At 33.6% G+C, this 288358-nt stretch overlaps 20 protein-coding genes, 1 long non-coding RNA gene and 1 pseudogene across 30 annotated transcripts in view; 12 read left to right on the top strand and 10 right to left on the bottom strand.

Annotated features, from left to right (window-relative positions):
- LOC148305156 (uncharacterized) overlaps positions 1-11160 on the top strand; it is a 131343-nt gene extending 120183 nt beyond the window's left edge. Inside the window, exon 3 of the mRNA XM_088267229.1 lies at positions 6811-11160. Coding sequence (XP_088123355.1) covers positions 6811-8341 — 1531 coding nt within the window. The 3' untranslated portion in view covers positions 8342-11160. The remainder of the gene's footprint in view (positions 1-6810) is intronic.
- Positions 11161-43606: 32446 nt separating this feature from the next.
- LOC148305155 (uncharacterized) lies at positions 43607-49262 on the bottom strand. The gene is made up of 3 exons (XM_088267205.1): positions 49044-49262; positions 47744-47845; positions 43607-46412 (listed from the first exon to the last, which is right to left on the bottom strand). The coding sequence occupies exons 1-3, from the start codon at positions 49179-49181 to the stop codon at positions 46092-46094; spliced, it is 561 nt and encodes a 186-aa protein (XP_088123331.1). The 5' UTR covers positions 49182-49262; the 3' UTR covers positions 43607-46091.
- An 851-nt stretch (positions 49263-50113) lies between these two features.
- On the top strand, positions 50114-66482 carry LOC148305154 (bleomycin hydrolase-like). Its single transcript, XM_088267157.1, has 11 exons — positions 50114-50432; positions 52769-52926; positions 54478-54608; positions 56669-56783; positions 58143-58280; positions 58358-58478; positions 59704-59831; positions 60743-60969; positions 62279-62399; positions 63337-63447; positions 64091-66482. The coding sequence occupies exons 1-11, from the start codon at positions 50423-50425 to the stop codon at positions 64193-64195; spliced, it is 1365 nt and encodes a 454-aa protein (XP_088123283.1). The 5' UTR covers positions 50114-50422; the 3' UTR covers positions 64196-66482.
- An 8289-nt stretch (positions 66483-74771) lies between these two features.
- On the top strand, positions 74772-126058 carry LOC148305152 (glucose dehydrogenase [FAD, quinone]-like). Of its 2 annotated transcripts, none has more exons than XM_088267225.1 (13): positions 74772-74882; positions 108670-108722; positions 111393-111635; positions 112067-112241; positions 112706-112905; positions 114925-115049; positions 116907-117087; positions 118580-118840; positions 119937-120091; positions 120606-120771; positions 122388-122598; positions 124100-124144; positions 124776-126058. In XM_088267225.1, exons 2-13 carry the CDS (start codon positions 108705-108707, stop codon positions 125006-125008), a joined length of 2013 nt encoding a protein of 670 aa, XP_088123351.1. In that variant the 5' UTR covers positions 74772-74882; positions 108670-108704; the 3' UTR covers positions 125009-126058. The 2 variants fall into 2 exon arrangements, with proteins under 2 accessions (XP_088123351.1, XP_088123352.1); XM_088267226.1 differs by lacking the exon at positions 74772-74882 and adding an exon at positions 102423-102498.
- LOC148305153 (uncharacterized) lies at positions 80847-86925 on the top strand. The gene is made up of 2 exons (XM_088267186.1): positions 80847-86045; positions 86737-86925. The coding sequence occupies exons 1-2, from the start codon at positions 80847-80849 to the stop codon at positions 86923-86925; spliced, it is 5388 nt and encodes a 1795-aa protein (XP_088123312.1).
- A 446-nt stretch (positions 126059-126504) lies between the features above and the next one.
- Positions 126505-133890, bottom strand: sqh (Myosin regulatory light chain sqh). Of its 2 annotated transcripts, none has more exons than XM_088267228.1 (4): positions 133381-133890; positions 131955-132153; positions 130075-130213; positions 126505-128811 (listed from the first exon to the last, which is right to left on the bottom strand). In XM_088267228.1, the coding sequence occupies exons 2-4, from the start codon at positions 132142-132144 to the stop codon at positions 128613-128615; spliced, it is 528 nt and encodes a 175-aa protein (XP_088123354.1). In that variant the 5' UTR covers positions 132145-132153; positions 133381-133890; the 3' UTR covers positions 126505-128612. The 2 variants fall into 2 exon arrangements, with proteins under 2 accessions (XP_088123354.1, XP_088123353.1); XM_088267227.1 differs by having other exon boundaries at positions 133805-133890.
- A 291-nt stretch (positions 133891-134181) lies between these two features.
- Positions 134182-137318, top strand: Vps37B (vacuolar protein sorting 37B). The gene is made up of 3 exons (XM_088267206.1): positions 134182-134386; positions 134475-134646; positions 135688-137318. The coding sequence occupies exons 1-3, from the start codon at positions 134267-134269 to the stop codon at positions 136044-136046; spliced, it is 651 nt and encodes a 216-aa protein (XP_088123332.1). The 5' UTR covers positions 134182-134266; the 3' UTR covers positions 136047-137318.
- Positions 137319-152415: 15097 nt separating this feature from the next.
- beag (IC cytokine homolog beag) lies at positions 152416-162408 on the top strand. The gene is made up of 9 exons (XM_088267143.1): positions 152416-152694; positions 153389-153659; positions 155459-155629; positions 156544-156608; positions 157471-157723; positions 158784-158979; positions 160132-160305; positions 161142-161311; positions 162241-162408. The coding sequence occupies exons 1-9, from the start codon at positions 152537-152539 to the stop codon at positions 162328-162330; spliced, it is 1548 nt and encodes a 515-aa protein (XP_088123269.1). The 5' UTR covers positions 152416-152536; the 3' UTR covers positions 162331-162408.
- A 661-nt stretch (positions 162409-163069) lies between these two features.
- LOC148305148 (macrophage migration inhibitory factor homolog) lies at positions 163070-167183 on the bottom strand. The gene is made up of 3 exons (XM_088267141.1): positions 166975-167183; positions 165203-165375; positions 163070-164371 (listed from the first exon to the last, which is right to left on the bottom strand). The coding sequence occupies exons 1-3, from the start codon at positions 167080-167082 to the stop codon at positions 164293-164295; spliced, it is 360 nt and encodes a 119-aa protein (XP_088123267.1). The 5' UTR covers positions 167083-167183; the 3' UTR covers positions 163070-164292.
- Positions 167184-167609: 426 nt separating this feature from the next.
- On the bottom strand, positions 167610-175876 carry LOC148305147 (uncharacterized). Of its 3 annotated transcripts, XM_088267150.1 has the most exons (9): positions 175695-175873; positions 175393-175558; positions 173960-174092; positions 173108-173860; positions 172326-172595; positions 170405-170573; positions 168806-168932; positions 168052-168726; positions 167610-167918 (listed from the first exon to the last, which is right to left on the bottom strand). In XM_088267150.1, exons 5-9 carry the CDS (start codon positions 172493-172495, stop codon positions 167728-167730), a joined length of 1332 nt encoding a protein of 443 aa, XP_088123276.1. In that variant the 5' UTR covers positions 172496-172595; positions 173108-173860; positions 173960-174092; positions 175393-175558; positions 175695-175873; the 3' UTR covers positions 167610-167727. The 3 variants fall into 3 exon arrangements, 2 of the variants coding, with proteins under 2 accessions (XP_088123276.1, XP_088123278.1); XR_015838236.1 differs by lacking the exons at positions 167610-167918; positions 168052-168726; positions 168806-168932 and having other exon boundaries at positions 170442-170573; positions 175695-175876; XM_088267152.1 differs by lacking the exons at positions 172326-172595; positions 173108-173860; positions 173960-174092; positions 175393-175558; positions 175695-175873 and adding an exon at positions 171702-171931.
- Positions 175877-188195: 12319 nt separating this feature from the next.
- On the top strand, positions 188196-200455 carry LOC148305146 (uncharacterized). Its single transcript, XM_088267195.1, has 2 exons — positions 188196-188392; positions 198347-200455. The coding sequence occupies exon 2, from the start codon at positions 198354-198356 to the stop codon at positions 198702-198704; it is 351 nt and encodes a 116-aa protein (XP_088123321.1). The 5' UTR covers positions 188196-188392; positions 198347-198353; the 3' UTR covers positions 198705-200455.
- A 6289-nt stretch (positions 200456-206744) lies between these two features.
- Positions 206745-214577, bottom strand: slx1 (structure-specific endonuclease subunit SLX1). Its single transcript, XM_088267168.1, has 4 exons — positions 214247-214577; positions 214055-214106; positions 212532-212723; positions 206745-208137 (listed from the first exon to the last, which is right to left on the bottom strand). Exons 1-4 carry the CDS (start codon positions 214423-214425, stop codon positions 207619-207621), a joined length of 942 nt encoding a protein of 313 aa, XP_088123294.1. The 5' UTR covers positions 214426-214577; the 3' UTR covers positions 206745-207618.
- A 51-nt stretch (positions 214578-214628) lies between these two features.
- LOC148305144 (zinc finger HIT domain-containing protein 2) lies at positions 214629-217425 on the top strand. Its single transcript, XM_088267167.1, has 4 exons — positions 214629-214808; positions 214907-215516; positions 216004-216213; positions 217019-217425. The coding sequence occupies exons 1-4, from the start codon at positions 214762-214764 to the stop codon at positions 217373-217375; spliced, it is 1224 nt and encodes a 407-aa protein (XP_088123293.1). The 5' UTR covers positions 214629-214761; the 3' UTR covers positions 217376-217425.
- A 1239-nt stretch (positions 217426-218664) lies between these two features.
- On the bottom strand, positions 218665-220499 carry LOC148305143 (uncharacterized). The gene is made up of 2 exons (XR_015838240.1): positions 220109-220499; positions 218665-219060 (listed from the first exon to the last, which is right to left on the bottom strand). It is a non-coding gene; the product is annotated as an uncharacterized LOC148305143 (long non-coding RNA).
- Positions 220500-224926: 4427 nt separating this feature from the next.
- On the top strand, positions 224927-234458 carry LOC148305142 (uncharacterized). Its single transcript, XM_088267140.1, has 4 exons — positions 224927-225057; positions 231498-231720; positions 232470-232661; positions 233759-234458. The coding sequence occupies exons 1-4, from the start codon at positions 225040-225042 to the stop codon at positions 233962-233964; spliced, it is 639 nt and encodes a 212-aa protein (XP_088123266.1). The 5' UTR covers positions 224927-225039; the 3' UTR covers positions 233965-234458.
- A 1143-nt stretch (positions 234459-235601) lies between these two features.
- On the top strand, positions 235602-246166 carry LOC148305141 (chromobox protein homolog 1-like). Of its 5 annotated transcripts, none has more exons than XM_088267146.1 (5): positions 235602-235702; positions 240251-240468; positions 241862-242014; positions 244092-244293; positions 244515-246166. In XM_088267146.1, exons 2-4 carry the CDS (start codon positions 240252-240254, stop codon positions 244268-244270), a joined length of 549 nt encoding a protein of 182 aa, XP_088123272.1. In that variant the 5' UTR covers positions 235602-235702; position 240251; the 3' UTR covers positions 244271-244293; positions 244515-246166. The 5 variants fall into 5 exon arrangements, with proteins under 5 accessions (XP_088123272.1, XP_088123271.1, XP_088123273.1 ...); XM_088267145.1 differs by lacking the exon at positions 235602-235702 and adding an exon at positions 236940-237086; XM_088267147.1 differs by lacking the exon at positions 235602-235702 and adding an exon at positions 236993-237146.
- Positions 246167-248116: 1950 nt separating this feature from the next.
- mRpL44 (mitochondrial ribosomal protein L44) lies at positions 248117-251429 on the top strand. The gene is made up of 5 exons (XM_088267144.1): positions 248117-248224; positions 248365-248676; positions 249080-249240; positions 250313-250616; positions 251211-251429. The coding sequence occupies exons 1-5, from the start codon at positions 248152-248154 to the stop codon at positions 251363-251365; spliced, it is 1005 nt and encodes a 334-aa protein (XP_088123270.1). The 5' UTR covers positions 248117-248151; the 3' UTR covers positions 251366-251429.
- Positions 251430-252999: 1570 nt separating this feature from the next.
- Positions 253000-255221, bottom strand: LOC148305139 (carbonyl reductase [NADPH] 3 pseudogene; annotated as a pseudogene). Its single transcript, XR_015838237.1, has one exon. The product of XR_015838237.1 is annotated as a carbonyl reductase [NADPH] 3 pseudogene (transcript).
- Positions 255222-255328: 107 nt separating this feature from the next.
- Rad1 (Radiation insensitive 1) lies at positions 255329-260787 on the bottom strand. Its single transcript, XM_088267161.1, has 5 exons — positions 260655-260787; positions 259118-259359; positions 257838-258066; positions 256454-256585; positions 255329-255851 (listed from the first exon to the last, which is right to left on the bottom strand). Exons 1-5 carry the CDS (start codon positions 260763-260765, stop codon positions 255726-255728), a joined length of 840 nt encoding a protein of 279 aa, XP_088123287.1. The 5' UTR covers positions 260766-260787; the 3' UTR covers positions 255329-255725.
- A 14-nt stretch (positions 260788-260801) lies between these two features.
- LOC148305137 (zinc finger SWIM domain-containing protein 7-like) lies at positions 260802-261463 on the bottom strand. Its single transcript, XM_088267162.1, has 2 exons — positions 261242-261463; positions 260802-261163 (listed from the first exon to the last, which is right to left on the bottom strand). The coding sequence occupies exons 1-2, from the start codon at positions 261327-261329 to the stop codon at positions 260802-260804; spliced, it is 450 nt and encodes a 149-aa protein (XP_088123288.1). The 5' UTR covers positions 261330-261463.
- A 201-nt stretch (positions 261464-261664) lies between these two features.
- Dna2 (DNA replication helicase/nuclease 2) lies at positions 261665-280574 on the top strand. The gene is made up of 21 exons (XM_088267158.1): positions 261665-261944; positions 262499-263224; positions 263911-264065; positions 264758-264965; positions 265874-266134; positions 266941-267088; positions 268074-268221; positions 269128-269496; positions 269818-270003; positions 270359-270456; positions 271729-271870; positions 272814-272948; positions 273585-273751; positions 274133-274238; positions 274504-274642; positions 274971-275060; positions 275166-275269; positions 276199-276382; positions 276870-277073; positions 278053-278271; positions 279110-280574. The coding sequence occupies exons 1-21, from the start codon at positions 261921-261923 to the stop codon at positions 279344-279346; spliced, it is 4050 nt and encodes a 1349-aa protein (XP_088123284.1). The 5' UTR covers positions 261665-261920; the 3' UTR covers positions 279347-280574.
- Positions 280575-281868: 1294 nt separating this feature from the next.
- Positions 281869-282829, bottom strand: Pfdn1 (prefoldin subunit 1). Its single transcript, XM_088267160.1, has one exon. It carries the CDS (start codon positions 282739-282741, stop codon positions 282367-282369), a length of 375 nt encoding a protein of 124 aa, XP_088123286.1. The 5' UTR covers positions 282742-282829; the 3' UTR covers positions 281869-282366.
- Between the last annotated feature and the right edge of the window lie 5529 nt (positions 282830-288358).

Raw genomic sequence — 288358 nt, 5'->3', positions numbered from 1 at the left:
ATATTACAATAAACTATTATTTACACTTAATTTACATCATATATATATTTATTTACGTCTCCTTACAGCAAACAAAACATTTATTTTTAAATTCTTTTAGACTCTTTTCATTCTACATACATTCAGGCATCTCATCATACATTTTCAAACCCTTATACATTAAACAATTTAGCGTTTTTTTTTCAACAATGGCAGTCTTATTTTATCCTTATTTCTAGTAACATCTTCATGACAATTTTTTTTAAACTGTTTTATCCTTAAAATATTTTGGTAATTTATCGTTAAATAATTTATGTATAGAGATCAGCATATTAAAAGTTAAGTAAAGTCTCTTTTTTATAGATAACCAGTTCAGCTCTTCTCTCATTCTTTCTATATTATTATACTTTTCTCATCGCTTTATCTTGTATAATTTCTAATTTATTTAAATTTCCTCCATTTGCTAAAAATAATATTGTTGAGCAGTAATCTATATGTGGAATAATACATAATTGTTTTATAAATAAGTTCTTATTTATTTACTGCCGACAAGTTGATAAAATAAAATAATAACAATTCGAGAAAATTGATTTTCACTGCCGATAGTTTCAGTCATTGGCTGCCTCTGGCAAATATTGTACATTGTGCCAAGTTTGAAGTGTTTTCCCATGCCCTGCGTGGAGCAGCACCAACAATGTGCCAACTGTCCCCTTGCTACATGCTACAATGGTGCTTTAATAAAAGCCAATCTAACCAATTTATTATAACCGTATTTTGCATGACGCTATTACAATGCAGATCGGTACTCGCTGTACCGGGTGGCTCAGTGCAAGGCGTGTTAATTTTTTTTTTACATCGCAAGAAGCAATATTTTATTTATTTATTTAAACTTCATGTACAATACATAAGTACATTGGCGGGCTTATTGCTAAAAACCAACATCTTCCAACCAACCAAATATTTTGTGTGTATCCAAATACTGTACTAAGAAACTCGCAAATCTGGGCTTTTTCACCTTAGGTGTTATTTTTACATTTTCGACATCTAAACATGGATGAAGAAGAATATGGAAGTCAGGACATTTATAGAACTGTCTTACATTTACCTGTCAGAGGCTGGTTGTATGACCTAACCTGAGCTAACTAGCTTCTGTCAAGTCATTAGACCTGTAAATTCTTAGATATCCGTATTCTTCTTCATCTATGATGAATTCAAATATCAAAAATGGATGAAGAAGAGTATGAAAGACTGGGTATTTGCAGGGTTTATATAATGGGCTGTTAAAGTAATCACTTTACACACGTGTAACATTCACCAGTCTAACAATAATCAACAACCACACTACTCATTTTTTGGAACTCCTACATATGTAAATCATAATAAATGTAATGATGCTTTGTGTTTGAGTATATTTGCTGGAACCATCTATGGTTGGTTTCAGAAAGCTTTTAATTTAGATACCCTTTTATATAGAGAGCAAGTATACAACAAAATTTAAGTAATTGTAAAATACATAGCTTGAAAATCATGTCATTAACACCTTTTTTACTTTCCATGCTATTTAGTCGTGGTGTGATATGCATTTTTTCTCTATTTAAAAAAATATAAATATTTGTGTTTTTATTATTTACACAAATATTTCACTTTCATACTATTTCTGTGAGCCTAAGCGGCTCATTATTAGAAATAGGTATCAAATTGTGGTAGAGTGGATTCGATCCGAGAAACTCTGACTTAAGAGTCCGCGACACTAACCACGGGACCACACCTTCCATAACCTTTATTTTTTCATTTCAATAAAACAATGTTTTGTTTTATTTTCTTTCTTTTTAAAGTTAAATTATTTTTTAACCATCCTGTATTATGATCTCGTACGTTTCGATTCAGCGATTCTCAAAGATAATCTCTCTTTATTGATTCAAGTTTTGTCAGCGGGTCGAATCATTCAACATTAAAATCAATCACTTTATTGTGAATGCGCGAATTAAAGTCCGCCTATGTATGTCGTGGTTAGCGCTTTTTGCTTTCGTACGCGATATTCTGGATTCGATTCCAGATTAGGTCAAGATCAGGATATGGACCCAAGCAAACCCCTGCTGCAGTGAGATTCATGTAAATATAGGTCATATTAGCGTGCGTCGAAGAAGTACTAGGCAAAAATCTATATTCGCAGTATTGTTACATAATGCAAACTATGCCATGTTCTCTCCGATTCCGCGGCTTCACATGTTGGCCAATGCTTTTGAAAGTATAGATTTATTTAATATATTGTTATCCACCTTGAAGTCTGTACTTTCTCAGCATTTCTTCTCCATGTTATAATGGATAAATTTAAACGTTGTGTTTCACTCTCTCGCTGCTCGCTGATAGTGTGTGAAGGAGACGTGTATTTACCAGTGCTTACTATTTGTTATTTTATTATTATTTTATGTTTAAGACTTTTTGTTTCTCTATTAGTGTATTTTTATATTAGATATTGTATAAGTGTATTATATTAAAGGCATTAGCCGTTAAAGAAATAAATCAAATAAAAAAATAAAATTCATGCAGATATAACCCTGGTTCATAAGACACTTGCAAATATAACGTCCAGAGTGGAAGATCCCCCATTGTGTGGGGATCTTTCCCTCCTTATCCCCTCCAGGCTACCGATCACAACCAGTCATTCCAGGGTATCCTCTTTGCCACGCGCAACGTGTCCAAAAAACGGGAGAATCTGTCGCGTATAGACATTGGCTAGAGTCAAGCCGTCCAAGTGTAACTCCTGACGAATGGAGTCGTTGGTGCGTCTAGCTGTCCGTGGAATTCGGAGCATGCGCCTCCAGCACCACATTTCGAATGCGTCAATTTTTCTCATTTCTGCTGCTTTTATGGTCCATGTTTCAGCAGCATAGAGAAAAATGCAGTGGACCAAACTCTTGAAAACCTTTATCTTGGTGTTGTTACTCACACCCCGGTCTTTTCAGATTACGTCTAGCTGAGACATGGCACACGCCACATTTTAATAGATAACTGTAAACAGTTGGCGTATAAATGATTGTGGGAAGCTGACATAACTATCAATCAAGATGAATTTTGTATCCAAGATTAAAGTGCCGAATTTCGCTATGACCCCATTTTTTACGTGTTAATTGAAACAACTCGTGCAGTTCTCAGAATTGTAGTCTATGGTTATACGTAATGAATTAATTATAAGTCGGCATATGACACTATAGGTACATGTATCCTATCGACATATTTGTTCCAATAAAACCACTCCAGTCTCTTTTCATAACACTTCAAACTGTTTTCATAGCATACACACACAGATATATAGATATACTTCCTTGATCTTCCTCTGCATCTATTTTATTGCAACTAAAATAGGAGCAATTATTTAACAATAATAATTTTAATAAAAAATTAATTGTATTACCAAGAAACATAACTTACAAGTGTAAGTCCCTCTCCAAGCGTAAAAGCTCAGTCTCTTTATTAGAGAGAACCGCGTTTTTAATTTTAAGATTGTATGTAGAAATGTTTATAAAATGAATTGAAATTATGAAAAAAAAACTTATTAAAGATTAATAAAAATAATATAAAAACTACGTTGTACTCATAAGTTCATAAATTTGTTGCGTTTCTACATGTCCGACCCATCTTAACACACTTTATTCAATATGGCGCTGCTATTGCAGTCAAAAAAGTTGTTTAAAAAATAATTTTAAAAAACATGTTTTTTACCTGTTTTATAAAAACGCGCGCGTATTCTACTGCCACATTTAGTCTAAATTTCGTGACCTGTCATTTGGCTGCCTTAAGTGATCACTTTATACGCTTGTGTTAAATTCACCATTCTGCCCATTATTGTAGATCTGTGTTGCATTATTACTTTTTTCATGAATTGATCGGCAGTCACTTTGTGGTAATATCTGTCCATTTTTAAATTAAGTTTTACTTGGTAAATACCGCAATTTTTTAAAACCTATTGTGACACGTATTTCGATGCATCCCGCGTAATTTTTAAACATCTGCGTTTAAAAATGATGCGGAATGTATCGATGTCACAATAGATATAAATAAATAGTCGTATTTACCAATTAAAACTTAAATTAAATAAGAAAAAAAAACTACAGATGCTTCATCTCAAGTTGAAAAACCTTGATTTATCATTCATTTCATTAAAATTCTTATTCGCACCCCAATGGTGCATAGGGCACTGCATCATATAAACGCAGTGTTATCTTGATCGTCAACACACGAAGGAAAGGTGATCAGCCCTCCGCTTCCGGTACCAGTCCAAGGTAATATTGAATAAATATAAGAGTGAAAAAATCACTTATATATTTATTTGACCCCTCCTGGGAATCGAACCCGGGACCTCCAGTACGGTAGCCGAGCGTGCTGACTATTACACTACAGAGGCGGACATCATATAAACGCATTGTTATCTTGATCGTTAACACACGAAGGAAAGGTGATCAACCCTCCGCTTCCGGTACCAGTCCAAAGTAATATTGAATAAATATAAGAGTGAAAAAATCACTTATATTTATTTAACCCCTCCTGGGAATCGAACCTGGGACCTCCAGTACGGTAGCCGATCGTGCTGGCCATATTACACTACGGAGGCGGATTTATAATATTTGTAAAATATTCCTTAGTACAGTGGAATTCTCCTCAATATTGCGTGCATTATCCTATGTAATTTTACAGAATTCTGGTATATAATATATATAATTATCAAGATTATTTATAAAATATTTACTTATAAAAGAAATCACATACTTTAGAGCATATAATTCATGAGTTGCACATCATAAATTACCTATGTTGTCGACTTTCGAACGGCATGCCTCCACTATACCTACTAGTTAACCTTCATTTCAATATTAATATTATATAAATGCTACGAACTTGCAAATAGATGTTATTTGAATCATGATAGATAAGTATTATGAGATGAATTGCGGCTCTTTGATAAATTCCATCGACTTGAATTAAATCATCTTCATATACATATTGCCATCATACCTCCATACATTCCTGCGCTCCTGGTAGCTGGACTTTTCACCCTACAACAAAATTTCACTTTAAAACTTAATAATCATTCAAGTTAACTAATTACTAACCATCACGCCGCTTCCCGCGGGGTTGGCAGAGAATAGAACGACATACTAATCTGTCTTTGCACGCAATCTTCGCCTCTTCGACATTCATACATCTTCTCATACATACGCGCCGATTATTCCAACTCCTGACTAGACCATCTTCATTTCGTTGAGCTCGTGGCACTGTACATGTGAGTTTATTGGCGTTATCTATGGATGGATTTGGAAAGCTTTTATTTAGCATTATGATTGCAAGATCCTTACTGGATTATTTTACATACTGGGAAACCCCCGATTTTTTAAAGTTTTTCTGGTGGCGAAGATTAACGAAAAGTCCAAATATTAAAAATAAAAAATAAAATAAGAAAAAACTACATATAATTTATATTTGAAGCACTAACTTTGTTATTTTCCATTTTATAATTAAAATGTAACTTTGTTTTAAAATCACTATAAATATTTTATTATAAGTCAATCATAATGTCTACCGGTTTTGAAGCTAACCGCTACTTTATCAAGACTAATTAATATAAAATATTTATTGTGATTTTAAAACAAAGTTACATTTTAGTTATAAATAAAACCTTCGTTCATCCATTATAATTTTTTCACCTTCGTTAAGGACCTATCCAACAAAACCTTCCAGCCTTACTACACATCAATTATTGATATTAATTTATGATCGTCAGACCAAATAGTTAAGGTGATTTGAGATAGTACCACATAACGCTCACTCCTTTCAAGAACATCATAAATCAAAAAAATTGATTTTTCAGGAGAACGTTTTTAAAGTTCAAACATAAAATACAATGTATTAAAAATAAATATCAAGCCACTTATTTAACTTTTTACTGTGCAACAGATCTTTTTAGGTAAAACCTGAATATTTTTTCTCCATCTGAAAAATATTTAGTATATTTAAAAAAAAAATAATTAAACAATACCTTTTCTTCAAAATGCAAAAATAACACTTTCTGCCCTGTAGCGGGTAAATATTAAGTTAAAAATATGCCTCTTTTGCTGGGATATAGTACATTTTCTGGGCATTACGAAAACATGCACAACTCAAAATTGACGATTTTTTATTTATGACGTTCTTGAAAGGAGTGAGCGATAAGTCCTATTTTATTCTACGTATACTATAGATAGGTCATCCTACGTTAAAACTACTTGTTAGAAAACATCAAGTTTTCCTTACAATGAAACTACGCCGAGAAAAGTTCATAAAAACAATATTTACGTTTTCTTTTCCTTAAAAGTAACCTTCATATGATAAATCTTGTAAAAGCTCTTCAAACCAAGAAATTCCAAGAAAAAATCACTCGAGTGGATATTGTTTTTTAACAGTATATTTATGTAACTTAAAAAATACTTTTACCAGTACGTACTTGACCATACTCAGAATTGAAATAAAGTACCTTGTAATCATATTTTTGCGAAATGAATTATAATGTAGATGATTAATTTTAACACAAATTAAACACTTGTACACTTAAAACACATAAAAATTAATATTGTGGCAATTGTTTCACCTAGTTATGGCATTTTCAAACGAATATGAAGATTAAATGGACTGACGGTCCTTATATAGATAGCTATACAATTCTAGGTACTTAAGTAATAGTTTTAACATGTGCAGTAAAAATTAAAACAGTTAATGCATAAATTAAAATGGAGTTCTACAAATTGAACGCCAAATCAATAAATAAAAATTCTTATGTTGTTTTTTTCTTTTTCTCAGGTTCGTGATGAACCTCTTGGTGGGGAACTTGATCGCCTGCCTCTGTCTGGGCGTGGTGCTATTCCTCGACCCGCTTCTGGATCCCTGGACTCCTGGCTGCATATTTGCCGAGGGCGTCACCGCTCTCGCGACCCTCACGGGACCCCTGTCTGTGCTGCTCATCGCGGGGGACCAGTTCATGGCGGTCACCGACCCTCTACACTATCACTCTAAAGTCAGTTACGCCAAGTCCACCGTCGCGGTCTGTCTACAGTGGACGGTGGCTGTTTCCTTCGCCCTGACCACGGCCTTCGTTCCTAGCACTAGCCCGAGCGTCTGGAACGTCTGCGAGCCGCGGGAAGGCCAGGACTACGACGTACCAAGGATAATCAACGCCGCTTGTTTCCTTCTCCTTGTCTCTTCTTGCCTTCTTGCTGTGTGCTGGATGTACGTGAGGATATCCGTCGCGGCTCACAAAAGCGCCAAGCCGCCGGCAGCTCCACCACCGCTTATGTCGCTCAAGATCGAGCGGTCTGCACGCGGCGATACCAAAACTGAAGAAAGCGTGGGGCTGCTGATGAGCTGCGACAAGAAATCAGTCGGAAGCGAGAGTAGCGAAGGTGCTCCGGTGGTAGAACAGCCTACTTTGTACGAACCAGCTCTCTCGCGTTCTCTGAGAAGCGTTCTGTTGGATGTCAACAGACCGTTCCCCACTCCTCTGTGTTTGAAGCTCACTCATGAGAAAGAGAGGAAGGGATTGTCTCACGATGACATCTATAAGATCACGCAAACTTTGCCTTCTACCGGACTGAAAACAGTCCGCTCCAGCCCGAACTTTGGGTCGAGTGATTGCCGAGCTCCGTCTCCGCCTCCCCGCTGCGCTTCCTCCTACATGACGTCCCTGCGATGCCGCATCTCCAACGCATCCCTGTTTAGGTACAAGGAAGAATCTAGAGCCGCTCGCATCAGCTCCTTGGTGATCATCCTCGCCTTGTGTACCCAGCTTCCCGCGGCTCTGATTCAAGTCGCGCCCGCCATCGGACTGACGGGCATCTACTCCCTCTTCGTCGGGGTGACGATCTCCCCGTTCGTCTTCGCGTACCGCAGCACCAGGATCAAGGAAGAGCTGTGCAGACTATGCTGCAGGAGGTCTTCGGAGGACATGAGTCCGCTGCCTGCTCCTTTGCGAAGAGCTTCTTCACTGAGCACTGAGAGAAGCTGGAGAGCTTCCAGGAACTCGTCTAGGAAGGCTTGGAAGCTCCTGCGCGCGTTCGCGGCGGAGAGCGAAGCCCGCGGGAAGCACGTTCCAGACTTGTTGAGCTGTCCTCCCGGGAAATCCATCCTCAAACGAGTCCGGGCTCAGTCCAGAATATGGGGACGCAAGTCCCAGAGATGCAAGTTCTACCAGGACTCTTCCTTGCCCACCGATCCAGACACGATCATCAGGAGAAACTCCCTGGAGAGTCTCCCCACCAAGAACTGCCTGGAGAGCATCGTGATTGGCTCCCTGAACCGCGCCGAGGGCAGTCAATCTACTAAGGACGTTCGGTGACCAAGTTCTCTGTAACTTTACATCTGTGATATTAATATAGTGATTGCCTCTCTATGAATCGAGTATTTAAAAGATGCTATATACGAGAATAATTATTAAGTCAATGTGATTTTAGGTAATTTCGCGCTTCTCTGTAATAGTCCATTTTGTATCGAGCTCGAGATGAGATCCGTGATATTAGATCGTCTTGTACTAAATTAAATTATTTATTTATATCGTATTTAAATTGATGTCTAGCGAAATTTTACGGACATGATTCCACGTGCATTGTGTGAAAACGAAGTTTTGCCGCATTTTGCGAAGTCGATGTATCGATGTCTCCAAAATATAATGCTTTATTGTCTTCGTCTATCGATTTGAACCTTAGCGGTCCATGAATGGGTAGTGTGGAACTGCTTAGGTATGGAATACGCTGCCATACTATTAGGATGTGTGTTACCATTAGGTTTTAATCAAACACTTGTTTCATGTCGCATTTTTGCATAGTATTTAGTATCTAAGAAGTATGTATGTATGTACTCAAAATGGCTACAACGCTGTTATGAGTACACATTTACAAAAATTCAATCGATTCTATAAAAACCAAAATGACCTAAAAAATATATTGTATATTAAAAGCATTGATAACTTTCTGGTATGGTAATATAAAAAAACTGTCCTTGTCATCCATTGTTTACTTTGTGTAATACCACTTTTATAAACACTTATTCGTGACTACCGATTTCGAAAAATCATTCCATTTTATATACAAATGTCAAATCGTAATAATTTTATTTTAATGACCTTAGGATGGAATGATTTTCCGAAACCAGTAGTCAGGAATAAATGTTTATAAAAGTGGTATTACACAAAGTAAACAATGTATGATACGGAGTGGTTTTTTTTTACCTAAATAATTTTACTCTCTGACAAATTTATAATTTATTTTCTTAAACTGTATTGAAAGTGAAATCGATTTTTTAAAAGTTTATATAGTATTTCAATTCATTAAATAATTTACGGGCATTAATAATTGACATAAAATTTTAATTTAACTCATAATGCTTGATGCTATTTTCCTACAATTCACACAGTTCTAAGCTGAACCTTTTTTGTATTTAAACATATATTTTTTAAAACCTTATGCAAAAATAAAAATGAATCTAATACACATTTTTTAAGGTCGAATTATTTATTAATCTTGCATTAACTTTGTACAATAACTAGGTAATTTTATAAAAATAAAATACTTGTTTAACCCGCTTTTCAGTTTGATAATGTACACATGACTAGTTTCGAGAACTACGGATGTTCTCGAAACTAGTCGTGTTTACATTAATAAACTCAAAAGTGGTCTTACACATGTGTTATATTTTAATTTTCGAACAACGCTATGCTGTATCAAACTTGTTTCAATGATTTTTAATGGTCAATCGTTGTTTTATTTAGAAACCGATTTTTTATAATATTTTATGGTTATTTACAAATTGTATATTCAGTTTTTTTGACCTATCATATTAATTGATCTGAATTCAAGTATAGTTTTAATGCAGATTTTTTTATGGCCAGAAATATTTGAACTTTGTTAAACAATTTAATGCATTAATGATTTTACGGATTTAAGCTTTGTAGGTGCTGACATTTCTTGGTGGAACTGCATTTTATATAAAAAATAATAACCATGTAATTTTTCCACATGACTTATTTGACCAGCAACCAGGTTTCTTCGTAACCGACATCATCAGACTGTCAGTTACGACGAAATCCGGTTGCTGGTCAAATAAAATTTATGTGGAAAAAAATACACAGTTGTTGTTTTATTCTATAAAATTTAATGCATAAAAAAAATACTGCAATATGAAGAACTTTTGAATTTTACTATATATTAAGAGTCGTTATTAATATCCCAACAAAGATGTCTATTTGTGGTGGCAATATGGAAATTTGGGCATTTGTAGGGACAATGACCGGTCATTGGCTGGATTGAGTGATTAATTTTAATTGAGTGACTTATCGTATACCTTGTAAATGCCCATACTTCCATATTCCCATTACAAATAAACTTCTTCGTCTATATTGAGATATCAATTAAAACCTTATATAAAAGTAGTGCAAATCCAGCATTTGTGAACAAAAATTTAGACACACTCAAAATACTGTGCATACCACAAATTTCAAAATTAACTTGATCGACCAAAATCGGAGTTATCATAAAAGTATGAATACCAGTTTATTTGTAAGCACAAAAAATATTAAAAATCGTCATATAGTTCTGCATCAATATTTACATTATTTTAATAAATCAATCATTTTCGAATTCATGAATTATCGTCGCTTTACTGCACGAAGGCGCAAAGTCAAATCTAACCCGAATTTAAGTTGTTTAAAATGTGGTATGCGGCGTACGCACCAGACGCGTACATTTAACATTTCCCCAGTGCGGAATACGCGCTAGGCGCGTATGGCTTAAAAGTATCATTGTGTAATTGAAAGTATACCCTTAGAATCTTGACACATTTTATGTCAGTGTGTAATGAAAAATGAATAAATAATTAAGTGTTCAAGTATGAATGTATAATTTGCGAGTGTAAACTAAGCTTTAGTCCCCTTGACGACTTGTGTTTATACTCATTTGTCTCAAAGCGAGTATAAACGTGAGACGCACGTGAATACTACATACACAAAAAAAACGTTGTGTACTTCTTCTTCAAACCCTTACCCAATGGTGCTGAGGGCACTGCATCATATAAACGTAGTGTTATATTGAACGTTAACACATGGAGGAAAGGTGATTAGGCCTCTGCTTCAGGTACCAGTCCAGGGTTATATTGAGTGAAATATCAGAGTAAAAAAATAACTAATATTTATTTGACCCTCTTGGGAATCGAACCCGGGACCTCCAGAACGGTAGCCGAGCATGCTGACAATTACACTACGGATGCATATTTATTAGACTCCTTCAAATAATTCAACTACGACTGTATTTCCACTTAGTGCCTTCTTGCAGTCAATCGACGTTTCGAAACAATGACTATATTCTTTTAAATAACTATTTTTATTTATTTATTTTACGCGTAACCATCGCAATAGAAGACTGATTACTATTTTAAATGTAGCATTAAATAATTTTAATTACGATCGAAGTATAATATTTAATTTTAATAATTTTCTCGATATTTAAACTGACCCCTTATGGCTGTATAAAAATTGAATTGTATAATATTATTTCAAAAACGTGTAATGTATAAAAAATTGTTAGTTACCAATGTTGGCAAGCCATATTAACATCATAATACCAAAAATCACTTCAAAAATGGCTGAAAATCTGTAAAATGCCATAATGTGTCTATACCATTACAAATAATATTAATTTAATTTATTTAAAAACATAAAAATTAATTTTAATGTGTTTAAGAAATTCAAAGATGTTTTTTTGATTAATTTTTATCATTTTTCCAAAATTTTGATAGAGGGATACTTAATAGAAAAATGCTATTATGATTATTTTCTAATCTGATCTCAAATACGCTTTGAGAAATCATTACAATGTATAACTTTATAAATAAATTTAAACGAATTTGATAAATCAAAAAAATTGCCGAATATTCTGATTTTTTTATATTTGCATTCCTATGAAAAAATAATTATGAAAAAAGTTAGTTTGTAAAGTGTTGTTTGTATGTATTTTAAGGAAAAACATGTTCAGAATAATATTTAAAACATTTTATAAAAAATGCATTTTTACAATAAAGTAAAACTTTCATTCTGTGGTTATATCTATCAATTTTGAAATTAAATTTTACTTGGTAAATACCACTTGTCCGCCTCCGTAGTGTAATGGTCAGCACGCTCGGCTACCGTTCTGGAGGTCCCGGGTTCGATTCCCAAGGGGGGTAAAATAAATATAAGTGATTTTTTCACTGTCATATTTATTCAATATTACCCTGAACTGGTACCTGAAGCGGAGGGCTGATCACCTTTCCTTCATGTGTAAACCATCAAGATGACACTGCGTTTATATGACGCAGTGCCCTATGCACCATTGGGGTGCGGATAAGGGTTTTATTATTATTATTAAATACCACTATTTCTTCATATGCATTAAGGTATTTGAAAATGATGCGGAATGCATCGAAACACGTGTCACGATAGATTTTAACAAATAGTTGTATTTAACAAGTAAAACTTAAATAAAAAAGTAAAATAACATTATAGCCTTAAAAGATATGTCTTTATAAAATATTTTTGAATTGGGACATTGAAAACGGTACCCATGTATTTCAATTTTTGAATAAATAATATGTCATTTTCTGTAAATTATCTACAAATTCAAATCATGTTAAAATAAATGTATTTCAATAGATTTATATTATCCACTGACACTTCGTGATGGAATTGCATTTTTAATTTATTATTAGATTAAAACCAATATTTTTAGCTTTTCCACTTTTTTATTTGACCAGCGACCGGGTTTCGTCGTTACCGACATCATCAGACTGGTGATGATGTCATTCCAGTCTGATGATGTCGGTAACGACGAAACCCGGTCGCTGGTCAAATAAAAAAGTGGAAAAGCTAAAAATATTGGTTTTAATCTAATAATAAATTATAAATGTATTTCAAATTTAATAAAAAAATATGTATAAATTTATTTGTTAAATACAAAAATCAGTTGTATTTTCCTATTTAGTGTAATGTGAAAATACATCAGTGTTTATTTTTAAAATAATAAATGTTGTAAGTGTAGTTAGTACTTTCTGAATAATCTAATCTGGTCACATATTTAAAAAATAAATTATGAAATTCTGAGTGTGTTAAAATTCTAAGTAAAGTATGAGATATTTAAAAAAATACGTTTCTACCTCTTGAGCTTATTTAACTAGATAAATTTATTAAACGTACGAATTTCGGACCAGCAGAGAGATAGAAAAAAAAATACAATATTTTATATAAACGTTTTTTTATACTTTAGTTTTATATTTAAAAAAGTGAATGAAGGATTTTTTTGATAAAAAGCAAATTTGAAATCGAATGAAATAATATGTAAAGAACAAAATTACTGTCAAATTTGGTACTTTACGTATTTTGTGTATTTTTATTATTAAAATTATATTTAAACACTTGTTTTTATGAAAATATGCAATTCAAAATTGAAAAATTATTGATTTTTATATTATCAATGTATATCATAATAAAATGAAATAATCATCTCAAAATTGTTATGTAAAGATATAAAATCAAATAGTTTCTTGTGATGTTCTCAGGTTATCGACTTTTTCCGGCAAATTATCGTAACTTTGGTAAAGATCGTCTATATATATATAAATATATATATATATATATATATATATATATATATATATATATATATATATATATATATATATATATATATATATATATATATATATATATATATATATATATATATATATATATATATATAGTTTCTTTTATACTTGGATCGATCCAAAGACGCTCTAACGATTGGTCTAATCATATTATAATTTAATCTAAAATAAAAATTATCTTTACCTATTCTTGTGTTATGTTACGATAATTTGCCGGGAAAAGTCGTAAAATCAATTCTTGATTTTTTAATTTTTTATTACAAATTTGTCAGTTGACTTAATTCTTTTTATAAATGATTGATCGAATGTTTCTGAAGCGAATGATGCATCGTGAAAAGTATGAATGATTGAATAATTAGTAATTGTTTCCGATTAAGTATATGTGTTTTGTGAAGCGACCGGAAGTTTTTGTATTTTTGACACGCTTATAAAGTTAAGGTTTTCCTAAACGTATACTTTTATTTTTATACAAAAATACATCTCCTCCGTTCAGCCATGTCACTAGTTTTAAGGACCTAGCAAAATTATTTCTCAGTGTTTTGTACATATTCAATGTGATTAAAATTATTTAAAACATAATTTATACTGTTTTTATTTTGATTTGGCAACCCTGAAAAATAACCTGATGTATAATCCACCTCTACAAAATTTATTTTGATTATTTATCGATTTGGTATAACTTTGTGGGATAATACGATCATGTTTACGTAAAAATGAAATGACGCACTCAAAATGTTGTTAATAAATTAAATTATCTGGTCAAATTATAAGCTTAATAATGAAAATGAAAATGTTATTTTCTGGCGTTTCTCATGTGTGTGATTATAATCCAGGATTCGGACCTCACATACTAATATAAGAGTTTCTGCTTAATAAAAAGCTTCTTTACATCTCACCAATAGAAGATGTCTCTAGTGAAGTTCTAGTGATTCAAGAACAAGGTTTCTAAATTGGTTCATATATATAGAGCTTCCAAGAATTTAAGAATTGTGGTTGTAAATAATGGGTAGAATTGGTGAATGTTACACGTGTGTAAAGTGATCACTTAAACCAGCTTATGACGGTCGTCAGCCCCGTAAATGCCCAGACTTCCATATTCTCCTTCATCTTTGATGAGATGTCAAAACAATAACATAAAAATGAACACCAATTTTTCATATTATTTTTTGACATCTCATCAAAGGTGAAGAAGAATATGGAAGTCTGGTCATTTACGGGGTTGACGACCGTCATAGGCTGGTTTATCACTAACTAACTAACTAACCATCACGCCGCTTCCCCGCAGGGGTAGGCAGAGAGAATAGAGCGCCACACCACTCTGTCCTTGCAAACATTCTTCGCCTCTTCCACGTTCATGCATCTCCTCATACATACCCGCCGATTGTTACGACTCCTAACCTGACCACTTTCAAGTATTTGGCATACCTGATCGTGCCATGTTTTTCTCGGTCTTCCTCTGCTTCTTTTCCCGCTAACATTCGCCTCATAAATTTGTTTTACCGTTCTTTCCTCACTCATTCGTTCTACATGTCCAAACCATCTCAACACACCTTTCTTAATTTTATCGATAATGCTTATCTCAGCTTTGCATTCCTTCCTTATTTCACTATTCGCACATCTATCATACATCGTTTTGTTACACATTCTTCTGAGAGATCGCATTTCGACTGCATTCAGTCTACTTTCATCCTTCTTTTGCCAACTCCATGTTTCACTTCCATACATTAGAGTTGGAACCAGGACTCCGTTGTGCACTGCCAGTTTAGCTTCCGCTGATAGGTTTTTATTTGCTATAACTGATTTCAGTGCACCGTTCACTTTGTTCCCAGCATTCACTCTCCTTTCTATATCTTTATCAATCTTTCCATCCCTAGAAAACATACTACCCAAATACACGAAATCATCTACCTGTTCCAGAATCTCTCCGTTTACCAATATTTCACATTCAGATCTGCATTCTTCTCTTTCAAAAACCATAATCTTGGATTTGCTAACATTCATCAATAAGTCACTTTCCTTGCACACATTATACACTTTTGTCACCAACGCCTGCAGGTCTTCTCTGCTATCGGCAAGAAGAACAGCATCGTCAGCATACAAAAGGCAACAGACAGTCAAATTATTCATTCTGGCTCCAATATTTAAATCTTTCAGTTCTTTCATGCAATTATCCATGTATAGGTTAAACAGCCACGGTGACATTACACATCCCTGCTTAACACCTTTAGAGATGCTAAGCCAGGATGAAAATGAACCACTTACCCTTACCCAGTGCTATCCTCGTACAAGGATGCTATGCCTTGGATAAGTTTACTGCTTACCCCATACTCAGATAACACCTTCCATAGCTTCGTTCTATCAACTCTGTCATACGCTTTCTGCAAATCCACAAAAGCACAGAAAAGCTTTTGGTTTTTGGCCAAAAACTTTTCAGTGATGTTGCGCAAGGCAAAAATTTGATCCGTACATCCTCTCCCATTCATAAATCCACTCTGGACATCCCACACTTTGTCCTTTGCTATGGTTCTCACTCTTTCAATAAGGATTCGACCAACAGCACTCAATAGACTGATTGCTCTATAGTTCCCACATTCCACCCTGGAACCTTTACCCTTGTAGAGAGGCATTATAACTGCCCTTCTCCAATCCACCGGAGTATAACTCTCCTCCAGACAACGGTTAAAGAGCCTATGCAACCATGTGAGAACTATTTCGCCACCATTCTTGACGTATTCTGCGGCAAAATTGTCGAATCCTAGAGCCTTTCCATTTTTCAAAGACTTAGTGGCATTCTTAATTTCTTCCATACTTATCTCTCTTGAAACATCATTCACACATATTTGGGGAAATGTACTTACGTCACTAACGTTATTAATCGTATGTGTTTCATACACCTCCTCGAAGTACTCTTTCCATCTCTCTTTTATATCTTTTTCATTCGTCACCATTTTTCCGTCTTTCGCTGCAATCGATTTCGTACATCCATTCAAGCTTAGACTTCGGGAGTTTTTGACTTCTTTCCAGAAAATTTTTATATTTTCTTGGAAATTTTTTGTCATTTTTACTCCTTCATCCTTCCTCAACAAACGTTTTCGTTCACTCACCCCTTGCTTAACTTTCATTTTACAATCCTTGTATACTTTTTTAACCGATTCATACTCAGCGGAGCTTTTATTCCTCACTGCCAAACACTTTTCAAACCACGCATTCTTCTTCTCTTTCACTAAATCTTTAACATCATCATCCCACCACGCATCGCCTTTTTTCCTTCCTTGTACCGCTGTACCACACACTACCTTTGCGGATTCACACACACTACCTTTCAGATGTTCCCACATTTCATTTATACTAAGTTCATTTACATCTTCCGCAATCAACCTGTTGCATACGTCTGTTTCAAACTTAACTCTTATGTCATCATTCTGTAGCTTTTCTACTTTGACTCTAGAAGGAGCCGCCACCTTGTTCGTTTTGGCCCTCCACCCTTGGAACAGAATCACTCTTGAAACCACCAAAAAGTGATCTGTTTCCATTTCGGCCCCCCTGAACACTCTTGTGTCTACTGTGGCGGATCTCAATCTAGAGTCAATGACGACATAATCGATAATAGACCTTTCATCACATCTCTCCCAAGTATATTGATGGATTCCCTTGTGTGTAAAAAAAGTATTTGACACAAAGAGATTCCATTCCAGACACACCTCTAGCAATCTCTTCCCATTATCGTTCACTCTCGCATCTCCATACAAACCGAGCGCTGATTCAAAACCGTCTCTCCTTGTACCAACCCAGCCATTCAAATCACCGGCCAGAATTACCTTTTCATTATTCATTTTTCCATTCATCACACTCATTACATTCAACCAAAACTCATCCTTCTCAGACTCGCTGTCGGAGTTGACGGGGGCATATCCTATTAAAACAAGTAGCTTTGTTAACCCGATTTTGAATCTGACAAACATGAGTCTTGCGTTGACGAACACATACTCTTTCATACATTCTACCATCCTGGGTGATAGAAACGCGGCGACGCCCCGACAAGCTCTATCTGACTCCGGGAGTCCAGACCAGAGAATCAAAGTGCCGTCACGTTCCATCGATCCACTACCTTTTTTCCAGCTTTCAGTCACACATAACAAATCCAAACACTTACTATCTATTACATCACACAGTTCATTCATTTTTTCATCCATACGTCCTCTTACATTCCACGTCGCAATCCTGCATTCATGCGCTATCCTCTTCTTTGCGCCTCCACGGGAAAAGCGGCCAGCTGGGTGGCGAACCTCAACGTGGCCATTTATGGGCATTTTCCCGCATTCCACAACTTACTAACTATTATATACTACATACTAATTGAGTCACAGCACACACACAAACACCACTGGGTAATACCCTGTCACTAAAACCGAAAACGAAACACTTCCAGGAAACACAGAGCACTGTAATGACGGGTAAAACCCGTACTAATCGTAACGCGGCACAGTGGGGTATATTAGCGATCTGGGCGGCCAAAAGTCACTTTTAAAAACATTGTCGCAGGTGTATGAAAAATATATCAACATGAAATAGAGTATTTTGTTGATGACATGCAATAATTGTATCCCCCCCACGCACATCTCACGTGTCTAATGGTCAGTCGCAAAGTTGTTGTTATTGTGAGTGCACGTGTTTCTCTTTCGCTGTTCGTTTAGTACGCAAACATTTCAGTGATTATTATTATATTTTTGTATTACACGTATACAATTTAATAATGGATTGTGATCAAGCAGGTAATATAGTGTATTGTACATAGATTTAAGTTGCAATAGCTAACATATTTACTAAAAAAAAACTAATTTAAATAAGTGCCTTTAAATGGATTTTTCCTTCATTTTTTTTTTAAATAAAGGATATTTAGTTGTGCTTCCGAGTGTTATCCGGCTATAGTTTTGATTGTATCAAATAGCTTAGCCCTCTTTCTTTATATAAATTGAAATTTTTTTTGCAGAATTTTGCTCTTTTGCAAGAAATCGCTCTTTTAAGATGAGTCAGCACAATAATGAAAACTGAACTACGTACAGTTTTTTATCTTTAAATTGTTACATTTTTATTTTAGGACCAGTAGATGTTAGAATAATGACTAGAAAACAGTTATTTATTATCATGCAGCAACAAAATGCTAATAAAATTAATGAAAAATTAGAATGCTTGCAAAAGTACCTTTTACAATTAGATAATTTTTCTGACGAGTGTGCAATGAAAATTAAAAACGATTTTTCGCATTTCAAGTCTGAAATGAAACGAAGATAGACTAATGCACTCAGAAAGGAGGAAACTTTCTTGATAAAAAATGAAAATTAGCTTGACGAAACTTTTACAATTCCTTGGGTAATGGATCGATCAGGACGACCATCATGGTGTTGAAAGAAATTATCTGTACACCTAAGCGTGCTACCAAATATAAGAAAGCGTATTCTCGTTGCCAGCAAAAAATACCCGGATAACGCAATTGACTCCATCACAGGCTTTATCTATTTTTGTTGAAGCCGATCTTTCGAGAAGGCAATATGAAATAGTAAGGAGTTATCATAAAAAACTATACCCGTGTTACAGTATCTTACAAAAAGCAAAACTCGAGTGTTACCCTGCTAAGGAAGCTTACAGAGTAACTGAAACTTGTGCCGAAGTAAACCTACAGAGTTTAATGGATCACACTACCACGCGACTATTGACACATTTAGAAGAATGTTTACAAAATTTAAATAAAAAAGAAAGAGAAACATTAGTTTAAATGTGCAAGTGGGGTTGTGATGGAGCACAACAAGCTCAATATAAACAAACGTTTTTAAATGATGCAGACTCCGATGCAAACATATTTCAGAGTTCGTTTGTGCCCCTACAACTTATTTGTTCCTTGAATAATAAGGTTATTTGGCAAAACCCAATTCCTTCTTCACCACGTTATTGTCGTCCAATAAGAATACGATTTATAAAGGAAACAAAAAAAATAACAAATGAAGAAATCGCTTATATTAAAAGCGGAAGAAGAACTGTGTCCGGACGAGGAACCATGGCCATCTTTCTCGGACTAATATTTTTTAAATTATTTACTACGATTTGCATTTATTAAAAAAAAAAAAATGGTTTTTTTTTTACTGATAAGTAAAAAATATCTCCATATAATACAATGAATTAGTCAAAAGGCATATTTGGAATCGATTTAGAACGAAAAATAATATTGGCCGCCCAGATCGCCAATATACCCCACTGTGCGCGGGTGAAACCCGGAGCGTATCGGCACGCGACTGTTCCCTTCGGCGGTCAGTGAGCGACTCTGGTTTATCACTTTATGTGATAAACCAGCCTGTGATCACTTTACACACGTGTAACATTCACCAATTCCACCCGTTATTGACAACATCACTACTCAAATTCTTGAAAGTTCTATCTACTTTTATTAACCAATTTAGAAATCTTGTTCTTGAATCACTAAAACTTCACTAGAGACATCTATTGGTGAGATGAAAAGAAGCTTTTTAAGATTCATTATTTATTTTATCACTTTGTCCATTCGTAATGTTTTCAACATACAAATCATTAAATTGCCACCCAAAAATTTACTTCATTTGTAATTAGAAAGCTACCTCGGCCAATTTATTTCTGAGTGATGTTTTGTTCAGAACACAAACACATTAATATAATTACCAAAAAAATCCTTTTACTTTCACAGTCGCCCTCATCATTCCATTACAGTCTTCCCTATAAGGGTCTTAATTGGGTACTTATTTAGAGATACTTATTTAGATAAGTTCCCGTTTCAAATATGGTACCTACCCGGGCTGGATGAGTGTTTTAGGCTCTAATATCAAGAAGAGCTGTGCATTTCAGAAGAACTGGTACTCTCTAAACACTAAACACAGGTACTCTCTAACAACGTACAACTTTCATAGCAAATGTATTTGCTAAGATGGTTTGGACGTGTGGAACTAATTGGTAAGGAAAAACAGTAAAAAAATGGATGAGACTAATGTAGTTGGAAATAGAAGCAGATGAAGATCGAGGAAAACTTAACATGATCAAGTTCTTCAAATATTTTAGGGTAATATATGTATATACTCAAAATTAAACAAGGTTATTGGATTGAATTCTACTTTTATTTACATTTATATGATAACATGTGACGCGTTTCGTTTTATTAAGACATTATCAAACACTGACTAAAGATATTTACAAAATGTCCTAATATACTAACAATAATAATAATTGCTATTATTACATATTATTAGGTCTAGGGGTACATACAATGGTGGGTATTTCAGTGGGAAACGTGAATTTCTATGAAAGTTAAGATTAGTAATGTAGTTAACTATCAATTATGGCATAATGAATACAATTTGTTGTGGTTTGGCTTTGAAATAAATACAATATTCAAACAATTATGTACCTATGTACAATAATTTATTTAAATTATATATATATATATATATAATATATATATATATATATATATATATATATATAACGTGGTAATATTTTCCTTTTGAAAATTAAGTGTAAATAATATGTAAAGTGGGTGTATAATAATAAAATAAACAATGTGTTGCTTTGTAATTAAAGTTTATTCTTAATTAATCTTTATAATAATTTTTATATCTATCTATCTATCTATCTATCTGATTCTGACAGTTAATAATATTATCGGAAGTCTTTTGTTTTATTCTGAGCGACGCATGCGGCATCTGGTGGTAGAACTGTTTTATGTAGGTACTTTTTGTAAGTACTTAATAAAATGTATAGGTAGGTACCTAGGTATTTTATTACATCTCCCCCCTTGGGGATGAAAATTCATAGTAAAATTTTCACTCGTCCTCCGGATCATCTTCTTGTTGTGAAGGGACTGGTATAAGTTTAGTGATATGATAAAGTTTTTTTTTTTATTTTTTCCTCCTATCTTTTTTCCTTCTTTTTTTTTCTTTCTTTTTTTCTTTCTTGTTTTTTTTTTCTTTCTTTCTTTTTTTTTCTTTTTTTTCCGTTCTTTTTTTTCTTTCTTTTTTTGTATTTTTTTTTTCTTCTTAACCCCTTTAAAGTAGACACAGTTTTTCTCAATCCATTTGTTTTTTTCTTTTGAATTCCTTCATTTTTATTCAGATCTCTTAAAGTATCTTCTAATATAACCAAATGTACAACTTTTAATTGTTCATCTGCATTTTTATTCGATTCTAAAACTGGGTTCTGGCTTAGACAATCTACTTCTAAATTTTTCTTTCCTGGAGTATATTTTATTTCATCTTTCGTAGAAGTTTTTTCTACTTTATTTTTATTTTCATTTTTCAAGCACTGTTTCTGTGTTATTTGTATGTCTTCATTTTTATTCTGATCTTTTAAAATATCTTCTAATTTAACCAAATTTACAACTTTTAATTGTTCATCTGCATTTTCATTCGATTTTAATACTGGATTCCTGCTTAGACAATCTACTTCTAAATTCTTCTTTCCTGGAGTATATTTTGTTTTATCTTTCGTAGAAGTTTTTTCTACTTTATTTTTATTTTCATTTTTCAAGCACTGTTTCTGTGTTATTTGTATGTCTTCATTTTTATTCTGATCTTTTAAAATATCTTCTAATTTAACCAAATTTACAACTTTTAATTGTTCATTTGCATTTTCCTTCGATTCTAATACTGGATTCCTGCTCATACAATCTGCTTCGAAATTCTTCTTTTCTGGAGTATATTTTATTTTATATTTTGTAGAAATTTTTTCCACATTATTTTTATTTTCATTCTTCAAGCACTTTTTCTGTGTAATTTGTAAATCTTCATTTTTATTATTAATCTTATCATCCTCCTTTGTTTTAAACCAGCACGTTGCTTCAGAGTGATATCGAGTTCCTTTATTTAAATTTTCACAAATCTTACATGGACTTTTATCTTTAATTTTATCACTAGTTCTTAGATTTCCACGTCTTCTTTGATTATCTTCTAATCGTTTTCTTTGATCATCTTCTAATTTTTCTCTCTCACTCCGAACATATTGTAGCAATTGTTTTAATACATCTAATGTTTCATAATCCATTTCCAATTAACAAAATTGTCGTTTTATAACGTGGTAATATTTTCCTTTTGAAAATTAAGTGTAAATAATATGTAAAGTGGGTGTATAATAATAAAATAAACACTGTGTTGCTTTGTAATTAAAGTTTATTCTTAATTAATCTTTATAATAATTTTTATATCTATCTATCTATCTATCTATCTGATTCTGACCGTTAATAATATTATCGGAAGTCTTTTGTTTTATTCTGAGCGACGCATGCGGCATCTGGTGGTAGAACTGTTTTATGTAGGTACTTTTTGTAAGTACTTAATAAAATGTATAGGTAGGTACCTAGGTATTTTATTACATATATATATATATATATATATATATATATATATATATATATATATATATATATATATATATATAAATATATGTATATATTTAAATTTATATATATATATATATATATATATATATATATATATATATATATATATATATATATATATATATATATATATATATATATTGAGAATACAAGATATTCTTCAAATGATTTAAACTGGGCAGGTCAGGCTAAACGTAGAATGTAGAAGAGACAATGACAGCGTTCTATTCTCTCTGCCTACCCCTGCGATGAACTCCCTCCTTAGAAGCAGCGTTATAGTAGGCTAGCTAGATATTAGAGCTGATATTGAACTGTGTAAAGAATGCTCTAAGATTCTTGTATTCTCAACATTTGTATCACAAGATTCTCTAAAACTTTTGTATTCTCTACATTTAAACAACAAGATGCACTAAGACATTTGTTTTCTCAACATTTGTACCATAAGATGCCTTAAGTTTTTTGTATTCTCAACATTTGTACCATAAGATGCCCTAAGTTTTTTGTATTCTCAACATTTGTACCATTAGATGCTCTAAGACTTTTGTATTCTCAACATTTGTACCACAATATCCTCTAACACAGTATTTCTCCAAGTGGCCGTTTTAGAAGACTTTTACAGGACATAAGAAGCCCAAAGAGACAGATTGATGTGGTAAAAAGTAAAATATATACTTTCATTCCTTCCCTCTTTCTATGATGGGACATTCTGGCGATTTTATTTTTCCCTTTGAAATTCTAGAAATACTTTTAATAGAAATTTTGACAGGGGAGCGCCAGACTAAAAAAGTTTGCGAACCTGTGCTCTAAGACTTTGGTATTCTCAACATTTGTACCATAAGATGGTCTAAGAGTATTCTAACATAAGTGCAGATATTCTATAGTGCATATTCTAACTAGATGCAGAAATATCAGGTATGATAAATCGTCAGCCGGTGCAACATTAGCATTGAATATCTCTGCTCCAGTTGACAAAATCGGTCGCAGTCCGAACGCGAGTCATGAGAAAATACAGTATCGAACAGATTAATTGAAACAAAGTTTTTTTTCGTATTTTCAACACCCTCTAAAAAAATGTTTTGGTGGTGTTCCTCGTATTATGGACCAGGGCTGAGTCTTTCAGTGACTGAGATGATGAATAGCAAGAAGTAACACCCACTTTTTAATAGATTTATATTCAGTCTGATGATGTCGGTAACGACGAAACCCGGTCGCTAGTCAAATAAAAATAAAGTGGAAAAGCTAAAAATATTGGTTTTAATCTAATAATATATTAAGTATCACCCAATTCTACTGGAAAAGATACTACCAGAGATACAAAAACGAAGGTGAGATGGTAATGGAATATTTCAGCAGCATTTAACCCCCCTGCCACAATTTAAAAAAATGATAAAAATTTTCACACAAAAACAATGAATTGTGTTAGACTGGTCAAGAATTTCCCCACACATAAACCTAATTGAAAATCAATCGGCAATCTGTAAAAATCGGCTCTCCAAAATTGATTGCACTACGGTGAAAAAGTTCATTGTATCCATAACTCAGGTATGGTTTCCAGACGAAAAAATGACATCCACGTGCCAAAACCTTATATAATAGATGCCAAGAAGAGTAAAAGCTTTGATTGAGCCCAAATGAGATCATATTTTATATTAATTTTTTTATATAACTAATAAACAAAAGATTTTACACTATTTAACTTTTTACGAAAATACAACAAAAAGTTTTGTTTCAATTAATCTGTTCGATACTGTATCTATGGATTGTTGATATGACGTACGCACTAGTTGATGGCCACACTATTAGTACTTACCGGAGTGATTCACTTGCCACAAAGAACATTAATGCGGACACTTAACTCCGACTACGGAAGGTGCTGAGTACGCTCTTGGTCAGCGAATGGCAACACATCCATATGCAGTGTGGAAATTTCTTGAATACAAGTCTCGGTTTGTAGTCCCGTGGTTAGTGTGGCGGACTTTTGAGTCAGGGTTTCTGGGTTCGAACCCACTCTACCAAAATTTGATACCTATCTTTCCAAATTTTTCAAAATTTGATACCTATAAGCCGCTCAGGCTCACAGAAATAGTATGGAATTTAAGTATTTTTGTAAATAATAATAACACAAATATTTCTAATTTCATATATTTAAAAAAATTAATAAAAGAACACTTTATAGTAATTTTTCACTTTTATTTTATTTGACGTTATGTAATATACACAACAAGGTAGGTGTTGAAAACTATGATTGTATATACATTTTCTGATGACTGACCATGTTCTATAGATGTCTTTGCACTGTTCCATATATGTCTGCTGTGATGGTCGGGGTTGTGAAGTCGTCTGTGTACCGGCTAACGTCGGGTCGGAATCGGATCTAGCTGACTAACTGAACTGAACTGAACTAACTAAATACTTATCCCTTTCACTGCCTACACCAGGGTACTTCTAGAAAATTTGGTGGTGGATTTACAAACATGTATTTATTTAGATTGGCAGTGACAGGGATATTGAAAGCTTCTAAACGTAAATTCACAGTAATATCGGGATACAATTTTATTTCAGATTTTTAATAAATCTCGCTATTTAGTTAAAAAAATGCACTGCAAGAGAAGATCTATCAGGAAGCCTATTTTCTTCTGTATCATATCTGGAAATGCGGTGGGACAGCTTTCAATATATATTTCTGATTAAATTAATTTAAGTAGTGTGTTATGATAATAACCACATATTTGATATGGTTAGACTTTAAAGCAGAATTTATGTTAATCAAATAATGGAAATAGTGATTTGCAGTTATAATTAAATAATATACGGACGAATCTGGAACCGTTGGTTTCACAGAGGTAGGCAGAGAGAATAGAACGCCACACCACTCTGTCTTTGCAAACATTCTTCGCCTCTTCCACGTTCATGCATCTCCTCATACATACCCGCCGATTGTTTCGACTCCTACCTAACCTGTCCGTTTTCAAGTATTTGGCATACCTGATCGTGCCAAGTTTTTCTCGGTCTTCCTCTGCTCCTTTTTCCAATTACATTCGCCTCATAAATTTGTTTAACCGTTCTTTCCTCACTCATTCGTTCTACATGTCCAAACTATCTCAACACACACCTTATATTTGTCCAAAATATTATATTTGTCCGAAACTATTCGTAACAATATAATAAATACTCAAGTGGTAGAGTATTTTGTTTGTAATTTAATCATATCTCGCCACAGAGTGAATGCCGAAACAATAAATAACATATCCATACGCTATTTCGATGCGTTGACAGATTTTTTTCATACTACGATTGCATTATCTCAAACCTTTCCAAATATTTCTCCTTGTGTGTAAAAATGTCACAAACAAACGGGTCCGTGTGTAAACACGCGTTGCCAAATCCGAGTGACCTTTTGTCGAGTATCCTTGACACTCCATAACTTTCACTGGCACCCACGTTTTGTGATCTCTGCCGTCTGAAATTGAGGACAGATTAAGGTTTTTCCTCGCCGATTCAATTCAACCGAGATCTTGTTTAGGCAGAGACGCCAAATCTGGTTTGATGGGAAAAATGCCTTAGAAGAATAGCCATTTTAGGATGAAATCGAGAACATGACACCGATTCACTCACAAGATCGGATGGCTGCATCAATACAACAGTAAACAGTAGTAGGTACAAAAAAAAATTTCTTGAATGTTTTTCGCAGATACTTTGTGGCACATTTCATAAACTTTATAAAATAAAACAACTTTGTTTTAACCACTTTTTATTGGTACATTTTTTCCAACCAGTTTCAACAAGAAGCTTGTCATCATCAGGGTTTATGTACTAATTGTAAAACATTGAAATACTCATAGTTAGGTAATAGATAATTACCCTTCCCTTACGATACCAAAAACTTACACGCACTCCTTACACTATATGAAAATGTGATTTAAAAAACGGGAAAAAAACTATCAGTACATATGAGTTCAAAAAATTGATTTAAGTTGGATTAAGGAAAGTTTTATTTAGCAGATACCCTTTTATTTGTATACAAGATCCAAACTCTCGGATTATATATTCTTCTTCACCTACGTTGAGATGTAAAAAAACATTTCGGATTGGTGTTTTAACGCCTGCGAACTGCTGACGACGGGATTTAATAATTATACACATATATTTAAGAGCATAACAAAGGGTTTGGTGCACAAAATTCATATAAAAACATTAAATACGACCTTCTTCTCTGACTTTGAAATGAGGCCGGTGCAGAAGGTAAAAATACCCTTCCCGTCCTTAAGCATCAATCGACCGAACGTGTAGAACCTTTCCCGTCCTTAGTGTGTTAAAATATAAAGATATCTATCTCCCAAGTGGAGAAAATCCAGATTTGCGAACAAGTATTTAGACACACTTAAAAAGTAAAGAATTACATAGGTCAAATTATTGTAAAATTTAAATCGTAAATATGTATATTATTTTTTGACATCTCATCAAAGATGAAGAAGAATATGGAAGTCTGGGCATTTACGGGGCTTACGACCGTCATAGGCTGGTTTAAGTGATCACTTTACACACGTGTAACATTCACCAATTCTACCCATTATTGACAACCACACTACTCAAATTCTTGGAAGTTCTATATATATGAACCAATTTAGAAACCTTGTTCATGAATCACTAGAACTTCACTAGAGACATCTATTGGTGAGATGTAAAGAAGCTTTTTACTAAGCAGAAACTCTTATATTAGTTTGTGAGATCCGAATCCTGGATTATAATCACACACATGAGAAACGCCAGAAAATACCATTTTCATTTTTATTATTAAGGACACACTCAAAATGTTGTACGTAAATATGTATATGATGAAATAAATCAATATATAAATCTTGACTTGTAAATTAGATAGTTTATAAGATGATTACGCATCAGAAACGCATATCAAGAATGAAAAAAATCGTGCATGGTAAGAAAACGTGTTTTTCATTACGAAAACAGACAAGACGACATAAATCAATGGTGATTTACCGTAAAATTAACGCTAGATCAATTTATAACGGTCTATTTTTTGTAGATCATAAATCTGACAGCCGCTGGAGCCCTGGATGTGACCTAGAACTAAATAAATATTATATTCGATAGCATTACTCTCATCTCGATGTGATTCATTCCGCAACTTAAATTTAACGGTCGGCCATATTTTTATTTCCCACCCTGACCTATTATAATACGTTTGTCGTGTTTTTTATTGCGAACTTGCGTTGATAAACTTGGGAATATTTTTAAAACTAGCCTAGTCCGTTTATGTTTCATTCGTGCAAACCCTCATTCGCACCCGATGGCGCATAGGGCACTGCATCGTATAAACGCAGTGTTATCTTGATCGTTAACACATGAAGGAAAGGTATAAACCCAGGGTATTATTTCGAGTTTAGAGAGTTTTTTGTTTTTTATTCATTCTAATATTTGTTTATAATTTGACCAGATTTCCAAGAATTTGAGTAGTGCGGTGGTCAATAATGGGTAGAATTGGTGAATGTTACACGTGTGTAAAGTGATCACTTAAACCAGCCTATGACGGTCGTCAGCCCCGAAAATGCCCAGACTTCCATATTCTTCTTCATCTTTGATGAGATGTCAAAAAATAATATGAAAATAACTCCTGTAATTGGAGATAATCCAGATTTTGTCATCAACATAATATAAATACAAATGTAAATATTCTTTTATTTAAATACAAAAAAAATATCCCACGAAGGCATGACCTGTGTGTGGGTATACCTACAATATATTTTAGGTCATAGTAAAGGGCAAGAATACAATTTATATTATAATAAGTAAAATTAGAATAAAAGTGCTAATATAAAACTTGAAGATTCGGTATTCGTTAAGTCGTAACTTAATTTTCTCGAAATCCAGGTAAAATTTTACGTAATTGATTTTTTTGTTAAAACGCCGTTTTTGTATTGAAATTTTTTTTTTCAATTCGAAGGTTTTTCTTCGAAATAATTATATGGTTTTTAACAGAAAAGTAAAAAAAAATATATAAAAAAATCCATACATTTGTAAAAAAAGAAACAAAATCTATTATGATAGATGTTCGAATGGTGTTATCAGGAAAGAATACCTAGGGACATCTATTGGTGAGATGGAAAGAAGCTTTTTATTGAGCAGAAACTCTTTTATTAGCATGTGAGGTCCGAATTCTGGATTATAATCACACATGAGAAACGCCAGAAAATACCTGGACTGGTACCTGCAACGGAGGGCTGATCACCTTTCCTTCGTGTGTAACGATCAAGATAATACCGCGTTTATATAATGCAGTGCCCTATGCACCATTGGGGTGCGGATAAGGGTTAAAAATATATTTACAGCATTTTGAGTGTGTCCAAATACTTCTATATTTCTTCTTCGTCTTTGATGGATGTCAAAAAATAATATGAAAAATGACTCCTATAATTGGAGAGAATCCAGATTTGTGAAAAAGTATTTGGACACACTCAAAATGCTGTTATTTATTCCATTCTAAGGGGTTTGTAATACGTTAATACGTTTATTTATTGACTTGGCGTTTAATTTGTAGAACTCCATTTTAATTTATGTATTAATTTTAAATCAAACACAGATTTTTTGAGTCTACTAAGTTGTATTTTATTAACAAAAAACACATAAAAAATTATACTGTGACAATTGTTTCGCCTTGTTAGGGCATTATCAAACGAACATTCGTTTGATAATGCCCTAACAAGGCGAAACAATTGTCACAGTATAATTTTTTATGTGTTTTTTGTTAATAAAATACAACTTAGTAGACTCAAAAAATCTGTGTTTGATTTAAAATTAATACATAAAATACGTTAATACGTTGTTAATACGTTCACCTACTCGCTACTATCTTTACTTACTCGACTAAATGCATTATTCAAAGCAAGTTAGGTGAAGAAACTGATAAACGAAATTAATTTTCGTTCTTGCTTACGTCACCATTGTATGTAACTTATGACGTAAGGTAAGGTGAACTCATAAACTACATACATATTTCAGCAAAGATGAAGATGAATCGTAAGTATAGTGGCTTATTATATATAATAATAGTGGCTTATTACCTTTTTGCCCGCATTAATATTTTTTTTTAAATGAGGGCATTAAAAGTGCCAATATTTTAAGCAGACGTTTGACCTTACTCGAATTTCCCAGTCCTTATTTTTTACTTTTTACAACATTTTGAGTGTGTCCAAATACTTGTTCACAAATCTGGATTCTCTCCAATTAGGAGTTATTTTATATTTATTTTAACATCTCAAAATTAATGAAGAATAATATTTTTCACTTTACACACGTGTAACATTCACCAATTCTACCCATTATTGACAACCACACTACTCAAATTCTTGGAAGTTCTATATGTATGAACCAATTTTGAATCATTGTTCTCGAATCACTAGAACTTCACTAGAGACGGTGAGATAAAAATAAGCTTTTTGTTGAGCAGAAACTCTTATATAAGCATGTTTTTTTTTTATTATTTATAATAATATTAATAATATTTTTCAAATGGAAGTCTGGGCATTAGTCAATACTATTAATCAGTCTTGAAAAAGAAGCGGTTAGCTTCCAAACCGGTATATATTATAATTAGTTTATAATAAAATATTTATAGTGATTTTAAAAAAAAGATATATTTGAATGATAAATGTTTAATTTCAAGTTAGGTTACCACTTATTTTATTTTATTTAAATTTAGAACAATTCAAATTTAGATTATAAAGAATAGAAAAAGATAAAAGATGGATTTAAAAACAATGTGGACAGTATGCGCTCTCATTACCGCGTCGGGGCGGGCGCCGACGCGACGTCCGGCGTCGAGTGTTCTGGTGCCAAAACCAAACATATTAGAGATCCTTATCGGATTTATTTGCAGCCGAATAGCATTTACGCGTGTGTTATGTGTTATGTGTTCGTTTGGCATAGTAAAAATAATAGGTAGGTACGAAATGTCTTACTGCAGGTGTCTCGATTTGAGATGAAACATCTATCTTTATATAACTAACTAGCCATCACGCCGCTTCCCCGCAGGGGTAGGCAGAGAGAATCGAACGCCACACCACTCTGTCTTTGCAAACATTCTTTGCCTCTTCTACATTCATGCATCTCCTCATACATACCTTCTTCTTTCTCCTGACCTGGCCGCTTTCAAGTATTTGACATACCTGATTGTGCCAAGTTTTCCTCGGTCGTCCTCTGCTTCTTTTTCCAACTGTATTCCCCAATTTGACGTAGAAAACCAAATTGGACGTTATAATGTAACTGACTAACTTACCATCACGAAGATTGTCCTGACGAAGAGACGGGTACGTTTCGAAACCGGTAGACATAAAAATCTCGGTAAGTGGTTATATACTAATATTATTAACATTTTTTTTAAATAAATAAGTTAATATTATTAGATTACATTTAGTTTACATTTAGACCTGAAGATGGAAGCCTAGCATCCGAAACTAGTCGTCATAAAAAAATTCAATTGGTAAAAAAACAAGTGGTTTCGTTTATAATAACATACGATTATATATTTATTTATACGAGTATATAATAGATTTGGATACAGGACGCGCGTAGTTATAGAAATTCTCGTGAATTTGCGTCATTTTCGGCACTATTTGGTTGTAATGGTCGCCTGTTTTACAAGAGACAATGAATATTATAATTATTCTTTTGATTATCACGAACCTAGAGATTCTAAGAAGATGCCGATGATTGGATCAGTGGTCCCCAACCTTTTTATCGCCGCAAACCGGTCAAGAATTGATTATTTTACCGTGTATTGTTCATATTATAGATTGTTTCGATTTCGTAATTTTAATTCATTAGTCCGCCGCCGCAGCGTAATGGTCATCGTCCGTATTGGAGGTCCCAGGTTCGATTCCCAGTTTATCTTAGTGTTTTTTTTTCACTTTAATATTTATTCAATATTACCCTGGACTGGTACCAGAAGTGTAAAATAAATCAATAAAAATAATTATTTTAAAAGAATAAGTCATTGTATCAAACCGTCGAATGACTGCACGAAGGCACTAAGTGGAAATACAGTCGTAGTTGAATTATTTGAAGGAGTCTAATAAATATGCCTCCGTAGTGTAATGGTTAGCACGCTTGGCTACCGTTCAGAAGGTCCCGGATTTGATTCCCAGGAGGGTCAAATAAATATAAGTGATTTTTTACTCTAATATTTCACTCAATATTACCCTATACATAACAATAATTACCCTGGACTGGTACCTGAAGCAGAGGGCTGATCACCTTTCTTTCATGCGTTAACGATCAAGATAACACATATGTGTTTATATGATGCAGTGCCGTATGCATCATTGGGGGGCGGATGAGGGCTTAAAGAATTTTTAAAAGGATTTTAATTCAATTGGGATTCCACTTATGGGTTAGAGACCAGAGCAGACACAGAGAGAACCTAAGAACTTCAGAAATGAGGACATTGAGGTGCATAACCGGAAACACGTTAAGAGACCGAATGAGGAACACGGAAATTGGGAAAACGTGAAGTACGGAGGATATAGTCAGATGGGGAAGACAGCGAAGACGATTCTGTTTTTCATTTTTTATATTATACTTCCAAGTTTAAAATCCTTCGGGATTTTTTTCAGGGCAATATTAAGCTAGTAAGATACGAAATAGTCAATGATCACGTTTTTGTAAAAAATGCACTTGGTCACTTTCTCCTGTATGACTACAATATATATATATATATATATATATATATATATATATATATATATATATATATATATATATATATATATATATATATATATTGTACGTATAAATAGATGATTGTCAGTTGGTATTGAACAATGATTATCGCTGTTCTCTTGTTGGAAAATCAAATAAGACACTCGCATTTTCTTTTATTGATGTCTCGAAGGAAGTTTTTATGGCTTAATACCTGTCCACGACTCGCGCGTTGGGAATCACTGATTTAGATATTAGAACCGGACGAAGGAAGACCTGTTACTCACCTGAAGACGTCATACTGTTGAATATTTTTAAGCGGTACCTACCTCCTTCAAAACGATAAATAATAAATTGTAATTAATTCACCACCTGTAATGGACATTCGTAGACTTAATTATATAATTCTACATAGTTTAAGTCTATCGTGTAAATTTTCTATTTTATTTTTATGAAGTATAATAATCGTCCGCCTCCGTAGTGTAATGGTCAGCACGCTCGGCTACCGTTCTGGAGGATCCGGGTTCGATTCCCAGGGGGGGGTTAAATAAATATGAGTGATTTTTTCACTGTAATATTTATTCAATATTGCCCTGGACTGGTACCTGAAGCGGAGGGCTGATCACCTTTCCTTCATGTGTAAACGATCAAGATAACACTGCGTTTATATGACGCAGTGCCCTATGCACCATTGGGCTGCAGATAAGGGTTTTATTATATTATTATATTATATAATAATCTACAGTTTCAATGAATTCCCAAAATGTCAATAGTGCGGTCATAAAGCACTTTAATAAGTATATCCAAAACGTTTAAGTAACTTTTAGTAATCATTATTATGTATCATTATTATGTAATAAAAGGTGGCATGCATGTATCACTCAATTTTGGGTGCTTTGCCAATTAAAAAAAATAAATCTACAGTATGGAATTCGTGTATGTAATTAGACACGGAAGCAAAATATTTTTTTTATAGCAATTTTTTTTGAATTTTAGAAAGGCTTCATAAGAGGCTTATTTGTATTTGAGAGAGAGCATAATATAGGATTGTAATATTTTTATTATAATAATTTTTTTTAAATGATAATAAATTACATGTACAGGTAAAATAAGATGTTTATATTTGTTACAATGTAACGAAACATTGCAATAAAATAATAAAAAATTATAATCATATTAGAAATAAATATATTTTACATTCGTGAACGGAAATCTGGGTGTAATGGTTATTCTTTACATCGTTTGCAAACGTAACAAAACGTTTTGCTCCTACAACCGCTATGGTAGCATTTTGATCAAGCAAGTCTTGATGTAATTTACTGTTAACAAATTTGTAAGATAAGTAGGTATTTTTTTAATAATTTGGCAACACTAAGCCTAGCTATTTTTAAGACCTCATATTGCTCACTCGTTTCAATAACGTCAAATATCAAAAAACTTGATTTTTCAGCAGATCGTTTTTAAAGTTTAAAAATAAAATAAAATGTATTAAAAACAAATATCAAGCCACTTATTGAACAGTTTACTGGGCAACTGATCTTCTTTAGGTAAAACCTGAATGTTTTTTTTTCCATTTGAAAAATATTCAGTATATTTTAAAAAATACTTATACAATACATTTTCTTCAAAATGCAAAAATAACACTTTCTGCCCAGTAGCGGGTAAATATTAGGTTTAAAATATGCCGCTTTTTCTAGGATATAGTACATTTTCTGGGCATTTCGAAAACATGCACAACTGAAAATGACGTTGTTGAAAGGAGTGAGCGATATGACGGCTTTGTAAAAGAGGATTAACAATATCACTGCCACAACATCAATGGGATATTGAAAGCTTTGAAATGTAAATTCACAGTAAAATCGGGATACAATTTTGTTTCACATTTTCTCTAAATTTCGTTACTTAGTTCATAAAACGAAAACAAACAAAAAAAGGTTTGTTTTGCAAGAGAAGGTCTGTCGGGAAGCCTAGATGCTTCTGTACCAGATCTGGGAATGCGGTGGGACAGCTTTCAATGCCACAACATCAAGTTTGTGTCAAATAAAAATGGCAACTTGTGAAAGGGATCTGTAATAAAATGTCGATGAATAGTGATTGAGTGAGATATCTGAACATTTCTGCAAATGCCTTGGCACTATTCCGTGTCTATCTGTTGTGCTGGTCGGGGTAATGGAGGCGTCTGTGTACCGGCCAACGTCGGGTTGAAATCGGATCTAGCTGACTGACTAACTACTATTTCTTTCACCAGGGGCACTTCTAGAAACTTGGTGGTGGTTTTACAAACTTGTATTTATTTAGATTAGCAGTGACAGGGACATTGAAAGCTATTAATAGTAAATACACAGTAAAACGGGATACAATTTTGTTTCTTTCACAAATTCTCTATTATTTTCAACTATTTCATAAAATAAAATTGCTTAGCAAGAGAGGTCTGTCAGGAAGTCAAGATGCTTCTAAATGTGAGAGCTTTCAATGCCACAACATCACTTCACGACGACACACTGTACATTGCTCTAAGCCAGACCTGACCAACTATTGCACCCCGGGCCGCATCGTGACCTAAAATTTTCCAAAGAACCGCATACAGACAGTAATAATTAAAAAAAAAATATCGCTCACTCCTTTCAACAACGACAAAAATAAAATAAAATGATTTATCAGGAGAACGTTTTTAAAGTTTAAAAATATAATACAATGTATTAAAAATAAATATCAAGCCACTTTTTGAACTTTTTACTGTGCAACAGATCTTTTAAGGTAAAACCTGAATGTTTTTTCTCCATTTGAAAAATATTTAGTATTTTTGAAAAAATAATTAAACACTACCTTTTCTTCAAAATGCAATAACAACACTTTCTGCCCTGTAGCGGGTAAATATTAATTAAAAAATATGCCTCTTTTGCTGGGATACAGTACATTTTCTGGGCATTCCGAAAACATGCACAGCTGAAAATTGACGATTTTTTATTTATGACGTTCTTGAAAGGAGTGAGCGTTATAAACTTTGATTTTTTTTAAAAGTATTATGAATAATTTGAATGCAGAGGTAATCAGAAAGTACAATCAGGGTAATTGTGAAAAAGAAACATTATTACGACCAGATGTGCGAACAAAATACACATTGAACCAACAAAAAATGTATCTGTATAGTAATTAACTGATGGCACTTTGTAAGTAATAAAAACATTATAAGTAATAATAAAAAATAATGTATTTAATAAATAAGTAACATTTGTAATCAAAGCAAAAGAAAACATTTGTACAACATTTTGAGTGTTGGACACACCATGGCCATGTCGTCGGACCATATTTTCGGGGTATTTTATTATATTCTTAATATTTACAATATTTTGAGTGTGTCCAAATACTTGTTCACAAAATCTGGATTATCTCCAATTACAGGAGTTATTATCATAGGATTTTATTGACATCCATATTCTTCATCATCTTTGATGAGATGTCAAAAAAAAGTAATAAACAATGTTATCTTATTTATTGTTTCGGCATTAACTTTGTGGTAAGACATGTAACAATCATTAAAGAAAACACTTCGTTTTTTACCACTTGAGTTTTATTATAGACTACATGTTTCAGAAGTTTAACTTCCATCATTCAGGTCTGTATAAAACTATAGTTATTATACAGACCTGAATGATGGAAGTTTAACTTCTGAAACATGTAGTCTATAATTTTGATTATCACTCAAGTGGTAAAAAACGAAGTGTTTTCTTTAATCATTGTAACATTGTTATCAATTATCACAATCATATTATCAATAAGAACACATAAATCAAACAATATTACCAATTTTATTTTCAATATAACCAATTTATCAATGGCCACTCAGTGCGAGATTTGAGTACATTTTCATCAGAATATATGCATTTCATTTTACAGAGACTCCATTTGTTTTAAAAACTTAAATGTGATTTATAATTAATTCTGAAGGACTTGATATTTTTTTTTAATATTTGTCATACATGACCGTGGGCCGTACGTTAGGGAGCCGCGGGCCGCAGGTTGGCCACCCTTGCTATAAGTATAAATAATGTAACAACTCGTAAATAATGCATACAAAATGGCTTTATCAGAAAATGCAAAATCCTAATAAATCTCAATGGCTGACCTGAATGTCTGGGTATATCTAGAGCAGTCATTTAAATTCCATTCGGTATCACTTCAAACATTCCATAGATAAATTATTATTCCAACTGACATTTAGTCCTGGTGCATACCTACACACACAATTAAGCCATTTCCCACGTTTTTTTCAATTACAATTATGTATGTTTTATCTATGGATCTTTGTCAGGCGCGAGGAATATCTAATTTAACATACTCAACCTATAAAGGATTGTATTAGACTCGTGAAGTGTTTATAACAGCCGATATAATCAATATTTTCATTCTTCTTTTGGAAAATCGCCTTAAAAAAAGGTAATTTCGTAAGTTGGCGATGAAATACGTCACAGAAACGATGGAGTTATTTTAATATTGGTTACATTGCTAAATTAATGGCAGCTTTTTTTCATGTTTATGGTTTGGTTTGGCTATTAGTTTGGTATGGCCGTACATGTACGGCCCTACCAAACTTTCCTCAATGGAGTATGGCGGACATGTACGGCCGCGCTTGTAACTAAAGCCCGGTGAATTTTTTTTAAATCCAAAATGGCACATGTACTGCCATCTGTGATTGAATTTAAACAACATAATCACTAACCAAATCATGTTCACTGCTATAAATATTTTTATTTTATTCAAGAAAATATGTTGCTTGTAGCATGGATTACGATATAAAATTATAAAAGTTTTTTAAAAAATACCAATTAAAACTCACTCCCAAAATACTGTTTTTTTCCGCAGAAAATCACTCCCGGACCGCTTAAGTGTGTCCAAATATATATTGCTGTAAACATTTTACATTGTGTATGTATTTATCCAGTCAGCCAATTACTACTGACGTGATATATTTGTATGTAGAGCAGTGGTTCTGAACCTTTTTGAAGTCAGGGAGCACTTTTCATCATAAGGAAAATTTGCAGAATGATTAAAAAAACCAAAACTTAAGATTCTAAAAACATACTAAGATAACTTTTATTAAAAATAAAACGATTATTTTACTACACAAGTTAAAAATTACATTCTCCAATGAAAGTACTCGAATGAAAGTTTTTGCAACAAAAATTATTTAATGTGACACCTGAGATTGTCAGCTTTTACAAATTTCAGCGATAGATCTAATATTTGATATTGCAACTCTCATTTCTTCAACTAAATTGCTAAGCCTTTCGCGTTTCTTCATTTTAATATTGGTTAATGACGAGAAACCTAGCTCACACATATTTAAGTTTGAAAACTGTAGTAAAATTATCAGTGCCCATGTGTAGAGAGCTGGGTATTAGAGAGTGTGTAATTCATCTAGAGTTATTTCTGAGAACTTTATTTTAAGAGTCTTCTTTTCCGTCTTATTCCTCATTGCTGAGGGTTGTGACCTTTGTAGAAGCAATGACTCTTCTCCAGTTATCCCTTGACTGCACTGCACGTAGCGCTTCAACCACTGAGGTGCCTGCTGCTGTAGTAATTTGATCGGTCCATCATGTGTGGGATCTTCCTCTCCCTCTCTTCTCTTCCAGGCTACCGATCACAACTAGTCGTTCCAGGTTATCCTCGTTACCACGCGCAACGTGTCCAAAGAACTGGAGAATCCGTCGGGTACAGACATTGGCCAGAGTCAAGCCATCCAAGCTTAGTTCCTGGCGAATGGACTCTTTGGTGCGTCTAGCTATCCATTTTTAGAGTAGAATCTGTTTATAGAGAATCCGTTTATATAGAATTTTTCTTCTTCTTGATATTTGCAACTCAAATTATAAATATTTGCACTTGCAACAAGCACCAGTGCTCCGTGGAGCGCCAGTTAAGAACCACTGATGTAGAGGGATCAATTGCAACTGTCTACTACAATCCTGTTAGCAGCGGATACAATAAAGCCACAACTTGATTACTTAATTGGGCCACTGAAGTTTGAACAGGGGACACAATTATTCTTCCTTTTGACGATGTCACTCAAAACAATTCAATTTGGTCCAGTAATTATTCTTGTTTAAGGCCTTACTCGCAAACATAGAATTCAGTAATCAGTCTGTTCATCTCCTTACATTTCAATAACTGTTTTATTTTCAAAACTATATGTTTATTTCCAAGAAATTTTTATTCTTTATAACAAAAACGTTGTTTTAAGAATAGATCAATTAAGTAAAATGTTACCTGGATTTAGAGAAAATTATGCCTTAACGAATACCGGGCCTTAATCTAAACATAAATTGAACTATGCATTGACTAAAAAATTTATGGAGCATTTCGAGAATACCTCTTCCGTTTTATCATATCTCCATACTTTTAAATAACTGTTTTCTCTTGAAAACCATATGTTTATTTTGAAGAATAACTAATTATTTCAATACAAAAACGGTATCTAAGCTAAAAAATTCAATTACTTCAAATGTTACCTGGGTTTAAAGAAAATTAAGTTGCGATTTATCGTACGTTGGGCTTTAATATTTTACTATTGTTGGCATATAGCAGCAGTCGGTAAACGGATCTACTGATTAAACGATGCATATAAAAGGAAGGGGGTCGGGTTAGGAGTCAAAATAATCGGCGGGTATGTATGAGGAGATGCAAGAACGTTGGCAAAAATAGAGTAGTGTGGTGGTCTATTCTCTCTGTCTACCACTGAGGGTAAACGGCATGATGGTAAGTTGGTTAGTTAGTTATATAGGAAGAAGAAGAATCTTGAGATCGGATTTGTACTTGGTGAAGACCAAATACCACATATATAAGTGCCTGCATCTCTCTTATTGTCTTATACGGCTGTGAGACATGGCACCTCACAAGGGCCCAGAGTAGCCGTATATACTAAGCTTAGAGAATACACGTCTTGCATTTTAGACGTGCGGTGGTTTAACTTCAATGAGGAATGTGGAAATACGGCTTAGGATGCAGCAACCCATGGTCACAACTGTCGCCAAGAATAGGCAATTCAGTTGGCTGGGCCATGTACAGTCTGTTCACAGTTATTTTACCTCTTCTGCCAAATAAATAATTAAAAAAAAAAAACTAGAGGTAAAATTACTGTGAACAGACTGTATCTACTTGCCTCCCGAGAGCAGCCATCAAGCTTGCTTCTCCTCAACAAGGCATCAAGATCCAGTCGCTAAAGAAATGAAACACTTTCTTACTTACTTCAGCCTTGTATCAAAAGAAAAACCAATATTGAAGAAAAACCACGCTCTTGGACTTCCACAGTTCTCTGTTGAACGCGACTCTCTTCCAGTGTAGGCCCGTCACTTTCCTAATGTCATCGGACCATCTTGTCTGGGGCCTACCCACGCTTCTGAGTCCTGTTCTAGGCCTCCAGTCAAGAACCTTCTTCGTCCATCTATTATCAAACACATTTCTTTGTGGTTGTTTTCATGACCTGCTCAGTTTCACTTTTGTTCCGTGGTTCTTTGAGCAACATCTTTTGCCTTGGTCTTTTCCCTTATCCAAACATTTATTTCTCAGTCCCTAAGTGATATGTTTAAAATCCTTCTCTCCATCGCTCTTTGTGTTACCCGGAGTTTATACAAATATGTTCTATGATATATATAACATATATTTATTTTTTGACATCTCATGAAAGATGAAGAAGAATATGGAGGAGAATATGGCTGACGACCGTCATGCTGGTTTAAGTGATCACTTTACACACATGTAACATTCACCAATTCTACCCATTATTGACAACCACACTACTCAAATTCTTGGAAGTTCTATATATATGAACCAATTTAGAAACATTGTTCTTAATTCACTAGAACTCCAATATTCTTCTTCATCTTTGATGAGATGTCAAAAAATAATATGAAAATTAACTCCTATAGTTGGAGATAATCCAAATTTGTGAACAAGTATTTGGATACACTCAAAATGCTGTTTATTTATGTCAATGAAACACACTTTATGGATAATTTAACACTTTATTGCTTTCATACATTTACTAACATTTTATAAAGAGGCAGATAAAATTGCAAGGAAGTATCACATACAATTTGTAAATATAAATATACTTATCAAATCTATACAGGGGAAACAAACAAAACCTTAAAATACCAATTAATTATTATTGCTTCTCGAATTTAAAAATATACTTATGTACTAATAAATAAATACATTATAATAAAAATAAATTAATGTATGTATTCGTTTCTTCAAAACCTAAAGTAATCCACCAATTACTTACAAATTTTGACATACCATTGCATTCGAATACTCGCATGTTTTTAACATACACTTGTGACTGCTAAAAAAGGCTTTTTTCAACGCAATGGCAGCGCCATTAGTTGAACGTAACAGCAACACATGCAAAACTAAACATTCCTCTTGGTAGACAGTGTGCCTCTTGACAGTTTCTGTCATTATCATATTCAATATTAAGTGACAAGAGAGAATTTCACAAAAGAGAACTTTGCAAGAACTCACAAGGGAGAACTTTGCAAGAACTCACAAAAGAGATCTTTGCAAGAATTAACAAAAGAGAACTCACTTCAACAAGTCGGAAGATTAAAAATACAAAAATCATATCAAACTTATTGGATAAAATAAAGATATTGAATCACATCACATATATATTTAGATACATATAAATTATTTAAAATATTGTTTCACTTGTAAATACATATTTAAAAGCTGAGAGAGATATATGTATTTGGGAAATACAATTATTGTCAATATAATCAAGCACCCACAACTACTTCTAATACAGGGATATAAAAAGCTAGACTAAATATCATTATTAATATTATAAAGTCTCTAATTATAACACGGAACAATAAAATATAAATAAATGCTTATGCTTAAATTACATAGTAAATTATTAAATATTTTAATTTATGTTTGATTATTTTAAAAACATATATTTTTTTAAAAAATAAGAGCTTTGATTTGTCTTTGGCGTTATATATAAATGTTACAAAGTGCTGTTGAAATGAATAAAAAAGGAGTGTACATAGCAAATGCGTCCAGTCTAGCAGATTGGCGTTAATATGAACACTGCAGACGGGTATTTTTTACACCTGCGGACCACTGGCGACAGGAATTTGATATTATGTACGTATAGTTAAGACCTTAACAAAGAGATTAGTATATAATATTAATATAAAAACATTGGAAAATTCCTTCTTTTCTTCTGCGTTTGAAATGAGGCCGGCGCAGAAGGTAAAAATACCCTTCCCGTCTTTAACCATCAATCAACCGAACAGATAGAAATACCTTTCCTGTGTGAACACTCTAAAATTTTTGGTAAATTTGGTCATTGACTGAATTCAAATTGCGAAATGTCAACTTGATATAATAAAAATTAGTTGTGGGATGTTAATTATTGGTCTCTAATGCAGTGACAATAGATTCAGACAAAACACAACGCTTTCATTTTTAGTCATTTCAAATTCTCTTTGTATTCATTATATACAGTGATGTGCTGCTAAAATTTTGGCAACTGGCTGGCACTTTGGTGTATACTACAGATGTATCAAATATTTGGTAATTATTTGTATTCGTAATAGTTTTATGTTTGGTATTCGGCATAGTATGTCCATATTCTGTTGAAATACCAAATAGCAAACTATGGGTAATTATTTGTATTCATCATCGTTTTATGTTTGGTATTCGGCATACCATTCAGTTGATATCAAATTACGAGTAACATGATTCATAATCACAATAAACATATTCTACACTATTCCAGCACATGTCACTCGTAAGTATGTACCTATATCCATTATAGTTATGAGAACAAAATAGTACATTAAACTGCCACTAGGTTTTACTTTATCAAATCAAATCAAGTAATTATTGTGACCGTGTAAAAACACCATATTAGAAATAAGATGGTAAAAAAAAAATCCATATTTTAGCACACTAAGGACAGGAAAGGTATTTCTAACCGTTCGGTCGATTGATGCTTAAGGACGGGAAGGGTATTTTTACCTCCTGCGCCAGCCTCATTTCGAAGTTTGAAAAGAAGGTATTATTTAATGTTTTCATATGAATATTATGTATCAATCTCTTTGTTAAGGTCTTAACTATATGTACACAATTATCAAATTCAGTAGCCAGCGCTCCGCAGGTGCAAAAAATACACGTCCTTAGTGTGTTTTAACAATCACCTCTCTGAACCCAAATTATTTTAGCAACCAATAGCAGCACATCACTGATTATAAATTATTAGAACCTATCACGGAAACTATTTATAATATATTTCGTCAATTATTGCTTTTTTTATTGATTGTAACATTCATACCTATGCTTGAAAGCTTGGGATATGATCCAACACCCAGACATAAATGAGTGTAAAATTACAAGATAATTTTAATGCATCTAATACAAATCTACTGCATGAATCTGATGACTGGTGATATCCATCCAAAATGTATCAACCATTCGCATGAATTTGGACAAGCAAATATATTTTTTTAAATAACAGTGAACAAATTTAATTTTAATTTGTAAATGTGTTATTGTAACTATATAAATTTTATATAAAAACAGCCGTCAGTAATTTGCACTTTTAAATAAATAAAAGACTATGTTATCCTCGTAAATGTGAGAACTGGACAATTATTGGTGCATTTAATTACTACTTTTTGTTTAAAGTCAGGTTTCCATGTAACTTCTCATCCTCATTCTCTCTTGGATTCTAAACTCCTCCCTGTTATGTTAGTGATAAGGTCGCCATATTGCAGGATATGTCCTTAAATCTTCCCTCTACTATTTTTGTTTTCTTTTATTCTACCACTCCATGCTAAAGATTAGGAATTACTTGTTCTTAAGCCAGGATTCTTTTAATTTTTTTTCTTTGGCTAGGACTGTGTCCTGTTGTTCTCGGAGTCCGCTCCCGGGAGGTGGATGACCAGCTGTCTTTCCATCATTTACGTGGTCTTCCTGGGAGTCTGGCTCTTATGTACTCATTTGCTTTTCTCTGACACATTTGTCCGCCTCCGTAGTGTAATGGTCAGCACGCTCGGCTACCGTACTGGAGGTCCCGGGTTCGATTCCCAGGGAGGGTCAAATAAATATAAGTGATTTTTTCACTCTAATATTTATTCAATATTACCCTGGACTGGTATCTGAAGCGGAGGGCTTTGAACCTTTCCTTCATGTTAATGATCAAGATAACACTGCGTTTATATGATGCAGTGCCCTATGCACCATTGGGGTGCGGATAAGGGTTTGAATGAAAAATTAAATGACATATAGCTGGAAACAACTCCTCAATTCATTCTCCTGTCCACTCTTGTAGATATAGAGTCAGGAGATTCGATTTCTTCCGACACCACTTCTTGCAATGGAGGCATCACTCTATTACTACATTGCATTTCTCTCCCATCATAAAATATCAAAGCATATTTTCCAGTCTCCAATAAAACTAAACACCATAGATTCATTTTCTCAAACACAGACTATGCACATATCACTACTAAACAAAGTACAAAAATGCAATTGTTACATATACAATCATAAACATTTCTAATTTTACTACATAAATGTATATTTTTATTTATTAAAAGGAAAACTCTATATTTTTACGAACATAAAATTCCTTACCACTTTGAACTTTCAGCATATATGGATTTCAACGTGGTAAGGGACTTTGTTACGCAGCAGTATATCATTATGAATAATTTTATATTTTATTTAGGAAGTCACAACACTCACATAAGAAAATTGCAAATTTAAAATAAAATAGAAAATTCAATAAATCAAATATAACTTTGTTATAAAACCATTATAGTGATTTTAAAACAAAGGTAAATTTTAGTTATAAAATGGAAAATCACAAAGTTATTGCTTCATATATAAATGATGGATAATTTAAAATTATAATGTTATAATTACTACTACTACTACTACCATCACGCCGTTTACCGCAGGGGTAGGTAGAGAGGATGGAACGCCACACTCTTCTGTCCTGACATACACTCCTCGCCTCCTTCACATCCATACATCTAGTCATACATGCCCTCCGATTACGCAGACTTTTGACACCGCCAGATTTTAGGTTCTGATTGATCTGATCGTGCCAAGTCTTTTTCGGTCGTCCACGTTCTGTTTTCCTTCTCACATTCGCCACATATATTTTCTTAGTCATTCTCTCGCTATCCATTCGCTCCACATGTCCATACCATCGCAAAGAACTCTTCCTAATCTTTTCAATTATTCCTCGTTCAGCCTTACATTCCTTTCTTATATCTTCATTTTTAATTCTGTCATACAATGATTTTCCACACATTCGTCTGAGCGAAGCACCATTTATTCTATTCCCTGCATTCACTCTTCTCTCAATATCCTTATCCACTTTTCCTTCCCTTACGAACATGCTTCCTAGATATAAAAATTCTTGCACCTGTTCTAGGGATTCATTGTGCACGATAATCTTGCATTCTGTCAAATCTTTCTCTCTTTCAAACACCATGACCTTTGACTTACTTTCATGTTATAATTAAATCATATATAATACATAGCTACAATTTGGTTTATCTTTGATACAATAGAATACAGAAATCTCGTTATCTGGGTTGTGAGATTTAGGAAAAAAGAATGGCATTTTTATTTCATGACTCATTTTCACATTTTTATTTGTTAGTCCGACAATATTTATTGGATCTGTTCAAATTAAGTCAAATATGGATAAAAGACAATCAAAATAAACATAAATTTTTGGCATCTCAATATAGATAATGGTTGTAAGCCCTGTCATTACCCAGAACTCCATATTCTTCCTCATCTATGTTGAGATATCAGTGATATCTTAACACATTGTTTGCGAGAAACGCTTACAAGTGTCTACTACATACTGTTGGTAGAAAGCGGGAGACACTTATAAGCGTTCTATTTTACTTGATAGAGCATGAGAGATGCCATAAATCATTGTACATATTGGAATTGGGTTTGCGGTTACTTGTGATTAGTATACTGAGGGTCGGGCGGCAGACTGTCCGAGTATAATTAGGGGTTGTTGAAAAACTGCCCGATGACGATGTGTTAATTGTTAACAGCATGAAGGTATTTACATCCTTCCAAACGATGTTATAACATACAATGTTGAATGCATGCGAATGCATGTGCCAGTAGATTTTGAATACAAAGTAGTATTTACCTAGTAAAACTGAGATGTTATATATATTTTTTGATTTAATAATATAACCCAGAAAAATTATATCAGCAAAATCAGACATTTAACCTTACGTATACAAGTTTACTTATCGAGATATCTCTTCATCTGCTTATTTTGGTGCTGCATGGAGTACTGGGCATTGTCGGCCTTCATCAGTAAAGAATCCAGTTTATCAACCTGCGAGGCGACATGCTGATTGATGTCCTTACTAAGCGCGGTCCTCTGGTTCTCTCTCATGGTATCTAGATCATCAAGAGCGTGGTTGATTGAGCTCTGCGCCTTAGATGGAGTGGAATGTGGACTGTCGGTGGGGATGTAGCTCGGATCCGTGGAGTAGGACATATTGTCCTTAGAGCCCCCGAGCTTGTTGCGGAGAAGGTCCGTCAGGCTGCCGCAGACACCCTGGAAACTCAGAAATAGTTTATTTTTAACTGTAACAGCTGGAGGCGCGTTGCAGGAACCTAGGTGAGAACCTATCCGACATCGGATCCGTGATAGTTCATAAGGAACTGTCACGAGAGGTGGTATCATACATGATAAAAATAGTGAAGGACATTGATAACATAAAACAAGCTAGGATGCAAAATGCCAAACCCTCTTCTAGCGGAACGGAAGATCTGCTTATGACAGTTAACAGTCCGCCTTCTCCTGAGGAGTTTTACGTGGTTTCCTCCCAGCAATGAGCAAATGCTGAGAAATTCCCGATTAGCCCACACTAGATTATCCCTAATGTTCCCAACACAGATTCAAATACAACATATTGAATTAGTTAGAAGAAACAAAAATCAACTAAATGATCTATACACCTTGTTCATAATAAACAAGGTAAATAATATATGCATTTCCCTTCTTTTTTTTTAAACTGCAACATTTTGAGTGTGTTCAAATACTTCACAAATCTGGGTTGTCTCCGCTATCAACCACTATCATAAATAAAAACCAAGGACCCAACATTCATCAAACGGATCATAACTGGAGATGAAACATGGATTTATGAGTATGACACGCAATCCAGACACCAAGCGAGTGAATAACGCCCATCGAATGAGCCGCAACCAAAAAAACCATGTCGTTTTCAGTAAAAAAAAGGCAATTCTCACAGTTTTCATGGATCACAAGGGTGTTATGTATCATGAATTCCTTCCACAAGGCCAGACCGTCAATAAGGAGTATTATTTGGGCGTTATGAGACGTTTGCGAGAAGCCATTTGCCAAAAAAGACCGATTTTTGGGCAAACAACTCGTGGATCTTGCACCATGATAACGCACTGTTGCACAATACCTACGTTATCCGTGACCATTTGGCTAAAAACGGAAGGAATACCATCCAACAACCACCAAATTCACCTGATTTGGCTCCCTGCGCCTTTTTTCTATTCGGTCGACTCAAGAAATCGCCCCGCAAAATGCGTTACATACAGCACCCGAGATGAGGTCATGGAAAAATCGAAGATGGCTCTGATGGCCATACCGCAAACAGATTAAAAAAATGTTTCGAGGATTGGATCAAGCGCTGGCATAAGTGCGTTGCAGTCGATGGGGAGTACTTTGAAGGGGACAATATCGATTTTGATGAATAATCTTGTATTTTTTAATTTTGTAATAAATTCTGGGAATTTTTTTATAAAGCATTTATAAACAAAGATTTGGACCAAAAAAAATTGTGGTAATTTTATAATTACTAAACAAGTTTTGGAAAAAATAAATATGCAACCTAAAAAATGAGAGATTACCTTTAGTCTATTCAGCCTTCTTTGAGTTCCAGACAAAATAGTATTTAACTCAGTAAGGCCCCCTGACACCTTGTTTAAATCATCATTTTGTAATGAGATATCCTAGAACAAAAAAAAAACAATCAAATTATTACTGTAAATTGGTTTTATTTTATTTATTTATTTAAATTTTTTATACGGAAAATAATATGTACATTGGGGGACTTATTGCTAAAAAGCAGTATCTTCCAACCCACCAAAAACAGACTAGTGATATTGGTCAAAACGTTTGATACCTAAAATAGCTGTTTGCAATCAGAGGGTAGATAGTACTTGAACATTTAAAAAAAACATAAATTACAAAATTAATACTGTATTAGTTATGTAACTACTTTATATTTTATTAAATATTTAAGTAAATTACAAATTGATGATAATAAGGAAGGCATTGAACAACAAACTAGACAAAAATATCGAAATCTTTTAGTACATAACCATGATACACGATTTACACATAACAAAGGTTTGATAGTCCCAGGAATTAACAATTAATATGGGAATCGAACACTGCAATATATCGTTCTGAATATTTTTAATTTGTTGCCTACGGATGTTAGAGGTCAAAATAAAATATGGAAAAAGAAAAAATAAAGGAATGGGTCAAGAGTTAATTCTATGAAAATTGTAAAAAAGTTTATATGCTAAATTTTTTCTCTTTTTTGTGTGTATATTAGGTTAAAATGGTTAAAAACAATGAAAAATGTATTCAAAAAGAGCTCCACCAAGGTGGCTTGGTGTGTCTGCATTTTTTTAAAGAATATGTTTAAAATTGTGATTTAAATAAATGTATACAATTTATGTTTTAAAAAAAAGGAAAAAGGGAGATTAGGTTTTATTAATCATCATTGAATTTTTGAAAGCCTCCTTTGTTTAAGAGTGATTTTGGCTCTAACAAACAAAATACATTGTAATTACAATAAATAAATGATATAAGAGGAGATAGAGACAGGAGAAAAAAACTGCAAATTAGGACAATATAAAATAAACTATTCAATCTGCATTGATTAAATCATATTAAAATGTGGACAGTAAAAATTATAAATTGTGCTGTAAATTGTTATTTGTAATTAAGAGTGTGATGAAAAATAAATAAACAAAATAAATAAATAAATTGGAGATCCAACATTTAACATAAATTCGTGGTTAATTTACATACAAATCATGGTGGATTATTCATCAAATATTTTTTTCTGTACTGTATAAATACATTATTTTAATAAATTATAAAACTGATTTTAATGTAAGAAATAAAATACTGTACCTCGAATTGTGCGGCCTCAATTTTCTCTTGTTCTATCAAAGCAGCGGGTTGGATCCTCACAAAGTCATCTTTGTTCGGTTTTTCCAATCCCAGCAACTCAGCCCGCATGCAAGCATGCTCGTAAGTCCCTTCAGCCATTTTATATTGCTAATTATTAAAATAAGATACAACTCTTATTTGAACTATCAACTTGGAAAGACGATCCGTCCCCGAATGTCAACGATCCCCCGCCTCGAATGTCAACGAATGTCTTGTCAGAAATATTGATTACATTCAAATTGGTGACAATGTTCCCGGAAATCGTGATTTAGAACGTGATATCCAGCTGAAACAAGAATCTTAGATATCGATTTGATCCATTTCATCTCCATGATATCCAATAAGTCCGCTAAAAGTGTTTAAAGTAGATTTTAATTAATAATACATTCCGTTCATTTCAAAGTACGCGGGTTTCCTTCCTGTCAGTAGGAATTCGTAAGTATTTACGAGGGTTGCCAGATGTTCAATTTAGAGCCAATCAATCTGATACCCCCTTTGATAATATGTAACCCTTTTAAAATTAGGTACACATTTTCTTTTCTCATCCAAAATATCTAAGCGGTAGCTATTTTACTAGATAATCATAAATTTTCGGTCTCCACAGTTCAAATAAATCAAATTATTTTTGAAATTCTCATTCTGCATTCCATATGGATATAAATGCCATGTAAATTTTTCCTGCCATACACCCTCTTCAAAAATCATTTCCTAATGAAAATTACTCAACGTTATAGTTATTCACAAATATTATCGTTTTGATTTAGAGATCATTTTAGGACTGACATAATATTATTGTTAGAACTTTCCAGATGTAAAGGCCTTAAATTTCAGAAAAAAAGGCATTTATAAAAGTTCATAAAAACTCTCCAGTTACAGCCATAGTCACATGAATAAGCACACTCTTGTAGTATAATCTTTGCTGTAAATCCTGTAAACGACGAGTGGCTACAATAAATAAATTTTGAAATCAGTACCTATCTAGTTTTGATCGCTTATTTGTTGGCAATCAGTGATGTAGCCGCTCATTTTTTGTGATGACAAATGAAATTTGATTTCATCCGATTTTATTTTATATTAGTATTTCAGTTTTCATTTGAATTGGATTTCGTGCGATTGATTTTGCATCGTAAAATCTAACGTGTGATTGCGTTTGCTTTTCAATTTATCGCTTTATAAAACATTACACTGTGATGTTTATTTCTGCAGCCTGATATTCTCGATCTTTGAATGTTTGTTTGAGCTGGGTGAGCGCGCAAGTTTTGCTCTCTTTGACTGTGTTTGTGTGGCGCTCGTAATCGAAATTTTTAATTTATCTCGGTTTTTGCTGATCGCTACCTGCCATGGCTGCAGGTAAGAATGTACAAAAATCTTTATTTTGCATGTATACAAGCAAAGGTATTTTAATTTGCTATAAATAAATCCGTTCGAATGTTTAAAATCAGCTTGTCATTCTTATCGTAACCTATTTTTGTTCTGTCAACGGCATATCATCTGTTTTCGTAACGGGATTTTATCACAGTTTGCCGTTATTTAAAAAAACTTAAATTAGGTCACAAGACCTGGTTTTGTTTTATTTAATGTTTAATATAAACAAACCTTAAGCCCTCATTGATTAAACTATTCAAATGACAATTTCGGTTATCAAATTTTATTGTTGCTTATTTTCAACAAAAATTGTCTAGAAGAAAAACTACCTACATTAACTTTTTAGAAAAATATCATAATTAGCATATAATTAATTTCAATATAACTTGCCATTTGTTTTTATGAACTGAAATTTTATTATTTTTATTGTTTAAAAATTGCTCTATCAAAAATGATTACCTGCAAAAATTCTTATGAGAATAAATGAGTATCACGTTATCTATGAAAAAAATCATCGTATTTTATAACATAAGCCAAAGTAAACTATCATCTGAGTTTATTTCACTTTTTATTTTTTAATAATAAACCAATATAAATTATGAGAGTATTTTGAAAAATATATTTCTGACTTGTAAATTTTCGAGATATCGCGCACACCTTTCAAGAACGTCATAAATCAAAATACTTGATTTTTCAGGAGAACGTTTTTAAAGTTTAAAAATATAATACAATGTATTAAAAATATATATCAAGCCATTTTTTGAACTTTTTACTGTGCAACAGATCTTTAAGATAAAATCTGAAGGTTTTTTCTCCATTTGAAAAATATTTAGTATATTTAAAAAAAATAACTAAACAATACATTTTATTCAAAATGCCAAAACAATACTTTCTGCCCTGTAGCGGGTAAATATTAAATTTAAAATATGCCTCTTTTGCTGGGATATAGTACATTTTCTGGGCATTCCGAAAACACGCACAACTGAAAATGGACGATTTTCGATTTATGACGTTCTTGAAAGGAGTGAGCGATATGTCAGTTTGCGATGATTGTGCAAATGTATAGCCCTTCCTTCATGTTTTTAATTTACAATAATATAGTATCCTAGTGTTTAAAATTAATAATGATACTAGCCTGACACCTCCTGCAGATACTGTACTCCTGATCAGAGATCAAAAATTGTAAATTCATTGGTCATCTTAATCTATGCATAATACACTCATTCTACCGGTTTACATATCCATATGTGTTTTGTCCATCTCCGTAGTGCAATGGTCAGCACGCTCGGCTACCGTTCTGGAGGTCCCGGGTTCGATTCCCATGGGGGGTCAAATGAATATAAGTGATTTTTCACTTTAATATTTATTCAATATTACCCTGGACTGGTACCTGAAGCGGAGGGCTGATCACCTTTCCTTTGTGTTAACGATCAAGATAATGTGTTTGTATAATGCAGTGCCCTATGCACCATTGGGGTGTGGAAAAGGGTTTGAAAAATTATGTGTTTATTTGTTAGATACCAAAAGGAAGGTTGAATTATTATAATTAACTAACCATCACGTCGCTTCCACGAGGGGAGGCAGAGAGAATAGAATGCCACACCACTCTGTCTTTGCAAACAATCTTCGCCTTTTCCACATTCATGCATCTTCTCTTACATTCATGCTGATTATTCCGACTCCTAACCTGACCGCTTTCAAGTATTTGAGATCTTCCCAAGTTTTCCTCCAAGGTCTTCCTCTAATAAAAATTTAAAAAAATAATTTTAAGTCATCATTTTTTTAAATATTATTTTCAATCGGTCTTGTTATTTGTAATGTATTTTTCACTTCTATCTTTCTTTTCCTTACTATCCTACCTGCAGACAAACCTTTAAAATAAAGAATTTGCGGGTTTTTAAAAAAAAATTATAAATGTATGATAAGTCATGAGCCCTCGAAATACCTTGACCTCCATATTCTTCTTCATCTATGTTGAGAAAAAATTACCTATATTTATTCATTTATGTGATTATTTTGACCCCGCCAGTGATCGAATCTGGGAATTCATATGTCCTAACTGCTGCACTACAGAGACAGACAAAATGGTCTTTTATGAATTACCCAAAATTATTTTAAACTTACATTTTGAGTGTGTCCAAATACTTGTTCACGAAATCTGGATTATCTCCAATTACAGGAGTTATTTTCATATCATTTTTTGACATCTCATCAAAGATGAAGAAGAATATGGAAGTCAGCCCCGTAAATGCCCAGACTTTGATGAGAAATATGATATATTTTAAATTTATTTTATTATTGACATTTAACTTTTTTTTTAGTTCCGCTATCACTAGAGAAGCTCTCGCAGCTGAAGAAGGAGTTTGAACAGGATCCGAAGAACATCCTCGCGCAAAATATCTGCTCCCGCGTAGATCCTTTCGAAGTCTGTCTCAACAGGAAAACTGTCGAGAACATCCAACATGTCTACACACATAAGGTAACTTTACTTTACTTTGTACTCTCACCCGTTTGGCTTTTGACCAACACATTTGTGCCAATGAGATGTGTACTGCTCCGATAAACCATTTCATGAACTAGCTTAGGGTAGACTTTACTTATCTTTGTACTCTCACCTGTTTGGCTTTTGACCAACACATTTGTGCGGGTGCTAACAAGATGTGTACTGCTCCGATTAACCATTTCATGAACTAGCTTAGGGTAGACTTTACTTATCTTTGTACTCTCACCTGTTTGGCTTTTGACCAACACATTTGTGCGGGTGCTAACAAGATGTGTACTGCTCCGATTAACCATTTCATGAACTAGCTTAGGGTAGACTTTACTTATCTTTGTACTCTCACCTGTTTGGCTTTTGACCAACACATTTGTGCGGGTGCTAACAAGATGTGTACTGCTCCGATTAACCATTTCATGAACTAGCTTAGGGTAGACTTTACTTATCTTTGTACTCTCACCTGTTTGGCTTTTGACCAACACATTTGTGCGGGTGCTAACGAGATGTGTACTGCTCCGATAAACCATTTCATGAACTAGCTTAGGGTATGTTAAAATATATATGGTTGTTGACATTTCTTGCTACATTCAATATTTTAAAATGTATTCATATGTAATGTGATATTTTTTTATTTATTTTAAATTCTTTTGCATTATACAAACATGACAAATTCAAATATGAAAAAATATGAATAAAATATAAATAAAAAAAAGATCCCACTAATATAAAAATATAAAATAAAACCCATTCGGGGATCCAAAATAAATGAGCTGAGAGGGTACTTTATGGAAAGATATATATGTAGTGTTTAGTCATATTTTCTTATTTTGTTTTTACCTTATGTTATATATTCTCATTTGTTTATTTTAAATATGTTTCTTACCTTGTGTTTTCTCATTTATTTCTTTTAAATATCCTTCTTGTGCCTATTTATTTTACCTGTTTATGGTTTTTATATTTTGCCATGTATTAGTATTAGTTTTGGTTGTTTAAAAAAAATCTTTTTTGTTACTTTATTATTTGTGTTCCAGTCTTGTTAACCTTAATCCCATGTCCCAAAATGAGAAATAGAAATTACCCATCGGGAATATTATATGTATATATGATTTATGTATGTAATATGTTTTGATGTCCGCCTCCGTAGTGTAATGGTCAGCACGCTCGGCTACCGTTCTGGAGGTCCCGGGTTCGATTCCCAAGGGGGGTAAAATAAATATAAGTGATTTTTTCACTGTCATATTTATTCAATATTACCCTGGACTGGTACCTGAAGCGGAGGGCTGATCACCTTTCCTTCATGTGTAAACGATCAAAATAACACTGCGTTTATATGACGCAGTGCCCTATGCACCATTGGGGTGCGGATAAGGGTTTTATTATTTATTTTTTAAAATGTTTTGAAATTAAAAAAAAAACAAAAACTTGAGTAGGCATTATAGTTATATTGGGAAATCCCAATGAAACTTTTTTTTTTTTTTTTTTTTGTCGAGATATCTTTCAAAAGTTGATTTGATCTCCCTAATCGTTTTGTAGGTGGAAACTGAAGGAAAGCCGACAACGAATCAGAAAAGCAGCGGCAGGTGTTGGATCTTCTCGGCCCTCAACGTCATCAGACTGCCCTTCATGAAGCAGCTCAACATCGAAGAGTTTGAATTCTCGCAGGGGTATGTATGCCCTATTCATTCATCCTATTTCGCTTTATTATTATTTTATTTTATTTACGGCTAATGCCTTTCTCCTTCTCTTTCTGTGCCACTTCTAACGAAGATCGGCGATCATCATGGCTATCTTCAATTTTGATGCTGCAGCTCGGAACAGAGATTTGGTGCTTCTGCCAAACCATTGCCGTAGGTTTTTCAGCCATGATGTCCTTGGGCGTCCTTGAGTTCTTCGCCCCTCAATCTTTCCTTGTATGATTATGTGGAGAAGAGGATATTTTTAATTTCTCATGACGTGTCCGAAGTACATCAGCTTTCTCTGCTTGATGGTTGGTTGGGCCTGTGCCTTTAACAATATTAATAAAAATACTTACAATAACAATAAAGAATACATTTTTAATTAACGTTTTACTTAGTAAATACCATTATTTTTTAAAATCTACTGTGACACGTGTTTCGATGCATTCCGCATACTTTTGTGTCATACGGTGTTTGAAAATGATGCTGAATGCATTGAAACACGTCGGCTGTCCAAACTTAAAACACAGTGAGGGATGATTTTTTTGTAGTACGTTTTTTTTGCATTTTCGGACTATGTAGAATCTACTCGGTCCAAAAATGCAAAAAAAACCTACTACAAAAAAATGTCCCTTACTGTGTTTTGAGTTTGGACAGCCGACGTGTCACAGTAGATTTTAAGAAATATTGGTATTTACTAAGTAAAACTTGGTATTTACAAATTAAAAATGGATAGATTTTACCACCACAAAGTGACTGCCGAATCAATTAATGAAAATGAAGCATACACTGATAAAAATTATCACTATCAGCGAGCAGCGAGAGAGAGAAACACAACATTTAAATTTATCCATTATAACACGGAGAAGAAATGCTGAGAAAAAACAGACTTCTAGGTGGATAACGATATATGGCTATGCTAATATAAATATTCAAGTCAAATAACATTTTACCACACCCGATGGTGCTTAAGGCACTGCAGCAAATTGATGCAATGTTGATTTGATAATTTTTTATATTGAAGCCAAGGTGATGAGTTCTGCGCTTCAGGTACTAGTCCAGGGTAATACAGTAAAGCACCCTATAACGTTGAGATAAGTACCGCGTTATCATAGAGAACATTATAGAGGAGAGTACCGCGTTATCATAGAGAACATTATAGAGGATATTTTAAATTGTATTAATATAATAATGACTCATTTCAATCATTTTTGCTGGTTGAAATGTAAAAACCAATTTAAAACTTTAATCCCTTATAACGTTCCCTCTAATAATGCAGTACCTATATCAACATTATGGGGGAGTTACTATATTAGTCCGCCTCCATAGTGTAGTGGTTAGCGCGCTAGGCCACCATGCCCAATCCGCACCCAATGGTGCATAGGGCACTGCATCGTATAGAAGCAGTGATATCTTGATCATTAAATACACGAAGGAAAGGTGATCAGCCCTCCGCTTCAGGTACCATTCCAGGGTCATATTAAATAAATATTAGACTGAAAAATTACTAATATTTATTTTGACTCTCTTAGGAATCGAACCTGGGACCTCCAGCATGGTAGCCTAGCACGCTAACCACTACACTATGGAGGCGGACAAGGAATAGTTATCCATTTTACTTATCTTTCTATTATATATTATCATACTTAAATTGTACTCTTATCTTAATCATAGTAATGTTGAAAAACATCCACCGTGTAAAGAATAATACCTTGCGTTTTATCAGATAACTATTGTAAATGGCATTTGAAGGTGATTTGAAAATGCATACATCGTATAGTGTTATATTCTATTTCTGTCTAGTTAAATCTATTCATATTATTTTTACAGAAATAGTATGAAATTGAAACATTTTTATAAAAAATAAGATCACAAATATTTCAGTTTTTTTAAAAAAATAATACTTAGAACTTGCTCATGTCACTATATACAAAAACATCCTCGCTTTCATATCAGTTTATGCTACTCCATAAATCCCTTCTTGCAAGTTGCTTGTAAAATTTTACGACAGCATTCTTGATAAAACATGTGTTGAAATTGCTTTACAGATATCTGTTCTTCTGGGATAAAATAGAGAGGTGCCACTATTGGCTGAACAGCATTGTGGAAACGGCGCGGAGAGGGGAAGAAGTTGACGGAAGATTAGTCACATTTCTTTTACACGTGAGTTTCATCTTATTTAACCCCGTGATTCACTTCCCTTAACGCATGTAAGTGATGCACGGAGTTGGCAACAGAAGGATGAAAGTAGACTGAATTTAATCGAAATGTGATCAATTAAGACTAATGCTTTTGAACGAACAATGTTCGCAGACGCAGGCGTTTGAGTCGTATTGCCCTAATCATATCGTTACATAATATTAACAACCCAACTGAACTCGCCAGTTGCCACTTGATACTTTTTTATTGGAATTTATTAAAAACTCTTGGATAACTGCCTAATTTTTTATTTATTTATATAAGGTTTAGTTTTTTAACTTAACCTGTCCGCCTCTGTGGTGTAATGGTTAGCGCAGGAGTTCCCAAAGTGTGCGCCGCGGCGCCCTGGTGCGCCGTAGAAAGTAAAGAGGGGCGCCGTGAGTCGATCCTCTATCATTATCTGAAACCACAAATATTTTGGTTTTTTTGTTCTCTGTTTTAATTCTGAATTCTTATAAATATAATAAAACTTAATTTCATATTGTGGATTTAATTTTTGTGCCTATCTACCCAACTACTATTATTGTAGGTACCTATTTCTTTGAACTATAACATATACAGGATCTTTCACTAAGTGCTTTCTATCTTTAAATTTTAATAAAACAAAGTGTGCGTCAGAGATGTAGCATCAACAATATGGTCGCTATTAACTGTGAAAGTTTGAAAGTCTTTATTGAAAGACCCTATTTATAGTCACTATATCTATTCCAAATAGCTTACTAATGTAGGGCCCCGTGACAAAATACTAAGTTTGTAAGTGCGCTGCAGGCTGAAAAAGATTGGTAACCCCTGGGTTAGCGTGTTAAGATAGTGTTTTACAAAATAAATATTATATATTTTACAGTCTAATGTATATTTAATATTACCCTGGACTGGTCCCTGAAGTGCAGAAGTGATCGCCTCACCTAACGTAAGCAATGATCGTGATAACTCTGCGTCAATATGATGCAGTGCCCTATGCACCATTGGGTGCGGATAACGGTTAGAATCATACAAGGAAAGATTGAGGGACGAAGAACTCAAAGACGCCGAAGGACATCATTGCTGAAAAACCTAAGACAATGGTTTGGCAGAAGCACCAAATCTCTGTTCCGAGCTTCAGCATCAAAATTCAAGATAGTCATGATGATCGCCGATCTTGGTTAGAAGTGGCGCAGAAAGAAGAAGAAGAAGAATAAATTTTAAAAAATACATTGCTGTTTTGTTTTTTTCAACTGTTCCTTTTAAATTATGTAAACTTTTCAAATAAAAAATAAAAATAACCTGATATTTTTTGACCTATTATTGTGAAAATAAAACCCAAACATGTGGTTGATATTTTAGGATCCCACGTGCGATGGCGGTCAGTGGGACATGCTGGTGAACCTGATCAACAAGCACGGATTAATTCCCAAGAAATGTTTCCCCGAGTCATTCAGCTGCGAAGACAGCCACCACATGAATGCCATACTTAAATCCAAGGTATATTGATCGTCAATATTTCCAAACGCCCGCTTATAAAATGCAAAACAACGCTTACAGAAAGTATCTCATTGCAGTTGCGTCATTTTGCCAGGGATCTCAGGGATTTAGTTGCGGGCGGCGCCTCTGAATCCGACACCCAAGCTGTTATCGAAACGCAAATGACGGCCATCTTTAAAATTGTAGCCATTTGTCTCAGTAAGTTTTTTTCACTTTATAATTAAAATATAGCTTTATTAGTCTTCCTGATTGCTCTCTATGGAATGGAGGGATGGACACTCACACAGGCACCAGAAAACCGAATAGAGGCGTTTGAAATGGGTCTCTATCGCAAGATCCTGCGAGTTTCATGGCGTGATCGGGTCACCAACCTAGAGGTTCTCCGACGGATGATCACCAATAAAGAACTCCTACCAACCATCAAGCAGAGTGCGCTCATGTACTTCGGACACGTCATGAGAAATGAAAAATATCGTCTTCTCCACCTAATCATACAAGGAAAGATTGTGGGGCGAAGAACTCAAGGACGCCAAAGGACATCATGGCTGAAAAACCTACGACAATGGTTCGGCAGAAGCACCAAATCTCTGTTCCGAGCTGCAGCATCAAAATTGAAGATAGCCATGATGATCGCCGATCTTCGTTAGAAGTGGCACAGAAAGAAGAAGATAGCTTTCTTTTTAAAATCACTACAAATATTATACATATTATAACTTAATTATAATGTCTACTCGAAGCTAACCGCTTCATTTTCAAGACTGATTTTACTCCTTAAATTGCCATCAATTGTATTATTTACATCATTTATTGGGTATGTTCAGATCCTTGTTCATAATTCTCTACTTAGGAGCACATTTTTACATCTCAACGGAGATGAAGAAGAATATGGAAGTCAGGGTAAAAAAAAATTGAGTAGCGTCAATCTTGGGTAGAATGGTGAATGTTACACCACGTGTGTAAAGTGATCACTTAACCAGTCTATGACAGTTCGTAAGCCCTGTATATACTAAGGTTTCTATATTCTTCTTCATCTATGTTGAGATGTTAAAATCATATTTTTTATTGATTTGGCATTTACTTTGCGGAATAACATGATGATTTTAATATAAAAAATAAAACACTTATGTGAGACCACTTTTTTAAAATTTATTCAATGGACAAAGTGGCTAGTTTCAAGAAATACAGATATACGAGTATTATCCTACCTTTATTAGTCGATTGAATCCTGCATTTTATTAATAGACTAAAGGCTGTCAAAATGCGATCTCTCAGTCAAATGCTTGTCAAAACGATGTATGATAGTCTGTAATTTCTGATTTGTGACAATCTGTGATTCTTTTTAAATTAATTTATTTGATGAAAAAATTATCAAATATGGTAAAAATTCATAATGTTCTCTTATTTTTTTATTTCTTTTTCGTAGGCACTCCACCAGAAACCTTCACTTGGGAATACTATAATAAGAGCAAGGCGTACAACTCTATCGGACCAATCACTCCTCAGGAATTCTACGAAAAGCATGTCAAACCTCTGTTTAATGTTGATGATAAGGTTAGTTCATTTCAAATGTGTCGAGTGTGGCTGTTAAAATATTAAATTTTTCACGGTCATTTTGTGGTAAAATCTATCCATTTTTAATTTAAGTTTTACTTAGTAAATATTATTTATTTAAAAAATATATTTTTCGTATTAATTATACGAAATTAATTTTAATGCATTGAATTAAAACATGTGGCACAATGGATTTTAAGAAATAGTAGTATTTATTAAGTAAAGCTCAAATTAAAAATTAAATTTATCGTTAATTTATTTTGTCCGCCTCCGTACTGTGATGCTCAGCGTGTAAAGTTACCATGCCAATATGAAATATAACTTTTTAACTCCCGTTTTAGCACATTACTTACAGTGCTATTAAATCCAAATACATATTAAATAAAAAAAATGTGCTGTGTTTGATAAATATTTGATTTGTTATTTAATTGATTTGACAACATCCACTTATTTTCACCTCCCTTTAAGCATTAATTCTTCTTCAAACCCCTATCCACACCCCAATGGTGCACAGGGCACTGCATCATATAAACACAGTGTTTCATGATCGTTAACACATGAAGGAAGGGTGATTAGCCCTCCGCTTCAGGTACCAGTCCAGGGTAATATTGAATAAATATTAGAGTAAAAAAAACACTTTAATTACTTAAGAAATGTGTATTTTGGTCATATAATAAAACTAATTGTATCTGATTAACTGGGCATTTGGATTACGCGTTTTCAGATTAGCGGGACTCTACTGTACTATTATATTTTATTCAAAAGTTGACAAGGCAAACTAATAATAGCTCTGTGCACACTTCTGTGGGTACACGGTTGGGAACCACTGATGTAGATCATGAGGATCCTTCCTCTCATGGCAGTTGGCAAAGGAGGTGTGGATAGATAGTTATGGTTGTGTTGTTGCGCAGATCTGCCTGGTGACGGACCCGCGGGCGGCGCACCCGTTCGGGCGGCTGTACACGGTGGACTGCCTGGGCAACGTGGTGGGCGGGCGGCGCACGCTGTACAACAACCAGGCGGTGGCGCGCCTGCGCGAGGCCGCCGCGCGCTCCATCCAGGCCGGCGAGGCCGTCTGGTTCGGCTGCGACGTCAACAAGCGCTTCGTGCCCAAGATGGGCGTCGAGGACATACGCATGTGAGTCATATCTGTCTCCCTTCATATTATCTTGACAAGTCTGTATTAGAAACGTAATCTCACAACAAGCGCTTCGTGCCCAAGATGAGCGTCGAGGACATACGCATGTGAGTCATATCTGTTTCCCTTCATACTATCTTGACAAGTCTGTATTATAAATGTAATCTGTCAACAAGCGCTTTGTGCCCAAGATGGGCGTCGAGGACATACGCATGTGAGTCATATCGCTTACTCCTTTCAAGAATGTCAAATAAAAAATCGTCAATTTTCAGTTGTGCATGTTTTCGGAATGCCTAAAAAATGTACTACCCAGCAAACGAGGCATATTTTTTACGTAATATTTACCTGCTACAGGGCAGAAAGTGTTGTTTTTGCATTTTGAAAAAAAGGTATTGTTTATTTAATTTTTTTAAATATACTAAATATTTTCCAAATGGAGAAAGAACCTTCAGGTTTTACCTAAAAAGATCTGTTGCACAGTAAAAAGTTCAATAAGTGGCTAGATATTTATTTTTAATACATTGTGTTATATTTTTAAACTTTAAAAACGTTCTCCTGGAAAGTCTAGTTTTTTGATTTATGACGTTCTTGAAAGGAGTGAGCGATATCAGTGTCCTCTTCATACTATCTTGACAAGTCTATTAGCAACGTCATCTTGTGTATACAGTGGAACCTCTATCGTTTCTTGAATAATCCTTTTACCGGATGTGTCGTTTATTTCTTCTACCCTGAATTTGTTTCACACATTAATGCAGAGGTTCCCAAACCCCGTTTGAACGATTCATATATGCCCACCACTATTCGACAGAGACAGAAATTTTTCATAAACATTAATTAAAAATGTGAATTATATTCATTTATTTTTCCGAGTGTCTAGCTTTATTAAATACTTTGGTATGTTTGCTATATTGTATGTGTGAGTGGCTCCTTTGCTGACAGTACTTAAAAATAAAATGATTAAAAATAGGTGGCGCCCGCCACCCTACCGATATTTTAGAATGTGCTCTGGAGTACAAAAAATATATTTAAACTCATTATGTGAATTATGAGAGGTTCCTTCTTCTTCTTCTTCTTCTTTCCATGTTCGCTCCCTAAGTGGAGGATATGGCCAACACGAGACGTCTCCAAGTCACTCTGTCACGCGCCATCTCCTTGGCTTCCTCCCAGGTCAGTCCGGCGTCTCGAAGTTCCGCTGAGTATAGTCGGTGAATGGTCGTCAGCGGCCTTCTGGGGCGCCAGAATCCTCGGGAGGTTGAATTGCATGAATGAGAGGTTCCACTGTATTATTATTTTATTTTTTCTTCTACAGGCATGACTACTCGCTTGTATTCGGAACCGACGTACAAACCTCACTAAACAAAGCCGACAGAGTTATCTATGGAGAGTCTGCCATGACGCACGCAATGGCGCTCACAGCTGTTTCGATTGATGTAAGTATACATATTCTTCAAATTTATGTCTTCTTCTTCTTCTTTTTGTAGATCCTAGGGATCTGTTTGTGCCTCCGCATGTAGCTCTTGGGATATTGACTGTTTTTCCATCTTTTCGGAAGTCTGCTTTAAATTGATATGATTTCAATAATTCTTCACAATTTTTCTTTATTATCATACACATGATGTTTACGATTTAAAATAATGTCTTTACTGAATTTTTTTCTTGTGGAGGATACATTTTAAAATACTTTTTTTTTTATCTTTTATTATTTGATTAGTAATGTGTATCATCCATTCTATCCATGTCTATCCAATCAAATATGACATGGCCGAATGATACCATCTATTTCAAATCTACTCACCTCCATTATCCAATTATGAATAGTCTTTTATACATAGTTTCGTTATTTAATGACTTAATGGTAATACAATGGAAGCAGTGTTATACAACTTTGCTGCGTAAAATTCCTTTGACCATGTGAGGTATGAGTTTGTTTGATGTTTCTGTGATTTTGATCTTTTGCGGCTCTATTTTATAGTATGATAGTGATTTGTGTATTTCGCTGGGAGGTTCTTGTAATTTTTGTGAGTAATTTTTTAACATACGTAAAGGAAATATATTCCTTTATTTTAATTTAATAGTCTTCTGCCGATAAAGCAGTATGCGACAGAAACGACTCTTTCGTCGCACACTGCTTTATCGGCGGAACACTTTATCTTGGTTTTTCTCTGTTGCACACTGCTTTATCGGCGGAACACTCCGTCTTGATTTTACTCTATCGCACACTACTGTATCGGCGGGACACTCCATCTTGGTTTTTCTCTTTCGCACACTGCTTTATCGGGCGGAACACTATTAAATTGAAAAATAAAAAAATACATTTTATTCACGTGTGTATGTAAGGATGTCCTAATAATAAATGATTTATTGCAGAAAGATGGAAATGCCACCAAGTTCCGTGTAGAGAATTCTTGGGGAGAAGAGAGGGGAGAGAAAGGGTACTTGCTCTTAACGGCCGAGTGGTTTGACGAATTTGTTTATGAGGTAATATTGTATGAACATTTAGTAAAAATTCTATATAATTATTTATGTTTTATCATCACCTTTTTAAACACACTCCTCATTTTCATTAACTCAAATTAAAGATTTTTCGGAAGTACATTTGAAATGCTATAATTTCAATCAAAATTTGATTTATAACACTCATTTTGTAAGTTATAAAATGGAAAATCACAAAGTTATCACCTCAAATATTGATTAAATTTATGTTTTAGTTTTGTAAAATTTTATAAAATAGAATTCTTCATCTAAAAAAGTCTTTATTCTTCGTGTACAATTACAATTTCATTCGAATTAACGCATATCGTAGTCATACAGGAGAAAGTGACCAAGTGCATTTTTTTACAAAAACGTGATCATTGACTATTTGACATCTTACTAGCTTAATATTGCCCTGAAAAAAAACCCAATGGATTTTAAACTTGGAAGTACAGTATAATGACTTGTTAAAAATGACTAATTGTGTTAATGTTTATTTTCTTGCCGAGCAAAAGTGATTTAAATGGCCCTCCTGAACATTTTACGTTTTGGTAGTTGGTCACTTTCTCCTGTACGACTACGATATATAAAAAGATTTAAAATGCCATTTAATTCCTGTCCTGTATTTACATTTTTGATCATTCAACAGGTGGTGTGTGATAAAAAATATTTATCAGCTGAAATCCTAGATGTCTTCAATCAAGAGCCCATCACTCTCCCTGCCTGGGACCCCATGGGAACGCTCGCTCAGTAATCAGGATAACGCATTTATCCCCTACAGGTTTTATTCCCGATCGGGTTTATTTGATAACAAAATCACTTCTCAAAAAAACAAATTGTCGTTCTTTGTTTTTAACCACTTTTTTATTGGTACCCTTCTCTAGCCAGTTTCGACAAGAACCTTGTCATCATCAGGGTTTAACGTGTACATGTTTATCCCTGATGATGACAAGGTTCTTGTCGAAAAGCACCAATAAAAAGTGGTTAAAAACAAAGTTCTAAGTTAATAAAATGTGCCACAAAGTATTTGCGAAAAACATCCTTCTTTATCTATGTTGAGATGTCAAAAAAATATTGGTGTTTACAAGTTTAAATTGGCACAAATGAAGAGGGAACTGTGTTTTTTTTACATAAAAAAATACATTCTGTACCTCTTTTGATTGTGATTTTGTTTTCAAATGTTACCTCTGTCGTCATGAATATTATTTGAATGAAACTGAATAGTTAGCTATGGAAATTTAGCTTTTTTAATTCTATATTAAGTAATATGTAGTACCTCCGGTAAAGTGCCACAGCATGTTTATCCATTTGGAATACACATTTATTGGACTGTTACGTAATGTATAATCCACATTTATTGTCGTTTCAAGCAGGTCGGTTCGGTCAACATTATATTTTGTATTTTAAAAGGATTGTTAACTTGTGGTATGGTAATACAATACCACTCTCCTTATCATTCATCATCACTCACTTTGTGTCATACCTCTTAAAAATTATTTACTTACTTTTAAGTGGTATTGCACATAGTGAATGATTAATGATGAGGAGAGTGTTCAGTCTATATTTATTTAAACATTAATGTAATTGATTTCTTTTTGTTTTATATACAATGCTCAGTTAATTTTAATCTATTTCTTTATTTTAAAAGGTTTACTTATTAGCTTTTTAAGTTGAAATCATTGCAAATATTTATATCAGTTATAATCTTTGATATATGTACTTGAATTTATATGTTTTTATCGGCTAGACATGGTATGTTGACCTTTTTACAACGTGGTTAAGTATAATAATACCCCGCCGAACACACGAGGATATATTCCAATAAGTTCTAACACTTAACAAAAGAGTGTAAAATGAGGTCATGTTCTTTTTTATATTCTTATATCTCAATATGTATCGTAATGTGCCAAATGTGTCGCAAAATTGCATTCAAGTATCAGAGCAATATAACATTATTGTTATTAAATTTTAAGGAATACCACACCGCGTGCAATTTTAAGGAATTCCAATACTATCGTATATAATACTGAAACAGTACTAAGAAGAGCAGGGTTTAGTGCAGTCTTTATTAACACATTGTTTGCGGGAAACGCTTAAAAGCGTCTTTTACATACTGTTGGTAGAGAGCGGGAGATGCTTGTAAGCGTTCTATTTGGCTACTTTTGGTAGAGCACAAAATTAGCCAAAAAACATGTACAGATGGGAATTGGGTGTGCGGTTACTTGTGATTAGTATACTGAAGGTTGGGCGGCAGACTGTCTAAATATAGTTAGTGTCAGGGTTGATGAAAAAACCGCCCGCAAATAATGTATTAATCGATGTTGATATTCTTCAGAACTGGACTTTTTCTTTCGCATAGTAACAATTTAAATTGAAGAGTGTGACATGTTTTGCAGAATTTTATTATCCTTGTGTCTGCTTATTACACAAAATGTTATAGTTATTTATTTTTTCATCGTTTTAATAAATTTTTGCATAAACCTGTGTGCTATTTCCTTTTAATATTCGAAGAAATCATGTATGTACAAATATTTTTTTTATTATTTTGTATTTTTCTGTCAATATAATCAAAACAGATAGCCTTGAATAATTTTTATATTCTTTGGAATGTTTACATTTTACAGTAGTATGTGTGTATTAAAAGCATCAATGGGTTTATTTATTTAATATTTTCACACATAAATTTGTTTACATGTGTTTCGCAATAACTGTATAAAATATGATGTTTTTACAAAAAAATCCCAAGTTCATCTTGATGTCACATTGATCTTTTCAATTTCAACGACTTTTAGCCAGATTTAACTTTTTTTTATATAAAATTCCACAAACGATTGTATTCTTTCAAATTATAAAAACTTATCTTCTTGCCATACTGATATTAAGATTTTTATATTCAAGTACTCATTATTTTCTAAAGTTACCATTTTTATATTCAATCTTTAAACTCTTGCTTTATTTTAACATGAATTTATACATTTCCTAAATATTGTAATGCATTTAAAAACAAAGTTGTAAAAATATCTAGACGCATGTACAAAAAATTACAAAAATAACTGGATCAAACCGAGCGAGTGTTTTTGCCTAGAATTTTCACTCATGAATTACATATGAAATTATAATAATAATAATAATAAAACCCTTATCCGCACCCCAATGGTGCATAGGGCACTGCATCATATAAACGCAGTGTTATCTTGATCATTTTACACATGAAAGAAAGGTGATCAGCCCTCCGCTTCAGGTACCAGTCTAGGGTAATATTAAAGTGACAAAATCACTTTTATTTATTTTACCCCCCTTGGGAATCGAACCCGGGACCTCCAGAACGGTAGCCGAAAATGAAATTATAGTAACTTTAAACATAAAGAGTAAATCCACTCACGAGTAGGCATAGGCTATAAAACTTGAAGTTTGAAGCCTGAGTAGGGTCATGATGAGCGGTGTTGTATAAGCCGTAGCTAGATTTCAGAGTCACTTGGAAGTAAGGTAATTCAAAAAATGGATCAAACCGATTTAAAAACATCAAAAAAAAATTTACTTGTCTAAAAAAAATGCATAACTTAAATAAATAATTTGTTTTAAACCACAAATTGAAATCAACTACTTGTACTTATTGAATTTTTTTTATTATTTTTAAGGCAAAACATATATTTGATCATTTCATTAATTGATTTGACAGTAATTTTGTGGTAATATCTACCCATTTTTAACCGCCACTATTTTTTAAATTATTAACTTATTTGAATTTATTAAACTTACTTTTTTCTTATTGGGACACGTGTTTCGATGCATTCCGCATCACTATCGGTTATGTAACACATATTTGGTGTTTGATAATGATGCGGAATGTATTGAAACACGTGTCCCGATAGGTTTTAAGAAAGAGTTTTAAATCAATATAAATTTAGGTAAAAAATATGTTTTATGATTTTCTACTCCAGTTATTATTTTTTTACCAAATTTGGATGTTTTTCAATTTGTTCTTCTAAATTTATGTATGTATTATTTCTAGTCTTGTTCTCGTGTTAATGATTTATCAAGAATTGGTTCAATGTCTATTTTCAATACTTCCATTTGGGTATCATTTAAATTTTTATAAAAAAATAAAAATATAAGAACCCAATTGAAAATAAACCACAAAATTAATTACCTCTTTTTCAATACAAGATATTACATATCAAAGGTGGATTATTTGTTCTTCTTTACTTAAAATAATTTTTAAAAAAAATTAAATAAAATAAATTTATTTATAGTCTTCTATTTTATTATTTCAACTAGCTATACCCGGCCACGCTTTGCTGTGGCACAGTCTGGTCAAATGGAAATAGAAAGCACACATTTCTAATGTTTCCTTTCAAAATACTTGTGAATTAATTAAAATACTAAAATCTATGAAACAACAATGCAATCCTAAGGGACTGCAAATGTCAAGAAGCACGCTGTCCGCCATGAGCAATATTTTAGTATTACGTGTGATGAAGTTATATTCAACAGATAGCGCTGCAATTGCGGTAAAAAAAACTGTTAAAAAAAGCAGATTTTTACCTGTCATAGGTGTCGAATCAAACCACGCGCGTATTCGAATGCAAAATTGTGTAAATTTTTTCAAGCAATTTGCGATTTAAGATTTTAAACAAACGAAAATTTACATTTTTATTTATTTAGATTAATTTATGGTAATGTAGAATATCCCCCTTGAAGTTTACATTTTTAATGATATTTAGGTGTATTTTTTTATAAATGAATTAAACATGATGTTTTTATCCTATAATAATTTAACCATATATCCATGTGTTCATCAAACTTTTTTAATTTATATGTGTGGGCATGTTATTTTAAGGAGTGTCGCAAATACAACATGTTATTTCATCCCAAAATATGTGTTTTATTTTACTCAAGCCTATTCTAAGCGAAATCTAAACTTCTGTGCTGCCTTAACTTGATGTGGTTAACGGTCCATCGTGTAGGGATCTTCCTCTCCCTTTCTTCCCCTCCAGGCTACCGATCACACCCAGTCGTTCCAGGCTATCCTCTTTGCTAGCGCAACATGTCCAAAGAACTAGAGAATCTGTCGTGTACAGAGATTGGCCAGAGTCAAGCCATCCAAGTGTAGTTCCTGGCGTAGTTCCTCAAACTACGGAGAAGCTGCGTGATTAGTTATATAACTAAATATTGTAAAAATAAAAAAGGAAATAAGAGGAGAAAAAAGCAAGAACAATAATTAACTAACCAACTAACTAACTAACCATCACACCGCTTCTCCGCAGGGGTAGGCAGAGATAATAGAACGCCACACCACTCTGTCTTTGCAAACATTCTTCGCCCCTTCCACGTTCATGCATCGACTCCTAACTTGACCTCTTTCAAGTATTTGGCATACCTGATCGTGCCATAATTAACTAAAATTTAGGAAATTATTAAACAAACTAATCGACCTTAATTAATAATTATTGTTACCTTAAATGTAAATATGAAATGTGGAATATAAAAACTTCTTCTTCTAACCCTTATCCACATCTAATGGTGCATAGGGTATTGCATCGTATTGACGCAGTGTTATCATCAGCGTTACTTACGTGAAGGCAAGTTGATCACTCCTGAGCCCCAGGGTAATATTAAAACAAATGTTACAGTGTAGAATCACCTATATTTATTTTCACCCCCCCCCCCCCCTGGGAATCGAACCTGGGACCTCCAGCATGATAGCTAAACAACGCTAAACATTACACCATGGAGGCAGAATATATATATATATATATATATATATATATATATATATATATATATATATATATATATATATATATATATATATATATATATATATATATATATATGTATATGTATATATATATATTTGTATACACGTGTGTGTGTAAAACTTAAATGTTTGCAAGTACCTACACAAATTACTAATAAGTAATTTATAATGATTAAAGAAAACACTTCGTTTTTTACCACTTGAGTTTTATTATAGACTACATGTTTCAGAAGTTAAACTTCCATCATTCAGGTCTGTATAATAACATATACATATAGTTATTATACAGACCTGAATGATGGAAGTTTAACTTCTGAAACATGTAGTCTATAATAAAACTCAAGTGGTAAAAAACGAAGTGTTTTCTTTAATCATTGTAACATGTCTTACCACAAAGTTTATGCCGAAACAGTAAATAAAAGTAATTTATACATATACCATAAACAGTTTTTTTTTCTTTCTTATTTCACAATAACCCGCAACCATTTGTGATATTTGGTTTTATTTATTTACGCGTGATGGTCACAACTTTTAAACAATATTTATTTATTTATTTAATTATTGAACGGCTAATGCATTTAACATAATACATATATAGTGTTTATGCTATAAAAACACACTAATAGAGAAACAAAAAGTCTTAAACATAAAATAATTATAAAATAGCAAATAGTAAGCACTGGTAAATACACGTCTCCTTCACACACTATCAGCGAGCAGCGAGAGAGTGAAACACGACGTTTAAATTTATCCATCCATAACATGGAGAAGAAATGCTGAGAAAGTACAGACTTCAAGGTGGATAACAATATATTAAATAAATCTACTATCAAAAGCATTGGCTAACATGTGAATCTTTAACTGTGACAACCGCCATTTTTTATAATTCGCCGCTTGCGAGATTACGAGATCGACCCCGGTCGCTGTTCTTCGCAGAGAATTCACAAACCTTACATCACGGAATTAAGTTTACCGCATTCTAAAGTGAAGGGAGGTAATTTATTTAACTATTGATATATTTTAAATCGTGATACAGTTAAGCGAGGGTTTTGACCCCAGCGGGACGAGGTGTACACACATGTAGGTATATTCACACGAACTTTTGCCCCAGATTATTGTAATTCACAAAACTGGTTATTGGCGATTTTAAACCCTACAGTGACTGTGAATGAAACGTGACGATCAATTGCATCTTAATGACTTTTTAAAATAATTAAATCCGTTACTTAATTCGGTTTTTTTATTCGATTATTTCAAATTAAACGCGCCAATCATGTAAAAATTTGGTTGGGTATTACGTATTCCTATGTATTTATAGTGGAACTTCTTACAACGAGAAATTCGCATAATGAGCAAATAAAATATGAAAATGTTACTCCCTTAAGGGGCTTTATTTCGCATAATGAGTTACTTTATTTCGCATAGAAAGGTCAAGTCCCTTTTTCACGACATTAACTTGTGAATCGCGCCAGAAAACAAAAAATATTTAGCTTAACGTGTAAAATTCCGGAACGAATTATGCTCGTTATGAGAGGTTCCACTGTATTAAACAATTTGACATCAAATACTAAAGCTGAAAAGAAATTTAAAATGAGAAAAAGAAACAAATAAGGTAAACCTCGTTTTACGCTGTGGTTCCGTTCCGAGAGACATAGCGTTAAAGAATCGGCGTTAAATGAACACAATATAATTGACGATATAAGGTTAGGTTCCGAGTCATAATTTAAAGAAAAATCCAACTTTATTTATTACATAGCCTCTATATAAAATTAATTTTAATTGTATGTAACAAATTAAAAAATTCGTTTACAAAATTAATAATATCTTGATATAATTACTGATTTTAAAAAAACGATGGTAATATCGCTCACTCCTTTCAAGAACGTCATAAATAAAAAAACTTGATTTTTCAGGAGGACGTTTTTAAAGTTTAAAAATATAACACAATGTATTAAAAATAAATATCAAGCCACTTATTGACCTTTTTACTGTGCAACAGATCTTTTTAGGTAAAACCTGAAGGTTTATTTTTCCATTTGAACAATATTTAGTATGTTTAAAAAAAAATTAAACAATACCTTTTATTCAAAATGCAAAAACAACATTTTCTGCCCTGTAGCGGGTAAATATTACGTTAAAAATATCCATCTTTTGCTGGGATATAGTACATTTTCTGGTCATTCCGAAAACATGCACAACTGAAAATTGACGATTTTTGATTTATGACGTTCTTGAAAGGAGTGAGCGATATGTACTTTATCTACTCTACATAAAATAACTTCTAATACTTTTATCTTTAAATAAATATCCATATTTCCACCAATTGAGATATCAATCAAAATCTCTATATCATAAACCGGCTTTAAAATATTCGTATAATTATTTTTGTATTATTCTTATAATCATCTTTGCCGTGCAATTGAAGAAAAAATACTTAGGATTCCACCGTCTATTGTGGCGGTTTGTATAAAATTCTCTTACACAGTCAGTGATTATCTAACGTGCGTGGGAAATTTTGCGAAAAATCGAGGTCACAGAATTTGTTACGGACAGAAATTTTACTATTTCTTCGCAATAAATAATAACAGTTATTTTTCTGAAAAGTGACATTAAAAACACGCGTTTTCCTTACTTAATTATATAGACATGAATATAATAAATATTAAAATGTCTCAACTTGATATGAAACCTCTATCGTACCTCTTTATATGAAAAAACACGTAAGCCCAGGGCTTACGACCTGGCTTGTTTAAGCGATCACTTTATACACTTGTGTAACGTTCACCATTCTGCCCATTATTAAACATCCATATTGCATTAATTCTTGAAACCATATCGCTCACTCCTTTCAAGAACGTCATAAATCAAAAAACTTGATTTTTCATGAGAATGTTTTTAAAGATTAAAAACATAACACAATGTATTAAAAATAAATATCAAGCCACTTTTTGAACTTTTTACTGTGCAACAGATCTTTTTAGGCAAAACCTGAAGGTTTTTTCTCCATTTGAAAAATATTTAGTTTTTAAAAAAATAATAATTAAACAATACCTTTTCTTCAAAATACAAAAACAACATTTTCTGCCCTGTAGCGGGTAAATATTAAGTTAAAAATATGCCTCTTTTGCTGGGATATAGTACATTTTCTGGGCATTCTGAAAACATGCATAACTGAATATTGTCGATTTTTGATTTATGACGTTCTTGAAAGGAGTGAGCGATATATGCAAGAGGTCCCAGGTTCGAGTCCCGGGAGATCAAAAGAAGTGGTATTTTTTTCTCACATTTATTTAATATTACCCTGGACTGGTACCTGAAGCGCAGGGACTGAAACGATCAAGATGCAGTGCCCTATGCATAACTGGGTACCGATAAGGTGAAAAGAAAAATATATTAGATATTTCGACATAAAAAATGAATGTTTTGAATATTGAAAGCATTAACTTTGTGGATCATATTAATATATTATTTCGAGAAATAAAATTACTTTGTGTTCTGATCCACTCACATTTTTATTAACCAACTAGTTTCGGCCGAAACTAGTTGGTTAATAAAAATGTGAGTGGATCAGAACACAAAGTAATTTTATTTCTCGAAATAATATAAAAAAATGAAAGCTGAAAAGAAATGTAATTCGTGAAAAAGTAACAAATACTGTCCCACGAGCGTAATGTAACAGTTACACATTAGTTCATACCTCTAATGCATAATGATATATAATGCATAAGGATAAGGATACATGATGACACATATTCCCAGTCCGTAATATAATTCCCAATGAGTAACATAAATATATTACTTTTATATTATGAAACAGTGTTATATGAGGTAACCAAAGACATAACTTAACAGTACAGGAAAAAATATAACCAAAACATCAAAATTAATATTTTGATTAATGTTTTACTTAGTAAATACGACTATTTCTTAAAATCTACTGTGACACGTGTTTCGATGCATTCCGCAGCATTTTCAAACACCGCACGGTGTTTGAAAATTATGCGGAATGTCTCAAAACACGTGTCACAGTAGATTTTAAGAAATAGTGGTATTTACTAAGCCAAACATGAATTAAAAATGGATAGATTTTACCACAAAGTGACTGCCGAATCAATTAATGAAATAAACATTTTGTTTTGAAGTCTTTATCCAGTTAATTTATTTTGCATTTAATTTTTTTATTCAAACTTCAGACAGTTCGTTATTTTATGGTATTTTTAATCTGGCAAAAGCCATTTAGGGTTACTGTGAATGTACTAAATCCAATGTCAATAGTGTTTCTTAAAGTCCGCCATTTTCAGGGATATAAAACAAAAAAAAATATTTCATAATAAATTGTGAATTTTCTAGTTATTGTAAAAACAAAATATTTACCTTTATAAGCGTCGAGTGTTAAATTCCCAAATATTGCAAAAAAATTAAATAATATTTTAAAATTGGTTTGAATGATGAATTTGCTGCAAAGTAATTAAAGATGAGATGAGATCAACGTAGTACAAGATCCAATTATTTCACGTAGTTATAAAACGCAGAAAGTTTATTCCCTTTCGATTTTTCTGCTTAATTTTGACCCTTTTTTGTGTGTCCGAATTCCGGTATATAAATACTAGATATCGATTCATTTTCTTCTCAATAATTATTTGTCACTGTTGGAAATCTCTAATTTTCTTCATGATAGCCTTCAAAGTGTGTGCATAGTAAAATTATTTTTTAAAGATTTTAAAAACAGGAAGGAATCCAATATAAAAAAATACTAGGTGTAAATGTAGATGTAAAGGTAAGAGTGTATGTCAGGACTGAAGATTGTGGCGTTCCATCCTATCTGCCTACCTCTGCGGGGAAATGGCGTGATATTAGTAATAGTAGTAGTTTATTTTAGATGGGAGTTGCATTTATTATTAACCTTGCTTATTATGTACAAGGTTTGTAGATCATTAAGTGGATTTTTGTTTCTTCTAGCCAAGAACATATTTGATTTTATTCTGTGTTGGGAACAGGAAGGATAAACTAATGTGGGCTAATCAAAAACTTCTCTGCATTTCCTCATTGCTGGGGAAAACCATGTAAAACTCCTCAGGAGAAGCCGGACTGTTGACTGTCGTCAGCAGACCTTCCGTTCTACTAGAAGAGGGTAAGACATTTATTCTTAGATTAACATGTATATAACCGCTTATTTCCCTCCCTTCAGGTATCCTTCTCATCCTGGCGAGCAGGAACCCAATTATCTACAAACTTTGAGTATTTTTTTTTATAAGTCTATCATATTTTATAATTAAGTAATATTATTTAATTACTTTGAAATTGGCAAAAGCAATATATTTTTTATGCAAAGCCATTACATATTTAAAAAAAAAAACAGGTATACAACTCATTTAATTTATTTTTTAGCATTTTAATGTCTTAAATTTTTTATATGTGTAGGATTTATGTATGATACCATAGTATTAATCGTAGTATTAAATCCAGCGTTTGGTGATACAATACTAGTGGTAAACAAAATGTTTTCTAGCCCTGATGTTGATAAGAGGTCGTGGTAGATCGTGGTGAGTGTTGGGACGGTACAGCGCGGAACTCGAGACGGTAGTGCCCTCCTCAGTCACATCTTAGTTGCCGTCGCGGCGTTACTGCCTTCAGCCTTGACTTTGCGAACGACGATCGGCTGGATCTGCATTTCACTAAGGTAAGACATAACGCTCACTCCTTTCAAGAACGTTATAAAAAAAAACTTGATTTTTCAGGAGAACGTTTTTAAAGTTTTAAAATATATTGCAATGTATTAAAAATAAATATCAAGCCACTTTTTGAACTTTTTACTGTGCAACAAATCTTTTAAGGTAAAACCTGAAGGTTTTTTCTCCATTTGAAAAATATTTTGTGTATTAAAAAAAAATATTAAACAATACCTTTTCTTCAAAATGCAAAAACAATACTTTCTGCCCTATAGCGGATAAATATTAAGTTAAAAATATGCCTCTTTTGCTGGGATATAGTGTACATTTTTTGGGCATTCTGAAAACAACGCGCAACTAAAAATTGTCGATTTTTGATTTATGACGTTCTTGAAAGGAGTGAGCGATAATTGATTTATTCATGGTTCACAAACAATAAAAAAACATAACATTAAATAAAATACAGTGAAACACAATGGATTATTCTCATGATGTGTTATTATTGGCTAATAAATTAATATGAAAAATCACAAGACTATCGGTAACATTTTTATTGTAATCGGTAGAGAGGTGAGGTTTAAACTTTAGACATTTTAATATACGTCATCGGGTGTGTTGTGTATATGCTTTAAAGAGCTGTAATAGTAGTAGTATGGATTCGTTTCTGTGACGTCATTCGTTACCAACTTACGAAAACAACGTTTTTACGAAGAAAAACGATGAATGAAAATATTGATTATATCGGTTGGTATAAACTCAAAACGAGTATTACACAATCATTTATAGGTCGCATATGTTAAATTTGATATTCCTCCCGAGTGATAATACCCTATTCATTCAAGTGTTTTTCATCAATTAAATGTAAACACAACAAACTAAAAGAAACAAGTAAAAGCACAGGTTAAATACATACATAAACAAGGAAAGAATATTCCAAAATAACTATATGTTAGACATTTATTACCTAAGTTTGTTTCGATTAAAAATTTTGCTTAAATTATTTATTTAAAAAAAAACAGATCTAAGTACCTTCTTCTTTTAAACGTATAACTCATATAGTACATATTTGCACTGTAATTTTTTTTCATCTTTTTGTTTTTTTTGTTTTCTGGAGTATTTGTAGTTTATATTAGCAATTTTAATCTTATTTTATTTCTGAAAATATCTATTGTATTCTTGCTAGTGCCCTTTACAATAACCTAAAATATGTTTACCCACACACAAAATTAAAAAAATAAATAAAAAGAAAAAGCATACACAACATTTTTTAGTGTGTTCAAATCCTTGTTCACAAATCAGGGTTTCTGTACTTAAGTGTCATGCCAAAACGTAAAAGAAAAAAATCAGAAGTGGAGAAACCCAGTTATGTGAACAAGGATTTAGAATCACCCAAAAATATTATGAATAATCTATAATTTATATTTGAAGCACTAACTTTGTGATGTAAATTTAAAATGTAACTTTGTTTTAAAATCACTTTAAATAAATTATTATATCTAACTTAATTATAATGTTAACCGGTTTCGAAGCTAACCGCTTCTTTATCAAGACTGATTAATACTAAAACACTATCTACTAAACAATATTCAAAATATTTTGACGGTTAGGGAAAGAAACTTAGGAAGCTTCTCAAGTGGCTTTATTTTTTTTGTGTTGATTGGCAGTCACAGTCAAAAGGGATCAGGGATGGTGAGTGATTGGAAACATATTGAATAACAGACTTTTAGAAAAATCATTTACTTGTGTATTTATTAATTGTAAATTATTATTAATTGCCATTTTATTTCTAATATTTCGAAGTTATCTAATTTAAGTCCTCTATTACATGTCGCTCACTCCTTTCAAGAACGTCATAAATCAAAAAACTTGATTTTTCAGGAGAACGTTTTTAAAGTTTAAAAATATAACACAATGTATTAAAAATAAATATCAAGCCACTTGTTAAACTTTTTACTGTGCAATAGATCTTTTTAGGTAAAACCTGAAGGTTTTTTCTCCATTTGAAAAATATTTAATTTATTTAAAAAAATAATCAAACAACACCTTTTCTTCAAAATGCAAAAACTACACTTTTTGCCCTGTAGCGGGTAAATATTAAGTTAAAAATATGCCTCTTTTGCTGGGATGTAGTACATTTTCTGGGCATTCCGAAAACATGCACAACTGAAAATAGATGATTTTTGATTTATGACGTTCTTGAAAGGAATGAGCGATGTGTGTAATGTATTTAGATCTTTATTTTTATCAAATGAGTAATTATTTTCTATTAGGTGATTGGGAAATTCAGAGTAATTATTATTATTTAGACATCATGTATGCTCTTTATATTAAAATTTCTAGAATATAATTTATATGAATAATCTATATTTAGAGATATCAGGAATAATATATATATTTTTTAAAACCCTTATCCGCACTCCAATGGTGCATAGGGCACTGTGTCATATTAACGCAGTGTTATCTTAATCGTTTACACATGAAGGAAAGGTGATCAGCCCTCCGCCTCAGGTACCAGTCCAGGGTGATATTGAATAAATATGACAGTGAAAAAATCACTTATATTTATTTTACCCCCCTTGGGAATCGAACCCGGGACCTCCAGAACCGTAGCCGAAAATGAAATTATAGTAACTTTAAACATAAAAAGTAAATCCACTCATGAGTAGCTATAAAACTTAAAAAGTTGAAGCCTGAGTTTGAGAACGATTTTTCTACTCCAAAATGCAACACCGAGCAATTTCAGCAAACCTTCAAATATTTGGCAATCAAACATTTTAATAAACTCCCTAAAGAAATAAAAAAATAGATGATATAAAAATCCTTAAGAAAAAAATTAAAGCTCCATACATTTAAATCTTAAAAAATATATAAAAAAACTATTATATCTTTTATTATATAACATTAAACCACGAGTTTAAGTCCCTTTCCAAGCACAAAAGCACAGACTCTTTTATGGAGAGGCACAGCGAATCGAAATATAAAAGTTCTCCATATGTATAAATGATTCAAATGTTATTATGTTATAAATAAAATGTAAATATTTTAAATGAATAAAAAATAATAATAATAATAATAATAATACATGTTTAATAATAATCCTTTTTTTTTCTCTACTTTACGCATGTTTGAGTTATCGCACCGAAATATCACTGATTGTTAACTTGGCGTGATGGATCATGGTGTGATGGTGTAATTATGGAAATAATTCATCATTAGAATCCAATGTTACGTGTCACTGGGCGGCCTAATTGCCACTCTAACTAGTCCATTGCTATCACGACATTGAAATAATAATACACTTAATTTTGTTGAGGTAGATCCAAAATTCTAAATGACGCACCATTTGCTATTATTATTCCAAGAGAATTGTGAAGTGAAGTTCTAGTGATTCAAGAACAACGTTTCAAAAATGTTTCAAATATATATATATATATATATATATATATATATATATATATATATATATATATATATATATATATATATATATATATATATATATATATATATATATATATATATATATATATATATATATATATATATATATATATATATATATATATATATATATATATATATATATATATATATATATATATATATATATATATATATATATATTTATGCATAGAAATTCCAAGAATTCGAGTAGTGTGGTTTTCAATAATGGGTGGAATTGGTGAATTTTACACGTGTGTAAAGTGATCACTTAAACCAGCCTTTGACGGTCGTCAGCCCCGTAAATGCCCAGACTTCTTACCATATTCTTCTTCATCTTTGATAAGATGTAAAAAAATTCCAAGAGAATATATTTTCATTATCTTAAATAACTAACTAAAGATGTTAGGATTATATCATGCGTTCTATTGTTTCTGCCTACCTCTGCTGGGAAGTAGCGTGATGGTTAGTTAGTTATTAAGAATCCCATTAGGTGATCAGTATTAAAAGGTCATGATTTTTACTTTGAACGTTTTTCATGCCGTGTATTAATAACTCACAGAGTAGTGTGGCGTTCAATTTTCTCTGCATACCCCTGCGGGGAAGCGACGTGATGGCTATTTAGATTTTATAAATAACTCCTAAGTGGACAAACCCAGATTTGTGAACAAAGATTTGAATGTACTTAAAATAGTGTGAATATTGTGTGTGAGTACTATCTACCCTCTGATTGCAAACAGCTATATCAGGTATCAAACGTTTTGACCAATATCACTAGTCTGTTTTGGTTGGTTGGAAGATAATTCTTTTTAGCAAAAAGCCCGCCAATATACTGGTTTCTTTTCTGTACATGAAGCTTAAATAAATAAATAATGAATAATATATTGAATTTGAAATATTGAATTTAAAAAAAAACTGTCGAAAATAACAAAAAGACAAACAAATAAATCTGATAGATCTATTGATATCAAAGTTCAATCGTTTTCAATTTAGATTAAGTTAAAAACATAAACTAATAGCACATAATTATGTTTTTAAATTACAAAAAAATAAAACTATGAAAACATGCAATTATTTCGTCAATATTATGGACGGAAAAAACTCGCGTTTAATCTTCACTATAAAAACGTTTGATATTTGGTAAAAACCGGTGAAATATATATATTTTTTTTTACATGATAAAATATTAACATACATTTTGAAATTAAATTTTATACTTACATATTTTGTTGTAATTTTTTTTATAATAAAATAACAACGATATGTTTTTTTCCATATTTATTTTATTTTACCAGTTATTTACAATACCGGGTATTGTAGATACTTGATATTACCAAGTTTTCTTCGGCTTTTCTCTGCTTTTATTACCAACCACATTAGCTTCATTATTCTTCAGTCGTTTGATTCACAGGCCCAAACCATCTCAACACACCTTTTTTTTTAATTCACTGATAGTGCTTATCTCAGCCTTGAATTATTTCCCTATACACTATCAAGTATTTTGTAAATTTTAATTTACGTTATTATTTTTAATACGAAGAGACTACAACGCGCGGGTATTAAGGAAACTTTTTCATTCACGAAACGTTTGGTAATGTCGCGGGAAAATTATAGAACTAGGTAATACTTGTAGCCGACGTAAAGAAAACGTAGATTTAGAAATAGAATTAATTAGCTTAGGGACCTCGGTATGTGTTAGCAATGTACTACCCCCTCAATAAAGACTGAAATGTGTCGCTTTCGGGGGTGGTCTTTGCCCATACCGAGGAGAGAAATAGCTCTAGGTTAGATTAAGCTATTTTTAAGATATCTATAAGACTGAATATATTGTAATGTGTATACTGCTCTGCGGTGCGCGCTCGACTGCGCCGAAGTAGCGGAGTGGGGATGTCCTTATACGTGCTAGAGGGAGACGGTACGCGAATGCCCTCGCTCCCTCTACGCCGTGATTGGCGGACATACCCCCCTCCGCGATTGGTCAGGCACGGCCGGGCGGCGCTACGGCGAGGCACCCAGAGCGGGTATATATAGGGGTGTATTCAAGTTAATAAATCAGATTTCGACCGACTACCGCTGCGTTTTCTTCTCTCCGCCCCGCTTCTTCCCGACTTCGCTGCCCGCCCGGACTCATCGCCCCTCAGGAACATTCGACCGCCGCTACCCCCTGGACTTGGACTCGGATTTACTTTGGAGCTGACTGCACCCGGACTGGACGACGACGGAGCCGCCGCGACGACCCGACGGAGCGATACCGGACTTACGACCCGGTTGCCTGCTGCGTGCAGGTTGCGACTGCCGGTGCTACGTACCGCCTTCGCCGGCGATCGCAAGGGATCTCTGGGCTTTCGGTGGATCTCTACGCGGGTAGATTCACCGTCGAGCGCGGCCGCGGACTGAGACTTGCCCGGCCGCTCTGCGCTGACGCCAGCACCTGCGGCATCTACAGTACTTTGTGCTGCGGCGCGATTGCCTAGTCGCCGCGTCGCGTACAAGTTGGTCCTTCGAGCCGGATCTTCACCGCAGAGCGCCTAGAGATGACTTCGAGAACCCCATCGCTTCGCTCAGGGAGAGGAGGCACACCACCCAGAGAAGAACCGCCAATGGAAGGAGACTCTGTCGAATCGGATTCGTCAGAGGACACCGTCCAAAGGCTAAGAACGCAAGTTCGAAATCTCCGCGCTACACTACGAGACGTCGAGAGCAGCCGCGGACGCGCGGACGCGAATCCCGAGCCCGCGGCGCGTACAACAGACATGGACAACATCATGACAGTATTATCGAGGATGGCGGTACTATTAGAGGCTTCGCAAGGAAGGAGCCCGGCTTCAGTCCCAGAAGACGTCAGCAGGGTCGGCGCTTTGATCGCGCGCCAGTCCACTGCCAAGGATTTACCCGTCTTCGCCGGAGAGCCGCAGGAATGGGCCACGTTCAAATCGCAGTACACTCAGTCGACGGAGATGTGCTGCCTTTCGGATCCGGAGAACCTCCTGCGTCTACAACGCGCATTGAAGGGACGAGCTAGAGAATCGGTATCATCATTACTCGTGGACCCGAGCCAAGTAGGCGTCATAATGAAGACGTTAGAACTTCACTACGGTCAGCCGGACATCGTTGTGTCATCTCTACTGGAAAAGGTGAGAAGACTCCGCTGCATACAGAACGACGGATCGACGCAGGCATTAGTGGACCTATCGAGTGCAGTTCGGAACGCGATAGCGACCTTGGAAAGCTTCGGCGGGGACTACATGTCGACGCCTCAGCTGCTAAGCGAGCTAGTGAGCAAGTTGCCGCTGTGTATGAAGTTTCTATGGTGGTATAGCAGAAGGGGAGACCCCACAAGGCCCACCGCGAAGGATTTCGCGCTGTTTTTGGAAGACATGACGGAATCGGCAATGATAGGCGGCGGTATAGAGCCGCACGTATATAGCGGAAAAGACAGACAGCGCGAGAGGCCTCACAAGCGGGAGCAGGTGCATACAGTGATTTCTGTGGAGAAAAATGTGAATAGTGTCGTGTCATGTGTTTTGTGCGGACAGAGCCACTGGTTGCAATCTTGCCAGGAGTATCTAGAGTGTAGTGTCACAGAGAGATGGAACATAGTGCGACGGAAAAATCTGTGCTACGCGTGTCTAGCGAATACTCACCGGTATGTGAGTTGCAAAAATACGAGGAAGTGCGGCGTCGATGGGTGCCGCCGAACGCACCACAAAACACTTCATACGAGGGATCGAGCCGAAGTGCGCGAAGCTCGATCCGACTCAGACATAAGAGCGCCAGATAGCAGCGCCCGCCGGGATTCGCCCGCTGCTGCCGGCACCGGGGGCGCTAGACCACTCGCGGACGAGAGACAAGCCGCGAGTACGAGCGAAAGGAACATCGACTCCGGACACAGTTCCCGAGTCTACAACTTGGTTACGAGCACGCACGCTCGTGAGGAGCCAGTGCTCCTGAAGGTGATCCCCGTCACCCTAAGCGGTCCGCGCGGAGAAGCGGACGTCTATGCATTGCTCGACGAGGGATCAACCATAACACTGCTGGACTCGAAGATTGCCAACGACATCGCGGAACCAGGGGGTGCCCGAGGATTGAGGATTCACGGTGCTGGCGGGATGTGCGTTACCGATGCAACTTCGAGGAAGGTGACACTGGAGGTGCGCGGGACTGCGAAGGGACAATTCTCGCTCCGTGCAAACACGATTCGGAAGCTGCATCTACCGCCACAACCGGTGGCTAGTATAGATGGTAGGGTGCAGCATGTGCGCCCGCAATTACTGATCGGCCAGGACAACGCCTCACTTATTGTGTCAAGAGAGGCGCGTAATTGCGGGAACTACATCGCCTCCGAGACGGCCCTGGGAACGGTCGTTCATGGGGGGCGATTCCGCCAGACTTGCGTCAATACACTGATGGCGTTAAGTGCGGACCAGAGGCTGGAAGAGCTAGTCCAGCGGAACTATGCTGTGGATGCGCTGGGAATATGCGCTGCAGCGAAAATATCGCGCCAGGAGGCGCAAGCCATAGAGGTCATGAAGGCTACGACCCGTTTCCTACCTGAAGGGCGGTACGAGACGGGGCTTCTATGGAAGGAAGGCGGGCCTTGTTTGGAAAACAATCGCCGTATCGCGCTGAACCGCTTCTCAAGCTTGGAGAAAAAGTTCAGAAAGGATAGTCAATTCGCCGGGGCCTACCGAAGGAAGATTGAAGAATATCTCGCCAAGGGGTACGCGCGGGAATTGGCAACGGCCGAAATAGAGGACACTTCGAGTGGGCGATGGTACCTCCCCCACTTCGCAGTAACAAACGTAAACAAGCCCGACAAATTACGTATTGTGTTCGACGCCGCCAGCTTTTGTAACGGGGCCTCATTGAATGGCATGTTGGCCAATGGACCGGATCTCCTCTCATCGCTTGTGGGGAATATCATGCGATTTCGCGAGGGGAAGGTCGCGCTGGCGGCGGACATAAGGGAGATGTTTCTCCAAATAAAGATAAGGAAGGAGGACCAGCGGGCGCAGCTGTTCCTCTGGCGAAATAATCCCGACGAGGAAATTCGGGAGATGGTTATGACGTCTATGACGTTTGGCGCTGCATGTTCCCCGAGCAGCGCCCAATATGTGCGGAACCGGGTCGCGGAAGACCACGGGCAGGACATGCCCGCCGCCAGAGATGCCGTGCTTCGAAAGTTCTACATGGACGACTACATGGATGCTGTGGATCGCACGACAGATGCGATTCGATTGCGCAGAGAGGTCTGCGAACTTCTACAGCGGGGCGGGTTTACCCTCGCGAACTGGGCGAGTAACGATCCCGCAGTCCTAGAAACAATCCCCGAGGAATTGAGGGGCAAGTGCGCGCGAGACATTATCAGCGGAACCTCGACGACTGAGAGAGTTCTGGGGATAAAATGGGACCCGGTGACTGACGAGTTCCGCTTCAAGTTTGCGGCGTCACGGGAGGTCCCGGCCGGGAGGCCAACGAAAAGGAAAATCCTGAGCGAGGTCATGAGCATATTCGACCCGCTCGGGTTCGTCGGGTGTTTGACGATACGCCCACGGATTCTACTGCAAGATATCTGGCGATCCCACATAGGGTGGGACGAGGAGATAAGCATAGAACAGGCAGATAAGTGGCGCACTTGGATAAACATACTGCGCGAGACCGAGTGCGCCATCCCGCGGCGCGTGGCGAGCAAGGGCCAGCAGGTAGAGCTGCACGTGTTTTCCGACGCATCGGAACAAGCTAGCTGCGCCGTTGCGTATATCGTAGAGGACACCACCGCCGGGAAAAGGGCGACATTTGTGGCCAGCAAGTGTCGGGTGAGCCCGTTACGGGCGCTGTCAATTCCACGCCTGGAATTGCAGGCCGCGCTTATAGCTGCGCGGCTAGCAGCAACCATCAAGAAGGAATGCGGCGTACAACTGCGGGAAACATTCTATTGGACGGACTCCATGACGGTGCTGTGCTGGGTCCGGAGCGATTCCCGCATCTACACGCCGTTTGTGGCCCACCGCCTGGGGGAGATAGATGAGCTCACGAAGGCTCGTGAGTGGCGGTGGGTTCCAGGGAAACAGAACCCGGCTGATCTCGGGACACGAGACGGCGAGATACCGGACATATCGCCGACCGGTGTATGGTTCAGCGGGCCAGAATTTATTAGAAGAGGAAGGGATGAATGGCCGCCGCTCAAGGTGACGACGGCAGCATCTCAATCAGAAGTGGAGCTTAAGTGCGCGGACAGCGCTATCGTTATGACAATGCTCCCCGACGAATTACGGTTTTCGTCGTGGAGACGTCTAATCCGGACTACGGCGTGGGTACTGCGGTTTGTAAATCGGTGCCGAAAAAGGAGTCCGGGGAGCGCTACGCTCACGGTCCAGGAGCTCGAGGAATCAGAAAGGGCATGGATAAGGATATGCCAAGAAGACAGCTACCAAGCCGAGATAGCTGCAATCAGACGGGGGGAGTGCCTCCCGCGGGGGAGCCGCTTGATAGGGCTGACCCCGTTCCTAGATAACGAAAGCGTCCTGCGAATGGGGACGCGCATAACCAAAGCGCCCGCTGTGAGCGAGCCCATGAAGGCGCCAGTAATATTAGACGGCGCACACGCATACACCCGATTGATGATCCGGCACTACCATGAGTCGCGACTGCACGCAAGCACGGAGCGAACACTCGGCGAGATTAGACAACAGTTTTTCATCACCCGACTGCGGACCAATGTGAGGAAAGTAATCTACGAGTGTCGCTTCTGTAGGATGCAGAAAGCGCGACCGCAGCCGCCGCTCATGGGACAATTGCCAGTCGGCCGCCTGGATCATCACGTCAGGCCGTTCACCCATTGCGGGGTGGACATGTTCGGGCCCGTACACGTCACGATCGGAAGGCGACGTGAGAAACGGTACGGGGCCCTGTTTACGTGTATGGTGACGCGGGCGGTGCACATAGAAGTCACACCGTCACTGAGCACCGACTCGACGATACAGGCGCTGAGAAGGATGGCCGCTCGCAGGGGGCACCCTAGTACCATATACTCGGACAACGGCACTAACTTCAGGGGAGCTGACAAGGAGCTCGCGGACGCCATGAGAGGACTGGCTGATGATCCCGAGCTCCAAAACGAGGCCACGAAGAGGGGAATCGAGTGGGTGTTCAATCCGCCATCGGCACCTCATATGGGGGGAGCCTGGGAACGGCTCGTCCGGTCAGTAAAAAGGGCGCTGATGGCAATACTTAAAGAACAGTACCCTCGGGAGGAGACGCTAATGACGGCGATAGCGGAGGCCGAGTATACAGTTAATACTCGCCCCCTGACACATGTTTCGCTGGATAGCCGAGACGCCGCCCCTCTGACACCGATGCACTTCCTCATCGGGTCGAGCGGGGCCCAACCACATTTGGCGGACTACAGAGGCGTACCGCCGGGAATATGCCTGAAGAAGCAATGGCGCGTGGCACAGAAGCTAGCGGATGCTTTCTGGAAGAGATGGATGCGGGAGTATCTTCCGACGCTACAACAGAGGCGAAAGTGGCAACAGGCTGCCGCACCTATTAGGGTCGGCGACATCGTGGTGATCACGGACGCAGCCCTGCCGCGGAACGAATGGCCGCGGGGGCGCGTCATAGCAGTCACCCCGGGGAAGGACGGACAAGTGAGGAGCGCCAGGGTCCAGACAGCCGCCGGAACATACACGAGACCCGCCATCAAGCTCGCCGTATTGCTGCTGGGAGACAACGTCGGCGCAAGGATGCCTCCTCGGCAGGGGGGAGTGTAGCCGACGTAAAGAAAACGTAGATTTAGAAATAGAATTAATTAGCTTAGGGACCTCGGTATGTGTTAGCAATGTACTACCCCCTCAATAAAGACTGAAATGTGTCGCTTTCGGGGGTGGTCTTTGCCCATACCGAGGAGAGAAATAGCTCTAGGTTAGATTAAGCTATTTTTAAGATATCTATAAGACTGAATATATTGTAATGTGTATACTGCTCTGCGGTGCGCGCTCGACTGCGCCGAAGTAGCGGAGTGGGGATGTCCTTATACGTGCTAGAGGGAGACGGTACGCGAATGCCCTCGCTCCCTCTACGCCGTGATTGGCGGACATACCCCCCTCCGCGATTGGTCAGGCACGGCCGGGCGGCGCTACGGCGAGGCACCCAGAGCGGGTATATATAGGGGTGTATTCAAGTTAATAAATCAGATTTCGACCGACTACCGCTGCGTTTTCTTCTCTCCGCCCCGCTTCTTCCCGACTTCGCTGCCCGCCCGGACTCATCGCCCCTCAGGAACATTCGACCGCCGCTACCCCCTGGACTTGGACTCGGATTTACTTTGGAGCTGACTGCACCCGGACTGGACGACGACGGAGCCGCCGCGACGACCCGACGGAGCGATACCGGACTTACGACCCGGTTGCCTGCTGCGTGCAGGTTGCGACTGCCGGTGCTACGTACCGCCTTCGCCGGCGATCGCAAGGGATCTCTGGGCTTTCGGTGGATCTCTACGCGGGTAGATTCACCGTCGAGCGCGGCCGCGGACTGAGACTTGCCCGGCCGCTCTGCGCTGACGCCAGCACCTGCGGCATCTACAGTACTTTGTGCTGCGGCGCGATTGCCTAGTCGCCGCGTCGCGTACAATACTTAAATAACATATTTTGAAATATTACATTTTTAAAATAAGATTAAAAGCAGTTTTTTTATTTGTTTTATTTTTTATAATATTAAAAATAAAATAGAAACACAAAAATCTTGACGATTCCAATGCGTTATAATATATATTCGACGTATAAATAGATCAGAAAATAAAGTCGTGTTTTTAGTGGTTAACTCAAAAACAATGTTAATTTGATCGTTGACTATATGAAAATAAGGTGATCAGTTCTGCGCTTCAGATACCAGTCCAGAGTAATATATGGATTAAATATTGGAGTGAAATAATACTTACTTTGCCCTCCTGTGAATTGAAACCGATATCTCTGGCATGCTAGCCAAATGTGTTTACCATTACACTATAGAGGCGGATAAGTTACCTAGATTTTAGTAATTACCCAACTTAATTGTTCTTCATCTTCATTCTTCAAACCCTAATTGGTACCCAATGGTGTATAGAGCACTGCATCATATAAAAACAGTGTTATCTTGATCGTTTACATATGAAGGAAAGGTGATGATTATTAGCCCTGCCTTTGAAGTACCAGTCCGGGGTAATATTGAAGAAATTAGTCAAATTTAGATGAAATCCGAAAATTTCGTATACAGAACCAGGGATTAATGTCAAAATATGACCTGCACCCAATCAAATACGTCACAAAGTATTTTTAAACAATTGTTATACTGCACCACTGGGGTCGATTGGAAAAAAAAGTTAGGACGGTTGACACTGTCAACTTGACTGTTTTTGGTATACCATATTTCGTAATGAAATGAAATAAAAGTGGATTAAAACATTAAGTACAGTAGAGTCTCAGTTATCCGACATTCGATTATCCGACCTTCCGAGTTATCCGACCTACAGACAGGTAAGACAATCACAGACTTTTTACCCAAGCTTAAGTTTAGTTTCGTAGTTCACTGCATTGTATGTGAGTATGTTACCTACTGTAAAACATGTTTTATTACTTTGCCGTAAGTGCAATTTGATGTTTTAGTTCGTTACATTCAGTTATATTACATGTACATATTCGAAAGGCTTTCAATGTGCAGATAATTTTAACACATTTTCAATGTCGTTTTATCATTTTCCGTGTTATCCGACCTTTACATTATCCGACCTTGCCGCGGCCGGTTTAGGTCGAGTAATCGAGACTCTACTGTAATTTTAAATTATAAACTTTATAAAATAAAACAACTTTGTTTTAACCACCTTTTATTGGTACACTTTATCCAACCGGTTTCGACAAGAACCTTGTCATCATCAGGGTTTATGTACTAAATTCTAAAACATTAAAATACTCATAGTTAATTATCCTTTCCTTACTTTGGTAAGGAAAGGTATTGAACTTCCACAAAAGTTGTCATTCGGAGTTGAAGTATTCGCTACGCAATGCACAATAAAAACAACATTTAGGAGTTTTTTAAATCATATTTTTTAAATCATATTTTTAAATCACATTTTCATATGGTGTACGGAGCGCGTGGAAGTTTTTGGTAAGGGAAGGGTAATTAACTATGAGTATTTCCATGTTTTAGAATTTAGTACATAAACCCTGATGATGACAAGGTTCTTGTTGAAACCGGTTGGATAAAGAGTACCAATAAAAAGTGGTTAAAACAAAGTTGTTTTATTTTATAAAGTTTATAAAATGTGCCACAAAATATCTGCGAAAAACATTCAAGGTTTTTTTAAGTTAGTTCGTCTGACGCACTGTAATAAATTTTATCCATTTTACTCGATCAAATTAAAAGTTATTTTATACCTGTTCGAGATGGCATTTAATTTTATTTAAAGCTCCCTGAATGTCAGCGAAGCCGGTTATGCTTTAAACCATTATTTAGAAATTTCTTAATGTCACCTCACTCCGATACCGATCTCCATTACCGGCCAAAATCGTTCGGTTTTATTATTATAACTATTATATTCTACTTAATAATCGTGTTGTATGATGTTATCAAACGGACAATGAACTATCTCTCACTCGGTATTAATAACCTATTTTGATAGTACATCAGTTGTACTTGTAAAGTATCGAAATATTACCGAGGTATTCACGAACTAACTTTCCAAACAAAATACATACTTCAAATATTTTCTGTTGATTTCTCAAATATCCACGAAAATGTCGCTGTCGACATCCTTTAGCTGTAAAAACAAGACACATAAGTCGACAGGTATTATCAAATAAATAATAACCTTTTAGGTGCGGGAATTGATTTTCAAATTTGTATGAAAAGTATCAATTATCTGGTTTTTTTTTTAACAAAAATGTCTTGGAACTCACTTAATGTCAGACTTTTTACTAAAATAATCATCAAATATCATTTAAATATTCATTACAGTACCATATTTGATCATTTTGACGAATTACATAAATATATATTGTAATTGCATAAGCGCGAACATTGTTTCGTCTGATTGATTTGGTATATGAAAAAAAAATCATGCAAAAAGGTGCCGGAACGCCGTTCCACCGCGTTACATAGAAAAAAGGCCCTGTCAATATAAAAAAAAATATTGTATAATTTGTATAACTGTGTCATATTACGTTTGCATAAAATCACGAAAAAAATATTATAATCGTTTTTAATTATTAAAAATATATTAGTGATAAAGACAAGTCGGCTGTCCAAATTTAAAACACAGTAAGGGACATTTTTTTGTAATAGGTTTTTTTTGCATTTTTGGACTAAGTAGAGTCTACTTAGTCCATAAATGCAAAAAAAAACTACTACACAAAAACATCCCTTACTGTGTTTTAAATTTGGACAGCCGAAGTGCTCCCTACATAATAACGATTTAAATTTATATGTTTATAGCACACGAGCAGTTTTTTATGGCCGTGCCCATATGTCTATATACTTTATGTCATAGATTTATGTGTGAGACATAGTGTGGTTCCGATAAAGTAGCACGCAGCATCTTAGGGGTTAAAAACAGATATATTGTCAAATAAAATAAAAAAAAAACGTTTAAAATAATTAAGATGTTTTAACTGAGACAAAATATAATAATAATAATAATTAAACCCTTATCCGCACCCCAATGGTGCATAGGGCACTGCGTCATATAAACGCAGTGTTATCTTGATCGTTTACACATGAAGGAAAGGTGATCACCCCTCCGCTTCAGGTACCCAGTCCAGGTTAATATTGAATAAATATGACAGTGAAAAAATCACTAATATTTATTTTACCCCCCTTGAGAATCGAACCCGGGACCTCCAGAACGGTAGCCGAGCGTGCTGACCATTACACTACGGAGGCGGACGACATTACACTACGGAGGCGGAGGCGGAGACAAAATATATATTGTTATTATACTCCGAAAACTCTTCAAATTTATGGTTTGTATTGATCACTATTTGTGAGAATAATATCAATGAAATGGTAATAATAATACAAAATGCTTATTATAAAAATAAAATAAATATATTTCACCTATTCCCAACTCATGATAACACCGTCATCCAAAATCCCACAACTATCAAAATGACAATCCGGTGTGTGATAGAATAAATATTTTAAAGTGTCATATTAATTAATACTTTTTTTTACAGGGATTGATTATTTTCAACCAGTTTTCATTAGTCAAATATCGCATTTAGTGGCGCTGCCATTTCGCTAGCTTTCGATAACAAAATTTGTCAACAAATAAATTCATTGCACGCTAACCACTCTTCCAGTGCCCTGGAGTACTCAGACTTTTATCTTCTTTAAAATAAAAACAACAGATAATTTGTCTCAAATTGAGATACCCTATTATATATTGATATATCTTCCGCAGGGTGAATAATCCAGTATCTGAGAATAAATAATAAAAAAATTAACATAATATAATAATAATAATTATGTTTTTGCATAACAATTTCCTAAGTACGATATAACAACTATGTATGTTCTCTAAACTTCATAGTTGGCTTGTTTATTAGTCTGCCTTTTTGCAGTTTTTTTTTAACCACAGAAACACAAAATTAAATTGATCGGGCCATAATAAGGAGGTAGTAGCGTTACAATTAATATAATAAAAGAAAAATAACAAAGGTATATAATAAGCTTATCGAACAACCATATAATAGGGGGTTCCCAAGATACAATCGTGTACTGGTGATTCGTAATTCCAATAACTCCATATTTATTATAAGAGCTGTTCAGCAAAAAATTAAACACGTTTGAGAATGAAGGATCGTGAACTGAGTTGGCAAAAAGTGGTTTGGTTTAAAGGCACTGGTGTACAAAGTGAGAAAATAATAATTTATATATATATATATATATATATATATATATATATATATATATATATATATATATATATATATATATATATATATATATATATATATATATATAACGTGGTAATATTTTCCTTTTGAAAATTAAGTGTAAATAATATGTAAAGTGGGTGTATAATAATAAAATAAACAATGTGTTGCTTTGTAATTAAAGTTTATTCTTAATTTATCTTTATAATAATTTTTATATCTATCTATCTATCTATCTATCTGATTCTGACAGTTAATAATATTATCGCAAGTCTTTTGTTTTCTACTGAGCGACGCATGCGACATCTGGTGGTAGAACTGTTTTATGTAGGTACTAATTGTAGGTACTTAATAAAATGTATAGGTAGGTACCTAGTTATTTTATTACATCTCCCCCCTTGGGGATGAAAATTCATAGTAAAATTTTCACTCGTCCTCCGGATCATCTTCTTGTAGTGAAGGGACTGGTATAAGTTTAGTGATATGATAAAGGTTTGATTTTATTTTTTTGTGACCTGTATCAATTCTGTATATTGAGTTAGAAATTTTTTCAATAATTTTATAAGGTCCAATTTTTAGTTCATCCAATTTTTTTCTGTTTAGCTTGTTTCCATTTTCCACATACACCATGTCTCCTACGTTGAATTCGCAGCCTATTCTATTTTTGTCAAATAATGTTTTATTGTAATTATGTGATTTTATTGTATTTTCAAGCGCTATTTGCCTGTCTCTAATCCAGTCATTATTAGATTTTCCTTGTTTTAATTCGTTGGGTAAAATATTTACATCTGTACCATATAAAAGATAACTTGGGGAAAAGTCAGTGACTGAGTGATTAGTATTATTATATTTATTAACACATTCTTGAGCTATTGTGGTCCATGCTCTTCTTTTCCCTTTTTCATTTATTTTGCATCTGATTTTGTTCACCAATGTTTGATTCAGCCTTTCATTTAGGCCATTTGAGAATGGTGCATTTACTGCAGTGAAGATTATTGGGATCTGCTTGTCATTTAAGAATTCCTTGAATTCTTTCGAGTTTATTCCTGGGTATTGGTCGGTGAGAAGCATACCAATATCCTCGGTTTCTGTTATTTTCATGACTAGTTTTATAAAATCATTTGCATTCTGAGTTTTCGAGGTTAAAATAAATGCGTATCTTGTAAAGTGATCCACTAAGAGATGTAGATATTTTTTCGTTGATCTTGAACCTCCTAAACCTCCAATTGTGTCTAAAGATATTATTTCAAAAGGCTTTGTGGCCGGGCCTAGATGAGACATAAATCCAAATTTCTTTTGTCCTCTTGATTTATTTTTAATACAAATTTCACAATTTCTACAAATTGTTTTTATATTTTTCGTCAAATTTTTGGCTGTGTAATGTGGACTAATAGTCTTTTGCATTTGTCCAATTCCAATATGGCATAGGTTTTCATGTATGTCTTTTATTTTTATTCTGATCTTTTAAAATATCTTCTAATTTAACCAAATTTACAACTTTTAATTGTTCATTTGCATTTTCCTTCGATTCTATTACTGGATTCCTGCTCATACAATCTGCTTCGAAATTCTTCTTTTCTGGAGTATATTTTATTTTATATTTTGTAGAAATTTTTTTCATATGATTTTTATTTTTAATTTTATCACTAGTTCTTAAATTTCCACGTCTTCTTTGATTATCTTCTAATCGTTTTCTTTGATCATCTTCTAATTTTTCTCTCTCACTCCGAACATATTGTAGTAATTGTTTTAATACATCTAATGTTTCATCATCCATTTCCAATTAACAAAATTGTCGTTTTATAACGTGGTAATATTTTCCTTTTGAAAATTAAGTGTAAATAATATGTAAAGTGGGTGTATAATAATAAAATAAACAATGTGTTGCTTTGTAATTAAAGTTTATTCTTAATTTATCTTTATAATAATTTTTATATCTATCTATCTATCTATCTATCTGATTCTGACAGTTAATAATATTATCGGAAGTCTTTTGTTTTCTACTGAGCGCCGCATGCGACATCTGGTGGTAGAACTGTTTTATGTAGGTACTAATTGTAGGTACTTAATAAAATGTATAGGTAGGTACCTAGTTATTTTATTACATATATATATATATATATATATATATATATATATATATATATATATATATATATATATATATATATATATACATATATATATATATATATATATATATATATATATATATATATATATATATATATATATATATATTTATATATATATATAAATATATATATATATATATATATATATATATATGTATATATATATATATATATATATATATATATATATATATATATGTATATATATATATATATATATATATATATATATATATATATATATATATATATATATATATATATATATATATATATATATATATATATATATATATATGAAGACTTAGCTTCGCATACGGTTTTTGAAAATGATGCGGAATGCATCGAAACACGCGTCACAATAGATTTTAAGGCATAGTGGCATTAACCAAGTAAGAATTAAAAACGACTAAATCTTTTTATAAATGTATTTAAGCAAGGCTAATTATTTTTATTAATTGATTCGGCAGTCACTTTGTAGTAATATCAATATCTATCTATTTTGAATTTAAGTTTTACTTGGTAAATATTATTTTTTCTTATAATATATTGCGCCACGTGTTTCGATACATTCCTCATTATTTTTGAACACCTTATGTGAAGCAAAGTATAAATTTTAGAGTTATGTTCTTGGGACGTTGAAGGATGAAATTATTGAAATATATAAAGAAATAATAAATAAATCACGTCAGTTTGTAGTTAGTTATTGGAAATATGTTTTTTTAGATATTTTATAATAATAGATACAACCTTAAAAATTAAGTTAACATCCTTACCATACTATACTAAATTAAAAGTTTTTTTTAACTTTTCTTTAAAGTGCCTTTTTATCACTGAGTATTATTTATGCGTCTGGACAGCTACCATATAATCTGGTTTAAAAAAAATAAATAACTATTTTAGTTCGTGACATCTTACAATCCTGTTGAGACGTTGCTGTCAGATATCTTGGAGGAGATATCACGGAAGACGAGATTTTTCCACGATGTAATTACAAATTATAATTTGTTTTTCCATAGTAATTATAACAGACTAGGACATTCTTTGTCGGAATTTAGTTCGCAGAATTGCCCGTATAAGTAACCACCACGTATTATCGTGATTCGATCGATTTTTCCCGCTGAAATCGAATCGTGTAACTTTCTAGGAACCCACATACAGATAATATAAAATTTAACCATTTTCTACCTCTATATCTGTTGAATTTCAAATTACAAAAGTCGTGATACACATTGAAGAAAAAAATATAAATACTTTTTAACGAATATGAGGAATTGTGGAACAAAATTTGGTTAGGTATTCATTAAATGGTGCTAAAAAATGACATAAAAATGTTTTTTTACTCTTAAAATGTTACACGTATTTAATGTAAAATTCATTAAAAAAGCAAAGCCTTTTAGTACCTACGTATGAATATTTAAAAAAATGTATATACTTAAATAGAATTTTTCAAATAATTACAACCTTTTAACAATTCAAGTGTTAAATTAAGTGTTTAATTTTTTTTCAAATATAGACATAACATGCTACCACAAAGTTAATGTCGAATCAAAAAATTATTTTACGAGAAATCATATATGATATTTCATAAAATATCATATCATATAACAACTGTAATTTTCACTATCATATTTTTCAATATCACACTGATAATATCACTGTCATATTTTCAATATCACTGTCATATTTTCAATACCACTGCCATATTTTCAATGTCACTGTCATATTTTTCAATATAGCTTGGCGCATACAGCGCAATCTAGGGTGATCACCTTTTCTTCATGCAATTAACGACAACAGTGCGTCGAAATGATTCAGTGTCCTATGCACCATTGGGTGAGGATAAGGGTCAGCTGCGGTAGTAGTAAATATTTAAAGCATTAATTTTATCGACTCTTCGTAGATCGTATCTGGCCATTAAACGAAACGTAACATTGAAATTTAATTACTGATTATATACAATATTAAAATGAAACCATCACGAGTACGACCAACCGGCATTTAATAGTTTTTTTTAGATCATTAAACTAAAATAATAAAAAAAATAAATGGATTCTGTTGTTCAGGGGCCATCAAAAGTAATAGAATAATAATTGTATATTTTATGGTTAGCAATCACATTTTTAATGCTACATTTAATCGTGACAGTCATTAGTTTGTAGGCAAAAGGAAATGTCTGCAGTGGAACCTCGGGTTACGAACAAAAACCCTGACGGAAAAATTACTCGATTTCCGAACAAAATTTCAGATTACGAACGAAAATTCGGACTACGAATGCAATTTCAAATAAACAAAATTTGAACAACGTCATATATTAAAAATCGTTAATTTTCATTTGTGCATGTTTTCAAAATGCCTAGAAAATGTACTATATCCCAGCGAAAGCGGCATATTTTTAACTTAATATTTCCCCTCTACAGGGCAGAAAGTGTTGTTTTTGCATTTTGAAGAAAAGATATTATTCAATTATTTTTTTAAATGTACTAAATATTTTTCAAATGGAGAAAAAACCTTCAGGTTTCACCTAAAATGATCTGTAGCACAGTAAAAAGTTCAATGAGTGGCTTGATATTTATTTTTGATACATTTCATTATATTCTTAAACTTTAAAACGATCTCCTGAAAAATAAGTTTTTTTATATATGACGTTATTGAAAGCAGTGAGCAAAATGTCAAATATGATTGACGTACGACGCCATTTGCAAAAATTATAGCACATTCTGATAGGGTGATTCATTGTGTGCCATCCTGTATATAAACATCGTTATATTCTTATAATTACATCAATATACCACTAACAATGTCAATTTATGGACATTGAACGATTTTCGTCTGTTAATCATATGATTACGTTAAAAATTAATCGCTTTTTTCGACGGATATGCATCAAACGAAATAGATTATAAGGCGCATATTTGGAATCTCATTCAATATTAATGTGCTATGTCTTTTGTATTAAAATATGAACACACACAATAAAAATGAAATTTTAAATAGGTACCTACAGTGGAACCTCGAGTTACGAATTTAATTCCAAAACAATCATGTAATTACCATAACAATCTAACTGACAAACTAATTAACCATCAAGTAGCTTCCCGAAGAGGTAGGCAGAGAGAATAGAACGCCACACCAATCTATCTTCGCAAACAATCTTCGCCTCTTTCACATTTCTTCATAAATACCCGCCGATCATTCTTGACTACCTGACCACTGCCAATTTTACATACTTGATCATTTTCCAAGTCTTTCTCTGCATCTATTTTATCCATGTAAACCCTCATCCGCACCCGGTGGTGCATAGGGCACTTTATCATGTAAACACAGTATTATCTTGATCGTTAACACATAAAGGAAAGGTGATCAGCCCTCCGCTTCAGGTACCAGTCCAGGGTTATATTGAATAAATATTAGAGTGAAAAATCACATTGACCTCCCCTCTGGGAATCGAACACGGGACCTCCAGTACGGTAGCCGAGCGTGCTGACCATTACACTACGGAGGCAGACTAAAATCTATTACCAAGTACATATTTATGTTATAGATAATACACTATTGTATATATGTTATTCCATCAATATTTGAGTGTGGTTGTCAATAATGGGTAGAATTGGTGAATGTTACACGTGTGTAAAGTGATCACTTAAACCAGCCTATGACGGTCGTCAGCCCCGTAAATGCCCAGACTTCCATATTCTTCTTCATCTTTGATGAGATGTTAAAAAATAATAGTTGAGTTAGCACACTGACTCATGTTCCTGTCTTCAGTATCTGCAAAGATAAGCCATTCTGCGGATTTCCCCACCATTAACCACCTAAAAAATCGATATGTTTACTTTTTATCGTTAGTTTTTTTTGTTGTATTTTAAAGAGTAGAAAAAATAGTTTTTGTGAGTTCAAGGTTACAAATTAGTGAATTATCAACGATACACGATGGTCCGAAATGATGAATCGTTCTAGCGGATATCCCCGTAACGAAATGGCCATCAATACATTGATCACGCTAATGTTTCCACCATTTTGTTGGAAAATTCTTGACAGTTCTATTGTTTTCTGATTGCTAAATACACGATGAGCATATATGAATATCTACGAATATGACTGTGTCGTCCTTATCAGTAAAACAAATTCCGGTGTGTTTTAAGCAATATTTTCTCAATTTTATATGTTTTCATCTTGCGACTGGGAAATTTACAGTGCCAATATTAGAAACATAACCTTAACTTAATCCAAGTTTTACCGTAAACGCTTGCTTATGTCCACCATTTTCTCACAAATAATCGTTTTACAAGGGTTTTTATGTAGTAAATCTATTAAAAATAAATACCCGAAATTAGGCAAATATTATATACTTAGAGTCAAGGAGCGCTCTAAAGCGCTCGATTTTTTCAAAATGCAATAGGTACCTACCTACCTAACTGTATTTTAAATGAAGGCGATTTTATTCGGAATTTGGAATTCGGAATGCACGTAATCCATAGAAAAAAAAAACAGTACACATTTTGACGAACGATAAATAAGTATTTCAAAGTAGGAATTTCAAGGTATTCCATTGTTTTTTTTTCTTCTTTTTTTCGTTTTATTTTTTTTATTTTTTGCATTTTAATATTTATTTTAATTACAAGTACAATAATATTCTATTTTATTGACACAAAAAATATTTCATTTTATTCATTCTTCTACTTTTTAATGGCTTTTCACCCTTCTTGAGTGTTCTAGCCAGATTTTACTCGTTCGGAATATAGTGAATTATTAAATAACATACAAAGATGAGTTTTAATAATATAAAAAATTTGAAATTACTGGTAGGTACTAAGAATTTTTATAGAGGAAAAGGCATCGATTACATACGGAGTTACCGATTCAACTACATACGTATTATAGATAACAGTAACTCTGTTTCTGGCCTTTTGTTTTTAATGACTTTGACATTTTAAACAGTCAATTAATTGAATTATTTATAAGTCTATTATTATAAGATGTGTCCACGTATTGACCATTCCTGATTTCTTCGTCGGTAACTGCCTATCAACACAAAAGGCACTTGAGATTCCTACCCAAGCTCTGCTAACTGCCAAATATTGAAATTACTCATCAGATAGTTATTTTTTTAAGAATTAATTAGTCTTAACCCTTTCCGGTCCATAAAAAAAAAAATAAAAAATTCCACCAGGTCCACAATAGATTTACAGCATTACAGGGTAAAGCAATACATCCAAGTTTTTTTTTAAATAAAACTACACTTGTGTTAAAAAAAAAATTTCTGTATGTATACAATCTTGTCTCTTATTATTACATTTTATAGACATTTATAGATGAAAAAATATGTTTGCTTGTATTTTAACACTAAACTGGTCAAAGAAAAAAATGACGAATGACATCCGATATAGGACTCACCGGAATAAAGTCGATGTCGAATGACATTCGACATAGGACCGGAAAAGGTTAAGGAAGAAGCTATTAGATTCGAAAACGGTCGAAATTATGATTAAGTTGTTGTTAAGAAATTATTATTTTGTCAGTGAAATTTACATTACATTTTTTTTAGTTAATAATAATAAAATACGCCCCTAAAAATCTTTTAAAAAAATAATTTTAACTCCCTCTTCACCCTTCAACGTAAAAAAGCACACAACTCTAAAATTTTGTCATAGCTTCACATAGGTAAAATTTATGCGGAATGCATCGAAACGCGTGTCATAATAGATTTTAGAAAATTGTGGTATTTACCAAGTAAAACTTAAATGAAAAACAGAAAATAATCATTGGATATTATTCTTCACTTGATAAGTACTTACTTATAATATGGTATATTTTCCATACATAGGTATGTGATAATTTAATCAATCACGTCCGTGACCTTGTATGATCAAAACAAAATTATATCTTGATTACCCATGATGTTGCCATAGGTAAGTTACTCGTAAGTACATAGTAATGGTATTCGACGAAACTCATGAAACGATGTTTGTATCGTGAGATTTTACGTAATCACACCCACATGATTTGCAATATATTTGTAGAAAAACCCACTATCATAAGTTTTTCTAAAAAAAATACACTTATATTCACCATCGTCACACGTACTTCATTTGGGAATTATTCAGAATTCTCTTCTCAAAAATTAAGCTAAATTACGTTTATTTATTTTTTTGAATTACCTAACGCTCAGGTGACTCGGAAATCCAGATACGACTTTTGCATCACCTCTTATCATGGCTCTACTTAGGCTTCAACTTATGAACTTAAGTTTTATAGCCTATACTTACTCGTGAGTGGATTTACTCTTTTTGTTTAATGCGTTAATTTAACGATGACATCCCTGTAAATGACCAGGCGGAAGCATTTCCCTGTCAAAAGATCTTTGTCCCTGTTGGGATCTGTTGTATAATACATACCTGCATATTAGGGTAATATAAATCACTCTCGGCCAGAGACTCATCGCCTTTGCGGTCTTTAGATTTCTATCTCACTCAAATTTGAGATTTTGAGAACTGTAAAGATTTGTCACCTTTTAGGTGACATCAGTATAAGAATTTTGATTGCATTACCATTTTTCTTTCATTGTAATTTTATAATTATTTTTTGTAAAATGTCCCCTCGGCACGAGAAATCTCAATGACGGCATATTACTGTTATTTGTAATTATGTACGAGTAGGTACTTGTATATTATGAAATGTAAGAAATAAATATAAGATATGTATAATGTACGTACTCGATAAAATTAACAAGCGAGTCATAAAAATTACACCGATTCTGTCATCTTTAAATATTTACCAATTATTTTTCTGTTGAAATTCGCGATAGTTCAATAACCAAATTTGATTTCTTCGAAAGATCACTCGACTAATTACACTGGCCAACAATTTACAACTTTTATTTTGTAACTGGCATGAAAATACCTGATCTTTATGCACTTTGCATAGCTGAATTCAAAAACGAAAGCAAAAAAAATGTAGCACGTCAGATTTTTTAGTTTTGGATATTTTTAATTCTGATATTGACTGACGTTTATCCTATTATTTATGTATAAATATAAATAAACATATAATGCTATCGCATTCAATATTAATAGGTTAATGTAATATATTTTCACTGTTACTCCATAATTAGACCCTATTTTCAAAGTACAAAAACTTATCCTAAGAATAATAAATAAATGTAACTCGACACACCCTTCCAATGAGCTATTTACAAGCTATACGGTACTAGACGTACGGCAACTGTTCGTCAAGGAAGTACTGATTCACTTCTGGAATAAAATGGAAAAGGTTAGAACGCAACAAACTATTCGAACCCGGGCAGCATTAAATAAAAACTACATTGGGCCAGCCATTAAAACAAGTTTTGCCCAAAAAAATTTTTCATTCCTCGCTCCAAAAATATTTAATTTGCTGCCCGAAACCATTAAGATTTCCAGGAGTGATCAGGTCTTTAAGAACAGTGTTCGTCGATGGTTACTTAACATTGGAAGGGACAAGGTGGAAAGTGAATTAATTAAAGTCCAGGTGTAATTATCACACTAAAAAACCTTAAAACATAAATTATTTTTGTATCTCCTGTATGTTATGTTTATAAACTAATCATTAAAAAAAATATATGTATATTAAAAATTTTAAAAAAATATATATAAACTTGTATTACCATGTTAGTATTCGGCTCAACACAGGCCATGCCTAAAGAGCCGTAATACGTATAATAAATGTGTATATGAAATGAATATGTATATTGAATGTATCTATGTATTATGAAAATAAATAAATAAATAAATAAATAAATAAATAACACTATCCAAATTTCGGAAGCAAAAAAAAAAAAAAAAAAAAAATTCAATACTTTTTTTGAATCCCTAAGACCTTAGACTAAAACATGTCTAGATACCAACCACTATTACAGTTTCAACGTATGAGGTCCATATAAACAATAATATGACTGTAACATGAAAACTTGACGTGATACAAGCTTGTCGCCATATAGACTTTGAATAAGAACGATTACCTTAGTCCAAATCAGTCATCAAAGTTTCAGTTACAAAATCATCGTTGGCCAGTGTTATTTATATATTTTAAAAACATACTACACACCTAAGTCACAATCATTATTTTCCCGATGAGTAATTTCTATAACTCATTTTAGAACATTGGATAACCAAAACTTAAACACAGATATTAAGTTTTTTTTAATAAAAAATAAATTAAACAAACCAAAACATATAAAATATAAAACAATGGACGGGTACAGTAAATAGGCATATAAAAATCATAAGGTAAGAAGTATGTTTAAAGGAAACAAATCGCTCACTCCTTTCAACAACGTCATATATAAAAAATCGACAATTTTCAGTTGTGCGTGTTTTCGGAATGCCCAGGAAATGTACTATATACCAGCAAAAGCGACATATTTTTAACTTAACATTTACCCGCTACAGGGCACAAAATGTTATTTTTGCATTTTGAAGAAAAGGTATTGTTTGATTTTTTTTAAATATACTAAATATTTTTAAAATGGATAAAAAAACATTCAGGTTTTACCTGAAAAAATCTGTTGCACCGAAAAAAGTTCAATAAGTGGCTTGATATTTGTTTTTAATACATTTTATTATATTTTTAAACTTTAAAAACGATCTCCTAAAAAATCAAGTTTTTTGATGTATGACGTTGTTGAAAGGAGTGAGCGAAATGAGAGAATATAACTAATCACTAACACAATATCTTTACATAAAGTTATTTTCAAATATAATACATATAATATAAATATAATATAATCAAATGTAATATTTTCAGTTCATTCATTTTGGGTCCCTGACTGGATTCTAATAACCTCCATTTAAAAATGCCTGGTAGATATCGCAATTTATTGCTTTAATTGATTTGCTGTCCAAAAAAAAGTGATTAATGACACTATTGGTGTTAGCGTTAAATGAAATATTCATTGATGAAAAAAATAAGGAAAATCCTAAGAGTGTACAGCGACTGTGCGCGTCATAATACTAGGTTAATATTACCAATTTTTAATACCTTGAGACGATACCGGCTTTGTGTTCCTTTTATTAATGGGTAAACCATTGTTTAACGTCAGTTGTTCGTGGTCTACATCGGAGTGAAGTGCCAGACAGTGAAGCATATAGTGTTCTCAGCTTGGGGTTAGTCGGTTTTATTATCGTTTTATTATTGTATTATTATCGTTTTATCACTTTAGTGTCGGGTTGTGGTCCCGTAGTAAGTGTCGCGGACTCTTGAGTCAGAGTGTCTCGCGGTTCGAACCCACTCTACCACAATTTGATACCTATTTCTAATAATGAGCCGCTTAGGATTACAGAAATATTGTGAAATTGAAGTGTTTTTATGAATAATAAAAACACAAATATTTTTCTTTTTTTAAGCTATTTTTTATTATTTATTTCAAAGTTTAACTCATTATTTACATCAAGGTTTTTAAAAAAAAAAAAAGAACTGCGATTCCACGCAATTTAACTATGAAGCTAACTCTTATTTTACTTCTAGTGCGATCCATATTATTATAAAGTTATTATCGATCCATATCTTTAGAAAGTCAAAGTTGCCATTTTTAGTAAGAATATTTCAAGTGCGATCCATATCGTTATAAAGTTATTATCGATCCATATCTTTAGAAAGTCAAAGTTGCCATTTTTTCTAAGAATATTCCAAGTGCGATCCATATAATTATAAAGTTATTATCGATCCATATCCTTAGAAAGTCAAAGTTGCCATTTTTTCTAAGAATATTTCAAGTGTCGATCCATATTGTTATAAAGTTATTATCGATCCATATTGTTAGAAACTCAAAGTTGCCATTTTTTGTACGAATGTTTCAATTGAAACTTATCTGAACCCAATGGTGTAAAAATATTTTACTAACTGTACTAATCGACCACTAAACTAACCGACAACTTATCTTTACGTAACTTCTCCGCGGGGGTAGACAGAGAGAATAGAACGCCATACCAATCTGTCTTTGCAAACAAACTTCGCCTCTTGCATCTCCTTATACATACCCGCCGATGATTCCGACTCCTGACCTGAACACTTTCAATTATTTGATATACTTGATCATGCCATGTTTTCCACGGTCTTCCTCTGTTTCTATAACCAACCATATTAATTCATTGGATTGGTGTGGCATTCTATTCTCTCTGCCTATGGTTCGTTAGTTAATTAGGATTATAATACAATATTTTATATTTTATTAATAAACTTCAATGACCTTCTGCCGATAATTTTTGCCAGTTTTATACTTCCTTCATGTTTTAAGCACCGTGTAAAATCCGAACCCTATAATGCCACTCAATTACACAAAGAGGTCATAGCGTTGAGCGTATTATAGTTTTTATTAATAATCTGGTAGGACCAGAAATAAAATTTTAAACTTTACTGTAACTGAAATCAAATGTCAGGGTCTGACGAAAAGTAAATGTTTTATATCGAAGTTTAAATAGAACAAAAAGAGATTAATAATGGCAAGCGAAAAAACGGACAAGGTACAAAAACTTGTATATATTTTTCTGTATAAAAATGCTTAAATAATACTAGTTTTATGGCTGGAAAAAGATGCACTTTTTCCTCGCGAAATTAGTAAGAATTTTTTCTATGTATGCCGATTATGCATGCAAATTTTACGGAAAATGATACACTATATCAGGCATGGCTAACCTATGGCATGCGTGCCATAAGTGGCACGCGAGACGATTTTGCATAGTACGCGAATAGAGTGAAAAATAGTTTAAATAGTATTACAAAATTCCAAACATTTAAATGAAAGAAACTTCTGCTTGTACATATTTTATTGAAAGCTACCAGCTATGAACACAATATAAAAAAAATTGTCATCTAGCATCCAACAAAAAAATCCCACTAATAATGAAGTTTTAAGAGTTAAGTAAATATATATATATATATTTTTTTTTCCATTAATAAGTACTTAATTATTTTTTTCGGTGTATTGATGCTTTGTTTATATTAAAAATCTGTAGTTACACAATCATTTGACGGATTTTTATTTCCATCGCATGTGGCACGCGACAAATTATTATTTTGAACAATTTTTTTCCACTCAGGCTTAAAACGGTTAGCCATCCCTGCACTATATCATGATGTTCCTACTATTTCGCCAGAATTATGTTAAACCGTCATGTTTCGTGTTTTACATTCTTTATTGAGTACACAACATGGAACGAAAGCTAGGTTTTTTGTCACACATCGTAAAAAAAAACATATTTAGGTACTAGGTACCTACCTATTTATGTCCATGGAAAATATTTATAAAATTAAATTATTATGTTTCTTATTATTTGAAAAAAGAATTTGAACGGATGAGATTCAAATGCGCTCCAGTGTTGTTCTCCCAAATCTTACGTAGGCACCTACCTTAAGTAAATCAAGCCGTTTTTCGAATTCGGAATTCTGAATGTACGAAACCCATACAATAAATGTTGTTTTTTTTCAACGGAATATATTTGGATATCAAGATTTCAAACGTTTTATTCGGAAATGGGTATTATTTATCAACACGCTGATTTTTTTAAATGAGTTTTGCAAGTAAAGAAAATATAAAATTATTGAAATTTAGATTTTTCATAGATGCAAAGAAAATCAAATAAAATCCCATTATTATGTTTTATATTAAATATTTTGGTAGGTCTCCATAGTGTAACATTTAGGGTATTTTGATGGGGTCCCGGGTTCGATTTCGAGGGGGGTTAATAGATTGACAAACATGTGTATAAACCTTAATGTGCCCTGAAATGGCAGCCAAATTAAATTCTTATTCTTCTGGGATCAGCTTTATTCGCACCAGATGGTGCATAGGGCATCGCATCGGAACGATGCGGTGTTATCTCGGTCGTTGATTACATGAAGACGGGTAATCAGTGCTGAACAGGGTGAAGGTGCTTATAGTAAAGAACTTTTCTGATATACGGAAATGGAGGAGGAATAGTATTTAGGAAATATATATATATAGTGCCAGTGATGTCTAGGGTACTTGGGGTTGCATACCCGGACCTTATGATAGTGTCTTACAAATATACTTTTATTTATTACACTTCTCGTACATAATAAATTTACATTGGCGTGATTATTGCTAAGAAGAAATATCTTCCAACCAACGAAAGACAGATTAGTCTTTCAGCAATACAGGTCAAGTTTAAAACTAATATATGTAGTTGTTTGAAATCAGTGGACAGATATTACTTGAACATATGTAAGTGCAAAACCAAAAACAAAAAAAACATAAGTTATAATGAGTTGCAATATCAATGATCATATCATTACAGTATTGTTTATATAGTTCACTCCTTTCAACAACGTCATATATCAAAAAATTTAAGAAGAGATCGTTTTTAAAGTTTAAAAATAAAATAAAATGTATTAAAAATAAATATCAAGCCCCTTATTGAACTTTTTACTGTGCAACGGATCTTTTTAGGCAAAACCTGAATGTTTTTTCTCCATTTGAAAAATATAAAGTACATTTAAAGAAATTACTAAACAATACCTTTTCTTCAAAATATAAAAACAACACTTTCTGCCTTTTATAGGGTAAATATTAAGTTAAAAATATGCCGCTTTTGCTGGGATATAGTACATTTTCTACGCATTCCAAAAATACGCACAACTGAAAATTGAGGATTTTTGATAAATGACATTGTTGAAAGGAGTGAGCGATATGTCACTATAAAACCGATGAAAATAAGGAAAAACAATGGCACTAGGATCAGGTAAGGAGTTGGAGAGGGGGATAGGTAAAGGGTAGAGATAACTAATACGGAAACCAATATCAAATTTAAATACCTATTCTATTATGTTTCGGTATCACACAAAAAGCGATATAAAATTTACCTTTTGTGAAGTTTACGACTAGCACTGTAGATAGGTACTTATAAAATACATATTATTGTATTATATAATTTGAATCGTGACTGTTTCCTCAACAGATACACGATGCTGAATAAATTATTTTAATTACTTGCAAATCACTCTTCTACTCACTAATTTTATAAAATGCTTAGTCAGTAATTAATAAAACAAAAAATAAAAATCTTTAACACGTAACGGATCACTAATCAAGTGAGAAGAATACATTTTTAATTTCGTTGTGTACTTATTTTTTGCAATTAAGGCCTTACTCGCAATAATAGAATTCATTAAGCGTCCGGCTGCGCTGAGAGCCGGACATCACTTCACGCCCGATTTTTTTTTTAGAATATATACGTATTGGTTTTTTAGAAAATACATATTGATTAAATATGTTTATAATTTTTTAACTCCTTACCTTTCAATAACTCTTTTACTTGCTTTATTTCGAAGAAAACTTATTTTTTCAATACAAAAACGGTGTTCTAAGTTTTAAAAAATCAATTACGTCAAATGTAACCTGTGTTTAATAATAACTCAGTTGTGATTTATCATATGTAGATACAGATACAAGTATGGTTCATACATGGTTCATGTATTAGCAGAAATCATAGTTTATTTATTTTATTGGATATTCGGATATAATTTGTTTTAAATGGATGGTTAGTTATTAGTTATTTTCTTTAGAAGCCCTTTTATGCAGGGCTAGGTCTTCAATGAAAAGATAACGCTTTAAGTACATAATGTAGATAAGTTTAACATTATTTCTTAATTGTTTATTTTTGTCCGCCTCCGTAGTGTAATGGTCAGCACGCTCGGCTACCGTTCTGGAGGTCCCGGGTTCGATTCCCAAGGGGGGCAAAATATATATAAGTGATTTATTCACTGTAATATTTATTCAATACTACCATGGACTGGTACCTGAAGCGGAGGCCTGATCACCTTTCCTTCATGTGTAAACGATCAAGATAACACTGCGTTTATATGACACAGTGCCCTATGCATCATTGGGATGCGGATAAGGGTCTTATTATATATTATTTAGGATTTACTTGGTGAATACAACTATTTTTTAAATCAATTATGACACGTGTTTCGATGCATCATTTTCAAACACCGTATGCGGAATGCATCGAAACACATGTCGGCTGTCCAAATTTAAAACACAGTAAGGGACATTTTTTTGTAGTACGTTTTTTTTGCATTTTTGGACTAAGTAGATTCTACTTAGTCCAAAATGCAAAAAAAAAACCTACCGCAAAAATGTACCTTACTGTGTTTTGAGTTTGAACAGCCGATGTCATAATAGATTTTAAGAAATATTTGTATCTACTAAGTTAATCTTAAATTAATGGACAGATATTACCTCAAAGTGAACGCCGAAACAGTTTATTAAATTATTTCTTAACTTTTATTTCGAATCGATTTCTGATTTAGAAACCGGGTATCAATTAGTATTGTTAGAAAGTTCTCATGTTTCGGTATCATTACCGAAAAGAAAATTCATTTACATTTGTTTTAGTAAAGATATCTACCCTATGTAGTTAAAACTTTAACTTCCGCGTGTAATCGATAACCTGCTTTGGGTATAGCCTATCAAAAGTCTTTAGACAGTTTTCTAGTTAAAAATAATTTATTATTTGTCACAAATTATTGTTTGTTGAGTTTTTTATTTAAATTTTATTGGAATTTGTTACACTCCTGAACAATTTATAAGTAAACTATTAGTAAAATAAACGTTAGTAAAAATACATAAAAATTGAGTATTCTTTCGGCATGGAACGCATTATCGTATTTTACATTGATTTCTACGGGGAAAAAATGTTTCTATATTATTTTGAGAAATAAAAAGACTTTCACTCACATTTTTATTAATAACCAACTAGTTTCGGCAACAACCTGATGCCCTCTTCAGGGTTTAATTTATGACTTATTTCTCAAAATAATATATCAATATGATCCACAAAGTTAATGCTTTCAATATTCAAAACAAATAAATGTTTCGCTTAACAAGTAAGATGATGGAACGAATTATGCTCGTTTTAAGAGGTTCCACTGTATTTGTTTTTTTTCCTTACCTGCCCTGGTTTAGAGCTTCATAATTATGGTAACCCTAGGTATTCCCTTTACCCCTTTCAGTATCCGCCAGTGATTTTGTTTTTTGACAGTTCGAATCCATCCAAATCCGACACTGTTTGAAAGAATCACGAATATGAAATAAATAAACGATAAGTTAATTGATAAATGTACAATAAACTAATTCATGATTCGTTATGCTAGTTTTAAAATGCAATTTTTAAATGGCAATGTTATTTAATAGTTATTGAATATTATAAATAATACGATGTCCTCTACACAACCTTCGTGGTAACCGTTTTTTTCTTTGACCTTGTCTTCCTATATATTTTGGTGTTTTATTTGTTGTTTTTGTATTGTTACAGGTTGATAGCTTTATAAGAAGAGACAAGAACCGGAAATGTCTATGGCTAATGAGGTAATAAAGACATAATAACACTAATTTATAAAGATGTCATTGTAAAATTAAAACCATTTAATTTTGATTAAGACTGTATTACACACAATGTTAATTCGCAATAAAAATTTAAACACATAAACGCGATGTAAATATTTTTTTGAATAAACACATTTCATTAAAAAACAATGGTTTTAGTGTAAAAATGCGTCACGATGAATAACTTTTGCGAAAAAAGCAAATAAAACATTATTTTCTTACTAAGGAGTCCGGGTGCAAAAATCCACAAATTAAATTGAAATATGAAACCATGAAGTTCAACTCAATATTTCTTTTTTTATCATCATCTCCTTATTTTTTTTGCCAAAGCCTTCACAGTTGAGTGATACAATGAAAACATTACTTGGGAATGATATATTAGTAAAATTAAATACAAAAAAATAAGATTATTTAAAAGTATTAAAAGTATTTTTAAAAACCTATATTTTTAAACAATATAAAGAACTCGGAATGTAAAAGTGACGGCTTTTTTATAATAATACGTTAGTGAAAAAATAATTTATCGTAATCCAATTTTTGTACATTGTTTGAAAAAAAGGGTATCCCAGTTCATGCAAAATTTGAATTCTGCGCCGTTTGGGCGGTAAAGTGTTGCCAGTAGTAAAAACAAACCTGACAAATTGACAATTCATATTTGTTCATAATTAAAAAATGGAGCGCCACGCAAAAGGGTAAAGCGAATACTTTTTCATGGTTAATAATAATAATAAATTTGGATAACTTATATAGCGCCATTTTCGTAAAAAAATACCTCAAGGGCGCTTCACTGTGAATGAATTGGTGAAAATATTATCGTGGAAATGATTTAGCAAACAAATGTGTTTTTAGTCTTTTTCTAAAGATCATCTCACTCTCACTATTTCTAACCATTGGTGGAAGAGCATTCCACGCCGTCGGTCCTGCAACAGCAAAGGCACGCTCGCCAAATTAAGTGCGTTGGTTGCGAGCTGGTAAGATCACTTTGCCCATTGCAGATGTTGTAGCCGATCGAAGCGTGAGACGTCTATCAACCAATTCATCTGGAATACACAGCTCCTTAAGATACTCTGGAGCCATATTGTGTATTGATTTATACATGAGTAGGCAGAGTTTATACTCAACCCTTTCGGGAAAGCGTAACCAGTGGAGTTTTTGAAGTAGTGGGGTAATGTGACTGAATTTAGAAATTCCAAAAATTAGTCTCGCTGCTGCGTTTAACACTGATTGCAGTCGAGTCATTTTATTGTTTGGTAGACCCGTGTATATACCGTTACAATGAGTTGTAACGGTATATACACGGGTATATACACAATATACTGTTACCGGTTGAGCGGTGTTAGAAAAATCAAGATTTGGCAGCTAAATTCGTAATTATCGTATAAAACATTGTCAGAGTAATAATTTAACTTCGTCGAAGAGTTGAAGTGAAAAAAATAGGAATAGGTACAGCATTAATAAGATATCAACATTCTGGTCGTCCTACAAGTCGTTCAGCACTGAACATCGAATCAGGTTGCCTCTCTTCATCTGGAGTGATCCTGTGCCATAAGGGCTTGCATAAATGAGAGCCCTTGATATCATTGCTCCTGGTTAGACCTCTCAGCTTGACTTTTTTAAAATATTTGTTTGTTGCCTTAATAAACTTTCCTTGCCTATTATGTACAAGGATTTACAGCATATTTTGTTTATATCCATCGATCAAGATCCATCACATAGCTTATTTATTTGTCTAATTCGTTTTGTCACATTTTCCTAATAAGACACTACCAAATCCAATAGATCCTTATGTCCCATTGCCTCATCAATTTTAGTCAACTGAACACCCTCTTTTGCACATTCTCTTTCCCATTTAAATCTCTCCCTTTGAAAAATTGGACATACTTACACCAAATGAGAGACATCCTGTGATCACATTCACAAGCAGAATCTTGTCTAATTCCAAAACGGAAGAGATATGAGACTGTAAAAATTTGAGTCATCGCAAAGTTCAATTTATGTTTTTTTATGAAAATTCAAACAATTTTGTATGGTCGGGAAGAAAATTTTAGTAATTTTTCGGCTTGACATTTTTTTTAGATTGGAATTGGATTTATTATTTACCTTGCTCATTATGTACAAGGTTTATAGATTAATCAGTGGATTTTTGTTTCTTCTAGCTAAAAGCATGTTTTATTTTAATCTGCTAGGAATAGGAAGGTTAAATTAGTGTGGGCATTGGCCACAGGAACTTGTCAGCGTTTGCTGATTGCTGGGAGAAAACCACGTAAAACTCCTCAGGAGAAGCCGGACTGCTGACTGTCGTCAACAGGCCTTCCGTTCCACAAGAAGAGGGTTCGGCATTTTGTGTCCTAGCTTGGTTTATGTTACCAATGTCCTTCACTATTTTTATCATGTACTAGCGTGTACCCGGCATGCGTTGCATTGCCACTCAAAAAAAAGGTTCTCTATTTGATTCTTAACTAGTGTGTGCCAATCAGGAACTTGTCAGCATTTGCTCATTGCTGGGAGGAAACCACGTTGCACTCCTCGGGAGAAGGTGGACTGTTGACTGTTATCGGCAGACCTCCTGTTCCACTAGAAGAGGTTTCGGCATTTCGTGTCCTAGCTTAACCTTCGACCACTCTCAAGATACACTGACATCTTATTCCTCAGGGATGTGGGTGTCCCATGGAGAGCATAGGGCCGAGCCTGGCCGGCTACTGCGGCGGGGGCGCCGCGCTCGTGTTCATGGGCATCCTGGAGGCCTACATCAACAGCCGCTGTGACATCGCGGACCCCTGCCGCCGGGTCAAGAGCAGGAGCGGCCCCGACTCTAGCTATGACTTTGTGGTAGTCGGGGGCGGCACTGCAGGAGCGGCCGTGGCAGCCAGACTGTCGGAGAATCCTAACTGGAAGGTATGACTGAGTCCAACACTCATTGAAAGTTCCCACCCATACCTTAATTTATTTAAAGATCTTTAGTCTTGAGGATTTTATTAACATATTGGTTACGGCTAGTTTGTTGAGGCTTAGATCTCAAGCTTGTCTTAAGCGTTTACATCAGAATGCGCTCTGGGCTGGTCGTGTGCCCACGCTCAATTAAAAATATGTATATTAGATATTTTTTTACTTTTTTTTATATAAAAAAAGTATAATATACTTATAAGTGTAGAAATTTTTTTTATCAATTTTTTAACTCCTTAACTCAATAACTCTTTTTTTGCCAATCAAAACAAATACAAGTTTGTAAATCCACCACTGAATTTTCTAGAAGTACCCCGGTGTAGGCAGTGAAAGGGATTAGTATTTTGATAAAATATGACCTAATTTGTTTTTAAATTGACCAGGTGCTTCTGCTGGAGGCAGGCGGTGACGAGCCTCCGGGCTCCAGCGTGCCCTCGCTACTGGCGGCCTACTGGGGCCACCCCGACCTGGACTGGAACTACTACACGGAGCCCCAGCCTTCGGCCTGCGTGGGCGAGCCGGAAGGCCGCTGCAACTGGCCCAGGGGCAAGGTTCTAGGTGAGGGGCTCTTAGGGGCCTGCTTTCTGCCTCTAACAATATCTTAATAAGAAAGAGAGAGAGAGACAATTAAGAGTAATTGCGTTTATTACTTGCCTTACTTATTATGTACATGGTTTAGATTTATTACTTGCCTTACTTATTATGTACATCAGTGGGTTTTTGTTTCCTCAAACTATTTTTTTTTTATTATAATCTGTGTTGGGAACAGGAGGGACAATCTAGTGTGGGCCAATCAGGAACTTCTTAGCATTTGCTCATTGCTGGGAGGAAACCACGTAAAATTCCTCAGAATAAGCCAGACTGTTGACTATCATCGACAGACCTTTCTACTAGAAGAGGGTTCGGCATTTTGTGTCCTAGCTTGAGTCACACTCAGGCTAAACTGCGAACTGGTTAATTAATTTGATAATAATTTTTAAAATATCTATACGAAGAAGTTTACGCTTACTTGTTATTGGCAGGCGGTTCCAGTATGTTCAACGGCATGATGTACATGCGTGGACACAAGAAGGACTACGACGACTGGGAGAAGAACGGAGCCAGGGGCTGGGCGTGGAGTGACGTGCTTCCCTATTTCCTCAAGTCTGAAGACAACCTGCAGGTGGGCTCTCTGGTCTCGCCCGACTACCACGCCCAAGGAGGTCCAGTCACCGTCCAACAGGTAAATACAAATTAAAACGAAAGAATAATTATCTAAAAACTTTGTTTTATATTTCCCTTAACCTTTCCGGGAGTATGGACGTAAATGAACTTCGGCGTAAATTTTCCCCAAAGGAGTATCGATGTTAATGAAATAATGATGATGTAACTTGTAAAGGAATGACATCTGTGGATATTTGTATGTAATTTTCTCATAAAATAAAACCTAGAGACGGTGAGTTCTATTTTATTTTTATTATATTTACATAATTTTATCTTCATAATACATAGATTTGCTAGGCATGCTTATGAGTACGCCCTAGCTGTATACATTTGCTTGAGATAAGCATAGTCATTTACGTAAAACAGTGCTACCATGAGCTATTTCACCTAATCATAAAAGGCAAAATAGAGGGTTGGCAAGGTGTGAGCAGAGGATAGATCTCATGGCTCCGGAATATACGAGATTGAACAGGGATCCGAACTGTCGAGGCGCTGTTTCGAGCTGCCTAACACAAGGACAATCACTGTCAAATGATAGTTGACCAGGATTACCTGACATGACATACACAGAAGAAGATAATACTAGCATCCTCATAAGCAAACCTGTTCAGACACGCTCAGAGCACACCTTTCCCACTTGGAGATAGCATGTTCGAAAATCAAACGACTGTAAATTTTCGAACAAACTCAAAACGAGCATGCCTTTCCAGCATGGTATGTACAGTGGATCCTCTCATAACGTGCATAATTTGTTCCAGAATCTTACTCGTTAAGCTAAACATTTTTTGTTTTTAATTGGCGCGGAAGTTCCGGTTTACAAGTTAATGTCGTGATAAAGGGACCTTGACCTTTCTTTATAACTTCATGCGAAATGTCGTTGAGGGAGCAACTTTTTCACATTTTTTTTGTTTGTTATGTGGATTACTCATTATGAGAGGTTCCACTGTACACATTTGCTATTAAGTAGCAACATCTCAATAGTAGCATGCTTTTATGCTATTAATGAGCATGTCCATCTAAACCTTGATTTTTAAATATTTTTTATTTATAATAAAGATATTTGTGTTTTATTATTTACACAAATATTTCAATTTCATACTATTTCTGTGAGCCTAAGCGGCTCATTATTCGAAATAGGTATCAAATTGTGGTAGAGTGGGTTCAAACTGAGAAACTCTGACTTAAGAGTCTGCTATACTAACCATGGGACAACCCGACAATGCGTTTATATGTTTTTTACTCTATATTAAGTGGAACATATTCACCGAGTAAATGAAGAGTTCAATGTTTATATGTATATATGATTCAGAATTCTCAGATAAGATATTTGTATTATTTTTGACATCTCATCAAAGATGAAGAAGAATATGGAAGTCTGGGCATTTACGGGGCTGACGACCGTCATAGGCTGGTTTAAGTGATCACTTTACACACGTGTAACATTCACCAATTCTACCCATTATTGACAACCACACTACTCAAATTCTTGGAAGTTCTGTATATATGAACCAATTTAGAAACCTTGTTCTTGAATCACTAGAACTTCACTAGAGACATCTATTGGTGAGATGTAAAGAAGCTTTTTATCAAGCAGAAACTCTTATATTAGTGTATGTGAGATCCGAATCCTGGATTATAATCACACACATGAGAAACGCCAGAAAATACCATTTTCATTTTTATTATTTAAGCTTATAATTTGACCAGACAATTTATTTACAACATTTTGAGTGTGTCCAAATACTTGAGTATCCAAGAATTTGAGTAGTGTGGTTGTCAATAATGGGTAGAATTGGTGAATGTTACACGTGTGTAAAGTGGCCACTTAAACCAGCCGATGACGGTCGTCAGCCCCGTAAATGCCCAGACTTCCATATTCTTCTTCATCTTTGATGAGATGTCAAAAATAATATGAAAATAACTCCTGTAATTGGAGATAATCCAGATTTTGTGAACAAGTATTTGGACACACTCAAAATGTTGAAAGATATTTGTAGGTATGGTTGAAGATGACTTTTAACATATAAATCCGTTTTAGTTCCCGCATCGACCTGAACTAGCTGACAATATCCTGAAGGCAGCGGAAGAATTAAACTATGGAGTCTCTCCGGATCTCAACGGAGAACAGATTACAGGATTCACCGTTGCACAAACTATGAACAAGTGAGTTTCAAACATTTTTCTGGCCATGAGACCACATCAGATTGAAGGAGTGTTAACCATTTTTATTTATAAATTAAACAGTTAATTAATAGAACTCCATTTTAATTTATAAATTGAATGTTAAAATCAAACACTGATGTTTTTGAGTCTACTAAGTTGTAAACTTTATAAAATTAAACAACTTTGTTTTAATCTTTTTTTTTACTGGTTAATATTTTTCCATTTTCTGTTCCTAAAAATTCCGCATAGTAGGTTTTTTTGTGTGTTCCACTTTACGTATGCGCGCGCAGCTTCATACTGTTTTTGGGTGATCCTATTAGTTGTTATTAGGGGTTGCTACGCAATGCATAACAAAAATAACATTTAGAATTTTTACAGAGTGTGTGGAAGTTTTTGTCAAGGGAATGTAATTAATTTTGAGTATTTTAATGTTTTAGAATTTAATAAATCCTGATGATGACAAGGTTCTTGTCGAAACCGGCAAAAAAAAAGTGGTTAAAACAAAGTTGTTTCATTTTATAAAGTTTGTAAAATGTGCCACTAAGTATCTGCGAAAAACATTCAAGAAAATACTAAGTTATATTTTATTGTTAAATAAAACACATAAAAATAAAATTTGTGACAATGCCACAACAAGGGGAATCAACAACAATAAAACACAACTTAGTAGACTCGAAAACATCAGTGTTTGATTTTAACACTTAACATATAGTACATATAAAAGAGTGTTAACCACTTCATCCTCATGTTTTTTCACAAAGATGGAACCAAAAATATCAGGTTATTTTATTTTGATGAGGAAAATAAATTCATTTTATAATCAATGAATACACACGGTAAAAATAACAGTAATAAATGGATGTCTCTAAATTGACAGTATCATTTGACGTTATCTGTGTTACATTACTATGTACTTGTTATATTATTTATACAATGTTGCCACTCATTCTTACTGACATGGAACCGTATATCCTAATGTAAAACAGCTAATAGTCAAAACATGCGCAAACTATTAATTTATTGGTGTAGACAAAATAATCTATTTGATAACAGACCATTTCAAATAGACTAATGTTAAAAATAGATACTGTCTAATGCAATGTTGCCAATGGTTTAAACTTAGTGGAATTTCTTATGATACATTTTTAAGTTAAAATAATCTTTATTGATGTCTGAACATGGGTGAAGAAAAATATGGAAGCCTCCGTATTTTCAGGGTTTAGGATAGGTTGGTTTCTTCTTCTCCATCTTAATCCTCATTGCTGAGGGTTGTGACCCTTGTAGAAGCAATGACTCTTCTCCAGTTATCCTTTGACTGCGCTGCATGTAGCGCTCCAACTACTGAGGTGCCTGCTGCTGCTTTAATTGCCTTAATTTGATCAGTCCATCGTGTGGGGGATCTTGTGATTGGTTTATATGATCACAAAACTAGCATGTGAAAAAAGGTGTCAATAAAAGAAGTGCTCCGCAACCTTTTCTCACTAATTCTTCCTAGAATTCCGCGGCACACCAAAAACTAAAATATATAGACCATTGAATTTTTTTTTATTGATTTGGCGTTTAACTTGTAGAACTCCATTTTAATTTATGCCTAGTTATGGCATTTTCAAACGAATGCTAGGCGAAACAATTGTAACAATATTAATTTTTATGTGTTTTTTAACAATAAAATACAACTTACTGGACTCATAAAATCTGTGTTTGATTTAACAATTAATACATAAAATACAAAAAAAAATTATTTAGTAATAATTTTGAAAAAAAAAGACAATGATATGAAAAATAATTTGTACAATATTTCCAAAATATTGTACTCCCCCCCAAAATTTACATTGAAATTTCTGTTTTTTTTTTTAGGAACGGTGCTCGTGTCAGTTCCGCCAGCGCCTTCCTGCGTCCGGCTTCCCAGCGCAAGAATCTCCACATCATGCTGAACTCGCAAGCCACCCGAGTGCTCATCAACCCCGAGACCAAGGTGGTCACCGGAGTGGAATACATCCACAACGGGGAGAAGAGAGTCGCTCCAGTCGACAAGGAGGTGAATTAATTATCTCGTATTTTGTATATTAACACCTAAACGAAGGGTCACGCGTTTGCGAGTAAATTTGAACTGACTGCTAAGGACCGGTCTCGCATTATTGCCGGTTTATAAGTAATCGAACTCAATGACATCTATTGAGTAAATCAAGACATTTGTTCATTTGAAAATAAACTCATGCTACTTAAAAAGATTTGTGTCATGGCTACGAGATGATTTCATGAACGTTTGTATCTTATTTCTAAAATTTTATGACTATGAAACTTTACCTGGATTCAGCCCTTTTCAAATCTTATTTTGAGTGTCTGTGATATTTTTTATGGTCCGACCAAATTTGTTTGTCCGCTCCCGTGGTGTAATGGTCAGCATGTTTAGCTACCGTGCTGGAGGTCCCGGGTTCGATTCCCAGGGGGGTGAAAATAAATATTAGTAATTTTACACTGTAATATTTATTTAATACCCTGGACTGGTTCCTAAAGCGAAAAGATTGATCACCTTGCCTTAATGTAAGTAATGATCAAGAAAACACTGCGTCAATTCGATGGAGTGCCCTATGCACCATTGGGTGCGGATAAGAGTTATAAGTAAGTAAGTAAGAATTTGTTTGGATATTTTTTCAGAAGATCCTAGTGATATTGAAAAAAATGACAGTGAAGTGGATAGTGATTCTGATAGTGGTTCTGAAATAATAAGAGAAGCTATAAGAGGTCCTCGGGTTATGCGAATATCTATCTGCAAAAACAGTGCAAGACAGAATTTCCAAAATGTTTTCCCATGTAACAGAGCAGCAAGTCGAAGATGTTAAGCTAGTTTCCGCAATATTAATTGCAACTGATGAGTCGTGTGATACTAACATTTTTTTCCTAAAAATCTACCTCTATTTAATGTATATGACATATCGCTCACTCCTTTCAAGAACGTCATAAATCGAAAAATGCCAATTTTCAGTTGTGCATGTTTTCGGAATGCCCGGAAAATGTACTATATCCCAGCAAAAGAGGTATATTTTTTACTTAATATTTACCTGCTACAGGACAGAAAGTGTTGTTTTTGCATTTTGAAGAAATGGTATTGTTTAATTATTTTTTTAAACATACTTAATATTTTTCAAATGGAGAAAAAACCTTCAGGTTTTACCTAAAAAGATCTGTTGCACAGTAAAAAGTTCAATAAGTGGCTAGTAATTTATTTTTAATACATTGTATTATAATTTTAAACTCTAAAAACGTTCTCCAGAAAAATCAAGTTTTTTGATTTATGACGTTGTTGAAAGGAGTGAGCGATATATGCGGTTCTCTGGTTCCTTTGTTATCCTGTTTCCATGACAATTTGGCTTTTCTCACTTGACAAAACCACATCCTGCCATAAACCAAGCCAGAATACAAAATGCCGAACTGCCACCCAGAATAAACATATAATTAGGATCGGGGTTGATGAAAAAACTGCCTGACAACAATGTGTTAAGATTCAATTAACGTATTATCTTTCATAGGTGATATTGTCCGGAGGGTCCATCAACTCTCCGCATCTGCTGCTGCACTCGGGAGTGGGCCCTCGGGAGGACCTCCAGAGGGTCGGCGTCCCGGTGGTGCACGACCTGCCCGGGGTGGGCAAGAACCTGCACAACCACGTCACTACCTACATCTCCTTCACCCTCGAGAAGGAGAAGGCCAAGCACCACCTGGACTGGGTCAACGTGGTGGAGTACCTGCTCTCCAGGAGGGGCAGCCTGTCTTCCACCGGAATGTCGCAGGTAACCGAATTTGGGACCATTTTCCACAAGCTAACTATGTAATAAACAAATTTATGAGGCGAATGTAATTGGGAAAAAAAGCAGAGGAAGACCGAGAAAAACATGGCACGATCAGGTATGCCAAATACTTGTAAGTGGTCAGGTTAGGAGTCGTAACAATCAGCGGGTAAGTATGAGGAGATGCATGAACGTGGAAGAGGCGAAGAAAGTTTGTAAAGACAGAGTGGTGTGGCGTTCCATTCTCTCTGCCTACCCCTGCGGGGAACCAGCATGATGGTTAGTTAGTTTTTTAACTATGTTTAAATTTTTTAACTTTTTAACTATGCTTTGAAAATTGTAAAAGAAAAACACCTATTTTTTACCACTTGAGTTTATTTTATTAAAACAAGTAGTTTCGGAAGCTATGCTTCAATCTTCAGGTCTAAATTTTACAATTTCATTATGTCTTACCACAAAGGAAATGCCAAAATAATAAATAAAATATGCTTTGAAAACATTTTTTTTTTTATTAAACTTGTGATTTGAACGCAATCATAGATGGTGCCAACTAACTAAGGGGATTTGTGCACTACACGGAATTTTACTGTCCGGCAGTCCGGTTTTGAAAAATAAAAGCGACTACGACAGTTTAGCGTGATGGAATTTACGCGCAACGTGTTTACGCACCGATCCGAAGAAAGATTGACAAAAGCACAAGCCAATCATCGTTTTATCACGCTAACTGAAGTGCCAGACGGTAAAATTCCGTGTAGTGCACAAACGCCTTAACTAACTATGCTCTGAAAACATCGATTTAATTTTTTTACTTAAATTGTAATTTTAACGCAATCATAGCTGGTGCGTTGGCATAGTGATTAACTAGCTAACTATGCTTTAAAAACATCGATTAAAAATCTTATTAAGCTTATTTGAACTCAATCTTAGATGGTGCCAAGAACTAGCATGTGAAAAAGATTATTACCAAGGGATAATGTTTCACCATCTCTGTTGCGTCAACTTTCTAGGGCGTACTAGGTTCGCTTGGTACTTTTTAGGTTCGCTTGATAATTTAAAAATCATCATTTTACATGTAATGATATGTTTTATAAAACTTTAGGTGACTGGAATCATGAGCTCCAAGTACGCAGATCCCTCTGGACAGCATCCCGACTTGCAGTTCTTCTTCCGAGGATTCCGAGCCGGTTGCTCCAGAACCGGAGAGTTTGGTGAAGTCAGCGATCCTGAACATCCCGAAGCAGTTGAAGAACTGACGTGAGTCTATATATTTTATTGAGCCCTATTAAATTCACAATAATAACTGCAAAAGTCAAGTTGTCCTTTAAATATAACTTATTATTACACTGCTGACATCTATTGAAAAAATTATAAACAAAATTTCATGCTACAGAGTTACATGATGAATTTTAATGATGAAGAAGAATATGGAAGTCTGGGTATTTATAGAGCTGTCACAGGCTGGTTTAAGTGATCTCTTTACAACATTCACCATTCCACCCTCATGTGTGGATTAAGTATGGATAGAGGGATCAATCAATCATTTGACAACTACACGACTCAAATTTCGGAAGTTATATTTATGCTTCAATCATGTTTAGAATGGTGAATAGAATAAACCATCCCATAATAGGCTGTAAGCCCTGTAAATACCCAGACTTCCATATCCTTTTTCATCAATGTAGAGACAAACCCAGAATTTGTAAACAAAGATTTGGACACACTCAAAATATTGTGTAACATCATTACAAAGTTTCTTTTTTTTTCCCAGGATAAACCCGGTAGTCCTGCATCCCAAGAGCCGAGGTTACCTGACGCTGAAGGACAATGATCCCCTTCACCCCCCGCTCATGTACCCCAACTACCTGACTGAAGAAGAAGACATCCAAACTCTAATTGACGCTATCCACATTGCTTTATCCTTCGGAGGTTCTAAGGTATAATATAATTCAAATATGTACTAACAAAGAAGAAAAAATATCAATTATCGAAGGTGCTTTGTGATTGTGATTGCAAACAAAAATATGTCCATGGAAGCTAAAGTGACAGTTTGCAACGGACTGCTAGTACCAACAATGATGTATGAAAGCGAAACATGGAATTGGCAAACGTGGAGTGAGCACCGTTGAAATGTGTTTCCTCATGAAGAATATGTGGAAAATTGTTGTATGACAGAATTTAAATTGAAAATATTAGAAAGGAATGTAAAGCTGAACTAGAGATAATTGAAAAGATTAGGAATATTTCTTCAGGGTGGTATGGATATGCAGGGTGAAATATTTTTTTTTTGGAATAACCCGCAAAGCCTCTATTAGAGGCTTGTCTGCAGGTAGGATAGTAAGAATAGGGAAGGTAAATGTGAAAAATAAATAGCAAATGTCCAGACCAATTGATGAATTTGTTTTGCACTTGATGGGTATCGAACCCGCAATGCCAGTTTCGCAGTCGAGCGTCTACCCAACTACGCCATGGCGCCAGGCAATTAAGATTGAATCTCACATGCATAAATAAAGGTATATGCTAAAAACGTCTTCAATCATAGATGTAGTCTATGATGTTTGTTACACACACAATTTCACATACAATTAAATTTATCTATAACTATAATTCAATTTCAACATCCAGTATTGTTTTTATATGAAGAAAAGTTCCCGCTGGAACTTTAGCCAAACTATCGTCTACACCATCACACATGCGCAAATGAGTAGCCGTCCATATTTTAATTTGCACATAATTCTACGCTATTGTGATAGGAGAATCTTCCCATTCCTTGGGGCGGGGACATGAGTGAGACTATGCTCATAGGGGCAAATCATGCGTTAGAACAGTGAAAATTATACATCTCCTAGCATTACTGGCGCATGGGTAAAAGTGCATTTACAAGTCATGTTCAACATGCATAACATAATCTGTGATTCTTTTTTCTTCCTTAACACGTTGACTGCCAACTAACGAGCTAACTTACGAGAATACAATGTACGCATTTTATTCTTTGCTAGAGGACGACGACTATGGGTTATCTTGTACTGTATTTATTTGCCATATTCGTGCAGCTACAGTAAAATTCCCAGTATATCAGCGCTAATATGGTTAGATGGCTTCTGGGAAGAGAACAAAAAATCAACGCTGCCTTACATGAACAGAAAATTTATTGATAAATGAACAGAAAATATACTAATAAATTCTTTATTAAAAATCAAGAAGCAAAACAATATTTTTATTGTTTGTGAAATTGGCTTTTTAGACTAGAATCCTGAAAATTGCCGTGGCAGTCAACGAGTTAAGCAGATCATAGCTCTATCCCTATTTTAAAACTGGTGAAAAATTGTGCTCGAGTTGTACTCCGCATGCCTCCTGAGAACCTTAATCAAGCTTGCCTCTTTTGCAAGGCATCAGGTTCGCGCCGCCCAGGACGACCACTGCTGACAATTCGTCGGCAGTTCTCGTCAGAACTTCGGGACGCGGATCTGACTTGGGAGGATGCAAGGCAAAAAATTGGCACATGGTATGAATTTTTTAACAAATCCTTTTTTAATTGAAATTTAATTTTTAGATTCTTCAAGAAAGGTGGGGGATCAAGATAGACAAGAAGCCGCTGCCGGAATGCGCCCAGTCGGGCGCCTGGGGCAGCGACGAGTACTGGAGGTGCTACATGCGCGTCGTCACGGGGCCCGAGAACCACCAGGTGGGCACCTGCAAGATGGGCCCCCGCTCCGACCCCCTGGCCGTCGTGGACCCCGAACTCAAAGTTATCGGCGTCAAAGGTGAATAATGAACTCAGCTAACTAATTGTCTTGCTTCTCTCCCACAATCGTAGGGAGAGAGAATAGAATGTCTCTGCAAACGTCTTTGCAAATGTGTCTAGCTTAGTGCGCATTAGCTTAGCGCATTCTTTGGGTTTGGGAGTGGGTATAGAGCGCGTATAATCGAAGAAAGTAGAATATTTCTCACTGTGAATTGAAAAAAATCATAATTTTTTGACTCCTCACTTTTCAACAATTCTTTTCTTTTTAAAACCGTATAGTTATTTGGAAGAAAACTTTTTCAATACAAAAACGGTATTTTAAGAAAAGAAAAAAATTACGTTAAATGTTACCTGGGTTTAAAAAAATTAAGTTGAGGGTTATTCGGCTGCCCAAACTCAAAACACAGTAACTGACATTTTTTTGTAGTACATTTTTTTTTTGCATTTTTGGACTAAGTAGATTCTACTTAGTCCAAAAATGCAAAAAAAACGTACTACAAAAAAAATGTCCCTTACTGTGTTTTAAGTTTGGACAGCCATATTGATTACGATTCATAGAAACCTGACCAATTCATGACCTGTCTTAACGATTCATGGAAAGAGAGTCAGTTATTTGTGTAATAAAGGTTATTTTCATATTCAGTCGATATTGGTAAATGGGGAGATTTTGGAACAGGTAGATGATTTCATATATTTGGGTAGTATGTTTTCTAGGGATGGAAAGATTGATAAAGACATAGAAAGGAGAGTGAATGCTGGGAACAGAGTGAATGGTGCACTAAAATCAGTTTTAGCAAATAAAAATCTATCAGCGAAAGCTAAACTGGCAGTACACAATGGAGTTCTGGTTCCAAGCCTTATGTATGGAAGTGAAGCATGGAGTTGGCAAAAGAAGGATGAAAGCAGACTGAATGCAGTCAAAATGCGATCGCTCAGACGAATGTGTGGCAAAACGATGTTTGATAGATGTTCGAATGATGAAATAAGGAAAGAATGTAAGGCTGAGATAAGCATTATCGATAAAATTAAGAAAGGTATGTTGAGATGGTTTGGACATGTGGAGCGTATGAGTGAAGAAAGAACGGTTAAACAAATTTATGAGGCGAATGTAGTTGGAAAAAGAAGCAGAGGACGACCGAGGAAAACTTGGCACAATCAGGTATGTCAAATACTTGAAAGCGGCCGGGTCAGGAGTCGTAATAATCGTCGGGTATGTATGAGGAGATGCATGAATGTAGAAGAGGCAAAGAATGTTTGCAAAGACCGAGTGGTTTGGCGTTCGATTCTCTCTGCCTACCCCTGCGGGGAAGCGGTGTGATGGTTAGTTAGTTAGTTAGTCAATAGCTTACCCACTTACAATATCTTTCAATTCTCTACCTTACACTAAAGGAAGAATCATCCAATTTGCTTTCAATATTATTATTATACCAATAGACCTGCTTACGTTTAATTTGTTTTATACAGGCAAAAGAGAAAATTAAAATTATGTTTATTTACATTATTTTATTGTTGAATTTCAGGATTACGTGTTATGGACTGCTCCATCATCCCAACTGTTGTCTCAGGTATTTTTTTTTTTGCTGACAGATTTTTATTGATATCTCAACATGGATGTTTATTTAGACTGTGTATTTAGTGATCATTATATACACTGTTAAAGATTCACCATTCTACCCATTATTGACATGCATATTACTAAAATTTTGGAATGTTGCATATGTACATACCTGACAACGCACATCACGCTTTTAGCATAAGCTTCACAGATTATATCTATGGTTGGAGTTAAGTTTTTAGTTGATACCCTCATTTATGCATGTGAGATTCATTATTTCACATACTTGAAAATGCCTAAAAATATCATATTCGATTTCGTACTTATTTTGAACCCAGTTTTAGTTTAAGTTTTGCTTGGTAAATACCATTATTTCTAAAAATCTATTGTGACATGAATTGTGATGCATTCCACATCATTTTCAAACACTGTAAGGTGTTTGTACGGATTTTAAGAAATAGTGATATTTACCAAGTAAAATTTATATTAAAAATGGATAGATTACCACAAAGTTACTGCCAAAGCAAATAAATGAAATTAAAACCAGTTACCTTATTCAAATTATTTTGACTAATAGCAATTCCGCCCAAAATGGTATTATATTCTGGTATAAGAATCTATTTTTAAATATTTTTTTACAGGCAACACCGCAGCACCGGCCATCATGATAGCCGAGAAAGGAGTCGTATTCGTAAAGAACACTTGGGAGACTAACAAACCCCCCACGGTGTTCCAGAGGTTTGGAGAAGAACACACTGGACACCAAAATAAGAACCACGATGGCTATCACTACCCCCCGCACAACACCTTCAAGCAGAACATAGAATGGCTCCGGATACATGGCACTGCTACAGACCCACCTCCCAGCGCTTAAATAGTATATATATTTGAGTATAAGCAGCGATATTTTCTCTTGACACACTGAAATAGCAATCAATCATTCACAAAAAAGATAATATCGTTATACTGGCAAAAATTGTTAATTTATTATAACTCCAGACAGTTGGTAGAATTCCATTTAAAATTTTTGGGTAATTAAACAAGGTCATTAGGTTGAATTCTACTTTTACTTACATATCGTAGTCATACAGGAGAAAGAGACCAAGTGCATTTTTTACAAAAACGTGATCATTGACTATTTGATATCTTACTAGCATAACATTGCCCTGAAAAAAATCCCAAAGGATTTAAAACTTGGACATATAATATATTGATTTGTTAAAAATTACTAACTGCATTGATGTTTATTTTCTTGCCAAGCAAAAGTGACTTAAATGGCTCTCCTTAACATTTTACGTTTTGGTAGTTGGTCACTTTCTCCTGTACGACTACGATATATATAATGAAAATATGTGATGCGTTTCGTCTTATTAAGACATTATCAAACTCATAGAGTTTAAAAGAATAAAAATGGATTAATTAAAAAATATACATATATATTTTATATTGGCAGTAATGAATCGCCAAATGAATTTCCTATGAAGAAAGTTGACATAGATACCCACCCGTATTCACACGCAGGTTTGTCAAATATCTAGGAGCATTTGATGAACAGCAAAGCACATGAGAACTTTAAATGTGATTGGCAATAAGAAGTCTTCGGACTAAGGTCCGGGAACAAACATGCATCTTAGAGCTGCAGCAGTTGGTGCCATTCTCAATTTCAATATAAAAATTGCCACCAAATGAAATTTACGCATTAAAATTGAGAATAGTACCGACCATAGCAACTCCAAGCAGTGTGTACCTCTCAGACTTGGAAATCGTATTTTTAAGTTGGTTCAGATTGATTTGTTCTGAAGAAATAAATTTATGTTAAATATTTTATGATTTTCATTTTTGGTATTACAAAAAGGATTAGTTGAGAGAGAAAAAACACTCAACTAATGGATTGAAAACTATGTTCAATTATTCATGATACAAAGTTAAATTACTTCATTCATTTTATTTTTTTAAGGGAATAACCCGCAAAGCCTCTATTTTAGAGGCATGTCTGCAGATAGGATAATAAGGATAGGGAAGGTAGATGTGAAAAATATATCACAAACACCCTGACCGATTAAAAATAAATCTTCCTCGAATTTGGCGGGAATCGAACCCCCAACGCCAGTTTCGCAGTCTACCCAACTACGCCACGGCACATTCAAACTTTTAACAATAGGTCATCACACTGTCATTCACTTGAACTTCAGTAGTTTTAAGATAAACTAAATATAACATACTTAACCCATTTTTTTACTATTTGTTACTTGGACTGCCTTTAGCCAGAACCGTGAGGGAAGTATTTACTTAGTGACTGACATCAGATAAGACCACAACATTAAGCGAGACAAAAAGAAGAAATACACAATACAGCCAGAAAAAAAAAACCTCTAATGTCGCCAATAATAAATATTTATTTGTAATATAAAAATACAAATATAAACTACTGAATACATAATGTGTATACATTTAACAATGCATACATGATAGAATCACACAACTAGAAATATTGTTAAAACAAAAATGTGGTACAAGTATCTAAATAATAAAATAAAATAAAAACTTCCAAACCAATCTGGATTTAAAATTTCCACCGATGGGCTCTCTAAATTTCATCATTGCAGAGTATAATAAAAAGGGTAATTAATTTTTTTTTTTTAACCCATTGCTTAAGTTAATTTCTATAGAGCACCAAAAACAATACATCATTTGACACAAAAACTTATTTGGTTGTACGCAGTTCTTTGTTGCGTTTAAAACATGGCACAGGAAAAAGCTTTTTTGTTAGTTTTTCAGTTACCACTAGTAATCTGCTTTAATTAACAAGATCATAAAACACAACTGCACTTGCTATACATACCAAAAAATAAATGCGATAGAAGTCCTTGCATTAAAAGGGAGGCAGATGCATTTTTGGCAGTTATATAAGTATTATCTGGTTTGACGATGGGAAAAAATGCCAGTTGTTTAGACCCATGAAGATCTCATAAAAAACATCTTATTCTTAGGACATTTTTTAAGCAAGATGAAGAGACGTCTAGATAATGGTGATTTTTAATGTGAGAAAAAACTCCTACAACATATTATTTTTTTACATTAAAATACATACATCTATGATTTAATTAAGAATTTAAGAAAATAAAAATGATTTTACGTAATTTTGGTGCAAGAATGGAGCACATCCAAAATTGAAAATTCCGTAATTTGCCTCCCTCTACATGCAAGGCCCTAAATTTAAACTCATTTTTAATCAAAATTACAATGTTATAATTTAAAAATATTTTCAAAAGAACTCCTTTACTTTGTCTTTATAAAAGATTCCTACCTGCAGTATAATAATAAACAGATCATTACTAAAATATTATGTAAGTCTATCAAAATACTGTCAAGGAATGATAAAATAGGAAATAAAACTAAAATAAAATTTCCAAGCATTAAGAAAAATAAATTTGCGAGACAATATTTGGAAAGGAAACTGTTAAACATAATACAGGAAACTTCTATTTACAAAAAAGGTATATATAATATAATATACTAAAATAATATGTGTGGTACAATAATTATTTTGAATAACACTCTTTTATTTCATTTAAATCTGTTTAATTTACAGAAAAAAAAACTATAAAATTCATATGGCAATACACTGACCCAATTTAGCTGTATCAAAATTCACTGAACATGCAAGATAAAATGTATCCTGAGAAACAAATGAATTCACCGGAGATAAGATCACAAATAATGCAGTTTAGGAATATTATTGTAACTATTGCTGAAAAAAATAATCAAGAATTAGCTTCTTTGTCTAAATAATTCAACTTTACAATGTTTTCTGCGCTCTATTTTGAAAAACAAAAATAAACTTTTTCAACAATACGAGTCTGGGATAATTTTCAGTATTTTTTTCTTCTGTCTTTAAAAAATTCTACATATATAAAATGGCTAATCCGTTTCCATAGTGACGTAGTTAGCACGGTAGGCTACCATGCTGGAGGTCCCGGGTTCGATACCCAAGAGGGTCAAAATAAATATTAGTGATTTTCCAGTCCAATATTTATTCAATATAACCCTGGATTGATATACCTGAAGCGGAAGGCTGATCACCTTCCCTTTGTGTATTCAACGATCAAAATAACACTGGTTTCATTTGATGTGGTGCCCTATGCACCATTGGGTGCGAATAAGGGTTAGAAGAAGAAGATTTAAAATGAGAAACTCAGACAAGATATTTAAATTGTAGACTCATAATTTTTGCAATAGTAATTTGTACAAAGGTATCAAGTCACTTCAACCTTTATCAATTTCCAGTGTTGATTTTGCATGTTTTCTAACGTTTCATCACGTTTGTTGCGTTTGGGATATAAATATTGTTTAGGGCATCACCAAACACAAAATATAAAACAGATTTAATAATTAAGTACCAATAATTGCGTGTCATTGTACCGCATTGGGCGATGTGTAAATAGAAGGATCAGTATGTTGATATTACGTTGGTTTTTCTATTGTTCATCCTTCTCCTTGGCTCCGTGCTTGAGGATGCGTGTGAACTCCACGTAGTCAAAGAGGCCGCCCATCCGGATGGGCGCCTCCCGGTACATTTCGTCCACGTCCTCATCGGAGAAACGGTCACCCATGGTGGTCAGCAGCTCGCGGAGTCGCTCCTCGTTTATGACACCATTGTTCTCTTCATCGAAACACCTGCGTAAATGATCAAATTTATATCAGCAGCCTAGTGATAAGATATTATATCGTCCGCCTCCATGGTGTGATGGTAAGCGTGTTTTGCTACTCGGCTGTCCAAACTCAAACTCCCTTACCACAGTAAGGGACTTTTTTTTTGCAGTACGTTTTTTTTCTCATTTTCAAGTAGATTCTACTTGGTCCAAAAATGCAAAAAAAACGTGCTACAAAAATGTCCCTTACTGTGTTTTAAGTTTGGACAGCCGTACTGTGCTAGAGGTACCGTGTTCAATTCCCAGGAGGGGAGTCAAATAAATATAAGTGATTTTTCACTCTAATATTTATTTAATATTACCCTGGTACCTGAAGCGGAGGGCTGATCACCTTTTCATCATATGTTAACGATGAATATAAAACTGCGTCAATACGATGCAGTGCCCAATGATGCACCATCGGGTGCGGGTAAGGGTTAGAAAAGTGATTTCAACGAAAATCAAATTATTAAATTTCAAGATTTCAACGAAATCAAATTATTAAATTTCAAAAAAAGTATCCTTACAACATTTTGAGTGTGTCCAAATACTGACACTATTTGTAATACTTATACTTATTTGGACACACTCAAAATGTTGTTAATAAATTATCTGGTCAAATTATAAGCTTAATAATAAAAATGAAAATGGTATTTTCTGGCGTTTCTCATGTGTGTGATTATAATCCAGGATTCGGATCTCACATACTAATATAAGAGTTTCTGCTTAATAAAAAAGCTTCTTTACATCTCACCAATAGATGTCTCTAGTGAAGTTCTATTGATTCAAGAACAAGGTTTCTAAATTGGTTCATATATATAGAACTTCCAAGAATTTGAGTAGTGTGGTTGTCAATAATGGGTAGAATTGGTGAATGTTACACGTGTGTAAAGTGATCACTTAAACCAGCCTATGACGGTCGTCAGCCCCGTAAATGCCCAGACTTCCATATTCTTCTTCATCTTTGATGAGATGTCAAAAAATAAAGTATCCTTACATTTTAAATCCTCCATATTCAAAATGAATGAATTGAGGAATAAAAGCAAAGGTACCTACCACTTTGAAATAATAAATATTTGAAACTTTTGCAGAAATTGTTTGTAGATTTAAAAAAAATAGAGCAAATTGGTAATTAAGGATGATATAAATATGACAACATTTATTTGATAGCTTTAGACACAATGCAGGAAATCTTTTCACAACCACGTTCTGCTGAGCAAAATGATCAGTATAAAGCGCAAAATCTTACCCGAAGGCGTTCTTGATAACTTCTTCGGGATCAGTTCCCTGCAGTCTCTCACCAAACAGGGTGAGGAACATGGTGAAATTGATGGGACCAGGAGCTTCGTTCATCATGCCCTCCAAGTAGTCATCTGTCGGATTCTTACCTGGAAAAAATATTTAATTAAAAAACACCAATTTTAAGACAAATTACTTATATTTTTACGGCTGTTAAAATGGTAATAGCATTTTTCTGGGTTATTATATTGCGTGCAATTAACACTTCTACCGATAGGATGATTCTAATGAAAATAATCAAGATATTCAAATAACCTATTCATTCACACTGGACAAAAAAAGTTAATAGATTTAATTTTTTTTTAAATACAGAATGGATGAAAAAAAAAAGAATATTGAAGTGATTTGGCAAAAATCCCCCAATTTTTGAAAAACAATGTACTGGCTGCAAGTTAAAATTTTCAATAAATGTTTTTAGGAGTTGCAAAAAGTATCTAACAACTAAAGTAACAGAAAAAGGCAATCTATCCAATGGAAGTAATCTGTCCAAGTAAATGGCAACATTTTCTTTATTGTTTTGTAAACTCTTTCACTTGTAGAAGATTAAATACTCAACATGAGTCTCTTTATATCGCTCACCCCTTTCAAGAACGTCATAAATCAAAAATCGTCAATTTTCAGTTGTGCATGTTTTCGGAATGCCCAGAAACTGTACTATATCCCAGCAAAAGAGACATAGTTTTAACTCAATATTTACCCACTACAGGGCAGAAGGTGTTGTTTTTGCATTTTGAAGAAAAGGTATTGTTATTATTTAATTATTTTTTTGAATATACTAATATTTTTCAAATGGTGAAAAAACCTTTAGGTTTTACCTAAAAAGATCTGTTGCATGGTAAAAAGTTCAATAAGTGGCTTGATATTTATTTTTAAAACATTATATTATATTATTAAAATTTAAAAACGTTCTCCTAAAAATCAAGTTTTTTGATTTATGACTTATGATCTTGAAAGGAGTGAGCAATATGTTAAAATTATTAAAGTCAAGGAAAATCCATGTTTAAAAATATTATTGATAAGCACTTTTAAAATATAAATTAATAAGCATAATACAAGTACAGTAAACACATAATAAAACTGATGACAACACAATATATATTGCAATGACAAGACATAAAACCGCAGAAAAATGATTCATCATATATAAATATTTTAACTGGTAATGGCAATGCTATGATTAATGGTTTTTGAAATATTATGAAGATATAAGAATAATAATTAATGAGTTCCCTATGTTATCTACTGTTTCGGCATTCACTTAGTGGTAAAACATGATTAAATTATAAATAAAACACTCATTTATGAATATAAACATTTGTGAATACACCCATAGATGGAAGCAATCTGTAGCTTTCTAAATTAGTTTTAACAATATAATACTCAAGTGGTAAAAACAAGTGTTTTATTCATAATTTTAGTTGAGTACCCTTGTTTAAAATCTTAGCATTTATTAATTTTAATTTTACTAAGTAAGTATTTCTTAAATTCTATTGTTACACATCGCTCACTCCTTTCAACAACGTCATAAATCAAAAAACTTGATTTTTCTGCAGATCGTTTTTAACGTTTAAGAATATAATAAAATGTACTGAAAATAAATATCAAGCCACTTAATTTATGTATTAATTTTAAATCAAACACAGATTTTTTGAGTCTACTAAGTTGTATTTTATTAACAAAAACACATACAAAATTATATTTTGACAATTGTTTTGCCTTGTTAGGGCATTATCAAAGTTTGATTTTTCTCGTTTGACATTTCTACGTCCAGTTCTGGGTCGCCACTCCGTAACTTCTTATGTATAATACAATAATTACGCAAGTACTCACCCAGAGAAGCGAGCATGTCGTGCAAGTCGTCCTTGTCTATGAACCCGTCCCTGTTTTGGTCAATCATGTTGAAGGCCTCCTTGAACTCAGCGATTTGCGCCTGGTCGAACATGGCAAACACATTGCTGGTGGCCCTCTGGGCGCGCTTCTTCGTGGTGCCACGGCGGCCGGCGGTCTTGCGGGACGACATTGTGCCTTACTATACAAAAAGTTTAAATTAACATTAATTTATATATTGAATATTAAAATCAAACACTAATTTTTAATCTACTAAATTCATTTAAACCCTTATCCGCACCCCAACGGTGCATAGGGCACTGCATCATATAAACGCAGTGTTATCTTGATCGTTAACACATGAAGGAAAGGTGATCAGCCCTCCGCTTCAGGTACCAGTCCAGGGTAATATTGAATAAATATAAGAGTGAAAAAAATCACTTATATTTATTTGCCCCCCCCTGGGAATCGAACCCGGGACCACCAGTACGGTAGCCGAGCGTGCTGACCATTACACTACGGAGGTCTACTAAATTGTATGTTATTATTAAAAACACATAAAAATACAATTTGGGACAGTTGTTTCCTTGTTGCCTTGATATGGCATTTTCAAACTAACGTGATAAAATATAATTTGGGACAATTGTTTTGGCTTGTTATGACATTTTCAATTTATTTTCCCAATAAATTATTACTGAACATGTTTTAACTATTACTTAAGTACCTTGAATTGTATAGCTATATAAGGACCATCAGTCCATTTAATTTAATCTTCACATTAGTTTGAAAATGCCATAACAAGGTGAAACAATTGTCACAGATTTTATTTTTTTATGATTTTAATAATAAAATACAATTTAGTAGACTCTACAAATCAACGTTTGATTTTAATATTTTATAGAATAAAATAACAACTTTATATTTTTTTCCACATAAATTTTATTTGACCAGCGACCGGGTTCCGGCGTTACCGACATCATTAGACTATCCCATTCACTGTGTAGTAATTATCACTGCATTTCAGTTATGTTAAATTAAATTGAGTATTTTTAATATAATTAAATTGCAATTTTGTATGAGAATCATGAGTTTTAGCATCTTATAAAATAACACCCTCAATATAAGCGCCCTTGAGGTAGTATTTTACGAAAATGGCGCTATATAAATCATCCATGATTAATATAATTATTATTATTAACAAATCAAAAATAAAATATTACTTATCATGGTCACTCCATGTTAGACGAACCTTATGTCCCAAGACTCCCAATTACTAAAATATTTAACATATACTTTTGTTTGCATACTTAAAAACTATTTGTACAAACTAAAATGCACCATCATCTCATTTCAAAGAAAATAAATTGAACATTTTACTGTGTAAAAGAAGTCACTGAGAATTTTTTGGTACAATATAAAGAATACTTACTGATTTAGTTTTACGAAAAGTACTTAACCACAGTCGGCGATAATGATGAATGACTTAGTGTAAAGAAATGAACACACCCAAAAAAGGACTTAATGCAATCTTAGAATCTTGAGAGAGGGTAAATAGATCAAACACAACATGTGCCCGAAAACCGATTTAAAGTACATCTACGTCGATCAAACGTATCTAAAACTATTAAAAAAATCAAATTAAAACATCGAGATCTTAAAATATGAATCACAAAGCTAAACACTTACGATTAAATCAACATTTAACACAAAGAATGTACGCAGGTGAAGGCGAAAGATGACGTTTCCTAATATGGCTATAAATGGCGCGCTTGAATATTTGATTGCATTATGGACTCAATTAAAAGACAAGAAATTAGTAGGTGCTTTTTTCAATTTCAAGTTTTTGTACTTACTTTAACGATGAACGCGAACAACACAAAATTAGGGATTGTCAGACCAGAATTCCACAATTTTGTCAGTTGATGACTAATTATGTATTGCCATATAAGAGAAAATAATGTTACCAATCTTTCAGTTTCGAAAATGAAATTGCCGTATAAGGGGATTTGAAAAAGATTTCTAAAATATCTAATTTAGATAAATTTAGGCTAAAATTTAAAGAATTTTTTTCTGAAACAGAAGACGTGTTTGGGAAAAGTAGATGAAAGTATAAATTGTTTATTTTGGTAGAGGCACTTGCGCTTTTTTTACTTTTTTTGTTTGCATCAACTAGGTACTGAAAAGTAAGTCAATTATTGGAATTACAGTTGGCAATACTTATTTTGACATTTCTTTTGACAAATCGAGTCTGTTCGCTCTTTCAGTTGTGGTTGTATTTTAAGTTTTTAATCAGAAAGTCTAATATTTCATTAAATATGTTTCAACCGGATTATCCAGCGGCCCTGGGCCTGCTCACACATTTAAATACTGACGAATTAAAAGAAATCCTCAATGACGACAGTAAATTTGAAACTATTCTGAAAGATATTAAACAGGTAAACAATTTTGTACAATGACTCATTCTGTGATTGAATTTTAGCGTATTTTTGCTATTAAACTTACTTTACGTTGTTTATATTTTAGATCAAAGATTGGGAAACAGAAAAAGAAATGCTTATTGCAAGTAACAGGTCATTAGCCGAATATAATCTTAGTAAAGAGCCAGTATTTTTAGAGGCCAAACAAAAGATTTCGGATTGCTCAGAAAGAGGAGAAGAGCTTTGCAAATCCGTTCAAGAGAAGTTAGAAGAACTAAGTAAGTAAAAAAATCATTAAAACTATTATCCTCTGTTCGGTTATATGACATCAAAATACTAAATTTATTGAAATATGTAGGTATCAATATGTTTTTGTTATTTTTGTCCTATTTCCCAACCAATCATGGGTAATTTTACACGTGTATAAAGTGATCATTCAAACCAGCCTATGACATGTCGTAAGCCATGTAAATACTTATAATTTCATATTCTTCATCTTTGTTGAGATGTCAATATAAATTATTATTTAGACTGACTGAAATAATAAACTCCCTCGTTCCCCCTATCACATCTAAGCTCTTACCCAAAACGTTTTTAGTGATTTCATGTTGATTTTTAATTTAAATTTACTAAGTTAATACCACTTTAAATTTTCAAACATGGTGTTTAAAAATGATGTGGAATGCATTGAAACACGTTTCACAATGGATTTTAAGAAATAGTAGTATTTTTCAAGTAAAATTTAAATTCATAATGGATGGATTTTACCTCAAAGTGACTGCCGAATCAATAAATGAAATTCAATATTGAGTTATTATTACCCACTCAACGCAGCAAACCCTTATTTTACCCAATTCACTTACTCTTTCTGCCATTGATTTTGTAGAATCAAAATCAGGCAGCGTTTCACTAGACACGACCCTCAATTAATGAAATTTAATATTTAGTTATAATAACCCACTCAACGCGGCAAACCCATTTATTTATTTTACCCAATTCACTTACTCTTTCTGTAATTTTTTTGTAGAATCAAAATCAGGCAGTGTATCACTAGACACGACCCTAAATTCATGAAATTTAATATTAATAATAATAATAACAATAATAACTCTTTATTCCAGCTTGACTAAGTGGTGGGTGCAATACTTAGTCAGCCATATATGTTTAACAACATTTCTTTTATACAATGAAATTTAAAATAATAAACAAACAAGAATAAAAATAAAAATAAAATTGAGTTATAATTACCCACTCGACGGGGCAAACCCATTTATTTATTTTACCCAATTCACTTACTCATTCTGTATGTTTGTTTGTAGAAACCAAATCAGGCGGTGTATCACTAGACACGACCCTTGCTCTGCTGGAAACAGCCGCGGCGCAGAGCGAAGAAGAGTCGGAGAACATCGCGCAGAAGTTCCTCGCCGGCGAAGTGGACATCGACAAGTTTGTGGAAGAGTTTACCAAAGAGCGGAAGATCATGCATCTTCGCAAAGTCAAGGTGGACAAAATGAACGACCTCATAAGAAACAAGCACCAGCAACCGCAGCCTTCCTTGTTTGGCAACCCTCAGAACACTCCGTACCCTGCCTATCCTTCTTATCCCCCCGCCGGTGTACCCTATCCCACAGGACCTCTCAACATGCCCATGCCGGGAGTCTATAGAAACCATTTCTAATCACAGTTGACCTGTGGTGATCCGACAAATGTTCTGCCAGACGGTGTCGGATAATGGTATTTGTCAGATTGTAGGGCCCTGCCATAGACCCCATGTAGTCCAGACCTTTTTGAAAAATAATACCTTGTAATCCGACAAATAACGTATCGAAATGATAAGATTTTATATGTACTACAAAACATACAATTGGAATTTAGTAAATTAAACAATACTATATGATAGGTAAACACTTAATTTATTATTAGATTAAAACCAATATTTTTAGCTTTTCCACTTTTTTATTTGACCAGCGACTGGGTTTCGTCGTTACCGACATCATCAGACTGGTCTGGTCCAGTCTGATGATGTCGGTAACGACGAAACCCGGTCGCTGGTCAAATAAAAAAGTGAAAAAGCTAAAAATATTGGTTTTAATCTAATAATAAATTAAAAATGCAATTCCATCACGAAGTGTCAGTGGATAATATAAATCTGTTTGATTATATTTTTAAAAATATTTACAAAAAAATAATAAATCAACATGTCATTCCACAAAGTTAATACCGAATCAATAACTAATACTATGGGATAGCTCTTTGATTTTTCATACTCTTGTCCACTTTTTTTCGGACTGCCCGAAATAGGGACTCTTTCTCACAAGTGATAGTCAACGTCGGGGGGACCTGATAGGTAAAGAAGAATAATAAGATAGCATAGAGTTTATCTAGTATCTAGAGTCAATTATTGTAATGGTATATACACGGGTCTACCAAACAATAAAATGACTTAACTGCAATCAGTGTTAAGCGCTGTGGCAAGACTATTTAAAAAAACTTCCAAATTCAATCACAGTGAAAGCGATCTTCAAAAAAAGAACTATCATTTCCACTGTCTTCTTTTTCCTAATTCAATCACATTGAAGCACCCTTGTCCACCTCCGTAGTGTAATGGTCAGCATGCTCAGCTACCGTTCTGGTGGTCCCGGGTTGGTACCCAGGGGGGGTCTAATAAATATAAGCGATTTTTACGCTGTAATATTTATTCAAAATTACCCTGGACTGGTACCTGAAGCGGGGGGCTGATCACCTTTCCTTCACGTGTAAACGATCAAAATAACACTGTGTTTATATGATGCAGTGCCCTATGCACCATTGGGGTGCGGATAAGGGTTTGAGAGTGAGAGAGAGAGAAGCACCCTTGAGGTAGTATTTTACAAAAATGCCACAATATAAATTATCCATAATTATTATTATTATAAAATTAATGTCACTTTTACTATGGCAAAAAAAAAAACACATTGATGTTAATGAATTTGTGGTGGCGTAAACTAGTTATAACCTGTTTATACACACATTTATGAAGATTTGCCGAAATAAATGTACATACATCGTTTACTCCTTTTCACAACGTCATAAATCAAAAATCGACAATTTTTAATTGTGCATGTTTTCAGAATGCCCAGAAAATGAACTACATCCCAGCGAAAGCGGCATATTTTTAACTTAATATTTACCCGCTACAGGGCAGAAAATGTTCTTATTACATTTTGAAGAAAAGGTATTGTTTAATTGTTTTTTTAAATATACTAAATATTTTTCAAATGGAGAAAAAACCTTCAGGTTTTACTTAAAAAGATCTGTTGCACAGTAAAAAGTTCAGTAATTGGCTTGATATTTATTTTTAACACATTTTATTATATTTTTAAACTTTAAAAACGTTCTCCTGAAAAATCATGTTTTGAAAATTGATTTATGATGTTCTTGAAAGGAGTGAACGATATGTTATAGGCATGTCGGACTACAAGGGGTGCCAGATTAGGGATGGTCTGGATTATCAGGGGTCCACAGTATCTAACTACATGTATCTCAAAAAGTTTAATTTTATGAAATTGATTTAAGGAATTTTTGCAAAACCAATTTTTTTTTTAAACCATTTAATGCTTTTTTTTAACCACTTTTTTTCCACAAAAATAGAACTAAAAATACCAGGTTCTTTTATTTATTATTTAAAGAGTTTATACAACTTAAAAGTTCTCCAGTTCAATGACACAAAATAGAAGCAATAAAAAATAAGTAAAAAACTTAACCTAACTTAAAAAATATTGAAATGAGTCAAGCTATAATAATAATGATACTTTGGTCATTTGTTAAAGCATTTACAATAAATCCTTCTTTCAAACCCTTATCCGCACCCGATGGCGCATAGGGTAGGCATCACATAAACGCAGTGTTATCTTGATCGTTAACACATGAAGGAAAGGTGATCAACCTTCGCTTCGGCACTCCGCTTCAGGTACCAGTCCAGTGTAATGTTGTATAAATAATAGAGTGAAAAATCACTTAAATTTATCTGAATCCCCCCTGGGAATCGAACCCGGGACCTCCAGTGCGGTAGCCGAGCGTGCGTACTGACCACAAGTGGGCGGACCAATAAATACCAATTAAAAAGCGTTGAGCGGCAACTAGCGAGCTCAGTTGGAAAAGCTCAAGTGGAAATACTCGTGCCGTCTGCAAACACTACTCGTTCAAAAGCATTAAGTGGTTTAACTTTGGTTATGTTTATACCAGCAATTTTATGTCCACCAGAGATGATATCGACGGCCCCTACGTAAAGTACTCTATCTGCAAATCTGTTACTTTACAGGAGAGGTTAGAGGATTTTACAACACATTTTTTTATTTATTAATTGACAGTTTTATCTGAAATTCTAAACTAGTATTATGCATTCAAAAACACGATAAAATAATGTATTTAATCGTTTTAAAACTTTATGCTTTGTCAAAATTAAGTAGTTAGCGTTTTAGGAGTTCAGTTCATTTCGAAAATTTGATGTAGATAGCGTCTTATGAGCCTGAAAACTAGGCGTAATTTTTTTTTTTTGTTTGTTTATATTTGTAGATAACGGTCAGTTGATAACATACACCAAATATCTCAAAATTGAGAAAAATGTACTTAGAGCACTTTACGTAGGACACGTCAATATAACATAGCGTACAAGAATAATAGTGACAAGAATGTCAATCTAATGTAACATGAGACCTGTTTAAACCTGTTAGAATTATTTTTATTGTTGATAAAAATGGCATTGAAACTATTCATCTAATGTGCTACCGAGTGTCAATGCAATAATTTTATAATTATCCTAAGGTATCATCAAGCAAAATCATGCTACGATACAACATCCTGTCTTTAAATGCATTATCGATTTATAATATATTTTATAAAAAATACTAGTTATAAGTGATATTTTTGTGAAAATTATAAATCATTTGTAATTTGCAATTAGTATTGCTCCTTATTGGTGCACAAATATTATTTTTACAGTACATATTTGTATCAATTACTTATGAATGGGCCTAGAATCAGATTTTGGCACACATGGAATTATGTATCAATATAACTCAAGTAGGTTCTCAAGTAGCACTAAGTGTGAACATAAACCCAATCACCACTGTGCTCACGTTTTTTTTAAATTACCTAACGTCCAAGTGACTCTGAAATCTAGCTACGGCTTATGCAACAACGCTTATCACGACCCTACTCAGGCTTCAACTTTTTAAGTTTCATAGCCTATACCTACTCTTGAGTGGATTTACTCTTTATTTTAAAAGTTACAATTTCATGTAATTCAGGAGTGAAAATTCTAGGCAAAAACACTCGCTCTGTGCTCACGTTTGTCTGTGAACGCCTTTTATGTTGTCGGGCATTGTTTGTCTGTGAACGCCTTTTACGTAATCGGGCGTTTTAGAGTTACCAGTATCCAAAATTCAAACCTTAAATTCCCAGGACCTGGTATTCAAAACATCATAATTTTTACCCTAAATTTTGGCTTATTCTTCTCACTTTTTAAATGTATTAATGTAATGCCAAAGAAAAATATCCATTCACTTCAATTATGAAATTTGGCTATAATAATCTCAGTAACCGCCGTAAGCAGATTGAATATATCTGTTGTCATATTTGAGAATGAAAAAAGCACAAAAAATATGTTTATTTACATATTTTATAAGATATATTGTATTATTCACAGCAAGAGGATAATTTTTTATCTAAAATGTTTGACTTATAAATCGTATTATAATATTAAAAAAAATATATATATAAGATCCCAATGTGTTAAAGAATAATAAATTGATTTCGTGCCATACAGTGTGGAGATCATGACAGATTTGAAGGGTGGAGATTGGATAAAAAAAAATCATCATATTTCATTTTCAAACCCATTCATAAATGATTGATGCATAAGGTACAAAAATACTTTGTAATAAAGTCAATGACTTTCTTATTACAGTAATGAATTACTGTTAATGTTATGTTATGTATAAAATAAATAAAAATCAAGCATAAAAACAAAATCTCATACTTACTTTACTTTTTGTATATTGTTTCGCATGAAGGTTGTTGGAACGCATTACACACACGTCCAGACACTCCATGCTCTTGACCGCTCCTGGCGTAGCTTCGTGAAGGTGATTATCATAAATGTCATAATATCTTCTTCTTCTTCTAACACTTATCCTCGCCAAACGGTGCATAGGGCACTGCATCATGCACTCAAAGCACTCTTGAGGTAATTTTTTTACGAAAATGGCACTATATAAATTATTTATTTATTTAAACTTCATGTACAGTAAAGAAATAGTACATTGGCGAGCTTATTGCTAAAAAGCAATATCTTTCAACCAACCAAAAACAGACTAGTCATTTTGATCAAAAACGTTTGATACCATATATAGCTGTTTGCAATCATAGGGTAGATAGTATTTGAACATAATTTAAAAAACATTAAAGACTAATTGATGATAATAAGGAAGGCAAAGGAAAAAGGGAGTTTAGGGAAGGAGGTAGAGAGATAAACTATGGGAGGAGGTTTGATGCACAGTTAGGATTCTAATAATAAATAGTAATGCAGTAATTATCAAAATTCATTATTATTACGATCATCTTGAATAAAAAAATATTAGTGATTCCACTCCAATATTTATTTAATGTTACCCTGGACTGATCCCTAAAGCGCAGGAGTGATCACCTGCCTTAATGTAAGTAACAATCAAGATAACACTGTGCCAATACAATGCAGAGCCCTATGCATCATTGGGTGCGGATAAGGGTTGGAAGAGGATCATCTTGACCGTTACTGACATGAAGGCAAGGTGATCAAACTTGCATTTTAAGTACCAGTCCAGGGTAATATTAAAATAAATATAAGAGTGAAAAGTCACCAATACATATTTATTTTGACCCCCTCCTGAGAATTAAACCCAGGGCCTTCAGCACTGACAGTAGTTTGATAAAACAAAGAAAAAACAACATATCTAAATAAATATGTATATTTTATTTACAACAAGTTTACAACTAAACTATAATTATTCTACAGTTTCGTTTATTTACGTAGGTTTACTAACATTCAAATACAAATTTTATAATTTTAAATATGTGCATTTTCAAATACTTAGAGGTAGGTAAGCCTTATGTATTTAATATTCAGGGTGTAATTGTGTTTAGTAAAATTCTAGAAACATAAAAGTTTACGTTCCTATATTTTAGAATTTTGATTACCTTTCACAATATTAACCGCCCTATTCATACGAATGTAAGTAATACGTCTGCCATATTATCGCCCGAATGCATCAAGTCGTATCCCGTATGTTCGACCTTTGATATTGAGTAACCAGCTCATCGAGAGTTGAGAGTTTTAAGTATTTAAGAGTGTGCATACAGAAAATGACAGCCTTTATTAAGAACTGGGAGTGTGTTTAGGGCTTGCGGGCACTGCATTCAACAGTATGAAGGTTGTCTGAAGATCGAATTTGTACTCTATGAAGAACAAATGCCTGCATCGCTCTCTTATACAGCCGTGAGAAATGGCACCTTACAAGGGCCCAGAGCAGCCGTGTGTGTACTTAGTCTAGACCAGAGGTTCCCAAATTCTTTTATCTCGTAGACCCCTTGCCTTACCTGATATTGATTTTTATCAAATTCATTAACTTCAAATGTATTTTTGACAGCCGGTATATGTAGTGTTACTCACTTTGAACCACACATGTTAGGTTTTATACATTTATATTTTAAATTCAAATTAAAACATAGACCCCTTGCAAGTTGTCATAGACCCCTGGGGGTCGATATAGACCACTTTGGGAATCACTGGTCTAAACAATAGATGCCTATGAAGAATTTTAGATGTGTGGTTTGAATGCGTGAGGAATGAGGAAATACGACATAGGACGCAGCAACCCATACTCACAACTGTCATCAAGAAAAGGTGATTTAGTTGGCTAGGCTTCGTACTACACATGCCTTCACAATGCCCAGACTTCCATATTCTTCTTCATCTTTGATGAGATGTCAAAAAATAATTTAATAATTATTTTTTAGTTTTTAGAAGATACGACGCTATGAGAAACACTCAAAATTTAATAACACAATAATATTTTTTCTTATTCAAATATACATATATATTTTCAAAAACTGTAATTCTTCATAAAAAGAATGTGTATTTCAACGCACATGTCTTGTAAAAATTTTAGCAATTTTAATGTGTTAAATATCAAATAATTTACAGAAAAGTTCTTATTTGTAAAGAATATTTAATTCTGTACAAAGAAACACTAACTAATGTTAATAATGTGTCTTAATAGATGTCTATGATTTGTTTTCTGATACCAGTTTTTAGGAAGTAAACACAATATCCGCCTCCGTAGTGTAATGGTCAGCATGCTCGGCTACCGTTCTGGAGGTCCCGGGTTCGATTCCCAGGGGGGGTCAAATAAATATAAGTGATTTTTTCACTCTAATATTTATTTAATAATTCCCTGGACTGGTACATGAAGCGGAGGGCTGATCACCTTTCCTTCATATGTAAACGATCAAGATAACACTGCGTTTATATGTAGCAGTGTCCTATGCACCATTGGGGTGTGGATAAGGGTTTTATATATTATTATATAAACACAATATTGGTCATATCCGGCATCGGCCCATAAATATATTGTCCCCGTTGCATGTAGTAAGTGGATTGAAAAAGCCCAAACAAGAGTAGTCAGCAAAAAATTAAGAGAGGCCTACATCCAGCAGTGGAGATACGGCTAACTAAGAAGAAGAAACAATATTATGTTCAGTAATTTTACATTACAGAGAAGAAAAATTGTCGTCAAGAAAAGGCGATTCAGTTGGCTTGGCCATGTACTCCGCACGCCTCCTGAGAGCCTTAATCAAGCTTGCCTTTTTTACAAGGCATCAGGTTCGCGCCGCCCAGGACGACCACTGCTGACAATTTGTCGGCAGTTCTCGTCAGAACTTCGGGACGCGGATCTGACTTGAGAGGATGCGAGGGAGCTGGCAGCCGACAAAAAAACCTGGAGACAGTTTGTGGACTCTATATGCTCCACCTAGGGAGCGGATATGGTGTAATTAATTAATTAATTTAACATTTAATTCCTAAAAACAGGCATCGAAAGATTAAAAAAAAAAAATATCAAAAAATACCAATTTGTCTTTTCTGAGCATTCAACATTTTGAATTTACCATTCTTTACCTCATACTTCCTACGGTTGTTAGCATTGCTCGTCGAAAAAAGGTGCTTAGCTTTGAGCACTATCTACAGAATTAGATTGTTTTTTTATTTATTTTTTTACATTTAGTTTCTGGCTTACATTTTATTATATCCTAATCTTTTTTTTCACTTTTATATTCAATCTCACATATGTCATAATTTTGTGAAGATGCTAAATAAAATAAAGAAATGACGATGGTAATAGATGCCACTATGACATTTTCAATTCGATTTGCGTTAGTAACTTTCTGTCTTGTGGCATGCTGTTGGCGGACATCCCTTTTCTGGCTCTGAACATGCTCAAAAGTTTTTCCATAGTGGAACTTTGACCTTAAATAGCAACAAAATGCATGAGTGATGTAAACACTGACAATTTTATCGATGTCACAAGGTGTCAGGACAAGAAAAAAAATACTGACCATGCGTCAAAGTCGAAAGTATGCGTTCTCCCCGTATTGGGACCTCGGTGCGTTGGAACTTTAGATTTGCGACGATCTTGTGTACTTTGGGTATATTCATACTCTGTACTGTGTCTACTCAAATATCCTGCAAAACAATAATAATGAAAACATCATAAAAATAAAGGATAATAAATAAAGCCGTTACATAACAAATTACATACAGTGAAACCTCTATCATTCCTTGAATAATCGCTTTCCCCTATGTATCGTTATTTCTTGCAGTTCCGAATTAATTTCACACAAAACACGCAAAAATAGATCTTTTCATTAGATTTAAGTTTTGTACTGACATTTCTTGGTGGAACTGTATTTTATTATATAGATTGCATCGACCGTTTCTCTATTAAAACATTCATAGTTTATATTGCGCGGCAAATTTAATTTAAAATAATATTTTTTATTTAAACAAATTGATTTATATCTGAAACTTGTATCTTTTAAAAAAATATGTGTGAACATATTCAACATATAAATAATAATGTTTTTTTTTTATATTCCCGCAATCATTGATTTACCAATATCACTAATTTAATAGGTCCTTTCAAAAACAATAAATACAGGTTTCACTGTGTGCATTTCAATAATGTGGTACAAATTCAAAACTAATCTTAGCATCTAGTTAAGTACAAAATGGAATTACCCCTGTCGTATAATCGTTTTGTTTTAATATTTCCTAGAACTTCGTAAGCTTCGGTTATAAGTCTAAATTTTTTGGCCGCTTCTGCATCCTGAAAAAATCAGTTGTGGGATTTAAAATATGACATAAGTGAATCTGATCCGATCTAACCTCTGCCCGCACCAACATGGCAGATTTATATTTGACATCTCAACATAGATGAAGAAGAATATGGAAGTCAAAGCATTTACAGGGCTTACAATGTGTCATAACTTAACATGTATGCGGTAAATTCTTAAAAGTGTTTTTAACCTTTCCCTTACGGCAAGGGTGGCCAACCCGCGGCCCGCGGAACATATCACAATTTTTTTTCTTTAAGTGTACATAAAACTCCTTATAACTAACTCCTTTACAAAAAATCCTTATACATAACTATATAAAATAAATAAAGTTAAAAAAGAAAATTCTTCCATGCAGTAATATTTTGAGATATTTAACATAGAGAGAAAATATTTACGCCACTCAGATCCGGATGATATTTTTTGGAAAGTCGGTAATACGCAGACTTGATTTCGGCTTGAGTCGCTTTAGTTGGAACCTCCAGAGCATCATAATGACTCCCTAAGGTTATAGCGCCGACATGTAAACAGCGATATTGACAATTCTTCCACAGCGGAACGTGGCATTTTGAAGAAAGCATTTTAAAAGTCACTGAAAAAGAAAATAAATAAATACATTGTGTCAATTGTTTTATACGCAAGCTTCTTTATAAGAATGAGGCAATAGGATACAGCATGTTCAGGGGGTCTCAATATTCTATGATCTTCCAGGTTTATGCAGCAGAACCTTGGAATACCGAAAGAAATTTTGAAGAAAAACATTTGTGAGAAAACATTTTAAAAACACTCAAAGACTGAAGAACACATTATTATTGCATATGATTATTACATTTAACCTAGATTTGTTTAATAATTATTGAAAAGTTAATAAAGTATACAGTACTGTACCTGTATTGCTATTCAAGTACTAGAACCCCGGAAATCCCGGTAAATCAAAAAAGGATTTGATGAAAAACATTTGTAGGAAAACATTTTAAAAAGACAAGCAAAGGCTGAAGATCACATTTATTATTACTTATAATCTAATTTTGTTTTAAAATTATTGAAAAGATAATAAAGTATAAAGTACTGTACCTGTATTGCTACTCAAGTAATGTAATGTTAGATTGAAATGTAAAAAGTTAATTGATCAAAATGTAAACATGTGTATACCAAAACTACTAACAAAAGTACTATGTATTACTTACTTACTTACTTATAACCCTTATCCGCACCCAATGGTGCATAGGGCACTGCATAGAATGACCAATGTTATCTTGATCATTACTTACATAAAGGCAAGGTGATCACTCTTGCGCTTCAGGAACCAGTCCAGGGTAATATTAAATAAATATTACAGTGTTAAACACCAATATTTATTTTCACCCCCCTGGGAATCGAACCCGGGACCTCCAGCACGGTAGCTAAACACGCTGACCATTACACCACGGAGGCGGACAAAAAACTATGTGTACAGTATTACAATTTTTTTGGCTTATTCGAACTTTTCCAAATCCGAACATGCCCAATTAGTAAGGATTTTCAGGGTTCTACTGTACATAGTAAGAGGATTTTTATTCTGACTGAGTAACTTAGTGTGAGGATTGGCAAGTCTGTGGCCTATTCATGGCAACTTCTCCGCATCTGCCTCCAGCATTGCATTGTAGGAGAAAATGGATGGTCACCAGCTTTGCAACCTAATGCTGGACTTTCCATTCCATTGAAGAGTTTGGCATCGCAAATCAAGTGTTACCATATCGCTCACTCCTTTCAACAACGTCACATATCAAAAATTGTCTATTTTTAGTTGTGCATGTTTTCGGAATGCCCAGAAAATGAACTATATCCCAGCAAAGGTGGCATATTTTTAACTTTATATTTACCAGCTACAGGGCAGAAAGTGCTGTTTTTGCATTTTGAAGAAAAGATATTGTTTAATAATTTTTTTAAATATACTTAATATTTTCTAATGGAGAAAAACATTCAGGTTTTACCTAAAAAGATCTGTTGCACAGTAAAAAGTTCAATAAGTGGCTTGATATTCATTTTTAATACATTTCATTATATTCTTAAATTTTTAAAACGATCTCCTGAAAAATCAAGTTTTTTGATATGTGACGTTGTTGAAAGGTGTTAGATTTAGGCAATGAAAACATTGTATGGCGCCATCTGTGGGCGTCGAATGTAAGCAAGCAGAGGTGCGCAAGAGAGCGGCGCAGAGCGAATAAGAGGATCTACGACAGTGGTCGGTCGATTAGAAAAACACGTATATTGTTATTAAATAAACTCAATTAAAAGTTAATCTTTGTTCTCTTTGCATCCTTCCCTATTCCCGTCAATAGGTTATGGGCCCAGGTCGCGATTGATGTGCGGATTGCAAAGATTTTCGTGGATTTAAAAAAAAAAAAAATTGAGGTTAGCCGGCATTGTGGTCGGAAGAAAAACGCGGGTGTCGCGGTCGTTTTAAGTTTGTGTGTGAATTACGCGTGGTCGAGAGTAAAGACTTATTCGAAATGGAGGAAACTCACGCTACTCATAGTGTAAAGGCAGTGAAGATTACCAGCGAGAACTGGAATCTTTGGAAATTTCAAACGAAAGTGGCGCTAAAGGCCAAGGGTGTATTTGATGTAGTGGACGGTGCGTTTGAGAAGCCAAGGCAGGGCAGTGCGTCAGTTGACTATGAGAAGAAGGCGAAGGAATGGCAAACGTGCGACAATAAGGCGCAGGGCATCATTGTCGATAGGATGGATGAATCCAGCATGGCTCACATTATAACATGTGACACTGCCAAAGAAATGTGGAGGAAATTGCAGGTCGTGTTCGAAAGAAAGTCGGAGCTGAGTCTCCATCTACTGCAACAAAAATTTTATAATTTTAAATTTCATGAGACGGACAAGATGGTAGATTTTATTACAAATTTAAATACGATTACCAACAACTTAGAACAGGCTGGAGAACCAGTTGCAGAAAGCATGATTATAACTAAAATTTTAATGTCACTACCCGAGAAATTTAGACACTTCGTATCAGCATGGGACTCGGTGCCTAAGGAATCGCAGGAGCTAGATGCACTAACATCCAGATTATTAATAGAAGAGGACAGAAATATTGCAAGCATGCAAGGTAGTAAAGGGGAAAAACGTGCAGACATAGTTGCGTTTGCGGCAAAAAGCAAAATAAAATGTTTTAGTTGTGGAAATTTCGGACACTTTAAGAGTGAATGTAAATTTAGAGGCGGAGGAGGTGCAAGACCTGCAGGGAATGGGGTACAAAGGTGTCACTACTGTGGTATTCCAGGGCATCAAATAAGATACTGTAGAATAAGGTTGAATAAACAAAATTCAGAACCCAGACAGCCGGAGGAGACCAAAGAAACAAATGCATTTATCAATGTGCCCGAGGCATTTGTAGCGACGCAGCGGGAAACAAACTGGTATTTAGACAGCGGTGCAAGTGAGCACATGTGTAACACGAGAGAAGCATTCAAAAGACTTGACAGCTTAGGCAGTTCAAGAAGCGTAAAAGTTGGTGATGGAACAAGCTTAGAGATTGAGGGAATTGGAAAAGTAGAATTGGAGGCATTCAACGGAAAATACTGGATTAAGACAGAAATCGATAACGTGTTATATGTACCTCGACTAAAGGTAAATCTATTTTCACTGGGCGCTGTTCTAGATAAAGGATTCACGTTCGAATCAAATAAGTATGAATGCAAAATAATGCAAGGAAAACGTGTGGCGACGGTAGCAATCAGAGAAGAAAAACTATATAAATTACAATTTCGATACATCTCATCATATGCAAATTTCGCTACCGCAACGTTGAAAGAATGGCACGAGAAGTTAGGGCACCAGAATATTAAGCATAAAAAAATGTTGAATGTAAATAATGTATCGTATGAAAATGATCCAAATTTCTTTTACGAAGCCTGCGTACAAGATAAGCAGCACAAATTGCCTTTTAACGACAGTATAAGTAAAACATTGCGTACAGGAGAGTTGATCCACGCCGATGTATGCGGTCCGATGGAAGAATTTTCGGTAGGCGGTTCAAGATATTTTCTTCTCATGAAGGATGACTACTCAAGGTTTCGCAAGGTATATTTTTTGAAAAATAAATACGAAGTTAAAGAAAACATTGATCACTTTATTAAGAGAGCAAAATTCGAATGTGGAAATGAAATTAATACCTTGAGGTCAGATAACGGATTAAAATTTATTAACACTGAAGTGAGAACATTGCTTAGTAAATATGGGATTAAGCACGAAAAGACAGTACCGTATACGCCTGAACAAAATGGAAAAGCTGAAAGAGAAATGAGAACGATAGTTGAAGCTGCAAGAACACTGCTAAGTGCTAGAAAATTACCGAAGATTTTGTGGGCAGAGGCAGTGAATGCAAGTGTCTACGTAATAAATCGAACAGGCCCAAGTACACAGAAAGGAGTAACACCTTTCGAGTTATGGTTTCAAAAGAGTTTTAAACTCGATCATTTTCAAATTTTTGGCATCGATGCATACGTCCACATCCCCAAGGAAAAGAGATTAAAGTGGGATGAGAAAAGCACAAAAGGAATATTTGTGGGATATGACGAGAATACAAAGGGGTACAGGATATTCTGTCCTTCAACTAATAGCGTGATCCTCGCAAGAGACGTGATATTCAACGAGAGCAATAAGGAAGAACCAAAACTTCAAGAGATTCGAGCAACAATCGACGCATGTGACATTGCAGAAGAAGAAGAAACAACTGTTGACAACATTACTGATGGAGAAGACAATGAAGACGAGGAGCAAGGACAAACGGAAGGGGCAGAAGTCAACAAAAGACGAAGACAGCAAACCGGTTGGCTACGCGATTATGTAACCTACTTCACATCCGAGAGATTTGACATCGAACCAACAACATTCCAAGAAGCCATTGACGGAGTCAATGCAACGCACTGGAAGGCAGCAAGGGGAGAGGAACTTGCAACAATAAAGAAAAATAACGTGTGGACTGTTTTAAATAAACTTCCAAGTGATAAGTGCGCGATTGATTCAAAGTGTGTTTTTAAAATTAAGACAAATAGTGAAGGCGAGAAACATTTTAAAGCGCGTATTGTGGCGCGAGGTTTTATGCAGAATAGTGATGAATTGGGCGAAATTTATGCACCGGTCGCGAGATTAGAGACTTTTAGAATTTTTATGTGTGTGACAAATAAGTTCAAACTAGAGGTACAACAGTTGGATGTAAAAGGCGCATTTTTGTACGGTAAAATAGAAGAAGAAGTTTTCATGTGGTTACCAGAACAACCGGAAAATCCTGACAAACAAATTGTAAAATTAAACAAATCCTTATACGGTCTAAAAAAGTCACCAAAATATTGGTATGAGGAGTTAAATTCTGTATTACTAGAACAGATGTTTGTGCGTTCTAAAAACGATTATTGTTTGTACATTTACACGAAATGTGAGGTTAAAACTTACTTACTAGTGTATGTTGACGATATTCTTATAGCAGGAAATGATGTGAAACACGTTGTTAAAATTAAGAACGAATTAAAGAGTAAATTCGAGATTAAAGACTTGGGTAAGGTGAATTATTATCTGGGAATTAGAGTAAGCCGTAATTAAATTTAGAAAAAAATACTAGAAAAATTCAAGATGAGTGACTGTAATGAAGTAGCAACATGCCGTGACTCGGATATAATTTTTGAAAATCTAATAAGAGAAAATTCGGAGAGTGCAGAGATTGAGCGATGTTTAGTAGTATGCGAGTGTTTATTGTTGTTTTTTGTAGGGATTTTTCATTGAGGGGGGGTGTTAGATTTAGGCAATGAAAACATTGTATGGCGCCATCTGTGGGCGTCGAATGTAAGCAAGCAGAGGTGCGCAAGAGAGCGGCGCAGAGCGAATAAGAGGATCTACGACAGTGGTCGGTCGATTAGAAAAACACGTATATTGTTATTAAATAAACTCAATTAAAAGTTTAATCTTTGTTCTCTTTGCATCCTTCCCTATTCCCGTCAATAAAAGGAGTGAGCGATATGTCACAATTTACACATACATAGACCATTCAGAAAAAAATAAAAAAGACGGCAAAATTCCGATGTGATGCCTTATGCAGTACTTGTGTACAGATAGGTGCCAGAAAAGAATAGTATATAGTACCTTTAAAAAAAATTAGCTTATTTAAAAGAAGTGCAACTGTAAATAAACTACTTGTACGTTTTTTATCACGCGAAGCTGTTATGTATACATGTTTATAATCGCGATTAGCTTGAAAACAATCGCAACTTTTAAGACTATTAATATCACTTTTTAAGAAATAACCTTGATTTCAAATATTCGAACGTTTGTATATATTTTTTTAATTTCTACATATATGTCCATACGTGAAACACAAACACGTATTATTATAAATATATATTTATATACTTCGCCATGACAAAGTCGCTAGAGTTTAAAGATTTATTTAAAAAATATAATAAAAACAACACCAAAGCAGCTAAAAGGTAAATAATAATATGTTAAAATACTCACGTTGTATTATATAACAATATGTGATGATTTTTAAATCCTTTGACCATAGTATATCAAAATCAAAATTTACTTTCTATATTATCGTAATATAAATTTCCTTCGAATGTCAAAGCCGCAGACGTCAGAGTTCTCGTAATAAGTTTGACAGGCGACGAAAGGAAAATACGGCATATTATTTTCTCATTCATTTAGACAGCAGTCAAGTACCTACGTAATTTTAACAGCAGAACATAATAACCGCCTTCCTACTCTCAATTTTGATTTTCTAACCGAATACTGAATATTTACCAAACAGAAAAGTGTGATTTTATTACTGTAATTATAAACGTATATAAAGCAGCTTTCCAGCGTTAAATTTCAAATTTAAGTCATTTAAAAGTAGTAAAATGTTAGTGAGGAGGGAGAGTAAAAGCAAATAAAAAGTTTTTTAATTACTCGGTATATTAAGTTTTAAAACCAGCAAATAAATCAGACATTAAATAACTTACAATCAGGATAAAGGATCATGTTTGCAAGTTGAGATTTTAATGTGTCCACATATAATCTCCACGAAATATGCTCGAAGTTTAAATTTCAATAATAGTTTTTCGTCAGCTGCTAAATAGCAAAGTATCAGCTTAAATGTTCTATCTCTTCCTCAAATAAAAAAACTCTTTTTATTACACAAACTCTTAATAAACCAATTAATATTATTTTATTTCGTATATTTAGACTCCAGATGTTTCAATAATTATTTATTCAGATTTAGTATTTCACAACGAAATCAGTATCATACTGAACGCAATACATAGGTGAATTAAAAACGAAATTGACTTGTATGGAATCTACAAGGGTGGGGTAGTTTTTTTTTTGTTGTTTGTTTACAAGTTGTATCATTATTTACAACATTTTGAGTGTGTCGAAATACTTGTTTACAAATCTGGAATATCTCCAATTATAGGAGTATTTTTCATATTATTTTTTGACATCTCATCAAAGATGAAGAATAATATAGAAGTCTGGATATTTGAATGCCCAGACTTCCATATTCTTCTTCATCTTTGATGAGATCTCAAAAAATAATAGGTATTATTATTGTCTCTGGTCCATCTACCTTTTATTCTCTATTGTCTGTAAGTAATTTTTTTTAATAAACTTATCTCTGGTAACATTAATTTTGACATTTGATCACTAAAATCAAAACTCGTTACTGTTTACATATATATTTCTTTCATTTAACGTATTGTGCATTGCAGGGCTGTTAAAAGACACAATCAAAATGCCGCAAGACGAACATGTCGGGGTGGAAGACACCCCTATGTCACAACGTCTTACAAATGATGACTTCAGAAAGCTGTTAATGACTCCTCGCCATTCTTCTGGATCCAGTTCATCATACCCCGCTGGTTCCGTCAGGGAGGCTGTTGCAAATGCTAGGTAAAATGGTCACATTTGGATTTACAACTTCTGATTCTCTTCAAGAAGTTTAAATAAATATTTATTCAGAAAAACTCAAAAGTGGTCAAAATAATTTTTAAGATCACGTTGGATTTGTGAAATCAATGATCAAGTTAGTTCTGCATTGATTCGATTTAATGCCCTATGTACCACTGATGGGAAGGAGCAGTTACGACTAGACTATTATGTGTTTGTCCACCTCCGTGGTGTAATGCTTAGCGTGTTAAGCTACCTTATTTGAGGTCCTGGGTTCGATTCCCAGGGAGGTGAAAATAAATAGAAGTGATTTAACACATGTATCAAATTATCAAGCCTAAGAAAGTCGTCAGCCCTGTAAATTCCCAGACTTCCATATTCTTCTTCATCTATGTTAAGATGTCAAAAAAAAAGATGTAAAAATTAACTCCTAATCGGAGATAATCCAGATTTGTTAACAAGTAGTTGGACACACTCAAAATGTTGTATATATCTATGTGTTAGTTAGTTAGTTGGTTAGAAATTTGAAAATGTCCGTACCCAAGTCCAAATTGCTAATAAACGCTGTTCTATTGTTTTTCTCTTTGTCCTCGTCAATTAGCAAATATTTCTTGAATGATTGAAAGTATTTGGATGCACTCTGAATGTTTTAAAGGTTTATTTTTGTTTAGCGACTAATCGCATGTTAAACTTGCAGCGCGATGCCGCCTCCCGAGACGGAGGACCGCGGGGAGCTGCGGCGCAAGAAGAAGTCGTTCTACGCGGCGCTGAAGAAGCAGGAGGACACCAAGCTGGCGGAGCTAGCGGAGAAGTACCGCGACCGCGCCCGCGAGCGCCGCGATGGGGACAACCCCGACTACACGGGCGCCGAGCCCAGCGGCGCTGGCGCGGGCAGCGCCTACCGGGCCGTCGCGCCCGACATCAAGTCCAGCATGGACGCCAAGGAGCGGCGGAGGCAGATGATACAGGTATAGTGCAGGCTACGGGGTACTTCTAGAAAATTTGGTGATGGACTTACAATCTTGTATTTATTTAGATTGGCAGTGACAGGTATATTGAAAGCTTTTAAATGTAAATTCACAGTAAAATGGGGATACAATTTTATATTGTTTCACATTTTCAATAAATTTCGCAACTTAGTTCAAGAAAAAAATTGCTTAGCAAGAGCAGATCTGTCAGGAAGTCTAGATGCTTTTGTATCAGATCTGGGCATGCGGTGGGACAGCTTTCAAAGTGCAGGCTACGGGTCGTCAATATAGTCTGTACCGCCCACTCTATTCTATTCGTGTCATGTCAGGTCCCCCTGATGTTGATTATCACTTGAGAGTAATTGTCCTTGTCTCGAACAGCTCTAAACAGCGCCTCGACGGTCCTGATCCCGTCCAATCTCATATATTCCGGAACCACCTGTCTTCTACTCACACCTCGTTGACCCTCCATTAGGTGCAATAGCTTGTACTTCTCTCCTCTCAGCACATGCTCCAGATAGGACACCTCCCGGACCTTGATATCAGTCAGCAACTGTCACCCTGTTCTTGCTTTTTGGAGGACATTTGCGTTGCGGACCATATCGTTCCATGGAATACGTAACATTCTACATTTTGAATCCCTCTAATAGTTCATAGTGCTGACTTTGAGGGTCTACGATTCAACTCTGTAAAGAAACTGACCAGACATAACACCTAACCAATATTTGCCGAAGCTTCAGATTGAGGCTGTTTTTACAGAATATATTTGTCATCTTATTAAAAACTGTGTGGGTAAGGCTTCCGTGGAGGGCCATTTTTGCTTACCCCAAAATCTTTGCAACGGTCTCGATACCCGATAAATTCTTCACAAGTTTCTCAGCTGGTGGCGCCAAAATCAGGCATACTTCCAAGTCTATTTAGTTTAGTGCCACCATGTGGAAAGTTGTTGAGACCATTGCATGAATACAGGTTTAAAAAAATGAACACAATATGGATACTTATTTTTTTTTTACAAAAATGTTTACATTTTTACTTATTTTTTTACAAAAATGTTAGTAATATATGTATATAACCACTCACCGAGATTTTTATGTCTACCGGTTTCGAGACGTACCTGCCTCTTCGTCAGGACAATCACTACCACAGCATGCAAACAATACTCCCCTTCACTATTAGTAGTATTGTTTGCATGCTGTGGTAGTGATTGTCCTGACAAAGAGACAGGTATGTCTCGAAACCAGTAGACATAAAAATCTCGGTGAGTGGTTATATACTAATATTACTAACATTTTTGTAAAAAAAAATAAGTAAAAATGACTGACCACAAAGTAAATGCTTTAAATATTAATAATATTGAGAATACAATATGGATATTCAATTATGGGCAGACATTAACACTATTTAATAGTGCTCTACACCCAGTACAATAATAATGGTTTTTATATTATTTGATAATTTGATTGTAAACTCTATTATCAGATGGCTGCTATCCACCCTGCCTCATTAAAAAAAAATCATTCAAACCCTTATCCGCACCCCAATGGTGCATAGGGCACTGCATCATATAAACGCAGTGTTATCTTGATCATTAACACATGAAGGAAAGGTGATCAGCCCTTCGCTTCAGGTACCAGTCCAGGGTAATATTGAATAAATATTAGAGTGAAAAAATCACTTATAATTATTTGACCCTCTCTGGAAATCGAACCCGAGTCCTCCAGTACGGTAGCCGAGCGTGCTGACCATTACACTACGGAGGCGGACATTAAAAAAAAGACTATATTTATTTTTAATTACAGGAATCAAAATTCTTGGGTGGTGACATGGAACACACTCACTTGGTGAAGGGACTGGACTACGCGCTGCTGCAGAAGGTCCGGTCCGAGATCCACTCCCGGGAGGTGGAGCAGGAGATACAGCTCGAGGAGTTGGCCACTGGACAGGATAGAGAGAAGAAAGAAAAGGAAGAGGTGATGACTAAATTATCTTAAAATTGTGGTCCGGGTGATGCTTTGTGGCACACCGTGACACCTCTCAAAATGAAATTTTCAAGGATTCTTATACATATTATCTTAACTTATTTTTAAGATTATCTTAACTTATTTTTAAATGTACTATTTTCAATGATTAAAGAATACACTTGTTTTATACCACTTGAGTTTTATTAAAAACTACATGTTTCAGAAGTTAAACTTCCATCATTCAGGTCTGTATAATAACTATAAGTTATTATACAGACCTGAATGATGGAAGTTTAACTTCCGAAACATTTATAGTCTTTAATGAAACTCAAATGGTATAAAACAAGTGTATTCTTTAATCATTGTAACATGTCTTACCACAAAGTTAATGCCGAAACAATAAAGTACTATTTTCAGATTTTATTTTTAAATGCCCTTATAAGAAAAACAATATTGTCAAGAACAGTCAGCAGAATCTCTGTTTTTGGCAGAAGCGCCAAATCTCTGTTCCGAGCTGCAGCATCAAAATTGAAGATAGCCATGATGATCGCCTATCTTCGTTAGAAGTGGCACAGAAAGAAGAAGTCAGCTAATACATAAAATCAGTGTTTGATTTTAACATAAAAGTTACTAATTTTATATCATTTTCAACAAAAGAAATGTCTCAATCCTACATTTTTTAGCTAAATATAAATAGATATTAGATAACAAATCTATATATCTTATTAAAAATAACGAAAAGAGGAAAAAATTTTCTCAGTTAATTTAAGTTTCTGATTTCAGACAAATGCTCCGAATAACATTCTATCTAAGAAAACAAGAAAAAAATCTGATTCGCTAACTCTAAATATATTTCAAATTATGGTCCCTTTAACTTGCTTTTACTCCATAATTCAATACCATTTTCGTCATTCTTTTTTCAGGAAGACGAAATGGAATTCAAAACTAAAATAGGACGAGATATTTACAAAACCCTGGCAGCCTATAGGTATTTTTATTACATATATTAAAACTATTTTATCGAAACATAAAGATAAATATTACAACTATTATATGGAAACATATTTCAGACTGGTATTTTTTACGCCTGCGGACCACTGGCGGCGGGATTTTAAAATTTTGCACATATAGTTAAGACCTAAAGACATTGGTAAATAATACTCATATAAAAACATTGGATAATTCCTTATTTTCTGATTTTGAAATGAGGCCGGCGCAGAAGGTAAAAATACCCTTCCCGTCCTTAAGCATCAATCGACTGAACGGGTAGAAATAACTTTCCCGTGTGCTAAGGCCTAGCATTCGTTATGTTGCATTCATTCCACCGGAGACCACCGAAGAGGTCACACCAAATTTTTTTAAGAATGTATATTGGATATTTTTTTGGTTTTTTTAGAATATATATAGAAAAATTATTTTTTACATTTTTTTTAAAACTTAACTCACAATAACTCTTTTCTCACAAAAGTATATAATTATTTCGATAACTTATTTTTTCAATGCAAAAACAGTGTTTAAAAAAAAAATTACATAAAATATTACCTGGAGATAGAGAAAATTAATGCGACTAAACGAATGCTTGGCCTTAATGTATTCACGTAAATTTCCCATCCATACAGCGCTTGTGCACTACACAGAATTTTACTGTCCGGCAGTCCGGTTAGCATGATAAAACGGATGATTGGCTTGTGCTTTTGGCCGCCTTCTTACGGATCGGTGCGCTCGATCGATGCGTGATCACGGTGCGCGTGAACTCGATCATGCTAACCTGTCAAAGTCGCTTTTATTTGAAAAAACCGGACTGCTGGACAGAGCACAAGCACCCATAGAATGAACAATTTTGTACGCAGGTCTAAGCACGTTGAGCGGAATGAGATGTTCATCCCGGGTCGAATGGCCTACATCATGGAACTGGAGGAGTCGGCGGAGTGGGACATCCCCCTGACCCTCATGCGGAGTCGTGCGGAGCTGCCCAACATGGAGAAGGGCCAGAACTCCTCGCCGGCGCTTACTAACAACGACATCGTCATCAACAAGCTGGCGCAGGTGCTGGCCTACCTGCGCCAGGGAGGCCGGCACAACAAGAAGGGGAAGAAGAATAAGGTGAATCTGCTGATGGCATTTTTCTGAGTTATTATCCAGTATGTTACTGTGTTTGTCCGCCTCCGTGGTGTAATGGATAGTATGTTTAGCTACCGTGCTGAAGGTCCCGAGTTCGATTCCCAGGGGGGGTGGGTCAAATAAATATAAGTGATTTTTTTCTCTCTAATATTTCGTAGTCATACAGGAGAAAGCGATCAAGTGCATTTTTCACAAAAACGTGATCATTGACTATTTGATACCTTACTAGCTTAATATTGCCCTGAAAAAATTCCAAGGGATTTTAAACTTGGAAGTATAACATATTGTCTTGTTAAAAATGACTAACTGCATTGATGTTTATTTTCTTGCCAAGCAAAAGTGACTTAAATGGCCCTCCTGAACATTTTACATTTTGGTAGTCACTTTCTCCTGTACGACTATGATTTATTCAATATTACCCTGGACTGGTACCTGAAGCGGAGAGCTGATTGCCTTTCCTTCTTGTGTTAACGATCATGATAACACTGTGTTTATATAATGCAGTGCCCTATGCGCCTGGGGTGCAGATAAGGGTTTTAAGAAAAAAAATCATTATCGTGAGATCATGAAGATTTGATTGGCAGAAGCATGATCAGTGAACCAGAGAATATTACTTATTGATTTGGCACTAACTTTGTGGAATGACATATTAATTATTAAAATCGTCTCGCGTGCCATAGGTTCGCCATCCCTGACCTACATAATCAATGATTATGTAGGTGATTTTAATGCCGACTATATTTCATCCTATGTCCACCTCCGTAGTGTAATGGTCAGCGCGCTCGGCTACCGTTCTGGAGGTCCCGAGTTCGATTCCCAGGGGGTGGTCAAATAAATAAAAGTGCTTTTTTCACTCTAATATTTATTCAATATTACCCGGGACTGGTACCTGAAGCGGATCACCTTTCCTTCATGTGTATACGATCAAGAAAACACTGCGTTTATATGATGCAGTGCCCTATGCACCATTGGGGTGCGGATAAGGGTTCGAAAAAAATATATATATTAAAATATTTCATACTTATTTCCAATTTGAATGCAGGACAAGAACGGGAAACTTCTCAAGCCCCAAGATGACTCCATATACGGGGAGTTGGGAGACTACATCCCCACCAAAGACAGCTCCGGGAGGAACCTGTACAGAGACAGTAACAGGGACCGGGATAGGGGGAGAGATGACGGCTCGGATAATAGGAAATCTTATTTCGATAAACCTTTGGAAAAAGAAAAGGAGGATGGTAAGTCCTGCATCATGCTTGTTTATTGAAAATTTTGTCAAGCGTTGGAAGGGCTGTCAACTCGTTACAGGCGCCGTGGTGTAACTGGTGACTGCGAAACTGATGTGGCGGGTTCCATTCTCGCCAATTTCAAAATGAATTCAAGAAAGATTTATTTTCAATTGGTCTGGATGTTTGTGATTATTTCTCACATTTACCTTCCTTATCCTTACTATCCTACCTGCAGACAAGCGTCTAAAAGTAGGGGCTTTGCGGGTTATTCCTTTAAAATAAAATAAAAACTATTGAAAATCCTAGCTTATAAATTTTTTGATACAGAATATAAGCACATTGGCAGGTTAATTGCTAAGAAGCAATATCTGGGACAAACCAAATTATTATAATTAATTTTTTTTTAGAATCTTCATTTATGTATTAAACAATAAGTACGTACATATACATACATTCATAAATTCTTATCCATATTTTTTCCCCATAGCGACTCACCAAGCCTAATGTGTGTTGTCGGTGGAGTTCTTTTTAGATACTTTTTTTCTTTTCTATTTTATCTGTTTTATCATAATATACACACAAAAAAGGTAAAAAAAATCAAATATATTTTATTACAAGTATCACAATATTAACATACTTTGGACGGGAAAGGTATTTCTACCCGTTCGGTCGATTGATGCTTAAGGACGGGAAGAGTATTTGTACCCTCTGCGTCGGCCTCATTTCAAAGTCAGAAAAGAAGGAATTATTTAATGTTTTTATGTGAATATTATGTACTAATCTCTTTGTTAAAGTCTATATATATATATATATATATATATATATATATATATATATATATATATATATATATATATATATATATATATATATATATATATACATATATATATATACATAATACTATATGTACATAATTATCAAATCCTGTCGCCAACGGATAAACGTAAAACATAAAAAATACCCGCCTGAAATGTGTTAATCTTTTACCCATTCCTTTATTTTGCCCTCGGTCCATATTTTTGTTTGCCCTCTTACCTTCGCGAGTAGTGAACAACAGATATGGAAGTGTTCTGCTTCCATATTTATTGTTCACTCTTAGGAACATCAACCCTTTATTTTCAGTGAATCGCATGAAGTGAATGCTTTGTTACTTTCCAGTTCTTCCCGGTGCTAGAATACGTGCTGCTTCTCTGCTGTCCAAGCTCGCCGCGGAGCCGGAAGGATACGCGGAGTGCTATCCCGGCCTCAGGGAGATGGACGATGCCATCGATGACTCCGACGACGAGGTAGACTACAGCAAGATGGACATTGGCAACAAAAAGGGTCCGATTGGTGAGTATACTACGTATTCCTAATCTTTCGCACTATTTATTTTATTTATTTATTTATTTTTCCTTTATTTACGGCCGTACCCAATTCGTACATAATAAATATAATACATGTAATCATTTTTGTATAAAATAATGTTCTTTTAACCTTTTGACTGCCGGCAGGTACATGTATGGCAGTACCCAGCACGCCGCGAATTTTACGACAGTAAAACCTAAACATATTGTTATTGAAAGTGTAATAACGTTTATTTATAAAACTTACCAAATAAATGGAGAGCGTGCCAGCCGTGCAGTCATTTATCCATAATCATAAAATTAATTGCTCATGGTGCAGGGTTGTCACAAAATTTGTCATAGAAAATATGAAAACTTAATTATATGTCAAAAGTAATTGTTTATATTAGTTTAATATTAAAAGTATACACACACTATGATTTAAAAAAATTGAAAATTAAAAATCATCAGAATCGACACTAAAATCACTGTCGGCAGTGACGGCAACTTGGGGATTATTGGACAACCCTGAGCGCAATTAGTTGTTCCGACGACAAAGCTCTCTTTAATTTATGTTTAATGTGGTAAAAACAAATTCTGTTTCAATCCTAAGGATGCAAAGATATTCTCAATAGATGTCACTATGCGTTCAATATATTTGTACATTTTAAATAATTGATTTTCTTTAGTAAAAGTTCATTTAAAATGGCGCGTCTTAAGACATATTTTTTGTATGAGCGGCACTCTGTTTACAGAAAATTATGCATCATAGGACGCTTTTGGCAGTTAACCGGTTGAAGTGTCAACAACTAGGGTCTTTACTGTATTGTGTTGTGTCCGCAGGGCGTTGGGATTTCGACACCCAAGAAGAGTACTCGGCATACATGAACCAGAAGGAAGCACTTCCCAAGGCTGCTTTCCAGTACGGGCTGAAGACTATGGACGGGAGAAAGACAAGAAAAACCAACAGAGAGAAGAATGACAAGGCAGAGTTAGACCGCGAGTGGCAACAGGTACATTTCTGAAAGCATGATTGTTCTGCAAAATTACTTACTAAGAAGCCTCTCTGGATAATAAACCAAGTTAAACCAGTTAATACCCAGTGAGGCTGCCTGCCTATAAAGAAATATGTAGTAATTTTGTGCATATGGTTGATTGATAGTTGGGAATTGAATGGGAAAAAGTTTTAGAACAATACATATTTAGAACCAATGATTGTATGTTGCCGTTTTTGCTCTAAAATGATAGACATCTACTCTCCCATAATTATAGACTTATGAATAAAAGACACCTACATTTAGAAAGGTAAGGTGAGGGCCAATACTGTCATGTTAAAAAAAAGCGATAATGTAAAATTATATACCTCATTGGTATTTTGTAGGTTATTATTTATTTATCTTTATTGCAAACCTTGAGGCGAAGCATGCAATCATCTAAGGTTCGTGTGGTATTAAAATAGAAATAAGAACATAGCATATAAATTATCAAAAGAAATAACAGTATGCTAAAAATATAATGATGTGAAATTGAAGATATATAATTACAGTCGAACTCGGTTATTACGAGCACAGATATAGTGAGATCTCGGATATAACGAGTAACCTTCGTTGACATTTTAGTTTGTGATTTTCCTCCATACATTTATTCTCGGTTATAACGAGCTACTTCTTAGCTAAAACAAACAAAAATATCACTAAAAAATGCGTTGTTAAAGTCTCTATGATCGATGACAACGATAACCACTGCAATGGTGGCTAGAAATATCAGCAAATAAAAGATTCAACACGACACAATAATCTAGAAAAAAGTAATAAGAATATAATCGTTGATAATTTAATACATATATCGCTTACGTGGAAGATGAAACCCACAAGATTTAATGAGTGTATTTTAAGTATTAGTGTTTTTTTGACCCAGTCTTAATTTCGCGTTTATTTTGCAGATACAAAATATTATACAGAAAAGAAAAACCCCCAAAGAATCCTCCAGCGCCAGGGGTGACGAACCAGACTTCAAGAAACCAAAATATTAATATGTATCAACATTTTGTCAGTGAAATTTATCTTGTGTAGTGATTAAGTGTATGTATATATTAAAAGAGTGCAAAATTTATACCTTTTATTTTTCCACTTCATACTCTTTCACAAGAAAATACATTATATTGATACCTTTTTATTATATTCTGGCTTACTAAAAGTAAGCAAATAGAACGCTTATAAGCGTCTCCCGCTCTTTAACAACAGTATGTAAAAGAGAAAATACATTATATTGATACCTTTTTATTATATTCCGGCTTACCAAAAGTAAGCAAATAGAATGCTTATAAGCGTCTCCCGCTCTTTAACAACAGTATGTAAAAGAGAAAATACATTATATTGATACCTTTTTATTATATTCCGGCTTACCAACAGTAAGCAAATAGAACGTTTATTAGTGTCTCCCGCTCTTTAACAACAGTATGTAAAAGACACTTTAAAAGCGTTTCACACAAACAATGTGTTAACCCTTCCCGGTCCCCCAAAATTTAAAAATAAATCAGTTACATTCCAATTGGAAAAATATTTTGTCCTCTGCTCCACATAGATACGAATGGCAAAAATATAAGCTTGGAATTTAAATAAATAATACTAATGATGAAAAAAATATCGAATAACATCCGACATGGGATCTAAGAGCAAAAAATCAATGTCGAATGAGATTCAACGTTGGACTAGTAAGGGTTAAAGGCACTTACCTATTTGGCTTCTTAGTATGTATGTGTATCAAAAGACTGATTATGTAGATTTTTATAGTCCTTTATTAACATTTATAAAACACGGAAAGTATTTACAATATTTACACACCAAATATTGAAAAATTCAATAACACAATGATTATACTGTATTTTTTTATATGAAGATAAATATTATGGATAGCTGATTAAAGAAACGAGAACTTTTGAAAAAGATAACATTTAAATATTCCTAAAATCTAGAAAAAATTATAATCATAAGTACAATTCTATATCAGTATAGAGATATGCATGAATTTCACAAAGGCATCGGTGATATAACATGAGGGTAAATACTATTACTAAAATGGACCATTGTCGTTCACATCAAATGCTTCCATTCTAAACCAAATGTAGCATATTTCTCACAATCAAATTTAAAACAGTGACAAAAAACAAACACCCAATTAAATGATACTTTTAAAATATTTTGTCAACCCTTGGGAGTGATTTTTCTGAAGATTGCCAGTAAATGAGAAAATAATGGGGAGAAAGAATACAATCCTAATTGCTTTTGCAGCTTTTGCAGCAAAAATTACCAAGGCCAGATTTGCGTATACATTATATACTAGAGTAGCATTCATTGCCTAAGTAAATAATGCAAAAATCTGTTTGCAAGATGATTCTGGTCGAAAAGAATTATTTATGTTCTTATCATGTAAACAAATGGTTCATTATCATACTATTTTTGTAAGCCTAAGCAGCCTGTTATCAAAAATAAGTATTTATATAATAAAATAACAACTTCATAATTTTTGTCTACATAAATTTTATTTGACCAGTAAACAGACAGACTGGAGTCATATGATGTCGGTTATGACAAAATCCAGTCGCTGGTCAAATAAAATAATAAAATGTGAAAAAAAAAAACTAAATAGTTGTTATTTTATTATATGAAATGCAGTTCCACCAAGAAATCTCAGTACAAAACTTAAATTTAATAAGTATTGAGTCTTGTTAAAATGGTTCGAACCCAGAAACTCCAAGTCAGAGTCTGCGACAGTAACCACAGGACCACATCCCGACATTTAGTGGTGGAGAAAATCAATTTATGATACGATAGTAAAAACTGCAAGGCGTATAGACCCCAGATTATGCAAGCGTTTGTACGGCTTTCTATGGCAAGCCAGATTGTCTAGATAACTCTTTATCAAATGGGTATTATCAGAGATAATTATTATTTTATATATGTTATGAATTAGAGAGAAAAGGTTGTCTGGTATTTTATCCAAATATATCGTGGAAAGTTGTGCTGTTGAAGCCCAAATCGGCAGGTTTTACATCTGAGAAAGTGATGTACATTCTGAAACAAAAATTCATTGATTACTTAAGATTCTGCTTCCACGCCTTCTTACCCATATTTATAATCAATGGTGCATAGGGCACTGCATCTTATAAGTAATACATGATCAGAAAGGTGATCAGCCCTGTGTTTCAGGTACCAGTCTATGGTAATATTCAATGACTATGTATGTATGTAGTCGAGTTGTAGCAAATACATATCACCGGGAGGGGAAGGTTAAACAGATCTATTAAGAGAGGAAGAAAAAGAAGAGAATAAGCAGTAGTACAGTGGAGTCTCGGTTATCCGACCTTCCGAACTATCCGACCGATCACGGACTTTTTCACCCAAGCTTAAATTTAGTTTCATAGTTCACTGCGTTGTATGTGAGTATTTACCTACTGTAAAACATGTTTTATTACTTTGCCGCAAGTGTATTTTGATTTTTTCAATTCAATCAAATCCTTATCTGCACCCCAATGATGCATAGGGCACTGCATCATATAAATGCAGTATTATCTTGATCATTAACATGAAGGAAAGGTGATCAGCCCTCCGCTTCAGATACCAGTCCAGAGTAATATTGAATAAATATTAGAGTGAAAAAATCACTCATATCGGGAATACCCTGGGAATCGAACCCGGGACCTCTAGTACGGTAGCCGAGCGTGCTGACCATTACACTACGGAGGTGGTCATGATGCATTTCATAGTTTAGTTTGTTATATTCAGTTATGTTACGTGTACATATTAGAAAAGTTTTCGATGTGGAAATAAAATTAACACATTTTCAATTTCTATCATTTTCCCTGTTATCCGAGACTCTAGTGTAGTAAGTAATATGATACACACCTGGTGGGAGGAATGTTCAGTTCCTTCTCGATGTGGTCGTACAGCACCCTGGCGTGCTTCTTGTTCTCTTCGACTCCGAGTTGGCCGATGGACATGAGGGTCCCCACCGCGCACGGCTCCTCGCTGCCCCCCCAGGCCATCTGGATCCCCCCCACGATGGAACACACGCAGTACTGCAACATCACAAAACTTAGTACAAAACATCACAAAAATAGTCTAATCCAGGCCTAGCCAACCCAAATTGCACCCCAGGCCGCATAGATGACCTAAAATTTACCCAAGGGGCGCACACAGACATGTGCTGCATATGCTAAAAACGTTTTCAATCATAGATGTAGTATATGATGTTTGTTGCACACACAGTTTCACATACAATAAAATTTATTCATAACTGTGATTCAGTTTCACCATCCAGTATTCTTTTTATATGAAGAAAAATTCCCGCTGGAACTTTAGCCAAACTATCTTCTACACCAGGCCTAGCGAACCCAAATTGCACCCGGGCCGCATCGATGACCTAAAATTTTCCCAAAGGCCGCATACATTAGAAAAAAATCATAAAAAAATCAATAAAAATCAAAGTTCATACTTATTGATTTTTTGTAAGTATTATACATAATTTGAATGCAGAGTTAATCAGAACGTACAATTAGGGTAATTGTGAAGGAAAAAAACATTACTGCGACCAGATGTGAGAAGAAAACATGCATTGAACAAACAAAAAATATATTTGTATAGTAATGAACATTTTGAAAAATTTTAACAATCAAAATTATTAATCGGGACACATAAATTAAATCATATTAACAATTTTAATTTAAATACAACCATATTATTTTTTGACATCTCATCAAAGATGAAGAATATGGAAGTCTGGGCATTTACGGTCATTTTGTTGTATTTACAACATTTAAATGTTGTAAATACAACCAATTTATGGATGGCCTCTCAGTGCGAGATTTGAGTTTCTTTTTGCATACATACTTAATTATTCTAAATCTATCACCTTACTGGTTTTTGAGATTTTTTGAGATTTATTTAAATTGGCAATGCTGAAGAGCGTGCGAACGGATATTGTTCAGTGCTTTAATAACAACATGCGTGACTTAGCTCATAGATAATACTTGAGGGCATAAATTTTGTTGATGTATCAAACCGTGTATTAAAAATATATCACTGATTTAAAAATATATTCTTCATACATGACTGCGGGTCAAAATATAGAGAAAAAATAATAATAAGATGTAAGTGGAGGTTGCTGCATAAAAATTAAAACCAACATGGTCTCGGAAAATAGGAGGATTAATCCTTGTGTATTCTGTGATTTTGCAAGAATTGGAGAAAAAGATGAATAAAAAAATAAAGTGGAAATGACTTAATTTAAACATACACTTAAAACGTGAAGTAAAATATCAAAAAGCTTTTCCGCTTTACAATGGATAACTTTAATATTAGATAATAAAATGCAATAACATATTCATAACGTCCATTATCAAAAATCAATCTGACTCGAAAGATTTAAGTTTAGATAAGGTGTGACCCATTTTTAAACATTATCGTTCGATAAATAAAATAATCTAGAATATATTATGCAAGAAAACAGTATTGATGTTTTTAATAATACTTTTAAAAACATCAATACTGTTTTCTTGCATAATATATTCTAGATTATTTTATTTATCGAGCGATAAAGTTTCAAAAATGGGTTTTACTTTATACAAAGTTAAATGATTAAAATTTTTAAATATATTTAATTTGCATTAGAAACTTACGCTTTCGGGTTTGCCGAGAGCCTTTGCAATAATCTTCGTAGTTCTTGCTGCAAAAGAGCCGGGAATTTCATCGCTCGGAAGATTCGTTTCGATTTTAAGATGCGGCATTTTTATTAAAGTAATGTAATTGCAATCACAATAACGTAAGTTTGATTTAAAGAATGAATTAACCGGCGAACAAATCCGCGCAAGTGTATTATTAAATGAACAGATAAAACTTTTAATGACGTTTCCTTTCTAAAATTTTCCATAAACTAGCTGTCAAGTGATTTGGGCTTACTTTCTCTTTCCCTCTCGCTATAATTTAATACAAATGAGCTAGATGTAAATATAAACTCCTAGTGGTACTTTTTGTTGAAAGTAATGCCAGTATTAAAATTCTATATGTAAAATTATTAAAACGGGGTAAGTAGTATAGGTTTTTTTTCAGCATAATAAAAGTAATATTTATAAAACATCCAAATTACTAAGATCTTTTGGTTTTATTTCAGAAAAAAATCATTTATCAAAACTAATATGTGAATCATACTCAAACGACACATTTCTAATCAAACGATGCAATACTGATTTTTTATTCAAAACATAAATTTATTTGTCGAGTCAAACAAGGGAAACGAAATAATAATGCAAATAGATAAGTTCAATATATTTATTACCAATATAGTAAAATCCTAGCAGAAATTATATTAATTTATATTTACAATGAAAATTCAGCTAGGAACTCAATATCAGGTAAGAAGTCTTATTTCACTGCTAATTCGTTCCGTAACCATATTTTGCGTGACTTTTCATGTGGGTGTTGAGAGATGCTTTTTGAACAAATGATTTGGTACAAATATCACAAATATGTTCTCTAGTGTCAGTATGTATTTTTACATGTTCAGTAAGGGTCCTTGCTCTGGCAAATGATTTTCCACAAATTTCACAATGGAAGTCTTTGGAACCTGAAAAATAATAACGAAAATGAATCAAAAGGACAATATAAGGAAGTTTTGTTTCTTTTATTAGTAAATATGCTATCAAAATGAAACAGGGTATAGTTATACTTATTTAAAATTTTAAAAAATATTAACAAACCTGAATGCTTAATCATGTGCTTAGTGAGTTCCCCTTTTGTGAAGAAGCTGTTGCAGCATATCTCACAAACATGGTTTTTCTGTTTCAAATGAACTCTATTAACATGGTGTTTCATTTTTATGAGTCGGTAAAATATAAGATTGCAATAGGAGCATATGAATCTCTTGCACGGGACTCCGTGGACTTCATAGGCGTGCTTGTTCCTTATTCCGTGATCGTTGAATCTCTCCATGCACTCTGGACACGGATGGGGCTTCTCCCCTTTGTGAACAATCTTCCCGTGCATCTGCAAAGCTCCGGGGCTCTTGTAAACCTTGTTGCAGAGTTTACAGGGATATTGGTTACGCCCCGAGTGTGTACTGACATGCAACAAGAAATTGGCCTTTGTGCCACTGGTTTTTCCGCAAATGTTGCAAAGATATTGAGGAAAATGCCTCTTATAATGCCTGGTCAATATCACAGGATCTTCGAAAGCCATATCACATTTGGGGCAAACAGTAGCCATTGGATCTAGTGATGGAATGCTTTCATTAATTTTCTGGATATCAACATTATCATCGTGCAACTTCTCTATTTTATCTAGCTTTACCTTCTTAGAAACGGGAATGAAATCTGAAAATGCATCAGTATATTCTAAATCTTCATTGGAATATGAATCTGTATTTTTAGAATCCCCTAGAAAAATAACATTATCAATTAGAATTGACTGACAAATCACAATAAATAGAAAATGACTTAATTATTTTTATATTACAATCAATGTTGTCCATTGGAGTGTCAATTGCTTCTATTTTTGTGCGGAAAACAAGTGCAGACCTTAAATTGAATATACACGTTTGGCAAATTAAACATTTCATGGTGTTTGAGCTTATTGCCAAAATCTGAAAGAAAAAAGGAGCGTGTTAAGAATAATAAAACTATTAAATATGACAGTGAAAATTGTCTTTTCATAAAAATAGAAAAAATATTCTATTCAAATTTCATGGCATAATTATTTTGATTATATTGATCAGAAAATTGAAAACAACTGTTTTTCCCAGCTGATGACTGTCATTGTATTACAAATTCTAGAAATTTGCTACTGCTGTTCAAAATATAATTAAATTGAATAAAAAAATAAAGGTCTAAATATATTACACACATGCATTAGATTACTTGTAGAAATATGAGAAATTAAAAAGGCAATTCATAATAATTTACAACTGATAAATACACAAGTAAATGATTTTTCTTAAAGTCTGTTATTAAATATTTTTAAATCACTCATCATTCCTGATCCCTTTTGTTGTGACTGCCAATCAACATTAAAAAAATAAAGCCACTTGAGATCTACCTAAACTCTTTTGCCTAGCCACCAAAATATTTTGAATTTTGTTAAGTAGAAAGTGTTTAAGTATTAATTTATATTTATATACTTGATAAAGAAACAGTTAGCTTCAAAACCGGTAGACATTATAATTAAGTTATAATAAAATATTTATAGTGATTTTAAAACAAAGTTACATTTTAATTATAATTAAATTTACATTAAAAAAATATTACTGATTCTATTTTCTACAAATAAGTCCTCTTTTTGAGAAGTCAAGTATCTGGGAAGGGTCTCTAAAATGGTAATAATAATAATTGCTAATTTATAAACCCCTATTTTCATGAAAAATGGACTCATGGATGCTTTTTAATTGTCATTTAATTAATACATGTGTAAAATTATTTATTAAGCATTCCCCTATCCTATCCTTACTATCCTACCTGCAGACAAGACTCTAATAGAGGCTTTTCAGGTTATTCCTTTAAAAAAAATTACCTTTCTACCTATGTACGTCACCATTATACATGTGACCATATTTTCTGTTTTCCAATACATTAATACATTTTACATATGTATAGTTTTTATTTTTATTTTTTTATGTTAATACATTTCGGGTGGATGTTTTTTACAATTGCAGATTCGATAATTGTGTACATAGAGTTTAGACCTTGACAAAGAGATTGGTACATAATATTCATATAAAAACATTAAATAATTTCTTCTTATCTGACATTGCAATGAGACCAGCACAGAAGGTAAAAATACCCTTCCCATCCTTAAGCATCAATAGACCGAACGGGTAGAAATACCCTTCCCGTCCAAAGTCCGCAAGTCTGATTTTTTACAGTCCGATGTGGCATGTAAAATTACATAAAGTGCACAAACTAGTATTTATGGCCTGCCATATCGGACTGTAAAAAATTGGGCTGCCAGACAGTAAAATTTCTTGTAGTGCACAAACGCCCTAAGGGTGTTAAAAAGCATCAAGCGGTAACAAAGGGACTATTTTTCAAGTAATGACGTTATTTAAATGGGGGTACAAACTTTTAACTGGAAGCAGTCCTTCAACATTTTAGAGTAATTTTCCTTTTCTCCATTGAATTCATAATTTTCATGCATACTTCTCAGTTTACCAATATGGCCGCATATCACACATGTACCTGGTGATAAAGTACATCTTAATACTCTTTTTTTAATAGCGTTCCCCGAAGATCTGGAATCCGAAAACAATAATTTTAATCAATTCAATAATAAAATTTTAAACAATTAATACATACATACACACACTTTAAGTTTAAAACTATGTCTGAGCTTGAAACTAAGATTCAGAAATAATTATGTATTTAGGCATCTCAAAAAATAATTGCGCTAGAATTCAAATTTGAGTTTTGACAAACGGTCTGACAAATTCTCAAAATTCTCCGAGTCAAACGCTTTGACCAACTTCTTCTTCTTCAAACCCTTACTGCACCCCGATGGTGCATAGGGCACTGCATCATATAAATGCAGTGTTACCTCGATCGTTAACACATGAAGGAAAGGTGATCAGCCCTCCGCTTCAGGTACCAGTCCAGGGTAATATTAAAATATTAGAGTGAAAAAATCACTTATATTTATTTGACCCCCCTGGGAATCGAACCCGGGACCTCCAGAACGGTAGCCGAGCGTGCAAACCAATACACTACGGAGACGGATGTTAATTTATCACAACAATCAAGAACCCATTTTCTATAATACAACAACAAAAAAACTCATCTCATATGTTATCTTCTCGTTGATTTTTTTTTAAACGAAATAAGAGGATTTTTTCAAGATGTCTGCATTATAATTTTATTACATAAGGTTGAGCCAGCCATCACCCTGGTCAACTGTCTGCATGAGTCACTCTAAACAATTATACACAGAGAGTATGTTTGCTGGCGTTCAATAACAACTCAAAGGAATCGTTCGCCAGTCATTAGTTGACGATTCCTAATCCATTTACATACTCAGACTCGGCAAAATGTGCTAGCCATTTAAGTTTAATATTTCTTGGTTATCCAAGAATCGGTTGTGATAAAATTTGCATCCGATTGTGGTGATGTTTCCATAGTTGGATGACAGGATAGACCCTTTTTCATAGTGAAACGTCTGTTTTTTTATTTTAGAAAACCTCCTGCTGCATCCAACTTTGCAGAATAGAAAACATTCATATTGTTCGATTCATTACTTAATAACCCCAAAATATTAGCCAAGATTGAGACCCATGTATGTATCCGTGAAGGAAATTGAAAAACATTTTGAAAACGAAAGGTATCGACATTTTACAGTGTGATTAATGTTTTTAATATTTGAAAAATACCTTCGAGTCGGCAGAAAATTCAAAACGCTTGAACAGTATAAATAATCCAGATCCATATCCATGTTTTTAAATACTGACAATATTTTTGATTTCTCGAAATTTCACCAAATGTTGACTAGCACAAATAACGAAATTAAAACATTATTTTCGTTTGATTTGTTTTTATTTCACAAATTTTTGACACAATAATATACATAGACAATTTCTGATTTTTACTGTATATCATAGACAATTACATGTTCGTATTGTCAAATTGGTTCTTACCTACACATTAAAAATAACTCCCTATTCAGAAAAGAGAAGTAATATTTCCGATAGTACGGAAGACTAAACAATACACCCGTAAAAAATTATTTCTGAAACTAAAATACACATTAGCCAAGCTTTTTTATAGTGGAGCAACTACAACTTACATAAAACTTAATGAAAAAATTTAAAAAGACATTCAAGTATTTAATGTGATAAATGAGAATTTTATGGTACTGAAAATAACATGATAAATAAAACAACATTAAATATGCATAACATGAGTAAATAAATCTTATGAAAATTCACATTTTTGCATTATACCAGCATGTTTTTATCCTTCCTTGCACTATTTATTTCACAATAAACATATCCAACCTCATTGCTTCGTTTTCCTCAAATCCAGGCTGAGACTTGACTGTTTTCATATGGTTTTCCAATGTATTCAGACATTTTACAAATTTCGAAAATGCTACTCCCGATAGTGTGTTTTCATGTGAGTTTTCAGTGTACATCTTTGTATAAATGTCCTGCCACAAATTTCGCATTTGTGATCTCTGCTATTAGTATGTATTTTTTTATGCTGAATCAAATGTGTTGATCGAGAAAATGATTTCCCACACACATCGCAGTGGAATTTTTTTACACCTGTAAATTGAGAAGACAGTAAATAATACATATATATAAAGAGGATTATAATGCTAATAAATTACATGAAGCAAGATAATCAGTTTTACACTTTAGGACAACAGGTTTTAATCCTTGCGGATGATCTTTGCCCGTACCTGGTAAGGGCACCCCAGCGAAAAAATAGCTTAAACTGATTTTATAGTATTATTTTATGAGGTAGTTAAATGTATTCTCGCAGGGTGGCTCTATGTGTATGGACTGTAGTGGACTCTATCACCAAATGTCGGTATTATTTAGAATGTTTTAAACATATATTAATATCATATATTTGGAATTAAAAAAACCTGCCTTTTTCCAAATAAAATCTTCATTAAAACTCATCAGTCAAAGAGTTATATAAAACAATTAATATCAATGTTGACTGCAGGAAATAAAACCCAAACCCCATCCATGGCAGTTAAATATGCAAACCTCTACCCTACAGAGGTGGACCAATGCAATACAAGTAACTGTTTTATAAAATGACAAACCTGAATGGCGAAGCATGTGCTTTCCGACTTCTTCTTTCGTGTAAAATTCGTTATTACATATTTTGCAATTATAGTTTCTCTTCTTCAAGTGTACTCTATTGACATGATGTTTCATTTTAGTAACATTGTAAAATACCAGATTGCAATAGGAACAGACAAACCTTTTACACGGAATTCCGTGAACTTCGTAAGAATGCTTATTTCGTATTCCGTGATTGCTAAACCTTTCCGGACACTCTCGGCAGGGAAAAGTCACTTTTATACCTTGGTGAAACGATTTTCTATGTAATTGTAACCCTCCCGCACTCTTGTAAATCTTGTCACAAAGCTTGCAAGGATATTTACGACCGGTGTGGACTCCTAAGTGCAGTAGGAAATTATATTTTGACACGCAAGTCTTTCCGCAAATGTAGCAGAGGAATTGAGGAAAATGCCTCTTGTAATGTCTGACTAGAAAACAATTATCTTCAAATCTCAACCCGCACTTCGGACATACAGTGAGCATTGGATCCAGTGCCGGTATATCAATTTTACTTTGCTCTTCATTAATTTTGAATAAGCTTCCCATTTGCATATCCTCAAATGGCACATTCTTGCCATCTTCAACAGAATCAGAAAACACATCAGCATATTTATTTTCATCAAAATCACTCTTTGTTGTTTCACCATTTTCAGTTGTGTTAAGCGAAGTTACATGAGCTTGTGGTTCCTTTTTTTTATCTTTTTTTGTATTTTGTTTCTCAGCGTATTCAACTAAAAAAAAATTACAATTTAAGATTAAAATAATGATAAGTTATTTGAAATTTTAAAAAAATTATACCATATATTAAAATAATCGTAAAAGAAAATTACTGCAGAGAAAACTGTCGTCATATGGTGTTTCTATTGCTTCAATTCTTTTACGAAAACCAAGTGCTATCCTCAAATTATGAATACAAGTATGACATATTAAGCATTTTGTTGTCAAAGAATTGTATCCAACAATCTGAAAAAGTAAAAAAATACATATTATTTTTATTCAAGTGAAAAAGTATTCAATGGTGATATATTTAGTAAACATATTTTTAAACTATCAAAAAAGCCTTATGTTCCTTCCAAATTTGTGTATTTTTTTTGTTGAATTTATGTATTAAAATTGTATTCATAAATGTATGCTAGAAGAACAAAGAGACGCAGTTCATTAACGTTTACAATATTGTCCCCAACACATGCAACTCCTTTAAAATCATATATAAGGGGTGGAGGACAGATTTTTGTGTGCTCAGATAAGATTAAAATTCAAACGTATATACGTCGCGCTCGCTCTTTGTCCTTTGAGTTTCAGTACTGAGTATTATTTGATTGGTTTGGTGACGTGTTTTCTTTGTGTTTATACTCAGTACTGTTAAGAAGCGAAACATCGTGCTTCACTCAATTTATGGGCGTCGCTTTGCTCTTCTTGCCTTGATAATTTTGTAATTTTCAAAATATAAAAAATTGTCTTCATTTGAGCGTTTCAGTCTTCCTCGTCATCAGTGTTCCAGTACCATTAGTAGTAATACCTTATTTAAAATAAATTTTTACACTGCGAATGATTTGAAAGTCTGAGTGGAGCGATCTTGATTCTGCCAGCATTGGATGGGACAATGATAGCTTCCATTGAAGGAAAAATAATGAGAAGGTGAATCTATGGTGTCTCAATCCATCCCTGGGTGACGCCTTCTCGGATCACTTTGCGTTTCTCGGCAACGCAGAAATGTGAAAATATATTTAAAAAAAACATGGATAGGACTCTTTTTCTCCCACCCAACAGGACATGAACCGTGATCACATAAACAAGATAATGACAGGTCGTAGATGCCTTCAAATGCCTTGACTTCTGTATTCTTATTCTCGAAAGACTTCAGATTCAAAAGATTCATCTTTGTTGAGATATCTATGATATATCTTGATAACACCCCATTGGGAGTTAATTTAATCTAACATTTTTAAAGTATTGCTCAAACAACACGATAGTATTGCTCAAAAAACCCTATTTTTTTTCTCTCCCACACAATGCATACTGGAAAGCACTAAAGCAAAAGTGCAAGAATCCCTTACCCGTAACATGACCTTGCATTTATAAGCAGGGTGCAACAAAGTGAGAGGGGGGAAAAAAAATAATAACACGATGCTTGAAAGCTTCGTTGCCATATAAATGGTCAAAAAATCATTTTTTTAAATATTATTTTCTTAGATATGACAATAGAAAATTATTATAAATTACATTATACGCTACACAACAATGTATTTAAGATTAAACAAACCTTTAACTGAAAGCACTCCATAAGCATCTTGGAATAATTCTCTTTTTCACCATTATACGTATAACTTCCTCGCATATTTCTCAGTTTATGAACATGCCCACATATTACACAGGTGCCGGATGTCAAATTACACTGCAACACTCTTTCTGAGCGGCGGTTTGATTCCCTAAAAACGTAAATTAGTATCACTCTAAAGTTTACATTAAAATCGGTAGCAAGAAAATTAACTTTATACAAATATCAATGGAAAAATATTGAAATGTTAAGGCAAACAATTCATTTGCCAGCGAGAGATCACTTACCTCTGAACTGGGATCAAATTCAAAACGCTAGAATAGTATAAATAATCTAAATCCATTTTAATTTTATGAAGGTATAGAGTAACGGATACTAGGATAACAGATTATGTACGGTACTTAGTTTGATTATTCTTATTGTCATCAATGAAATTTCACAAAATCTGACACTTCACCTGTTTGTTTTGTTATTATTTTTGCAGTTTTTGACATGACATGGGGCAACGTTCGGATTTGACACAGCGAGATCGATCCGATCAACTGTTTTTCGTATACTTTTATTTTAGAGAAATAGTTTTTTTAATGTTTCGATATTTAATAATTTTTTTAGCGTTGGCTCACTAGCAACTACAGTATTTCCAAGGAATTTCAACGTTTTTATTACAAATTTGTCGAATGTTAGTTATAATAATTTGAACATAAAAAAATAATCCACTCACATAAAAGAACAAGTAAAAAATACAAAATTAACGAACAAATAGGAAAATAATAAGCAGTGTTGCATAAGCTGGAACTAGAATATTGTCAGTCTGTTGGTGGATTTTTTTTTAAATCTGACCATGCTATCAGAAAACTACACAAAAATTCTGAATAATTCGTTCAATTATTTTTGTTAAAATGTACTAATGGACAAGATTTATTATTTTCTTATTTCTGGGACGCCCAAAGTATTCTTATTTTTTATAGTTTTTCACCCTTCAAAAGTGTCCCAACCAGTATCTGTTTTTATGACTTATCCTCCTAATATGTCAGTCAGTGTCTAGTTGTTTTCTATTTACAATATCCCATATTCGAATATTTGTATTATATATATTAAACTCGAGCTTTGCGATCAATTTGGTAAAACGAACGCCACCGCGTTCGTAAAAAAAAACGCGGGAATTCCAAAATTCCAAGAACTAATATTTTGATTTTCTGATTGAAAATTTCGAAAATAGGATCTCAACTGAACAACATTTTTCACTATTTTAAAGAAGTTCCGAATGTTGTTGTGGATATTCAAATGTTCCACAAGAATTCTTTTTCGAGAGGATGATTTCCCACACCTAAAATTTATTTAAACTTTTAAACAAATGACATACTTTGCTTGTCCGTTGCTAAAGATAATAAATAATAATAAAAACAACGACATTATGCACAGAATGGAAATGTAAGGATTTCTCAAGGAATTAACCATCATAAAGAAGATACCGTTTCAAAGAGTAACCAAAAAGTCTACACAAAAAAATTAACCGCATTCTCACTCCTCATATACTGCCAAATTAGGACTAAACGTTACAATTAGTTGTGCTTTACGAGATTCCTAATAATGATTCATGTCCGTACTTCCTTACCTTATCTATATGTTTCTTAATAGTGTGTCAAAAAAGTAAATGATAAAATTAATCTAAAATAATAGCGTATATAATTCTCATTAAACTCTTTCGAATATTTGATTTTACTTAATTTCTTTTCTCTGACGCCAGTTACGATTTTCTATGTCACTTTTCTTTTCTAGATGACTTCGCTAAAGTCAAAAATGCAACATAAAAAAGACTGACGCCATCTTTCAAATATGTACCAAACTTAAAGAATTTACGAACAGATGTCGAACATTACAAAAATCAGAAAAAATATGTTACTCACTTTTATTTGAGAAAGTGAATAAATGATTTGAGAAAATATTGTTTTTTCTTTCTTTTACCCCATATTATTTTTTTAATACTTTTTTTGTAATTTTCGATGGACGACCAAACTATTTTAAAAGTATTACAATGCATTAACTGTAGTTTAGATTTCATTGATAAAAGCTAAGTGCTTGGGACTAAAAGTAAAACGTATAATAATAATACCTTCATGAAAAATTATTAGACAGTCTAATATTTAAAAGATGGGAATTTGTTTAAAAAACTGGCTTAGTATTTTTGACGTGTAGGAGACAATATAGAAGTACTATGCGTCGTTAAATTTTATTATGTTTTTGTGATGAAGATTATAATGAAATTGAAATGACGGGAAAGCGTAACCCTGATATGGAATTTAGAAAGATCTTCACATCATTCTTAAATATATGAGATCTTAATTCTCTCGTTTAAGAGGTTAGCCTCTTTTCCGGGGATTTGATTGTCACGCATGTCACTCTAATTCAATTTATTATAAATGTCTCACAAAGCAAGGAATAAAAACAAAAACTTTTTTTCTTTCTCACACACATTCAGTTGAATGATTTCAATACACGAAACAAAATTAAATTCTATGTCTTATAATTATACTTATCAGTAAATAAGTTATTATTTATGACGGAAGGTATTAGGGTAAAGTTATGTGGTAATTATTTATAGGTTTATTAAAAAAAAACAAAATTTATCTGAGAAGCCTTAAAAAACGGGGATATATTCAAATATATCACTTTATCCCGATCATCAGAAAAAAATACAGTAAAACTTCGATACAACGGACCTCTATTTAACGAACTTCGGATGTAAAGGACAAAAAAATACTTCAAATGTAAAAAAATAAAATAAAAACGTCCTTTTAATACTATACATACTTAAATTCAGTGTCTCATTAACAGACGGGAGGAATATCTAAGTTAACATTCTCAACCCATAAAGGATTGTATTAAACTCGTTTTGTGTTTATAACAACCGATGTAATCAATATTTTCATTCATCATTTTCTTGTGGAAAATTCGCCTTCGTAAATACGTTGTTTTCGTAAGTTGGTAATGAATGACGACACATAAACGATGGACTTATTTTAATATTGGTAACATTGCAAAATTATTGGCGGCTCTATTTGTTGATGTTGATGTCCACCCTCCCACCCCCCCCCCTCATATTTGTATAACACAAATATGGTAGTGTAGTGGTAAACAAGCAATCCACACTACTACTATTACAGGTTTTTTAAACCATAGACAATAAACCATATGACGTGATAAAACGTTCAATGACGGAAATTTGATGACGTATGCGAACGCACGTTTTTCGTTTTATTCAATATCTAAAGTTTAAACCTTCATATCTCCCTTACTTCTCTACAGATTTTAATAAGAATGTTAACGATAGTTTTGTGATTTTTCATATTATTATATTAGCCAATAATAACACAGTGTGAGAATGATAAATTATATTGATTAAATTACAAGTGACCATGAATTTTTGAATAAAAAAAGCGATCTAAATAAAGTAAATTCAATAAAATCACCAGTCATAATTTTACCATCAGACAACTTAATTGATAGCCTTTTGACAGCTAGATGGTACTGCTTATTCACCAAGAAAATAGAAAACCGTTTTTTTTTCAGACTGCCTTCTTAATTTTCACACCGACTGTCATTTCGCATCGTCATATTCCCCATGTCACTTTTGTGTGCTTAATTTTTGGGTTACGACATCTGGTCACCTCAATAGAATTTCACATATATTCGGGCTACGAGGTCAGAATGGTTCCTACCTTTACGGGGCACGACTTTTCGAGGAATTTAAGGCTAATTTATATTTTTATTATTTATCTGCTTTTTACAGTAAATATTCGCATTCGACTTTATTTGAACGGAATATTTATGTTCATATTAAAGTGAGGTGTTAATATTTAAATGAGACTTTCATGTACGAATATAAAAATCCGTAATCACGATATGAAAATACTGAATATCATTTCAAGAAATTTGTTTCTCTTTTTAAGGCCCAGCATTCGTTAAATCGTAACTTAATTTTCTCTAAATCCAGGAAATCCATTCATCTAAAACATTTTACGTTATTATTTTTCTTCTTAAAAAAACCTTTTTTGTATTGAGAAAATAAGTTTTTCTTCGATATAAATATATGGTTTTGAAAAGAAAGAGTTATTGAAAGGCAAGGAGTGTTCGCCTCCGTAGTGTAATGGTCAGCACGCTCGGCTACCGTACTAAGGGTCCCGGGTTCGATTCCCAGGGGGGGTCAAATAAAAATGATTATTACTGTATTTATTACTGTATTTATTCAATATTACCCTGGACTGGTACCTGAAGCGGAGGGCTGATCACCTTTCTTTCATGTGTTAACGATCAAGATAACACTGCGTTTATATGATGCAGTGCCCTATGTACCATCGGAGGCAGAAAAGGGGTTTGAAAAAAATGAGTTAAAAAAATACAATGGCAAAAAAACGTTAACTCTAAAATCCTTGTTTTGAGAATTCAAGCATTTAAGTTTTTTTCGCCGAGTTCAAGAGACGGGTGGAAGGTAGAGACTGACTATGAAAGAAGAAACACCAATCGTCACACAGATTGTGACCCGGGAATAAGATTATATAAAATACAATGAAAAAATGATAATGCGAATTATATCAATAATTAAAAGAAAAAAACAAAATATTGGATATAAAATGAAGTGAAATTTAAGTCAGAATGAGATGAAAACGAGAAATGAGAGCTGTAATGTCTTGGCACTCGGTATTGCATATCCTTACTCGTACAAGCTTGTGCAAACTACCGCGAAGGTGTACTAATCCCTTGAGGATAACACCTCAAGGGACCTCTCATTTTCTGGTACACAAATACCAACGTGACAAGTTTTGAAATGAATAATCACCTACCTACAATAAGTCACTGAAATGTATGTTAAACTAATAATACGTTTGAAAGTAAATACAAATATAACATCTCATCCTCAAAACTGTTTACCGCTAATCAGTTTAGATTAGTAAACTACAAGCCCATCATTCAAGTGACCGCATTTTATTATTTAGGTACCTACGCACTTTCTACTAAAAAGTAGTGAAGTAACTACATAACACAATAAAGTAATGTGCAAATTATAAATAAAACACTTTTTTTACCACTGGAGAATTATATCGTTACAACTAATTTCAGAAATTACAGATGCTTCCTCTACGGGTTTGAATATAAACTGTTGAAATTCACACGCGTTTATGGAAGCATCTATAGATTCCAAAACTAGTTGGAACAATATGAACAACGTGTCGGGATGTGGTCCCGTGGTTAGTGTCGCGGACTCTTAAGTCGGAGTTTCTCGGTTCGAACCCATTCTACCACAATTTGATACCTATTTCTAATAATGAGCCGCTTAGGCTCACAGAAATAGTAGGAAATTGAATTAATTAAATATTAATTAAATATTAATATAATAAAACACCAATATTTCATTTAAAAAAATATATATATATATATATATATATATATATATATATATATATATATATATATATATATATATATATATATATATATATATATATATAATGTTCAAGTGGTAAAAAACAAGTGTTTTTTTTTATAATTTAGTCAAATTACTCTTACCACAAAGTGAGTACCGAAACAATAAGTAACATAAGTATTTTTTAAGGAATAATCCGCAAAGCCTCTAATTTTCTAGGCTTGTCTGCAGGTAGTATAGGGAAGGTAAATGTGAAAAATACATCACAAATACGCAATTTAAAATCCTACGACGCCAGTTTCGCAGCCGAGCGTCCACTCAACTACTCCACGGCGCCTGTCATATATCATATATGTCCCGAGTATATTTAAATATATATATATATATATATTTAAATATACTTTCTTTCTTACTTTGGGCATATCGCCAGAAAGAACGAGAAGAGTCTTGAAAAACTGGTAGTAACAGGTACAGTTGAAGGCAAGCGGGCAAGAGGACGGTCTCCAACAAGATGGACAGACCAAATAAAGGAATTAACCGGATCCTCGCTAAACGCTGCCATCAAGTTGGCCCAGGACCGGGAAGAATGGAGAGGACTTGTGCACCAAGTGCCTGACATTCCAGAAGACCACGACGCTCAGCATTGAGCAAGAAGATGAAGAAGATATATATATATATATATATATATATATATATATATATATATATATATATATATATATATATATATATATATAGATATATATATATAGATATATATATATTCTGTCCGCCTCCGTAGTGTAATGGTCAGCACGCTCGGCTACCGTTCTGGAGGTCCCGGGTTCGATTCCCAAGGGGGGTAAAATAAATATAAGTGATTTTTTCACTGTCATATTTATTCAATATTACCCTGGACTGTTACCTGAAGCGGAGGGCTGATCACCTTTCCTTCATGTGTAAACGATCAAGATAACACTGCGTTTATATGACGCAGTGCCCTATGCACCATTGGGGTGCGGATAAGGGTTTTATTTTTATATATATATATATATATATATATATATATATATATATATATATATATATATATATATATATATATATATATATATATATATATATATATATATATATATATATATATAATATATATATATATATATATATATATATATATATATATATATATATATATATATATATATATATATATATATATATATATATATATATATATATATATATATATATATATATATATATATATATATATATATATATATATATATATATATATATATATATATATATATATATATATATATATATATATATATATATATATATATATATATATATAATAACATTTTGAGGTGAAAAGTGTATTTTTTTGTAAATTATCTTAAAATCAGAACTAATTGTATAAATTACATTACGCACCTACCAGGGTAATATGGACATTCAGTCGGTTAGTCAATATATCGATGTTCCGAGAACACGTGAAATACGTGCGTTTACTTAATAATACCGTTTTTCCAAATAAATAGAGCAAAAATGATGTATACAAATGTACAAATGTATTTGCATATGACGTGCATTTGTGCCCAATGCTAATTTTAAGACTAGCTAAATTACTTTGAATTAATTGTCTAAGTATAAAAGCTACCGAGTGAAATGGAAAAACTAACGTACCAGTATTTGCAATAATCTCTCCAATTTATAATACTTTTTCAAGAATCTCACTATTTTTGTCCATTTTGCTGCGTCGTATTTAGAATTGGATAGTCAGAAAACTGTACTTTTGTCTTTTACCTCTCTTATTTTTTTTAAAATATCAGCTGTAACAATTTCATTTTAATGATCTAACGATGGAATGATTATTCCGAAATCGGTAGTCACGAATTAGTATTTTTTATAGTTTTACACAAAGTAAACGATGAATGATAAGGAGAGTGTTATATTACCATACCACAAAATTAACAATGCTTTTAATATTAGAAAAAATATATACCCAAATTAACCAGCTGCCTGACATATATAAAATAGAAACCATTCAGGGATCCAAAGTAAATTATCTGAAAAAATACTTCGTGTGAAAGATATATTTATATGTAGTGTGTAAGTCATATATTTTTTTTTTTTTTTACCTTATGTTTTTTTTTATATTTTCTCATTTATTTATTTTAAATATGCTTCTTACCTTGTGTTTTTCTCATTTATTCCTTTTAAATATGGTTCTTATGTCTATTTATTTTACCTGTTTATTGTTTTTATATTTTGCCATGTATTAGTTTTGGTTATTTTTCTTTTAAATCTTTTTCGTTACTTTATTATTTGTGTTTCAGGTTTGGTTACCTTAATCCCATGTCCCAAAATGAGAAGTAGAAAATACTCATTGGGAATATAATATGTATGACTTGTGTGTGTAATTTGTTTTTAAAAAATAAAATAAATTAATAAATAAAATTGAGTGACAGGAGAAAACTATTTGATCTGATTAATTAATACACAAATTTTAATTATATTTTAGAATCTCCCTTGTTATTGCAAATGATAAATATTTTTGCCCTAACCAGATACACCAGAAACCGTCAAATATTTTACTGTAATAACAGACGGACAGTGTTTGGATTCAATACTCCAAAACATCGGCAATGATTTCGCGGACCATATCGATTTCTGGAATAAAACACTTCCTAACTTTAAAGCAAAAATAATAAATTTAAAAATCAGGCTAATGCATCACCTGGTTTTATATGTTTATCTACTACTACTACTACTACTACTACCATCACGCCGTTTTCCGCAGGGGTAGGCAGAGAGGATGGAACGCCATACTCTTCTGTCCTGACATACACTCCTCGCCTCCTTCACATCCATACATATAGTCATACATGCCCTCCGATTACGCAGACTTTTGACACCGCCATATTTTAGGTTCTGATTGATCTGATCGTGCCGAGTCTTTTTCGGTCGTCCTCGTTCTGTTTTCCCGCTCACATATGCCACATATATTTTCTTAGTCATTCTCTCGTTATCCATTCGCTCCACATGTCCATACCACCGCAAAGAACTCTTCCTAATCTTTTCAATTACTCCCCGTTCAGCCTTATATTCCTTCCCTTATATGTTTATCCTTGTTTAGGGAAGTACTTTTCGAACCGATAATATACTTAAAAAGAGAAAACATATTTTTTTTTTTACAACATGTAATATATTATGTACAAATTGACTACGGCCGTTAATAAAGGGAAAAATAACCATGCACTCTATGAATACTTTAATTTATTATTTTCTTTGATGGTTGCTAGCGGCATCGATGCATATATTGTAGAACATGCGAGTGGTATTATAACACGATAAAACCTATTAATTATATCCGTACAGATATTATCATGATACCATTAAGATTCTAGTTAGATTATGTAAATGGGCTGATAAATTACAAGATAGTAAAGAAATATCTACCATAATTCACACTTAAATGAGGTGCGTACTGTAATATTCGTTAATCGATCATGTTTAAAAATACATATTATGCATATGAACTATTTTGAAGTAATAGTCGATTACCGTGAGTAATTCGTTTAATAATCAAAAATAATACCGCACCCCAATGGTGCATAGGGCACTGCTTCATATAAACGCAGTGTTATCTCGATCGATTACACATGAAGGAAAGGTGATCAGCCCTCCACTTCAGGTACCAGTCCAGTGTAATATTGAATAATATTAGAGTGAAAAAATCACTTATATTTATTAAATATCCCTGGGAATCGAACCCGGGACCTCCAGAACGGTAGCCGAGCATGCTGACCATTACACTTCGTAATTCGTTTAGCTACTGATATATCATACCTGCAAATTTAAAAAAAAGTAGTATGTAAATACATATATTTTAATTTACATACATATATATATATATATATATATATATATATATATATATATATATATATATATATATATATATATATATATATATATATATATATATATATATATATATATATATATATATATATATGTATATATATATATATATATATATATATATATACAGTATCTACTCAATGAATTAGGGCCACGCAGAATTTCGCGCAATTTCTCAATTCAAACAGGAATAACTCAGAGAAAACCTTGAATAAAACAACCTTGAATTTTATTTACACATGAACACTTTATTACGCTTAAATTATGCATACACTTTCATATAAATATAGTTAGTATTTAGTATTTCCACCTTTGGCAGAAATAACTGCCTCAATTCTTTTTGGCATACTTAAAATGCACTGTTTTATCATGTTTTTTATTTCTTCGTCTTCTGACCAAATTTTTTGAATATTTTTTTTTAGACAGTCTACTGTCAGATTTGGAAATGAGTATACCTTATTTTTTAACATGCTCCATACGTTTTCTATAGGATTAAGGTCCGGAGAATTTCCAGGCCAGGGGAGCAAAGGCAGATTTTTGTTAGAAAAAAAAATTATTATTGATTTAGCCCGGTGGCAAGGTGCCCCATCCTGCATGAAGGTGTATGGACCTTCTGTTGGGTCGAGTGTATGGTAGAAAGGCAATAAAATTCGTTCGAGGACCTGCTTATAGGAATTTTGGTTCATTGTTCCTTCCACGAAAAACAACGGCCCAGGTAAATTGTTAATAATACATGGCCATATCATTGTTGCAGGGGGTGTTTGATAACTTTTACCACACAGGCCTCATTGTAACGTTCCATTGGTGTTCTCCTGACGAATCGACGGCTCTCTGTCACGGCTTCTAACCGGCACTCATCACTAAAGATGACCTGAAAAATAATGAAAATTTAAGTTTAATTCAAATATATAAGTTTATTTACTAAAATGATATGTTGAAAATTACATTTAAATAAATACCTTTTTCCAATCATCTACCGAGTAATTTCGATGTAGCCTGGCCCATTTTAATCGATCCGCTTTCATTCGTGGTGTCAATTTTGGTACTTTTACAGGGCGCCTGCATTTCAGATTTACTTCGTAAAGACGTCGCCTCAGTGTTGATACCGATATATTTATACCCTCTTCTTCCAATTTTATTTTTAATGTTTTTGCTGATGCACTACGGTTTTCTAAGGCACTTTGAACGATTTTTCGATCAGTCCTCGGTGTTGTTTTTCTAATCCTACGACAGTTCTTTCGCCGATTGCTGGTGGCGGGTGACTGATTTTTTATTGATTTTGAAATTCTGTCCACTGTTTGACGAGAAACGTTTTCTTTTTTTGAAATTTCTCTATTAGATAGTATTCCTAATTTCAGTAGCACTATAACACTAGACTTTTTTTCCTCAGAAATGTCTTTAATTTTTCCCATTTTGTCCTTTTCAAAAAAAACACTTGTGTTTACAAAAAAAAATTATAATTTATGAACTAAAATTAAAAATTAAGTTTTTTTCACAAGACACGATAGCTATATAACCTCTCTAAACAAAGCAACAACCAGAACTGAAGAAACTTCACTAATAAATGAGATAGGACTATTTTTTGAACTTTCAACTATCTGTCTACCTGTGCTAATTAGGGACCTTTCTCAGAAAAAGGGTTTGAAATTTTATAAAGGCTTAAATTATCCAGGTATATTTTACATATTATTGAAGGTAATATACATGATATTAGATGTCAATAGAAAACTTAAAGTATTTATGTAAAATAAATATAATAATCCAAAAGATTTCAGAGTATTCAAAAAAATAATGGGTGGCCCTAATTCATTGAGTAGATACTGTATATATATATATATATATATATATATATATATATATATATATATATATATAAATATATATGTATATATTTATATATATATATATATATATATATATATATATATATATATATATATATATATATATATATATATATATATATATATATATATATATATATATATATATATATATATATATATATATGTAAGGCGAAGATTATCTGCATTATCTGCAAAGACAGAGTGGCTTTCTATATATATATATATATATATATATATATATATATATATATATATATATATATATATATATATATATATGTGTAAGGCGAAGATTATCTGCATTATCTGCAAAGACAGAGTGGCTTTCTATTTTTTCTGCTTACCCCTGCTGTAGTGGCGTGATGAGTAAGTTATTTAGTGAAAGAAATAAAATTTGAGAATGATATTAAATTCAGTAGATTTTATCAAAAATCATAAATAAATATATGAATAGACTAATACTAATTGTCAAAAAAACAGTAATAAATTTCCATAAAACAACATTGAGTGATAGTGTATCTAATAAAAATAAAATATGGTTATTTATTAGAAATGCCATAGATGATGATAATCATACTTGTAAAACAAAACAGTTTTTAAACTTTACTTTACCTTTTTTAAAAATGGATTACTATCATATTCGACTGTCATAGACGATAGTATGGAAAATCATACTGTCGCGTTTACGTTAACTTTTAAGTTTACTTCAATTAATATTAAGTTATTATATTAAATGAAGAATATCATGGTATATGAGATATATGTAAATTAATACGTTTAAAAGTAAATACAAATATAACATCTCATCCCAAGTGACTCTGAAATCTAACTACGGCTTGTGTAATACCGCTTATCATGGCCCTACTTAGGTTTCGACATTATAAGTATTTTTAACCCATTCCTACTTGTGGAGGTCCTCCATTATAAACGATTTTAAGTAATCAATAATTCTAGCTTGTAAAATTGTTACGTTTTGGTGCGATTTAATGATTTAATGGTTTAACACAGGATTGGTCACGTTTTGTCGCAACTTTAATTAAGATTTCAATAGAATACAGTAAACAGAACAGATTTGCATTTACAAGATTTTTTTGCATTATTGGACGTTTTGGTGGGGACCTCCACAGTTGTTAATGAAACACTCTCCTTAACATTCATCGTTCACTTTGTGCAATACCACTTTAAAACCTTTATATCACCATATCACAAAGTTAACAATGCTTTTAATATACAAAATAAATGGTTAATTGTTTTATAGTATCGATGCTTTGAAAATGCACTTCAGAAAACAGAACAGATTTGCATTTAAAGGATTTTTGTGCAATATTGGAAATGCAACTTTTTGGTGAGGACCTTTACAATTGTTTATTTATTATGCGTTCGTGGCCCATATTTCTTTCCACATTTCATGTATGTTGTTTTTTTCTGAATAAAGTAAAAGAAACAACGATTAAAAAACGTGGACAAAGATAAATATCACTCTCATCGCTGCGTTTCGGCGTCCATTCATACCTCCTCATTCGTCCGGCGCGGTACGTGTGGAGGCACTTCGTGGTGTGGAAGCGCAGGCCGTGTCACTTCCCGCATTACCGTTACGGGCACCAGCCAGCGAGCCAGTGTCAAGGGCGCCCCGACAGACGAAACAATACCGCGCACATTGTGCGCTTTGAACCGGTAGTTGATCAATCCACCACGGTAAATACCGCTTTAGTTAACACTAGCACATTGCGACTTGTGACAAGTGGGATCGTATTTTACTAGTGCTTGTTTTGGTGATATAGTACATTACAGCATTCAGCAGGTATGAGAGTATTATTTATTTATTTTTTACCTTATTAGTATTATTTTTGTCAATTATTTATTTATTTTTATTTCATCATATATTATATATAATTATTTACAAATTAGAAATAACAAATTAGAAATTACAAATAACAAATTACAAATTACAAATACAAATTACAAATTACAAATTACAAATTACAAATTACAAATTACAAATTATAAATTACAAATTACAAATTACAAATTACAAATTACAAATTACAAATTACAAATTGTAAATTACAAATTACAATTTACAAATCGCAAATTATGAATTACGAATTAAAAATTAAAAATAACAAATAAGAAATTACAAATTACAAATTACAAATAATAAATTACAAATTACAAAGTAAAAAAAAAATTATAAATTACGAATTACAAATTACAAATTACGAAAAATTGTATTCTTACTGAGTTTTCCTGTGCCGCAATATATGTATGTATTATTAATATAAATACATAAACAAAAGGAAATTGTTTTTGATATGCTATCAAGTAATAATTTTTTAGGTTTAAATATATGACAGAGGTAAAAAATTCGTAAGTGTTCTAATTTTTTACATAATCAAACCTGTTAATAAAATACATAAGTAGGACCTCATTTCAAAATTAAATTGCAATTCATTCGTTGATCTTACGATCTTTCATATTGAAAAGTGATCAACGCAAAAAAGTTCAAGTTTTACGTGATTTTTTTAGTTGACCCAGATGATTTTTGGCAGTAAAATACGACATATTTAATTCCCGTTAAACTCGATAACATAAACAAGAAATATTACACATCATTAAGCCAATAATTATGTAGATATTTGAAAGATTACGGCTAAAGTTTAGAGTGCTGGACTGGAATTCCACGCGGAAAGTTAAGTCTTCGTAATGTAGAAGAGGCGAGATAATCAATAGCCCTCAACTTAATTTTCTTTAAACCCAGGTAACATTTGGCAAAATTTCATATTTGGCTTAAAACACCGGTTTTGTATTTGAAATAAGTATTTCTTCGAAATAAATATATGGTTTTGAAAAAAAAGTCGAGATAATATTAATAAAATATTAAAGTTACTGACATGATGATGTCGGTAACGACGAAACCCGGTCACTGGTCAAATAAAATAAATGTGAAAAAAAACTATTCAGTGGTTATTTTATTAGTTTGTACTGTACAGTTGCATTTGTAACGTATTGAATTTTATGGAAACAGAATCGTTGCTATGCAACTTTCTATGCTAGAATCTAATTGCCACCTATTATAAAAAGGAGTACGTTTTAGCACAATATATTATTATATTAAGCATTTGATAAATTAGACAAAAAAAATATAAATAAAAAAAAACAAACCATAATTTCCAACTTCATGATTCTTCGTCCAAAAATTATGATAGTGGAAACTAGACCATTTTTTTTACTAAAATCTTAATATAGTGACGATTTAAAAAATCATATTTGACCCCTCGACGAAGTATCTAAAAAAATATTTTACTTATATTGAATTTCAATACAATGAATAAATACATTAATAAACAAACAAACAAAAAATTCTATAATTTTGCAGTATAAAGTTTCGCGCTTCTCCGCGCGTCGAATGTTTTTCCATACACTAAAAACTTTTGATTGTTTCCTGAAAAATTCTAATGTCCACATATATAGCACTAAGGCCTTATTCGTAATAATACAATTCAGTTTGTGTCCGGCAACGCAGAGAGCTGGACACCAGTTTTAATATTTGATTTTTTTTTTATTTGAGAACACATATTTTTAAAAATAATAAGAACTATTTTCTTTTGAAAAACATACATTTATTCGAAGAAAATCTTATTTTTTCATGATAAAAAAATGATAAAAGAAAAAAATTGCGAAATAAATTGAATTACGATTTATCGAATACTGGGCATTAATTTTTTATTGCAATTATCATTTTCATAAAAAAATACATTAACATATTTTTATTAAAATAATAAATGCAATAATATTTATACTTGCAATAAATGTTCAATAAAAATAAGAGTTAGATATTAAGTAAATTTTAGAAAATATTTTGAATGATTCAACTTGAAATGTGACATCAACCTGTTTGCTAACATTGGCCTGATCTACATTTTTATGACTAACAATAAAAAATGGCAAGCTCAAAGTGAAATCATTTGATAACTCGATTTTTTTTTTCAATTCTCCGAAATTTCCAAAAAAATGAGTAGTAATTTTTTTTTGAAGGGTGAAATATTTGGATATTTATTTACCTTTCATACACAGTGGATTTGTTAATACCTCAATAAGGTTTCTAGATTATTTATTTTTATTACAAATATTATGTCCTGTCATAGTTATAATAAATATCATAACTCCGTTGTGAAATGGTTAGCTTGTTTGGCTACCGTGCTGGTGGTCCCGTGTTCGATTCCGATAGAGGGGGGGAGAGTGAGAATGAATATTAGTGATTTTACCATTAAATATTTTTTGAATATTACCCTGGACTGGTCCCTGAAGCGCAGGAGTGATCACCTTGCCTTCATGTAAATAACGATCAAGATAACACTGCGAAAATACGATGCAGTGCCCTATGCACCATTGGGTGCGGATAAGGATTAGAGAATAATAAATATAATAAGTCGTTATTAGCCCTGTGAATACCTAGATCATTCAATTTGTAATCTGTAAATTTAAGTTTGTCATATATATGTTAATTATTGCATAAATTGAAAATTAAAATGGCAATCAAAATTAATGAATATCAAAATATATCAAAATTAATAAGATATTAATATAAACTATTGATTAAAATACACACAAGTATATGGTAATTAAGTAATGGTGCTAGCATGCCTCAAAAAACAAGATAATTATAGGTTCATGATTTTATTATCCATAACACAGTTAAAGGTCAAAAGCAAACAAGATAAGTACCTCTATTAAATTGTTAATTTCGTATTTTCGGTCATGTGTGAGTCGTGATCCACGCAATTAAAGATATTTAGGTTCCACAAGTGCACATTGGTAGACTGATGCGTTACTTTAGGCTGGAGGTGGGTTAGTGTGACCTAACCTACAATCTTAATTATCACCTTTGACCCAAAACACGACGAACAAATTACGCCGACCGACAAAAATAACCTTTTTTTCTACCCAGATTTTTATTATTTTCGCCATGCTTATTTTATAACCGGAAACCGATTTTTGTATCACATTACACTTTTTCTAAATTCATAACGTTGAATCTATGTATACTTGTGGTCCCGGGTTCCATTCCCAGGAGGTTCAATATGTACATTATTGATTTTTTAATTTCATAAATTGATTTGGTAATCACTTTGTGGCAAAATCTATCCATTTTAAATTTTTAAAAAATGCTTTGTAAATATATACATATAAAATTTAGATTTAGATTCACAACCGGTATTTGAAAATGATGCAGAATGTATTGAAACACGTGTCACAATAGATTTAAATAAATAGTTGTATTTAACAAGTAAAACTTTTTTATGTGATTTTTTTGCTTTAAAATTGATTTAATATTATCCTCCACTGGGACCTGAAGACCTTGACTGATCATCTTGTATTATCGTCGTAACATTCAGGATAACACACTGCAACCCATGTTAATGGGATGCAGGGCCATATGCACTATAGGGGTTAAGAAAAAAATCGTATTTGTAGACAAAAATAAAATTGAGGGTGTCCTATTTTTCTGCTACAACTGAAATAAAAATTTAAAACATATTACATACATAATTCATATGTATGTATAATATTCCATTTTGGGATGTATAATATTCTAATTTTGCGATTATGGTTAACAAGTCAGAAAAAAATAATTAAAATGTAACTTTGTTTTAAAATCACTAAAACTATTTTATTATAATTTAATTATAATGTCAACAGGTTTCGAAGCTAACCGCTTCTTTATCAAGACTGATCAATACTAATATATTATTAATCAGTCTTGACAAAGAAGCGTTTAGCTTCGAAACCGGTAGACATTATAATTAAGTTACAATAAAATATTTACAGTGATTTTAAAACAAATTAATATTTTAATTATAAAATGGAAAATCACAAAGTTAGTGCTTCAAATATAAATTACAAATAAAAAAAGTTTAAAAAAAGATAAAACATTTTTCCCAAAAGATGGAATTCGCTCAATTTAGGAGTAATTCATTTCAGATTTTTATTTATTTCACAATAGATAGATATGTCTATGTAGAAGATTTTAATTTTAAGAGATGAGAATATGGAAGAATAGGTTAGTAATCATTAATATGATTATTTTGTTCCTAAAAAATTAAATGGTAGTTTTAATTCGCTGATTTTACCAGACACTCGTTGATGCCTCGTGGACACGCATCATTACCGGAATCAGTCATCCGGTTCAAGTGTCAACCGCCGGAATCTTTATTATTACACTAACGATCAGGTTTAAATCGAATATCAAAAATAATTGGCCCGTACTTACTTACCTACTTATTCAAAAATAAACCCAATAATCAACCAGAAACCGAGTTAAGTGTATGCTAAGAGTATGCTTATTATTTTCTGAGATCTCATCAAAGATGAAGAAGAATATGGAAGTCTGGGCCTTTACGGGGCTGACGACCGTCATCGGCTGGTTTAAGTGATCACTTTACACACGTGTAACATTCACCAATTCTACCCATTATTGACAACCACACTACTCAATTCTATTTTGGTCTAATTTTACATCTCACCAATAGATGTCTCTAGTGAAGTTCTAGTGATTCAAGAACAAGGTTTCTAAATTGGTTCATATATATATATATATAGAGTTTCCAAGAATTTGAGTAGTGTGGTTGTCAATAATGGGTAGAATTGGTAAATGTTACACGTGTGTAAAGTGCTCACTTAAACCAGCCTATGACGGTTGTCAGCCCCGTAAATGCCCAGACTTCCATATTCTTCTTCATCTTTGATGAGATGTCAAAAAATAATATGAAAATAACTCCTGTAATTGGAGATAATCCAGATTTTGTAAACAAGTATTTGGACACACTCAAAATGTTGTAAGAGTATGCTTCATTGTATTTTGTGGCTTATTTTTAAGACCAGTTTTTTTTTAAATAATTTTTTATGTATATAAATAACTTATTTACATCTAGATTTTTTTGTACCTAATATCTTCTTCTTACCCTTATCCGAACCACAGTGTACATAGGGCACTGCTTCTCGAGATTTGTTGTTTTTAGTTGTTAGCGCATTTAGCTACCATGCTCGAGGTCCCGGGTTCAATTTCTAGGGAGTTAAAATAAATATAAATGATTTTTATTTACATATTTATTTAATATCTCGCTGGACTGGTACTTTCATGTAATTGACGATAGAATTAACACTGCTTTGATGTCATGCATAGCCCTATGCATCATTGAATGAGAAGGTTATAAAAAAGAAAACTTGTTGTTTTTCTATGGAATTCTATGAAAATGGAAATCTACGAATGAATCATTCTCTTTGACAAGTGAAACCCAATACTTCCTATCTACTTCTATGCCATTATATTGTAATGGTACGTAGGTACTTTGTATTATAAACCTGAATACAAGATTCATGTGAACCCTTTGCACTTTGCGGCACTGGGTCACATCGCATTCTCTCGTGGGTACCTATCTAGTGTACTATGTAAGTACCCGGTAAAAGTAGGTACCTTAATAATGTCAATATAGGTTCACTAAAGTGTAACTTTATAATTCATACGTCAATGATCAATGCCTCTTTGTGCATAATAAACGTGATATACTTAAGAAAATCACTTGAATTGCTTAAGTATATCTTTTTTTGTATGAATCTACTTAGGTTCATACAAAATATTAAGTGGTCATTAAGAAAATTTGTATTTTTTTAGCCTTGTCGATATTATATTTTGTATATTAAAAGCACTGATAACTTTGTGGTATGGTAATAAAACACTCTCCTTACCAGCCATTGTTTATTTTATGTAATACCACTTTTTTAAAACACTTATTTGTGACTACCGGTTTCGGAAAATTATTCCATCATAGGTCATTAAAATTAAAATAAAATTATTTCATTAAAATAATTAGAATTAAAATAAAATTATTACGATTTGACATTTGTATAAAAATTGAAAGAGAAATTTTGACTTATTTCTCTCTTTCAAAAAAAATTATTTTCATACAAATGTCAAATCGTAATAATTTTATTTTAATTTTGATAATTTTAATGTGATAATTTAATTTTAATTTTAATGGCCTGAAGGAATAAATTTCCGAGAAGCAACATGTAAAAAAGGTGTCGATTGAATCATAATTAAGAATAAGGAAGGCATAGAAAGCTGGATCGGGTAAGTAGTTGAGGGGAAGAAGAGTGGTTTTAAAAAGGAAGGAGTGAAATGATGAACAGTTGACGTTTTAAGGATAGATAGTAATGTTTCAGAAGTTTCCTGGCGGTTTTCAGATATTGACCCTTAAAAAAGCATATTAATAGAAAAATTACGAAAAAAATTAATGGCGCTTCAGGTACCAATCCAAGGTAATAATAAATATACATTATAGTGAAAATTCCCTTGCATTTTATACCGTTTTTTTTAAGGAATCACACGCAAAGCCTCTACTTTTAGAGGCTAGTCTGCAGGTAGGATAGTAAGTAAGGATAGGAAAAGTAAATATGAAAAATACATCACAAACACCCGAACTAATTGAAAATAAATATTTCGTAACTTTATTTTGAAATTTGCGGGAATCGAACCCGCGACGCCAGTTTCGCAGTCGAGCGTCTACCCGACTATGCCCCAGCGCCTGTTAAATTTATTAAATCCTTTATCTGCACCCTTATGGTGCATAGGGCACTCCATCATATAAACGCAGTGTTATCTTGATCGTTATACATGAAGGAAAGGTGATCAGCCCTCCGCTTCAAGTACCAGTCCAGGGTAGTATTGAATAAATATAAGAGTGAAAAAAATCACTTACATTAATTTGACCCCCCACCCCTGGGAATCGAACCCGGGACCTCCAGCACGGTAGCTAAACACGCTAACCATTACACCATGGAGGCGGGCAAATATTAATGATCCAGAACGGTAGCCAAGCATGCTGACCATTACATTACGGAGTCCGACAAATACCAGACATTTATGATACATTACTTTCAAATCGAATTCCTTTTGTTGTTATGCATAGGATAATAATATGGCTACTTGCTACATGCTAGCCGTGTCGGGTGACGCTCATCATAGTAAACTTATAATCACCGATCACCGTTCATACTAATGACACTGAAATTCGTGAGGACGCGCAGTGATACATAGCTGACCTCCTTCCGAGTCCTACGGACGGGTTTAGAAATTGTTTAACACCATTTCAATGTGGAGTTTACCACCGAATGAGGATCAGAAACCGAGTATTTTAAGGTCATGAACGATTCGTGGGATTATTCACTGCAAGAGCTCCTACTAAGTCTACGAGGAAAACAAACGTCCCAAACGAAATTCTGTGATTTATTAGATATTATACATTTTTGTGATAATATTTAAGGAGCGTTTTTCATGTCTCCATATTCATACTAATCTTGTTTCTTCTAGTTTAAGATTAGATCAAATATTTAAGGTCAGATTAATGTTAACCCTCTCTTCCCTGTGTTGTGTACCTAGTACACATTGCTTCTAATAACCATAATATCTCTATAAATATAATAAATACAAGGCTAAGATTTTAGGTTTTCATCCATAGCATATTTATACATTGATCAGAATTTATTGGGTACATCGGAGGTATTTTGTGAATATCGGAAACAAATTCGCGTATAAACAGCGCGTAAAGAGTGTACGGGAACCGCAACACTATATTCGCATCTCAGTCTTGCATACTTGCACTGTGCAAGCGTAAGGAGCTCAAATCTCAATTTTCTCTGGCTAGCTAGCGAGCTAGCGGCAGGAGCTCCTGAGCTTTCGATAAGATTGGACCTATGCTTGTTCCGTGAGCGTGCCAGATGGTTTTTCAATGTTTTGAGCAAATAAATCTAAATAATTATAATTTTTTACTTCATTTATAATTAATTAAGGGGATTAGCTATGAATGTCCGTATTTTTCCCCTCGTAATTATAACTGTACCATCAGGAATTATAAAATGTAGAATCAATAAGTAAAAAAAAACCTCGATATTCATCTTCCAAAATACTCGTACACACATTTCCTCAGAAAAACTGTTTTCTTTTTTTTTTTAAACTAAACATTTTCATTCAATTCCTTTATTTCTTATGAAAACCACGAACAGAGATGAGTATAAATATGAGTACATAGGTGTAAATTGTTATATATATATATATATATATATATATATATATATATATATATATATATATATATATATATATATATATATATATATATATATATATATATATATATATATATATATATATATATATATATATATATATATATATATATATATATATATATATATATATATATATATATATATATATATATATATATATATTTATACGATATATATTTCCAGAGATTTAAACAGGTCATTAGGTTTTTCATTATATGTTAAGAAATGTTATAAGAAGGTCTTCATCAGATGCAAAATTCATCAGATGAAATTTTCCGAAGACCACCATTAACAACATTTTACTGTTTTATGATGCGAATGAATTTAATTTATATTCAATACGATATGAGTATACCATCTTCGTGAATCTTTTTTTCGCAAAATTAATTAAAATATCTTTCAAATAAGCATGCATGATGACCTCTCGGTACATCAAATAAGAACTTAACTGTTTGAGCAGTTTTTTACAGTGTTGACCTTATTACTGAATAGCACAATAAAACTTTTTATAATATAATAAATAAAGGCTCAGATAAAGCAACAAAAGAAGTAATTACTCCGTACAGTTCGGTTTGAAGTGGGCAGCCCAAATAATGTGTTTTGTATTATTAAATGGTCTGTAATTACATTCTCAATAAGCAATGCCATCGAACGGTATTAAAGACGGTGCCAAGTGTAAATACTAGATTTTTATCTGACCCAATTACATTTTGTTTACAGAATATATTATTTATTAAATGTTATTAGTAATACAAACATCTTTTGGTCAAAAAACCGTGATTATTATACAATAAAGTTGTACAACCTGCTTCTATTATCCATAAAGACATTAACGTTTCCGGGAGTACAAAAATTGACGCCCGACTTTCTCTGGGGAGTGGGTTCTTTTTAAATGAAAAAAAATCTTATTAAATCAATGTATTATGAAGATAGGAATAATGTTAAAAAGAAATTAAACACCTCTTTGTAATATTTTTCAATTATGACAAAATTACACACAAATATCCACAGATGTCATTTTTAAACAAGTAACATCAAAGATTATATACTAGATTCACACCATACTAACTGACAGATGGACTTCGACGTTCACTAACGTCGATACTCCTTTAAGGAAAATTCGCACGGGAATAATGAGTGAGGGCACATTATTGTAATTTGTAATTATGTGTATGCTGAAATAGAAATAAATAAATCTATCCTAGTTGTATTTTTACAAACACGAAGATACAAATCATATTGTATATAGCAGAATAATAGAAAATATAAACTGAATATGGAAATAGCGAAATCAAGTCGCAATACAGACAGAACAAATAATCTAACCTAACCTAACCTAACCAAAAAAAAAATAATACCAATTGTTAGTAATATTATGACTAACATTTGGTAGTTAGTATTTAACCAATGCGGAGTGGTTAAATACTAATATTTACTAACTTTATTAAAGTTGAAATAATCTAATGCAATGAAGCGAAGAATGTTTACAAAGAAAGAGTAGTGTGGTGTTCTATTCTCTCTCCTATAAGCGGCATGATGGTTAGTTAGTTGGTTTATTAATAATCTTTTCTTGTGATACGCTGTATTATTTTACAATTTGATCAATCAATTTTCCTCGTTTTCGCAGATACAAAATGGCGTCGCTGCGATGGAAATTCCTGATAATATTCTTGATCATCGGTCTCTTGGTGATGGACTGCGACGGACGGAAGAAGAAAAACCGCAAAACAAGAGCAGAGAAGAAGAGAATGGAAAAACTGAGAATATTGCAATCACGAGAGACCAACCCCGTCAACTTTTCCAGACTCGTGGTCATGAGGATCGTCTATGGGGTGGCGAGCTGGATGGGAATTCAAGACAGGTTAGGGGGTGTGTTCAATGGGGCCTTCGTACCCCCGGGAGCCGATGATGACGACTATGGCGGTGGATTCGGGTTCGATGACGATTCTGACGACGGTGACTACAGCTTTTTCGGCGGGGAATAAATACGACTAATTCTTTTTAATGCTGAAAATTTTCAAACAGAAACATTTAAATTATTTATCAACAGAGAAAAGGTACCTACACAACGATTCTACATTAAATATTTTTACAAGTACAAAATATGCATATAGTTTTTTCTACTTCTATTTCATTTGACCAGTGACCGGGTTTCGTCATTACCAATATCATCAATCTAGTGGCAGGCTAGACAAAACTCTATGTTGGGTTGAAAACCACGATTTCATTTTTTTTTCTGACAGTGAATTTAAATTGAATGAATTTAAGTATTGTATTAATAAGTTTGTAATGGTATAATAATATTGTAAAATAATTGTGACATTTTAATACAGTAAGGATTTCAAGCAGGATTTTATTTAAATATTTATTATGGAAATTGATGATGTCGGTAATGACAAAACTCGGTCACATGCTCAAATGAAATAAAAATGGGAAAAACTATATGGTTATTGTTTTATGACTTAAAATGCAGTTTCACCAAAAAATGTCAGTACGAAACTTATATATTTAAATCAACCCCAAAAATCGTTTATTGCATCGTCGTTTCATTTTATGATGTAGTACCTTGTGTACCAAATAAATGGAAATGTTCGCAATATTTCAATTTAATTTATGCAACAATAAAATCTAATATTTTTGTCATTTCTACATAACCAGGCAGGCGCTGATCATTCAAGTGTTAAACTCTATAAAGATAAATTGAGTCAAAACCACAATTAGGAAAAGTGTATTTTCATAAATATTTGAACGCATTTTATTTATAATTTGTAAAATGTAGGTAAGTGATTCATTTTACAAAATGGGTACTCGTACATAAGTAGGTTTGCTTTAATATTTGTAGGTACGTGAAAAAAAATGTTTTTTAGACATATTAATTGTTGTTGTTTATAATTAATTTTGTTTATGTTTAAAACGCATGTTTAGGTGACGAAAAACTTATATCCAATGGGCATTTTATTTTCATCTACATATATAGCTAATATTTTTAAGTATTTCCATAATTTAAATATTTTTAAAAAATCTAGAAGATTGTTTGCATGTAATAATTTTGAAATAGCAATAATCATAGCTACTCTATAAAATGCATTCATATATATTTCACAAATTCATAGAATAAATTTAATTTGAAATAGGTACCTAGTTATGGTGTTTTATTGTTATTAAGAAGGTAGGTACTCAAATAAAATACTATTTTCTATATAATGCACCTAGTTTAAATGTAAATATAATATGAACGATTCACTCAAAAGTGTTGCCATGTTACATACAATATTAGATATTTTTAAGGCTGTTGTGTATGGTATTTATCGCGAGAATGAAAAATCTAATTAAGAACTTTAGTGTAGTATAAATGTATTCTTTTAATAAATTATTTTGTACCTCATTTTACAATTAATCATTTGCTGATATTTATATTTTATTTATTTAAATACGTAAGTGCAATTCATGTTATTTAGTGTTAAGTGGCAATTTAGTAAGGTAGTAAGTAATATTAAAATTATGTACGTAAGAAAGTATAATATATTAAATAGTACTTATCTGCCGAAGGAAGGAGTAAATAATAATAAAAAACGGCGATTTAAATAAACTTATAAACTGGTAAATTTTATAAACTGGGAATATTTCCCTTGTGGGAAACATAGAATGATACACCTTTATAAAAGGACAATTAAAAATTAATCGATTTTTCGAGTGTAAAAAATATTTAATATGTTTACAAAATGTATTAGGTTTATTTTTATGTATTTATAGCAATGTTTTTTTTTTAGGTAACAATGTAACATGAAATTTGAAAAAAGTAATTAATAATATTTTTACAATAAAGAAGATTTTTCTTATTTTACCATATTATTTATTTTACTTATTTTATTATATCTTATTTTACTAAACAACAATGAATTTTTTTAGGTATATTTTTTGTAAATACTTGTGAAAGCTACCACTAAGGTGGGTGCAACATAAGAAAAAGTCAGAAAAAACTTATATGTATAACCTTGACCATTTATTTATCTGTATCTTAATAAAACAAATATTTAGATTACTTTTGTAATAAAATCACTCTTGGATTTGATATTTCCGGGTAAAATATGCAATTCTTTCTTGTGGATAGTGTAAGTAGATACGTAAATATATAGTTAAATCAATTTCCATCGCGCTCCATAAATTCTAAGCGTTCTAGTTTGCGAATAATGCTAACTGCACTCTGATCGACGTCCATTAATAACAATTTTCCAATAATTCAACATGTAAAAAGCAGAACATGGACGCGGTAAGAACTCGAACACTCTTACATGACAAATACAAGTATTTCTGAGCACATTTTATTTTAGAATATATCGTAGTCATACAGGAAAAAGTGACCAAGCGCATTGTTTTACAAAAACGTGATCATTGACTATTTGATAACTTCCAAGGTTAATATTGCTCTGAAAAAATCCCAAATGATTTTAAGGTTGGAAGTATAATATGTAGACTTGGTAAAAATTACTAACTGCATTGATGTTTATTTTTTTGACAAGCAAAAGTGACTTAAATGGTTCTCCTGAACATTTTACTTTTTGGTAGTTGGTCACTTTCTCCTGTACGACTACGATGTATTGGAATATGACGTTTTTAATATACATGTATTGATTTTTTTAACTCCTTACCTTTCAATTACTCTAATCTTTTTAAACCATATTGTTTTTGAAAAATATTAATTTATTTTGAAGAAAAACTTATTTTTTCAATTCAAAAACGGTGTTTTAAGCAAAATATTCAACTACGTCAAATGTTACCAGGGTGTAAAACAAGTTCTGATTTATCGTATATTAAGTGTCAATGTCCCTGTCATGGGTCTTTGAAAAGAAAAGAGGTATTGAAAGGTAAGGAGGAGAAAATTATAAAAATATTTTTTCAATGCAGATTCTAAAAAATATCTAATCTATATTCTAAAAAACATGTGCGCAAAGACACACCGGGCCCCTAGCCCGATCGATCGCGCTCTGAATTTGAACGTTTGAGATCTTAGGCTGAAGGGAATACATAAACCCATGTGCATATAAAATACGCATTCTTCTTTGATTCTGAATTTGAGGCAGACGAGATTATGGCCCACGATAAATTTATCACCACCTAATCGTTAGAATGAATTCTGATCCCACGATATATCAGTCAACGAATCAACGGTAATATAATACATTATAACCTATGAGAACCACGAACAGAGATGAGTGTAAATATGAGTAGGTACATAGGTGTAAATTGTTGTATAGGTCAGTGTTCGCAAAGTGTGTGCCGCGGCACACTGGTGTACCGTGGTGATTAGTCGGTGTGCCGCGGATGTCTAGTTTTGTGAAGATAACACACCTTTTTTGTGTGAATATTAGGTTAAAATGGTTAAAAACAATGAAAAATGTATTCAAAAAGAACTCCACGACAAGACACACAAGGTGGCTTGATGGGTCCCTGCAAAAAAAAAAAATATGTTTAAAATAGTGATTTAAATAAATGTTTACAATTTATGTTAATATATATTTTTTTTTATATATTAAAAAAAATAGCTGAAATCTATGCGAGCGCGGTGCTTTGTTGCGCGAAGAGCGTGCGAATTGAGATTTTCGACTCTGACTTCGATTAAATAAAAAAAAGACATCTTCTGAGGACGATCAACGTACAGATGAGAGCAACCTTATCAACATTGCTCCAAATTTTTATCGCCCGTTCTCAGCAAGCAGGCATTAAACATCATATCGATCACTCCTTTCAACAACGTCATATATAAAAAAACTTGATTTTTCAGGAGATCGTTTTCAAAGTTTAAGAATACAATAAAATGTATTAAAAATAAATATCAAGCCGCTTATTGAACTTTTTACTGTGCAACAGATCTTTTTAGGTAAAACCTGAAGGTTTTTTCTCCATTTGAAAAATGTTTAGATATTTAAATAACTAATTACACAATACCTTTTCCTCAATATGCAAAAACAACACTTTCTACCTGTAGCGGGTAAATATTAAGTTAAAAATATGCTGCTTTGCTGGGATATAGTACATTTTCTGGGCATTCCGAAAAAATGCACATCTGAAAATTGTAGATTTTTTAAATATAGTATGACGTTGTTGAAAGGAGTGAGCGATATGTTATATTTGTTTTCGGATTATATTATTTTAATAATAAAGGAATATTAAATAAACTTTGTTTTTTTTTATGTACCTATAATATTTCTTGATTTGACAGGTGTACCTTGAACAGAAAATGTTTGCGGAACACTGGTATAGGTGTCTCAACTTGCAATGAAGTATCTATCGTTTATTATATTAAAGAAAATGGGTGTCTGAGCATCCTAGGACTAACGACCTGAATTTATTTATTTTTTCTTTATTTTAAATTATTTTGCATTTCACGTGTTGAGATGTTATTTCCAAATAAGTCACGAATCTAGGTTTCCGGGTATCGAGTAATTATGAAATAATAAAATACATATGCGGATGTATTTTCACATCATTAAAAACAATATATAAATGAAAAAAAAAACATAATAAAACTATTATCATACAATTGGTAGTAACACGCAAAAATTGGTATGGTTTCGTGCACCTATTTTGCAGTAATTATAAGATTATCGTTAGTGATTGCTTTTGTGGCTATTACTTCCTCACGTTTCTTTCTCACGAGATTGCCAAAGAAGTAAATTATCACCGAGATACAATTTAACGTGAATATTATAAAAAAGCTTTAGATTACCTGGAAGAAACAGTGACTTCTCACGACTCACCCAAACTAATTAGATTCACATTTTTCACTTCAATTTCAATAATTCAATAATAATTATATTTACGTATTAATTATTAAACCAAACACAGATTTTTTGAGTCTACTAAGTTTTAATTTATTGTTAAAAAATACATAAAAACTAATATTGTGACAATTGTTTCGCCTAGTTATGGTATTTGCATTCGTTTGAAATATATATATATATATATATATATATATATATATATGTGTATATATATATATATATATATATATATATATATATATATATATATATATATATATGTGTATATATATATATATATATATATATATATATATATATATATATATATATATAAATATATATATATATATATATATATATATATATATATATATATATATATATATATATATATATATATATATATATATATATATATTTATATATAAATATATATATATATATATATATATATATATATATATATATATATATATATATATATATATATATATATATATATATATATATATATATATATATTTATATTTATATATTGATATATATATATATATATATATATATATATATATATATATATATATATATATATATATATATATATATATATATATATATATATATATGTGTGTGTGTGTGTGTGTGTGTGTGTGTAAATATATGTATATAAGTTCATAAGTTCCAAGAATTTGAGTAGTGTAGTTCCAATCACGGGCGGATTTGGTGAATGTTACACATGTGTAAGGTGATCACCAGCCTATGATGGTTGCGAGCCCCGTAAATGCCCAGATTTTCATATTCTTTTCCATCTATGTTGAGCTGTCAAAAAATAATGTGAAAAATTACTCCTATAATTAGAGATAATCCAGATTTGTGAGAAAGTATTTGAACACACTCAAAATGTTGTAAACAATACCATATCAACCACTCCACATGTAAATTTGGCGTGAAATAAATGGATATCTAACTATCTCCACGCGGTCTTTGAAATCAGGGCAGTCATTAAGTGCACAGTGTGTGGGATTAGAGATAAGCGGAAAATGTCACTTCACAGTTTACTTAGAGAATTTGGACCACGACCGGAACAAAACAATTAGTCAAAACATCATCAGAATGTTAAATGATCTCTCTTATTCCATTTTTCTTTTTTATATCATGACTCATGACTTACGAGCGAGTGCAATTTCACAATTACAAGATCTTAAAAGGTAAATCTTGAAGGCGATTCTGTTCAAGAAGTTTTACTACTACAGTATCGAACAGGTTAATCGAAACAAAACTTTTTTTTCGTATTTTCAACACCCTCTAAAAATATGTTTTGGGGGTGTTCCTCGTATTATGGACCAAGGCCGCTTGTTTCAGAGACTGAGATGATGAATAGCGAAAAGAATCACTCAATTCTACTGGAAAAGATACTACCAGAGACACAAAAACGATGTTCAAATGGTAACGGAATATTTCAGCAGGATTTAACCCACTGCCACAAATCCAAAAAAAAATATGAAATTTTTACACAAAAACAATGAATTGTGTTGGACTGGTCAAGAATTTTGCGAGACATAAACCTAATTGAAAATCTATCGGCAATCTGTAAGAATCGGCTCTCCAAAATTGATTGCACTACGGTGGAAATGCTCATTTTGTCCATAATTCATGTATGGTTTCAAGACGAAAAAATGGCATCCACGTGGCAAAACCTTATAAAATAGATTCCAAAAAGAATAAAATCTTTTATTGACTCCAAATGAGATCATATTAAATATGAATTTGTAATAAAACTAACAAACAAAAGATTTTACAATACTTTTTACGAAAATACAACAAAAATGTTTTGTTTCAATTAATCTGTTCGATACTGTACTATTACTATCATGCCGTTTCTCCATAGGGGTAGGCAGAGGAGATGGAACGCGACACTCTTCTGTCCTGACATACACCACTAGTTTCCTTCACATCCATACATCTAGTCATACACGCCCTCCGATTACGTAGACTTTTGACACCATCAGATTTTAGGTTCTGATTGATCCGGTCGTGCCAAGTCTTTTTCGGCAGTCCTCGTTCTTCTCACATTCACTAAATGTACTTTCTTATTCATTCTCCCGTTATCCATTCGCACCACATATCCATATCACCTTAAAGAATTATTAATAATAATATTATAAAATGATCTCATCTAACCTGACCTAACCTAAAAAGGTTTTTTATCTAGTGTAGGTTAGATTAATTAAGGTTAGGTTAGGTTAGGGTAGGTCCAAATGCATAGGAATTATTTTTATGATATTTAAAAAAAATATTTAAATGTGTATTAAACATATTACATATTTTTTTAATACCCAAGACGTACTTCATATTTTTACGTATTTTTAAGCAAGTAACAATCAATGGGGTAGTTCTGTTCTTCAAAGCGTTAAAAATAAAAGTTAAAGCAATATTTCTTTAACAATTGCAACTGCATATTCGAACATTTTAAAAAGCATTCTTTCAACTCTGCAACAGAAAAATGGATCACTGAGCTTAATTTATAGTTATGCTATATAAGAGAAACCACAATTAAACTTAAGAGATACATATCTTTTCCATTCAGTCAAATCAAATATTTAAATCCGGTGTGGTCTAGTTTTTTAATTGAAGATTAATTACTTTATCAGATAACAGAACGGAAATAAAAATAATATTTTTAATTTTGTTCATAGATTTTTTTAAGTAGACTCGTATTGTTATTGTACGAGTATAACAACTACAATGTTTTTTCCGCCTTTTTTTATCACCCAGTGACCGGGTTTTGCCGTTACTAACATCATCATACTGATCTAATGATGTTGGTAATGATAAATAATATGAATTACGATTAATGTTTTCCTGTGCCGAGGCCATATGTTACAATATTCGTTTAATATATTATTTGTCCAACATGAGTGATGCAATCTTAGATGATGTGGCCGAATGACACTATATATTGGTACGCAAAAATATTTATGTGAACGTCGTTTTGCGTAGAGTTAAAATAGAAAATTGTAAAAGATCGAGTTTAAAAAAAAGTGATAAATGAATTAGAAATTTAAATTTGAGGAATTATAGAAGAGGAGAAGAAGGGGGCTGGAAAAGCCATGATGGAAGAAAGGAGAAGGGATGTAGGGAATAGTAAGAGTTGGTGTAGTGGAGAAGTCAGGGAAATGGGAGTGTTCTTCATGAAATCTTATTCAGTCCAGTAAACAAAATACTCACATACATAAATCCCAACAAATAAAAAATGGAGCGTTTTAATTCAGTTTTATTTGAAAATTCGCTTTTAAAAATATATATATACATAAATATCATAGGATGATAGCCAGAGACTGACGTATAACAAAGAAAAGCACTCCTAGAGACGGATTTTGACATCTCCCACACTTCCCGCCAAAATTAAAATATTCACATAATTTTAGTTTGATTTTGGTTTGATCATTCTGATATAGTATGACGTGCTGTCATCCATTTATTATCAGTTCATTTAATAGGTATATATTTCTTTTAAACAACTATGCAATTATTTTTTTCACAGTATTAGTTAAATAAATAAAATGAGTTGGGTTATTTTATGTAAAGCTCAATCAACACATGGCGAATATTTTAGAGAATGGTAAGTGCAGGCCATCCGATTTACCTTTGATTTTCAGTCGCGGCGAAGTTTTATCTCTGAAAGTTTAGGAATTTTAATATTATCATTGTTTCTTAGCAAAGGTGAGATGTCACACCGTAAATTCTAACAAAATAATGATTAAAATTAAGGTAATTAGAGATATACTGTAGAATTTCCCCAGCACCGGGTAGCATAGGTGAAGCGGAAGGCATGAATTAATTTTTTCAGTGTGGATCAAAAATAAAACTTATGTTATTGACATAAGGAAACATTGCTTAATGTAATGTTACCAGTAGTAAAAAACCAACGGGAATATTAATTTTAACTGTTTGATTAAATCATCTAAACAAGAATAGGATAAATAAAAATAAACAAGAATTTTTATTTATTATTTTTGTAAAATGTTTATAAATACCTAATCTAACCTACTTAAAATTCAGTTGAAATATCTTAACACAAAGTCAATTCTTATTTAATTACTATTTTATTTTCCAATATAAATCACAGATATTTTCAGTCGGAATCTGATAGATGTAAAATAACACTTTCACTTTCGCTATTATTTAAAGAATTATTTTTTTCTGGGGAAAATCCATTCCATTCGCTTTCATTCCTACTGGCTTCGATATTATCTTCTGTCCATTGACTATCCTTACATCCCTTCATTTTTCTAATCAGATCTCCCCACAGCAGCCTTTTAAAGCAATGAGGGCAATCTCCTTCAATCGGTACATATTGTCCACTTTCTAAAAATAATTCAGATAAGCACTGAAGATGGGAAACGAGATCACATCTGACATTGAGACAAGTCAATTTTCTTTTTGGAGAGTCAATGCTTTTCATACAAAGTACACAAGTTGAAGAGTCCATTCTGTCATCAAGTAACCGGACTTCTTCATCCAAATTAAGGCGTTTAACTTGCCCAATTTTTTTAGGAGATGTCGAATCAGCGGGTACATCGCTCTGTTTAATTTTTTTGCTTTTGACAGGACCATGACAGATTGGTATATGGAGTGGCGGTTGTTTATTGATCTAAAAGGAAAATAATAGATGAGAGGTCAGTTGATGTATTTGAGAGAAAAATAAAGACAATATCAACGGCCAAATTGTGATACCACCAGTGGCGGACCTTCCCTAGAAGCCCAAAAGCCCGGCTTGCGTAACAACTCCAACAATTATTAAATTTTAAATTGATTAAAAATACATAATTAATGTATGCCTGTTTTTAAATTATCGCGCGCTTTTTCGTACTACCCGAGATAGCCGAGTGTAAACATTCGGCTTTCGCCCTGTCTGTTGCAAGTGCAGGCGACACAAGATTAGCCATCTCGCTCGCTCTCATTGGCTTCAATTTGGGCTTCTGGTTCCGGCAATATGTCTTATATTTTTGCTTAAAAAATATAACTCTAACCATAAAATAGTAGGTACATATATGACATTTTGTATGAAATTTGGAAGCCGGCTTCCATTGGCCTGAACTTAGCCACACACGTGGTGCACAATTTGCAATCGTATCGAACGTATTTCATAATGGTTATCTGTCAAACTATTCTCAACGACTTTTATGCCTTTGTATTTGAGTCGATTATTATTCATTGATTATTTGCCTAATCTACACTCAGTACATATTTATTTATTATTGGAAATTATCTAATTATTTCCTTACGTATTCATACGTCATAATGAGTTCGGAAATGGCCGATGTCGTTCCTTGTAGTGATTTGAAGTGTCTAAAAGAGTTACTTCATAATGGAAAGGTTAGCGCTTTGAATTTTATTAAAAAAAATAAATGATTACATCTCTAAGACCTACTCCCAATTTAAATATATCGCAAACTATTAAATCGCATAAAAGGAAGTTTAATCGGTCAGTATACAAAACTCGATGGATTGCCGGTTGCTCTCATATTAATAAATTATTTTGTTGGTATTGCGTTTTTTTTTCTAATGACAAAAATGTGTGGAATTCATCCGGTTATGATGATTTAAACAATTTAACAAACGCCATAAAATGACATCAAAATACACAGAAGCATTTGAACGCTGTAATAAGTTTCCATAATTTCGGTAAACATAGAATAGAAACATCCATATCCCGGCAATTATCTGAGGAGGTAACTAGACATAATTTAAAAGTAAACCATAATCGAAGTGTTTTTCAGCGGTTAGTCGATGTTGTTTGCTATTTAGCTCAGCAAGAACTCGCTTTTAGGGGACACGATGAATCCGAAACATCACTTAATAGAGGAAATTTCCTAGAGCTCATTTCAATGTTGTCTAAATATGATCTTGTTTTAGAAAAACATATGCAGCAAAGCGACAAACAGGGTCCTAGTCACCTTTCTAATAAAATACAAAACGATATTATTTGCAGCGTATCGGAAGTAATGAGGAATCAACTAAAATCGGAAATAAAAATGTCCACTTTTGTATCAGTAATTATAGATGAGACGCCAGATATTAGTAATAAAGAACAATTATGTATGATATTTAGATAATTCTCTGGAAATGATATACATGATCGATTTTTAGGATTTATTGATGTATCCGAAAATCGAACCTCAGATGTACTTGCCGAGATTATCATGCATTACGTAAATATTTATGACTGCAAAAATAAATTAGTCGCGCAAAGCTACGATGGCGCGAACGTCATGTCTGGGGTAAGAAACGGGGTGCAACAAAAAATTAAAGAGTTTTGTCCTCAGGCTATTTATATTTGGTGTAATGCCCATATATTAAATCTAGTTTTATCCAAGTCTTGTAGCAGAATTGGTGAAATAAGTTCATTTTTTTTCTGCTGTTCACGCTTTGGTTCATTTTTTTAGCAACAGTACAAAAAGATCCGCTCATTATGGTAAATTTTGCAATAAAAAAATACCACACATTTCTGCTACTCGTTGGGCGTACTCATCGCGTACTGTAAATATTATATTTGAACAAAAAAATAATCTAATTGGCTTATTTAGTGAAATGGCTGACAATCCTCAGCAATGGGAAGGCGATACAAATTTGTCGGTGGAATCCTTTTATAATTCTATACAATCTTTTAATTTTAATTTTTTTTACAAGTATTTCACATAATATTTGAAAAAACCGATAGTTTATATAATATCATACAAAAATCGCAAATCGACGTGGGTTACTGCAGCAATAAGATAAAAGAATTTCATAACTGGTTGAGTACGGGTTTTCAATCGCAATTTGATCAAATATATGTCATTGCATCTCAAAACAATACTGCCCCTCGCTTAAGACGAAATATTTCGTGTGCTCGTACAGAATACAAAAGAATTTTCATCCAAATTATTGATAACATATCTTCCGAAATTAATGACAGATATTCTGAAATATTCAAACTTCATTTTTTTCAATTGCTCAACAACAAGCTTTACGACAGATATAAACTGAATTTTCCAACTGACGAATTAGAATCTTTAGAATTTCACTACGGTATTCATTGTGATAAACAATCATTAAAAAATCAATTAATATGTTTGTACTCTTCTTCGGACTTGAAGGATTTTAATGTATTTTAGCTTATAGATTTTATCAACGAAAATAGTCTTGAAGATGCATTTTCAGAGTTGCTAAATTTAACTCATTTGGTGATCACTATACCAGCTACAAGTGCTTCAGCAGAACTCGCATTTTCAGCATTAAAACGAATACACACGTACTTAAGAAATACACAAGGACAAAATCGCCTTTCCGAACTCTCTATGATTGCCATAGAAAAAAAACTATTAGCAAATCTCAAACATTCAGTGACTTTTTATGAGGATATTATAAAATCGTTTTTGAAAAAAGATAGGCGGTTCGCTTTAGAATACAAATAAAAATGTTTCAGTACGTTGCGGGGGTATTTTTCACTAATTTCAAATATGTGTATATTGCTATTCTATAACATTTATGCAAATTTATTTGTATGATAAATAATTCTCGAAAACTTTTATTCATAATTCATAAAAAGGTTTGAGCAAATATGTTTTTTAGGGTTATTATTTTTTTAAATCCTATCAAAATTGATAAACATACCATATATACTTTCTCAACCATTATTGTTGTATGTATACATATCTATGGATTCCGATGATGATTATTAAACACTATGCATGCCATTATATGGTGATGGTACTTATTGGTGATGGTTGATATCTGAGGATGATATTTTATTATAGTGAACTTTTTCTTTATTTCAAGGTGATGGCTAAACCTTACAAAAGTTACATGTATGCACATTTTTACAATGATTAGCATACATTGTTTATATTTATAATACTTTCAGGGTGCTTACTATACTGGGAATGATATGAGGTGAAGAAATTATAGGTACATCATGTATTCACGAATGTGAAAAATAATGGGCTTGCCTTACTGGTAAACCCTAGGCACGCCACTGGATACCACATACCACTTTAAAACACAAAATAGTACTTTTTATATCTGATGTGATTCCAAGAGCTATGTTTGTTAATTAACCTTATCCAAAGTATGGAAAAATTGGATTATGTTTAGTGAGAGGTATTTTTTAAAAGCTTCGATGATGAAAACAATGCTACATAGCGGATGAAAAATGTTGTTTGACAACATTATTTTCATAATATATGTATTTATATAAGAGATTAATAATAATAAAACCCTTATCTGCACCCCAATGGTGCATATGGCACTGCGTCATATAAACGCAGTGTTATCTTGATCGTTTACACATGAAGGAAAGGTGATCAGCCCTCCGCTTCAGGTACCAGTCCAGGGTAATATTGAATAAATATGACAGTGAAAAAATCACTTATAATTATTTTACCCCCATTGAGAATCGAACCCGGGACCTCCAGAACGGTAGCCGAGCGTGCTGACCATTACACTACGGAGGCGGACTAAGATATAAGATATAAGAGATTACAAGATACATTTGTGGATACATAAATCTGGTTAAGAAATTTCAGCATAAGTGCATTTCTACCATTAAATAATTAAAACTTTATTTAAAAATAAATCTTTAGAATTAATAATAATCAAATAATTTGTTGATTTCAGCGTGGCTTTTCTATCCCTTGTAAAATCAAATTAAAATTATGTTAAAAAAAACTCACTCAGTAAATACATACAAATATGAATTAATAATGAACAAAATATGATAAGTAGACAACTGAAATTATAAAATGCATGTAAGTATTTCAAATCAAAAAGATTTACACCTGCCTCAAACACCAATATGGTAGTATGCTAATATATATAAATTTATTAAAATTCTTACGAGGGTCGACATCTATACAAATTATCAAATTGTTAAATTTACTCCTTAAATATAATAATATTCATCGTTGTATCAAGTTCTTTAATCTTCATATTTTTTATAATTAATATTTAAAACAGATAAGGAATGGCAGTCAATGTGTTAACTGGTAGATTAGTTGACCTCACCGGAAAGTCTGTGACAAACTCCTCAGCCAGCCATCTGACGGTAAGAGGGAGCCTTCTCCAAGGCCCAACGGAGAGCATCTCCGCCAAGATACGCAGCCGGTACTGCAGCTGCTTCTCTCGTGCCCGCTTGCTGCGCTGTGACACGTCCATTAAGCGTCGAGAACGCTCTGGATTTTGCCACGCCCACTCAAACTACAAAAACATCCAATAGTTTGTACTGTGCCAATATCAAATTGTCTGAGAAAATTACCCAGTTTGAACCCAGAGAGATTTAGTATAAAATTTTACTAATAAGCAATTTAACTCTTGGCAATTAACTTGCAATAAATGTCGTGGTTGGTTTGTATATTGATGTCTGGTCAATACTTCTATATAGAGTTGAATCGTGTACCCTCAAATGAGTACTATGAACCGATTATAGGTATTCCAAATGTGGCTACATCGTAGAAATCTACGCATTTCATGGACCGATAGGGTCAGCAATGCAAATAAACTCCAAAGAGCAAGAGCAGGGAGACAGTTGCTGACTAATATCAAGGTCTGGAAGGTGTCCTATCTGAAGCATGTCCTAAGAGGAGAGAAGAACGAGCTATTGTACCTAATCATAAAAGGAAAAATCCAGGCGCTGTTTAGAGCTGTCCAAGACAAGGACAATTAATCTCATGCGATAGTCGACGTCAGGGGGACCTGACATTACACACACAAAAGAAGAAGAATGTTGACATATCTGTGTGAGTGCAAGAGCTCTATGGAGTAGTAAGGAGAGCAAATTGTGAGGTTTGTAAAATGAACATTGTGGTATTTCTAATACGATTGCAGCCTTAGTAAAAATAAAAATATGTATGCAATAATTCTCTCTTTTTTGTGTGTATATTAGGTTAAAATGGTTAAAAACAATAAAATATGTATGCTAAAAGAACTCCATTGACAAGACACACAAGGTGGCTTGGTAAGTCAATGCAAAAAAGATTTTTTTTAAATATGTTTAAAATTGTTTTTTTTAATAAATGTTAACGATTCATGTTAATAAAAAATTATACATAATTAAAAAATTTAAATTTAATTGTACTGAATCACAATCCTTTGCTACGTACCGGTTCAGATTACAATAATTAAAGTAAATTAAGAACCAACATTCAATAGTACTATTGCACAACAAAACCACAAGAAAGACCAGTCAATTACAAATCATAGAAAACTACTGTTAAACAAGGAATAAGATGTAAACGATATGTCCTACTCATTCTACTGTTACATACAAAATCACTAGCACAGCAATAATAATACTGTTAAATTGCTAATATATGAATTGTAATACAGAGTCTCATCTAGTTGTAAATCAAATATAAAAGCCTTTAAAAATACACTTACTTGAGTACAACAAATACAACACAGAATCAAAGAGTCAACAAACAAACAAATCAATGGTGGATAGTGATAACTCTTCTAGTCAACTTACAATAAACCATACACTTAAATAATATCACGCTTAGTTATAAACATGGTTCAACAAGATTACTCACTCTTAAAGCTGCAATGTTATTAGGAAATCCGTGAATAATCATAACCATCTTCCTGAAAAGAAAATCAATTGAAATCAACATCTTGCTGTTTATTTTTGTATTTATAATTAGGGTCTGAAAATTATGTTTTGTATCTAAAACAAGCTGAGAGAAAGCAAGGATAAAATTTGTATATAAAATATTTACAATTACCATGGGCCCCTATTACTAGTCCGCCTTGCACCACCGGCCAAAACGCCTTTATTGTGCTGGTTTATTCTACGATTTGGATCCACCGTATAGCCGATATAAGTTCTTCCTAAATATTTTTCATTGAGACAATATAATAAATATACTCCGTAAAACTCTTCTATAACCTCTGGTACATCCATAGCTGTGATTTTGAAAATAAGAATTTAATTATAAAAGGAGACACTTTCAGTAATTTTTGGACAGCTATTAAGGAAATAATATTTAACATTTGGCGAAAAAAGTTCACAAAGTTTTGAATTTGACACTGACACTTGACAGCGGTGTAATTATTGCCAAATCGAAAATAATCCAAAAATAACACAAAAATTTCTATGAACATTTTGTCTATGACAGATTACTGTCAAATATACGTCAAATTTGCAAAAATAAAATCATATTTTGAGCCGGCCTCGTATTGCATTTACTGAAAATAAGTTTATTACTAGTTACTTTAGTATTTAGAAACGATTTTGAAAATGTCTGACAATATGCCATCTAGTAATGATGCGAGGAAATGTAAAATGTAATTTGATTATCGAGTCGTATTTTATAACCTTATTTTATAATTAATATGTATTTTTTTTCTTTGTATGTTTATTTATTATTCAAATTTGATTTCAGTTGTGAAGAGAATAAAAGCAAGTACTGTTGTCCTCGTTGCAACATTATGTATTGTTCGATGGCCTGTTACAAATCCGAAGCCCATCTTCAGTGTTCGGAGAGTTTCTACAAAGACTGCATTAACGAGGAGATGGGTGTAACGGACCCAGATCCTACATCTAAAAAGAAAATGATGGAGATACTGTCTAAAATGCAATCTGAAGACAACGCAGGCGCCAATGATCCTGATCACTTTATGGAAATATTACGAGATGCATGCGGTAATAATTCTGATGAGGATTACGAGGATATTGATGAAGATGATGTCAAAGACTCCGACGATGAGGATTCGATACCCGATCTCGCCACACGGCTGCAGGAAGTGGATCTCGATGACGCTGACAAAGTTTGGGATCTCCTAACGGAAGATGAGCGTAAAGACTTTGAAGCGTTGCTCAATTCCGGCGATGTAACTAAAATTCTGCCAAGCTGGGAGCCGTGGTGGTTATACCATAAAGAAAAAAAAATGGTAGAGGAAGTTGGTGTGCCTAAATTAGTAAATGATGATGTAAATTACAGAAGTAAATGTCCCAAAGTTCTCACAGACATTAAAGATTTTGCAACATTATCGGTTAGTATAAAAAAAGTAACATTAACGTTCCATGAAATTCCACATTGATACCTCTCGTGTTATTTATCTCGTGTGTGTGAGATAAATAAACAAGTTTTCACTATGACCTTTAATTAGAGTAGAAGAGTTGGCAAAAGAAGTATGGAGTAGACTGGGTGCAGTCAAAATGCGATCTCTCAAATAAATGTGCATCAAAACAATGTATGATAGATTCGATAGAGTGATTTAATGAAAGAATGCAAGGATATAAGCATTATCAATAAAATTAAGAAAGGTGTGTTGAAAAATTTATCATGAAAAAGTATTTAAAATACTTGAAAGTGGCCAGGTCAGGAGTCGGAATAATCGGCAGGTATAAGTGAGGGGATACATGAAAGTGGGAGAAGCAAAGATTGTTTGCAGAGAAAAAGTGATATAGTGTTCTATTCTTTTAAAATTACACCTTATAAAAAAATCTTTATTATTTTTTAATATATATTTATTTCAGAAACAAACGCCAGCTCCCTGTGTAAAGTTCAACCTGCTAAATGTTCTGAGTTCTTATGTTTACACGGTCAGGTTGTTTAATGGAGAACATCAGACATTTTGTTCGGAAAGTGTTTCGTGCATTGCAACCATTTCAAGTAATTTGAACGCCAGCGCCAATTTCGATGACTCTGAAACAGCCATTGAAGCAGCAATTCAGGAGTGTCATAATGTGAGGGAAAATGTTTTTTTTACATTTTATTAACGTACTACTGACAGGAAAGGTATTTCTACCCGTATGGTCGATTGATGCTTAAGGACGGGAAGGATATTTTTATCTTCTGTGCCAACCTCATTTCAAAGTCATAAATTAAGGCATTACATATTTAAAGTTTTTATATGAATATTATCTACCAATCTCTTTGTTACGTCTTAACTATATGTACATAATTATCAAATACCGTCGCCAGCGGTCCGCAGGCGTAAAAAAACACCCATCCTTAGTGTGTTAATATATTCTTATAAGGATTGATTCCACAAAATCCGTATTAGAATTCACAAAAATAAATAAAACTAAATATTATAATCACTGCCCGGATGAATAAAAAATATATTTGAACTGTGTGATACAAATTTAAAATTATTGTGATGTCAGGTATTATGTCATTTCTCTCTATATTCTCTAAACCTTATCCGCAACCAATGGTGCATAGGGCACTGCATCGTTTTGACGCAATGTTAACATGATCGTTAATTATATGAAGGCAAGGTGATAACTCCTGCGCTTCAGGGACCAGTTCAGAGTAATATTAAATAAATATTAGAGTGTAAAATCACTAATATTTATTCTCACCCCCCCTGGGAATCGAACCTGGGACCTCCAGCACGGTAGCTAAACACACTGACCATTACACCACGGAGGCGGTCATTTAGTACATATTAAAAAAGCCTCGATTTTTTTAAGGAGATATTTGAATAGCAAAGTATGTTTTTCTTCTTTTTTGGTTTACTCTAATTGTGTCATTGTTTTGTTTTAGAACCCGGCAATCATCAGTGACTCTGATACCAAAAGCACCATTCTCCATGATATAAAGTGTCTTCTGAATGGCCCTGATCATTCTAATAAAACCTTTTACATAAATGCTGCGCTCAGTGACATTCACATACTTCTTAATGAAGTGAAGAAATCCAACAAAAGTGTAGAAAATAAGACTCAAGCGGAAACCAAAAGTAAATCAATCGGGGAGTTCTCAAAAAGATTTGCAGATCATAAGATTCTGAATTTAGAAACTATTCCCAAAAATAGAATAAATATGATGATAAAGAAAATAGATTATTACTTATCATTTACAAAAGACTATGGAAATGATTTGATGTTTCCCTTTATATTTTAAATAATAAAACAATAAATATTTTGTATCCAAAGCAGTTTTATCATTTCATGATAGGTGTTTGAATCAAACATGTTATCACGGAGCCAAATTTGAAAATAAGTCATCGGTGCTAAGAGAGAGTTTTCATATTAAACTTTGTTGTTCCGGGAAATGCTTAAAAGCGTCATTTACATACTGTTAGTAGAACTATTTGCTTACTTTTGATACAGCTAGACACGTCAAAAAAACATTGTACAGATCAAAATTGGGTTTGCGGTTACTCCTGATTAGTATACAACCTTAATTAGTATACTACAGTCTGTTCACAGTTATTTTACCTCTAGTTTTTTTATTTTTTTTTTAAATGATTTATACTACCAAATAAATAATTTCAAAAAATGTTCACGGTTATTTTACCTCAAGTTTTTTTTTCTTCTATTATTTATACTGCCAAAAAAATAATTTAAAAAATAAATATATAGGTAAAATAACTGTGAACAGACTGTAATTAGGATCGGGGTTGATGAAAAATCCACCAGGGAACAATGTGTTAATATAACAAAGGTATTTTAAAAGTTTATTCAAATAAAATAAAAGCTTAGTTTAAATTTCGACATTCAAGTCAGTATATACTTAGTATTGCACATATACACACTTGCTTTTAAATCTTACTAGTGCCTTTACCTTGTGGTGAAAATTTCATGTTATAAAAAAAAAACATTACCTCACCCCGATGAAATCTTCGTAATGAGGTCCAATTATAAAGGACCATAATTTGTTGCCAATACACAAATTAGCACCGTAGAACGGGGCTACTTGAACTTTGATGTGTTACTAGAGCCCAGTACAAAAAAAAATTAAATCTGTATTTGGTCTATAATAATGAACGTATCGACATGATTCATTGTTTCCCTGACAGGTGACACTTATTGTCACGATACTTCGATCGATACCACGATCTAAATAAAAAAAAAAGTACTGGTCTCAAGTAACACATCAAGTAGCCCCGTTCTACGGTATGTGTTTAGAAAAAAAAAATAATACATAGTTTATTGTGAATATTCCAGAAAATTGTTTATTATTTTTTTGTTATTTACTCTTAGTTGTTAATAAATATTTTAAAATAAACTTAGTCCGCCTTCATGGTGTAATGTTTAGCGTGTTTGGCTACCATGCTGGAGATCCCTAAAACGCAGGAGTGATCACCTTACTTTATGTAAGTAACAATCAAGATAACACTCCGTCAATATGATGGAGTGCCCTATGCACCATTGGGTGCGGATAAGGATTAGAAGAAGAAAAAACAAAATCAGTTATATTCAAATTGTTTTATTTCAAGGAGATATTTTGAAAAATAAAGTAAGTTTGTGGGGATATTTATGAATTCTGTTAAAATTTTACATTATGACGATTAGTTCATATACAAAAGAGATAAGACCAATCCTCATCCAATAAAAACCATTGTATTGTAAACGGGAATGAAAACTTTTCGGTAAATAACTAGACAATGAGTAGTCACGTTTATTAATACAGGTAAAATCAACTTTTGCTTGACACATCTGGTTGAGGCGAGGTCTGGTGTCATAAAAAAAATAGTGTGAGCAGCACGGCCTCCTTTTATTTCCCTCCCTCTTGGTTGATAGTTTTTCCATACGCCGGGGTTGCCATCAGTGTTACATTCTACCATCCTACTTCACGTTGATGACCTGAAAACATAGAAAAAATTAGTTGATTTTAAAAAAATAAGAAAAAATAAAAATTGTGGTACGTCTTGAGAACATCCAGATGTAGGCCCCACAATAAAGGTCCATGTGTAGTGCCACTCAAATAACTTTTCAAGCCAACGGGAAAGAATCACATATCGCTCACTCCTTTCAAGAATGTCATAAATCAAAAATTGTAAATTTTCAGTTGTGCGTGTTTTCGAAATGTCCAGAAAATGTACTATATCCCAGCAAAAGCGGCATATTTTTAACTTAATATTTAACCGCTACAGGGCAGAAAGTGTTGTTTTTGCATTTTGAAGAAAAGGCATTGTTTAATTATTTTTTTCAAAAAACTAAATATTTTTCAAATGGAGAAAAAAACTTCAGATTTTACCTAAAAAGATCTGTTGCACAGTAAAAGGTTCAGTAAGTGGCTTGATATTTATTTTTAATACATTGTATTATATTCTTAAACTTCAAAAACGTTCTCCTGAAAAATCAAGTATTTTGATTTATGACGTTCTTGAAAGGAGTGAGCGATATATGCTGTGGCACGCAGAGTTTTTAATCAAGGTAGGCAGTAGGGTTGGGTAAGGATAAGGTATAGTAGGCACTGGTGGTATTTCTTTATGGTTAGTGAGTAATCCAAGGTGGGCACTGCTTTTCTGACTGTATAGAATGCACGCCTGTGCATATTTGTAAAAGTGCCTCAACATCGCATTACAACACAAGCAATGGGAAAATTTCAAATGATCATAGCGTCAACCTCATGAGTGCCCCTAAATCCCACTTCAGGAGGGAAAGCATCATATGATTACAGCTTCAGCCCATGACAAATCGTAGTTCGTCAGCTGATCGTACTAACGGCGGGCAGACCGGCGAAGTTTCAACTGGATGTAAAATGCCCTCGCATATTCGTCCCATCCGTGGACTTTTCCCAGCGTTTCGATTAAGTTAAGGATATATTGAAATATAGAGCTTATGTCGCCCGTTGTGGTTGACACCGACGTAAATGGCCGAACCGGTGAAGAATAGGCTAAAAAATTACCGTCGATGGAAGAGATTCCGCATCAGCCGTCCTCTATTTGTCCACATCTCGCTTCTCGAAGTAATTCTCCAACACGCCCTCGAGTTTCGTTTCAAGCAGCCGCCCAAATGCAGTCCTCGCCGGCATCTTATATCTTCGTCGTACTCCGCATCGAAAGCGCGCGAGTTTTGGGGTCGCTCGACAGCATTCGGAGTCTTGACAGTTGTCCGAGTATCCCGCCTCATTTTAATAGGATTGAGACAATCGGTAAAGCAAAGACTAACTAATAGCATACGGTAAAGAGTCACAAACTATCGATTGCTAATAACCACAAAAAACATCTAATTTGTATAAATGGCGGTTTAGCCGTCAAACGACCTTTCGATATAAAATCAATAAGGCAGCTCAGTGTGCCAAGAAAACAACAAAATAGAGGCAAATCGTATTTTCGATAAAGTACCTACACGCACACAAATGGCGGGTAGGTACGCATTGGATCATCCTACTCCTAAAGTGTAAACGAGAAGGAGAACTTTTCTGTAAATAACTACGCAATGAGTAGAGTCACAACGTTTATTTACAATAAGGTAAGTACAATTGACTTCTGCTTGACATATTTCATTGCAGCAAGGTTCGGTAGAAGAAAGAGAGAACGTCAGAGAGGGAAAAGAGAGGGGGAACGTCGTTTTTTGAAATTACCTAACGTCCAAGTGACTGGAATATACCTACGACTTATACGACACCGTTTATCATGGCCCTACTTAGATAGCCTATACCTACTTGTAAGTGGATTTACTCTTAATGATAAAAATTACTATAATTTCATGTAATTCCTGAGTAAAAATTCTAGTAGAGAATGAACTTGGGCAGCATGGCGTCCTTTTATTACCTCTCTTTTTGGGTGTTAGTATTCCCATACGCTGGGGTTGCATTACAATATTCTTTAATAAATTAGTGACGCTCAAGACATTATTAGAAAACAGGTGACAAACGCAGCCGCCTCCATGTGTTCCACGAGATTTCTAATTATACAAATAAATAATATTATTGTTCCTCAATAAGGAGTGTCGCAGAAATGTACTAACGGAAGATATTATAATATTAATGATTTGTTGAAAAATAGTTTGAAAAATACCCAATGTGATTTGTTAGATTTGATAATGAGACCACTGTGTGGCGTTAACTTTGTGTATTTCGGTGTTTCCCCCTCTTTTACATTCGTGAAGTAAATGAAATTATAGTAACTTTTAACACAAAGAGTAAATTCACTCACATGTAGGAACAGGCTATAAAAAGTACAAAGTTGAAGCCTAAGTAGGGTCATGATAAGCGGTGTTGCATAAGCCGTAGCTAAATTTCAGTCACTTGGACATTAAGTAAAAAAAATATTCTCGCACTAACCTCACTATTCCTAGAGACGACCCTGATTTGTACATACTTATCTACTTCAGCCTCCTTCTTGTGTCCAGTATTGAACCTCCTTCTTGTGTCCAGTATTGAGCCTTCCTCTTGGACGTCCACAGTTCTCTGTTGGACGAGCCTCTTTTCTAGTGTAGGCCCGCCACTTTCTAAATGTCATCGGACCATCTTGTCTGGGGCCTACGCTTCTGCGTCCTGTTCTAGGCTTCCAGTCAAGCACCTTTTTCGTCCATCTATCTTCAGACATACGTGCCACATGACCTGCCCTGTTTCATTTTAGTTCCGCAATTCTTTGAGCCACATCGTTACCTTGGTCCTTTCCCTTATCCAAACATTCATTTTTTATTCCCAGGGGGATTTGTAGATATCAGGTAAAAGCATCCGTTTCAGTCGTTAAAATATGTGAATCTTCTTCCCACATCATCGATTATTATTGCACAAAATGTGTGGGTGATAAATAAATTGATATTAATTATGATGTAACGTTATGAAGCGACAGTAACCGCACAATATTGGAGGTGGGACTTTTAATATATTCTCGAATAGCATCATCGTGACACGTGACTCGAATAAATAAACAAAAATTCCATCTATTTGACGAATATATTTACAAGCGCCTCCAGTAGCGCATCCGACATAAAAAATATTGACTTTCAAACGTCTTAACGTTCCTACCTATTTACTTATATTATATGGTACCTATCTGATAAAGTGAGAGAGCAAAAATCTGCGATGCGAAGATTTTGTGCGATAGGGATGAGTTAGAAGACGTTTCTGGAGAAATCATGCGGGAAGAGCAAGTTCGGATCGAGTGATGAGAATAGCAGCAGATAGCAACATACGAGGAAACAGACCCCTAAGAAAACCACCTAAACGATGGAGAGACAGCTGGTCTTCCACCTCCCAGGAGTGGACCGGAGAATAACAGGACACAGTCCTAACTAAAGAAAAAGAAGAAGAGTATTGTATTATGAATAATAAAAAAAACGCGCTAAGAGAGTATTTATCGCAGTAGCAAAAAACGTACTTAAGAGTGTCAGGAATGAAGACTCTAAGAAGCATATCTGGCAAGAGTCTACGAGATAGACACTAGAATAAGAGAAATATTCATTCCACGGCTAATTCCAAGGCAGACGACTCCCGTTTACACCATCAAAGAGATGGATTGACAGCTGGGAATTGACATCGCAGGAGGATTAAAAATTAAATTATTTATTTTCCATGTAATTTAATTTTCTTATATTTTTACGTTTTCGAAACTCTTTGCCTATCATCAAAAATAATGTTATACTAAATTTTGTAACTTCTAAATGGGTTCAAAAGAAAATGTAGTATGTTATTAGATCAGTCGTTTAAAAAATCCCAAATTTTTATTGTTATCACATTGAATATTAATCCTTACATATATATAACGAGTAAATATTGGTTATACCACGTAATCAAATCCAGCTCTGTTTTAGCAGAGATCCTTTTAACAAAAATGGAATGCGTTTAATATCTGAAGTATGTATTTATTTGTAATAATTTCTACCTACAAGAAAATTCCTAAAGACAGCTGTATATAATTTTCAAATCAAATATTATTTGCTTTTTAATACTTCTTTTACTAATTACCATATAAATCCTATTATAAAATTTTAGAGGTATTATATCATCAATAATATAATGTTGTTCTTGGCGTTTCTAGCATGGAATTTACGGTCGGAAAATGTATGAAAACTGTATGAATGACAAGGTTTCGTTTGTAGCCGCGCGTTGATATCTCTTCATACAAAAAATATTTCTAAAAAAAAAACAATTCTTCACCCAATAAAATATTTAATTTTACCGATGATGTTTTAAAGACTCACTGAAGTACCAGATCAATTAAAAAAAAAAAACAATTAATGAAATTGTTTATGGTATCAAATATACTGTATTAATTAGTCATATACTTTTTTTCATTAAATGATTCGGCAGTCACTTTGTGGTAACACCTATCCATTTTTAAATAAATTTTAAATTTAGTAAATACCACTATTTCTTAAAATCTACTGTGACACGAGTTTTGATGCATTCCGCATCATTTATAAATACCGCATGTGAAGCTAATTATACATTTCTTTTTACTTTTTTGTTTTTTTTTTACATGCCTGTTTCGCAAATACACATTCGCAAATAACCCGTTTGTTTTCATTTACATAACACCAATGTGTGATTATGTAATAGCATATTTATTAGTAATGTTATGAATGAGTGCGAGACCTTGGTTGGTATGAGTAAGTAACGAAGTATCCACACACTGTCTCTCTTTCTAGAATATACTTACCTACTCTTTTAGTTGGGTCAAGTAACAATGAAGCCTTCAACTGTAATAAGTATGTGTGGCCCATGGATTCCAAGGTACCATCGACTCTAAGGCGGTGTCTTGGGGGGGCAATGCGCAAATTATTGATATTTGTTACATTGTTGTCGAAAACGCATTTTAAAAAAAAAGCATACTTATATAGCAACTCTGACTTTTAGAGAATAAGATGGCATCACATTTATTTTTGTTTTATTTGAACCTACTCATCCATATTATTTTTAGTGATAGATGGCAATACGAGCCCAACGTTAAAAAAATAGATCTTAGTCGGGTACTACGCATGTGTGTGATTGACTTGTACATTCGTTTACATTTTGCAAACTTATTTTCATTATTTGTAGTTTCTTACTCCATGCAAAAGTTAATAGTACGAGTATAAAAGAAGATCGTTTTAGTATTCAGAAGATTATTTGCTTTTCGATGTATCTCAATCATTTGATGATAGAACCCTTATCCGCATCCGATGATCCACAGGGTACTGCATCATATAAATGCAAAGTTATCTTGATCAGCCCTCCACTTCAGGCACCAGTCCAGGGTAATATTGAATTGATATTAGAGTGAAAAATCACTTATATTTATTTGACCCCCCATCTCGGATTCGAACCTAGGATCTCCAGCATGGTAGCCGAGCATGCTGATTACTACAGAGGTGGACAAAAATATGTAGCACAATACAATTCACATAAAAAAAGTATTTTATGTAGAATCTAAAAGCATTATTTCTTTTTTTTTCAAATAAAGTTTATCTGAACAAAAACTGGAAAAAAATATATTTCTCTCGTTTCCAATAAAAATTACCCCATAAAATATTTGATTACTCATCTTTAAATTTTGAAGAACATCGCCGCAAAAACTAACGTTTTCAATCATAGCAAAATAAAATAATCGTCTTAATAATCCGGTTTATCCCATTCACAAAATCGATCAACATCATTGAATATTTCTCCGAAAATATTGATGTTATCTGTTTTCAACAGTAATCGACGCCGAAGCGTACCATTTTGTGGGGGGATCATTTACGTCACTCCAAGGCATTGCCATATTACAAATGGTCTCTTAGTCTCGGGCTCAGTGCAACTTTTGATTTCAACGAAACAGGTTTTGTGCCGCAAAATTATCAAGTCAATACAAGAGTATCAATTTTGTTTTCAAATACAAAGTGTTATACTCGTGGTACTTCAAGATGCTGGGAATAAAAGAGGTAATATTATCTTCGCTAACCTATAACACATTTTAATAGTTATTTTTTAATAAGCAGTATTCTAGTTGGACGCTTATAACTTTCTAAATGGAATGTCTTTTCACAAACATGAAAATAAAGTATGTAATACCTGCATAACATTTTCGCAATTTCACATAACAATACCAAAAATACAATACCAATAATACAACAATACAATAAGAATTTAACGTACCACTTAATAATTACACAAATAATTAAATAATGACTTTTTGTAATCACCTGTCCATGAAAACAACTAAAGTTTTCAAAACTACTCGTGTGTAATGAAACAAAACTCAATAAGTGGTTTTATACAAGTGCGTATTTTTTAAATAATCAATATGTCATTACACAAAGTTATTGGCGAATCAATAAATAATGTATAATATTTAAATGAGTTTTCGGTTGGTTTTATGAGTTTAAAAAAGCTTCAATTTTGACTTTACTTGGGTTGATTTCAAATTCCAAAATACGTAATTTGTGATTAATAATCAGTAAACACCACGCGAATTTATTTTGTGTATTTTGCAAAGATTGACCTGCCGGTAATTAAATTGGTTTTTACTACATAAATATTCGATGTTTGAGCAAAACTTAAGTTTTATTTTTTTTGTGCAAAGGACTTATTTTAACAACATGATAACGATAATATGGTCGATGGTTGCTTCTCGTTGGAAGGGACAAGGTAGAAAGTGAATTAATTAAAGTCCAGGTGTAATTATTTTATTGTAAAACCTTTATACTTTTAATTATTATTGTATCTATTGTAATGTATATAATCTAATAGTTAAAAAAATAATAATAATAAAATTAAATAAATTTTTATTAACATGTTAGTATTTCGGCCGAACACAGGCCATGCCTAAAGAGCCGTAATACATATAGTAAAAAAAAATATGTATGTATGAAATAAATAAATAAAAAATATACTTCTCCTACATTAGAGCGTTCGTAAAAGTTACAATATCCATTTTCAGTCAAAAATTAAATCATTTTTAAAAATGTCTCGGAAAAGAAAAAAAATTAAGAAAATTAAATAATATATTTATTTCATATTATCCTGGATTGGTTCCTGAAGCGCAGTGCTGATGGCCTTTCCTACATATATTTAACAATCAAGATAAAACTTTTATATATGACACAGTGCTCTATACACTATTGGGTGGGGAAAGAGTTAGAAGACGAGGAATAATAATAAATTGATTGCATTGTGTACATAAGTATAAACATTAATACATATTTTAAACATCTTTTTCTTTAATATTTATTTATATGAACTCGTTTTTTATCGGTTAATATTTATTACTTTAGCCTAATTTGATAAAAAGTTGATAATTACTTTTTTAACGAAAAATATTTATCAATAATTTTACGTGTAAGATAATATACAAAACTTTTAACAAACTTTAAACTGTTACTCTCGATGGTATAAAATATGTTAATATAGCTCGGTAATTCTGTTTTGCATAATGTATCGGTGAAATTTTCTAGAAAATACTTATTGGAATATTCGATTTGACACGGTCAAAAAATGTCATTTTGAAATATTCTCATCGACAAAAAAATGTTGCAAAATGCGAGAAAACTGATGAAAACGTTTAACGTACGTATTTTTTCCGATCGAATTGAATTTTGTCGGTGAATTATTACGAAATTTGACTAAATTACATGCATTTCATATTATGTAATAAAAACATGTCGTAATTATTGAAAGAAGAAAGTACCTGCGTTGGGTGTTGATATTTTAAAAATTATACACTTATATGATACCACTTATGGAGTTTTATTTTATTACACACGACTAGTTTCGAAAACTACAGCTCTTTTCATCTACAGGTGATTTAAAAAACTAGTCGTTTGTAATAAAATAAAACTGTAAGTGGCATTATACAAGTATTTTATTTTTAAAATAATCAACATGTTATTCCACAACGTAAAAGCCGAATAAATAAATAATATAGATGTTAATATTATTATTATATGAACTTTTCTCCATATAAAAAAATCTGTATTTACAATATTTTGAGTGTATCCAAATTTTTGTTCACAAATTCTTTATCATTAAATTTTTTTATCATAATATTTTAATTGATATCGACACAGATGAGGAAAACCTGGACATTTACAGGACTCCTGTTACTGGCTGGTGTAAGTGATCATTTTATACACAGTGTGACATTCACCATTCTACCCATGATTGACAACCACATAACAAGAAGTTGTATTAATGCTTCAATTGAAAATATCTCCTGCATGTTACTTTATCAACGACGTCTATGGTAGAAATTTGTTTTTTTTTTTTTTAATAGGTAGAAACCTTATGAAATGTGTGTATTTACATACTACAAAAAGTGAGACCAGCCAAAAAAGTCAACCAGTCACAAACTTTGTAAATGCCCAGACCTCCTTCTTCTTTTTCGACTTCTTCTTTTTTATTCTTCTTCTATCTTGAGATATCAATTAAAATCTCGATAAATCTTTTTAATTTTACTATTTACATGTTTTTTGTGCTTTCAATAAAACTTTCGCGAGTTAATTCGTTCCAACCCAAATAATTTATTTCATCTGCTTTCGCCTTTTTTTTAATAAAAAATTAATTGAGCAAGTCTTTCAAAGGTCGAAGAAATCGATTTAAATGAGATATTGGAACGGTCTTTTTACTTGAGTTCATGACCGCGAATTACTGTCTTTCAATTTTGTTAAAATTGTTTTCAGAAATATGTCTCGAGTCTTGATATATTTTGAGTGCGTCTAAATCCTTGCTTACAAATCTGGGTTGGTTCACATAGGTGTAGATAAATAAAAATCTTACTAGACTCAACCATACATGATGCCCAGAACTAGCGTGCAAAAGGAGTGGTCAAATGAACCATACCTACATTTAATTTCAAAAATTTGACTGGTGTGGTTGTCAATCATGGGTTATACGTGCATAAAGTGATCACTTAAACCAGCCTATGACAAACATTTAAACCCTGAAAATACCCAAACTTCCATATTCTTCTTCATCTATGTTGAGATATAAATATGAATGGCATTATTGGTAACTAATGACATTAGTTAGAAAATGCCATAACAAGGCGAAACAATTGTCACATATTTTATTTTTATGTGTTTTTAACAGTAAAACACAATTTAAAAGACTGTTTTAAAAAACAGTGCTTGAGTTTAACATTCAATATATGGTATAAATTAAAATGGAGCTCTACAAACGCCAAATCTATAAATAAAGAATTGGATTTATCTATAAACAGTTTTTTTTAAAAAGAAATACCCCTCAAAGGCACTGTTATTAGAGCCTTGTCTGTAGGTAGGATACTAAGAAGAAGAAAAGTGTATGTGAAAAATGCATCACAAAAACCCAGACCAATTGAAAATAAATGTTTCAATTGGTCTGGGTGTTTGTGATGTATTTTTCGTCATGCCACCTGCAGCGCAGTATAAACATAATAAAAACACGTATAATCTTGCACGTTTCCTTATAATAATACGTTGTTATTTTGTTGTCGAGAGAAGATATTTACCGAGAAATATGCGCGCATCCTTATATTAGTCACCGGTTTGAAGAGTAAAAGGTCAATAAAGTTTATCGACGAAAGGTCACAAGCTACATAGCAGCGTGTAACCCGTTTTCAAGGAAATTCACGCGGATGTATGGAGATTGCAGACTTACCTAGCTATCTTATCATTGGCCATGACATCACGTAAAATACGTTTTATAAAACAAATTGTCCATATTTTTTTGGCAAAGCACAAATTTATTTTTTTCAACGTCATATTATTATATCCACCTCCGTAGTGTAATGTAATGGTCAGCATGCTCGGCTACCGTACCGGAGGTCCCAGGGGGGGTCAAATAAATATAAGTGATTTTTCACGCTAATATTGATTGAATATTATTACCCTGGACTGGTACCTGAAGCGGAGGGCTGATCACCCTTCCTTCATGTGTAAATGATCAAGATAATACTGTGTTCATATGATGCAGTGCCCTATGCACCATCGGGTGCGGGTGAGGGTTTTGAATTATATTATTATTATAGGTACCTACCCCAAATTGATATGAAGTCTCTATCTATTTTTTGTATGAAAGAAGATGGAAGTCTGGGCATTCTAAGGGTAACGATTTAGGATTTGGCTGGCTTTGGTGATCACTTTAAATACTTTTGTATCATTTACCATTCTACCATTATTGAACATTCATTTTGGATAATTTTAATTTGTATACATATTTGTGCTAATGTTGGATAACAATCATGGGTAGAATGGTGAATGTTGCACGTGTGTAAAGTGATCACTAAACCAGCCTATCACAAGTCATAAGACCCGAAAATACCCAGAATTGTATATTATTTTTCATATGTTGAGATGTAAAAAAAATATGTAAAAATAACCCCTCAGTGGAGGAGGAACCCCAGATTTGTTAACAAGTATTTGGACACACTCAAAATGTTGTTAATGAAAATCACTCGTTCGTTCTGTGCTTCAAGGAATGTTTACATTTTTTAAATTTTCAATATCCTATATACTTAGCTCACTCCTTTCAACGTCATATATATAAAAAAAAAACTTGATTTTTCCGATCGTTTTTAAAGTTTAAAAATAGAATAAAACGCATTAAAAATAAATATCAAGGCACTTATTGAACTTTTTACTGTACAAAAGATATTTTTAGGTAAAACCTGAATCTTTTTTCTCCATTTGAAAAATATTTAGTTTATTTTTAAAAAAATTAAACAATACCTTTTCTTCAAAATTCAAAAACAACACCTTCTGTCCTCTAGCGGGTAAATATTAAGTTAAAAATATACCGTTTTTGTTGCGACATAGAACATTTTCTGAGCGTTCCGAAAACATGCAGAACTGAAAATAGACGATTTTTGATATATGACGTTCTTGAAAGCAGTGAGCGATATGTACATAATATTAATATCGTCCAAATGTCTTGTAATGTCGCAGAAATGCACTCACAAGGTGACAAGTTTGCTCACTTTTACGGTCTGTGTTGATTTGAAAAAACCCACTCGCAGTCAGTTATGGTGCGTGTAAAAATTTATAGGCATCTCACTGTTTTATAGAATTTTTAAATTATGGAGCTGTTTTGTATTATTATTTTTACTTATTATGATATTCTATACAGAAAGCAAAATTCCAAATGATATTATTGTAGTTGCAAAAGAACATGAATAGTTGAATAAATTGTAAAGAATGGATTTTTCAAATAAAATCGTGTCCAATTTATTTAAATGTAATCATCAAAAGTAGAACGAGAACTAATTTTACCTTGCAAAATGTCGTTCAATGATTCAAGGACACCAAAGAAGTGAAATGTTTGACTTGTAAAATAAAATACTTTTCAAATTAGTTAATTAAAAAAAATCAAGTTGGCTATTTGACGTATGTGGAAGAGTTCAGGGTGAAGGACTTTACTGCTATGTGGGAATATAAATGGAAGATGAATAGGAGAATAAAAGTAATGTCTGACTGGCCAAAGAGTTTTTATAATTTAAATCATTTTCTAGACATTTCTACTTTACAATCTAAAAATTAATTACGCTGTTCTCTCCAATAAAAAGATTAAGCTCTTGTCTCTTGTGCTTGGAGAGGGACTTAGGTATACTTTTATTTATTATGTTTTGAATATTGAAAGCATTAACTTTGTGGATCATATTGATATATTATTTCGAGAAATAAAAATACTTTGTGTTCTGATCCACTCACATTTGTATTAACCAATTATATATATTATTATAACCTATTATATATATTCTACATTAACCCATTATTATTTATTGTTTATATTTGTGAGTGATATTATTCATTTTTATTGCGTTTTTTCGGGATTATTATTTTTAAAATTTAATATGGTTAGTATTTTTTTATGATTGAAATTCATTTTCTAAGCATTTCTACTTACAATCATAAAATTAAAAACACAGTTCTCTCCAATAAAGAGACTGAGCTCTTGTGCTTGGAGATGGACTTACACTTGTTAGTTATGTTTGTTGGTAATTTAATTGATTTTTACTATTTTTTTATGTTTTTTCTTTCTTAGATGTTTATACTTGTAATTCATTTTATTTATTTTTTAGCATTTTTATGGTCAGCACGCTCGGCTGCCGTTCTGGAGGTCCCGGGTTCGATTCCCAGGGGGTCAAATAAATACAAGTGATTTTTTCACTCTAATATTTATTCCATATTACCCTGACGCGGAGGGCTGATCACTTTTCCTTCATGTGTTAACGATCAAGATAACACTGCGTTTATATGATGCAGTGCCCTATGCACCATTGGGGTGCGGGTAAGGGTTTGAATGAAAGTCATTTTGGTATCTCAAAGATGAAACTTTCTTTAGATTTAAGTATTTTAGTGTCTACTTTTGGGACTTGGAATATTGATAAAGGCGATGTTTTTTGCAGATCCTGCCGTTGGCCCTGCTAGTGAGCTTCGCCCTGGGTGACGTGTCGCACCTGTCTCCCGAGGAGCTGGCGAGCCACCAGCGCCACGACTACTCCGTGGCCAACGAGGAGCCGCCGCCGCCGCCGCCCAAACCGTACTCCTTCAGCTACACGGCCGGTAGATTCCCGGGCCACTACGACAGGACGCACAGTGAAGTCAGCGACGGTAGCGGGACTGTCAGAGGTTCGATTTACCATATTACCTTAGGCTGATATCTCAAACGTACAAATTCAGAAACCGACCGGCGAGTATATCAATAGATACATCGAAGTGACCAAGTACATTTTTTTACAAAAACGTGATCATTGTCTATTTGATATCTTACTAGCTTAATATTGCCCTGAAAAAAACCCCAAAGGATTTTAAACTTGGAAGTATAATATATTGACTTGTTAAAAATGACTAACTGCATTGATATTAATTTTCTTGCCAAGCAAAAGTGACTTAAATGACCTTCCTGAACATTTTACGTTTTGTTAGTTGGTCACTTTCTCCTGTACGACTGCGATATATTCCATTGAATTTAATTTTTTTTAGAATATACTCCGTATATTGAAAATATATTTTTAAATTTTTTTTATCTTCATACCTTTCAATAACTCTTTCTTATGAAAACCATATATCTTTTCCGAAGAAAGACTTATTTTTGCAATACGAAAATTAACGAAAATTATATTGGGTCTTAAATGGGTTGAAAAACGTTTATATACCATAAAATAGTGGGTTTCGACCCCTGCATTGATGATATCGCTAACATAGAAACCTTGTCAAATAAAATAAAATTGGAAAAACTTAATAGTTGTTGTTTTATTGTCGAATATAATTTTGGCCGCCTAATTAGCACAAATATCCCTATGTGCCATGCTAGGTAGGTACTTCTTTCTTGATTATGAATATTTTGTCAATTCTCATATGACTTGATCGTTTTCCAGGTTCATACTCCTACGTGGATCCCCGTCACGAGATTCGCACGGTGGAGTACGTGGCTGATGAACGCGGCTTCCATCCCGCCCTGAGCCACCCGGCGCCCGCCGAAACGGTGGCCGTGGCGCGAGCGAGGGACCGCCATTATGCTCTCTACAACCGCATTGCCCAGGAACATGCCTCCAACCCTCATCCCTCATGTGAGTTATGATACCAGCTCTAAATACGAGTATATGTTTCCGATATTTCAGTGGAACCCCGGAATTCCGAACTAATTGGGACTGTGGTCTGTTCGAATTTGGAAAAGTTCAGATAAGCCGAGAAATTTGTCATACACTACATACATACATAGTACTTCATTTACATGAGTTACGTTGTACGCGCCGCCTATGCCAATATATTGTTCTTTTATTATTAAGGATACACATTATTTGCAACGTTTTCGGACATTTTCTGACATTTCTATCAGCTTTTGCACTCTATTGTCAGTTGTTTTTTTTTAAAGTATACGTCCGTTTTAACGAAATTGTGTTACGTAGCGTCTAATATTCGCCGGTATAGACCGGCTTTTAGAAGCAATCAGACTTTTCCTTATTATACTCATAGGTACATTTAACTGTGGTTAAAAATTATATTTTGTTTTAAATTTATATTTTGCCATGTCACTCACTCCTTTCAAGAACGTCATAAATAAAAAATCTTGATTTTCAGGAGAATGTTTTTAAAGATGAAAAATATAATACAATGTATTGAAAATAAATATCAAGCCACTTATAGAACTTTTTACTGTGAAACAGATCTTTTTAGGTAAAACCTGAAGGTTTTTTCTCCATTTGAAAAATATTTAATATATTTAAAAAATAATTAAACAATGCCTTTTCTTCAAAATGCATTAACAACACTTTTTGCCCTGTAGCGGGTAAATATTCAATTAAAAATATGCCTCTTTTGCTGGGATATAGTACATTTTCTGAGCATTCCGAAAACATGCACAACTGAAAATTGACGATTTTTGATTTATTACGTTCTTGAAAGGAGTGAGCGATGTGTTAGTTTTGTTAATTTTTTAAATCTTTTTTTGTAACTTTCTTAATTGTGTTCCAATTTTGTTAAACTTAATCCCATGTCCCAAAATGAGAAATAGAAATTACTCATCGGGAATATTATATGATTTATGTAAGTAATACGTTTTTAAATACATAAATAAAAATAAATAAAACAAAGTTCTGCTAGGGTTAAAAGTATACCTACCTATATTTTTGGAAGTGTTCACAAACAATTTCTGATCAATTTTTAGCTGCTCATGTACCAGCCCAGCCGCATGACACGGAGGCGGTGGAGCACGCCAAGGTGAAGCACTTCACCTTATTCGAGCAGATTGCTGCAGACCACGCGCGCATCGGGGCAGAGAGAGAGGCTCAACGTCGCGCCCTCGGTCTGCCAGAACCCAGCCAGAACTTGGATGAGGAACACCACCAATACCAACAACACCACCAATATTAAGCCATTGATTTTAAAAACGCTTACTCATAGTTATTTACAGGGTTTTTTTCATATCACGCGATAAAACGGCGTTCTGGCAGTCTTTATTCACGGATATTTTTTTCTTAATATTCAAAATCGATTAGACCAAACAATATTTGCGCTTACCTACGGAATTACAATTTATATTTATATAATTCATCAAAATGATGAAACATGATTGTTATGAATATTTCAATTATATTTGAATATATTTTTTAGTAAAAAGCTTGACATCAAGTGAGACCACTTATTGACTAATGACTGTTTGTTTATTCTTATTACTTTTGAAATGTTAAGGAAATAAAAAAACTTAACCCTTTTAGCCACCGTTATCATTACTGAATAAGGATCTGAGTATTTTAGGAAAAAAACCAGTGGACCGTTGGAATAAATTGATTTACCACTATATTATATAAATATTTTGGCTTAAACAAATTTGAAATGAAATAAAAAGAATTATTTATTTGTTTACATTTTTAAATGTTTTATTTTTATAATGTCGAGTAACGAATAAATAATATAAATATATGATAACGAGTAAATCTCATAAAAGTGATCATCAATATGAGTGTCAAATAAACGTTTAATTATATATTGATTGGTACAAAAATAAGGCCCAAACAAATTCCTCTTGGTCTTTTTAGTTCGTTCCAAATGAGAAAATTAGTCACTTGTTAAATTATTTATCTCAATACATTTTTATCTAAATAGTTATAAACATCTTTATAACACCCTAAAAACTGTAATTGCCAAAAAATCTTTATATTTATGATCCCGATGTTGAATATAAAGTAAGTATAGGGAGTGAAAATTATTTATGTACTTAATTAATAAACGCATTGATAATTATACTAATCATTTAAGGCCAAAATTTTTTTTTGCAGTCAAGGCATAAGAATAAATAGTAGTACAATTATTTGTTATTAGATGTCAGATTCTGATAACTTTAAATGTGTGAACTTACTGTTTGTTTTTAATGTAATTTTTAAAATGTATTCTTATATTAATAAAAATTAAAACCAAAAAATATTTTTATTTCATTAATTAAATACGCCTATATTATTTCTGTTGTTCATAATATTCTTAAACATTTTATTATGTCATCTTATGTCACGCAGATGCGTGACATTGCGTGGAATTTTCTAGCCTATTTATAAATAGGTTAACTCTATATGTTCAAAATAAGAGATTTCATCTGTTGCTACAGACCAATCCGCAGGATTGAGACCAGAGAGAGAGATAATATGTTCAAAGTTACCATAAATTTCATATAATTCTGGGATGAAAACCTCAACGCAAAAATACGAGTAAATTCAAAATCCCATTTACAAATATAAAGAAATACATATGGCTCTTTAGACAGATTTTTCAGACTTTATCAGAAATTGGGCTAACATGAAGTTATAAATCAAGAAATTTGAAGAACCTTCCGCAACTTAATAATACGTTGGCCACGGATAAATATAAGTTGGGGGATATTTATTCGTAGAAGCGCATAAATACCGTCGAATAACGTAATGGAACGCAGTTTAAAAAAAAATAGATCAGTACCTATCTGTGAGTTCAAATCGTATAAAAGCGTTCAATGTATATTTTCACAATGGCAACTTTTTATTATTGTCTTTTGGCGTCTCGCGTGTTCTCGTGTGATTTGAGATCGCCGATTATTAAATCGGGTTATCGTAGTTATTTGTGAATTGGTGAAAAATTTACACACGTAAGTTCATATTGGTAATATTCAGTCTCTACTACACGTATATTTCAATGTTACATGTGTACAAGCCTATTTTGAATGTTCGCAAAAAAGGCGGGATGTCCTTTCACGAACCGCCATCTTCCAGTTTTTGTGTATTTTGTTAATTTTACTTGTCGAAATGTTCTGTTAATTTCGGCGCCGGGCGCTCTAAGCTCTTGCAGTTTACTCAATGTAACGTTCTACAAGAAAATCAACTTATAATATGCGTGTTTATGTACGTAAATATTTTTATGAAGTTTGCTCTGATGTGACAACATGACACCGGTCATTCTGATTTGGCGTTGTTTACTATTTTTTCCCAAAAGAAAATAATGAATTAACTTCCAAGAATCAATGTCTACTTTATTTTATCATTTAACTTAAATAAAATTATGCCTTTAACGTATTCTTACATCTTTTATTATGACAAAAAAATTGAGGTTAATAATATTTTGTTTGGAGCGATTTTGAGGTCATTCCTCTGACATGCAAGGCGTCCTAAGTTAAAAATCGACTGGTTAATATAAAAATTAGCGCTATATTCAATTTTTAGTTGAATTATTTACCTTAGACTGACACTTACAGTGTACACGACTGATAGCTTTGCTTTTGAAATTTACCGTCAACACATGCCGTGTCCTATGCATCATTAAAGTCCAATTAAAAAATCAAATTAATATTCTCCCTCGATTATAGAAATAGATTTATACTCAAAACAAAATATACAGTTTAACTTTCATACAAAGAATTTTATTTAGCAAAGATCTTACGAAACAACAAACATTTTTAGTAAACAAAGTTAATCAATTTAAATTTATTCATACTTGTATTTTGCCTTCTATATACTCAATACTATTTTATTTTATAAAAAAAATATTGTTATTTTTAGATGTAGTAAGTGTTGCTAGTATAAAAAATAAGGTTAAAATTATTCATAGTAATAAATTAAAATTAGGTACTGTGATATTTCCTCACGGCTACAATGTTTTCAGCCAACCCTTGTATTATTTATCACAAATTTTCTTTTAGTAATCAACTTTTTTTACTGTGATTTGTGATTTGCCAACTGAGTACAAATAGAAATTTGACAATTTTGTTTGTAGACACTTTACAGTATATATTTGTGAGTTTATAAATATTAATTTTTTTAAATTTAGAAACACTTGATTGTAATATAATTTTACTTAGTTTTCTTTTGATATTAGTTGCCATGGTTTGTTTATTCATTTATATTTATCACTGTTTTTACAAATTCAATTTTAAGACATAGATAAAAAAATGAAAAAAAACCTTCACTAAGATCATATTATTGTTTTATAATGATAGATTTTACTATAAACTGTGCAGTATATTCCATGACCTTTCTGTGAGCAAACATTTATTCGGCGTACAAATAAGTTTCCACCGTTTGACAAAAAAAGCTGGTGCAAGTTGTGTTTAAAATTTTCATGTGTAAAACGCCATTATCGTAATGTTGGACAATCTATAATTCAAATGTAAAAAAACTAACTAACTAACTAACCATCACGCCGCTTCCCCGCAGGGGTAGGCAGAGAGAATCGAACGCCACACCACTCTGTACTTGCAAACATTCTTTGCCTCTTCTACATTCATGCATCTCCTCATACATACCCGACGATTATTACGACTCCTGACCCGGCCGCTTTCAAGTATTTGACATACCTGATTGTGCCAAGTTTTCCTCGGTCGTCCTCTGCTTCTTTTTCCAACTACATTCGCCTCATAAATTTGTTTAACCGTTCTTTCTTCACTCATACGCTCCACATGTCCAAACCATCTCAACACACCTTTCTTAATTTTATCGATAATGCTTATCTCAGCCTTACTTTCTTTCCTTATTTCATCATTCGAACATCTATCAAACATCGTTTTGCCACACATTCGTCTGAGGGATCGCATTTCGACTGCATTCAGTCTGCTTGCATCCTTCTTTTGCCAACTCCATGCTTCGCTTCCATACATAAGGGTTGAAACCAGAACTCCATTGTGTACTGCCAGTTTAGCTTCCGCTGATAGATTTTTATTTGCTAAAAGTGATTTTAGTGCACCATTCACTCTGTTCCCAGCATTCACTCTCCTTTCTATGTCTTTATCAATCTTTCCATCCCTAGAAAACATACTACCCAAATATATGAAATCATCTACCTGTTCCAAAATCTCCCCATTTACCAAATGTAATGTAATGTAATGTTTTAATTCAAATGTAAGTTTGTTTAAAATCACTATAAATGTTTACCGGTTTCGAAGCTAACCGCTTCTTTATCAAGAGTGATTAATACTAAAACACTATCTACTTAACAATATTCAAAATATTTTGACAGTTAGCCAACGGAGCTTGGGTAATTAGATAGATCTCAAGTGGCTTTATTTTTTTTTGTATTGATTAACAGTCACAGTCAAAACGCATCAAGAATGTTGACTGATTGGAAACATATTTTATAAGAGACTTAGAAAAATCGTTTACTTAGTATTTATATGTTGTGAATTATTATTAATTGCCGTTTTAATTTCTAATATTTCTAACTTACTTAATTTTAGTCCTCTGTTGCATGTGTAATATATTTAGACCTTTATTTTTATGAAATGAGTGATTATTTTCTCTTGAATGATTAGCAAATTCAGAATAATTATTATTATTTAGACATCTTGTATGCTCTTTACATCGGATGTTAAAATTTCTAGATGGTTTTCCTATATATAAGCTGGGACAATCTGTCTTCTATAATTAATATCTGTGTTCAATATAATATTGAAATATTAGTGTATTTGTGTCGCACAAAAAGCGTCTGTCCAACACACCGCTAGACTGTGTATAGGTGTGGATGTGACTTCTCCGCTCCGTCGCTCTCGGGGTCGTAAATCCCGAAAGTTATGAGCTGTAGGTCCGTGTAGTCGATTCGTAGTCCAGTGGGTGTAGCGATGGTCAAGTCCCAGAAGATTCCGAAGTCGAGGTAGTGGCGAAGGGTCGGTGAGGATCAAAGTGAAACGAAGAACTCGGTGTGAGTGGAATGATTTATTCATACAATGGCACAGATATTTATTTGCTCATAACCAGCGCGGTCCGTCGAAATCGACCTAGCGACAGAAATCTTCTCCCCCTACCCTAACCTGCGCCAGGCCGGCCGCCCGTAACGTAAATACGGTCTTAAACACGTAAATAATATGTAAAAACGCCGCGCGCGCCGCGCCTAGCGCATTCGGGATTCGGTGGTCATGGCGAGAAGTTCTCGATGCGCTCGACCGATTTCCCCGCTCACAACGTAAATACTGTCTTACGCACCACGTATAAAACGCCGCGCGAGCCGCGCCTAGCGCATTCTATATTTGATTGCCGTTGCGAGAGGATGTCGGTGCGCTCGCCCGATTTCCCCGCTCATAACGTAAATAACGTCTTACGCACCACGTATAAGACGCCGCGCGCGCCGCGCCTACCGCATTCTATATTTGATTGCCGTTGCGAGAGGATGTCGGTGCGCTCGGTCAATTTCCCTATGACATGTTTACATATATTTAATCCAAAAATACGGTCCATTTTAGGGCCGTGTGCTCAGCTGGTCCGTTACAGTATTTTTATCAGTATTATATTATTATATTTTTTATTTCAATATGTTTGCAAAGACAGAGTGATGTGGCGCTCTATTCTCTCTGCCTACCCCTGCGGAGAAGCGGCGTGATGGTTAGTTAGTTAGTTTATATCAAAATGAGAAATGGAAATTGCTCATCGGGAATATTATGTATATGACTTATGTATGTAATATATTTGTTTTTTAAGTATTATCAGTATTATTTATTAGTATTATATAAGATTTAATTTTTGTACTAATATTTCTTAGTGGAACTGAATTTTATATAATAAAATAATAACTATGTATATAGTTTTTTCCATTTTTTTTATTTGACCAGTGACCGGGTTTCATTGTCACCAACATCATCATACTAGTGCAGTAGGAGTTGTCAACCGATGAACATAGAATTTTGTCTAGCATCCCACTTATCTGATGATGTCTGTAACGACGAAACCCGATTACTGGTCAAATGAAATAAATGTGGAATCCGTGCGCTGCCTTCTGGCAGTGGCAAGTGATGAAAAATACAAATAAAAACCTTATCCGCACCCGATGGTGCATAGGGCACTGCATCATATAAACACAGTGTTATCTTGATTGTTAATACACAAAGGCAAGATGATCACTGCGCTTCAGGGATCAGTCTATGTCCGACAACATAATTTCCACCCCCCTCCCCCCTGGGAATCGAACCCGGGACCTCCAGCACGGTAGCTAAACACGCTAACCATTACACCACGGAGGCGGACAAATGGAAAATACTTAGGATAAAACATAAAGTTCACTCCTTTCACAATAAATCTCAGTTTTTTATGCAAAAAATAAACTTTGGAAACATATTTGTACACCTTATAAAATATGTTTGTTGCTGTACACGTGTAAGTTGATTCCAAATCCAGCTATAATCCCTTTTTCTTTTATTAAAGTGTATTCCTTCCTCCAGCATGGCGACTAAGAAACCCGAGGGGGGCCCGAGTGACGGCGAAGAGGAGTTCTCCGTGGAGAAGGTGCTGGACCGCCGAGTCAGGAACGGGAAGGTGGAGTACTTCCTCAAGTGGAAGGGGTACTCGGACGACGACAACACTTGGGAACCAGAGGAGAACCTAGACTGCCCCGACCTTATCAATGCCTTTGAAGATGCGAGGAAGAAGAGAGAAGCGGGTAGGCTTGCAAATATTTTATATTTACACTTTATAGTTCCAGGTGGGATACGACTTTAAGTTTAGGAGTAACTGAACTATATGCATTGCCTCCATTTAGAAAATTGAATTTACATTTCCAAACACTGCACAGGCGGACCTCAATTTTTGCAGATGATTTGTTCCTGAAAGTGTGTGCGAAAGTTAAATGTTCGAAAGTAGAGGGATGTAAAAATAATAATAATAAAAACACCAAAAATTGTACTTCAAAATTTATATTTATCAAAAATTACTAAGTAAATATTGTTTTTTTTTTTGTTCATAAACTTGTTAAGAGTTAGTTGTATTTTACTTTTTTTCTTCTTTTCTTTATAGAGAGTTCTGTAACATGAAGTACAGGTCACAATAGACCTAATATGGTCGCAGTGATATAAGGGATGCAAGATCCCTTGACCCAAAAAAAAAAAGTACTATTATGGATTGCCCTACGACTTAATATGTGTGTTTTCCATTGGAATATCATTCTTCCATAATTTTTTAAAATGTCTTGAGATGCGTAAAAGCTTCGTTCATATTTTTATTGTTAAGGTCTTGATGGTTTCTTCGGGTTCTTCTTCCTCACTTTTAATTTGTATATATTTGTTTTATTATCTTGTCGGTCCATTAGAAATTTAAGGATTCAGAATGAGATTTTTGCATTTTTTCCAAAAAATATGTTTTTTTAATGTGCGAAATAGCGAATTGTTCGAAAGTCGAATGTGCGAAAGATGAGGTCTGCCTGTATCTAGAAAAAGTCAAAACTAACACTGTTGAAAAGTGTGTAACACTGGGTAAGTGGCAAGTTAAAAACCCTACGCGTAATCTAAAGGGGAAAACACTACGCCAAATTTGAATAATTCACACATCGCTAGAGGCCGGAAGGAACTTACATTTGTTTAAACATTTATATTTCTAGTTTGAAATAATTGATTATTTTTTCATTGAAAATATTATTAATTTTAAAATTAAGAAAGGTGTGTTGAGATGGTTTGAGCACGTGAATCAAATGAGTGATAAATGAATAGTAAAACAAATTTGTCAGGCGAATGTGCTTGGTTATAAACGCAGAAGAAGAACAAGGAAAACTTGGCATGATCAACTATTTCAAACACTTAAAAGAGCATAGGTCAGGAGTCATTATAATTGGCGGGTGTGCATGAGGAGATGCATAAAAAATTGCAAAAATTGTTTGCAAAGACAGGTTGGTGTAGCATTCTATTCTCTGCCTACCCCTGCGAGGAAGCGTGATGGTTAGTTTAGTTAGCTAGTTCAATGCAAATAAATTCTTCCTAACCTTAATAAAGGTAGTTATCAAATTGAAACTCACAAATTTAGAATTTCAAATATTGATTTTTTAAGTTTCATTTTTGTTTCAGCGGAAGGCAAAGTTGACAAAAGTAAAGACGCAAAGAAACGAAAGGCAGGACCCGCCACCCCATCCGATGTTAAAGGAGCCAAGAAGAAGCCCCCCGGGGATTCCAAGGAGCCCCAGGGCTTCGACAGAGGGCTCGAACCTGAGAAAATCATAGGTAAGAAAGGCATTATGAACTTCGATAAGTCAAATATTTTTAAACAGTTTAAAAATATCGTATTCGAATTCTGGTGTTCATTTTCCTAATAAACTCTAGTTTATTATAAAAATGAAACCGTTTGGAACATAATTTTTTTTTTTTTTTTTTTTTTCCATGTTCGCTCCCTAGGTGGAGCATATGGCCAACACGAGTCGTCTCCAAGTCACTCTGTCACGCGCCATCTCCTTGGCTTCCTCCCAGGTCAGTCCGGCGTCTCGAAGTTCCGCTGAGTATAGTCGGTGAATGGTCGTCAGCGGCCTTCCGGGGCGCCGGAATCCTCGGGGTTGGAAGAAGAGACATGAGGGGTTGATGCCCTCAGGTGGCATTCTAAGGACATGTCCCAACCATGTCCACCTTCTTCTCTTCAGGACTTCCAGTATGAGGGGCTGTTGAGTTCTTCTCCTCACATCGTCATTCCTGACGAAGTCATACCACTTTATACCCAGTATTCGCCTCAGGCATCTATTTTCAAAACTTGCTAGTTTCTTGCTTTGAGCTTTGGTGAGGTGCCACGACTCACATCCGTACAGCAACACTGTGAGGATGCAGGCGTTAAAGAGACGACACTTGGTTTTTGTCGAGTAAAGCAGTGAGTCCCAGACATTGCGCATTTTATTGAATATAGCTCCTGCCATTCCGAGCCGTACATTCAGTTCCTTCTGGACACTACCATCCTCCACCATGAGTGTTCCAAGGTATCTGAAGGTGTCGACTCGAACGAGCGCTCGTCCCTCACAAGTAAGATGTTGATCTCGGTCCGGACAGGCTGAGTTGCACATGACATTGGTCTTTTTGGCGTTCACTCTTAGGCCTAACCGAGCGGAGTTTATTTGGAGGGAGTCAGTTATATCTTGCAGGGCTCCGATCGATGTATCTATTAGAACTGCATCGTCCGCATATTCTAAATCGCATAATTTCTGAGCAGGACTCACTGCAATTCCTCGATCCGGTGGAATTGACATTCGTAGGATGAAGTCAAACATGATGATGAAGAGAAATGGGGCTAGTACACAGCCTTGCTTCACCCCAGTAGAGACCTCAAATGGTTCACTGCACACATCATCTATTCTAACGCAGCATTCGCTGTTAGTGTGAAGCGCCCTGATAATGGCCACAATTTTGACAGGAACTGGAACATAAAGTTGGCAAAAAATGAATGAAAACAGAATAAATGATTTACAACATTTTGAGTGTAATGATATTGAAATGTATTCCCTCAGACTAATGTGTAGAAAATTGTTACAGAATTATGAATAAAATTATTGGAATGAGTTGGGCTCACTCAAAATATTGCATATAACTGTTATACCATATTATCTAATACAAGTTACAATTACTATCTTTTTTAAAAATCCATTTCAATATTGTTGTATTTGCTTTTTAAAGCCGTGATCTCAAATGTTTTCATACAATTTTTTTCCTTTCAATAACTCTTTTCATTTGAAAACCATATATTAGTTTCGAAGAAAAAATTTTTCAATACAAAAACAGAGTTTTAAGAAGAAAAATGAATTGTATCAAATGTTTTTTTTTTGGGGTCAAGGGATCTTGCATCCCTTATGTCACCATATGCGACCATATTAGGTCTATTGTGACTTCCCTCTGTATTACAGCTCACTGCCACGACACCTACATGAGTCATGTAACTCACGACCTGTCTTGGTGGTAGGAGCTTCACCTTCTCGGAGTCCAGTAGAGAGGTCCTCCAAGGATGTCACTTCGTTAGTGAGCTAGTGCGTCACAGTTTTAAAGAATGGATTGGCGTTTCGTGCATCAAATGTTACTTGCGTGCCAAAAAAATTAAGTTGCAATTTATCGAATGCTGGGCCTTAAATATTATTCTTATTGCTCTCCTTTGAAATGGATGCAAGTCTATTTTGGTACTTTAAAAATGGTCTCTTGCTGTAGTAGTACTGGGTAGCTCACTCGGAATGCAGACTCGGAGGGAATTATACAATCGCTCACTCGGAAGCGTGGATGGATTGCACGCCTGACACTGCTAATAAGTCAAACATAAGACGGGGGATGATTGCAGGTGCCACGGACAGCTCCGGCGAGCTGATGTTCCTGATGAAGTGGCTGGGCACGGACGAGGCGGACCTGGTGCCCTCGCGGCAGGCCAACGTGCGCTGCCCGCAGATAGTCATCCAGTTCTACGAGGAGCGCCTCACCTGGCACTCGCCCAACGAGGAGGGCAACGACAAGGACGACTGAGCAGGGCCCCGGCAATGCAGAGTGTAATATATATTTTTTTAAACAAATTTTCAGTCACAAGAAATGAAATATTTTTTATTTTTTATTTATCTATATATCTAAAAAAAAAATAATAATTAAACACTCCTTGCCCATCCGTTGTTCACTTTGTGTAAAAACCATTTTTATTATTTTTATAAAAGTGTAATAACACAAAGTAAACAATATAATATAATATAAAATTAATTTTGCATTTTCTTTTCAGATCCAGTAACGGTGTCTCAGTGTTGTGTAGTTAATATGTACTGAAAAACTATTGTGGATAAACAGTTCTAAATCCCTAAAGTGATTACCAACTATATAAACATGTTTACAGTTTGTCTACGAACCTCGTAGTTCTAGTTGTTTAGGACACCGTACATTGTTGGTCCGTTGCAAGAATAAGACATCTTCCGATAAAGTAACCAGACCGCATTTGCTTATGATAATCCTAGAGGTGGATGATCGTATTTGATAACATCCCAGAATCTCGCATTATATCGCGTATATCATGGGTATACTGGCAAGAAACGTTAACTCTAAAATCTCTGTTATTTAAAGCTTTTAGCCTGAATAAAATACCCGCCATTAAACTTAAAGTTGAACTTACTTTTAAAACCACATAAATATGACATTTCAAACTACTTGTATTGTGTGTATTTTGCCAGTTTATAAAACGTTGAAAACTTTATAATACTGCATCATCCAATCAAAATTGCATAGTTTCGTTTTTTGCCAACACACCCACGATATAACAAGATGGAAATAAAAATATGTTGGATGTAATTTTTTCTACTTCTACGGACTTTTTTCTAAGACGGCTTAGTCCTCATTACTAAGGGTTGTGTATTCCTTGTCGAAGCAATGACTCTTCTCCAGTTATCCCCTAACCGCGCTGCAGTAGCCCTCCAACCACCGAGGCGCCTGCTGCTGCCTTAACTTGCTCGGTATATCGCCTGGGGGATCTTCCTCTACCTCTCTTCCCCTCCAGGCTACCGATCACAACCACTCGTTCTAGGCTATCTTCATTGCCACACACAATGATCCAAAGAACTGAAGAATCCGTTGTGCACAGTCATTGGCCAGAGTCAAGCTAATTCAAGTCATTTTTTTAGTCTTCCATTAATGCTAGAACTTTGATGTTAGATATGATACGGTAAAACTTCATTGATGCATATGAAGATATTAAAATTTGACAGATATTTGCTTTTTTCACATATCAACTGTTATGCTACTAATGACATTTGTATTGTTTGAAAATCTCAACACAGATGAAGAAGAATATGAAATTCGGTGTATTTACAGGGCTTACGATCTGTCATAGGCTAGTTTAACTGATCACTCTATATATGTGTAACATTCACATTGTTATATGATTCTTATTTTTGTAATGGGCCAGCGCTATATTGCCTCACGGCAGTTCCTAAATCGCTACATATCGTCGCTAGAAAGAATATTTTCCAAAACCGCCATTCACCACTTTATGATCAGTGAACAAAAAAATAAACAAAAAAATACAGTAAAACCTCGTTTTTAACTTATAAAAAATGGTGCAAAATTTGGAATGGTTTAAAAGTGGGGAAATAAAAAATGGAGTTTTATTACTTGTAATTATAGTGAAAAAAAATGATTTAACATCACCTAATTGAACATTTTCTTTGTTTTTCTTTTTCTTTTCATTTTAGATGTATTTTGTACAAATAAAACTGCGATTTAGCGAAAATAAAGCAATGTTTAAAAGTGCGGAAATAAAAACAATATATATTTCTGGAGTTTTTTTTACTTGTAATAATAGTGAAAAAAATTATTAAACATCACATTATTTTACATTTTCCTTGTTTTTTTTTGTTGTTTTTATTTTTGTGTATTTTGTACAAATAATCCTGCGATTTGGCCCACTTAGAATCCTGACACAATGCCTTTTTTGAAAAATATTTTAGAGGTCTATATTAAAACAACTTTTCACAGTTAATTTTCTGTACTGAAATAATTTTTATTGTTTCTAATTAAAAGCAGCAAAGTCAACAATTTTATTTCTTGTGACAAATTGATAAGTGACGGAATTTAGTTGTTTGTTTTTATTTTATTTTCTTTTTAACGTATGATTTGCATTTATTCTTTTCGATAGTCTTCAAATATTTGTTTTTATTTATTTTGTATAATTATTGAATGCCACATCTGACGAATTGTTGGTGGAGTTCTTATTTTATACATTTTTACTGTATTAACCATTATCTAATTTGTAAAAATTAAAACAAGAAACATAGAAGAGAAAATAAATAATTACTATTATACAAATCGTAGTTAATTCCTGATCGCTAACCCATTCCTTTATTTTGGCTTCATATTTTATTTCCATACTTTCAGCTAAAAAGATGTTTCTATAGTGGAACTCCGGAAATCCAAACTAATTGGGTCTGTGGCCTGTAAGGCGACTTTTTACATACAAATCTAATGGTAGGGACTTTCCGGAGCATTTAACATCGCTCGTGGCGAGCATCAGCAAGCATCCGAAACTATGGATGGAGCACTCGGCTCGCTGTACTGACTGCCTGAATGCTCGCATCGTAACGTGTTACGTTACGACAAAATGGCTCCGGTCAGTCCCTACCATAATATGACAGTACTTGAGTAGCAATGCAGGTACAGTACTGTATACTTTATTAACTTTTCAATAATTTTAAAACTTGTATATAATAATTTTATGTATGTAATAATAAATCAGTGAGTCATGTGTTCTGATTATACGAATGCTCGAATTGTAACGTGTTATGTTACGATGAAATGGCTCCGGTCAGTCCCTACCATAATATGACAGTACTAGAGTAGCAATACAGGTACAGTACTGTATACTTTATTAACTTTTCAATCATTTTTTAACACATATAATAATTTTACGTAAAGATAAATCAGTGAGTCATGTGTTTTATTAAAAAAAAAATCTTTAAAATCTTGTTCAGTTTTCCGAAGTTCCACCGTATTTCTGTTGTAATGCTATTGATTGATATTTTTTAAAAAATTAAATGATCAGTATTCGTACCCAACTACTTCCTTGTGTAAAGTCTGCAAACATGTCAGCATTGGTGATCTAATAGCCGCATTTTGCTACCTTTATGTCCTCAACATTGGTATAATATCCTGTGTTTGGGCCCACTGTCATTCATGCAGTATCCTATGTGATGAGGCTTACAACGCTAACTATGCAGCAGTCTTTCACGCGGTATCCCATGTGGTGAGGCTTACAAAACTAATTATGCGGCAGTCTCCCATGTGATGAGGCTTACAACGCTAATTATGCAGCAGTCTTTCACGCGGTATCCCATGTGATGAGGCTTACAACGCTAATTATACAGCAAATGTGGCTGTTCTGCAGTGCAATGAAATTAAAATACGAATACTTACCCCTGGAACTCTAGCAGCTACTGTAAGATGGGGTAAAGTTAACATGATATTTTTAGTGGGCCACCAACTTGGTCCAGAAACAGAGACATTAATAATTTTAAATGGCGCCATTTTCGTAGGATACCATCTCAAGGGCGCAAATATTTTGCGGTCCCAGACATCGCAGGAAACCACTGTTTTCAGCATTGAATTAGTAGTCAATTGGTAATTTATAAACCCTTCAATATGTCAATAAATACTATGGTAGGTTTCAAATGGGTAGTTACAATAATTTGATAAAAAGTATACTCAAAGCTAACTTCTTGTTTTTGCTAATTTCTTGAGTAACTAAATTTATCATCTTGGGGAGATTTAGTTATACGAAAATTTACAGTAGGTAACTATTTTTTGTTCCTTTATGGTTTTTTTCACTTATAGTCTACGGTTCATTTCATTACAGAATTTATCTATGACTTTTTAAAATGTCACTCCCCGCTAATTTATTTAGGTTTTTTAACTTAAATACCAATTTTAAATCAGCTTTGAGGCTCCAAGGTATATCTTTTGATATTTTAATGTAATTTAATATCTGTAATATTTGGTTTGCATAATTGAATACTACGTATTCATACAACATCCACACATAACCTACAAATGATAGTTTTTTTTTTTAAATATTGTGTTAAATGTTTCAGTCGTCCAAGAATGCCGAATCCATCGCTGGATCAGACCCACTCTTATGAAATTACAGTCTCGGAAAGAAAAGCAACAATTCAAGCAGGTGTATCCAAAACCACCAAATCCAAGAAGCACTTATCTAGAATTCAACTATAACGCTGAATTGTTCGCTTTTGGGAAACGGCTTAAAGAAAATTTCGACCCGCAACTACTGAGGACGGCATTTACTCACCGATCTTACATTATCCAGCAAGAAATGAAGCAAAGGACTTTGGGAATAGAAAACCCAGATATTCAGATCCAAGACAACCGGCAGCTCATTGAAGAAGGTACACATACTATCGATTACTACTTCCACCACTATCTTCTTCTAAACCTTATCCGCACCCAATGTTCCATACGGCACTGCATTATATACAGGCAGTGTTACCTTCATTTTTAATTACATGAAGGCAATGTGATCACTCCTGCGCTTCAGGGACCAGTCCAGAGTAATATTATATAAATATTGGAGTGTAAAATCACTAATCTTATTTTCATCCACCCTGGGAATCGCATCCGGGACCTCCAGAACGGTAGCTAAACACTCCAACGAGCACGGAGGCTGACCACTGTACCGTCTCGTATAGAGGTAAAGGATAGAATGGAAGACTGCACACATCCGTCCTTACTATAGATGGCTGCACATACTTCTTCATCCCATAAAAATGTCTCTTGAACATTTTATTTCAGGAGAAGCGTTCATGAGAGACTACATCCAGGCATACCTGGAGTGTGCCCTCCCTAAGTTCCCCACCGAAGGCATCACGTCCATCAGAGACCACCTCATGCACCCCGACTTCCTAGCCAAGGTGGCTTCACATCTCGGAACCAAAGATCTCATCCTTTGCCAGGTTTGTAACAATTCCAAATGATTGTCATATACAGAGGCGTGCATTCTATATAGGCAGGAAAGCAGTACCTACCTTGGATTACTCGCGTTCTATATAGAAACACGACCAGTGCCTACTTCGCCTTATCCTTACCGTAGAACGGGGCTACTTGAACTTTGATATATTATTTGAGCCCAGTACAAAAGAGATTTTAATCTGTATTTGGTCCACAATTATGAACGCATCGACATGATTCATTGTTTCCCTGACAGGTGACACTTATTTGTCACAATAGAACGGGGAATGTAGAACGGGGCTACTTGAACTTTGATGTGTTTCTTGAGCCCAGTACAATTTTTTTGATTTAGAACAATGAACGTATCGACATGATTCATTGCTTCCCTGACAGGTGACACTTATTTGTCACGATAAAATGTACTGGGCTCAAGGAACAAATCAAAGTTCAAGTAGCCCCGTTCTACGGTACCCAATCCTACTGCCAACCCTGATGAAAAACTCTGTGCACGCCACTGCATATACATATTCAATATAAAATTTTGTTTTCTCTTTACTCAATAGAATGGATACAGTGTTAGCAGGATTATATTAATTACAAAAAGGCAAGGTCAAGAACAGGTTCTTCATGTAGTAATATGGAATTGATAAATATTTATCTTGTCCTGATACAAATGGTATTTAGTGCTTTTTCTCAGTTTTTATTTTTTTCAAACATAAGTTTTTTTTATGTCAATTATATTAGAAGCTTGTCACGCAAAATTTGTCTACTGATTGATTTGTTTTAAATCAATGATCTGAAAACCGAATCAAGTAATTACTTATTTTGAAGAATCTTAGCTCAGTTTCTATAAGTACATGAAATGTATAGGATTCTACAAAAACATTACAAATATCTTCTAGTTTTTTCTCAGTTACTGAGGTAGTTTTGACCAGTTTTAAAGTTACGAAAAATCACAAAGAAGAGACATATTAACTTGTTATAATATTTTAATATGTTGCCAACTTTTTGCCTTTTATACGTAAGATTATGTTATTTCAGACATTTCTCCCAAGTAAAAATTTATTATTTTTACAGGAGTACCCTGTGACTGATTACATCTTGGAGAAAACTTACAAGGCGCTAGTCGCAGCCTTGATCCACTCCACCGGAGTAGAGAGCGGAGCACACTTTGTGAGGGACTTTGTCATCGCATCGCTCAATCAGAGAGACGTCAACGAACTATGGAATATAGAAAATCCGATGGAGATGTTGCAGGACCTCTTGGAAAAGGCCGGCAAGAACAAACCGGAGTTGAGATTAATCGGAGAAAGTGCAAAGAACACAGTACTGGCGTGTTACAGAGTTGGGATCTACATTGATAAGGAACTCTTTTGTGCAGGTAAGAATATTTCGATTGTATGCAAGTACAGTAGAACCTGGATATAAGAGAGCTCGTGGGACTGGGACATTTCTCACTTAAAAAGATGTCTTTCTTATACTCAGCTTTTTTTCAGAGTTTTTTCTTTTGTCCAAGTCTCTTACTTCTAGGTTCGACTTTAATAAGTAAGAAGGAAAATAGCCTGATAAAGTAATTTCAGTCTATCTATAGTAATTTCTAAAATTAGATTAACCCATTGCAACACAAAGCCGGAGAATCAACGACCAAGGCATATTGCCAACTAATTTGCTGTTTTCGGATCAGAAAAATTTGTAAATAAAATTATTGAATTTGGAATTTCATAAATACAAAAGAATGAGAAAAATATTTTTTAAAAAAATGTTAATCTGATATTTTTCTATGTACTGAAATGATGACCTATTTTTAAAATGACATTTAAATATTGATTGTTCCTGAAAATATGCAAAATTTTATGATTTTTGTAAATTACTATTTTATTTTGATAAAATTATTTTGTCTGCTCCTGTTTGATCATTTTTTTGCCAAGCAAGCTCAGTATAATAATTTGAGGTTTAATTTACTTTATTTTTCTAGGTTATGGTGAAAGCATTAAAATTGCTAAGGAAATGGCAGCGAGGGAAGGCTTAAAAATATTCTTTGGAACCGAAAATCACATGGCTCCCATTAACTTCAGAATGGTTGGTGTCCCAAAGGAAAAATCCAAGGCCAAGGTCATACAGGCTTCGTAATTTAAGAAAACCCGTGTAATTTTTATGAAAAGTTAATAAATAGATTTATTATTGTGTAGATAAACATGTTTTTTTCTTCATCTTTCAAATCTAATATGTATTAGAAACAATTATTTGTTTTTACATCATTGCAATCTCCAAATTATGGACCAATTTGAGCTATTTCTCCTGGAGAGTTACATACCATATTTATTGTAACTGCAGACAGTTGGTAGAATTCCAAATTGAATTGTTGGGTAATATATCCAAAATAAAGCAAGGTTTTTGTTGAATTGAATTCTACATTTATTTATGGATATCTTAATACGTGACGCGTTTCGTCTTCTTAGGACATTATCAAACACTTTGTGTTTGATAATGTCCTAAGAAGACGAAACCCGTCACGTATTAAGATATACATAAATAAATGTAGAATTCAATCCAACAAAAACCTTGCTTTATTTAGATATATTACCCAACAAGTGTATATACCAGCTAGGTACACAAATCACCATTAACACAATTTATGGAAACATGCATAGAACTACAAGATCCAAAACACAGGGACACATACCTCTCTTGGTGAAAAGAATCTCAATTATTATGCAATAAAGTTATAAACCTGCTTCCATTATCCATGACATCAGGCCTTTTTTTTTTTAAAAAAAAAGGTCCCAGAACTCACTTCATGCCAAGCTTTTTACTTAAAAAAAAAACATTTAAAAATTCATTACAATACCATATTTTATCATTTTGACAAATTATATAAATATAGATTGTGATTACGTACACACAGACATTGTTTCGTCTAATTTATTTTGAAAATAAAAAAAATAATTAGAATTAGGGGTATAGTACAGGTCAAAACAGAATGACATGTCGCTCACTCCTTTCAAGAACGTCATAAATCAAAAAACTTGATTTTTCAGGAGAATGTTTTTAATGTTTAAAAATATAACACAATGTATTAAAAATAAATATCAAGCCACTTATTCAACTTTTTACTGTGCAACAGATCTTTTTAGGTAAAACCTGAAGGTTCTTTCTCAATTTGAAAAATATATAGTATATGAAAAATATATAGTATACACAACCCCTCAAGTTCTGAATGTCAGTGTCATGAAATTTTACTATTGAAAAACTGTATGTTTAATTGCATAGGTCAGTCATTAAGCTTGATACTTCATGTTAAAGAATCTAAAAAAAAATATTATTTGCCAAATTTCAATATACCAATATCACTCACTCCTTTCAAGAACGTCATAAATCAAAAAACTTGATTTTTCAGGAGAACGTTTTTAAAGTTTAAAAATATAATACAATGTATTAAAAATAAATATCAAGCCACTTATTGAACTTTTTACTGTGCTACAGATCTTTTTAGGTAAAACCTGAAGGTTTTTTCTCCATTTGAAAAATATTTAGTATATTCAAAAAAATTATTGAACAATACCTTTTCTTCAAAATGCAAAAACAACACTTTCTGCCCTGTAGCGGGTAAATATTAAGTTAAAAATATGCCTCTTTTGCTGGGATATAGTTCATTTTCTGGGCATTTCGAAAACATGCACAACTGAAAATTGATGATTTTTGATTTATGACGTTCTTGAAAGGAGTGAGCGATGTGTTTAAAAATAAAATAAAAATTGAAAATATTTCAATAAAATAATAATTTATTGTGGAATATACACAGTTTAAAAATTGATAATTTCTGTTCCACTATTGACGTAAAAAACATGTGTTGTTAAATATATTTAATATGTGTGGAAAATCCAATTAGATGCTAGCAAATTTGTGGAGTAAATTTAAAAATAGCCAGGAAATTCTCCATACCAATCCACAATACTTTTATCGTGCCACATGTAAACACCTTTTAGATCTTGCGGGGCGTCTAACACCAAGTATAAGGGGGCCACAGTACCTCTCTCCACCGTCATGTGCCCCTGATACGATGTCATTTGCGTGCTGACAAAACCAGGATGAACACAATTAACAGAAATGTTATTAGGGTATTCTTTGCTTTGTATAAATGACAAAGCACTAACGGCAACCTTTGACATTATGTATGCGCTCATTCCCCATCCTTCTTCGTCAACTCTTCCTGCTTTAGCTGCGGCGATATAGCGTTCCACTAAATGGGATAAGTCAGAAATGGTTAAATTTGTATCCGCAAACAACTTCCTGAGTGACGGATTACGTACTCTAGACAAATGTCCCAAGGAACTCGTTAGGTTGATCACCCTTCCATTTGGTCGTAGTACGGGTAGCAAAATATTACAAGTTGAAAGCAGTGAGTGGTAATTCACTTTCATCGTTGTTTCTGCTTGAACACCCAGAGGCACTGAATTATCTAAAAACGCAATCGCTGCGTTATTTATAAGGATATCGATACCTCCATGTTTCTCTTTTACGAAATTCCTAAATTTCGTAACACTTTGTTGGTCTGTTATATCCAGCTGATGATACAATGGATGCAATCCTAATTTATTAAGTTCTTTCACGGCATTTTCTCCTCTTGATACGTCTCTTGACGTTAAGTAAACCTCCCCTTGAAATCGTTCACACAATCCTTTGACAATCCCAAAGCCAATACCTTTATTAGAACCGGTAACTACAGCAATTTTTCTGTCCATTTTTAGTCTAATTTTCACACAAACACAAGCACTTCACTCACAGTTCAATAAAATAGTAAGATTATCAACTTATAATGGTATCGCAATCAGAAGATAAGACCTGAAATACATTTAACAACAAAAGCAATTATCTTTAATCAATAGTTTATTACAGACATTAAAATTTAATTATCATACTTCTATGATGCTTTTGAAGAAGAAAAAATAATATAATTATATTGTATTGATAGCAGAGGATTGTAAAAAATAAAGTTAGTTAATATTTATAAAACAATACTGTATTCAGAGACTTCGAAAAAATATTTCACATTCATATTGTCAGGATTATGACTGTTTGGGTGCCACCCCAAACCAATCAACTATTTGCTTATCATACCACATATACACTCCTTTAACATCTTCTGGAGCTTCTAGCGCTAAGTATAGAGGAGCAACGGCTCCTTGTTCAGTAGTCAGGGGTCCTAAATGCTGAGTCATGTCTGTCGCCACATATCCGGGATGGACGCAGTTCACACAAATGCCTTTAGGGCCGTATTCCCTGTTCTGGATGAACGTCAGAGCGTTGACGGCAACTTTAGACACAACATAAATACTCTCCCCCCATCCTTCTGCCACGTGGGACCCATTTCTGGCCGCCTCGACAAACTGTCTAACAAAATCGGACAGCTCCGGTTCGGTTAAATCACTTTTGCCGAATGTTTCTCTGATGAGCTTCCCAGGAATGCGCGCCAGATGCCCAGAAGAGCTCGAGACATTCACAACACGGGCTTTGGGCCTCAGAAGAGGAAACAAAATGTCGCAGACAGAAACTAAACTGAAATAATTAACTAGCGTCGTTTTTTCTGCGCGGGATGCAAACGACTCTTCGGAATCAGGCGGAAAAGTTATCCCGGCATTGTTTACTAATATATCAATCCCTCCGGCCTTTTCTTTTATATAATCTCGAAACCGTGTTATACTTTCATCGTCTGTGATGTCCAATTGGTGGTAAAGTGGTTTATAACCGGATTTATTCAATTCTAAGACTGCGGCTTCTCCTCTCCCGACATCTCTAGAGGTTAAGTATACATCGCCGTTAAACTTCTCACACAGGCCTTTGACAATCGCGAATCCTATACCTTTATTTGAGCCCGTAACAACTGCAACTTTTCTAGACATTTTTATAGAGAAAATAATATATTTTTGCGTATTTCAATATGTTTTACTAACAAGAAGCAATTACTCTTTGAGGTTAAATATGACATCTGTCAAAAACCAAAATTGAAAAATATATTCAGCTATATGGTAACATAAATGCGGGGTAAATTGTAATAAATAAAAGAGGCAATTAACAGCCGATTCAGGTAAGTACATATGTATTATTGATGTTTATTTAGAAATTATAACTTTAGTTTTAAAATGAGGATCCATGAATAAAATCCTTTCTCAAAATACTTTCATCCTTACATACTATATTCTTATTGTTCGTAGTTACAAACTGGATGTTTTATCAAATGAAGTCATCGCAATGTACAAAGTTTTAAATAAATATTTGTATTTTTGTAATATTGTTTTTTTCATTTCACTAACTAGTATCTCAATCTTCAGATGGGACCACAAAATATCATTCACTGTGGTACATTAATCACAACTTAAAAGTCTTTCAGTTGTGTTACATATTGTGTGTTATTATTTATGATTTACAAAAAGGGATAACATTATTACTAATGATAGAAAAATATAATGTTAGTGTAATAAAAGCAGATGGATTAATCATCATCGTCATCATCAATGAGTGGTGTAATGTAATACTCCACAAACATCTGCCTTTGTTCTTCTCGTTCTATCATCTGCTGAACTACCAGCAACCCTCGGGAATCAGTTTTTATGGCCACCTGCAACATATTTCATTTGTATCAACTCACATTTTCATCTAAAATAATGTTTTTAGTGGAGTAAATGATTAGAAAAATATAAAAAATTTTAATCTCAGAAAAAAATAGTCCCCAAGTAGGTAACTCAAACCCGAGACTTTCAGATGTCACATCCACTACTCTACCGAGTGAGCTAAGCAATTTTTTTAACAAATCCTGGGCTCAAGTCCCAGAGTAAGGAGTTACTTATTTCCGAGTTAAAAAAGTTGTTTAAAGGTGGAGACTGACCGGATCATTTCGTCGTAACATAAAGTCGTGACATCGCTGGCAGCGAGCATCAGCGAGCATCCGAAACTATGGATGGAGCGCTCGGCTCGGTGTACTGACTGCCTGAATGCTCGCATCGTAACATGTTACGTTACGACGAAATGCTACGGTCAGTCTCCACCTATATATTGTTACCATTTCTTTTACTAAAAAAAATCTACACGTAAAATGCATAGAATTTTCTTACAATTTAAAAAAAATATTGTAATAGTAAAAAAAAACTTGATTCATTTCAAAAAGTGCTAATATTATGTATGTAAACAAATTATTTATTGAAAAAAAAATGTGTTTGATACCTTAGTAGCCAGGCCTAGAGCTCTCATGATGAGTCGAATGGAGGAATATTTATACTTTAGGGTCACAGGCTCCGCACAAGAAAAACTATGAATCATGTCGGATGATTTGGGAATCTCTACATGAGACTTATCCTGAGAAAAGACAAATAATTTTTAAAAACATCAGTTAAAGTGAAATGTGTACTTATAATGAAAGGAAAAACAAGCAAGCAAACATATGGGCGTTTGTGAACTACCTGTAATTTTACCGTCCGGCAGTCCGGTTTTGAAAAATGAAAGCGACTACGTCAGTTTAGAGTAATCGAATTTACACACAACGTGTTTATGCACCGACCAATAGCACCGATCCAAAGAAAGATGGACAAAACCAGAAGCCAATTCAAGCCAATCATCGTTTTAAAACACTAACTAACTAATTCCGTGTAGTACACAAACGCCCTATCTGCATCCCTCAAAATTCATTAACACCAATATGAGAATGACCCAATGTCGAAAATGTGTAATTATATTCAGAAGATAAGATGTTTGGACTAAACAGTTGATGCACTCAATTAATTAACTCCTCTCTTCTCCAGGCATGCTTTTTATTCAACAGCTTAATGATTTAAATTGCTAGTGGTTGATAGAATCCAACTTCACTCCAATTTTTGTCTTCTGATTTTTTATCGTTTCAATGATTAATTATGTATTTTTCAACATACTTCTTCTTCTAATCTTTATACGCACCCAGTGGTCTACAGGGAACTGCATCATATTGACGCAGTGTTATCTTGACGTTACTTACATGAGGGAAAAGTGACCACTCCTGCGCTTGACCAGTCCAGGAAATATTATATAAAATATTAGAGTGTAAATATAGATAGATGTATGATAGATGTTCGAATAGTGAAATAAGGAAGGAATGCAAAGCTGAGATAAGCATTATCGATAAAATTAAGAAAGGTGTATTGAGATGGTTTGGACATGCAGAACGAATGAGTGAGGAAAGAACGGTAAAACAAATTTATGAGGCGAATGTAATTGAAAAAAGGAGCATAGGAAGACCGAGAAAAACACGATCAGGTATGCCAAATACTTGATAGTGGTCAGGTTAGGAGTCGTAATAATCGGCGGGTATGTATGAGGAGATGCATGAATGTAGAAGAGGAGAAGAATGTTTGCAAAGACAGAGTGGTGTGGCGTTCGATTCTCTCTGCCTACCCCTGAGGGGAAGCAGCGTGATGGTTAGTTAGTTAGTTTTTTGTTTAGAGTGTAAAATCAATAATATTTATTCTCATCCCCCCCCCCTGGGAATCGAACCCGGGACCTCCAGCACGGATGGTGTAGTAATAGGGATTAGTAACTAGTTAGCTCCGTTAGTTAGCTAGATCCGAGTGCCACTAACCTGTGGACTAGTGGTCGTTATAGTAAAGTGCGGATGGTTGGGAGAAAAGGTGATCTGCACCAGCTCTGAGGACTTATCGAGGTCAGACAGCACTGCCAGCAAACCGGGTCCCTTCACCACGAGTGCCGCTGTTTCCGCCACATCATCATCTCCTTTAAAGTACATTAGTTCTTCGGGTTCCTGAGTCCGTATTTCGCAATCCGTCATGGCATCCTCAGCGTGTTCAAGCCTGACAAATAAGAAAATATTGCATGCAAAAATGTAGATCTATTATATATATAGCGTGGTAATATTTTTCTTTGTAAATTAGTGGGTGTATAATAATCAAGTAAACAACGTGTTGCTTTGTAATTAAAGAAACGACAATAGAAGTTTATTCTAAAATAATCTTTTATAAAATACATATAATATGACAGTTTACCAAACACAATATATTTTTATCTGAAGTCTTTTGTTTTTTCAGTGCGACGCATGCGCGACGTCTGGTGGTAGATTTGCGCGATCTGCTTTACCGACTGTCACAATATTGAGAGTCGGTACTATATGTATTTAATAAAATCTATAGGTATTTTATTTACATATATACACGCCCCAGGCATTAAATGTTTACAACATTTTGAGTGTGTCCAAATATTTGTTCACAAATCTGGATTATCTCCAATAAGAAGTTATTTCACATATTATTTTAAGATATCTCAAAATCTCACCAATAGATGTCTCGTGACATCTATTGGTGAGATGTTGAGATGTCTAAAATATGAAATTGTAATGATTCAAGCACCATGTTATGAAATTTAACCATATATATAGAAGTTCTAAGAATTTGAGTAGTGTGATTTTAACTTTTATGTAGCAGAGACCCTTTTCACATCTCATATGTACTGTGTCATAAGATTAATGATATATCTAGGAATTCCAAAATTTTAAGTAGTGTGGTTGTCAATCACGGGTAGAATTGGCGAATGTTACGCATGTGTAAAGTAATCTTAATGTTACACAGCTTATGACGGTCGTAACCCTTCGTAAATGCCCAGAATTCTATAATACTACACTTTCGTGCTTACTTTTTACATTTGACTAAATGTGAAGACTGACTGGAGCATTTCGTCGTAATGTAACACGTTACGATACGAGCATTCAGGCAGTCAGTATACCGAGCCGAGTGCTCCATCCATAGTTTCGGATGCTCGGTGATGCTCGCCGCGAGCAATGATACGACGTTATGTTACGACGAAATGCTCCAGTCAGTCTCCACCTTAAGTTTTCTTTTTAAAACTTACACAAGCAGGAGGGGAGCTCCGGCTTCCTTGTAATACATCTTCAGACTAGAGTCCTCTCCTGAGCCGAATATGTTCAGGCACTCCGTTAGCACCGTGAGACTCACTTTGAGCTCCACCTCTTCCCCTCCGTGGATGGAGTACTCGCAGAAGTTATCAGCCGGTATGTACGCAGAGGCCTGGATACATTTGTTCTGCTCCACTGTAATCTTCAAACCCTGATCTGTACCGCAGAACACAGCGGACTGGAAACAATATTATATAATTTTATTAATTGATTTGGCAGTCACTTTGTGGTGAAATCTATCCATTTTTAATTAAAATTTTCACTTGGTAAATACCACTATTTTTTTAAATCTACTGTGACATGTGATTCGATGCATTCCGCATCATTTTCAAACACTGGTGTTTGAAAATGATGCGGAATGCATCGATACGGTATAAGATATGGTGTTTGGAAATGATACAGAATGCGTTGAAACACGTGTCACAGTAGATTTTAAGAAATAGTGGTAATTACTAAGTAAAATTTTTAATTAAAAATCAATATTATATATTTTAGGTATAGTAAAACCTCTATAAAACGGACATCTATTTAACGGACTTCGAATATAACGGATGAAAATCTGGTCAAATATAAAATTTTTTAAAACTTCCTGTTAATATTATACATGCTTAAATTCAAGTGTGACAGGCACCGTGGCGTAGTTGGGTAGACGCTCGACTGCTAAAACTGGCGTCGCGGGTTCGATTCCCGCCAATTGCAAAATAAATTCACGAAATATTTATTTTCAATTAGTCTGGGTGTTTGTGCTGTATTTTTCACATTTGCCTTCCCTATCCTACCTGCAGACAAGCATTTAAAATAGACACTTTGCGGATTATTCCTTAAATATTTTTTAAAATTATAACACTTTTTAACAGGTATGAAAATATAATTTTTTTAAGGACAGGAAGCACCTACTTGTGACTATCTTCAAAAGACGCACCGAATGGATCAACCCCGTGCTAAGACAAGAGGGTTTCCTGCAACAAATAATAGAGAGGACGGTCGAGGGAATAAACGCCAGAGGACGCCCATGCCGCCAATACCTAAGCCACTTATACGAAGACATGGGCTGCTCGAAGTATGAGGAGCTGAAGAGGACTTCCGAAAACAGGCGAGAATGGCGAAAGAGTTGTCATCTGTTGCTACCGACCAATCCGCAGGATTGAGACCAGAAAAAAAAAGGCTATGATAATCACAAATAGAATTTTATTTGTGTTTTGTATTGTTTATTTATATCTAAATACAATGTTCACATTTAATAATTTTGTTTTTATTTTAAACCTATTTTTATATAACGGACTTTCGGTTTGCAAGGACACCTTTTCCTCCTTTTCAGTCTTTTATATCGAGGTTTTACTGTCTTCGTTAAAAAATGTTAAAAATAAGATTTTAAACGACAATTTCACACTACGCGGTGTGGATGGTATGACAGATTTCAGACGCGGGTATCGGGTTGACAACACATTTAAGAAATAAAAATAAAACACTCACCTCTTGAAAGTTGATTGCCTTCAAGACGGAATATAACGTCTTAACATTATCCAGGAATGCCGTGAAACTATACTGAGTCCCCACGATGGACTCATTCTGGCTGTAAACCATTGTGACTTCTCTAAATATATTTATTAGGATAAGTTTTTACTCTTGATTGACGTCCAGCATGTAAATAGAGCAGACTATGGAAGAATACTGCGCCTGCGTAATTTTTTGCTCCACAAACTTGTTAGTCAATCTGGCTAACCATGCGGCCATTACATGTTTACAAGTAAGTTCTGCGTTTGACTTCAAAACTTGAAAATGAAATGCGGGACACGGACAAAAGTTTATCTCTGGAATTAATTTGTATACTTTATCAGAGTGGCCTTTTACTTGGGCTATTGTTCTGACACCATCGTCTAAGATATAAAACGTTACGGCATTCGATTTCTCCAAAATTTCTGTAGATCGCTCAAAAACGCTGCCGAATACGGAATGTATGGTTAGGATGTCTTCATCTGTTACTGAAAAATTAAAAACAATGATTTTCAACTCCTTTGAACTCTAGTACATACTATTTGTACAGTTATAAGGCCACCTACGAATTTGATTTTCCTGATATTTTGATGCAATCTTGTTCAATATGCCAAAAGCTACATCTGTAACTTTTACATTAAACTGCGCATTCATCTAATCATTAAAAATATCAAGGTTGGTAACAATAATGCACAATACGGCTGTTAATTTAAACAAATAATGAAAAAATACTGTTTTCAAAACAAGAATAACAAACGTGATCAAAAGTGATAGCGAAAACGTCAAACAAAACGTCAAAATTATAATTCGCGGCAACAGAATGCCCCCTGCATAGACAATTATATTCCTTTCTTCTCGTCTATACAATAACGTTAAAGTAAGTTCCTACGTTTTTGAATTATATGGATACAAAAATAAGTATCCTACTGCATAACATACTATATTTAAAAAATACTTCGGTACGTTTTCGCGGCATTTTATTTTTATGTGTCAAATGACTGAAATGTCAAATTTTCCCGCTTCGCTTGTCAAAATATTTTAAATATCGAAATATTTAGACATTTTGCGCGAATTGTTAGTATTTCAAATATATTCAATTGACTTCCATGTTTAAACGACTCTGTTTTTATAATATTAGGTATACCTGGTGATGTTTTTGTTTTCACGAAGAAATAAAATATCCAATTGAATTGTTATAATATTTTTCTTTGCGTGCGTTTATGTGTTTTATGTTTTCATTTTAAAATGAAGAAGTCTACTTCTCTAAAGGTAAGCCATAGTGCAATGTTAAATAATTTATAATGCACAGTATTATGCCTTAATTTATTGCTAAGCACTCTCGCCCACCATACATGATGAGATTTTTAGTTCAGTTCTTAGTTGAGTAACGTAAAAGCAATTGTTTACAATATTTAATTAATGTGTTTCCATGAACCATCTCTTGAAAAGTAACACAAGTAAACTTACCTTTTATGTCAACAAGTTTGTAAGAATACATACTACTTTTTTTTTTAGTTATTTTGAGACAGTTATTAACAGCATTTATTGTTTTGAAATGTACCCTATAATATTTTATTTCTTTTGGCATCAATTACTATTTTTTCCATGTTAGCTAATTATTATAATTACATTCTCAATGTCCCAATACCCTCTTATAGCTTTGTTGAGTTTTTAATCATTCTAAATAAACTTTTGTCAAAATTACATAAATGGAGTTGGATATAAAAGCAAATGTATAGTTATTCTTCAGTTTGAGAGATACAACAGAGACGATTTGTATTTTATTGCAAAACCTAGATTGATATAAAATTTTGCTTTTTCAGTTAAAGAATATACCCAAATCTCAACCGATGATATCTTCTTTCTTTTCTAAACCCAAAGAAAAGCAAAAAAGTCCTTTGAATCCAGAGAAAAAAATATCCTCAAGCAATAAAATTGATATTGACTCTTCATCAAGTACAGCTTTTTCTGATAATGCTGTTAATGCTGATAAGGATGCTGTATCAAAAAATTATTCAGAAACTGATTGTAATATTGCAACTACTGATTTATCTGACAGCAAAAGGAAATTGTCACCAGAAAAGCTTGATATTGACATAGATAAAAGGTTTTCCAAGAAAAATAATGACGAAAGAAAGCAATTCTCTGCAATAAATAACAAAGTTTCTAATTTAATATTAATTAAGGGTAAACATTACAAAAGTGATGACCAATGCGTACCAGACGATTTTGAATCACCATCGAAAAAAACTAAACTTTCTTTTAAAGAGAAAAAGCAAAACTGTTCGAGATCAGAACTAAAATTAAATTCGCAAGATGTATTGCCAGGTAAAGAAATTAAAAGATTAACTAGTCAAATACCGAGATCTGAAAATGTTTCAAATTTAGTAAATAAACAAAAGACTGATGAAAAAGAATGCTACAAAGATGGTTTGAAGATTATCGCAAATGAAAATGCTGCAGTTTCAAAAGTAATAACGGAAGAATGTGAATATTATCTTGATGACTTGGATAGTTTTATTGACGACAAATGGGAGGATGAAGAAAATGTGAGTAGTTTTTTATTTGTTTCATGTTGTAAATTTTTTATGGAATTTAAAAATAATATTATGGTAATAAAATTAGTATTTTTCAAAAAATTTTGTGTTCTTTTTGCAATTTTTTTTATTATGTAAGTAATTTTCATAATACAATAAATACATATTTTTTTTGCCAACCAGAAATTCAAAAGTAAGCAAATCAACCTTGCAAATCAAGTAACATTAAATACCGCTGTAAATCTAAATAAAAAAGTGTATGGTGAATGTAATGTAAGACGAAGATAAATAAATTAATAAAGGGAATTTCGTACTTAAATTAATTACATAATTTATTTAAATATACATTTTATGTGTTTGTATATATTTTTCATTATTATGATAACGAATTTGTTAATCTTAAATTATTTATATTTATATGTTAACATTTAATTTGTTTATAATCAACAGAGAGATATCAATAAGTTAAGAAAATATTTTGATATTGTTCCATTTTAGGCAGTTGAGTCCAATCAATCCATATGGACTATTAAGTCCATTTGAAATATGCACTTGAAAATCACTGTTGCTTGTATGTTCACAAAACTTTTTTTTCAGTTACGTAGAAATTACTGAGTATTTATTATTTTTTACTGATAATAATTTGCAAGGCTGTTTGGAATTAGGATATATGGTTGTATAATTTAGTGTAATTTCAGGAAGAAAATGCATTCCAAAATGGTGACCTTGATTTGACTCAATGGCAAAGGTGCACGGTAATATCAGTTTCAATGGAAAGTCCCGCCAGGAAAATTGTTTCACTGAAGTCAACAGGCAGTGAACAAAAAGCGGATTGTATATTAGAAGGCTATTGGTACGTTTATTATCTATTAAGGGTGTGCTCTCAAATATACAAAGTCAGTACACGACCACTTTTAGAATACATATCGCTCACTCCTTTCAAGAACGTCATAAATAAAAAATTGTCAATTTTCAGTTGTGCATGTTTTCGGAATGCCCAGAAAATGTACTATATCCAAGCAAAAGATGCATATTTCTAACTTAATATTTACCCGCTATAGGGCAGAAAGTCTTATTTTTGCATTTTGAAGAAAAGGTATTGTTTAATTATTTTTTTAAATATACTATATATTTTTCAAATGGAGAAAAAACTTTCAGGTTTTACCTAAACAGACCTGTTGCACAGTAAAAAATTCAATAAGTGGCTTGATATTTATTTTAAATACATTCTATTATATTTTTAAACTTTAAAAACGTTCTCCTGAAAAATCAGGTTTTTTTGATTTATGACGTTCTTGAAAGGAGTGAGCGACATTGGTATTTTGAAATTTGGCAAATTAATATTTTTCATCAGTTTTTTTTAGCTCTTTACGTTTAACATGAAGTATCAAGTTTAATGACTGACCTATGCAATTAAACATACAGTTTTTCAAGAGTAAAATTTCATGACACTCCCATTCAGAACTTGAGGGGTTGTGTTGTGAAACAATTTCTCATCAAAATAAAGTTGTTATTATATTGTTATCTTTTCCCCAATAATCACAGGTTAGAATCTACAGTAAACCCGGGCGATATCGTCTCTGTTCTTGCTTCTCGAGGGCCTTCAGGATTTGTGATCAGCAGCTCCGAAGGTCTGCTGGTGGAGCAGCCTGATCTCCTGGTCTCGGGTACCGCTGTGGTGGGATCACTTTTCTGTCGAAGAAAGGCTGTTTTGCAGGACAGGTTTAAAGGAGTCGATGGTGGCAACAGGGCTGTGAGTGAATCCCTCCTTATTGTTTTGATTTACATTATTAAATCAACAGCTGATTGACTGATTATGCAGGTCCCTTTCAAGATATTTTTCTATCGTTAGTTTTATATATCCTCCAAAATTAAATATAAAAATGAGTTTTTTAACAGCTATGCATTATTGTGTAATATTCCTAAAACTTTTTGGGAGATGCATTTGTAGCTATAGCACTTCAAATGCTTCTTCTAAAAAACATCATACATTTTGAGCTGTGATGTTGTTTTTACAAACGAGCAATGTATGCCTACGTGCGTGTTCACAATTGTAAACACATACATGCATTTGTGTTTTGGGTTTACATAAAATAAATAATACATATAGCCTCAATAAATTCTTAAATATAAATTCCTTAATATGTATTATAATCAAACAAAGCGAAATTTATTTTAAGGAAGTAAATGATATTTCATCAAAAAATTTATTTTATAATTAATTTACATCGTTTTTAACATACTGAATTTTGAATTACAAATGTCTGTTATTATAGACAATTTGAGTTACAAAAAAAATCATGACAAAAAAATGTTCCCGTGTGCATACAAAATATTATGTTATGGACAGGATTATGTCACCTACTTCACAAATAAATTTGAAAGATATTACCACAGAATATCTGGAACAGCTTCATAACAAGAAGCGAGAAAAGTAATTAAGTTCGTAACTCGGAAGATCCACTGGACATTTATTATCATACTTAACCCCTTGAACTGTCTATGTATACGTTACTTTAATATAAACTAGCTCTTGACAATATCTACCTTACGAGTTATTGCACATTTTTCTTCAGTCAGGTATTTTTTTCCAAAGGTGTTTAAAAGGTTAACAAAATTTCAAGATTTTTTATAATCACATATTTCTTTATTTTATTTTAGATGGTTATTGGTTCCCTTGTACACGAGCTATTCCAAGTTGCACTGTCTAAGAATCTGATTACACTTGAAGAAATAAAAGCCGAATGTCGATCCATGCTTAAGAGTCAGGAATGCGTTTACATGCTCTATGCGGCCGGCATGTCAAACGGTGACGCCATTGATGAAATGATGACGTTCACACCGCAAATTGCTAGATTCATAGAAAAATATGTAGTCAAGACTGGAAACCAAAAAAATAAGAATGTGGGGTATTTGAACAAGGTAAGTTAATACTTATTACCAACCCAATAGGTATTTTTTTTTTATCATGGGATATTGAAATTTTGAGATTTAAATACCATCATATTACAAATATTAGGCCCGAAATGTCTGATGCTAAACCTGGTTGACCTCATTGTTGATAAATCTTGGGATCATGCATGAGAAAGGCAAATGTGCAAACTGCTAAATACGAAGAGTAGTGTGGGATAATGACTACAGTAGTTTTGCATCATCTCAGCTGATGAATTTTATGTACTGTACTAATCATTTTCTGTTATGTGAATGTTAATGTAAGCAATTCTATGGTAATCTTCTAAATATTCAGTCAATGGTTATTTAACCACTTTACAGTCGAATTTTGGTGAGAAAATTCGCTGGTATAAGAAATTGTCACCAACAATTCCAAACAAAATTGCCTGAATACCGCTCGGGTCAGTCAATAAAAACAAATACATATATGTATTTGGCTCAGGCAAATTAATACCGAGAAGTCGGAATACCGTTTTCTCAAACAGCGCTCGGCTTCATCATTACAATGCAAACTCCTTGCTCCAGTCACACTCGGGCTACACTGGGAACTGGTTGATAGTCGACGAGCTTATTCTAACCTCTTAAAGAGACTTTAAGAGATTATACCCCAACAAAGCTCCACTTTTATACGATTTTCCCGAGCAGCACTCAGGCTCATCATTACAATGCAAACTCCTTGCCTGAGTCCCACTCGGGCTAAACGGGGAACTGGTTAGTAATCAATACAAAAGTTGGGAGTGTTTCATATTTTCTTAATTTTTATTTTGATTTTCTAGAGACCTCCTCCAGAGAAGACGGAATGGGACGGGACGATAGAGAGAATAGTCGACATAGAAGAAAACATCTGGTCACCTCACATCGGAGTGAAGGGAAAGATCGATGTTACTATGGAGGTGACGATACATGACAAGTATGATAAGAAAGGTACCTGCTTGGTGTTGCAAAAATTAACAGTTGGGTAAACACCTAATGGTGACTAGCATCGCGGGTTTGATTCTCGCCAATCACATTTTTTTAAATCATTTAAAGTTGAAAATATGTATGTATAAAAGAGCTAATTATAATTGGATACCAGAGGCAGGTAGATTAGAAGTTGATGGTATCATTGGCCTTGTCATCCATGATTACATGACTCATGATAGATAAATAAGTAACGAATAACTTGATAAACAAGTATTGTTAAATATGCTCTCGGCACGTGAAGGCCCAGTGAAAATACATTGTTATAAATTAAAAATTGTTAATATCGTAGTCGTACAGGAGAATGTGACCAACTACAAAAGGTAAAATGTTCAGGAGGGCCATTTAAGTCACTTTTGCTTGGCAACAAAATAAACATCAATGCAGTAAGTCATTTTTAAGAAGTCAATATATTATAATTCCAAGATTAAAATCGCTTTTGGATTTTTTCAGGACTATATTAAGCTAGTAAGATATGAATTAGTCAATAATCACGTTTTTGTAAAAAATACACTTGGTCACTTTCTCCTGTATGACTACGATATGTGCATGATGAAAAAATAATTTTAAAAAAAGTTATATATTTCTCATCATAAACACCCTATTGCTACTAATGAAACGCTTGGTATTGGATTGTAACAGTTTGTTAATGTTCCGTATTTTCTTTATTAATAATAATAATAATCATATCTTCTTCTTCTTCATGAGTTCTCTGTCTTCCACTGCCGGACATAGGCCTCTTCCCCTTCTTTTCATTTCCTCCGGTCGGTTGCTGCTTGCAGCCAGTTTTTACCCCCCCACAGTGAATATGTCGTCAGACCAATAATCATATAATTATTTCAATTTAAACAAATAATCAATCTTCTTATCTCACCAAATGTGCACATTAAAAATACCTGTTCAATTTATTCAACACAGTAAAAATATACATGGTTGTGCTTAATTGTAGTGCAAAGGTTGATGCCCCTGGAGTTGAAGACTGGTCGAGCGACCGTATCGGCAGAACACCGTGGTCAGGTGATCCTTTACACAATGATGATGGCTAACCTCGGAACTGCCATACAACCCCATGATGCGGGACTGCTTCTTTATCTACGGTGAGTTGTTTGTAATAATAATCCTCTAAATATTATTTTATTAATATTTTAAACATTTACTTTGTAGTCAGATATTTGAACAAAATATTTGTTATGTTAACACATTTCAGACGGGTATTTTTTACGCCTGCGGACCGCTGGCGACATTAGATAATTATGTACATATAGTTAAGACCTCAATAAAGAGATCGGCACACAATATTCACATTGAATAATTCTTTTTTTTCTGCCTTTGAAATGAGGCTGGCGCAGAAGGTAAAATTACTCTTCCCGTCTGGATATACTTTTCCCGACCTAATACATAACCTATTATTTATATTCAAAGCATTTACTTTGTGGTCAAACATTTTAATTGATATTAGTAATGTTAGTAAATAACCACTCACCGACTACTTCTGTCTACCGGTTTCGAGACGTACCCGTCTCTTCGTCAGGACATACACTACAATTTAACAATCATGCGAACAACACTACACCACACCCACTTAGTACTATTCACATACACTATCACTACACATGCAAAACATGCAGAGCGAGTTGTTAGTCCCACCATGCTTTTGGGAAACGTTTCCCAAAAGCATGGTGGGACTAACAACTAAGTACTAAAAGTACTAAGTGGGTGTGGTGTAGTGTTGTTCGCATGATTGTTAAATTGTAGTGTATGTCCTGACGAAGAGACGGGTACGTCTCGAAACCGGTAGACAGAAGTAGTCGGTGAGTGGTTATTTACTAACATTACTAATATCAATTAATATATAACCACTCACTGAGATTCTTGTCTACTGCTTTTGAGTGGATGTTGCCCTTACATAGTGGATGTTGGATAGACTAATAACGAATGTGATCAGTATTTTTTGTAGGTCTTAAATAATATAATAATAATTACATGTTCTTATGGTCTCACAGGGAATCTATTAGTATGCACGAAATATCTGCAGGACATTCTGAAAAACGCGATCTCATATTATTGAGAAATGAGCTAGCGGGATACCTCGCTAAGTGGGGGCAGGGACAAAAGAAGGCACATAAATCTGTAGAGTCAATCAAACAAAACAGTCCTACCATAAACGAAGTTGGTGCTGAAAATGTCAAACCTATAGCTGGCAATGACGAGAATGACTTTTTGTCTATGGATCTTGAGAAATATTTCATGGAGGATAATATGGAGGAGTCCGGCTCTGGTGACTTGCCGGTAATGGTATTGCCAGAACCAATAAACCATCACAGCGCATGCGGAAAGTGTCCATATCTCACGCTCTGCTCCATACATTTGAAGTAGGTACATTTTTATTGTATTTCCTATAAACTTATGCAGATATAGCTAAAGTTGGCAACACCGCTACAGCTATCAATGATAAATCCAATTTCTCTACATATAATTAAGGTGTACTGCGGATCCATTGTTGTTGGGTAGTGTACTGCATTAGATGAAAAGCATTGGCCACTTAATAGAATTTAACCTTTAATTTCATAATGTTTTAACAAACATAATATCTTTCATCAATTTCTCCAAGTTTAGGTGTTTACCTATGACTGAAATATAAAAGTTCTTAAATTACCCGTTTTATCTTAGTGTTTTTATTTGATTTATTTTAGTCATAGTAAGGAAAGCCTATCGGAAAAGCATCCTTTGATGAAATTACAGCACCAAGCGTTAGGGCACCTGACTGCAGCTCATCAGAAATACCTGCTGCACTGGACTGCTCTGCTCGCCTTGGAAGAGGCAGATCGCTTGGTGTTGAGTCCCCTCAAGGATATATGGACAGTTCCACCTAATGAAAGGTAAACTAAATTCTAAGAAACAAACATGGCAATCTTCAAACCAACTGAGAAAACCTTTATGCACGCAAAATCTTTTAAAATTATTTCACTCACTACAAACTGACAATATTTATAAGTTTAAATAATTAAGGTAATAGGCACAGATATTCCATAATGTGTAGATCAATGGAAACTTTCATAATAATTCGAAATATTCTAAGGACTTTATTTTTTTCTTCAAATATCCTCTGTTGAGATAACTATAAACAAACACATGCAAACACGTACACACGCACACATGGACACACGAAAACATGAAAATATGGGCTCACGCATACCCACACACATAAATAATATTTTTCTGTTATTTTTCCAGAGAAAAGAGAGGAAAATGTCTCGTAAACATGGTTATCGAGTCAGTACCAACTCCTCTTGGTGATCGTTTTGAGCATTCACTACGTAGAAAAACTAAAGGTAAATATATATAATAATAATAATAAGACCCTTATCCGCACTCCAATGGTGCATAGGGCACTGCGTCATATAAACGCAGTGTTATCTTGATCGTTTATACATGAAGGAAAGGTGATCAGCCCTCCGCTTCAAGTACCAGTCCAGGGTAATATTGAATAAATATTACAGTGAAAAAATCACTCATATTTATTCTTACCTCCCCTGGGAATCGAACTCGGGTCCTCCAGAATGGTAGCCGAGCGTGCTGACCACTACACAACGGAGACGGACATATATATGCACAGCAAAAGCTTGTTGTTTTCTTCTTGCCGATAGCAGAGAAGACCTGCAGGCGTTGGTGACAAAAGTGTATAATGTGTGCAAGGAAAGTGACTTATTGATGAATGTTAGCAAATCTAAGATTATGGTTTTTGAAAGAGAAGAATGCAGATCTGAATGTGAAATATTGGTAAACGGAGAGATTCTGGAACAGGTAGATGATTTCGTGTATTTGGGTAGTATGTTTTCTAGGGATGGAAAGATTGATAAAGATATAGAAAGGAGAGTGAATGCTGGGAACAAAGTGAACGGTGCACTGAAATCAGTTATAGCAAATAAAAACCTATCAGCGGAAGCTAAACTGGCAGTGCACAACGGAGTCCTGGTTCCAACTCTAATGTATGGAAGTGAAACATGGAGTTGGCAAAAGAAGGATGAAAGTAGACTGAATGCAGTCGAAATGCGATCTCTCAGAAGAATGTGTAACAAAACGATGTATGATAGATGTGCGAATAGTGAAATAAGGAAAGAATGCAAAGCTGAGATAAGCATTATCGATAAAATTAAGAAAGGTGTGTTGAGATGGTTTGGACATGTAGAACGAATGAGTGAGGAAAGAACGGTAAAACAAATTTATGAGGCGAATGTTAGCGGGAAAAGAAGCAGAGGAAGACCGAGAAAAACATGGCACGATCAGGTATGCCAAATACTTGAAAGTGGTCAGGTTAGGAGTCGTAACAATCGGCGGGTATGTATGAGGAGATGCATGACCGTGGAAGAGGCGAAGAATGTTTGCAAGGACAGAGTGGTGTGGCGCTCTATTCTCTCTGCCTACCCCTGCGGGGAAGCGGCGTGATGGTTAGTTAGTTAGTAAAAGCTTGTTGATTCCAACAATGTTGAATCAAATAATATTAATAACACTACTTTTTTACTAAATTTTCCTTAATTCAATATTTTGTCTGACAATTTTTTATGATAATATATATACTGAAGAATTGATAATTTGTGTCGTAGATGGAAACCAGTTTGAAGACCTCCAGCAATCACTTCTGCAAGCCGGTGAATACATGGTCGTCAGTACTAAAAGCAAGGTGGCCATAGCCCTCGGTACCATCACACATATAGACTGCCATCTTGTTACCTTACTTCTTGATCGGTATGAATTCATTTATTCAAATATATGTACGCAATACACAAATTCCTGCAAATTCATTGCATCATTTGTTTCTTGGACCAAAAACGATCTTGCATCAAACGTTTATATGTACAAAATAATTATTCTAGTTTTTATTTACGAATGATTTCTGCCTTTTAAAGATCTTTTTCAAAAATATTGTTCAAAATGTCTGATGTACCACAAATACCTTCTGAATTACAGAAGTTACATCTCTATTTTTTTTTATTGTGTATGTATAATATTTTAACAAATTACCCTTTTTATGCTGTGTTGTAAAATTATATTTGTCTATCAGTTCGTACAATTTGTTTTTTTTATCAAATAAAAAAAAAAAAACTTTTGTTCAACATTTTATTTGTAAATTTAAATTCTCAGATTAAAACATGTATGTGATTTACATATCGCTCACTCCTTTCAACAACGTCACATATCAAAAAACTTGATTTTTCATGAGATCGTTTTTAAAATTTAAGAATATTATAAAATGTATTAAAAATAAATATCAAGCCATTTATTTAACTTTTTACTGTGCAACTAATCTTTTTTGGTAAAACATGAAGGTTTTTTCTCCATTTGAAAAATATTTAGGATATTTAAAAAAATAGTTAAACAATACCTTTTCTTCAAAATGCAGAAATAACACTGCCCTGTAGTGGGTAAATATTAAGTTAAAAATATGCCGTTTTTGCTGGGATATAGTGCATTTTCTGGGCATTCCGAAAACATGCACAACTGAAAATTGACGATTTTTGATGTTTGACGTTGTTGAAAGGAGTGAGTGATATATATTCACATGATTTGATAATAAGTAATAAAATAATTAAGAAAAAAAACTCTTAAATGATCTTATTATAAATTCATTTCAATAGCTGTATTTTAAATATGACTACTTCCAACCATAATATGTTTATGTAAATTTCAGAGATCTGTCTAAAAGGAATGCTCCTTCCGCAGTATATTGTTTAGATTTGTATGAATCTCAATCTTTTGTGATCTACAACTTGACGAATCTGGGAATACTAATGGACGACACGGTGATATCAGCTAACTTGAGAAGGTATCTTCGCATTTACGCTTGAATGAAAAGATATGCAGTGCCAGCTCGCTAATGTGAATGTTCCGTAATCTGAATAATTTTGCGACTCTAATGTCGGCAAGCAGTTGAGGCCAGTTTTAAAAATTCCTCCTGAAGCCATAAAAGCTTTCAACACAGCCATCAACTGGGCTGAAGAAATCATGTAAAACACTGAGGAATTGATGGTTTTTGGACGAATGTGTGATTCAACCCTTGAACACTAGTTAAGTTTGTTGGTTCAAAAGAAAATATCTGATTTTTTCAGGCTAAAATAAAAAAAAAACTGTTACATTTTTAAATTATTCACGTAGTACCTAAATAAAAATCTAAAATAAAGAAAATTTTCATAAATCGTAATTTCCTTTTTTTCTCAAAACACTTGAACTACTGCACAATTTATGTTCAGATTAGTGAGCTGGCGCTGTATATCCATTTTTTCCAAAAAACAGTTTGTTTGTTCTTACTTTGCTTATAGATTTTTAAAAAAGATGAATGTTTTAATATTAAAAACATAGTTTTTTTTTATTTATGTATTACTTTTTTTATTTATTTATTACTTTTTTTAAACTAAAATGAATTAATGCTTCACAATTTTTAAAATTAGTAATATTTTTTCAGTATTGTGATAGACAAACAGGACGCCACTTTTGAAGAGAAGATCTCTAGAAAGGTATATGAAAAGGGAAAAGAAATTCTTCAAAGATTGAATCCTGTTCAACAAAGAGCCGTACTCAAAGCTTTAGCTACTAAGAATTATATTCTCATACGTGGAATGCCTGGCACTGGTAAGATTCTACATAGTATAAAATTCATCCTTTAAAACATTCGAGCTAATAAGATCTCAAATCTCAATTTCTCTCGACTATTTGAACCCTACTGATTCAGTTTGAGCCATAGGAATATTCTTCATATTATAGATAACTGTTTTAATAATTTTCAAGAAAAGTATTTTTTTGTGCTGTTTATGATATGATTGATACGTTAATCTTAAACAGAATATATATCTGCATGACAATAGAGTAACTTGAGCAACAACAAAAAAAAATTGATTTTGTGGCATCCTGGAAATTTTGATTTTGTGGCACAATATGGATTTGTCAACATTTTTATCTTTCCCTTCTTTTGAGCCCCAATTTCAGCTCCTGTATTCGTATTTTTGTTTCTAGGTAAAACACAAACTATAGTGGCACTTGTGGAAGTGCTTGTAAGCCTTGGAAAATCAGTTCTAATCACCAGCCAGACTCATTCTGCTGTCGACAACGTCCTTGTGAGGTATAAAACACACACATCTACATATAATATATATCTGGAAAATTGTCTTACCATTCCCAGAGTTATGAGGAACTGTTTTAAGCCGAGTATCTGCTACATAGCACTGCGCATCTGTAACTTGTCCAATAGAGATGGTAGCTTGTGCCAACTTTAAAAATATGCATTTTGTAGTTTTCTGCAGTGCGTTCCCCAACAGATTCAATGCAAATGGATCGTTGTTGACTGGACACATGCTCAAAGCACATTTTACGTTTAATATTTCCAGACTCTTACCGAGTGGGGTGAGCATGCTTCGTCTGGGCTCTTCCAGCAGAGTCCATCCCCAACTGCAGCCGTACTGCGAAATAACCCTTACAAAGGACTGCCATACCCCTGAAGAGCTTAATCAGGTCTACTCTAAGGCTGTAAGTATATTGGATTCATTTGAAATGGTTAATTTTAACTATTAAACAAATCACTTGAATGTAAAAAATAATAAAGTAAACTGTAAAAAAATATTTCTTTCTTAAATTTAAAAATGTTAGACGAGTATTTAAACTTCTGTGTTATGTAATATGATACGTAAACAAAACAATGAACCCTCATGAAGTCTGTCTATTCTATTGTCCCTCCATGTATTTCCATAAAATGACAAAACATAAAACAATACTACAAAATAATTCAAAGGAATCTCTTAATTAAAACTTGTTCATTATTCTAAATATTAAGTGTGTTTTTTTTTTACAATTTTAGTCTGTAGTCGGGGTAACATGCTTGGGTTCTGGACATTCGCTTTTCACCAAGAAAACATTTGATATCTGCATTGTGGATGAAAGCACACAGGTAAGCCTTTTTTTTCATATATATTCATAATTATTCATAATTTACATTTATTCATAATTTACATTTTAAGTGAAATATTCTATCAACCTTTAATTATTTTTTTAGGTTCTTCAATGTTCTGTTCTTCGGCCACTGTTTGCAGCCCACAAATTCATCCTGGTCGGGGACCCTGACCAACTACCTCCTATAGTGAGAAGCAACAGTGCCAAGCAAGTGTTTGCATTTCATTATTGTGTCTAACGTAGTATGGAAATCTGTGATTGGAGGCTGCATCTTTGAGACAAAAATACACATCTAATTTTTCCATTATTCACAAAATATAAAATCTTGGTCTAAGCTAGTGATTTTTTTCCTGAATGTACTTTAGGTAAAAAATATATCCATAAAGTATTTTGACTTGAATTCCAATTATAATTATGTATATGAAAAGGGCATAGAAAGAAATTTTTACGAAAACATCATTTATAAAAACAATTAATATAGATTATCTGTTTTTATTTATTGCTTTTGTTATTTTGCAATAAAAAATATAAAATCCTTTTAAAACATCACAACATCAGTTTATATAAACTGGAAAATTATTGATTTTGAATTGAATTGTGCTTATTCCAAATTAACAATATTTTTACAGTTTTATTTCTATAAAAAAAATCACATTCTCTATAATATGGCATATTCAATCTATTCTAAGACAAAACTCGAGGTTTGAGGCCAACCTTGCACAAGTTCTTATTCTGATTGGGGGTAAGTGCCTGTCAAGACTCTTGATGTCACTGCAATCTGTATAGCTCTATTGTGACGGATCCTCAAGGTAGATCACACCCTCTATTTCAAAGTCTTTGGTCACTAAGTCATAGGAGAGCCCCCTCACATCCTCAGATTTGGCCAAGTGTCTTTCACAAGTGTCCTTGGGTAATACAGACCCACACGTTTGTTGTGTTTTTTGCCAGAGTAGTTTACTTTGTATTTAGTGCCTATAATCCGAGTTCTAGGCTTCTAAAGGTTCCAGGCCTATCGGAGTTGTTTCTGCTCCTAGTCTCATTATCATCAATGCCTGCACATAACTATCTGCGTCACCTAGCTGTTAGTTTATCAATGAATATTAATCAAATAAATATTTGCAATTTCTTGCTTTCAGGGCTTTAGGTTTTGATGAGAGCTTGTTTAGGCGCTTGGACAACTCCCGTTCGACCTTTTCTCTCTGCCTGCAGTATCGGATGAACAAACCCATCATGGAATTAGCTAATATCCTCACTTACAAAGGAGAATTGAAGGCTGCCAATTCCAACATAGAACTTGATACTATCAATGCTGATAAAGAGGTACATTATCCCTCATTTCTTTGCAAATTTATGTGTTATAAATGTAGTACCAAATGTCTAGTGATTGTTTGCATAAATTTATTTAAAGAATATAAAACTCTACGCATTTACAGGGCCAATGAGAGGTCTTGATTATATGTATTTATTTAACTTTGGACCGTGAACAGTATTTTGTTTTGTTTTTAATGAAAGTGGGTAACATTTGACAGCTGAATATTGATGGATACAGCGTATTCCAATAGCATGACAAAAACATTCTATTTATCTTCATATATTTAGGAGTAAAATGCGTTAGTAGATATCGCTCATATTTCAGATATGGCTCTTATTTTGTGCCCGCGGCTGTTTGGACATACTTAAGACTTTGAATAACAGTTGTATTAGATTACAATTATTATTATTTTCTTTTATATGATGTTGAAATAGATCTTGTAAAATTTTCACTGAATACATTTGTCAGAAAATGCATCAAATCTTTATCTTTCAGGTGTTGAGCGTTAGTGAACCGACAAATGCGTGGTTAAAGCAGTGCGTATCCAAGTCTTTGGATGACTCTATTATCTTTCTGGATACTGGCAACACTCAGGATATGTGTACCAAGTATAACACAGATGGCCACTGCAAAATGGACAAGTGTTCCAATATCTACGAAGCCGCTCTAGTCATGAACATCATCAACACTCTTCTTTTGGTAAAAAAAAACATTTAGATTTTAATCCAAAATTATATTGTTTTGATTTTATGTTGTGTTTGTATGCTAGTACTAATCTCCTGTACTAATACAACTCCGCCTCCATAGTGTAGTCGTTAGTGCATTGTGCTACTGTACCGGAGTTCCTGGATTCAATTCCCAGACGGGTCAATATAATTAGCGATATTATTTATTAAATAATAATTAATTAGCGATTTTTGGCTCTAATATTTTTTTAACACACTTCGGACAAGAAAGATATTTCTACCTTCTGCGCCGGCCTCTTTTAAAATTTTGAAAAGAAGGAATTACATATTCAATGTTTTCATATGAATATTATGTACCAATCTCTTTGTTTAGGTCTTAACTATATGTACACAATTGCAATGTAGCAGACGCAAAAAAAAAAAAAACAATCCGAAATGTGTTAATATCACCCTGGAATATGAATGAGATATTTATTTTATCAATCAATTTTCATTTTTTCATACTTTAAGAAAGATATTATGAATTTATGACAACTGAAGTGTGAAACAAATAATTTAGACTACAAATTTTGTAAATAATAAGAGAATGCTACGTTGATAAAGACTCGCGTTTCTGTACTTGTCCTTTTTCTTTTTCACTTGTCACACAATGCAAATTGTCGACTAATAAATATTAAAACGTGTTCAGCTAATTTACAGTATAATATGCAAGCGTCTACTGGTTCCCTATGCTACGTATTAACACAGTACTCGTGGCGCATGTATGTAGACTGTCTTTGAATCATGCGACGGAGAGAGTAAAAAAATGAGTCTCCCACTATTTCCTTTCAACTGCCCATTGAATTCAGAGAAGGGGAAGGGTTTTACTTTTTCGTCCAGGACAATTTGCTCTGCCACGGCTAAAAAAGATGCACTTCAAAAAAAAATCTTGATAATATAATGAATATCAATATGTATTTATAATTAATAATATTTAAATTGTTTTTTTTAAGATGGGGATTTTAAACAAGGACATTGGTGTGATAGCTCCATACAGAGACCAAGTAGCCCTTTTGAAGAAATTGTGCCTGGAAAATGAGAAGGAGAACAATCAGTATGGAGATATTGAAGTCAACACGGTAGACCAGTACCAAGGAAGGGATAAAAGTGTTATTATTTACTCCTGTTCAAGGAGTAAAAATCAACAAAACAATGATATGCAAAGGTCTACTGTAAGTAAATAATTCATTCATAAAACTTATTCATTCCCTTAATCGACCATTTTCATAAAACGAATGTATATGAATAAAAATTTTATAGATTTTTAAAAAAAGGGATAACCCGCAAAGTTTCTACCTTTTAGAGGCTTGTCTGCAGGTAGGATAGTATGTATAGGGATGGTAAATGTGAAAAAAAAATCACAAACTCCCAGACCAATTGAAAATGAATCTTTCTTGAATTCATTTTGCAAGTGGCAGGAATCGAACCCATGATGCCAGTTTCGCAGTCAAGCGTCTAAAAAAACGATAATGTATCTTGTCCGCCTCCGTAGTGTAGTGGTTAGCGCGCTAGGCTACCATGCTGGAGGTCCCGGGTTCGGTTCCCGAGAGGGTCAAAATAAATATTAGTGATTTTTCAGTCTAATATTTATTTAATATGACCCTGGACTGGTACCTGAAGCGGAAGGCTGATCACCTTTCCTTCATGTATTTAACAATCGAGATTACACTGCTGCCATATGATGCAGTGCCCTATGCACCATTGGGGTGCTGATAAGGGTTAGAAGAAAGAATATTTATTTAATATCACCCTGGTTTGGTACCTGAAGCATGGTAATTGCTTCTCTTACGTACATGTAGTCAACATTCAAGACAACACTTTGTTGATATTATTCAGTGCTCTATTTGCCATTGGGTAAGATAAGATGTGTGGATAAGGGTAACGAGAAGAAATGTCAGTATTTGAATTTCTCGATTTAACTGAAATAAATTAGTAAATTTGTATTGGCCATGATACCTAATCGTTAAACCTATCTTAAGAGTTTTACTTATATTTAATTTCTTTTTGCAGGAGAATGAAATTCTAAATGACCACCGGCGTCTGACAGTGGCGATCACGAGAGCCAAACACAAACTTATCGTGATTGGTGATGCGTCCACTCTTAAGTCTTACGCTACGTTTAGGACATTAATCGATGCGCTTACGCCTGACAAAGGGAATAGTCCCGTCGGGCATATCATTCCACTCCAAGACTTGGGGAAACGAGGACAATTCGATTGGGAAAGTGTCATGAGTGTTGTTAGGTGATATTCAGTATGAGAAAAATAATTGGATATACATTTTTTTTGACATCTTAACTTTTAGACAAAGAAGAATATGAAAGTCTGGGCATTTACAGGGCTTATTTATAGTTATCCATTTTTAATTTAAGTTTTACTTTGTAAATACCACTATTTCTTCAAATCTACTGTGACTCGTGTACCGATGCATTCCGCATCATTTTCAAACACCGTATGTGAATCTAATTCCAAATTTTTGAGTTGGATCCTTGGGACGTTGGAGGTATCAATTAATGAATCTTATAGTTATCATAGGCTGGTTAAGTGATACATTTACACATAAGTAACATTCACCATTCTACCCATGATTGGCAACCACACTACTCAAATTTATGGAAGCCATAGTTATATATGATCCATCTCATGACATTCCGTGATTGAGTTCACAATGTTAAAATGTAAAATAACTCCTAAGTGAAGAAACCCATATTTGTGAACAAGTATTTCGACACACTCAAAACGTTGTGGATATACATATATCGTTTAAATTTATAATGTCTGTAGAATCGTAGTGCATAGGTAGGTTAATATTTATTTGATCAACCACTCTCAATTGATTGGCATACTTGGCTTTTGACTATTACATCTGGTTTTTTTTTTAGTAAAATGGTAATTTCGTTTGTATGAGACTCTCCCCTCATGTTGAAATATGTAGTGTACATTTAAATCTAGCTCTCGGATTCGTGGTGACTGTTAAATAAAAAGCAGCATGTTGAATGTATATAAATGTAGGACTGCATAGATAGATCTTTACGGTTCGTACTTCACACATTTGGCCATATTGCGAACCCCTGATTTTTTTATATTTACTCGGGAGCTGTTTAGATGTGGTAGGCAAAAAATATCTTCACATTTGTAATCAGCACCCCCAAATTAGGTACGCTATTAAATAAATTCTGTAGAAATCACTAGTCCTTGCATTATCAATAATAATAAAATAATGGGTAATCACTTTTTTGATAAAAAGGTTTTTTTTTATATGATACTGACAAAACGTTATATCTCATTACAAATGAGCATAAACAACTCATCTACCCTTTATATGAATTATATACAATTATACATAGGAGGTGGATAATGCTCATCCAAGAAACATCTAAATAAATACAATTTCTTTTTCTTTAACTCCTATCGTCACCCAGGTGGTGCATAGGGTACCGTTATTGTTTGTACAAAATAAATCTGATTTGAAATTATTTGAATTTTTTTTATTATTTTACTCTTCTTTTACTTTTCAAGTTATATGAATTCTGTGATCTTTTGTTGTCTCAAGAATGTCGGTGCATGATAAGTACATAATATTAAAAGGTTTACTAGATCCTAGTCCACTTTTCAACTCCATGAAAGCGTCTGGAGTTTCCTTGCATTTCCAATTCTGTTCAGTTCAGTTTAGTTGCGTTCCAGTTTATAATTTAATGAAACATCAATATTGTGAAATATTATAATTTCATTCAATTCAAATATTATACCGAAATAAAAACCAAAATAATATTTGTAGTGTTTTGGCTGTGCCTGCTATATTCTGTCCGGATTGTGGTGTGCAACCCAGATTGTAGTACGCGACCTATGATAGGAAGGCATCCGGCACGATCTGTGCCTGCCATACTATGGGCTCTACCACACAACTAGTTGTGTGGTAGAACGTATGGATCTAGATCCATACGTTCAGTGTGGCTGACACAGGATGTAGATTTTGCATGCGTTGCATCTGTGTACCGCATAATCTCTGATTTGTTTATATGGCAAACAACTTTGAGTTAGTATTATGTAAGAATAACACCCTATAAATAGATTCTTCTTCTTCATGAGCCCTCTGACCTCCACTCCTGGATATAGGCCTCTTCCCCTTCTTTTCATTTCTTCCGGTTGGTTGCTGCTTGCGGCCAGTTTTTTCCCCCTATGGCGACTATGTCGTTGGATCATATCTTTAGTCCATGACACTAACCACGTGACCACAACCTGACACATCGCCTTATAACCTTTAAAAAATGCCTGTAACATTTCGAACTATTCATAAACTCATAAAAATCCTTCAATACATTCTTTTTGTCACTCTCCTTCGCGACTCTTCATGTTTCTTTTGCCTTTCTCAAGCTTCCATTGTGAAATTACTATGTAATAATCTACTTTTGTTGTCAATATTAACTGTTTTTTCTTCTTCATATCGATGTACAATTACAATATGAACAAGTACAATTACTATCCGTCTATTTATCAAACAGGTAATGTAAAGTATGACGATGTACATCTACATACTGCTGTTTACCTTTGAGTATCAAGGAGGCTCTCGGTTCGACCCCCACTCCTACAACTTGATTACTTTTTTTAGATGAGCTGCTAAGGGTTGAAAATAGTATTGAATTGAAATATTTGTTCACATCATACAACACAAATACTTTTTGAATACTTAACAGATTTAGTCTGAATTTGCTAGAAAAAAACACATTTATGAAAGATTTCTACAAATTACCAGTTAGTCTATGGAAATAGGTCATTGACAAAATAATTCATGTGTTTATTATATTTTATTTGAAAAATTAGATGTACATAAGTAGATACTAAAAGTATGTTATTACAGAATGGTAAAACATTATTAAATTTTTTGGGCAGACAGTGAGAAGTTAAATAAAAACTAAATATGTGGGAAGAAATCCCACATATTTAGAGAAATGCAAGTAGAAGATTGTCGAGTGAGATAACTATGTGGTTTTAACCATTATTTCACACTACACTTTTATTATATTATAAACATTTAAACAGATGGTTTTTGCAAGGTTGTGACCGCTACTCGGATATTTAGTAAAATAAATATATTTCAGTATTATTTCTGTAAAATAATCGAACAGGCAATTTTTTTCAATAATAAAAAAAAAACTAGTGGCATGTTTTTGCTTATTATGTTTGTATAAAAAAAAACAAATATTAGAAAGCTAAAGCATAAATAAAGTTATGAGCATGGTAATATCGAATAATTTATATAAATAGATATTATGTAGGCTGATCTTTTCGGAGTTGGACCATTTCTCTGAGATTGTCTTCGCTTTCTTTGAGGTTGCGTTCCAGATAAGTTTTGCTGTTCTCCAAATCAGTAATTTTTTTCTCTGCCACTGTTTGTCTCGTTTTCAAATTGGCCTTGACTTCGGGTAGGTCAGTTAGAACAAACATTCTGCCGACGGATTCGTAAGTCTTGGTAGATGGTTTCAAGGAGTTGATCTCTTGCTGTGTAATTTCAACGTGCATTCGTACTCTGTTAAGTCCCTGCATTTGGGCGTCAATAAGCTGGATTTTCTGGCTCGTTTCCACCATTTTCGCCTGAAGTTGAACAAATGCTTTCCGGAGTTCAAGATCTACAGTTTTAGCCATTATGATGGGTTAAGAAATATACTTTAGCGATAAATTAATACACAGGTGCAAGCCGAACTGTCAAAATTTGAAGACAAGATTTAACCTCACTTTTTAAATCAAAATTTATATGGCTGTTCAACATATTAAAGAAAATATTTAGTACCTACCCTTGAGAAGTTTCGCCTTTTTCTCATTGTACAGAACAATTTTCTGAAAAGCGTATCTTTATTTTTGAGGAACATCGGATAACATATTTGAAATGTAATTATTATTTTATTTTATTCATAATTTATTAGAATTTGCGCATCAAAAAACAGCATTGTACTAAATAATGAAAGATTATACTAAATATTAGTAATGTAAGAATTGTACTAAAAATATATTTTTTTAAAAACTGTATATAACGGATACAGGAGTGGAAAACATTCGAAGAAATACAATTACGTAAGTGAAGGTGCTCAAGTTGAAGGTCATTTCTACTATATAGGAAAGGGGATTCGTGAGAAATCAATTTAAAAAAAAGATATATCATCATCATGTTTGACTTCATCCTACGAATTTCAATCCCACCGGATCGAGGAATTGCAGTGAGTCCTGCTCATAAATTATGCGATTTAGAATATGCGGACGATGCAGTTCTAATAGATACATCGATCGGAGCCCTGCAAGATATAATTGACTCCCTCCAAATAAACTCCGCTCGGTTAGGCCTAAGAGTGAATGCCAAAAAGACCAATGTCATGTGCAACTCAGCCTGTCTGGACCGAGATCAACATCTTACTTGTGAGGGACGAGCGCTCGTTCGAGTCGACACCTTCAGATACCTTGGAACACTCATGGTGGAGGATGGTAGTGTCCAGAAGGAACTGAATGTACGGCTCGGAACGGCAGGAGCTATATTCAATAAAATGCGCAATGTCTGGGACTCACTGCTTTACTCGACAAAAACCAAGTGTCGTCTCTTTAACGCCTGCATCCTAACAGTGTTGCTGTACGGATGTGAGTCGTGGCACCTCACCAAAGCTCAAAGCAAGAAACTAGCAAGTTTGGAAACTAGCATAAAGTGGTATGACTTCGTCAGGAATGACGACGTGAGGAGAAGAACTCAACAGCCCCTCATACTGGAAGTCCTGAAGAGAAGAAGGTGGACATGGTTGGGACATGTCCTTAGAATGCCACCTGAGGGCATCAACCCCTCATGTCTCTTCTTCCAACCCCGAGGATTCCGGCGCCCCGGAAGGCCGCTGACGACCATTCACCGACTATACTCAGCGGAACTTCGAGACGCCGAACTGACCTGGGAGAAAGCCAAGGAGATGGCGCGGACAGAGTGACTTGGAGACGACTCGTGTTGGCCATATGCTCCACCTAGGGAGCGAACATGGAAAAGAAGAAGAAGAAGAAGAAAAAGATGCTAAAATGCCTACATGCCCCCTGCATGAGCCTAAAAAATTAACTTTTTTCTTCTTCAGATATACCACTATATTCCATATTTACAAGGATATCGCTTCGCTTTATCAATATTGTCATTCAAGCGACAATAATTTTCTGGGGTTACATTTAAAACTTGATGTCAACACACTTGTGTGTTGACATTTGGCATCACCAGATTTTAGGTGATCTGATTGTTCCAAGTCTTTTTAGGCTGTCCTCGTTTTGTTCTACCGTTCACATTTGCCACATATATTTTCTCAAGTCATTCTCTTGTTATCCATTCGCTCCGCATTTAACTTTTTTAATGCTTAATTTTTTTTTAATGAATATGTCTTTCTTTGATGTTCTTGTATTAATGTTCCTTGTTAAGGCCCAGTATTAAATAAATCACAACTTAATTTTCTCTAAACCCAGGTAACATTTCACATAATCGTTTTTTTTCTTTTCTTAAAACACCGTTTTTGTATTGAATAGTAAGTTTTTCTTTTAAAAAGAATTTTTGTGTCGGGTGTGGTCCCGTGGTTAGTGTCGCGGACTCTTAAGTCACAGTTTCTCGGTTCCCACTCTACCACAATTTGATACCTATTCCTAATAATGAGCCGCTTAGGCTCACAGAAAAAGTATGAAATTGAAACATTTGTGTAAATAATAAAAAACACAAATATTTACCTTTTTTTTTAAAAAAGAGGTGATTTTTTTCGATATATATTCTAAAAAAAATAAATTAATAAATTCTTTAAAAAAATTGGGCGTGGAAAGACGTGTTACCTCTTTGACGGTCGGCCGGTGAATGAATTCTGTGCGAATATCCCGTTAAATAAGACTGGTCAGGGTTGACAAATTCAATGAAAGTACAAATGTGTGTGTATGTCATTTATTTTCTTTAAATTAATAAATTAAATAATCAAAGTAATAATTTTATAAATTACAAAAATCATAATCCAAAAACAAATCAACATTAGATATTTGACTCATTTGGCTGCACATTTTACAATTAGATTGTGTTCTTCTTATCAATTTATTTATCTCGGACTAAGCAATACCTATTGCGTATTGCAGGTACTCTAATATACATTCTATTTTCATGTCTTAAATAACTCAATAATTTTTTTCTTCGATTTGGCTTTTATAGGAAAGAATGCTATCAATGCATATATGTATAATTTTTATATTAACTTAATTGGTCAAATGTCCACCATTATGTAGAATGTAGAACCGTAGAGTATTTTAAAGATATCATTTTGAACCATATGAATACAGTATAGGTTGGTTGTACTGAGTAAACTATCTTTTTATTACACAATATGAAACTATGATTTATTTTTTGTCTGCTTATTATTAAAGCCAATAAAATTTTGGTATATGTGGATTGTTATCATGACAGAGGGAAGAAAAAGTTTTTTGTTGGCCCATATAATTATGTAATATTACATACATAAGACTTGTCAACAATTGTTAACTGAAATAGACTTACTGATGATGTATTTTAATATTGTTTCAATGCTCGTGAATTTTACAAACTTAATGTCATTTTTAATACATTGAAATATATAAAAAATTTGCGCATTCCGTATTTAAAGAATGCTGATTAATCTTTAATGTGGCAACAGACCCAAACTTATTGTCCACGATCATGGAGTACTGTATTAGAGTACACCAATTTAACAAATAAATATAGCCAAATTACAAAAAAAAACACAAAAAACATATGTGGATAGAAAAGGGTGAACGTATTTCTTCTTTTTACTAGCACATTTTACAACTTTTAATTTTCAATTGGCAACACCGAGCTTACAACCTTCTAATAGAATTAGCATTTCGCTCCCAGCACAGCTCAGCTCTCCTGTTAGATATAAGAGCTTTGCTGTCGGTCGATAGGGTTCTCTTTTTTCTACTATAGAATATCATAACTGCCATTTGAAATAAACTGATTTAAAAAACCAGCAAATTTTTAGCAGAGGTGGGGCTGAATTATACTTTTAGCATTAATAAAACAGATACAGAACAGCCTTTAATTCAATCCGTTATTTGATGCCAATACAGAGGTTTTTTTTAACGATAAATTCCCATTTTTCATTATTGTGCTTGTCACACCTATAGACTATACATAAATATATATTATATACTGTGAGAATCATGTGATTGAGAAAATATATATATAAAAAGAAATTATAAAAAAAAACAAATATATATTGTGCCTTCAAAACCGTGAAATGCAAAACCCAAACACCTAAATTTTATTCATCTAAATCCGTGATCTATTTTGAACCTCTCTCAAAAACTCTACATCATTAATTTCAATTGCAATATATATACATATATTATATATTCAGTACTTACAATCCCAAAATTTAGCTAGATATTAAAACAATACATAATCGTATAAACCAAAACACAATTTTTTAATTTATTACAATTCTTATAAAACTGGTTCGCTTTCGAAGCGAAGGAATACTGCAAAAAAATGTGTGATTTTAAAAATATTTTTGTATAAAAGCTATACACGAATTTTCCTTAGAATCATTTATATGTTATCATATATTTTATTTAAAATTATTGTTTTATTTCATATAAATCAAGCGTAGATAATATGCTAACATAGAATATCACCCGAGGCACTTGATTACGCTGTCTACATGGAATAAATACATAAATAACACAAGCCGGCAAATAAAGGCGAGTTCAAAATTATCCGCACTCTTATAGCTTGATCAACAATTACAAAATATCCTTTCCTGGTAATATATCGTTAAAGCCAGTAACGTAAACATTATTTTGTTTTAGTAAACCAACTCAAATTAAATCTTGAAAAACCTAACATTTTAAAGGGACAAGAATCCCTTCAAATGTATGATTTTTATCATACATACATATTGTAATAATGGGATTATTTTAATGATATCCAGAATGAAATAATTAGTACTAGAATCATAATATTTGAGTAAAAATATCAATGAAAAAAATATATAAGAAAAGACAAATACAAAACCAAGCATCGGATCGCACTGACAGCCAAAATTACGAATAACTCCATTATGTTCATTGCTAGAATATGTATATTTTGTTTGATAATAAAAACAAAATGGTCTTTTCTTTACTGGCGTTGACAATATTTTACCAGTAACGGGGTGGACACAATCTCCTTGGTTTTCAAATAGACTTTGTTAGATGCTGGAATATGCATCTGTGTAAATCAGGAATGACCCTGCAAAACTTAAACACCCTCTATTCTATCACACTTGACGCACCAACCTTACACATACACATACACAACGGTATTTGTGCGGTAAAGCGCGTACGCCTAAAAGCAGCTAATAGGTGTAGCGACCACCATAAATTTGGATACTCTTATATTTGTTGAAGGTCAGTGCTGTGTAAAGTTCAAAGATTTTTTTTTTAAAACCTTCTATGATGGCAATCATCTCTTCATTAAAAAAATAATGATAATACTTGGAAAAATAAAAAAAGCAAAATACAATAAAATACCAAAACTTCTCAGATAATTAAGAATACAGTGTGTAAACTAAATTCTCGTTGTTGGAGTATTAACGGTGTTTTTAATTAGTGGGGCAAAACTTGTTACGGTTCCTCGCTCTCTTAGTCCACTTGAAGAGTTTCATTAATTGATTCGGCAGTAACTTTGTGGTAAAATCTTTCCATTTTTTATTCAAGTTTTACATACTTGATACAATACCACTATTTCTTCAAATCTACCGTGACACAGGTATATTTCGTTTTATTGTTAAACATATTGACATTTGAAAAATTGTCAACATATTGACATTTGAAAAATTATGCGGGATGCATCAAAATGCGTCAATACATTAAAAAAAAAATTGCTTATTTATTTTTTTACAAAAATGTTAATAAAATTAGTATATAACCACTCACCGAGATTTTTACGTCTACCGGTTTCGAGACGTACCCGTCTCTTCGTCAGGACAATCACTAACACAGCATGCAAACAATACTACCCTTCACCACCATAGCACCATTTACACACTCAAAACTACACAAATTGTCTAACACATGCGATTTTTGGTCGACCCGAAGACCAACATGCACTATAGTTTTCAATACAGACATGCGTTACGAGCCGAGGTTAAACGTATATTAGACTAGGAATCGAATCTATTTATATACTTGTAGGATGAGAGGAGTGGGGGGGGTTCGAATTGGATATTGACGAATCGTGTTTAAT

This window comes from Brachycentrus maculatus, unplaced genomic scaffold (assembly GCF_059751285.1).
Source record: "Brachycentrus maculatus isolate JH-2025_06_01 unplaced genomic scaffold, ASM5975128v1 h1tg000285l, whole genome shotgun sequence".
NCBI classification, from domain to species: Eukaryota; Metazoa; Arthropoda; class Insecta; order Trichoptera; family Brachycentridae; genus Brachycentrus; species Brachycentrus maculatus.
This window is presented reverse-complemented; position numbering and strand designations above follow the sequence as displayed.

Coding starts and splice junctions, on each gene's coding strand:
- LOC148305144 (XM_088267167.1), top strand. CDS start 214,762: ATGTCTGACAATATGCCATCTAGTAATGATGCGAGGAAATGTAAAAT. Junction 214,809..214,906: donor GATGCGAGGAAATGTAAAAT/GTAATTTGATTA, acceptor ATTTGATTTCAG/TTGTGAAGAGAATAAAAGCA. Junction 215,517..216,003: donor AAGATTTTGCAACATTATCG/GTTAGTATAAAA, acceptor TATTTATTTCAG/AAACAAACGCCAGCTCCCTG.
- LOC148305147 (XM_088267150.1), bottom strand. CDS start 172,495: ATGCGAAATTTGTGGCAGGACATTTATACAAAGATGTACACTGAAAAC. Junction 170,574..172,325: donor GAGGAAAACGAAGCAATGAG/GTTGGATATGTT, acceptor TTCGGATTCCAG/ATCTTCGGGGAACGCTATTA. Junction 168,727..168,805: donor TCCAATGGACAACATTGATT/GTAATATAAAAA, acceptor TTATTTTTCTAG/GGGATTCTAAAAATACAGAT.
- LOC148305141 (XM_088267145.1), top strand. CDS start 237,040: ATGATAGATTTTACTATAAACTGTGCAGTATATTCCATGACCTTTCT. Junction 237,087..240,250: donor GTATATTCCATGACCTTTCT/GTGAGCAAACAT, acceptor TCCTTCCTCCAG/CATGGCGACTAAGAAACCCG. Junction 242,015..244,091: donor CGAACCTGAGAAAATCATAG/GTAAGAAAGGCA, acceptor GGATGATTGCAG/GTGCCACGGACAGCTCCGGC.
- Pfdn1 (XM_088267160.1), bottom strand. CDS start 282,741: ATGGCTAAAACTGTAGATCTTGAACTCCGGAAAGCATTTGTTCAACTT.
- slx1 (XM_088267168.1), bottom strand. CDS start 214,425: ATGGATGTACCAGAGGTTATAGAAGAGTTTTACGGAGTATATTTATTA. Junction 212,724..214,054: donor ATAACATTGCAGCTTTAAGA/GTGAGTAATCTT, acceptor ATGTTTTTGTAG/TTTGAGTGGGCGTGGCAAAA. Junction 208,138..212,531: donor AGTTTGTCACAGACTTTCCG/GTGAGGTCAACT, acceptor TTTTCCTTTTAG/ATCAATAAACAACCGCCACT.
- sqh (XM_088267228.1), bottom strand. CDS start 132,144: ATGTCGTCCCGCAAGACCGCCGGCCGCCGTGGCACCACGAAGAAGCGC. Junction 130,214..131,954: donor CGACATGCTCGCTTCTCTGG/GTGAGTACTTGC, acceptor TATTTTTTCCAG/GTAAGAATCCGACAGATGAC. Junction 128,812..130,074: donor GTTATCAAGAACGCCTTCGG/GTAAGATTTTGC, acceptor TCATTTACGCAG/GTGTTTCGATGAAGAGAACA.
- LOC148305154 (XM_088267157.1), top strand. Junction 58,479..59,703: donor AATTGTAGCCATTTGTCTCA/GTAAGTTTTTTT, acceptor TCTTTTTCGTAG/GCACTCCACCAGAAACCTTC. Junction 62,400..63,336: donor TCACAGCTGTTTCGATTGAT/GTAAGTATACAT, acceptor GATTTATTGCAG/AAAGATGGAAATGCCACCAA.
- Rad1 (XM_088267161.1), bottom strand. CDS start 260,765: ATGGTTTACAGCCAGAATGAGTCCATCGTGGGGACTCAGTATAGTTTC. Junction 259,360..260,654: donor AGGCAATCAACTTTCAAGAG/GTGAGTGTTTTA, acceptor TATTGTTTCCAG/TCCGCTGTGTTCTGCGGTAC. Junction 256,586..257,837: donor TAACGACCACTAGTCCACAG/GTTAGTGGCACT, acceptor GTCTTTTCTCAG/GATAAGTCTCATGTAGAGAT.
- LOC148305137 (XM_088267162.1), bottom strand. CDS start 261,329: ATGAATGCGCAGTTTAATGTAAAAGTTACAGATGTAGCTTTTGGCATA. Junction 261,164..261,241: donor ATATCAGGAAAATCAAATTC/GTAGGTGGCCTT, acceptor TTAATTTTTCAG/TAACAGATGAAGACATCCTA.
- Vps37B (XM_088267206.1), top strand. CDS start 134,267: ATGTTTCAACCGGATTATCCAGCGGCCCTGGGCCTGCTCACACATTTA. Junction 134,387..134,474: donor TTCTGAAAGATATTAAACAG/GTAAACAATTTT, acceptor TTTATATTTTAG/ATCAAAGATTGGGAAACAGA. Junction 134,647..135,687: donor AGAGAAGTTAGAAGAACTAA/GTAAGTAAAAAA, acceptor GTTTGTTTGTAG/AAACCAAATCAGGCGGTGTA.
- mRpL44 (XM_088267144.1), top strand. CDS start 248,152: ATGTCACTCCCCGCTAATTTATTTAGGTTTTTTAACTTAAATACCAAT. Junction 248,225..248,364: donor ATCAGCTTTGAGGCTCCAAG/GTATATCTTTTG, acceptor TAAATGTTTCAG/TCGTCCAAGAATGCCGAATC. Junction 250,617..251,210: donor TAAGGAACTCTTTTGTGCAG/GTAAGAATATTT, acceptor TTATTTTTCTAG/GTTATGGTGAAAGCATTAAA.
- LOC148305155 (XM_088267205.1), bottom strand. CDS start 49,181: ATGGCTGAAGGGACTTACGAGCATGCTTGCATGCGGGCTGAGTTGCTG. Junction 47,846..49,043: donor TTGAGGCCGCACAATTCGAG/GTACAGTATTTT, acceptor TTTTTGTTCTAG/GATATCTCATTACAAAATGA. Junction 46,413..47,743: donor GAAGGCTGAATAGACTAAAG/GTAATCTCTCAT, acceptor CTGAGTTTCCAG/GGTGTCTGCGGCAGCCTGAC.
- LOC148305142 (XM_088267140.1), top strand. Junction 231,721..232,469: donor CGGTAGCGGGACTGTCAGAG/GTTCGATTTACC, acceptor ATCGTTTTCCAG/GTTCATACTCCTACGTGGAT. Junction 232,662..233,758: donor CTCCAACCCTCATCCCTCAT/GTGAGTTATGAT, acceptor ATCAATTTTTAG/CTGCTCATGTACCAGCCCAG.
- LOC148305152 (XM_088267225.1), top strand. Junction 111,636..112,066: donor CGGAGAATCCTAACTGGAAG/GTATGACTGAGT, acceptor TAAATTGACCAG/GTGCTTCTGCTGGAGGCAGG. Junction 115,050..116,906: donor GTTGCACAAACTATGAACAA/GTGAGTTTCAAA, acceptor TTTTTTTTTTAG/GAACGGTGCTCGTGTCAGTT.
- LOC148305148 (XM_088267141.1), bottom strand. CDS start 167,082: ATGCCGCATCTTAAAATCGAAACGAATCTTCCGAGCGATGAAATTCCC. Junction 165,376..166,974: donor CTCTCGGCAAACCCGAAAGC/GTAAGTTTCTAA, acceptor GTGATGTTGCAG/TACTGCGTGTGTTCCATCGT. Junction 164,372..165,202: donor CTGAACATTCCTCCCACCAG/GTGTGTATCATA, acceptor TTTTTGTTTCAG/AATGTACATCACTTTCTCAG.
- beag (XM_088267143.1), top strand. CDS start 152,537: ATGCCGCAAGACGAACATGTCGGGGTGGAAGACACCCCTATGTCACAA. Junction 157,724..158,783: donor AGAAGGGGAAGAAGAATAAG/GTGAATCTGCTG, acceptor ATTTGAATGCAG/GACAAGAACGGGAAACTTCT. Junction 158,980..160,131: donor GGAAAAAGAAAAGGAGGATG/GTAAGTCCTGCA, acceptor GTTACTTTCCAG/TTCTTCCCGGTGCTAGAATA.
- LOC148305146 (XM_088267195.1), top strand. CDS start 198,354: ATGGCGTCGCTGCGATGGAAATTCCTGATAATATTCTTGATCATCGGT.
- LOC148305153 (XM_088267186.1), top strand. CDS start 80,847: ATGACTTCGAGAACCCCATCGCTTCGCTCAGGGAGAGGAGGCACACCA. Junction 86,046..86,736: donor TATTGCTGCTGGGAGACAAC/GTCGGCGCAAGG, acceptor TGCTGCGTGCAG/GTTGCGACTGCCGGTGCTAC.
- Dna2 (XM_088267158.1), top strand. CDS start 261,921: ATGAAGAAGTCTACTTCTCTAAAG. Junction 266,135..266,940: donor ATGTGGGGTATTTGAACAAG/GTAAGTTAATAC, acceptor TTGATTTTCTAG/AGACCTCCTCCAGAGAAGAC. Junction 268,222..269,127: donor GGACTGCTTCTTTATCTACG/GTGAGTTGTTTG, acceptor ATGGTCTCACAG/GGAATCTATTAGTATGCACG.